General features: G+C 37.3%; 5 protein-coding genes across 7 annotated transcripts; 1 reads left to right on the forward strand and 4 right to left on the reverse strand.

The window, feature by feature from the left end:
• Window positions 1-6,353: 6,353 nt before the first annotated feature.
• On the reverse strand, window positions 6,354-14,238 carry MCIDAS (multiciliate differentiation and DNA synthesis associated cell cycle protein). Its single transcript, XM_019742916.3, has 7 exons — window positions 13,957-14,238; window positions 13,776-13,866; window positions 13,509-13,597; window positions 10,269-10,341; window positions 9,486-9,709; window positions 8,783-8,893; window positions 6,354-8,525 (listed from the first exon to the last, which is right to left on the reverse strand). The coding sequence occupies exons 1-7, from the start codon at window positions 14,071-14,073 to the stop codon at window positions 8,085-8,087; spliced, it is 1,146 nt and encodes a 381-aa protein (XP_019598475.1). The 5' UTR covers window positions 14,074-14,238; the 3' UTR covers window positions 6,354-8,084.
• A 2,088-nt stretch (window positions 14,239-16,326) lies between these two features.
• On the reverse strand, window positions 16,327-20,168 carry CCNO (cyclin O). Its single transcript, XM_019742923.3, has 3 exons — window positions 19,594-20,168; window positions 18,795-18,980; window positions 16,327-18,339 (listed from the first exon to the last, which is right to left on the reverse strand). The coding sequence occupies exons 1-3, from the start codon at window positions 19,978-19,980 to the stop codon at window positions 17,854-17,856; spliced, it is 1,059 nt and encodes a 352-aa protein (XP_019598482.3). The 5' UTR covers window positions 19,981-20,168; the 3' UTR covers window positions 16,327-17,853.
• Window positions 20,169-33,754: 13,586 nt separating this feature from the next.
• DHX29 (DExH-box helicase 29) lies at window positions 33,755-75,844 on the reverse strand. The gene is made up of 27 exons (XM_019743126.3): window positions 75,527-75,844; window positions 69,056-69,129; window positions 67,733-67,846; window positions 66,698-66,827; window positions 65,757-65,902; window positions 63,892-64,020; window positions 60,833-60,959; window positions 59,745-59,903; window positions 58,074-58,239; window positions 57,686-57,809; window positions 55,810-56,418; window positions 54,778-54,921; window positions 50,767-50,943; window positions 50,005-50,145; window positions 48,740-48,884; window positions 48,498-48,615; window positions 47,788-47,872; window positions 46,696-46,784; window positions 45,842-45,970; window positions 45,674-45,749; window positions 44,677-44,901; window positions 42,353-42,489; window positions 41,824-41,917; window positions 38,586-38,888; window positions 37,509-37,640; window positions 36,389-36,485; window positions 33,755-34,038 (listed from the first exon to the last, which is right to left on the reverse strand). Exons 1-27 carry the CDS (start codon window positions 75,708-75,710, stop codon window positions 33,992-33,994), a joined length of 4,101 nt encoding a protein of 1,366 aa, XP_019598685.3. The 5' UTR covers window positions 75,711-75,844; the 3' UTR covers window positions 33,755-33,991.
• Window positions 75,845-75,907: 63 nt separating this feature from the next.
• MTREX (Mtr4 exosome RNA helicase) lies at window positions 75,908-153,104 on the forward strand. The gene is made up of 27 exons (XM_019743136.3): window positions 75,908-76,298; window positions 80,556-80,693; window positions 82,096-82,162; window positions 85,874-85,936; window positions 86,837-86,949; window positions 94,317-94,491; window positions 95,582-95,672; window positions 96,901-97,025; window positions 98,067-98,165; window positions 98,651-98,753; window positions 100,138-100,269; window positions 101,735-101,814; window positions 103,095-103,205; window positions 105,332-105,433; window positions 107,711-107,836; window positions 112,024-112,174; window positions 116,849-117,021; window positions 117,631-117,699; window positions 121,236-121,364; window positions 129,443-129,553; window positions 130,803-130,991; window positions 135,043-135,206; window positions 138,732-138,837; window positions 142,030-142,086; window positions 144,935-145,097; window positions 151,407-151,511; window positions 152,832-153,104. The coding sequence occupies exons 1-27, from the start codon at window positions 76,165-76,167 to the stop codon at window positions 152,882-152,884; spliced, it is 3,129 nt and encodes a 1,042-aa protein (XP_019598695.1). The 5' UTR covers window positions 75,908-76,164; the 3' UTR covers window positions 152,885-153,104.
• PLPP1 (phospholipid phosphatase 1) lies at window positions 153,056-229,774 on the reverse strand. Of its 3 annotated transcripts, XM_019743162.3 has the most exons (7): window positions 229,288-229,657; window positions 204,707-204,882; window positions 198,333-198,487; window positions 174,962-175,242; window positions 163,522-163,579; window positions 153,981-154,157; window positions 153,056-153,479 (listed from the first exon to the last, which is right to left on the reverse strand). In XM_019743162.3, exons 2-7 carry the CDS (start codon window positions 204,759-204,761, stop codon window positions 153,330-153,332), a joined length of 876 nt encoding a protein of 291 aa, XP_019598721.1. In that variant the 5' UTR covers window positions 204,762-204,882; window positions 229,288-229,657; the 3' UTR covers window positions 153,056-153,329. The 3 variants fall into 3 exon arrangements, with proteins under 3 accessions (XP_019598721.1, XP_019598714.1, XP_019598704.1); XM_019743155.3 differs by lacking the exons at window positions 198,333-198,487; window positions 204,707-204,882 and adding an exon at window positions 179,730-179,881 and having other exon boundaries at window positions 229,288-229,774; XM_019743145.3 differs by lacking the exon at window positions 204,707-204,882 and having other exon boundaries at window positions 229,288-229,656.
• Window positions 229,775-275,122: the final 45,348 nt, after the last annotated feature.

Here is a 275,122-nt window from a genome sequence, read left to right on the forward strand (position 1 = left end):
CCTAGTACTTCAGTCATCCACGTCTTCATGAAAACACTGTATCTCGCCCTCAAAAGCTCCCTGCCTCATCTAAGCCACTGCTGCTGGCTTATCCATCTAGAAAATTCTCAGATTTAATATGGACCTACATATTGATTTGGCTTTACTATGTCATTTCAATGCTGTGCATATTATCAGAATTATCAGAATAAACAGGTAGAAATCTAAATCCTCATCTCCACTCCGAATGACTCAATGGGACGACATGCTACCAGAAATATTTCTCAATATTATAAACCTGGCCAAGGAGACATGAGATTTGTCAGCCGAACTGCAGCTATGACTCTATCAATATAATCTGGCACTTCTGTATTCCCCACCTGAGGCTATTATACAGCGCTGAATGACAGCCCACTTCAACGTCATCACGAGATCCACTGGGACAGAAACTCATAACTGGCTCTCAACACAGAACCTTCGTACAAAAGGTAATAAACACAGCCAGTCAGTACAGGGGGATTATAAGTGCGGCACAGAAAGTTTGGAGGAAAGCAGTTCCACATAAACCGACAAAAACAAGCCCAGAAGGACAATTTCTTAAACGTTAAAGGCAAGAAAGAAATGGATATCTTTGAAAGGCATGCTTTGGATAACTTGAAAACTGTCATCTTTTAGGAGCCGTGGCTGTTTGTTTTAAACTGCTCTATACAATTTCCACAAACCTCTCCCCACACATCTGCAATCACCAGGGATGAGGTACAAACTCCTCGCAATATGCCTCCCATCTGGTCAGTGGGCCTATTCGTGATAAACACTTTAGTAAAGTTAGCTTTCCTAATTATACCTCATTGTTTTCAAGATCTCTCAAGAACAGTTCCATGGGGCAGTTAAGATGCTGGATAGCGTATACCAGTGTGGTATAAGCTGATTGTTAAAATGTTGGGAATTTGTGTGCCACTTATTAAACACAAATGTTACTAAAAATTAGGTAAATTTACAATTAAATTATACTAAAACAAAGGCAGTGTGCAAAAAATCATCACTTTTTAATATTTGTTATCACATTTTACTAGTAACTATACTCACATCTATTATCTGGAAGTTAGAAATACTGAATAACGGTGTGCTACCATACATCTTTGCACAACTCTGCCCAGTGAATGCTCACTGGCATGTTGGTATCTTCAACTCAGCCATCGCATAGTCAACCACGGAAATCAGCAAACACTACCAACCAGGGCTCCATTTCCCTTCCAAGACTGGTGTCCAATGCTGACCAGCACGTCACTGCATTAAGATGTTTCATGTTGCCAATACCAGGCTTCACATTTGCAAAGAGAAACACTTGTTCCTGCCACTATAAACCTTGAATGAAATACAAGCTAATAATTTAACCACTTTTTTTAGATGCCACTAGAGATGAGAAATGGTTTCCATAGGACTCTCAAGATGTTCATTAGACTTAGCATCAACTTGCCCAGTTCATCACAGGAACTCAAAACTCCTTTAACTCGCATGTCATTCCTTTTAAATTTTTACAGCAATTTCAAGGTAAAAATATCTAGTGAACAGTTGAAAACATTGTCCTCTTATGTTTGAAATAGTAGGCATATACCCACTTCCATTCATAGTCACTCACAGGTGATGAGACTAGCGCATGGCTGAGTCACCTCTAGTGATAGCGGACGAAGTCACAGGGATTCCATCTGAAACAGAAACAGAGGCCGACTTCAATATCAAGTAGACATTCAAGTTTTAAACTTGCAGAATTTAATAAACTGGCTTTAAAGCTAAAGGGCACCTTTCGCAAGTTAAAAAATAATTTTAACTAGTATTAACAGATTGATAAAAATGGCTGTAAGAAATTTCCTGGTCCAACGTCAGTTTCTTAGAAAGATAAATGTATATCCATCCAAGTACTGTAGCATCTATTCTATTTTGAAATATCACGAGGAAAATGTCCGTTAGTCACTCACTTGTTGCTAATCTAGTCCATGATTTAATAATTATAGTAAACTAATTTCTTATTTTAATAACTTATCCTTCACTACAATTATGTCCGCATGTTATGTGACGTCATTCTTAAAATATGTATTAGCTTTTCACCATTTATGTGTACATAAATCAAATTACCATCAGTCATCATTGAAGAATTATAAAGTAGAACCCAAACTATTATACTTAGATTTGTAATATTTTTTGCAGAATTAAAGAAATCACAATTTTTTACTTGATTAGAGTACAAAAATAAGATGATACTAGGATTAGAAACATTTTTTTCTGTTTATATTATTCATATACTGGTTATATTTTAAATGTACATACTATAGATATATTCGTATGACAGTTAAATAAAGCATTGCATCTAAAAAAAAAAAGAAAAGAAAATACACCAAATGTTCATAGTAGTATATTAAATAGTAGGATTACCACTATTGTTACTTTGTAGTGCTTTTCTGTTAGTCTGAATTATTTTACAACTAGCATGTATTACTCCATAACTTTTATTTCCTTTTTTTTTTTTTCAGTTAAAAGATGAAGATGAAAACTTATTAAGGAGACTCTAGGATACCAACCTTATTCCCAGAGGCTCCCACACTCAAAGACTCATCGCACACCCAGGCTTCTGGCTCCAACTGCAACACTGTGATGAGTACTTCCTTCTCTGTCAGTCTCCCAGGTCCCCAGGGGAGGCCCAGAACTCCGGACCCACTCACTCCCTGCTGGGGAGGCCAAGCTTTGATGCTGGGTCTGAGGTACACATTGCCTTGTTTTTTCCTTTCAGGTTTCTCTACTTTACTGAGGCCAACTAAACCTCTGTAATAGACACTGCTAACTGAAGAGTACAAGAGCTTTTCCCAGCTTCCTTCTCTCTTTCCCACCTCCCACTATAATGGCTAGAAGAGTGAGAAGCTGGATTCCCAGACTACCTTGCAAGTAGGGGAAACTATGTGACTCAGGTCTGGCTATGAGACTTGAGTGGAAGCCCAGCTGGGGGCTTCTGGAAGAGCTTTTCTGCTTCCCTAATCAAAGCAATAGAAGTAGTCTGTGAAGCCCCATCCCCTTCTTTCTTCCTATTTTGAATGCAGACATGATGTTTGGAACTACAGCAGCAATCTTGTGATCATGAAACACTGAGCATGAGGACAAAGGGCTGACAAGTTGGGGAAGGGGGGATAAAGCAGAGAGATCAAGTCTGGTTCATTGATGACATCATTAGCAGCTGAAGCAAATATTAGCAACTCCTATCTCAACTTACTATTAGGTGTTGAAAATGAAACCTTATTTTAAAACTCAAAGTGAACTAAGGCAGTATAATGATATTTAAAGAATTAAAAATTATTTGGAGCAAGATGTAGTAAGAATCATCGGCTGCATGATCCTGTAGATCACATGATTGAACCCAACCAGTTAATCTTACTGTGTCCGCCTTGAACAAGATGCTATGGGCTGAAATCTGTGTCACAAGTAATAAGCATGATGTCTCAGCTTCAACATAGGGCTTTATGCAACATGCCAAATTAGGGATGTGAAGGCACCTATACGTAGAAAACACCCACAAACAGGTTTCCCCAAATTAGTCCCTGCTCTGACTATCCTCCCATCCCTGTCCCAAGGTAGGATCCTTTCATATTCTAGGTATTGGCCCTCAGGATACATGTGATGGAAGATGGATATTACATTAGTGTCTCCTCTTGAACCAGGCTCAACTGCTGAGCCTCCACTACAGATGCTCGTTCGATGGGGGAAGTCAAGGGCTTCCATCAGCATGGCTCCATACTTGGGTATCCTGCTCTGTTCTACCAAAGCCAGACCTGCCCACTACTCCGCTTTCCCTATACATCACAAGCTGGGGCTGTATGTCATTGGCATATGTTCTCCTGAGACTCTTAGAAAATCAGGGGTCTAATTATTATATTAGGTCTTGCTTACTTCTAGTTTATTTACTCAAAACAGCATAAGAAAAAGCAAAACATATTCAGTATGACTGTCACATTCCCTTTTCCCAGATGAGATCATCACAACAATTTGGGGAAATTGCCCAAATGCACACTGTCATCAACTCTCCATTCTTCATCTCCCTAAAAGCGATAACAAACAAAATAAATATCCTGTAAAATTATCATTAATTATAGTAGTTATTATACTTTTGATATGTTATCTTTATTATGCGTAATAATTATTTCTCAATTTGTTTCCTTTACATTAATTGTGTTCTCACAGAGAAATCTACATTTATGTACTTGGATTTTCTAGGGTTAGCCTATATGCTATCTTCATTTATGAAGTTGTTTTGAAACTGATTTCCAAGACTCATTTTTGAAAGTTTTTCCTTGACTTTTTTATTTTTGTCCTAGATCCCATAAAATGATCCAAAGAGTCTAAAAATAGAAAGAATACCTATATAAAAGGCCACCAATTGAATCCAGTAAATTCTTAGACATCTTAAGAGTAGAAAGCATCTCATTTTTATTTTTTAACAAGAGGACTGCAAGCAAAACCCAAAACCCCACTTGTGTAGGGTTCTTTAGCTTTCATATTAAATGGTTGAACTAAATGATCTGTAATGTTTCTGTCACTTTTCAAATTCCATTCCATGCCTCCCTTCACATAGCAATTATTTATTTTATCGGATTAATTTGACTTGAAGGACCATTTCTATAGCCTGTACCTGCTTTAGATGAAGATGATACTTGCTAATCAGCATTTCGTATATCCAATTTTTTGAACAGAAAGTTCTTCATCACCACTGGCGTGCCCAGAGCTCATCCCCAGACTTCTCCATCTACAATCACTCCCTAGGTGATCTTATTCTCTTGGGTAGCCTTACATGCCATACATGATATCTCCCATCCCAACTTCCCCCTCAACTCTAGACTCAAATATCCAGGAATTAGAACATGGACATCCTTGGGGGCCATTATTCTGCCTACCACAGCCACCTGGGAACAAATTATAATTATCCCTTGCCTAGTTTATTCCAATAGTCTTCAAATGGGTTTCTCTGCTTGCACCCTCACTTCTTTATGCCTACCTCATTACGATGCTCCCAAAGAAACCGTAATATTCCACTTCAAATTTAAGTATAATCATGTGAACTCCCCACCCCACCTGAAAACCTCTAATGGCTTCCCATTTCACTCAGAATAAAGCCAAAGTCCGCAGTAAGGCCTAGAGGGGCTATCTCTTCTATTCAATGTTCTCATTTTCCCCCTCATTCACTCAACTCTAGCCACCTTAGCCTCCTTGCTCTTCTTAAACAGTTGGGTACACCCTACATACACACACACACACACACACACACACACACACACACACACACAGAAACTGCATTTCTTATTCCCTCTGCCTGGAATGTTCTTCCCTCAGACATCCATAAGGCTTATTCCCTCACTTACTCAGGTCACTTCTCAAATGTCACTTTATCAGAGGTGGCTTCCCTGACCAGACCACCCTATCTAAATATATGACATGCTCCTAATATTTTCTATCTGCTAAGGATTGAACGTTTGTGTCCCCCCCCCCCCAATTCATATGTGTAAGCCCTAGACCCCAGTGTGATGGCATTTGGAGGTGGAGCCTTTGAGAGGTTTAGATGAAGTAATGAGAGTGGAGCCTTCATGATGGGATTAGTGCCCTTATAAGAAGAGGACCAGATCCCACTCTCTCCCTGCCAGGTGTGGATACAGCAAGAAGGGTCTATCTGCAAATCAGGAGGAGGGCCCTCATCACAACCCAACCATGGTGGCACTCTGAACTTGGACTTCCCAGCAGCCAGAACTGTGAGAAATAAGTGTCTTTTGTTTAAACCACCAGTCTATGGTATTTTGTTATAGCAGCCCAAGCTGACACTATCCTTACTGTTCTTCATAGCACTTATATACTTGTTTAGTGTTTATCTCTTCCCAGGAGAAAGACCCACAAGGCCAGGATCTTTGTGATTTGTTTTTTCACTGTTTTTCGAATCTGCATTACTTAGATTCTCAGTAACATCCAATAAATATCTGTTGAATGGATGAATCTAATTTTTTAACTCAACTACTGCTAAGTAATACAAAGTTGGTAATTTGTGCAATTAGTTTACAGGAGAGCTTCTCCTCACAACACTCCTTGCTCCCCAGAAATGGAAAATACTTAAGCAGTTAGAGTTGCCAATGGCTGACATAACAATTATAGGTCTATAATCTGAATGGCAGTAAGAATTGTGATTTTTTTAAAATCCAGGCATAAGACAAATAGAAAAAAATACATATAAAATTTTTTTTTAACTTTGGTCATGGAAGCTGATGCATATGAAAATACTAATTCAGGAGTGGAGAGGAAAATAACTTTTATTTTTTTAACAGGACTTTATTGGGGAACAGTGTGTACTTCCAGGACTTTTTTTTTTTTTCCAAGTCAAGTTGTTGCCCTTTCAGTCTTAGTTGTGGAGGGCGCAGCTCAGCTCCAGGTCCAGTTGCCATTGCTAGTTGCAGGGGGCACAGCCCACCATCCCTTGGAGGACTTGAGGAGTTGAACTGGCAACCTTGTTGTTGAGAGCCCACTGGCCCATGTGGGAATCAAACCGGCAGCCTTCGAAGTTAGGAACACCGGGCTCCAACCGCCTGAGCCACCAGGCCGGCCCGGAAAAGAACTTTTGACAGGCTGATCATTTCTTGGACCAAGTTAAGGATTTTCTTTTTGTTTTGTTTTTTCCAGTCCTGAATGTGTTAACTTTATATTTGAGCTGATAAGAAGAATTCTGAGCTGTCCAGTGTATTTTTAAAGTTCATTTGTTAGACAAAATATGAGGAAATGTGGTCTATTTTATCACTTTTTTTTTCTTGCTTTATAATTGGCTATTTAAATACAGATAACAGTACACAGGACAAACTGGTAAAGCTGGTTCTGCCACCCTGTCCAGCTCACCTGTTACCTGATATCTCCACTCAGATGGCAGCACCAGCAATGTGGTGTAACAGGGTTGGAAACTTGCCCACACTGAGCCCCCAAATGCAAGAAGTAGCCCTCAAGTTAAGAACTGTGGAGGCTGAAATAAATCACTACTTGACATATGCTACTCACAGAGTCAAAAAAGGAACCCCACATAAAAGGGTATAGAAGAAAAGTCAAAGTGAAGGCATTATATAACATACAAGTTTTCCTTAGATTAAGACAAAAAAATATATAACATGAATGTGCACCCCAATTTTAACCATGAAATTCAAATAGATACTTTTACTTTTACCAAGACTTCCACATCTGGTTTCTGTCCAAAAATACAAACACTTTTTTTTATGTGGGATATGCCATTTTCTTGAAACAAATTATGTTTCTCATTAACAGAGTTTGTTTTTGTGTGGTTATTCTGTCTAGACAAAACTGTACGTATAATTAATATAAACATTTACCATAAATCTTATAAAATTATATGAATGTTCATTACAGACAATCGTGTTCAGCACCTATTTTGTTGATAGCCCACTGCCTCTGAGAAGCCACATTTTTCTCTACCTTACTGCCCTAAGGCAAGTATTTAAGCTACCTCTCCTAATTTTTTATTCTGGTAACTAGAATAAAAGTTTTCAATAGTAACAAAATTAAGTGTCCTTCCATTCCGGGGGGAATGTGTGGCGGGGTTACCCAGGGACCTGACTGCTGGACCTACACTCCCTAAATGATTAGTGAGAGGGATTAGTGGTTCCCAATAGTACTTCTTATTGTAGAAAATGACAACTTCTTAAATCCTCCTTTTCATTCTTATAGAGCTAGGGCATTGTGCAATTATAAAATAGCTAAGTGATTTCTAAGTCCCTTCCAGCTTTAAAGCTGCTAAAAATACTTTTTAAATTGACTGAAATATGTATGTCACACACACACACACACACACACACACACACACACACACACTTCCGCTGTGAAAAGGGGAGGGGTTATTTTGTACCAGAACTTCACAGTGCTTCAGTACCGAGATTTGTTACTGAAAAAAATAAGTTTCAAGGTGGCATTCGCTCTGCAGGGGAGTGCTGAGAAGCCATGTTCAGGAAGCCGTTCAGCTACTCCCGCTTAGTCTCCAGGCGCTTCAGTCGGGATACAGAGCAATGTTTTGGGGGACCACAACCCAATCAACTGGGGACCCAGCGGAATTTGTAACCCCCGTTGGCTGTCCGAATGGTGAAGGCATTGCCCTGAGGGAAAGCAAGGGTGCGGATGGTGCTGTGGCTGCGGATGGGGGTGCTGAAGGAGCCGCCCTCCTCCAGGTCACTGTGGCTCAGGTTCACCGCGCTCCCGCTGCAGTCTGTGCGCAGTCCCCGGAAGGCGCCGTGCAGGTTCCCAGGCCTGCGGTCCAGGCTCGCGGACTCCGGCTGTAGCCGGAGCCGCTTGGGATCGCGGCTCTGCAGCGCTTCATCACAGCGCTCGGAAATCTCCGTCAGGATGGCGTCCACTTCCGCGCAATCCTGCCCCGCAACGCTGAACAACTCCTCCAGGCTCCTTTTGGCAGTCGCCTTGAGCAGGAAGGGTTCGGCTGCTGTCCCGCAATCCCGAGACTGCGTGATCATCAGCTTCTACAAAAGATGGGGATGGAGCGCCGCCCTAGGGCCTGCAGGACTCGCCACGTGCGGGGCGCGCAAAGGAGACCTGGGTGCACCTTAAACAGCGCGACTCCGCGGACTTAGGCGCTCCCAGCTAGTGACTTAGCGAGCTCCCAACGGTCCTCTCCTTTCCCCACCCCAGCCAGGTCCCAACACTACGAGCAGGGTCGGGGATGCACAGGAACATTTCCGACTTCCCGCAGTGTCCCATCCTCCCGCGCCCAACCTACATCCAGCACCGAGGCCAGGTGCCGGGTCCGACTGGCCAGTTCCTTCAGTTGCACGTTCCGCTCCTTAAGCGAGGCTATCTCCTCTTGTTTCTGTGTCAGTGTCACCTGTAGCTGCAGGAGATCCAAACGTTCAGAGGTAGGCCATCGGTCTCCTCAGTATACTCTGCATGAATTAAACCTAACATCTATTCAGGAACTGAGGATCCAAGGGCACTTACACTTGTAAGTAAAATAAGCAATGTTCTGTATTTGACCTTTTTTTCACAAAGCACTTAGACAAAACGTATATCAATTAATCCTCAGACTAGCCTGGCGGTGAAGAGTACTAACTTTGGCTACAGACAGATCTAGGTTCTGCCTCTGAAGTTCAACCTTCCTATACTTCAGTTTCCTTATCTGTAAAATGGGGCTAGTAAGTATCTACTAGCTCAGTGGTTGTGAGTAAGCAAATTACCAGGCATATGGAAAGCCTTCAATAAACATTGGTGGCCCTATTAAAAATCGAGTGGGGTAGAATTATTCCCCACTTAGTGAAGTTGGAAACTGAAGTAGAGCCACTGGAGCACTATGTAAACTACTCTGGAGTCCACTGGTTCTGGCGTCTACACGGGCACATTCCTGCTCATGCACCCCCCACTTCCGCCAGGAGCTCCATACCCTGTCCTCGCCCCCGGACCCCTGGCGTCCGGCCCAGTGTCCCTACTTGGTTATTCTCAACGAGAGCGTCCCCTAACGCCCTTTGGTTCTGGTCAGCCACTTCCTTCCAGTACTGCTCCAACGGAGGTACGTCCGGAGGGCGCAGCTGCGGTGACTGCAGGGCCCGTGGATCCAGCGGCGGGGAGAGACAGGGCTCGAAGGGCAATACGTCGCCAGGAGAGAAAGGGAGGTCTCTGCCGGCCAGGGGAGGCGACATCAAAGAGGATGAGTCTGGGGAAGAGCGGGAGCTGGGTTTGCAACCTCAAACTCATGCCCAGCTAGCTACAGGGACAAAATGCCACGCCGGATGTAGGGTTTACACGGAGATTTTTCTTTATTAAGTGAAACACCCTCACTCTGCAATCCCTATGATCCCAGGTCCTTCCTGATATACTCTACATAAACAGCAGGTGCTCAATATAGGCCTCTTGAATTGATCTGTACTGAATTTCCACCGTGGCCAGGCAAACCTGCCTGAACTCACACAAGTCCGCTGCTCTGCGTACACCTATCTCTCAACATCACAGAGTAGGGCTCCCTCTCCCAGAACTCACATAGGCAAACTGAGAAAGGGCTAAAATAGATCCAGAGATTCATCTTCTCTGTTAGGACTGCTGGGGGGAGGGGGGCATCCCCTAAATATCGAAGATCCTGACCCTTTGATGAATTGCTAGCGAGCCGTTGACAGGTGCTGAGTTTACCACCTTCACAACCACGAAATCTGAACTAGTCTGATGGGGGGGGGGGGTCGCACCCCGCCGTTATTTAACTGCAAGGATGCTGCACTTGCCTGCAATGAGATCATCTACCGTGTCTCTGAAATCCTGCAAATCGAAGTCCGCTGCCGTTTGCAGGGAATGGTTCTGAAATAAACCAGAGGTGTAAACTAGTTAATGTCGAGTCTGGCAGGTCTGGAACACTTCCTAGACCTACAGTTGTCCTCCCGGGCTCGGCCTTGGATCTGTACTCTCTTGCGTTCGAAGCCGAGCCTCATACCTGAAAATCAAAGCCCCATCCGAGACACGAAACCCAGCAGGCTTGCACCGCCATGGTGGGGAGCAGGACGCACGAAGAGGGGACACGGTCTGCGAGGGTCCTGCAGGACGCTGAAACTGTGCGTGGCTGTGTGTCGGGTGTCTGTCCTTCAGCGCTCAGCGCCCTGGCACGGAGCCCATCCTCTGGCAGCCGGCACAGGCCCCGCGCCTCCTCACTGGCCGGCTACCAGCCAACCAGCAGCCTCCAGCACGTTCCTTGCGCGCCCGCTGAACCTCAGCTGGGGCTTACCTCCGACCAGCCAAGGAGCCACCGCTCTAAGATCTGGGAGCGTGGTGTAAGAACACTCGGGTCTTTCCCCCAAGACTCGACAGCGTGCAGGGTCATCCAAAGCAGTAACTTGAGGCCATATATCCTGCCAAGGCTCAGTCACAGCTAAACCATCCCATCCCCATAAAGGAAGGGGAAGGGTAGGCTATGAGAAGGGGCCAGAAATGCTATGGAAAGTGTTTCTGTTCAGCACGCAGCAGCTGTGGTGTCTATTGCTCTTCTGTTTCTCAAAAAGTTGGTGTCCAACATCTTGAACTGGACACTCTCCTCGATTCCTACAATGTGCCTGGGTGTGTAGGCAGGAGACTGTAAAATGCTGGTGCAAGAACCTTCTTTTTCCCTAATTGTGGACATTTAGAGTTGACAAAACTCTTTCACATTAGAGTCTCTGTTAATTCTCATACGATGTGGGAAGCAGGCGGGGCCCAGGAAGTGACTCCTCCTCTGATAGAGAATCTGATGCTCAGAGAAATTGAATTGCCCAAAGTGACCTCTGAAATAGTGAAATTGGGGCTCCTTCCCCAGAATGCTGGTGCCTATTTCAATCCACTTTCCTCTCTACATTGTCTCTAGTTTAATCTCTCTTTTAGGAAAGCCTGGCTTCTAACGAAGACAGACTGAGAAGGGGAAAGAAGTCTCTCAAGGGGCATAATATGAGGGATGCTCCAATATGCCCACCAGAAATATCTATTCTACTGATTTGACTATTATTGATTGCTTGATTCCTTCGTGTAATCATATTCATTCCCAAAAGCCCCTTTTACTATTCAAATATTTCTGAGAAGAGGAACTTATTCTGACCCTAACATCAAGGAATGTACAAGCATCAGTTTTCCTCAGAAGGGACAGTTTCAATCTGGGAGGCCTCTAGCACCAGTTGGGAACTGAGGCTACAAGGGAAAAGTTGCTGAGATACAAAGTCTGAGGGCCCCAGACAAATCCTGAAGCACAGGTCTGCTCTGGTAGAAGGAATCAGAAATGAGATTCATTTCCAAGGGCTGAAAGGTCGCCCTCTCAACAGAGACTGTAGAAAAGTCCTTACCATGAGGAGCCTGGAGGCTAACTCAGGAACTGGGTGGGACCCAGGAAATGCTTTCTTCTGTGCTCTCCAGGTCTTGGCCCATTCTGGACCTCCAACACTTCTAGAGCACTTCCTCTCTCTGTCCACCTTCCCCAGCAGGAGAAAAGCTGGGACATATGACCAGAGGGTGGACTGGCCAGGTGTCTCCCCAGGGAATCTTCCCCTAGGGGTCTCTCTCCCTCTGCACCAACTCTGTTTTCCCTAGGGAAAGTCCTAGACCTCTAGGGCCATCTGGCTTGAGCTCTGTCCTTGAAACTTTGAATCCTACCTTCCCAATTAGATTAAGATCTGGCATTTTTTCAACTACAACAGCAGCCCCCCCACCACACACACACACACACACACACACACACACACACACACACAAATACTAGCAGAACATGATGTCAAGTTTAAGCTAGATTTTTGTTACTTGCAAAATAAACATGTTAAAGTAAGGGAGTAATGTAGGCCTCTGCGTCGGCTGAAAGGTGCTCAGGCATTGTCTTTTCCTTATTTAGGCATCCAGATCTAAAAAGAACAATAGAATGGCCTCTGTAGAGCAATGCCCATTCTCACCTCTTGCCTTAACAATCTCTGCTATTAGTGGCCTGACTTGCCTGGGCTCTATCCCAATTCTAAGAGGCACTTAAAGGAGGTGGGAAGCTTTGCCCCACCGCCAACCCCAGTTGTGGGAGGTGGTCATATCTTCTAGAGAGTTCTGTGCTGGGCCTTCCCCATGGACCGCATGTCCCCAGCACCTGATGCCTGGAAGCAGGAACAGACTGGTACTCTTCCTGTAAGTTGTGTCTAGCTAAGACCTCCTGTCCTGGCCACTTCACATGGCATCGATGAGCCAGGCTTCTGACCAGTGCTAGGAGGTTCCATCATCTGCCTGGCTGGAATGTCAGTCCTGACAAGTGGTAGAAATGGGAAGAAATATAGGGGTTTTTTTTTGGGGGGGGGAGTCAAATGCCTCTTTGCCCCATGAGGGTATGTAACGGGAGTCATTGGAAGGGGAGAAAAAACTTTTTAAAAATGTCCAACTGCTGAAGGGCCATCTCTGCAGAGAGGAACGTTTTCTATTAGATTTTTTCCAGAGTCCTTTGTCCCTCTTCCCCGTTTCCTCCAAATGTGAACTCTGTCTTTTCCGGTCTTGATCCAGAAGTTATCTTCAGATCTCCACACTCCTTAGATACCCAGGGAGTGAAAATGGTTAATGAATGAACGGCCGGGAAGGAGACGTTAGGGGAACAGACAGGACGTATCAGATGTCCAGCGCGCAACTCTGCTCCCACCTACCCGCCTAATCCCTCAGTGAGCACTCTCCACATTGCTTTGTCGCAGCTCCAGGGAATAGATGGGGAGAAGAACGGAAGACCGGCCTGGCCCGGGAGCCCTCCGGAGGAGTGCCCCTGTCCGGAGTCGGTCAGAACAGCTCTGAGAATGCGGCCGCCGTAACATACTAGGAGGGAGGAGGAAGTTCTGATCCTCTAGGCTCAGATTCCGCAGGACGTGTCCCCTCACTAGCCAGATGTGTGTGCGCTCCTCGCCGGAGACGAGCCCTTGAAGAAACGAACCCAAGACTCCGGAATGTCGAGTTTGAGCTACCAGAGCCAGAGAGGCTCCAAGAGGAAGGGGAGGTACCTGCGAGGCTTCTGAGTCACCACTAGGCGGCGCGTCGGACCCGAGTAACGAGCAGTCCGCGAGGTCCTGCAGGTCTATGGTGGTGAGGGCTGTGCGGGTAGAACCGGAGATACGAGCGGGACGGACCCTGAGCTTCTCAGCAAGGGCTCGCCGCTGGCATCACCGCCAGGACTTAGGAACCCGGGGGAGAGCAGCTCTTCCGAGCCGCGCGTGCTCCACCCACCCGGCGCGCGGAACCCGGGGAGTCGTGCGGGGCCACCGGCTCACCAGGCAGCACAGCGCGCTCCGGGTCCTGGGGATCCTCGTACACCGACACCGGGCTGCCGCAACCGGAAAAGAACTTCCGCGGAGGCGTGAACTAGCCGAGCACAGAAACCGTGAGTGCGGATCAGCCCTCGGGGCGCAGAGCGTGAGGAACCCGCCCGGCCCCCGCCCGCCGCGGTCCCACCTTCCTGTCCAGTTTCCTGGGCTTGCCGAAGCGCCGGCCCTGCAGCTCCAGCATCCTGTTGGGGCAGATGCTGTCGAAGGCTCGGCGTCCTGCTGCGGCGTCCCCGCACGCCTGCATTCTGCCTCCCCGCAGGCTTTAGCTGGGGAGCCCCGCACCGACTGCTCGGAGGCAGTGGCCGGGGCTAGGGTGGCGACCACACCCTGCGCTCCGCCGGGTGCCTGTAGGCTCAGAAGCGGTCGGGAGGTACGGGAAGGCGCGTGGCCTGGGTGGAGCCAAGGGGCGATTGTGGAGGTGCAGAGGGAGGGCGGAGTGGAGAGGGAGGACGGCCGTGCGGGAGGGGCGGCTCGCGCCGGAGCGCCAGAGGTGGCGCCTTCAGCCCGGGACAATCTGCGCTCAGGCGGAGGCGTTAAACCCAACCTGGCAACCAGCTTCCCCCGGGAGCCGCGAGCGCGGTGCCGGGGCCCGCGAGCGCCCTTTTGGCGAGCGTTGGCGCCGCAGCCTCCCCGCCGCGCCAAAGCAGGGAGGGAAAGGAGGGGTGGACGAGCCCTACCGGTCCCTAACACTAGGTACCGCCTTCCCGCTTATGGACAACGGGGAAGGAAAAGTTAAGGAATCTTGTTTCATTTTCTTCCCACACCAGCCACAAAACACGAAGAAAATATGGAGTGACACTCGCCAAAGCCAGACTCCAGCATTTATCCCGCCGTCTAGGATTTGGTGGAAATGTAGAATTCCAGCAGGTATTCGCCAGAACAGCCCCCCATCACAGAAGCCCCTTTCGCCAAGGCTCCATGGGGAGCATTCCTGGTTTTGACTCACCTACTTCCACTTGGTCTCTCTTGGTCTGATGCTTAGAGCCCGGCCGGATACCCCTAGCCCCGCACTCTCCCAGGCAACACCACCAGAGCACAGCTTTAAGAAGAGGATCAATTAAGCAAACGTGACATCTACACTGTCCTCCAGTTTCTGTAAACGCCACAGTAGACAGTCCCAAATCCTCTATAGCCCCTGTCTCTGTCCCCCTTCCCGCTCCCCAGCCTTTAGCTGCCTGCCTTGCTTTCTCAGAAAATCTTGGCTACTCTCCCCAAGCCCAAAGCCTCTCCCAGGAAGAGGCGTCTCCAGATCCTTGGGTGAGGGGGCCTATCTCAGTATCACTCATGTCCATCCAATTTGAACAATCATCTGAAATTGGAATCTTTGTGACCTCCTACTGGGCTCCTTGTTTGTGCCTTATCCCCAACGGTAGTAATAGTAGTGAAAGATCCTCTTTTAAAGTGTCACGATCCTCTTTTATTTGCACCTGTTGTCTAGATTAAAAAACAAGATACCCCTAAGAGTGATGGAGAGTAACCCAGTGGCAGAGCTAGAGTAGACTTAGAGACTCTGATCTGCCTGTGGATGCCGGAACCCAGAGGAGGTGAAGCTGGCCAGCTAGAGTTGGTGTAATATGCTGACGGTGAGGAGCTCTGGCTTTCTGGGCAGGAGTGCTGAGTATCAGAACCAGGCTCCACCAGATCCGTGAACCCCAGTTCTTTAGGAAAAACAATGCTCACTCCAATCCCTTTGCTGTGAAGATGAGATTATTGATGTAACGTGACTGGTGCTTGGTGTGGATGAATTAGTGTTGTCTTAAGGAGCCTTTTCAGCTGCACCTCCTATAGCCTGTTCCTGGCTCTGTTTTTTGCTTCTTCTGGTTCCTGAGTAGCCTAGCCACTAGCCAGTCCATCTTCCGCCCCGGTCCTTACTGATTTCCCAGTCTGTAAAAGGAGTAGGAGCGCTCTTACCTAAGTTTTGGGGAGATCTCTACACATGGAGACCATCACCGATTTTCCAGAACAGGCCTATTTTTCATCAATAAGTTCCAAATTCTGGTACAAAAGTATAGGTATTGTACATAAAAATGTATAAGAGATTATCTGTGGCAAGAGGAGCTGGAATAGCATGATTATATGACTCCTAATCTGAATGATGCTGGAACCAAATCACCCATATCAATCTTGGCTGAGTGATAAAGTAAATGCTGGTGAGGAGAACTCCTTCCACTCTTTTGCAGAAGGATCTGCACCCCACCTACCCACCCCCCATCACAAACACACACCACATCGCACAACCAGGCTGAGGGCTCCAGATATTTTGGAATTTGGGACAGATAATATTTTTCCTCCCCTTCCTTTTCATCATCGCATACCTGCGATGGGACCACCACTTACCCCTCCCTGAGCCAAGGAGGAGGAAAGTTCCTGGAGATTTTGGCACATCAACAAATCAGGAGAGAAGGGGCCTGAGGGGCTCAGAGTAAGGTGTTCCTGGCTTTGGAGGATGTATATGGAGAGAAGTGCAAGGAAGAGTCTCTAAATTTGCTTTCAGTTTGCTTTTTATTTGTGCATATTTGTCACAAATTTAGATTTATTCTAAATGCAATCATACATGACTTTTCCCCAAAACTTTTTGTTTTCAACCATACAGAAAATTTGAAAAACCAGTATAATGAACAGCATGTTCACCGCCAATTGTTAACATTTCCCTATATTTGCTTTATCTCTATTTCTTTCTCCAAGTTTTTTTCTGTGCAGGCTGCCACCAGCCTTCTTGAAGACTTGCTATGTGCCAGCGCCTTTACTGGGGGGGGGGGTATATGGAGTATCTTATTAAATCCATACTTCAACCCTACCAGATAAGTGCTATTATTCCTATTTTTAGAGAAGAGACTTAGACATAAAGATGAGACTTGCTTAAGGTCACCCAGCAAATTGACTCCAAACCCACTCGTTTAATCACAACCTTATACTACCTCACAACAATCTCACTTAGGCTTCACAACAGCCCCGTGCTAGGGACTGGTACAGCCACATCTATCTCAGAAACAGGGTTTTTGGAGCATTTCTAGACACCTATAAATTAGGGAAGTTGAGCAGTGTGGCTAAGGGAGGGACTGAACTTAGGTCACCTGCCTTCAAACCCTGGATGCTGCACTGTTGTTTAATCTCTCTGAGGCCCAGTGTTCATCTCTGAAAAATGGGATAGACACTGCCTCATAAAATTGTTGGATTGAAATGAGGAATTCTGAGCACAATGCCTGGTACATTAAGCAGTCAATGATAGCCATGATTACCGGTATGCCATTGTTACCCTGGGCTCAGGTGTAACAGGTGCTGAGAAGCATGAACCATTGAACGACGTGATTGCAGGGTAAATGGGCTCGATTCGTAATGGCCACAACTGCCTGCAAAGCCTTGATTTCCAACACCTGTTAGTTGTTGGAGTAGCTATTGCTTCACCCTCTGCTAGTGGAGCTGCAGTGTCCAAAGCTTCCAGGCCAGGCATCTTTGGCACCAGCGTGTGCACCCTCGCTTCTCTAGACAGCATAGATTGCTGTGGCTTCTATTCAACTTCACACCCCACCATATCTTTTGGACCTCTGGGGGTGTGCAGTCCTCAGCCTTCTGACAGGAGGGTCATGGGATACAGGTCTACAAGTTGACCCTGAGTTGCCTTGTAACTGGATCCGCAGTCACCTGGACATTGCCTGACCTGGCTTTATTATATAACGATGCCAACTACAGAGTGGATCCAGAGGGAGGGAGGACCCCTCAACTGTTGCTGACCACCTCTATTCTGGGGCTGCCTTCACTATAGCTCCCTGCAGACAAAGGCAATAGAAGCATTCAGACAAACCACGACAGCCTGTTTAATGGGGAAAGACTCTTCTCATGTGCTCTCAGAAAAATAAATAAACGACTAGACGCTGCAATGTACGTGATTTACAATGCACAGGATGACCTGGTGACCAAGCTGGAGCCCTGAACCCCTCTTTGTGGCTCAATACTACATTCTCTCAAAGCAATGGGAAAGGTCCAGCTCCTTGGCCAAGGGATAAAAGGAGACCAAGGGGCTATTTTATTTCAAGCTCCGAGGCAGGCTGCACTTCTCGTAAATCTGGTGGGGCAGCATGTGAGTCAGGGAGGTTCCATTTATGGCTACCAGTAGCTGCAGCTTGCCCAGGCAGTCCTGCAGCGCTGCCTCGGGGTGCTCGCCCAGGCGCAAGTCCACGGGGCGCGGGAGCTGAAGCATACGGTCAGCCAGGGCCAGGCAACAGACGGCCAGCAGGGAGGGGGTGTAACTGGTGAAGGCGTAGTCTGCCAGGCTCAGCTCTGCCACCCCTCTAGCCAGCGCTTGCGCCTCCAGGGCTTGGGAGACTTCGGCCTGCCGGACCTCCACGCGCGCGTGCGTGAAATGCTCCAAGAAGAAGCTGATGGTTGGCGCGCCCAGGCTGAAGTGCAGTTTGTGTAGCACGATGCACTCGAGGTTGCAGAGCTGCTGCCGGGAGAAGGCGCCGCAGCACAGGGCCAGGAGCTGCTTCACGCGCGGTGGATGCACCTCCACCTGTAACACAGGTGCATCCAGGGCCCAAGGCCCACCCCAGTCTCAAACCTGGGAGAAAACCAGAACTCCCCCCCCCATCCCTTCCAGCAATATAGCTGGGGCTTCACCGCTCCAATACTTTCACTTAAGTCACCTGGGGTGTACTTCTAACGCAGCTTCTCTAACTACTGTCCGACTAAAAAAATGTTTCAGAAATTTTGAAGGTCTCTCCTAGCCCTTCCCCCATCCCTACCCCGCTACCAGACTAGAATAGGGGCTCTACGAAGAGCTGTTGGGACTAACTTCAACCTGTTTCTTTGAGCACTGGGTGAAAGTTGGGGGTGGGGGATGTATAAGCTTGCAAACGTCTACCAAAATGAGTTTAGGGAACTCAGCAGGAAATCGTGTGCTCTGGAGAGCCAGGAGGGCAGAGTGGCCGGGCGTTTGGCTGCCCCCCGGGCCCCGCGGGGAGGTACCTGTTTGCAAGCGATGAGCAGGGACGTGACCCCGAGCAGCTGGAAACAGTCTGCAGCCACAGGCGTGGTGGTAAGAAAGCGGTCCAGAATGTTCACCGTCAGGCACAGAGACTCGAAGGAGAGGCCGAACTGGCGGTGCACCGGTATCAACCAGCTGAGCAGCTTACAGCGGGATTCCGCCGTCACCTGCCAGGACGGAGGAAAGAGGCGATCGGCTGAGCCTAGGGAGAAAAGAGGCTCCGGAAGGGACGGACCAAGAAATCGCAGGGAGCTTCCCTGGAGGGAGACAGGAAGAAGAGGAAAAAAGCTAAATGCTCTCTAAGCTGGGAAACAGGCGGGCAGCGTTGCTGTGGAAAGAGCGCTGGTCCAGCTAAGCGCCGAACACCTGGATTCGTGCCTGGCTCTGTGCAGAGCGCGTACACAAATTACCTCGTGTAATCCTCTCAGCAATTCAATGGGGGCGGCGGGGGAGGGGGTGTCCGGACTTTGCAGATGAAGAAACAAGCCCAGGATTGTTAAATACCGTGGCCGGGGTCGACAGGAGTCCGACTCGAACCAGAAACTGTCTTAACTCCTCTGCAGTCTACCATATCCCCCATTAACCAGTTTGGAGACTTTGGGTAGGTCGTTTAAGCGGTCTAGGCCCCACTTTCCTCCATCTGTAAAATGAAGCTGATAGCCCGGGCCTCCAAACCCCTACCCACTTGGACCCGGGGCCGGAACTAGGCAGAGCAGAAAAGGAGAGAGCCCGGGACAGGCAGGAGAGCGGCGCTAGGAGCTGGCTCTACCAGCGCCTCACTTGTGGCTGCCGCGCCAGCGACTCCCGCGGGTGGAAGTGGTTCTCCCGCGCCTTGAGGAAGGCGTAGCAGCTCTGACCGTAATCGCGGAAGGTCTGTAGATCTAGCTGTACCAACTGCTGGGCAGGGCCAGGTAAGGGGCGGCAGCCTCGTGCCGCGGACGCTGCGGGGCTGTCTGCGCCATCCGAGCCGGAGCTGGGGGTCTCGAACAGGTCGCAAACTCCAGAATCTCCCGGGAGCGGACTCGGGTCCAGAAGCTGCAGTGGCTGCTTCCTCCGGAGGCGTGGACGCCTGCTCTTCTTTACCGGGGCACGGAGGTTCTGGTCATTGTCCCGCCTCCGAGCCCGGGCGGCAGGGCTCACAGGGCTGGTCGGGCAGGGGGTCACCATGATGCGGCCCAGTGGCCGGACTGAACATCCAGCGCGTGCGAGAGGGCAAAGAAGGCCGGGCCAGCGGGCGGCGAGGCCCTAAGTACTGGCCTGCGACTTCCCTCTACCACACCCCCAGCCTCTCACTGGCTGAGTCCCGAGCCGCACGAGAGCCGCGTTTTCCCGGCTAAACAACCGCTCCGGAGCGAGGGGCTGGCAGCCTCCGCTGTCTGCAAGCGGGAGGAGGGGGAGGAGCTGCCGCCCGCGCCGCTCACCCGCCTGGCGCCGCCCGCCACGCGCGCGTCCCGCGTTACCGAGACAACCGAGCCCCGGTCGCCGCCGGAGCTGAGTTCCTAGTGGGGTGGAGTGGGGCGATGGCGACGAGGTCAGGTGAGCCCAGGATCTAGCTGAGGGGCTCCCGAGAAAAAGATTCTCCCGGGGCGACGGGACGGGGCGGGCGGGGGGGGGGGAGAGGGCGGGGCACGGACCAGATGGTCTCCACTCGTGCGAGCACCTTCCATGCCGGCCTTCATCCAGGTCGGTAATTTTGTAAAGGTCCGCTTCCGAGTTCCAAAAGGACACTCCAGGAACTAGAATTCTGACAGAACAGTTTTCTTCATTGACTCATACAAGCAGTAATCCTAATTCAATCGAGTTTGTGATTTTTTTTTTTTAGGCAGGACCCCAGTAGCCAGTGTCCCTCCTTCCGCGGGTCTCGGGGAGAAGAGCCCCCGCATGTTCATCTGCGTTGCTGTGTACCTAGAAGCCAGTCCAGCCAGCATAGAGCAGGCATTCCTGCTCCAAACATCAAAACAAAACAGAAGGCTGCCCAAGGAGCCGCAAACAGCGGACCTACAGTCCTGTAAAACTAACTCCGCACTTTCCTCCCCAAACCGAGTGAGCCGGAGCGGTTTAAGAACATAACATTGTTGGAGCGTTGCATTTCTCCCTCTGTGAAATTGCTCACAGCCTGTTCTGTTTTAAGTCATTAGCTTCTGACCCTTTGTCCCCGGCCCAACATTTGTTGGTTATTCCCTGTTTCCAGTTTCCGCTCCTCAGAGTGGAAGTTTCCTCAGAGGAAGTTTAGCTTCCTGCAGAAGCTCACTGAAGTAGAGCTGCAGGGGTGGGAGGTGTGTGTGTGGGGAGGGCGAGTGGGGGTCCAGACAGGGGAGACGGTACTGAACATGGCAGTTTCCTCAGGGCACTACTGGTTAGTCCATAGACTCCTGTTCTGGTAGAAGCTGGAGTCCTTCTCCTGAGTAAATCTGTCTGAGTCTCAGAAAGAGACTCTCTTCAGGAGAAGGGGCGGGGATGAGGGCACAAGTAGCATCTAGTGAGTCTTACATGCATTAACCAGTGGCAGAAAGCCCACATACCCTCGAGTTGAGGAACATTCCAGAGGCATTCCAAGAGTTGAGATTACTAGGTGCTATACTGTGGGGACAGAGCCCCAGAAAGTAGTTTCCAGGCTCTCGGCCTCACATAGAAAGGTGTTGGCTCAGGTAGTAAATGGCCATCAACTGTGATTGGATGGCCATCAGCTGTGGCTACTTGGCCGTCAGCTGTAACCAGTGAACCATTGGCCACTAATATGACTGCTGTGGCTACGCTAGCAGGAAAATGGGGGGCTAGCAAGAAGATGGTGGCTGAGCTAACAAGAGCAGATTGCAGAGAGGTGGATGCCGCCAGAGAGAATATAGTGGTATGACTCCCCTACCTATGGCTCTGTGGGTGTTCCTTTTTGGCCTCACCATATCCTGCGTTCTCTTATATGGGGAGCCAGAGCAGAGACCCCGCCGGACGCCCTGCACGACATATACCAAGAGTAGTTTCAGCCATTCTCACCTCATTCCAGACGATGCCAAATGTATGTAATCAACGTGTAAATCTTTGTTCCCCAGAAATGTAGTGTAGTGGGATTTAGGGTGGTGTGTTCTCTAGATGCGAATAAAAGAAAAAGGATCACTATCCGGTTCTGGTCAGTGTTACCCCTATTTCCCTGTAACTCTGAGCAAAGTCTTTAGTCTCCAAGCCTAAATAGTGTCATTTGTAACATGAGAGATTAGCTAAGAATCACCTATATTTCAAAATACAGAAACCAAGCCTCTGTGTCTCCTCCCAGGCTCTTGTTGGGGAACCATTATGGGAGGAGCAATTAAATTTATGCAGAGGGGTCAGATATCAGACTTCTTCCTTGAGAAGCTGTCTAGGTGAGGAGAAGAACCCAGGAATCCTGAGTTTCAAATTGGCCCAGATGGCCCCATAGTACAGTGGAAAGAGCACAAATTCAACTCCTAGGGTAAAAATTGTTGCTCCCATTTATTGGTCATCTTCGGTAAGCTGCTAACCTTCTCTGGGCCTCTGTTTCCTCCTCTGTTAAATATAGATATTAATACTTGCCCGAAGAGTCAAGTGAAATAGGTGTGAAAACTCAAACTTTTTTTTAAATATAAATAGTGGAGTCACCTTAAAACAATCAGGAAGTCAACAGTATTATCCCACAGAGCTATCCAGAAAAGCAGTACCATCATTTTATCCACCTGTGAACGTGAAGCTAGTGTGCTGTGTTGAAAATATTTTGCTTTCTCAGAGCGTGTGGCTGTAGTTACACTCCCAACGGGGGTGCCTGCACTTTGGCCTGATGGATCCATTCCTCAGCACAGGCATATCTAGTTTTATTGCACTTCGCTTTATTGTGCTTCACAGATGTTTCATTTTCACAAATTGAAGGCAAGACCTTTCACCAGCAAAAAGATTTTAACTGGCTTTATTGCAATACTGGCTTTATTGCAGTGGTCTGGAATGAACCTGCAGTATCTCTGAGGTGTGCCTGCTGTGCCAGGTCTACAACAGTGAGCAAGGCTGCATGAGCGCTGTGGAGATGACACTGTCGAAGGGGAAACAGAACCACTCGTCATATTTTTAAGATTATTAAAGTGTGGTAAGAATTATGATAGAGGATCTCCTGGGTGTAGGGTTGATAGATAAAATACAGGACACCCAGTTAAGTTCATATGTCAGATCGACAACAAATAAATTTTTACTATAAGTATGTCTCAGGTATTGCACGGGACATCTTTATACTAAAAATTATTTATTGTTTATCTGAAATCCAAGTATTACTTGGGGCATACTTATACTAAAACATTATTTGTTTATCTGACATTCAGATTGAACTGGGCCTCCTAACAACTGGCAGCCCTACTTGGGTGCCATAGGAGCCCACAGTAGGAGTAACTGGCCTGGACTGGAAAGGCTTCCCAGAGCAAGTGGTGGTTAAGCTAAGACAGAAGGATGGGGGTGGAAAGAAAATAAGAGACGGATTTGGGCAAGAGTGTTCCAAGTAGAGGAATAAGATGTGGGAGGGTCTGGAAGCATGATTCCTGGGATAGTCTAGGGCCTACATGATACAGAATGTCTGGAACACAGAATTGAGGGGAAGGGAAGGGCGGTAGGGGAGACAATAGCTAATACTGATATAAAACTTATTATGTGCCAGGTAGTGCTTTACGCTCTTTATGGATAGTATACTCATTTAATCTTCAACTCTATGGGATAGGTTCTTTTATTGTCTCCATTTACAGGTAAGAAAACTGAGGTACAGAGAGGAAAAGTAGTTTGCCCAAGGTCACGCAGATAGTAAGTGGCAGAACTAGGATTCAAAATTAGCGTAGTGCCTTGTTCCATAATTACCGGCTCTATTCCTTCCACAGCAAGGTCACCCATTGTGCTGTAGGCTACATCAAATGTTTAGCTTTCCTTGAAGCCACTGACCCAGGGGGAGAGGAGATCTGTCTTTTGTTTCAAAGATTACTATGGCTGATATGTGGGAAATGAACTGGAGGGGGCAAGACTGGAGGCCATTTAGGTGCTGTATTTGTGATGTGGACAATATGGTCAAAGTTAAAGGCTTTTCATTTTCCCTATGAAAGGTCTTGAAAATTAATTTCTGTGATTTGAGTCTGGATAGGCATCCCTATTGTGTTCTGCATTTATTAAATACTAAGGGAGAACTAAGGGAAGGCTTTCAGTCCACCCTCAGGCTGCTGTTTTGAAAGGAGAGCAAAGCTGAGGGGATAGAGCTCCCAGAAGAAGAAGGGGCCCATAGGGTCAGAGCTGGTTGCACTTCCTTGTGGTAAACCTTGGAGGCTCACTCTGCGCTCTGCTGCGGTGTGGTTTCGCAAGGCAGGCAGAGTTGCCTTGCCCCTGTATGTGCCAGGAGGTACAAGTTGAACTACAATTGGGAGTGGGGAAAAGGAAGCAAGACCTCAAGCCCAAAATTAGTATGAAGCCACTTGGAGTGTGATGAGCACAGATGGTGTCTAATTTGTAGGAATCAAACACCTCTTAGGTGATTATATTAAGTAAATGTTGGTTTACTTAGCTTCTCAGAGAGAGCGCTGTTGCTGAATAGGCAAGTTTAAAATGTCTGGTGAATGCAAGTTCTGGTGTCTAGCAACCTTGCTGGGAGTAAGAGGTCTCAGAAAGCAGGCCAGCCTGAGGACAGAGAGAAACTGGTGCCGTTGTTTTGGAGCAATGATTAATAGCCTGTTAAAAAGTGTAGCTTTCTGTCCACCATCCATTGCTGATGCAAACGTATATTTCACATGTCGTAGCAGATCAAAGACAAACTACTAAAGGAAGATTTTATGGAGTTCTGTTACTAGACTATCACTATGTCTGAATACTGTAGTTGTCTGTCTCTGCTCTTCTGCAACCATTATTTAACAAGCACCTACTAAGTGCTGGACATTGCTTTAGATTTGCAGCAGTGGATAGGATGCTCAAGGTCCCTGCTCACATAGTGCAGGGAGCAGGGAGGCTGAAAGCAAAGCAATAAATGATGTCAGACAATAGTAAGGTTTATGCAGAGATTGAAGTGTGCTGGCTTAGAGTGAATCCATGGCTACTGTAAATTGTATGGTCAGGAATGCCTCTTTGAAGAGAATTCTCTCATGTGTTGCTAGTGTTCACAAGTCAAAATATCAGTCTTTTTCTTTAAATGTTGTCAAATCCATTCCCTAAGTGAGATTTTTTCATAACGTTGCTTAAACTGATATGTCATTGGTTGGGGAGCAGTGTTTTCTGGGGGGGAGGGGGGGTCTTACAAATGTTTAGTTAAATTCCCCTAAAATTGTTTTCTGGAGTTGATCTGCAAAGGAGTGAGTGTGAAGTAGGCTCACTGTGTACAAAGGATTTTCCCCAACCAAATGCAAGAGAAAGCTAATACGTCTCTGTGTTTATTATTGTTGTTATTTTAAATGATGAAGTTTCAGCTTGCAGAAAGTTCTTCTTATGCCCATTGGGGCGTCCTGTTAATATAACCTCACGCTTCTCTGTTAGAAGGGGCAGATCTATCATGTCTTTTCTTTCTCTACCACACAGAAAACAAAGAGGGCAGCAATTAGTATCTTCAGACCATGACAAAATAACCCCCTGTCCCAAATGTAAAGCAAAGCTGGTCCTATTGAAAAGCAACAAAGGGAAAGGCTGAAGGGTACAATATGTAAGGCGCCTACTTGGATGTCAAATCACAGGGTGCAGATCAAAACAGAGCAGCTGTTGAGGGCCGCCTCGTCATATGTTTCTTAGAATTTATGAGAAAAGGCACCGAGGGCCTGCAGTTAACAAAAGCACTCAGCATGTAGCAGGGTAGGCTGCCCTGTTGAGAGGCAGGATCCAGTTTCTAAGTGTGTTCAACTATGCGAATTTGAAATGAATGGATGAAGTGGCTGGATTTTCTCCCCAAGTGGCAAGTTGGATGTTAAAGTTGTATTCTTCAGGAACAATGTTTCCTAGTACCTTTGGAGAGAATGACCAATTTTCAGTTTCCCTCAGCATTATAACCAGCATTCCTGTATTTTTATTATGTCTGCTGTTCTGTATGGGCTCAGAGGAATACATGTGTCAACCATTTAGGGAGCATCTGTTTTGTTCCAGACGCTGTGCTCGGCTGTATTCTATATTGTAACATCAATTTCCAACTCAAAGACCAATTATAGATTGTCTTTTTGTTGATGTGCGCAATACGAGTTTAACATAGTACCTTGAAAATTATATTCACCGAAGTAACATATTTTGAGAATGTGCCTGACTTATTTTGGGGATGTACAATCACCCTAAAATATCTAGGCATTCCAGGATGGCCAGTGACAGTAGCATGTACCCCTTGCTCCATTTCAGTTCATCCATCAGTTTTGATTCAGTGTCCACTCTGCACTTTTTCATTAATAACATTTACTGCCTATTCCTGATTAGAAAAGTAATGCCTGTTTATTGTAAGAAAATCAGAAAAAATTCATAACAAATACAGAATTTTAATATTATAGTTTTATAATGGAAAACACTGACATGTTGGTATGTATTCTATCAGTTACCTGTGTGTATATCTAAACACATAAATACAGTGCATACATACGAGGTTGGACAATTAAGTTCGCGAACTCATCCTAGAAAAAGTGCTACATACCTCATTGCTGAATATCACTGAAGTCACCTTCGAAGTACTCCCCTTGGGAAGCTATGCACTGATGCCAGCGCCTAGTCCACCCTTCAAAGCAATTTTGGAACTCTTTTTCTGGAATGGCCATCAGAGCTGTCATTGTATTACCCTTGATGTCCTGAATGTCATCAATATGTCTTCCTTTAGTATTTCCTTTATCTTCAGGTAAAGAAAGAAGTAATTGGGGGCCAGATCAGGTGAGTAGGAAGGGTGTTCCAATACAGTTATTTGTTTACTGGCTAAAAACTCCCTCACAGACAGTGTCGTGTCAGCTGGTGCATTGTGATGCGAGAGCCATGAATTGCTGGTGAAAAACTCAGGTCGTCTAACTTTTTCATGCAGCTTTTACAGCACTTCCAAATAGTAAACTCGGTTAATTGTCCAGTTGGTACAAATTCATAATGAATAATCCTTCTGATAAATGTTTGTCCAATTGGTACAAATTCATAATGAATAAACCCTCTGATATCAAAAAAGTTTAGTGACATTGTTGTAACAAGTTCGTGAACTTAATTGTCAGACCACTATATATGTTTTTACGTATATTTAGATTCTTCATATATGTAGTTTGGTATCCTAGTGTATTCATTGTCCTAACAACTAAATCTAATCTTAATAGCTTAACACAACAAAGGTTAGTTCTTGCTTTTAGCAAAGTTCTTGCAGATCAGGTAGTTAGCTCTCTTGGTCAGCTTTCCTCCAACAGAGTTAGAGATCAGAGCTGCTTCTAGTTTGCAAATCACCTCGGTTCAAGTTCTTTGCTTCCAGCCATGTGTTTAGGAGAGTCAGCTTGGCAAACTCACAATAGTTCTTTACTGCCTAACACTAGAATGTGACACATCAGTTTTGCTCACATTCCCATTGATGAGAAATCCAATCACATGATGCTAACCTATCCTAGGGAATATGGTCTCGTTTGCCCTGAAAAAGGAAAGAGGGGGGCCAGTGCATCACATAGCCTCTGTTCCATCTGCCTTATCTCACTTAACATTGTATTACGGCATTTTCCCCAAATCATTAAATATCCTTCAAAATTATGATTTTTAATAGCTACAGTGCCCCATCAAATCTATATACCATTCTTTACTTACTTAAGCATTCCAGGAAGTTTTGTGTACAATGACATACATTGTCCCAAAGTGATTTCCTGAAACCAACTAATCTTAGGTATTGGACATTTACTTTGGTGGCATTTATTTAAAAATGTTAGGATGCTAATGTTAAAGATGCAAAGGAAAAATTTCTCTCTACCTTAAACTTTTATAGTCCCAAACCACAAACGGGGCAAAGCTACTATCCATGTCCCCAGACGCCCATATTTTTCATAAATAGTGTTTCCCTGAATCCTATTTGTGCCTACTATTTTTTCTTTTCATTCACACCTTGTATTTCATTCTTTCCTGGGCTGATTTCCCTCCCCCAACCCCCTTGAGATCAACTTATCTTAGGGGTGCACTGCTGTTTCTCCCCTTTTGCTCTACATTTCAGCCCACACCTTGGCCCTTCCTCAACCCTTTCCCCTCCAGAGGTGCTGAGTTTGCCTGCCGGTGTTACCACTCCCCTTAGTTCTTTGCCCATAGGGACTGTGGGTGATGAGTAAAATAAAGGGCATGTACAACCAAGCTGAACAGGACTTGTTTATTAATAATATCTTTCAGTGGACTATGATTTGAGGCAAATAAATAAATTTTACAATTAAATGTAAGTGTGTGTGTGTATCTCCATCAGTCTCCTGTCTTCTATATAGAGATTATGTAGGTAACACAAATAGCTCCCCTGTGGCCCTTTGGAAGGCTCTAGGTAATTTATCTTAGAATACTTTATCTCAAAATGATTGGTTTTAAGCCAAAATCACACCTTTTGGATTTATCAAAATGGGTCGGTAAAGGGAAAACCTGTGCAGCGACGTGCACAGCCAACCCTGATTCAGTTTGGCCGTCATGAAAAGTCCAGCTGTTCCCACTGAGGCCACAGCTGCCTCACTCACCTGACCTTTTTTTTTCCCTTCTTTCTTTTACTAGATGGTAAGGTGGAATCTTTTACAAGCACCTTGACTAGGAAACTTAGGGAAAAGCATATCCAAAGAATTGATATTTGAAACCTGGGAACAGATGCATTTAGAGAGCACTGGTTCCTTATTCTACAAATTCTAGTCTAAAGCTCTGGTACTACCTAGTTATGTGACTTTGTCCTGATCTACTTGTTGGGACTCCTGGCTTTAGAGAATTTTAGTTTGGTTGTTCAGTGGAATTCCTAATTGCTCCCAGATCATACATCCTAGTCAGTGTTTTCAAAGTATGTGAGGTCTCTATGTTTGAATTTTACTTGTTAGCTGCCTATGACCACAATTCTATAGCAATTCACTTTCTATATGGCCTCAGAGATTCTTACTCTGAGCTTCAGCCTACCCAAACCTAACTTTAAAATCTCTTTGTTTATCCCTTTCAGAAGTTCTTTAAGGCTGTCCTTCCACAAGCCCTGCCCTTATCCTTGACCTATTTTTCTTGGTTGTTTGGTTTGTCTAAACTAAAACATACTTACCAGCTAGATCTTCAGGCTGGTACTTTGGTGAAGTCTTCTTTACCTATGACTGTAACCTGACACTTAGAATGGCCATCCTAGTGGACAAGTGGCATGTTTGGCAGGGCTCTCTTCACTGGAATCTGCCTCTCATGTGAGTCAACAGAAAATATTTCCTCTGTTTATTTTTCAAATTATATCCTCCCTAGTGGGCCTTTCATCAGGGTCTGGTTTCTTGTTCAAGGAACACCCCCCGGAGAGGCTGGATGGCTCAGTTGGTTAGAGCGTGAGCTCTCAACGAGTTTGCCAGTTCAATTCCTGCATGGGATGGTGGGCTGTGCCCCCTGCAACTAAAGATTGAAAACAGCGACTGGACTTGGAGCTGAACTGTACAACTAGATTGAAGGACAACGACTTGGAGCTGATGGGCCCTGGAGAAACACACTGTTACCCAATTAAAAAAAAAAAAAAACCCTCCAATTTTCTTGCCCCAGAGCCCAGTGAATAATCACCTTTCCTGGCATATTTATCATCTTTTTCGTTTGGGTAATTCATTCTGATTCTCCCAGAGAAGTGACCCCTTTCCAATATGTCATCATATAGTTTTACTAAAAAAACTCTTCAGACAGTAAGGAGCAGATTCATCCACAGATGAGTCAGTTATTGGAGTTAGTAGACAAGGACTTTAAAGAAACACGGCAAGATGGATAAAATGGACAAAAAGAGATGAATTTCACAGAGAATAGATACCTGTCAAAAATGATTAAATGAGCATATTATAATTGAAAAATGTATCTGAAATTGGCAATCATTAGATGGCTTTAACAGCATCTGCATATAGCAGAAGACAGGATTAATGAACCCTGACAGATCAGTAGAAACTAAACTGAATCACAGAGAAAGAATAGTGATGGGACGGGGGAAGCAAAGGACATAAAACAAAACGTAGGGTACAAACAGTCTAACATACATGAATTTGGGATTAGATTCTGACCTCTAATTCCTGAGCCTCTCCCAGTTTTCCTCTGTTCTGGCTCCATTTGCCTCGATGTAATCATTTTTGGTCAACCATTTCAATAAGACAATCTCTTTCATTCTCAGAGCCCATGGTCATTTGAATGCAAAAAAAACACCCACTATCAACTTTATCTGCTCACCTTCCCAAGCCACTAAGCATTGTTGGGGAAACCAAAAAGCCTTTCCAAACTGTTCCTTATATTCTTTAGTCTTGTTGGGTTTCCTCTGATTAATACCCTCTCTGCTGGTTTCTGTGGTATTGTCTACAAATCAATGAGGGTTTTCCCATCCTAGAATATCTCATTCTTCCTCATTTTGTTTCTTCATCACACCTGTAAATAGTACTCTTTACTTGGTGCCCCACCCTTTAGTTTTTATTCCCTAAAAATTACGCTTTGTGACTGCACAGGAAAGCGTTAACATAGGTCTCAAGTTGCCATCTTTAGAAGGGCCTGATTGCAGGGCTGGCTCTTGGCTGGAGCCTGGGAACTTGGCTTTTGAAAAGTTCCTTACTTTTCAATAACATTTTTGCCTGCTTGGGGCACTGAATGCCTGCTTTCCTTCTGGGAGTCTAGAATTTTGATAGTTAAGGTTTTGGTCTTTGTGCCTACATGATGAACCACCAAGAAAATTCTTCAACTCTGAGTTTCAAGTGGGTTTCCCTACGCAGAAACACTGCACATGTAGGAAGTCTCTGCGTAGATTCCACGTGACGCATCTTTTCCCTTGCTGATCCTGGTGTATATCTTTTATAATGAACTATGGCCTGAGTCCTGTAAGTTCTTCTAGCAAATCACCGACTGTGTGGGTGGTTGTGGTCTGACAGTGTCCTTCATTGCCACCCTTCATTCAAACTGCTCTCGCAAGGTTGATCTGTTTATTAAATCTAGTAGTCTTTTCTCAGTTGACAACACTCTTGCTTTCAGAACCTTTCCTCCTTGCTTGTCTAAGAATACCCTACCTTGTTCCTCCTCACACCTTGCTTATTCATTCAGCAGACCTCTATTGGATGCCTGTACATGCCAGACATTGTGCTCAGTATACATTAGTGCGTCACAGTGCAGCATATGGTCTAGTGAAAGAAGACAAAAAGCAGATGGCACATGTTGAGAAAAAGTACTGTGTTGAGTGATGAAAAGGGGAGCTGCACTTCAGAACGGTGGTCAGTGAGCAGGTCAGTAGGGTGGTCCGTGGAGATAGCATCAAAGTGGCATAAAGTCTGTTTGCTAAAGAACCAGACGCAGTGCACTACAGCAGAGAACAGCATGTGCAAATGTTTTAAAAGCCACTTGGCATCTTCTAGGTTTCAAAAGGAGCCTGATGTGGCTGGAGCACTGTGAGAAGCGGCAGACAAAGTTGGAGGGTAGCAAGCAAGGTCTAGGTCACTTAGAGCTTTGTAGGTCATGTTTAGAACTTTAGATTTTAAGGGCATTGGGAAGCCAGTAAAGGGTTTAATCAGCCAGGCAACACATATCTTTGAAAAAGATCATTCTTAGAGTTACAGAAAGAATGGACTAGAGAGACGTAAGAAGGGGAGAGCCTACTTTGGAGAGTACTACAGTGATGTAAGTGAGAGATGATGGTGACCTTGGTCCGAGTGATGGCTGAGGAGATGGAAAGAAGTGAATGGACTTTGAAATATGTTCTGCAAGATTTTAACCACACTTGTGTTCTGTCTTCTCTCTCCTTTGGTGATCTCCACTTCCTTATCTTTAACTATCCCTTCTAGGGTAACCATCACCTATCACTTCATAGGGTTAGAGTGTGAAAGACGCTAACCTAGGACCCTAATCCTGATGAGAGCCACTGTTTCACATTTTCAAAGGAATAATGGTTAAATTTTAAATGGTTCTGAAGCCATAATGCTTCTGCCACTAACAGTGTGATCTTGGACATACTGTTTTACTTCTCCGTGCCTCAGTTTCCTCATCTGAAAAACAGGAATAATGTACTACCTACCTCATAGGGTTATTGTGAAGATTAAATAAGGTAACACACAAAGAACATCTGGCACTAGCTTGCACACACACAGTCATCGATCAACAGTTCTACCTTCAGGCCTCTACAACTTCTCTGTCTCTGCATGGCACAAATTGAACTGCCTCCAGTACCCAGTCTATCTCTTCCATATGACATCTCCATTTTTAATGGCACTAGCTAGAGATTCCAAACCATAGTCACATTTGACTCCTTGTTCTTCATTCCCTTATCACACTGCAAGTAGAAACCTAAAATTAGATTGCTGTAGGTAATATTTTTACTTCTATCTTCACATAAAGTGGAAGTTACAGCTTCTTTTATTCATTCAACAATCAATATTGAATACCTAGTATGAGAGTGAAGCAATTGGAGTAGGTTCCTAATTCTAATAATTTGCCTTTCATATATAATTTCTGCCATTTGGTCTTCACAGGATTATATTTGAAGTTCCTCAACAGTGTTGGTAGGAAATGAAAGGAAATCAACATAGAGGAGCTGGCCTCGTGGCTCAGGCGGTTGGAGCTCCGTGCTCCTAACGCTGAAGGCTGCTGGTTCGATTCCCACATGGGCCAGTGGGCTTTCAACCACAAGGTTGCTGGTTCGACTCCTCGACTCCTGCAAGGGACGGTGGGCTGTGCCCCCTATAACTAACAACGGCATCTGGACCTAGAGCTGAACGCCCTCCACAACTAAGATTGAAAGGACAACAACTTAACTTGGAAAAAGTACTGGAAGTACACATGGTTACCCAATAAAGTCCTTTTCCCCTTCCTCCATAAAAATCTTAAAAAAAAAAAAAAAAAAAAAAAATCAACATAGAGTTTCGAAAGATCCTCAGTAACCGAAACAAATGAAACCACTGAAAAATATCTAAGCATCCTTTACTATTTCAAGGTTACCGACCGTAACAATTCAATTATGGGTACAAAAAGGGTTCAAGGGGAGTCATATCAAAACTTAGGAATAGGGAAAATGGTGGAAGCTCTCCATCCCACAGTAGCATTAGCCATTCCTGCCGGTCCCCTGGCACTACATCTTTATGCTTAGTGAATATTACTGAAATAGGTGGCATCTATTAATAGTGTGTACTTATTTAGGTTTTGATTTTGAGTATCAAATATTAAATAACTGACTTCTGAAGTTGTTCCTTTCCATGGAAAGTTAATTACAACTGGTTTTGGAACTCATTTTCTCTTCTAGGTCAAGAAGGTCTAAACGACTAATAGAAAATGAGATGGGTATACAGGGAATCACAACACTAAGTCACAGATACTACAGACACAGGCCTTGCCCATAAGGCACATAATGATGTATAAAACATGGATGAGGGGGCCGGCCCGGTGGCTCAGGCAGTTAGAGCTCCATGCTCCTAACTCCGAAGGCTGCCGGTTCGATTCCCACATGGGTCAGTGGGCTCTCAACCACAAGGTTGCCAGTTCAATTTCTCGAGTCCTGCAAGGGATGGGGGGCAGCGCCCCCTGCAACTAAGACTGAACACAGCACCTCGAGCTGAGCTGCCGCTGAGCTCCCGGATGGCTCAGTTGGTTGGAGCGTGTCCTCTCAACCACAAGGTTGCTGGTTTGACTCCCGCAAGGGATGGTGGGCTGCTGCAGCTAGAAAACGGCAACTGGACCTGGAGCTGAGCTGCGCCCTCCACAACTAAGATTGAAAGGACAACAACTTGACTTGGAAAAAAGGGCCTGGAAGTACACACTGTTCCCCAATAAAGTCTTGTTGCCCTTCCCCAATAAAAAAAATCTTTAGAAAAAAAAAACATGGGATGATACCAAAGAATTTATTGTAAACGTAGTGGCAAATACATTGAATCATCATTAGAAAGGAACTAGAAAATTACACATGTTTAAAGTATGTGCTTTTTTCTGCCACCTTTAAGTTAGTACAAACATTTTAAGTACTGAAATACTTAACGGGATGGTCTATTTTCACATAATTCATGACTGTATTTTCATCTTAATTTTTAAAGCAGCTGACCATGAATTTCAGTTTCAATTATCACTCTGTTTTTATCAGTTCCGTAATGATCTGTAGAATCTTGTCATCTGAGTGGGAAAAAACAAAACCATGAACAAATTTATCACTAGTTAATTTTCTAATGTATACACATATAAACAACAGGTATACTTTATTAAAAGATTCTTTAAAATATAAAACAGTAGCAATATTCACTATAAAACTATAGATGCCTACATAATTTATTGCCCTACAAATATTATTTTAATTATTGCTATAGTTATACACCTACTTTGCCAAAAAGTAGGCTAAGGCCTGAAGAAATATGATGTAAATGTTAGTCCTTTATAAAGAATTATTTCTTCAGTGTGTCAGGATTTCCACAATATGGACAAGGAAGAACTAGTATCAGTTTCTCCATGTTTGGTCCAAAGGAAACAAACATTTTAACAGGAAAGTGCTCTTGGAGAGGTGTCAATAGGGAAGTGACAGACCTCTCTACACAACAAAGTAGTCAAATACCAATTAATTAGACAAATAGATAACAGAGGCAACACTATTTGCTAAGGAGGTTTTGTTAACACCTGCTGCTACTTCTAAACAGTTGCTCTGATATTGTGACTTCCACTCTTCAGATAGTTATAATTATGAGGGCTGCAAGACTGAAATTCTATATTTATATTAGACACACCAGTAAGAGAATGTTCTGGGTTTCAATGGTTGCAATGGGAAACTCTGATAATAGGGCCCATCGCCTGACAGGTTCCTGGGGGCTACAGTGGCATTAAAAAAAAGAAAAAAAAGGAAAACAAAGGTCACTTGCTACAAGGGGAATATATTGCAGGTCTAAAAAGAATCATGATTTTTATCTGAGGAAGAGTAGAGTAACAGAAAACACAAAAGCAACTTGAGTTACTTCTTTTTCAAAAGCTTGGCATTACAGCCCAACTTTTCTTATTATGAAGTCCAGGAAGACAGGATACAAATGTACTTCATCCTTCCTCCCAAGTCAAGAATATATGCTTCATCTGAGGGTAAGTTCTGCTTTCTCTTTTACGGGAAAGAGAAACACTGAAATCGTTTTAAAATTCATTTTTCTTGAGTTCAGCCTGTCCTTTATATAATGTATATCTAAGGCTGAGTTGTCATGCACAGAACTCCCGAAGAGCCCACATCTCTTACTATTTCAAGACCCGATCTAAGTTTCCATCAGTATAGGAAGATTAATACAGCTTAATGCTTATGCATTCACATTAAGTTGTATGAATAAACAATGAGCGCGAGGCTTCAGGGTAGTAGCACTAACCAGTAGCCCTCCAACTTGTCTGACAATGAGAATTAACTGGGATACTTTGTGAAATACAATCACACTGAACCAACTAATCAATTCTTAACATCATTAAAAGCAGAAAAACAACATTTAAATGCTTCCTGATATAATGCAAGGGGAAGAATACAGCAACAACTAGAAAATATTTTTTTCTAAAAACCTTATTCAAATCAAGCTTTTAGATATAACTATCAGTTTGCAGGAAATATAGGAAATGGAGAAACATGTTAAATCAAAGCACGATTATGCAACCAACCACATCCTGAATGTGGGAAATTCTACCAGAAAAATAACCCAGTTTTTAAAAAATAATTGCATTTAAAAAGGACGGTTGTAGAGGGAAGTGTTCTAGATTAAAAGTGATTAAAAAATAACAGCCACAGGCCTCTTCCATAGAGATTCAATATGTCTGGGGTAGGTCTCTGGACTTTGTATTTTCAACAACTGTTGAGATGACTCTAATGATTTGGCAAGTTTGGGAAACACTGCATCAGACTAACTGGAAACTCAGATGTCCATTGCAGATTTCTGTTGAAGGATAATGTAGTTTTTATACAGACTAATAGCTCTACATTTGTGACAATGGTAAAGATGCTGGGAACTTCACAGAAAGTCCCTCACTCTTATTTTTTACTATAATTGTATTATCAGTTTACTAGTATGCTAAGAAGTAGCATCCTTTTTTTTTCCTGTGAAATGGCCAGAAGTTTAGAAGTGAAGATTAGAAATGGAAGAAGTAAACTAAAAGAATCCTAAGACAATAATTAGGTTGTGAATAATGAAAATAATTAGGTCTATGAGTCTGATGGAATTCAGCATTAAATACATTTTATTAGAACATTTTTAATCACTTGAAATTTAAGACTTCAGTATAGTGTGCTCCAATGTTTAAAGGTATACTGTTTTTTTTTTTCCTTTTATTTTTTTTTAATTAAAGTTTATTGGGGTGACAACTGTTAGTAAAGTTACATAGATTTCAGGTGTACAATTCTGTAATAGATCATCTATATCTCACATTATGTGTTAACCATCCAGAGTCAGTTCGCCTTCCATCACCATATATTTGAAAAGTATACTGTTTTCTATCTATGTTATAATCAAACACTTACCTTCAAGGGACATCTTAGGATTTTCAAGCTTTTTTCTTAAAACACAATCAATGAGAACTCTTAGCTGCTTGAAAATGACAGCGATCTTGACAGGGGCCTGTTGAGAAGGACAAAATTGGACAAAGTTAATCCCCGGGAGTGTGAATGTGTTTAAATAAATCAAGGTAAGCATGTATACCTTGTGATCTGCCTTAGCACATCTTGACCTTAATATAAAACATGATGGGAAAAATATAGGCAAATTACTTCCTGTGGCTAAGCTCAATAAAGAAACTTCAATTTTTAATTATCCAGAAATTTGATGAAATTTTACTGAACTGTAACTTACAAACCATAAAAAATTCACTCATTAAGTGTACAATTCAATGATTTTTAGTAAATTTATAGAGTTACGCAACCATCACCGCAATCCAGTTATAGAACATTTCTACCACCTCAGCCTCTTTGTGAAAACTGCATATATTTTTTTAAGTTGCATTTAAAATTTAGCTCTCCAGTTTTAGACAGTGATCATGGTATACCATAGGAGAATGTATTAGGTTTGCTTAATTTAAATTGGTGAATGTTGAAGGGGTTATAGAGAAATAATCTTACTGATGGTAGCATTGGTTAGTCTAATTTTTCTGAAGAAGAATTCGACAATATGCATTAAAGCTATGAATCTATGCTTTTTTTATAGGTGGCACAATGTAGTGGAAGGAGCATGGGTTTGAGGATCAAATAGTTCTAGGTTTAAATCTTGCTCTACCAATAACAATCCATATAATCTAGGAAAGTTATTTAACTTCTCACTGAGCTTAAGTGCCTTATCTACAGAAAGGAAATTAAAAAAGATTTGTTAGGGTATTATATTTGGGATAATCCATGTAAAGTTAACTATTAAAGTACACAACACATGGCAAGCTATAATTGTTACTGATGATAAATGCTGTAATAGCAATATAATTTGATTTTGAATTTAACAGATTTAAAACCATATAGGCAAGATAAAATAGTCTTCTACTTTAAGTCAAATTACAGGAAAAAATTATGCAAACTCCAATAAAATCGAAACAAATCCACCTCAATGGTACTAGAAGTAGAAATCAATGTAATCAACAAGATCAGTTATAGTATGTACCTGAAAATAGATCCAGCCATCAACAGAAAGAAGACGTTCCCGGTGTTGAACTTCTATATCACCACCAAAAAGTAAAACCGGAAAAGGAGTAATTAGGGTAGTTTCCCTCAAATATACTCGGGCATACCTTATCTGCATAGGAATAAAGAGAAAAAAATAATTTGAGAGCCTTAAAATATAAGAAATTCATTTATTTGTTTCATGTGGACATTCTCCTGTAATTTGCTCCATGTATTTTAAGTCATAAGCTTTGTAAAGCTACATGTTCACATTCTCTTATGTGCATAATTTGTCAATTATACAGTAATCACAATCACCACCTGTGCATTTCATTTATACTATTAAAAGGCATTTTTAACATTAATTATAAGGCTGAATTATATACTTTGAACATAAAAGAAATGATCTACAAGCAATTTTATAATGCTAATGCTGTTAAATAATTAACGCAAAAATAAAATTATGCTTAAGTTTTAAAGTGTCTGGTTTCTAGACCAATGTTCAGCTATGGCCAGTCAGTAATTTCTCATGTTTTACATTTAAGTTTGATGACATGCTGGGAGTTATTCATGCCAGTGCTTGAAATTACGGATCCTTGTTGCTTTAACAAGCTATGACTCAAAATGTTGACTTTTTTTGTAATTTATAAATATTTGCTATTAAATTATCTTAGGTCACATTGTGATTCAAATCATTGTCAAATCATATCTAGTACTCCCATACCCCCTCCCCCCCATTCTTTGGAACTGCAGATGTGTTTTTTCCCTTTTGAGACAGTACCTATTAGTGAAATCTCAGAGAATTGATACATTATTAAACACCATCTCTGCTATAATTTCCTTTATTACAAGTAGAAAAGGTGATGGTCACTGTAGAACTCTTAATATATTTTTTTCATTAAATGAAAGAAATGAGGGTTTATTTTTTTTCTCATTGAGAAGCTATGTACATCTTGATTTCAAATATGAACAGCTCAATTTGAGAACCAAATATAGTACTTGTTGGGGCATCCTAACTTGTTATGACTGACTTCTAGAATAATGCCCTTAATACTGGAATTCAGAATGAACACTTTACCTTCTCTTGGTATAAGAGCCATCCATAAGTTTGCAAATCTCGATTTACTGAGGATGGATGTACTTGTGCTTTGCCTTGGGCTGTCTCTACAATGCAAGCCAATTTTTCCGTAACATCAACTGATTTTGTACAGATTATCTTCCCCACGTTGTCATACAGTCCAGCAGCCAGTACAGCTTTAAGAAGGGCAATTTCTTGGAAGGAAAGAGTCTGTGAAGCTTTGTTTCCTTCCCAGCCATTAGAAGTTGTGGATGATGAAAATCCTGCTGCCTTAACCAACTTTATTAACTCTTGCTTTACATCCTAGATTGGTTTATGTTAAAAAGAGATAAGATCGTAATTGATTAAAATAGAGAAATTACCAAATAACACTGTTTCCAATCAAAATTAGAAATATGCCAATTGTTATTTAGTTAACTACAGCCTAAATTAGGGAGAGAAAAAAGACACTGGGAAGTCAAAGATTAAATACAGTCATCTGTTTCTACCACCCCAAGACTTTAGATGTCATTAAAAAAAGGAATGTTTAAAATGTGAAAGCACTAAAAATGTGCCCGAATACATTTTCATTTAGTGTATTTGCTTCAATATTAGCTTTCCTTTTGCCATTTTTATCAATAGGACAGTCACGTAGAGAACAATACTGAGGAAGAATTATAGAGGAATTCTGATCCTAGACTGCAAATACCTTCTTCATTTGTCTCTGGGAATCTCACCTTAATTTCCTACAGAACTCTGACAAAGTTTATTAATGGCAACTTCATTTAATCTAAAGTCGTTGCCTAAAATCTTTTTCTACCCTTCGTAGTGCCAATCAGCTAAAACACTACAGGAAGGATGAGCATTTTTCAAAGCAAACAGGATGCAAGTGATGAAAAGGTGACGTTTACATTTAGGATTTCCTTTAGTTTTCAGGCTTAAGGGACTTGATTCCAGGGAAAGAAGACCAAACAAACACAGACAGCTGCTGTAACATCACAAGGTTGGTGTAGAGATGGAAAACCTTGCAGCCCAGGAGAGGTAAAGAAAATGCTCATAGAAGGAAGGGGGTGAGAGGCAACTTGGCGGTTGGGAGGAAGTGGAATGGAGACAAAGGAGTGTTGATTAGCTCTCTACATCTTGAATCCCAGTCAGTTGGCCCACAGGTGGCTATTTCTTCAATTTATTCCTTTATTTGTTTTGAGAAGGACAAAGTTCATTCCACTTAGAGAAGTCCCTGCTGTCATCCCAGCAGTTATTTAAAATCACAGAAAGTAATGGGTCAAATTATATGGGAATAAAATAGTTTTTAACCTTTTAAAATATGAGCTTAGAATAGGGGAATTATGTGAGACATGCACAAAGTTTTCTGAATGATTTTATAGCATGCCTGTACTAAACACCATTTCTCAAACACCAACAACAAAAAGGTAAATGTTCATGAAGGAGCCCTGCATTTTAGGACCACTTGTCTTTTTATTTTAACTATGCTTCTACTCTCTCTCCGCACACAAATAATTCTTGTCCTGAACAGCAGTCAAAACCTGCGTGACAGACAAAGACATCAGGTTTCCCTTTCGAGGAGCAGATTTATAAAGCTGGTCAGTCAGCCCTAAAGTACAATGTCTTGCATACAGCAGGCTAGTATTTAGGAAAATCTAAAAGAATTTCACTAAAAGGAATCAGGGCTCTTAGGAAAAATGACTGATTCCAAGCCTGGAGCATAAAATGCACAAGATAAGTCTGAACATACTGTCATACCGCAAACAAAGAAGCCATCCAAGATTACTTAGGTTATACGAAAAGGACTCAGGAAAAACCTGAAGGGGTTCTCACTCCAAAGGGGACAATTGGAGTGTCAAAAAATTAGTATTTACAGAGGACTGAAACACATCAAATACACTGAACTCACTAAGTTCGTAAAAATTTTTTATAAAAAAACAATATTCATTGAATACCTGTGGAAATGCTTGGGAATCAAGTCATGAAAACTGCTAGGTGAAAGGAAAGACTCAAGCATTTATCCTAATTTCTTTGTACAAACTGTAACTCAGGGTATCCAAATACTGAAGAGGGAGAAGTTCTTCTTTATGAAACAATTCTAGCTAACAAATAGAATTAGAATATCACTATTTTGCAACTTTAATGAAACAATGGGTCTGAGTGTTATTAACGGCTGCTAAAATCATTACATGAAAAACAAACAGGGAATTTTACAATGGATGAATGAATCTGGCTGACACCACTGATAAATCTTAACATTACAAAAAGGGAGACAACTCCAAAAAAGAAAGAAGAAAAAAATGAATACCTGCGTTGGATTAAACCTCCCTGGGAAATACAGGGCACAGAAGAACATGCTAAACATTACCACAGGGATATGATCAGACAGATCTAGAATGCAGGAAACTCTACAGGACATGTTACCTGGTTTCTTCAAAAAATAAAGGGCGAATAGGAAAAAAGTAAAAGAAGCGTAACTCTAGATTAAGAGACTTAAGAGACATATCAAGCAAATTCAATGTGTGGATCTTGTTTGGATCATGATTTGACCAAGCTATAAAAAACCTTCACGAGAAAATTGGTGAAATTTAAACACTGACTATACTTGATGGCATTAGGGAATTATTTTTTAAGGTGTGATAATATTTAAGAAAAAAAGAGTCCTATCCTTCAAATACATGTAACAATTCTGATGCCTGGGATTTGCTTCAAAATAACCTAAAAGGCAGATCGTGGAATAACAGGAGTGAAAGTAAAACAAGATTGACCAGTTACGAAAGTAAAAAATGGGTACATGGAAGTTCATTATACTATTCTGCCTACTTTTATATATGTTTGATATTTTCCATAATAATGGAAAAAAACCTGATTTTCAGAGTTGAGAAGAACTGTAAATTATCCCCATTCGATTCCTTTTTTGAAATAAAGAACTCAGACTTAAGCTTCCTAAGACGAGCAACTGATTAGATAACTATCCTCATTCCCAAGCTAGTGTTATTTCCATGAAATCATATTGCCTCTTTAAAAAAAAATATCATTTCCCAAATAAATTACGATTATTCAATACTATTTTAAATCACTGTGTAATACATATAGGTTACCTGTTGGGAGAAACAACAAAACAAAAAATTATAAATATTCAACAAATGTTTATCAAACACTTACCATGTGTCAAGCACTATCCCAGGCATTTCTTTTTCCAAAATAAACCTATTACTGAACCATGTGGCCCTGAATTAGTTGTAGTAAGACTTACCTCTAGGGTTAACAGTGATGTTCTATTAAGAAAGTTCCTCCGGCAATATGCTATTTCAGAGCGATAGCCTCCCTCTTGCCGTGCTTTCTTCCATCTACATAAATAAAATGACAAAAGTTCAACATGTTTTCTTTTCAAACTCTCTTTTTCAGAGGTACTAACCAAAGTTAGCTTTAAAATATAATCACTTAAAAACAGGGGGCTCTTGCCTGTTATAAGAGCTATCAATTGTATATAAAATTTCAACCACAGTACAGATATTTTTTTCTGTTACAGGTATAACAGTAAATTATTAACTTCAAATATGAGGTAATATACATATAATAATACAAAGTACATTGTTCTTAAAATTTTAGAAAGGATTATAAAAAACTATGAATCTCTAAAATAATTAATTATACGTTGACAGATGAAGTAACTAAAAATAAATTTAAACCTTAGATGTATCTTTTAAATGAAAGTCAAAAATAAATCTTTTAAAAAGAAAATAACCTCAGGTTTATTAACCACACCCAGATCATTTCTTTACCCTAGGTATGCATTGTAGATCGTCAGGTGGTCTGAATCTGCCATAGCCAAAGCTGATTTTGCAAGATCTGCTTCATCTTTTCGACCAATTGGTGTGGTAAAAGGAGACTTCTCTGTCATAACTGCAGCCAGTGTTGCCTAGCCATAAAAATCCAAACAATTTATCATTAAAGAGGAACACATTAACAACTCATTTGTAAAAGCAAATCATAAAACAATCACACTTTTAAGTTGCATGTTTCTTTTCAATACATTTATTATGTTCCACAATAGCTAACATACTTTCATTTTAGCTACTTTTAGTTTCATTTTATGGAATTTTTAAATATGTAACTTGACTTTTATGCCATGTTTGTGAGATAGGAGGTAGTATCACTAGAATCAGAGAGAAAAATACCTACATGTTTTGTGTATTTGTAGTCTGTCACACAGTTAGAAGCAATCCCAGAATCATAGTTCTAATACCTTTACTCCTAGCCTGCTGAATTTCCATTGCCTGCAGTGCTCTTTAAATCTTTTAAAGTAATTTGGATAACATAATGACCCATTTGTTCTTGTTGCAGCTTTTCTGATAAACTAGCATGGCAGAGGTTATTTTTTTGAACTCAACACAATTCTGGTGAGTATCTCTAATACTAGAGAAAAAGAGACTAGAGTAAGTCATGCTTGCTCTGTTCTGTTTTTAAACACCCTTGATTTGTAGTTCCAGAAAAGGCTACAGCTTGATAAAGTTAGAATGGAATAGCAGATAGATGAGCCCAGAGATTCAGACAGAGGCATAAAATGTTCATTCTGAGATCATCTGAGAAAATAGAACTGCTGGTAGTGGCTGGCTCAGAGAAATAACCCAGAAAAAAGGAAGTCTTTCATTCTACTTATTAAAGTCTGTGGGGTTCAAAGCCTCCTAAGAATTATCTATTATGTATTCAATTAAATAAATATTCCAAGTGGGATATTTGATTGTAAAAGTCTAGATGAACCAAACTCACTTACAAAACAGTAACTATAGTATACTTAAGTTAAATATTCAAAAAGTCTCATCAAGCATTCAAACCTCCTACATTTTAATGTTAGTACATTCTATTTAGGTAAAAATTAAATTACGTTATTGTTCTTGACTTTTCCTGACTTATTTTGCTTAGCATGATAATCTCAAGATCCATCCATGTTGCTCAAATGGCAGTATTCCACCTTTTCTTATGGCCAAGTAATATTCCTTTGCATATATGTACCGCATCTTTATCTATTTATTTATCGAAGCACACTTTGGTTGTTTCCATGTCTTGGCCACCATGAATAATGCTGCAATGAACATAAGGGTACATATATCTTTACGGATAAATGTTTTCGGGTTTTTTGGGTAGACACCCAGAAGAGGGACTGCTAGGTCGTACGGTAATTCTACTCTTAATTTTTTGAGGAACCTCCATACTGTCTTCCAGAGTAGCTGTACCAATTTACTATCCCACCAGCAGTGTATGAGTGTTCCTTTTTCCCCACAACCTCTCCAACACTTGTTATTATGTACTTGTCTTGTTGATAATAGACATTCTAACAGGTGTGAGGTGGTATCTCACAGGGGTTTTGATTTACATTTCCCTAATAGCTAGTTGTGCATCTTTTCAGATTATCTGTTGGTTGTTTGTATGTCTTCTTGGGAGAGTGTCTCTTCAGATCCTCTGTCCATTTTTTAATTGGATTTTTGTTTTTTTGTTGTTGAGCTGTATGAGTTCCTTATATATTTTGGATATTAGCCCCTTATCGGAAGGGGTGTTTCCAAATATCTTCTCCCATTTGGTTGGTTGCCTCTTTGTTTTGTTGGTTTCTGTTGCTGTGCAGAAGCTTTTTAGTTTGACATAGTCCCTTCATTTACTTTTGCTTTTACTTCCCTTGCCTTTGAGGTCAAATTCATAAAATCCTCTCTGAACCTAAGGTCCATATGTAGCAACATACAAATAAGACAAACAATCAAAAAATTATAGACACAGACAACAGTTTGGTGGTTACCAGAGCCTTAGGAGGGGAAAAGGTGGTAAAAGAGGATAAAGGGGATCAAATATATGGTGATGGAAGAACTCACTGGGTGGTGAACACACAATACGATATATAGATGATGTACTATAGAAATGTACACTTGAAACCAATATAATTTTACTAACCAATGTCACCCCAATAAATTTAATAAAAATTAAAAATAAAATAAAAAACATTAGTACACACAGCATGGTTAGATAATAAAAATTTTGTACGTTAAAAATTATTTCCAAACTTAATAATGTCTCAGCCAAAATAATATTTAAAGTGAAGCAGCGTCGTTTATCTTACCACTGGGTCAAGGCAGCCAAATATGGCACCAAAAATAAGCATCTTGCCAATCTTGACATTCACAGGCAGAGCTGCAAGGTGTTGGCCCAATGGAGTCAGTTTAGGTTCATTTAGTTCACAAGCTCCAATTTTTCGGAGTAAATTCATTGCATTGCTGATTACTTGAAGCTGAGGAGGATCTAAGGCTTTGGAGAGGAAATCTTCAGGAGAACCAAGATTGCATTTCTGCAGATTGAAAAAAGTGATAAATTTGTATCAGGTTGGTGCAAAAGTAATTGCCGATTAAAAGGTTAAAAAGAATTGCAAAAACCACAATTACTTTTGCACCAACCTAATGTGATAAAAAATATTTAACACTACCCAAAGAGATAGTCAAATTGGAACTAAATTTGAGTTAAATAAAATTTTGGACAAAGCGGATAAATGTCTGAATAAGGCTATCTTATTCATTTTTTACAACCGGGAATGTGTATGTGTTAAGGGGGTGGGCATGAGGATGAGACCTGCCTGTCCTTATTTTCAGTTTCTATATTCTTGATTTTTACAGTAAAAAAACTAAGAACGAAAGGATATAGATCTTTTAGACCAGGAAGCCCTTGGTTTAGGTCAGAGTTTCTCAATTTCAGCACTATTGCAATTTGGGGCCAGAAATTTGTTTGTTTTAAGGTACTGGGCTGTGCACTGTAGTATGTTTAGCAGCATCCCTGACCTCTACCACTAGATGCCTCCCTTCTTCTTCTCCAGTTTTGAAAACTAAAAATGTCTCTAGACATTGCCACTTGTCTCTGTTAAGTAATAATGCTCCCAACTGACAACTATTGGTTTAGGTTATGAGACTGCAGCACAGTGGGTTTACTTAAAAAAAGATGGAGGAGGGCTGTTGTTTTAAGAAAATACTTCAACATCTAGAGCAACATAAGGTAAGTTTAGGTCTTCTTTTTTTTTTTTTCTAGAAAGGGGTAGAATAAAAAATTCTTCTGAGTTCCTTAGGGATTACCATAATATGAAGACATAATTCCTCCAAAGGCACACGCAAGATTTCAGGGACAGAATAGTCCATAAAGCCTTCAAATCTGAAAAATAAAATAACACTAAATACTGTACATTTTATCAGAATGCCACACTACTGATTCACGTGTTTTTAATTTCCAGCACCATGCCATACCTTTCTCTTGTGTACATTCGGAAGCAGAAGCCATCTCTGACCCGCCCAGCTCGCCCCTGGCGCTGCAGAGCACTCGCTTTACTGACAAACATCTCAACCAAAGAACTCATTTGACTGCTTTCATGGTACCTAAAGAAATGTTTGAGGAAAGTATACGTAGGTAAGTGACTTCAATCAAAATGTGAAAAAGCTCAAAATATCTGACTCCTAAAATTAAGTTGCAGCTAGGCAATTGTCACTGTGGACCAATATTTTCCAAATCATGTTTCATATTTAAATAATTTATCAAACACTGCATATTAAATCTCATACTACCAAATTAAAGGTTCTGGCACAAGAAAAAAACCTGTTTAACTTACCCTTTCCCAAATTAATCTTACCATGGAAACTTTTTGATTTTAGTGGAATGCCTATTAATTATGCAAAAATAATTCTTTCAAAGAGTTTGTGAAATGCCACTGTGAACACTGTAATTCAACATATTTTTCACAAGATACAGTAAAAACCCTGAAAATGTTTCCTCTAAAGGGTTTACTTTGTACTGGATAGTCATACTCATTTCCAAAAATTACTAAAGTTTCCTAATACTAGGGATAGTGTAAATAGATTATACCAGACTACTAAGGTGGTCTAGTACACTGGCACTGCTTATGGGAAAGCCTGTGACATGAAATTTGACATTTACTCTCAGATATTTTAAAGTTTCCTATAGTTTCTCTGAGATTTTTTGCTTTGGGCAGAATTAGGACATTTGGAATTTTTCTCTATACGATTCTGTGATTTCTCCAAAGAATTCGAGAGTACCCAACTCTTTTCAGGTTAAAAATGTTTTGATTTGGGAAACTGAAACTTACTTATTTTCTTTTGTTCTTCCACTATCAATTACAAATACAACATCTGGAATAGTGATACCAGTCTCTGCAATATTTGTTGCTAAAACAATCTGAAAATAAAAAATCAAAACATTTAGATAACAACTTTCAGCAATGTGCTATCATTTAAACTAGTTTGAGCCAATGAATTTAAAAAGTAAATTTCAATTTTATTTACAAAAATTCACATCTATTTGTTATTACTGTGTAATTTTAATTTGCTCTAATTAGTTTCACCACCTCAGCTTGCTAATTCAAGTTACAAATTTTTATTCCAACAAAAAGACCATTCCCCTAATTCCAGTCAGTCATCTTTGAAAAAAGGACATAAGGAGAATGGGAAATTGGGTCAAAGAAGTTGGATTAAACTGATGGTTTTCTAACTGTGCTCTGAGAACTCCAGGGCTTCTAAGGCTGGAGTTGAGAAAGTGAGGGTGAGTTCTTGCCAAGGGCACAAACATGGTAGCAGTCTAGGGATGAGAACCCACGCCCCCTGAATTATAGTCCAAGCTTCTGGCAGCTCTGGGTTCCCCACAGTCCCCATATTGTGCTTTCCCCGCCCCTTCTGAGAGACGGTTCAAAATCTGAGAAACTCTCTTGCCAAATATTTCTTCATTCAGAATCCTGAATACAGAACACAATGAAAATACTGAGATTTTTTTCCCCAACCTAATTGTCTATGTATTATAAAAATAATCAGGGATGAAGACCCTAGAAAACAACAAAGAATCCTCCTCCCTGGATTCAAATAGCTCCTGACATCTAACATCCTTCATAATGCCTTCTTCGAGTTAAAAGTAGTGATTTTCTTTTTATAAACAACATTCATGCCGCATTTTTCAACTACCACTCTAAAAAGTCTTTCCCCGTTAGTAAAACAATATAAATATTCATATACTTTAATTTTAAATTGGGTTCACTTTTGAGTCTGTTAAGCTGCAGAGTACCTGAAGTCTGTCATAAACTATAAGGTACTTAATATTAGTTTAACTGTCTTTGATGATAAGAAGTCATAACACTTTCATGAAATCTTCTCATATGAATCATGTATAAATTTATTGAACTAAATTTTACCTTTCTGACTCCTGGAGGAGGAAGTGTGAATGCTGCAGCTTGATCTTGAGTTGAAAGAATAGAATGCAGAGCTATCACTTTATATCTGAAAGTTAAAATCATAGTTCTTAGCAAGAGTTTCTCTTTAGAAGGCACTGCAAAGAATAACAAAATTTATTTGCAAATAGGAAGCAACTTAAAAATTGTTTATTATGAAAAATATTAAACACATGAAAGTTTTAATAATGGTACAGTAAAACCCCATATATACTTATAAAGAGAAAAAATTTAATATGAATGCATTATATGGAATATTGGGTTTTAAAGAATTTTAAAAATGTTCTGATGAAAGAAAAACCATGACAGCAATAATAAACTATAACAAAACAGGTAAACAGCTGATTCAATATGTATGGATGATAAACTACAACCTTGTTGGGGTTTTGAACAATCCAGTGGGTTGGGGAAGGGAATCACCATCTTATTCTTAACCACAGGATTCCCTCTGCTTAAACATCTTAAGAAAATAGAACAAATACAGAAATCGTACCTAATATTTTTAGTAGATAAAATGCTATAAAGAAATGTTAAAACAAAAACAAGCTTGTTTGACCATGGACAATTTTAACTGAGGGTAAAAAGACTTTGAAAGCTTGGATCAAGAACTTTAATGAATGAAACAATTTTTCTATTTTAAAGCTAGCAGGAATATAATAAAGATTAGTAGTTACCGTTCAGAAAAAAATCTTCTGTCAGTTGATAGGAGATCATACAACTGTTGAATATGAGCAAGGCCTGGTAAGAAGATCAATACTGCTCCTTCAGTATTTCTGAATTGGGGACTTCTATCTGAAATTTTTAAAAAGATCCAATATTCAAAATAAGAAGATAAGGAACAACCTATATTAATAAACACCTCTAGTTAATAGAAAAGTTTTATCAAAACAAATGGAGACACATTAGAAATATATACCTAAATATGTAAGAAGTTCCAAAATGAGATCCAGGTTGATTTTGTGATGATTCATATAGAGAATAGCATGCTGAGTGCGGTTGCTGTACTTTTGGTAAAATGGATTTAAATCAGCACCTGCTCCAGTCTGAACTGGGATGTATTCCTAAAAGAAACACAATCAGAAAAAGATGAACAAAAAAGTTAAGTATTTTTATAAGACAAAGAAGGAAAAAGGAGGTATCTCATTCATTCAAATCTATATTTTTTCTCATTGTCACCATTATTATTTTGTTAAAATATAGCAAGAGTACAATTTTTGATAGCAAGATTTCATCTCTCCTTTAATTTAATTTCATCCAGTCCCCTTAACTATAACAAAACTTTTTATCTTGGCATGTACATACTAAATTAAAGAACTAAAGAAAAACAGAATACTGTATGCATTGTTTGGTGGCAACTGAAAAGCAACTAGGCCGAGAGGTCATAATCACTTTAATAAGTAGTTTATACCTACCTCATTCATTCTAGATTTTACTTTGGTTGCTGAGTTCCAGTAATCTCTTTTGAAATACCTTTAGTTTTCTGAAGTCTTTCTTTAGTTTCTAATTTCTATCTCTGGAGTTTTATGGAAAGATATTTATTTTTTGTTTTCTTGGTTTATCTGATTAATTAGTATCTGCTGAATGTACCAGTCTGTCTTTCAACTTTGTGCTTACATCAGATTGGATACATGCATGATATATCGTGAATATAATGAAAATACTGAGTATAGTACCACTGTCTAAAATGCAGGATAACATAGCTTCTGTGATATTTTTAAAAACATATCACTGAAACTAACTCTCTAGAAGAACTGTACTTGCCCTGGACAGATTCACACAGAGCTAAGCATGGCTCACACCAGGACAGGCTGCTAAGAAAACCGCTGGCAAGAATGTAGATTTGGGGCCTGCCCAACCTGATAACCTAGGATGTTCCAATAAAGTAGAGAAAATCATTACAGATTTATTCCTCAGTAATTGATCATTGCTATGAAACAATAAAAGTTATCTCTTATATGGTCTTTGATTTGTTATGTGCCCCTATATGGCCCAGAAGACAAACTATCATAAACCAAAGACTGGACTCTATGAAACAAAGATTGAAGAAATGGCCTTTAAAATTTGCTCTTAATCATATTTTCTCCTACCAAATTATACTAGAATTCACTGTGCCAGCACTCTCACGGCAGGTTACACCCTGCATATCATTATCAGATGTCTTTTAAAATGTTTTCTTTTTACCTGATACTTTTTTATTCCCCCTGCTTTGCTTGTAACATTAATGGTTATTTCTTCTTCCTCCTCCAGAAATTTCTGACAATATTCTGAGTCTTTCTCCAGTACAAAGCCTGTTTCTTCTATTATATCTTCAAGATGAAAAACCTGCATAGATTAAGGGATATAAATGGTGAACTCAAATTCATTTCAGAAAACATCATTTTAGAGAGAACAAGGGGATTGCTACCTTTTGAATGCCATCAAATGCTAATTTAGAATATTATGAAAAAAGGTTTTTTTCTCCATTATTTGGGAGTAAAGAACTTCATTCATATAAATGAGGTTGTCCTTAGACGTCTCAGGACAAATTACATTATGGTGTACATTTTTTATATGTGAAAATCAGTTAAAAGAGCAATCTTTATCAGCTGAACCAAAAGGGCAAACATTAAGAAAAGAAGCTTCAAAGCCAACCCTAAATCTGAGAGGTGGGTATAAAAGGAGTTGCTTATTGCCAAGCAGCAGCCTCCCTCTGGATAGAATGGTTTTGATGTGGAAATGTGTTTTATGTTTTGTTCGCAGGTATGCCTCTCAGCAGAATCCTCCCTTCCAGCCCAACTACCTTCAGTCCAGGCAGCACCAGCCACTTGATTCCCAAGGCCACCACCAGGTCCTCTCTTGACTTACAACGCCCTAGGAATAGTTCTGGGCTCAGACCATCTTCTGGGAATACTCCCTGGTGGGAATGTAGTTTTTGTTCATATATGTATTATAGAGAAAACTTACCTCAACAGGGTAACTTCGTCCTGAAATTCTGAGAATAGGGCAGTGTGTGAAATATGTGGAAAACTTTTCACTGTCTACAGTGGCACTCATTAGAATCAAGTATAGGTCAGAGCGTTTCTGTAAAATTTCCTTCAAGATGATTAGTAAGAAGTCTGACTGGACGCTTCTTTCATGAACCTAGTATAAAGGGAATAAAAAAATTAATCATATATAAGGTCCAGTAAGAGGCTAAAATAATCAGCCACTCAAATTTACTAAAAGTTAATCAATATTTAAATATTGTCAGTACATGTGGAGAGAGAGAGAAACTGTATGTTTCAAGTAAGGCAGATCTTCACAATTGAAAATAAAGTCACCCTCTAAAAATGAAACCAGTAAAAATTACACATAATCAACAAAATTAGCTATGATAGCAGATGGCTTGCAAGTGTCTGACTGATAAGATCAAAGTATCTCCCAAATTTCACTTAGAAGCCAGGATAGGATGATTCCTAAAGTTCTGCCACTAATATAAAACTGTACTGTTGCCATCACCACAAGACAGATGGTTTATCTACTATGTAGGAAAAGGGGAGTTGATTAGTAGGAATCTGACAGCGTCTCTATCAACTCTCCAAGAAAAAGTGTTTGTTTTATGCCCTACCAACACATGCATTTTAGTGAAGAGCGCTGTAAACCTGGAATAGAACATAACAGCCATGGTACACTGTCAGAACTTAATATCTACTGAATGTACCAATCTGTCCTCCAACTTTCTGTAATCTGACTTACTTCTACCCCATTGTATTATATAAAGATAGAGTACATCAAGATAATGTACGTTAAAACAGGTTTGATTATTCATTTGTCTGGAAGGAAGGCAACAGTGGTTAAGTGTTTAGGCTTTGGAATCGATTGCTTGGGTTTAATTCTTAGTTTGGCCACTTACAGTATGACTTTAAGAAACTTATTTAAATATCCCTGTATCTATTTCTGCTTTTATAAAATGAGAATACAAATAATACAGACTTTATAGAGTGGTTGTGTCAATCACATGAGATTATGCAAAGCCTTTAAAACAGAGCTCAACAAATTTTAAGTATTCAGCTTTATGCTAGATGGTGGGGATTAAAAACTGACCAAGAAAGTTCTCCCCATTTTCAGAGTTCACAGTCTAGTAAGAGGACACTGTACAGAATGATTTGAAATTACATATGAAAGGTAGCTAATTCAGGGTGTCAGGAAAGGTACATTAATGCTGAGAACTGAAGGATGATTTTGATAAAAAGGGGGAAGGAACAGGATGAGAAAGGAACACAAATTGTGCAAAATCTTGGTGGAGGAGGGACCATAATACATTTCAGGAACTGGATAAACAAAAATGATGCCTTGAGCATGAGGTAGGGAATGGGCAGGAGATAAAGCTGGAGAGGTACTCAGTTGTCCGCTGTAAGGCCTTATAAACTACGTTAAGGAGTTGACACTATTCTAATGAGTCAGGGCAGTGGTTAAAACATTTTAAAGCAGGGGAATCATGTGGTCTGAGTTTGTGTTTTTAAAAGAGATAACTCTGGCTACAATGTGGAGAATGTAGTGGAGGAAAGCAAAACAGAAAGCAGGATGTTTAATTAGAGGCTTTTGTAGTAATTAAAGAGAATGGTGGCCTATATTAGGGCAATACCGATGAATATGGAGAAAAGTGAATGAGTTTGAGAAAAGTAGAAATCAACAGGTCTAGGTGATTGGATTTAGGGGATGTGGAAGTAAAGGAAATATCTTGGATGTTTTTACTTTGGTGGTTAAACCAGGATATTTATTTCCAAAGATAAAGAGATTTCCTGATGGATGAAACAAGTCTGGGGAACTTCAACAAACAGATGGTAATTTATACAGATACTGATTTTAAGAGAAAAGGATAGAACATAAAACAGAGCTAATAAAAGTATATGTTTTATTAAGTACACTTGGGAGAGATGGGCAAAATATTTGGCTGTAAATGTATGAGCAGCCAGCAGGAAAAGTTACTTAACTCACACACTGACCATAAACTAAAACAAATCCCACAACTATTACTATAAGGCCGAAAGTATTATCCTGAGCATTTTCATAAAGAAGTCTCCAAATAATATAATGAACTCTGTCACAACATCTCCTACATCCTTATAGTTAACATAATGATGAATTTCAGCAGGCTTTTTTCTTTCTCTTACTGTATTGTTTAATGGATTGGCAATATCACACTGAAGCACAATTCAGTAAATCATATCTACAGACTGCTAATATTGCACCATCAAAGAACAGCTTCCTGAAGTTGGTCTGGCTTGTAAATTAGGGTTTACCCTGATATATACCGGGGGTACCAGAAAAATGTATACAAGCGGGCACTTTGGTCAATGTTGCTCAAGCAGTTGTTCGCTGTAATCAGAAGTTTCTGGACGCTGATGGCAACCACTATGAGCACCTCTTGTAATTGCAGAAGTCAAACGCGACTTGTATTCATCTTTTGTTATCGGTATATATTATTACAATTTTAATACAGTTTTCCTTTCTTAAAATGTGTATACATTTTTTTGGCACCCTCTGCATATTTACTAAGCAATTTTCTGATAAATTGGGGTTCCAAGAAAACTTACTGACTAGCTAATACAAATATTTCAACTTAACTAGCAGTAAAAATTTCTCATTACAAATAAATTAGCATTTTGACTTATGTTGATTCTTGAGGATACTGATAAAATCTAGGTCTTGACCACACAAAAGTACGATTGTGACACACCAACCCACCCCTTGTCCACCAGTACCAAGAGCAGTTATCTACGGGCCTGCTCAAACAGCCATTAAGTCTTCTTTCTTTTTGATATCTTAATGATATCACAATTTCTTCCTCCATTAAAGAATAAAGACTCTTTAAATAAAAATGAATTGCTATCACTTATTTATTACTAAAATATTAGATTTAAAAACATCTTAACCTAAAATTGTCCAACAACAGGAAACGGTTAAATACATTATGGGACATCAAATTATATACTATAAAGCTACTAAAAAAATCTTTTTGTAGACCATCTAATAATGTGAAAATTGTATAATACACATATATAAATATACAAATGAAATGTCAACATTGATTTTTTTCTGGGTCGTGATATAATTTCTATTTTTATTTTTGTACTCTTCTACACTTATAATATTTTCTAACCCAAAGGAGGAAAATAACCCAATAGTCTATATGTAGTCTATTAAAAATCAATGAATGACCAAACTTTTGACTACTGCCTTCTGAACTTAGTGAATTAACAGATATTCATAAAAATTTTATATCAGGGAAAACTTTACATTTTTGAATAATAGAAATGTTATGTATCTATTTCTTCTTGGGAAAAAAAGACATACAAAGCAAATCAATTTACATATACCAGGCTAATATGCCATTTAAAATAACTCTAATGTGAAACTTTTGGCATAATTTAAGTGTACATTCAAATTTGATTCAAGTAGGGGGATAGCAATAGAGAAAATGACATATTGATGAAGATTCCTTGTTTTCTGTTAAGCATCAGGGAAAACCCTTTAGCAACTAAATACAGGTGAGAGGCAAGAACACAGACTGGCAGCCAGATTGCCTGAATTTGAACCCCCAGTGGCTGTGTGACAAGCCATTTAAACTCTCAGAGCCTCAATTTCTTCAATGGTAAAACAGAGATAATAATATAATAATATCTACTTCACTGGATTGCTGGAGGATTAAATGAATTTATATATATAAATTACACACACACACACACACACACACACACACACACACACACGTAAAGTCCCTAGAACAGCATCTAGCATATAGCAAATGTTATATAGTATTTACTAAATAAATCAATTGATACAAGACATTTGTTACAAAGAATTAAATAATTATATATAAAGTGTATGGCATTTAGTAAGCACAAAGAAAATGTTGGTTAGTATTAGAAGTACCATCTTTTTAGTACAAAAATGTTTAGAATTTATCTGAACATGAGTATAGAATCTACTCACCTCATCTACAATAACATGAGACACATTAGTTAGGAGACCATCTTCTTGAAGTTTCCTTAGCAAAACCCCTGTTGTACAATAGAGTAACCTGGTAGATTCACTAGCTCGAGATTCCATTCGGATCTGATATCCACACAAAGAATTCTGACGGGAGAACAGAGGCCGAGATTAGGTTCTCACAAGTGATCTGGGAAATAAGCTTTAAAAAGTGAAGCACAGGTGCTGATCCTGCTGTTAGGTGGAGCAGTCTAAGTAAATCTAGTTAGTGCGACTTATTATCAAAATTATTTCCCTATGGTCTTCAATCATATAAAACTATATAAAATTTGTTTTGGTAATTTCAAACAAGAAAAACCTCTGTTCTTTTCAAAGCATGGAGACAGAAAGTTGTTCACCTGCTTAGAGTAGCATTAATATGACTATGAAACATTAATAGATGTTTAATATAATTAAGCTGAGTTATATGAACATGGAATTCATCATATTTGATTCACCAATTTTATTTATTTCTATACTTAGCAGTCATTCTAGTTCAGGTTTGTATATACTGGCATGGAAAATGCATGACAATAGATGTTTAAGTACTTTCTGTATTTTTTTTTTAAATACAGGGTTTGAAAATAGTCTAGAATTCTCTTCTACATTGTTTTTCCTTTCTGCTCATTGAAAACTAATGAAAACCATTAAGGAATATATTCCACAGAAAAAATTTGCAAAAACTTGAGATACATGACATTAGAGTCAAATTTGTATCTATCTATAATCTTTGAATGTTTAATTTAGTATGTAACATATTTGAATATTCAATTTTAAACTGAATATATTTTTCCTTTTATATGAGAATTTAAATCACTTTCATATGAAGGAGAATGGCATAATATCACATCTATCAAAGAAAACATGAAAAGTGCCTGAGATGTGCTACTAAACAACCAGTAATAGTTAACTCATAGTTGGTACAGGTTCCACTTGGATCCCAGGAACAAAGGTGAGTAACGTCACCACTCACTGAGGTGGAGTTGAACATCTTACCCTTCCTCCAGGTCCATTTTCACAGCCTAATTCGTCACACACTCTTGTGGCTAAACTCACTGCTGAGATTCTTCGGGGCTGGGTACAGACAATGTTACATTTACTTGTCCCCTTCTCATTTAGAAGCAAATCTTCCAATAGAAAATGTGGTACTTGAGTACTTTTACCGCTCCCTGTTTCACCTGCCACAACCACTACCCGGTGCCTCTTAAGAGTTTCGACAATTGAATTCCTGTGTTTGAATACAGGTAACTGCTGTCTTTCCTTTAGAAGTCTCTGGTACTTAGGTGTGCTTTGCAACTTTCTAAAGAGGCTTCTAACAGGTTCCAAATCTTCTGCCTTTTCTGATTGCAAGGACAGTGCAGAAAAATCCTCATCAGAAACTAAATTCTCCCAAGATTCCTCAGGATCTTCAGAGTTTCCTCTCTTATTTTCAGAAAGCTGTTGTTGCTGTTGCTGCTGCTGTTTCAATTTATTCAGAAGTTTGGCAATAAAAAGGTCACGTGGTTTATTGGTTTCCATTTTATTTAATTCTTCCTTTTTTTTATCTGCATCACTCCACTCCAGCCAAACATTCCGGTAAGTTGGAGGAAGTAACTGATGAACTGACTATGAAGGCAAAAACAGCAGTATGTTATTTTCACTAACTGCAGATATCAAAATTCAATAGGTTAGAACGCGTAAGGACAGTTATCTTCTTCTTAAAATGTAATTTCTCTCATTATTTAATATAAGATACACGTGCATATGATGAAAATTATTATAAACAGCGTATCATATTCAGGCTTCTAAACTTACAAGTTGTGTGCCATTGGGCAAATAACCTCCTTGTGTCTCAGTTTCTACATTTGTAAAATGGGGCTAATAACTACCTCCCTTATTGGCATACTGTGAGGTAAAAACTAAGTTAATACATGTATAGTACTTATTCGTGGAACATAATAAACTACTGAATGAAATGTTTGTTTATTTATTCCTGCAGTGGTGCTATATATAAATATGTGGATGATCCACAAAGCATTTCTAAAACAAAGCTGCCTCTGAGATTATGGTAGTTATATAATATTACGGGTCAAAGTATTTTAAATGAACTACAATGGATGGAATCTAACTTATCCTAATTCTGCGCTATAAGAGAGCCCACGATATCTATACAACACTGATAGTCACTTCTATCAACTAAGCTTATGAGATCTTATTTTGCAAAATAAGGAAGATAAAGACATTAAGAACTTTTACCGACAGACACTGGAAAAGAACTATTGTTTGGAGTTCCACTTAATCAGTGTCTGAAATTTTCAGTGGTTCTAATTTCCCATGAAAAAAGATACACATACACATTTATTGTAAAAATGAAATGTTGACACCTCCCCACCAAAAAACATTGTGTTTTCTTAAAACTGCTTCCTTCAGTAGTACTTTATTTTAATCTTTCCTTAAATTGGAAGCTTATAGTTAATATAACTTAACTATAAATTGAAAACTGGAACCAATGTCTGTAACTTTTTAAAGTTGAGAGAAAATACAACATTGAAGGAAAACAAACTATTGAAAAATTCTCCCTAATTCAACCACCCTAGCACAATTATTTTTATTCTGTAAATTAGTATGGCTTGAAAATTTGAACCAATCAAATATCACAGAGTCTCTGGTCTAAGGAGAGCTATGTTTAGGGGTGAGAGAAAGTCAAAATTATAAGTAAGCAAAAGTAAGGATTACTCAGAAAAAGCATTCAATAAAGAGAAAATTGGTACAGGATGCCATAATTAAATATGTACTACCTTCCACATGTATAGTTTTATGTATACAAAATACAGTATAAACATTACTACACAAATGATTTTTGAAACATACTCATAGATCTAAAAAGTCTCACCTGCCCTTTCACTAAACGATAAAGAGCCAACGTAGCTCCCAGGTGTTGAGCTTGCATGCCATCCTCTGTTAAGATTGTAGGGCATACTACCAATACGTCATCTTCAGACTTTATTACCCGTACCCTACAAAGAAGCCAAAAGAAATTTTAAATAAAATTGATGAAGTAAAAAGTCAGAATTCCATTAACATTGAACTTAAGTTTACATTAATTAGTTAAAATAAATATTTCCATGGAAGACAATGTACTTGATAGTGATTTATAAGCACTATCAACCTGAGATGTGGAATAAGAGAGCTTCCCAAATGTCTATTTAACTCATAAGAAACAAAAAGATTTTCATCTTAGATTTTTCTAAAAGGTCATTCAGTTAACCAGAAAAACATACCTACATTTCCAGTATCTACCTACTGGAACTTTTTCGAAGGAAGGATTTGGACTCTTGGGAAGATTCTTTCTGACCCAATCAATCAGAAATTGTTTGGGAGATTTTCCAGTCCAGCTTCGAGCAGTATAGTCAAAATTTCTTACATCATGAGGTTCTTTCTTTTTCTCTAAAATGACAAAGATTGGTTTTTTAAAGAAAGGTCATGTACTAATATACAATTTTTTGAGTGATCAAAGTTGTCTCACTTTTGCGAACAGACTTTTAGAAGAAAATAGATGGAGAAAGGCTTGCACTTCTATAAGTGATGTAAGGAAATCTTCTTGATGGATAGAACCATTGAAAATCTGAATCTTTAAAGAAACTATCTTGAGTTAGCTTTAACTTATGTATTCTTGTAAAGTATTAGTGATACTATCTATCAGTGATGAATTATTTAGGTTACTCTGAATTACAATGTTTGGCATGCTTACCACACATGAAAGGCAATCTTTTGAAAAAATATAAATCAGATGAGATTTCTTTGTTTAACAGCTGCCACCACCACCACCACCACCACCTTAAATGGCTTCATGTTATGTATAAAATAAAGTCCAAATTCTTCACTACGTCCCCAAAGCCCTCCCTGGTCTGCCTATTTGTTGTCACTCTTCCATCATTTCACTATGCTGTAGCCACAATGGCTGTCAGCCAATTCCTCAAATGCTCTAAGCCTGCCTGGCCCAAAATAGCCACTAGCCACATGTGGCTAAATTTAAATTGATTAAATTAAAATTTCAGTTTCTCAGTTGTATTAGTCACAACTCAAGTGCTCAATCTCATAGTATGTGGCTAGTAGCTACCAGACTGGATAGAGCAGATAGAGAGCGTTCCTATCATAGAGCGTTCTGTTGAATAGTGCTGCTCTAAGTTCTTTTCCGCACCTTAGACTTCCAACACATTGTCTGCCTCCTTAGAAGGTGCTTTCACCAACTCATCATCAGACTAACACCTAATCATCTATCAGATCTCAGAGCAAGTCATCAGCAAGGTTTCCTAAATCCAAATTAGGCCCCCTTGTTATTTCTTATTAGAAGCCAGTTTCCTTTCTTTGATAGTACACATCACTATTTATAATTATATATTTGTGTATATTTAATGCTTACCGTCCCTATTAGACTGTATAGTTGAAGAGGGCAGAAACTAGGTTATTTTGTCAACAACTGTACAGATAGCACCTGATGTTATGAGCAACAAAGATTGAATAAATATTTGTGGAAAGAATATATAATTAAAAGAAGTGAGAATTTAGTATGGGACTTGACTGAGTGGAAATGTAGATTGTGGCAGAATGCAAAGGATCTTCAATGCCATGCTAACGGGTTTGGACTTGTTACTTATTAAAAGGTTTTTAACAGGAAACTCACATTTAGATCCGTATTATAGAAAGATAATTCTGGCAGAAATTTGGAAGATGGACTGAAAAGGGATGAGGCTGAAGCAAGATATTTGTAATTACAAAATGCTATAAAAGTAAGTTATCATAATTATTACTTTTCCTAGACAGTTTGTGGAAGTAAACTTTACTGCCATGCAGTTTTCTAGAATGCAAAGTAACATAATTTCTCAATCATGTATTTCTTGACATTTTACTATTTACAAATTATACCCTGGAATACCTTCCCTTCATTTTACCTTTCTCTTCTTCAGTAGCAGCTGTAGATTTTTCAAATAAATTAAAGTTCAAAGTACTTTCCGCTTCTGTGGCTTTAGGAGGCTTTTTCTTTTCATTTTGTTGATGTGAAATCTTTACGGCTGGATTGAATACTGGATGGTCTTCTAAAGTTTCCATTTCTAAAAAGAAAAAACATGATGCTTAGTTTTATGCATTTGTTTTTTATGCCTTTCTACTTTGCAAAGATCGTTTAAAATAACCAGCATTACTTCTGCTTCCTTGTAGACAATTGTTCAACACCTCCTACTAAGAATTTGTGCTACCATAGAAGTCAGAGGCAATTTATTTTCACATCATATACCGTGTTTCCCCGAAAATAAGACCTAGCCGGACCATCAGCTCTAATGTGTCTTTTGGAGCAAAAATTAATATAAGACCCGTGTCTTATAATACAATGTAATGTAATACCCGGTCTTATATTAATTTTTGCTCCAAAAAATACATTAGAGTTGATTGTTTGGCTAGGTCTTATTTTCGGGGAAACATGGTACTATAATACAATTTTAAAAATAAATTGTTTAACAAATGCAGAAGGCCTGGAAAAAATTTTTCATGAGAAATACTCATGGAATTGTATTCACCTTTCCTTGAATGGAGGTGATATTTTTTGGTATATATCAGAGGTTGACAAACTGTGTCCTTCAGGGCAAATCAAGCCCTGCTGCCTATTTCTGTATGGCCTCTAAGCTAAGAATACTTTTAAAATTTTTAACTGGTTGAAAAGATAAAAAAATATTTAGTGACATATGAAAATTATATTAAATTCATGTTTTGTCTATATATAAAATTTTATGAAAACACAGCCATTTGCTTATGTATTGTCTATGTCTGTTTTTATGCTGTGACAGCGGAGTTGAGTAGTTGTGACAGAGTCTGTATGGCCTGCAAAACTTAAAATATTTACTATCTGGCTTGTTACAGAAAACATTTACCAATCTCAAGTAGAAACTGTTAGGAAACAGCAGACATATTAAAAAGAGGCAACCTCCATCATAGGAAGCCCAATAAAGAACAGACATTATTCATCCAAGAATTTAAAAATGTTTACCTCTTTGAAATTTCTTTATTTTTTCTTGAGCCTCTTTTTGCCCTTGCTTGTTTTTTTCTAGTTTAAAGGTAGCTGCTTGCTCCTTTGCATCCAGAAGTTTTGCTGCAAGGTGCAAGTACCTTTCATTCTGTTCCAAATAAGATAATGATAAGAAAGTAAAAAGAAAAGCAAGATTAATTTATCTACCATCAATGTATTATATCAAAATCTGTGATCTTTTGATCTTGTTCTTTGATCCAGCAAATCTACTTTTAGGAATTTTTCATAGAGAAATAATACAAATGTGCAAATTTGCAGGTACATAGACTTTTACTGTGGTACTGACTAAAAAGGAAAAATTGGAAATCAAGTGTGGTACATCTACAGAGAAAGCTAGCCAGCCATTAGAAAAAAAAATGAGGTAGTAAAAGAATGAGAGTGATCTGCATAGAGACACTTCCTTTACATGTTGAATAAAGCAAACTACAGAATAAAAAGTATCTATGAGCTCATTTCTGTATAAAAAATAAATATTTATGTATTTTTAAATATACATATTTAGAGAATATATACAATAATATAATAATACTCATCTGAAAGTTACCTTCCCATAATCCCTTATATAAGATAGGAACATTAAAAAAAAAAAGGCCTCTGGGGAAAATAGGTGTTATAAAATTTAAGGACTTAACTCTGCTGAGCAAAAACTAGATAGAGTTTAAATTTAAACTCAAATCACTGGCACTTTTCCTTAGGTTAGGTTAATAACACACAGCAGGTGAGAAACATCAAAGCATGGGGTGGAGAAAATGAGGGCATGTGTAGTGTTGCTATGAAACATACTGCTAAGATGCATGGGAGAGATAACTATGGAAACACACCCAGCTGAATTCTGGGACAATTTTGTGCAGAAGCAAACATCGGCACAGTAACAGATAGGAGGGTTAGCTAGCTCCACAAATTCACACAAATCACTCATGCTTTCCATCTTTCCTAACTATGGCACTGTTAACACCCATCCCTCCTCCACCTACGAATTTCTTGCTGTCTTTTGTCTCCTTAACCTTTATATTCAGTAAATCACCAATTTCTATTGAGTCTTGCTTTAAATGTTTCTATTTCTTTCCAATTTCCAATTTGGGACATTATTATTTCACACCTGAGCAAGTGTACTAGCTACCAAAATGGCCTCCCTACCTTTTCCAAATCACCTTGAACGCTAACAAATTTGACTTAAAAATGTCAAATTCTTCCTGTCACCTGCCCCCAAACCTCTAGTGGCTCTTCACAATCAATGGGAAGAGTTGTCAAATCCATTTTCTGGGCATCAAAATCTTAGTCTCAGATGAACTCATCTGTTTAATATCTGCCAGTATGCAACTACACATTTTATACTCTATTTTTCAAATACCCAAAGGCCCCTTGCACAATTCTACTTCTGTACCCTGTTCACACTATTTCAACAATCTCTTCCAATCCTTTATTGCCTATGCACCCTTCAAGTCCCGCCTCACTTCTGTGCAGTGACCCTAATGCTCCAAACAGGAGACCTTTCTCTGAATCTCAAAGTAGACTTGTACTAAATTATTTTTGTTTAGTTTAATACAGGCATATGGTTAAAAAACAGAAGAGTATAAAAAAGAAGTCTCTGTCTACCCTACCACCGAAGTCCTAATCACTAGTAATAGCCTCTTGTATCAAAATGTTTTATTTGCATACATAAGAATGCAAATATATGTATATGGGTGTGCCAAAAACTGTATACATATGACTTGTATTCGTTTTTGTTATTGGTATATATTGAGTATTACAATTTTAATAGTTTTTTCCTTTCTTAAAGTGTGTATACATTTTTTTTGGCACCCTCTGTATATTTTTTGTTTCACATATGTGGGTTCATCATAACGTGCTATTCTGCAACTTCTTTTTCTTTCTAAACCAATTTTATTAAGGTATGATTTACTTACAATAAAATGCACCCATCTTAAAGTATACAGATGACAGTTTGATAAATGTGCACAGCCGTGTAACTACCACCACAATCAAGCTGTACAATATTTCCATTATCCTCAAAAGTTTCCTCATGATGCTTTAGTCATCCTTACCCCACCTCCAGATTCAGGCAACCACTGATCTGCTTTCTGTACTATAGATTTTGCATAGATTACTTTTCTGGAATTTAATAATGAAATTATGTAGCATGTACTATTTCTGCCTGGCTTCTCTCATTCTTGTATGTTTGAGTTGTTTGCAGTGTTTGGGAATAAAGTTGCTATAAACATTTATTTGTGTACAAGTCTTTACTCGTGGATGTGTTTTAATTTTTCTTGAGTAAATAAATATCTATGAATGAAACTGTTGTGTCATATGGTAAGTGTACGTTTAACTTCATAAGAAAGTGCCAGTTTTCCAAAGTGGTTGTACCATTTTATACCCCCAATCAATGTATGAGTGTTCCAGTTGCTCCCCATCCTCTCAACACGTAGTATTACTTTTTAATTTTAGCCATTTTGATAGATATATAAGTATCTCACTGCAGTTTTCATTTTCATTTCTCTGATGACTAGCGATGACGGACATATTTTTACATGTTTATTGGCCATCTATATAACTACTTTTGTAGCATGTCTGTTGTCTCGTTAAAACTTCTTTATAAATTCTAGATATGTCTTGTCAAATATATATTACAATGTTTTCTTCCTATAAATTGCTTTTTTCACTTAACCTTATATTTAGTTTAATCTTGTATCTAGGTTTTCTCTCTCCAGACTATAGGTTTTCTCTGTAAAAGAATGTGCCCTTCTTTTTTTATTACCCAAAGAATTTAGCATACTCCTTACACATAACAATCATCTAAAAATATTTGATTATCCCTTTAAACATAGGAAAATATAATTAACAACCAATGAGCAGTTATTTTGTGTCATGTTTTTTCCTAAGTGTTATTTTGTGTAATCTTTATATCAATCCCTAAAGGTAGGTATTTGTCAGATTTACAAATGAGGATATTGAGGCTCAGAAAAATTAAATATTTTGCCAAGGAATGTTCAGCTAGAAGCTTAATACAAATTTCAACTCACAGGGTCAAATTTTTCCTCCTCTTCTAAACTTTTAGAATTCTCACTCTTTTCTTCTTCATTTTGTTGATCAGCATACCGCAAAATCCATTCTTTCATATTTACTTCCATATTTTTTTCTTCCTTTTTTGGCTAGAAAGAAAAAACAAATATCTGAAAAACCAAAATTAGAAAAAGGTGTCAAAACTATCACTAAGTGTCACTGTTTTTACAATTTCTTTAAACTCAAAAACAGTAGACACATAGCCTCAAAAACCATATACTTTAATGTTCAGTGAAGGACAAATGAATTGAACTCAATACTACTTTAAGAAAAGTCTAAACTTGCATAATCCAAAGAATATGTTTACATAATGGGCAAAGAAAATGGAAGGAGAACTGTAAAAACTAAAAAACTACTCTTATTCCTTAAAAACGGCTTTAATATAAGGATGATGCTTCCATAGATTTTTGTTTGTTTGTTTTCAAGCTTTATTGAGGTATAACTGATATATAAAAAACTGTACATGGGGCAGCTAGTTAGCTCAGTTGGTTAGAGCTAAGTGCTCTTAACAACAAGGTTGCCGGTTCGATCCCCATATGGGCCACTGTGAGCTGCATCCTCCACAACTACATTGAAACAACTACTTGACTTAGAGCTGATGGGTCCTGGAAAAACACTTAAAAAAACAACAACAACAAAAAACTTTACATATTTCCTGTATATTAACGTAATACATACATTACATACTAATTATTTATTATAATGTATACATAATATGCATATAAATTCATCATTTTGATGAGTTTGGACATACGCACACACCCACGATACCACCACTACAATCAAGGTACTAAACATATCCTTCACCTCCAAAAATTTCCTCCTGTTTACATGTGTGTGTGGTGGGGGCAGGGGCGGTGGTGATGTGTGGTGAAAACACTTAACGTGAGCTCTATCATATTTTAACATATTTTAAAGTGCACAACACTGACTGTCATTATAGGTAGTGTTGCACAGCAGATCTCTAGCACTTCTTCATCTTGCATAACTGAAACTTTATAACCATGAAATAACAACTCCCTATTCCCTCTCCTCCCATCCCCTGGAAACCACCATTCTATTCTCTGCTTCTATGAGTTTGACTATTATAGATACCTCATGTAAGTGAAATCATGCAGTATTTGTCTTTCTGTGACTGGCTTATCTCACTTAGCATTATGTTCTCTAGGTTCATCCATGTTCACGGACATTTTATAATATGCAGAGTATTTCAGTTTAGTGCCCTAATGAACTACACCTTCCAGTATTCATGCTTCCTGTAATCCTCTTCCACATGATTTTGGAATTAGCCACGTTACTTGCTTTAATGAATGGGATGTTAGTAAGAGTGATACAAGCAGGGACTTGATAAAATTTCTACATTAGGGCTTATTATCTTGCAATACTTGCTCTTAGAAGCCAAATGTCATATAAGAACCACCACATATGGGGAAACCCAATCTAATCATATGGAGAGAGGGATGCCTGGATAGCCCCCAGCTGAAGCACTAGTCATCTGAATAAGAAACAATTTTGTTGTTCCAGCCTCAGGAGGTACCCCGTGGAACAGAAGAATTGCCCAACTGGGCCTAGCCCAGACTGCAAAATCTTAAGAATAAATTGTTGGTTTAAGCCACTTGAGATTAGTGCCCTAAACTACTTTGAGGTGGTTTGTTATGTAGGAATAGATAACTGAAACAGACAATGATAGAAAAGTTTGGAAAACAAGTAGGTTATGTTCAATAAGCAGAAATGTTATAACAATCTAATATTTATACTCTTATGAACTGGTATATATGCTTCATTTCAATTTTATACAACTTTTAATGTTTAATTCTTAAATTACCTTAATCTTAGGGTCTGCTTCCTGTTTTGGGGTTTTAGGCTGCAATGGAGGTAAAACAGTGGCTTGTATTTGAGTAGACTGGAATTTTGGCCTACTTTTAGGTTGTTGCTCTTCAAATTCCTGACTGAATCCTTCAGGAAGTGCATCTTAAAAGAAATTGGGATGGAAATAAACATGCATATGATAGTAAAATACACAAATATTGATTAAACACACACACAAACCCTGCCTAGACAAAGAGCACCTAGTTTTCTTGCACCCCTCATCTCCTAAGAATAGAAATCCTATAATAAACCAGGTTTTATTTTCAAATCAGAAGTGGGAACACTCATCAGATGATGATACCTAGCCTATTTCTATTTGGCCATTCATTTCACCCTCGATGTGGTATACTCCTAAATTTTCACAAAAAGATCTTAATCATTTCCACTCCTTAGTTGCTTGTTATAGCATATGGTAGTATTCTTAATCATCATACAAGCAATTTGCACTCCAGGTTCTTGCCAAAGAGTAAAATCTTGGCTCTCTGCTTAATCAAATATTATTTATCCAAGGCCAAATGGCCCTAATTTCTAAACCAAAACAAGGAGACGTAGCCTAATAAGTTATAGATACGCAAACTGAAAATTTGCTGTAGTAAGAGCATTGTAAAATGACTATTAACACGCTGCGTACGGCGGGGTTTAAATCCCTTGTGATCCGTACGCAACGTGTTAACAACTGAAAGCAACACAGACAAATAATTTCTTCTTACATGGACTACAACTTATTGTAGGAGAATACACTAAAAAGAACAAAAAAGGGTAAGACCTTTCTAAAAATAAATAATTATAACTGAAAAAACTGTAAGTACAAGTCCAAAAATCGATACAAATATCAATATACTGAAACTATTTCAGAAGGTTTTACAAACTGAAAGAATTTTATTACAATCTGCTTACCATCTGAAAGGTTTAAACAGAGCCAGTCCAAGGCAGAATGAAGATCACCTCCATGTAAGAGTGTGTTAGTCATGGCATCTTCAATGTCCTTAGTCTTAAATGAAAATGCTTGTAAAGCCATGTATAAATCCTATGAAAGGGAAATGTAAAATAGTCATTTTGTCAATTTTCTTGTTTTCATTATTAATTTTATTCTCCCATTCATTTTAAACCAAAATCTGACACAAATTAAAATTTCAAAAGTATATTTTTCTTATTTTTTTTTCAGTTAGAAGAGTTAAATGTGCTCACCGTATTGAGAATTTGAGAACTACAGATAAATTTTTAAAAAGGCCAGGAGAAACTGCTCATATTCTCACTATCCAAAGATACTTTTTGCATTATAGTATGTTTCCATGATTTTGTAAAAGTAAATTTCACTTAACACTGTAACATGAGCATCTTTCCAATTTATCAGAAATTTTTCACCACTTTTAATAGAATAACATTCCACTGGGTAGACATATTATAATCTAATTATTCATGTTCCTATTGGTGACCACTTAGGATGTTTTTGTTTTTTATTATAAGCAGTGCTTCAGTGAATGTGTTAATACATAAAAGAAAGTATTTTAACATATTTTCTAAAGTATTATCTTTAGAATTGGGCAGAACTGGATTCAAATCCAGACTCTGCTTACTCTGCTACTTACTAATCGATAACCTCAGAGTATAACTTGCATAATCTTTCCAAGCCTCAATTCCTTCACTTGCAAAATGGGGCAAAATATCTTTTGGGATTGTTGTGTCAGAGAAAATGTAAGCAAAGTGCCCACAGAGTATAATAACATCATTTGGGGGATGTAATTTAGTTTTCATGTTACCATTTTAATGTGTGCATTTGTATCTAGCACAATTCCTTCCTTACTCTTGTAGATGGAAATGAACTATATAAAATCTCAATGGAAGTTCAAAAAGTCATTTCGTCTCATATGTGATAGTGTCTTAAAAATGCTCCACTAAATATAAGGAATTTTTTAAAAGTTTGCAAAATACCTGTAATTTTTTGGCAGTAAGTCTTCCAGAAATCACACCCTTGTCATTATTTTGCTTTTTATGCTCATTGATCACTCCAATAATTCTTTGCTCTAGTTTGTTATTAATTACCACCTGTTGAGGCCAAAAGGATATTAGAAGCTAAATTATTAAATCATATTTAGTAATAATTAGAAGCAAATCAGTTTTCTATGTCACTGAAAACCAAGCCCAGAATTTCAGCTAAAATCAAATACAACAATTATCATATTTTGGACTATCACTCATTAGATCACATTCCTATTACATATTTAAGAAAAAATGGGATATGGAAAAAGCAACAACATACGGCAAGGAAAAAAAAAAAGCTCTTATAAAGCCTCTTAAAGCCATGTTTCCAGATATTGTCCTTGGACCTCCCTTGGATTGCTATCCCAAAGACAGATTCCTACCGTAAGCCCTATCTTAAGCGTACTGAATCAGAGTCCTTGGGCATGGAGCCCAGAAATCTTCCTTAATGTAAACCAGCCCAAGCACACAGCCTGAAAGAATGAAAGCTACACTAAAAAGGGGGCATATCAAGTAAAAGTAAAATCTGTATAAATAGTAATTAGGTTACATAAACTCTTTTGGCTTCTGGAGTTTGATTCCTACTTTTCCCTAGTAGCCATTTAATCTTTTGTTGTTTCCGTATTTATAACCTAAGAGTACACAAGCATTTACCTACAAAAATACCTTCCCTTTATTACCTCTTTACTGAACGTCTACTATGAACTAATAAGCACAAAAACATTACTTCAAAAATTCAGTCTAGTATAGTAAACATACATAAAAAGATAAACTATAACCCAGCATGGCAATTATTTAAAAAGATATATGAAGTGCTGGTGAAACCACCAAGAAAATCAACCTGGTGAGTTATAAAGGACTTCATTAAGGTCCCAGAGGTGACAAATGGAGAAAGGGAAGTAGGGCATTCTAGGCAGAGAGCCCATGGACAAAAATTTGGAGTCATAAAATCATGTGGGATTTGGGGGAATAATGAGATACAAACTAAAATTTTAAGTGGAAAGGAGGCTGAAAAGGTGTATTAAATCAGATCTGAAAGAATCTTCCTTAATTTCTTATTGGCTCTCAACATATGTGTATGATTTACTTTGTTTAGTATAGATTAGCAATTACTGCACTATTTATAAACATTTTAAATACCCCATCATTTTCTCATGTTTAAGAATATATATATATGTATATATGTATACACACACACACACACACACACACACACACACACATTTTTTTAAAAAGGGAACATTTCTTAAACTGACTCAAAATCTTGGTACTTACTTTCAAAATAGATTTATCCAGATTTGCAGAACCACCAGAATCATTTGCAGAATTAAAACTATAAATTTTTGGACCTGTATATAACAGAGAATAAATAGTCAAGTCAATTAAATGATTGATATCCATTACACTACTTTAATTTTCCTTTAAAGGTTGCCAAATATCAAATATTTGATTTAAGCATTTCCCCCATTTCACCAAATAACACAACCTAAAAGTCAACAACCTCCCTCTAAGTTTTCACAATCTTTTTACCAATGAGCATTGTCTAGGTTATCCAGTATCCCATAAAGTACAAATGCCTGTATAGCTTTGATTAACTCTTATCTTCATTTTCTTATTTTTAAAATTAGATGCTTTTCTGCCTGGTACTTATCTGAAGTAAAACCTCTTGAGAATATTAAATTCTTGGCAAAGAAGATTGGTGATTTTAAAGACAAAGCACCTCTCTTAAGGTGAAGAGGAAATGAGAGGTTCTATTATCTTCTATTACGTCCAAGCTTGTTGTACTAGTTTCCTAGAGCTGCTATAACAACCACGAACTTGGTGGTTGATATAACAGATATACTTTCTCACAATTCCGGAGACTAAAAGTCCAAAATCAAGGTATCAGTAGGCCCCTGCTCCCTCTGAAGCCTTGAGACAAGAATCCTTCCTTGCCTCATTTGGCTTTACGGTGACTGCAGATGTTACTTGGCTTGCCTGACTCTTTCTTCACATGGGTCTTCACATGGCATTTCCTTGTGTCTCTCTGTGTCCAAATCTCTCTCTCCTTTCTCTGGACACTAATCATTAGATTTAGGGCCCACCCTAAATTCAGGATGATTTCATCTCAAGATCCTTAACCAAATACCTGCAAAGACTTTATTTCCAACTAAGGGCACATTGTGAGGTCCAGGTGGACATGAAGTTTTGGGGGTACACTACTCAACTCACTATGGTTGCCAATTCAACAGAAATACTATATATTATTAATCTTCTAACAATGAGTAACTTGGAAGAAATAAATATTATTTTGATCTCCTTACTCTCTTAAAAATTACTGAAGATCTCAGATAGTTTTTGTTTATATGGGCTATATTAATATTCACTATAATAAAGTAAAAGGGAAAAATTTTAATATTCATTAATTCATTAAAAATAATAAATTCACTCATGTTAATATAAATAATACCTTTATGAAAAATAACATTTTCCAAAACAAAAAAAAAATTTGTTTTCCATTTTTGCACATCATTTAATATCTGGCTACTGCATTCAATCTGCTATAATATTATACATCATATAGCCACTGAAAATTGCCACTATACACTCTTGAGAAAATAAGCATGAAAACGGCAAATAACATTTTATAATTATTATGAAAATAGTTTTGATCTCATGGAGAGCCTGCCAAAAAGGTCTCAATCAAGAATTCCTCTTGAGCACACTTTGAGAACCAGTCCTGTATAAAAATAATCCTAGAATCTTACAAAACCTAGCTACTCTGCTTTTATAAACCTAAAAATAGGGACTTTTTTTCAGTTTGAGAAAACAAAACATTAAATTTAAGTGTTGCTTATATGATTTTAAAAGTCAAGGATTTTAGTCTGTTGGCTTACATTAGGTTCTTCATTTTAGGATACTAGTTAATATAACTACGTATTTTAAAAGAAAAACCAAAGTTTTTGAAGATAACTATTGACACTTGGGCAATCTGAACTGGTGACATTACTTGTGTGCTGTAGTTATCTCGGAGGTACCCAAAGCTACCTGAGTATGTTAAAAGGTAATAACAATTATTGTATATAGTACGGTTAGTTTTCTTATCTTCTAGTCAAAGACTCTACCTTAATGCTAGTAACCTTGCTTATAAACTCATGTTACTGGCCATAAAGGAGTGTATAAGTAGTCCTGAACCATTTCTGGGGTCTTATCAGTTGCAGTAAACTCATTCATAAACTTAGCATACTAATGAGAGTCAGGGGTCCCTACACTCATCATATTTAGGAGTCCTCTTTTAAAAAAGGTACAGATGGATGAGCGGTTCATTAGCAAGACTACACATCAAGGATGATGTGTTACTGATAGAGGTGAGATTATAAAATTTTTTAATAACATGTTTTTGTCTTTTAAATTAGTGAATTGAGGATAACCCCATTGCCTGAAATCTTGCCTGGCACACAGCAAACCAGCTCTTCAAAAATTATTTGATGAACAAATGAAATGAGAAAACAAGAGTGACGGAATATCCAGAATTGTGCCAAGAGACATTTTATGGCACAGTGATTTTCTACCTTTAGATGACAGTACAATTTTGAGTATGCTACATACAATCCTTCCAACTGTTTGAAGACAGAGATGGAAGTGGAGTAGAACACTTATATTTATATTAGGAACTACAAAGATTTCAGAGATAATGGCTTTTTGGTGTACTTTTCCACTTTTTTCTGAAAAGTAGTTCTATTATATATTACAAAACAAATACCCAAACAGGGGCGGTCGGATGGCCCAGTTAGTAAGAGCGTGAGCTCTGAGCAATAGAGTTGCTGGTTCGATTCCCACATGGGCCAGTGAGCTGAGCCCTCCACAACTAGACTGAAGACAACGAGCTGCCACTGAGCTTCCAGAGGGGCAGCCAGTGGCTCAGTCGGTTAGAGCACGAGCTCTCAACAAGAAGGTTGCCGGTTCAATTCCCTCCATGGGATGATGGGCTGTGCCCCCTGCAACTAAAGATTAAGAACAGAGACTGGACTTGGAGCTGAGCTGCGCCCTCCACGACTAGATTGAAAGACAACGACTTGGAGCTGATGGGCCCTGGAGAAACACACTGTTCCCCAATATTCCCCAATAAAAATGAAAAAAAAAAAGATCACATGGCAATCTGTGTAGCAACATTTTATTTATACTATATATATATATATATATATATATATATATATATATATATATATATTTATTTTTTAAAAAATTCCTACAAATTTAGTAGATAACCTCTCCTTTTCTCTCGATTTCTTGGCCTGTTAATAATTCCTCTGAATCTTTCCTTGTCACTTATCCAAAAAATTTTTTTGAATGACTATATGCACAGCATTGGAGTAGACACGGAGGGATATTAATGTATATCCATGAAACAGTTCCTACCTCCTAAAATTTTGTAAGACAGATAAAAGTGTGTAATTCCTCACGTACCATGGGCAAGATCTAAATATAAAAAAAAAAAAGATTCAAACAATACATGAGCTGTGAATGCTGGCAGAACAAAAAAAAGAATTGACATATGGGGTGGTATTATAGGATTTTGGTTGACAGTGTGAGGGATAGATGGCATTCCATTAAGAGAAAATGGCAAGAATAAACACGAGGAGGCAGAAAGCCAACAGCTTCATTTAGAGCAGTGAAAAAACTCCTGATTTGCTATAGCTGAATATAGGAATTAGTAAAAACGCTATAAAGGGGGGCTCAGAAGCTACATGAATGGTTTCGACTTTATCACCAAGTCAGTGAGAATGCGGTGAAAGAAACTGGGAAGTGCTATGTTCAAGGTGGTGCTTTCCAAAGATCAAGCTGATGCTTGTATGCAGGGCAGAACTGGAGGAGGAAAAAAATGCCAGAGTTAGAAAGACCCACTGGAAGGCTTTGCTGATACTCCAGGAATTCATGGGTACCTAACCTGAGGTGTGAACATTACAAATGAAAAGTAAAAGGGTATATACATGGAAGATAATAGGTGTAGACTGCACAGAGCTTGGCAAAAGATTGCATGAGAAGGAGAAAGGAAGGCATCAAAAATAACTACTGACCACATCTTCTTTATCTAATCGTCTACTGGTGGGCACTTCGGTGCTTCCATAGTTTGGCCACTGTAATTAAATGCTGCAATGAACATAGGGTGCATGTAGCTTTTTGAATTAGTGTTTTGGCTTTCTTCACATAAATACCCAGAAGGAGAATTGCTGGGTCATAAGGTAGTCCTATTTTTAATGTTTTGATGAACCTCCACACTGTTTTCCATAGTGGCTGCACCACTTTTCAATCCCACCAACAGTGCACGAGAATTCCCTTTTCTCCAGATCCTTGCCAACACTTGTTTGATTTATTGATGGCCATTTTGACAGGTGTGAGGTGATACAATGGAATATTTACTCAGCTATATAAAAGAATAAAATCTCACCATTTGCGACAATCTGGATGGATGGACCTGGAAAGTATTATGCTGAGTGAAATAAGTCAGACAGAGAGACAAATACCATATGATCTCATTTATATGTGGAATCTAAAGAACAAAATAAATGAACAAACAAAACAGAAAAACTGATAGATGCAGGGAACAAGCTGATGGTTGCATATGAGAGGAGGATTGGGAGGAGCAGGGTGAAAAAGGTGAAGGGATTAAGAAGTACAAATTGGTAGTTAAAAAATAGTCACAGGAATGTAAAGTAAAGCATAGGGAATATAGTCAATAATATGGTAATAACTAAATATAGTGCTAGGTGGGTACTAGGCCAGTCAGGGGGATCACTTCGTAAATTATATAAATGTCTAACTACTGTGCAGTACACCTGAACATACTATAAAGTAATATTGAATGTCAACTGTAATTGAAAAATTAAAAAAAAAGGGGGGGTGAAGGGGAGTAAGAGGTTCAAATATCCAGGTATAAAACAAATAAGTCACGGGGATGTAATGTACAGGGAATATAGTCAATAATATTGTGATAGTGTTGTACGGTGTCAGATGGTTGCTGGACTTATGATGATCACTTTTTTAGGTATATAAATGTTGAATAACTGTGGTGTACTCCTGAAACTAACATAATATTGTATGTTAGCTACATTTTAATAAAAGTCTTTTAAAAATAACTATTGACATTGATAAAGAAGAATATGGAAGAACAGAAACACGGAAGTCAGAGTTGAGAAGCTAGTTTGGGGGAGAGAAATGTAGCTTAGCATTAGCCAGGTTAAATTTGAAATACTTGGGAAATAGGGTTGTAAAGGCACAAGTAACATAGAAATGGCTGACTTGAGTTTGGAATAGTGACCAGAATTGGACATGTTGATTGAGGAGTCATCCACAGAGGAAAAGACAGAAATAACGAAAGTAGATGAGCTCTCCTAGAAGGGCTGTAGAGAGGGAACTATACTATCATAGACTGACACTTTCAGTAAGGGTCACATTTTGGGGCTGGGGGAATGGGGACCCAAAGAATACAACAAATGACTATTAGGGTTCAAAGCATTCAGTAGTATCAGCAAAAGACAGAGCCACAGAAAAAAAAATCACGGGAAAGAGGTTGATTTACAGACTAAAAGTGCCACAGAATAGTCAAGGAGAAATCCTATGTATCTGTAATTAGAGGCATAACAGTTTTGTAGTTAAAATGTTAAAATAAACTGCAAAGCCAAGAATTATTATCCACTTTCTGGGTGAAGATTTGGTACCTGCCTACTTCTTCAGTCTTCTTAGGCAATGCTTACATGCTATGAGTACCTCAAAGGCCTAAGCACTTTCTTGGACACATGGTGATCCTTACCTCTGCCAGGAGTATTATTTCTGCCATTCTCTGCAGAATTAACACTTATCCATCCTCCTGATCTCGGCTTAACTGTCACTTTCAACAAGATTATCCATGACCCATGCCTTTCCCCAGTAAAAATTAGATTACCATGTTAAATTCTTTTCCTTTGCCTTTTATGGCACTGATCAATTATAAAGCAGTGTCTGTATGATAATTTAATGCCTGTCTCCTCCCTTAGACTGGCAAACTCCGGGAAAGGTGATATATCTATTTTGCGCATCCCATTCCTAACATCACGTCAGACACACAGGTGTTTAACGAATGTCTGTTGTATGAATATATCACAAAGTACTACAAGCAAACCAACTAAGCAGGGCAAAACTGCGCATAACTGTTCATCGTTTAAAACCAGCTATAATAGTCACCTGATCTCGGGAATCGGTAATCTCCAAGTTTTAATCAAACCAAATCGCAAAGCAAGCAAAAATGAATGGCTGCAGTAAAGATCGCAGGTAACTTTACAGTATGTTATATCCATATTCGGTGTGTAAGTACTGAAATTCTTATTGATTTTTCCATTAACACATGGAAACACTACATCGTAGCTGAAAATGATACAAAGACCAGGTAGAAAATGGTCTGGCTCCAAGAGGTTAGGAACTGCACACTGCTCTCCGCATTACTCTAGTTTGGATAATCGTGGCTCAGGACTGATCCCTGCTGAAACGTGAGCCAACGCAATTTTTATTTTGTTCTCAGAATAAAAAGTGGGGGTTATGTAGGAGACGCCAGGCTACAACAGGGCTACCGTCTGAACTTTGGAGGCTCTAATAGCTTAGACTGATCTAAAACAAGGCTATCCGACAGGGAGACAGCAGCTTCGGTTGTGGAAGATACTGAGGGTCCGCCCAAGTGCGAAGGCTTCTCCATCCGGACAAGCAGCAGAAAGCCCGGGGCTAGACGATACGTACCTTGCTTGACTCGGGATTCCCTGGTACTGGCGACTGCTGCAGCGGGGGGCGGCCTAGCCACGGGATTCTTGTTTTGGGCCTCGCCCGCAGCTCCGGCCTCGGCAGATTTAGTTCTAGAAACAGACACGGCGGCCCGGAACGCCGCGGCTCCCGGCGCCTTGTGTTTCTTGTTCTTGCCGCCCATGGTTGCAATTTTAGTCGAAGATTCCTCTCAGTCCGGGCCCGGGAACCACCTCAGCACAGCCTCCAAAAGCTCTTTACATTCCCCGGGTCCCGCGACTCCACCTGGCGTCCTCCATCCGGGTTTCTCGGGCCTGGGAGATCGTTGCCTCGCAATTGGCCCGATTCATTAAGGTCCAGCCTCCTCGCCGCCCCCCAGGTGCCTACTGGGTGCCGCACTCCCTCGTGGAACTTCCTGTTTAGCCACCGAGCTGCCCACCCATTTAGCCGTCGGAAAGGAAGGAAAGATCTCAGAAAGGAAAAAGGTCGTAAGAGAAAAGAAGGTCGGGGAAGAATCGTCGGTAGCTGTGTGACTCGACTACTTTTTGTCTCCCATGGGCCTCCGTTGAAGCTTCACTATCGGTGCAGGCGCGGAGCATTGTGGGTAGGAGGGAGATTCGGTCTCCTAGCTCTGAAAGATGGCGGACGCTTTCGGGGATGAGCTCTTCAGCGTGTTCGAGGACGACTCGTCCACTGCGCCCGGAGCCAAAAAAGACAAGGAAAAGGAGAAGGGGAAGTGGAAGGGGCCGCCAGGGTCTGCGGAAAAGGCTGGGTAAGGAAGATATGCAACGTGTATGTTTTTTGTTTTTTTTTTGCTTAGTGCTGAGGGAAGAAAATACGACTCTTGAAAGGCCCGAGAAAGTGGGGTGTACATTGAGTGGCGTCCGGAAGTGAAAGGGTTTGAGAAAAATGTTGAAGAGGGAGGAATAATGCTGTTTTGGGGAAGCAGGGTCTTGGCGTTCCCCGGTGTTCGCAGGCAGCGTGGACTCGGCCGTTGCACTTCCCTTAGGCCTTCCCTGACTCTACCTCAGTCTGCGCCGTGGGGTCGTGAGCGCTTATGAGGTCTCTGTCAGGTTGTGCAGCACCAGAACGGCATCTGGTAGGTGGTCTTTAACAAACGAAACAAACGGTCAGTTGAGTAAAGGGTTAACAAGCTTAGAAACAGTGATTTGGGTTGACTTGGAGAACAACAGAAGAGAGACATTTCATCTCCAAGCTGTAGTTTTCTTGCCTATAAAAAGGAGATGATAGTGCCTACACTAGGGTTATTGTGAGGATTAAATGAGATAATGCGTGTAAAGCGCCTAACAGCGCTTACCGTAGTACGTAATAAGTTTTCAAAAGCTAGCTAACATTGACAATTCTAATAATCAAGTTTTTTAAAAAGCACCCACTTTGTTAGAGTATATTAAGTAACGTTGAGTTTATTAAGAAAAAAATTTTAAATTACTGGCCCGTAAACATATATATAGACCGATGCTTATAACTACTGGAAAGTGTACAGAATTGTTTATAGTAGAACAGTGAAAAGCTAATGCATTTATTAGATAAAAGTAAGATGGTCCGAGGGCAATTTTAATCAGGGCTTGGAGAAACACCAGAACTGGAGGAAGCTGTTTTGAGGTTATTTGAATTGGTCCTGCTTGAGGTGGAGAGCTCTGTGGAAAAGGATAGTAACGCAGAGATTAGAGGACTAGCAGAACAATCAGGAGGGTGAAGTGTCACATAAGTAAGAGTGACACAAAGTAGAAAAATAGTTTTCCTCTCTCATTGAGTTGAAGGGAGTGAGAAAGTCTTGGGGAACTTTTCAGGGAAAATGAAAAAGGTTCTTTTTTCATTTTTTTTTCCAAACAAGAATAATTAATAATTGCTGTAGTTTGAATGGGCAACTATGATGTTATTAAGACAATACATATATAATTTTCCACTTTAGTAAAAACTTTGCTTCAAAATTACTACGGTAGAATTAATTCAGTTTGCAGCTGTTTCTGCAACCTTCCAAAGCGAAAACTTGTAGGATATAAAAATAACCTAATTTACATTTTAATTTTATTAGAATATATGTGAACATTAGAGAAGGGAAATACATAAGAAAATATAGAACATTAGTAACTTGTGGAGCTTTGTTTAGGTGTTTTAGGAAAAAAAATTTGTCAGATTCCAACTATCATCCTATCATAATTTACTCATAATCAATGTGTATAGCATGATTTCCAATTGATTTGCGTAACACATGGCAGATCATGGAACTTTAAAGGAACTTACGTATTTAATACTCTAACAAAGTGGGTGCTTTTAAAAAAACTTGATTATTAGAATTGTCTTTACGTATATATAGAGACACAGAGAGAAACAATAGTATGAAAAACTCCATTACTCATAAATCAGCTTCAGCAATATCAAGTCATTGGCAATCTGTTTCCACCGCCCCCCCACCTTTTTTGTTTTGGTAAATCAAAAGCTACTCATGTTATTTCTCCCAAAATATTTCAGTATGCGTCTTATTGATAATGGACTTTCTTTTCCATCACAACCCAACAAATTTTACAGTAATTCCTTAATATCATTGAATCCAGAGTGAAATTTCCCCAGTTGTCTCAAAGGTGTATTTTTTGTAGTTGGTTTCTTTGAATTAGGATCCAAACAAAGTCCATGTGCTGTTTTGGTTGTTATATACCTTAAGTCTTTTATTCTATAACAGTCTCCCTCTTTTTTCCTTATGCCATTAATATCCTTTGGAGGGGTGGTTGAGAGGAGTAACCAGGTCATTTGTCTTGTATAGTTTCCCAAATCCTGAATTTTCTTTCTTATACTGTCATTTAACTAGCTACTATATCCAGTATTTACTGTAAATTTTCCCTATATCTAGAGGTGCATTATCTGATATAATAGTTACTACCCACCTGTAGTAATTGAGCACTTAAAATGTAGGTAATCATAGTTGAGCTGTGCTGTGAGTATAAAATACACACTGAATTTTGAAGACTTAAAAAAAATGTATCAACTCAACTCCAAAAAAACAAACAACCCAATTGAAAAATGGGCAGAGGACTTGAAGAGACATTTTTCTAAAAAGGACATACAGATGGCAAACAGACATATGAAGAAATGCTCAACCTCACTAACCATCAGAGAAATGCAAATAAAAACCACAGTGAGATACCACCTCACCCCAGTCAAGATGGCTATCATCAATAAATCAACAAACAACAAGTGCTGGCGCAGATGTGGAGAAAAGGGAACGCTCGTGCACTGTTGGTGGGAATGCAGATTGGTGCAGCCACTATGGAAAACAGTATGGAGGTATCTCAAAAATCTGAAAATGGAACTACCTTATGATCCAGCAATCCCACTCCTAGGTATCTATCCGGAGAAATCCAAAACTCCAATTCAGAAATCTTTATGCACTCCTATGTTTATTGAAGCACTATACACAATAGCCAAGACATGGAAACAACCGAAATGCCCATCGGTAGATGACTGGATTAAGAAACTGTAGTACATTTATACAATGGAGTGTTACGCAGCCACAAAGAAGAAAGAAATCTTACCATTTGCAACAACATGGATGGACCCAGAGAACATTATGTTAAGTGAAATAAGTCAGACAGAGAAAGACAAATACCATATGATCTCACTTATATGCGGAATCTAAAGAAAAGAATAAGTGAATGAACTAACCAGAAACAGCTTTGAAGACATAGAGGAAAAACTGAGGGTTGCTAGAGGGGCCGGGGGGTGGGGATAAGGGGGAAGGTGAGAGGTTTAGAAAATAGTCGGTAACCACAAGATGGCCATGGGGTTTTGAAAATTAATTTGGGGAACGTAATCAATAATGTAAAGATTTTGTAGGGTATCCGATGGACATGTGTCCCATTTGGGAGACCACCTCAGGGATGATGTAGATGCCTGATCTCTGCACGGTACACCTGAAGCTGAACAATAATGAATGCCAACTATAATTTTATATAAATATATATATGTATGTATATGTATATATTTGTATGTATATGGTTACAGGAAGCGGAGTACAGCATTAGGAATAGAGACAGTGGAAATGTAATGTCTCTGCGATGTCAGAGGGATAGTGGATGGGGGGAAGGGGGTTCACACAGTGTGATGGATATAAATGATAAACGTCTAAGTTTTGCTTTGTCTTGTGCACCTGAAACTAATAAAATTATATTTAAAAAGATGTAAAATATGTCATTAATTTTTATCTTAATTATATACTGAAATAATATTTTGTATATATTGGGTTAAATGAAATGTATTAAAATTGGTTTCTTTTTAACTCTTTTAATATAGTTACTAGAAATTTAAAATTACGTGGGTAGCTTGCATTATGTAGATATATATATGTTAGACAGCATTGATATAAACTTAGTTATAATCAGGTTCAATTGTTTTAGATAAGAATGCTTCAGGGTGGTGCTTTGTACTTCCTATAGCATTACATCATAAAATACACCTGATGCTGTTCCATTTTTCTAAGATTGATAAGAGTTAAGAGTGTCAGCCTAATCCATCATCAACCTTTCACACAATGGCTTTAGCACCTGTGATAATTGTCTAACTACATTATTTCAGTAGTAGATTCAAAATGGTGACTTTCTATTTTTATCATTTTTTCCTGCATTTATTACCTGGAATCCATCTATAAAAAAAGAACATTTCCTCATCAGCTGTTTGCCTTGAAATACAGTTCATAGAGGAAAGACAGGATATATGCTTAATTCTTTCTCTGTATCAGTTTTAAGAGAAATGAGTTGTATTCTAAGGAACTTCCAATGTTGACCAACATGGGTGTCTGATTATGTGTTTAGTTTCTTGATGAATTGATCGATTTTTATATATTTGATGTGTTTTACTCCTTTGCACTCATTTTTAAGAAATTTGGTTTGTAACATCTATTTACATGAGTTTTTCTGTTAATGGTGTTAATTGTATATGGAATAATATTTTATGGAGTCACTCTTAAAGTAAGAACTGATACTGCAGAATTCATTTTAAACTATTTACTTCTCAGGAAACGTTTTGATGGTAAATTACAATCAGAGTCAACTAATACTGGGAAAACCAAGAGAGATGCAGATTTCGAGGGTACAGATGAACCCATTTTTGGAAAGAAGCCCAAGGTAGAAGAGTCAGTAACTGAAGACTTAAGGTACGATTTTCATTGTCATAAATTTCAGTAACTCTTAAGTACATAGTTTTATGAAGTTTTGAAAATTGCTTATGTGTGGTTACTTTATGAAAGTACCTCCTGAGTTAGAGCAATGGAGATATTCTTTATATAGTCATATAAGCATATAAATATAGGACATTTATCTAAGTTTGGAGAAATGGAAGACAATATAGAAAAGATATTTTAGTACTTTAGAATCTAACTTTGAGAGTGTTGAAGCGTGTGTTGTTTTTTTTTTTTTTTAAAGAAATGACATATTTCCTTTATTCATTAATGTTCCAAGAAGAGGATCCCTGGAAGAGTGGACTAAAAAGAAAGAATAAAACTGACCCAATGGAAGGAATAAATGAGAAGGAAGATTAGCAGGAATTAGATTTTCACTGTTGCATGTAGCCGGAGAGTGGCTATGAATCTCAAGAATACTATCAATGAGGGATACCCATGGATATTTGTGGCTAAAATAGTTGGTATTTCTGTGATTTTTGAAAGCTGGAACTTTCTAGAAGTTGATGCCAGTTTCTTAAGTAGCACTTTTACTTGTTTTCTTGTGATCATGATCTTCACGGCTTTGCTTCTTGTATTCCATATTCTAGCTTGGCAATGCCATGAGGAATTCACTCTTTTTTATGTGTTGTTTTTTTTTTTTTTTAAAAACCAATTGGCTGTTATTGTAGTTAGCAAAAGTAGCTACTGTATGTGGTGGTAGATGTGTCACTGAAATATTTAAGATACACCATTTGCTTGAGCTAATAGAATAGATTACAATTTAAAATCATTGTTTCTTGTTGTAGTAACTATCCCTTGGGTTTTATCCAAAGCATGATTATCGGTTTAAAGTAAAATAGAAAAATCAATAAGCAAATAATGAATCTAGCCAGAAACGCATTTATTTGATATATTTTTAATTTATCCACACCATGTCCTTTCAGAGTCTAAATAGAACCTAGATTAGTATAATTTAGGATTTTGATGAGAATAGGGAAGACTTCTATAAATTATGGCAACGTCTGTATTAGACTAGTTTATTTTGTACTTTGTATCATGTTTTTATAACCAGCTTCCTGTTTTGAAGTAGGACCATGTTTTGGAGAGGTACTTTTTATTCAAAATAGTTACTGGAACTAAGACATAATTCTTTGAATAATTCATTTAGCGTCTGTTCTGTATTTGTAATAAAAAATGTTAACTGATTATGTTAAATTCTAAGCATATATTTGAGCAATGTGAAACTTTTTGAATATTCTTAATAGTCAAACTTTTTCCAATTTGGAATACTGATAATTGGGCAGTGTCATTTTTCTTAACATTACAGATTAGAGGTTTATTATCTAGTTATAGAAAAATAATTTATTTAAATGTAACTTTAACAATTTTTTTCAAGTTTGGCAGACTTGATGCCCAGAGTCAAGGTACAATCGGTTGAAACTGTTGAAGGCTGTACACATGAGGTAAGTACAAACAGTATACAGTAGGTTGGTTTTATAAATGGAATTTTGCTTTGGACTATCTGGTATGATGATCAGCAAGCAGTTTGGTCTTAAGGGCTTTGGAAACAAGACTGCGTGGTGTACATAGTCTAATGGAAGGAGCTGGGGCTTTGTATCCAAACCTGAGCTCAGATCCTGGCAGAGCACTTCTAACTAGTCTTAGATAAATTTCTTAACCTCTTTGACATTGGTTTTTTAATTTATAAATTTGGAATAATGGAATTTATCTCGTGGGGTGGTTGTGAAGATTATATAAGAAAATTAGGTGAGGTACACGGCACAGAGTAGGTGTTCAGTACATGATCATTCCCATACTCGCAAAGTCAAATAACTGTGCCACTTGGCAGGTCACATGCTTTTTCAATGTCTTGCTGTGATGACTGCAGTTTCATTGTTGGGCCACAAGATGGTGGTCACTGATAATTTATAGTAACCCTTTAGAAGTGAGAGTTTATAAACATGGGATATAAGGGAACTGTAACACTTTTTATTAAGCCCCCTGTACAGTATAACCACACACGTCGTTATTATAGATGTTACATAAAATTTTGCGGGACTGAGAGAACAAAAAAGGGGCTGACAATTCCAGGATTACTTGATGAGTTTATTAAGGGAACTTAAATATGAGGTGCATTTTGGGAGCAATGAGAGGACATGGATATCCTCCATGTGGCAGGTACTAAGGAGTTGTATAAGATAGGACGGGATGGGTGGGGGTACTGGGGCATGAACCGCCCCAGATAAGGGGAGAAACACCTCACATGCCTGCTCCGGGGGCAGGCAATGTCCTCTTCTGGGCACCAGCACAAACCAGCATGCTGTGGGGTTGATCAGACCGTCTCTGAAGGAATTTTGGAGAATCAGTCTGTTTTGGCCAGGATTTAGCTAGCAAGTCCAGCAGCAGTTAGGCGGTGGTCACTTCATTGGAATAGTCTCTCCTCCACAACAGGTAGTTTGGAAATCTTATTAAAAGTCTTTATTGAATAAACAGTAATTCCAAATTAACAAAAATGATGTAATGATAGATTTAGAACCTTATTTAAAATACTTGTTTTTCTATTGAAAGTTCCTTATGTTCTTTTAGAATAGCACTTAGTTTGGCAGGAATTACACCCATTTGATCATTCAGTCAATACTAATGTTAGACCCTTCTATGGTCTTAAAAAGATGGGAAAAAACATACAACTTTTGCTTTTAAGAGGTCAAAGTTCTAGCTGTCCTCCTCCACAAGATTATCCTCAAGCCTTCTATTCTGCCCCCTCTTCTCACTTTTTTAGCAGGTAACTTCACCTGTTACTTCATCTAGAGGCTTGAGGATCTCAAGTTGGAGGGTCCTCTGATTACAGTCTCCTTCACCAAGCATATCTGCACCTGTCACGTCCACTCATAGGAAAAGAACACTGCCTCTTTTAGGCTAAGGAGGCTTGCTCTCTCTCAGTGTGCTTGGTTGTATCTTACCCTTTCTTCACAAAGACTTAGATCATTTCATTTTCCCTTGACTTATTTGCCCTTTTTTATCTATAAATATTGTAAAGCTTCTTTTGTTCTAGGTTGCTTTTTAGCCACTATGTTGTTTTTTCTTTTTTAATATTTTTATTGGGGAATATTGGGGAACACTGTGTTTTTCTAGGACCCATCAGCTCCAAGTCAAGTCGTTGTCCTTCAGTCTAGTTGTGGAGGGCACAGCTCAGCTCCATGTCCAGTTTTCAATCTAGTTGCGGGGAGCACAGCCCACCATTCCATGTGGGAATTGAACTGGCAACCTTGTTATTAAGAGCTAGCACACTCTAACCAACTGAGCCATCTGGCTGCCCCTATGTTGTTTCTCTTTTCCCCCATTATGGTTATTCATTTAGTACATATCTTTTGAGTGTCAGGTACATTTATTCACTGAGTATAAAGAGATAAACAAAAGAAATATGGTCCCTTCCTTTCCATAGTTGCTATCAAGTGCTCTGCTTGGAAAATCCCTGCTAGACTTCCTGACTTTCCATTCATCTTTTAAGTCATTTTGATCATTCTGCTGGTTTTCTATCTTTATTTATTTTTTACTCTAGTCAGTACAGGCTTCTTCTGTCTGTTATGTGTTAGTGTTACCCAGGCTATTCTCAGAGAATAAAAACAAAAATCTTTGATTCTCATACATATCAAAACACAGTTTGTTGTTGTTGCTTCTGTTAAATCTCGGAGATGCTAAAATCTGAATTGCTTCATGCTGATGTTCTTTGTTCACATCATAGAAAGTATCAGGAGAAATGCAAGGGCGGTCAACCAACTAAGTAGTATGGCCCCACAAGTGGATCATACCCTGATGGGGATCACACCTATTTTAGGGTCCAGTCTTTAGATTTTCTGATCCAGAAATTTGGTTTTTTCAGAGCTCCAAGGGTTGTGTTCTCTAGGCTAGACTCGCTTTTATCATATTCATAAGAGATGGAGGTATACAAAAGAATGTCATTTGCTTAATTAAATGAATAAGTAGTCCTCTCACTATCAAACTATCTGAAAATCAGAAACTACCTAGAAGTTTCTTGAAATCATAAATGGGGAATATATAGTCTTAAGGGAAAGACTGATGAATGTCCCCTAGAAGTGTTCATTCTCTAAGAAAAACAACTCATAACTATAAACCCTTTCCTAATTTGCTGAATAAACTACCAAATTCTAACTGTTGTCTCCCCATTATAGATTCCATTTAGAAAATCATATTTCTTTTAATACATACATTCAGTATTAGTTTTTATAATTTATTTTCACTTTTCTTAATTTTAGTCAAGACCTAGTTATTTCTTTCTGAAATGCTACCCACCTTACCTTAATTGTAATTGAGTTGTAAATTTACAGACAATCTCTCAATATTTCTAAGACACTCTTATCTACCATGTTGCCCCGAAAATGAGACGTAGCCACACAGTTAGCTCTAATGCATCTTTTGCAGCAAAAATTAATATAAGACCTGGTCTTATTTTACTATAATAAAAGACCGGGTATAATATAAGACCGGGTCTTAATTTTTGCTCCAAAAGACGTATTAGAGCTTATTGTCTGGCTGGGTCTTATTTTCGGGGAAACACGGTAATACTTGTTTAGTTTTAAGTTTTGCTCTCAGAAATTACTGGTAATTTCTGTGTGTACCTTACTTTGTCCCCCCCACCACCCATAGATTATATATACACTAAAAGGTTTAAGTCTTGGGAATTTAGCTATATTATGAATTGCTCTCCAAGATCTTAATCTTTATTGGAGGAAAATTACTTTCCTGTTTCAGGAAATAGGGAGTATTATTTTATTTTGCATAGTTTTCTTTCATATAGTGACATCCCATTTTATGTCCATTAAGCTTTTTTTGAGCACTCATAAATGTCAGGTAATACATTAGATGTGGAAAATAGGAAGTTAAGAAAGACCCTAGACCTGAGTAAACACAATTTCTTCTGGGAGATAGTCTTACAAGCTTTTAATTATATTATGATTAGATTAAACACTAGAAGAGGTTTTTTTTCGAGCTTTAGTGTTTTGACTTGTTCTTAAGGCCAGTTTTAGTTTTACAGTGTGTAGGACTATCAAACACTTATTTTTCAAACCATCATTGATTGTGGAGTGCTGAATATATAAATTCTTGAATCGTAAGTTAGTTGGTGGTTTTTTTTAATTTTTTTTTTTTTACATCAGGTTGCACTTCCTGCAGATGAAGATTATTTACCACTTAAACCTCGAGTTGGAAAAGCTGCAAAGGTCTGTATTTTGGACAATACCGTTTTTATAGTTTTGTGAGTTTCTCTTTTTCCTAAAAATCTTGATAAGTTCTTATAAATGAGATTTTTATACTTCCCAGTGTATATAAACTAAGAAAAAGCTACCTGAAATCAAATATAATGAGAACCGAATAAGTAAACAACTATGCTGAAAACCAAGCATTATGTGTTGAGATTTTTAAAAATTAATGATTCTCAACCTTTTTATAGAATCTAAGGAAAATTATCACCCTTTCTCTAGAAAAATGCATGTGTACAATAAGTTTTGCATATAGTTTTAGGTGTTTAATAAGCTTCCAATGAAACCTAAACTATAATGCTTATATTGGATGGATTTTGAAGTCCTGATAGACCTTAAATGATGGATAAAAATTTTCCAAGTCATTTTCTCTCCGTAACAAAGGCAGTGTGGTAGAGAGTAAGCATGAACTCTTAAAATATCATACAGTAGATATATTCTTCTGCCTCTGCTGAATGAACTTAAGTGAAGGACTTCACATTTCAGAGCCTCAAAGTTCCCATCTGTGAAAGAAAATAACACCTATTTTAGGGGTTGTGAAGATGAATATATAGAAACCGTGTTGCAAAGTACCTACCACAAAGAATGTTTTTGACAAATAGTAATGATTATTGTGTTATAATTGATATATGTATAAGCATAATATAATAATGGAAAGATTAGACAACAGAATTCTATACTGTCTAGTTAAAGATTTTTTTTACTTTTTCTAATTTTTCTCTAGTGGGTAGCATATTTCCTAACTAGAATTATAAAGAAATACTCCCAGAATGCCCCTGGGGTTAGCATCTCTTGGTTTTAAGTGTGCTCTGATGTGGCTAGAATTTTCCAGTGGATATTAATACTTTTTTATTTTTATAGGAGTACCCATTTATTCTTGATGCTTTTCAAAGAGAAGCCATTCAATGTGTTGATAATAATCAGTCTGTGTTAGTATCTGCACATACATCAGCGGGAAAAACTGTATGTGCTGAGTAAGTAACTTTCTTTTTAAATGAAATTTTAGGTCTGTTAATATTTGCTTTATATAATTAGGTGTTCCTATGTTTTTACAAATCTTTTATAAATATTTTATAAATGTATCCTCTTGTTGGAGTGACCCCTTTATCATTTTGTAATCCCTTTTCAGCTTTGTTTAAAGTCTATTCAGTCTGACGTAAGAATCAGTTTTTGTTTGTTTCCATTTGCATGGAATATCTTTTCCATCTCTTCACTTTCAGTCTGTGTGTGTCCCTGTATGTGAAGTGAGTCTATATTTATATTTCCTTCTAAGAGTCTTACAGTTTAAATTTTATATGAGGTTTTTGATCCATTTTGAGTTAATTTTTCTGTAATTTGTAAGGTGAAAACTTCATTCTTTTGCATGTGGATATCCAGTTGTCTCAGCATCGTTCGTTGAAAGACTGTTTTTTCCCCATAGTCTTGGCATGTTTTTCAAAAATCGATTTGGGTTTGTGGGACTTTTAATGATTTATAATGTTATTTCTCCATTATGGAGAAATTACAGCTTCCCTATTGGGCAGCTGAATTAAGTACTCTGTTTAACAGTGAAACAGTGAGTCCCTAAAGAGTAAAGAAGATCGTAGAGAAAGAAACTGGTAAAAATCGCATCAATCACCCTGTCTGTTATTCCCTATAACCTTGGTATGATGGTGGAAATATTTCATGAGTTCTGGAATATTTTTTCCTTTGTGAAAGTCTCGGCTTATGTGGTGACTGTTTATTAGTTCCTTCCATGCTGTGACTTAGGTATAATTCACACTTTTTCTCTTTGCAGAGAGTTAGAGGAGTGAAGCTTGGATCTTAGCGTGTCATCCTAATGGTATCAGCCAATTGCAGAATAGTCTTAATCTATTTTCCAGTCTCAAATACATTATGGTCTCTTACTACCCCAGTTCTGTCCAGTGGAGTAGGGCTTTTTTCTTTCTGGTCCACCCTTTTTTGGAAGATGTGGAAGTCAAGCTAGTTTCCTTCTAAGGGACAGATATAAAAGAAGAGGTTTGACTATCAGTTTAATTATTTTAGCTCACTTAGAGAAGCATACAGTATGTTTGGTGCATTACCCATTTAAAGCCAACATACATAATCATTAGAATTTTAAGCATTAGTGTAACCTTGCTTTCATTTTTCCTACAAGAGGGGAGAAATTTTAGGTGGAGGAACTTGTCACATACATGCTAAAACCTCCTGTCAAATTCTGGAATAGGAAACCATAAAGAGAAATTTAAGAAATTTACTAGAGTTATAGATACTTTTGAAAATCTGATGAAGGCTGCTGTGTAAAACAGTCTTGTAGTTATTAAAAAAGTTAGAATTACCATAGGACTCAACAATTCTGCTTCTATGTACATACCCCAAAGAATTGAAAACAATACTCAAATACTTGTACATGAATGTTCGTAGCAGCTATGAACATTTCACAAGAGTGAAAAGGTAGAAACAATCCAAAGTCTTTCAGTGAATGAATGGATAAATAAAATGTGGCATAGCCATACAACGAAATATTACTTAGCCATAAAAGCAGTGAAGTTCTGATACATACTACAATGTGGATGAACCTCAAAAACATTATGCTGAGTAAAAGAAGCCAGATTCAATAGGTCACATACTGTATGATTATATTTATGTGTAATATCCCAAATAGGTAAATCCAGAGAGACAGAAAGCAGGATGGTGGATTCCAGGGGGTATTGAGAGAAGAGGAACAGCAGTAACTGCTTAATGGATACAGGTTTTTTGGGAGGTGATAAAAATTTTCAGAATCAGGTAGAGGTGGTGATTGCACAACATAGTGAATGTACTAAATGTCACTGAATTGTACACTTTAAAATGGCTAATTTTATGTTATATAAATTTACCTCAATAAAAAAAATCTAATGAGGTGCATATTTGTATATACATACCAGATTTTATAATTTCAAGGAGTAGTTCATGGATCTCAGATAAAAGTTTCCCATAGGAATTCAAGGACTTCAGATAAAACTCCGTGTTTAGCTGATAACTCTATCAAGTATAACGTTTTATTTATAAATCTGGTACTAGAATTAACATGTTGGTACCAGATTATCTATGTAACTGAGTAGTTTTCCTGGCACTGCTGTTTTTTATTCCATGTAAAGCTTTTTTTTTTCCTTAAATTTTATTGGGGAATGTTGGGGAACAGTGTGTTTCTCCAGGGCCCATCAGCTCCAAGTCGTTGTCCTTCAATCTAGTTGCACAGTTCAGCTCCAAGTCCAGTCACAGTTTTCAATCTTGAGTTGCAGGGGGCACAGCCCACCATCCCAAGCGGGAATTGAACTGGCAACCTTGTTGTTGAGAGCTTGGGCTCTAACCAACTGAGCCATCCGGCTGCCCCTCTGGAAGCTCAGCGGCAGCTCGTTGTCTTCAATCTAGTTGTTGGGGGGCGGGGTGCAGCTCACTGGCCCATGTGGGAATCGAACCAGCAACCCTGTCATTCAGAGCTCACGCTCTAGCCAACTGAACCACCCGGCCATCCCCCATGTAAAGCTTTTTTAAACAGCTTTGTTATTGTACCAGTAAATTCACCCATTGTAAGTGTATATATAGTTTAGTGAGTTTTAATAAATTTGTACAGTTGTGCAACTCTCATCAGTTTTAGACTTCCATCCATCCAGTTCTTGTGTGTGCTGCTAGATTTGTTTTTGGACTTAATGTTCTGTTGATCTCTATGTCTATCTGTTCTTACACCAGTACTGTACTATCTTGATTGCTGTAGCGTAAAATAAATATTGAAATTTAGGTAATAAGAGTCTTCTAACTTCATTCTTTCTTAAAATTGGGATTTTCTAGGTCCTTTGTGTTTCCCAATAAAGTTTTAAGATTAACTTGTTAATTTCTACCAAAGAAGACTAGTTGAATTTTTAAAGGGATTGCGTTAAATTTGTAGATTAATTTGGGGGAATTGTCATCTTAACAATATTGATTTTTCCAATCCATGAGCATTAATATAGTTCTCCATTATTTAGATCTTCTTCAATTTAGATCTTCTTCTCCCAGCAATATTTTGTAGTTTTCATTGTACAGATCTTAATACATTTTCTTTAATCTGTTTCTAAGTATTTTATTGTTTCATGCCATTGTAAATAGTATTCTTTCCTAAATTCACATTTACATAGCTAATAGTTTGTATATTAAAGTACGGTTGAATTTTTTTTTTTTATGTACACTGATATTTTATCCTGTGACTTTAATAAATTTGCTTATTAATAAATTTTAGTAACAGTTGTACAGCCCATAAGATTTTCAGCGTAGATGATCATATTGTTTTTGAATAAATGCAATTTTACTTCTTTCTGATATATATGTCTCCAGTTTCTTTTTATTGTATTTGGCAGTACCTAGTAGAGTGTCAAAAGTAGTAATGAGAGAGTACATTCTTGCCTATTTCCAATCTCAGAGGAAAAGCATTCTGTGTTTCACCATTCAGGATGGTATTAGCTGTTGTTTTTTCCTAGGTGCCCTTTATCAGTTTGTGGAAGTTCCCTTCTGTTCTTAGTTGGGAATAAGTAAAGTAAAAAACAAACAAACAAAACACCTGTTTGAATGGCTATTAAAAAGATGAGACAGCAAGGATGTGGAGAAAAGGGAACCTTTGTTCAGTGTTAGTGGGAATGTAAGTTGGTGCAGCCACTATGGAAAAGAGTGTGGAGATTCCTAAAAAAATGAAAAATAGAGAACTACTCTATAATCCAGCAATCCCATTTCTGGGTATATATCCAAAGGAAATGAAATTATTATCTTGAGGAGATATCTGCATTTCCTTTATTCACAATACTCAAGACATGGAAACAACCTAAATGTCTATCGGCAAATGAATGGATAAAGAAAATGTGTGTGTGCGCGCGCGCGCACGCGCACACACACACACACACACACACACACACACACACAGTGGAATATTATTCAGCCAAAAAAAGGAAATCCTGCCATTTGTGAGCATTATGTTAAGTGAAATAAGTCAGAGAAAGACAAATACTGTATCATCTTTCTTACACGTGGAACCTAAAAAAGCAGAATTCATTGAAACAGACTTGAATGGTGGTTGCCAGGACCTGCGGGTTGGAGGAAATAGGGAGATGTGCAGAAGTTACAAACTTCCAGTTATAAAATGAGTAAGTTCTGGGGAATCTAATGTATAGCATGGTGACTATAGTTAACAATCATATACTTGAAAGTTGCTTACGAGAGTAGATCTTAAATGTTCTTACCACAAAAAAATAAAATGGTGATTATGTGAGGTGATGGAGGTGTTGATGATTATTGGTAATCATTTTGCAATATATACCTGTATCAAATCATCACATTGTAACTTTTAAACTTACACAATGTTATATCAATAAATCTGGAAAGAAATATATTGAGGATAAAAAAGAAGCATTATATTTTAAGAAGCATTGTATTTTGTCAAATGCTTTTTCCATCTATTGAGACGATGGGGTATTTGCATTTTATCCTGTTAATGAGGTATATTATTATTATATATTAATTTTCTGATATTAAACCAACCTTATATTTTTGGAATATAAACAACCTGGTTTATAAACAACATGGTAGATGGTCGTTTGTATATGTTGCAGGTTTACTCATAGTTTATTCTGGATCCTTTTTGGATCTTCATAAGGGATATTAGTACGTAGTTTTCTTGCAAGGTCTTTGTCTGGCTTTGGTATCAAGTTAATATTGACCTCAATAAGTTTGCGAAGTGTTCCCTCCTGGTCTATTTTTTGAAAGAGTTTGTGTTGGTTTGGTATTATTTCCTCTTCAAACGTTTGAGAGAATTCACTAATGAAGCCATCTGAACCATCTAGGCTTTTCTTTATGGGAAAAATTTTCATTCCTAATTCAGTTTCCGTTCTTAAATTTTGGTAATTTGTGTCTGTCTTGAAATTCTTGAGATGGAATTAGATTATTGGTGTTAAGTCATTCTTTCTAATGTGTTCAAAAGTATAAATTTTCCTCTTAGTACAGCTTTATATGCATTCCATAAATTTTGATAGTTATGTTTCATTTTCAGTTCACTCTTTTAGTTTCTCTATTGGTTTTCTCTTGTGTTGTTTACTTTTCAAGCATTTGGTGATTTTCCATGTGTTTTCTGTTTTTGATCTCTAATGTAATTTCTTTGTGGTTGGAGGATGTACTTTGTGATTTTAATAATTTAATTTAGTGATTGATACGGTTGGGTTTGCATTTGCCTTTTGTTTTTTAGCATATGTCTCATCTTTACAGCCTTCTGTTATGTTTAACCAATATTTTTTAGTGTACCATTTTAATTCTTCTGTTGATTACTTTTGCTTTGAGTTATATTTTTAGTGGTTACTCCAGGGCTTATAGAATGCACTTTTAACTATATCACAGCTACAGTTTCTGTTAAATACTGACACCTTGGTCTAATATTTTTTTGGTGCTGTTTTTGTCATACATATTTCAACGATGCTATAAATCTAGTGTATTATATAGAGTTAAAATTTTTGTCTTATAAACAGTCTTATGGTTTTAAAAATATTGATTGAATGAAAGAAATAAAAACACACATATAGTCTTACATTTACCCACATTTTTATGATTTCTGAAACTCTATTTTGTCCTCTGAATTTGAATTAAAGGATTTTAAAATATTTTTTGCAGGGTAGAGGTGTTAGCAATGAATTCCCTCTTTTTATTTACAAATTTCTTTATTTTGCTTTTTTTTATATAAGGATAGTGTCACTGAATATAAAATTCTTGGTTGACATTTTTGTTGTTTCAGCGTTGGATAGTCATGCTACTGATTGTTTCATTCTACTCCGTTGTTTCAATCAGAAGTCAGCCTTTATTACGTTATTCTCTTGTGTGTGTTTTTTTCTCTTGCTGCTTTGAAGACTTTGTCATTCAGCAGTTAGACTGTTTCTAGGTGATTCTTTTTCAGTTTTTCCTACTTGGGTTCATTGTATTGTTGGAGTTGTGCATTAATGTTCTTTTAAACAAATTTAGGAAGTTTTTCATTGTTATTTTTTCAAATATTTTTTCTGCCTCATTCTCATTTTGGACCTTCCATTGGGACACTGGAGGTTGTCCCATAGATCTCTGAGTGTCTTTATTTTTTTCTGTTTCTTTCTCTCTTGGGAGTTGATCATTTCTGTTGTTCTGTGTTCGTATTTACTGATACTTTCTTCTGCAATCTCCAATATGCTCTTGAGCCCATCTAGTGATTTTTCATTTCAATTATTGTACTTTCATCTGTAGCGTTTTCATTTGGTTATGTTGTTACAGCTTCATTTTCTCTGACAGGATTTCTCTATTTGTTGAATCATTGTCATATTTCCTTTAATTCTTAGACTATGGTTTCATTACATTTTTGGGGCACGTTTTAGTTACTTTGAGATGTTTGCTAAGTCCAACATCTGGGCCCACTCAGAATCAGTTTCTCATGACTGCTTTTTTGCCTAAGTATGGATCACACTTTCCTGTTTCTTTTTGTATCTTTTTTGCTGAACAGTGGACATTTTAGATAGTATATTGTAGCATCTCTGTTTTCTTTTTTTTTTACAAATCATATTTGATTGGACAATTTTTTAATATTTTAATTGTTTATTTCACTATTGTGGGGGATAGTTAAGATTAAATGAATATTATTTTTATTTCTCCAAATAGGTCATAAGTCTGTTATGAGCAGGAACTTTAACAAGGAGGATCTAGCACAGTGCTAAGCTTAGTTCTGATTTCATGGTCTATATTTAAATACTTAAATTCAATTGAATTTTCCTTAAAACAAAACAAAACTATGTTGCATTCTATAAATAGCTATGGGAATAGCTTTTCCATAATTAGAATCCACCATAATCTCCAATCAAGGGTTGATATGGTAACTGTTACATGTGAGGAAAAAAATACATATGGATTAATTTATTTGTGAACCTCAAAAGAGAAAACTTAATTTTCCAGTGTTATCTTAATTTTTTATACTCTGTATATGTATAAACTGACAGGCAGTGGCTCTGAAGTTTTGGAGGCTCCTTTATAGGAGTGAAGGTATTTTGCTTACAAGAAATAGGGTAGCCATTAGTAATCCATTGGTATTAGTAATTAGTTACATTAACTCCAAGACACCAGAGTTAAAATTAAAGTTTTCTCGTTCATTTAGACCACTGTACTTCAGATTTATCATAATTATTACCATAATGATTTACTGATAGTAAATAGAATAAGACATTAAAGTTCTGCAGGGTCCATTTTACATAAGTAATTAGGGAAAATTCAGACATAATTCATATATTAATAGAATTTTTTGAGTCATATACTTAAAAGGTTTTGTAAATATTTTTGTTTGTTTTCACATTTTTAGGTATGCCATTGCATTGGCCTTAAGGGAAAAACAACGTGTAATATTTACCAGCCCAATTAAGGCTCTGAGTAACCAGAAATACCGTGAAATGTATGAAGAATTTCAAGATGTTGGTCTGATGACGGGAGATGTTACTATTAATCCTACAGCATCTTGTCTTGTTATGACCACAGAGGTAATTTATATGGTGCCATCCAATTTTCCCTTTTTAATTTAATTGAAGTATCCAATTAGAACATCTGTTGTTTTATCACTTGCTCTATATAGATAAAATATGTACTTTCTGAGTAGATTTACATGAAAAGGACAAAGTTCATCTCAAAAGGTTCTAATAATTACATAAATTTAGTTGTAAATTACCAATATTTCTGTTATTTGTCACATAACATAGATACAATTTTTTTCTTGACCAAGTAGTATTTTTAAAGGCTTCTTGTCAGTGACAGGAAAGACTTTGATGGTTTTGTATACATAGTTTCAAGGACTTGGATACATAGTTTCATACAAATAGTGCCTCTTGCTTCCTTGTGATTTTGTTTCTTCCGAGTCTGAGTGTTGATACAAATAGAAAAATAATTGACTTTTAAAAAGATGCCCAATTATGTTTAGCTTCTCCCATAATCGCAGTTAAGCTTTGCATATACTTGTTAACATCTTACAATACTTTATACATAAATTATATCCTTGCATTTTGTAAGGACACAGTGCAATAGAAAGCATAAATTAGCTTCTGGTATGCAGAGTCAGCCAGAAGCATTGCTCACTTTTCATTTTGGTGCCCAAAGTAAATATTTTCTATTCTCAAAACTTTCTGCCATCTATAGAAGTTTTTTTTTTTTTTTAACTCAAAAAACAGGATAATAGTTGCCAAAAAGTACCCATATTGTGATAGGAGGCAGAAAAAAAGTGGGTAAACAGTATGAGAGCTAGCATGTTGGGTAGAAGATAAATTTAAGTTGCTCTTACATCTTAGGAAGTGTAGAACTTGGGATAAATGCTGTACATATAAGAAAGTGGCTTCCTATTTGAGACATATGGAAATAGAAATGATAATTCTCCATGGATTGTATCTGATTACTAACTGTTGAGAAGTCATTTTGGTTTTAAGAGAAAAGGAATATTACACAATTTGTGAAATTTAGTTAAAATATGTGTAACCCCCATAAATTATTTTTCCATTAAAAAATAATTTCCAGAATTTCTTGTTAGAAAGAACAGCTTTTGTTATGTCAAAATTGTGCTTAATCTTCTATTTTTTTCTTTAGATTTTGAGAAGTATGCTGTACAGAGGTTCTGAAGTTATGCGAGAAGTTGCTTGGGTTGTATTTGATGAAATTCATTACATGAGAGATTCAGGTATATTCTGCTGTGTTGAGATGTGTGTGCCATGTAGTTTCCTTAAGGATGGCATTGGGAATTTTGAACAACATTTGTTAAAATTTGCTTTGATATTTAATGTGGCTAGAGTTCTAGTAAGCTAAATTGTGGACAACATAATGTAATATTTCCAGTAGGATCTCATTCAAGTACAGCTTCTTAAATACTATTTCTAGGTGAGAAGACGCAAATTCAGATAAAACAAATGGAATTAAAACTAGTTTGCTTTCAATAGAGAGCTCTGTAATATACCATGTTAAAGAATTTCCAAAACTTCTGGCCTACAAAATTAACTTCCTTGATTTTTATTATCTTAATCTTTAAGAAACCTAAGAAATGCATGTTTATGGTAAGAAAAATGAGGATTATGAAATAAAAATGATCAAAAAGAAAAATTATAAATATCCCTTTACTTGAACTGTTACACTACTATAATGGAAAAGTAAATATACTTGGAATTTTGGGTGAAAGTGGGAGGGTTGATTTTAACAAACATACTTAAATGTTTAATATGTACACACCTAAAATAAAACTTAGTTGTTATGTAAACTAAAGCACTGAGTTAACTTATATTTATAGTGAAAGTAATATAATTTAAGAAATCATGTACGCTTTAAACATTTCACCCTTTGCAAATTCATAAAATTAAGTTCTGATGAATTCTGTGTTGATTGATTTATTTTAGGGGGAAATTCTCAAACTGATTTTTTTGTGTTTTTTTCTGTTTATATAAAAACTGACTTAGGATTTTGTTGTTCATCACATCTTTCTTTCATCTCTAGAGTTTATGAGGGTAATTTGGGTGAAAGATGCCATATAGTATTGTAATGGTGTTTCTTTGAAATTTGTTGCTGTAATTTTCTACAAGCCCGTTAACTTATGTTTTTTAAAGATGGAGATACTATTTCCATTGCCATGGGACTCTTGTTCGGCTGTTTGAAAAGGATTCAGTCTGAAGCTGCTCTTTGCAGCTCATTATTGAGGCTATTATTTCAGAATACATTGTGTTTATAGTGGTTTAGTCTACTGACTTTCTACTGCATAAATTCATGCTACAAACTACAGTAGTTTTCAGTAAGGGTCTGTGGCTAAAATATCCTTATGTTAAGTGGTCTGCTTTTCTCATTAGTGAGCTTGAGAAAGGGTAATTTTAGACTACTTGTCAATAAAGTAACACTGAATTCCATGGTATATTTGTGTTTTTCAGAGCGTGGTGTGGTATGGGAAGAAACTATTATTTTGCTTCCTGATAATGTTCATTATGTCTTTCTTTCGGCTACTATTCCAAATGCCCGACAGTTTGCTGAATGGATTTGCCATTTACATAAACAGGTATTTTGTTTCTCTTTTTTGATATTTGAAATGTTATACGCTGGCTTTAGTACGTCCAATGCTTTATTCGTAATGCTGCCTAGAATGAAGAAGACATTTTTATGTGAAACTACTCAAATTAAGTAAGCTTATCAAAATGAACTGACTTAGCTTTTTACAAAGTGTGAATTTCTGAGTCCCATCTTAAATCCAGTATATCAAAATCTCTGGGAGTAAGGTCTTGGAAGCCCCAACTTTTAAAAGCTCACAAGTTGACCCTGATGATCTGCCAGGTTTGGGAATTACTGCATTTAGTCATATGAACATGAATACAGAGAATTGCCTCTAAGACCTCAGTACCACGATAAAGCTGGGTGTCTCCTGAGCATGTGATGGATTTTTCTCGTGTGAACACCAATGTTTTAGTATTCCCCTTTTGCTTTTATAGTCCAACTTTAACTGCAGTATAGGACGTTATAATAAGCATTCATTCATGTGTATTCAGTTTATTCTTGGTTTTTCCTGCCCTTAGTTTTCTTCTGTAGCCGTATCCTCACAAACTTATTTTCATAAGCTCACTAATGGTGTTTTTGTGACACCCATGTTATTTCTGTAGAATAGAAACAGTGGATCTTCTGGAGGAGCTAGATCAGGCTGCTGCTTTATTAAGGTTTTGAAACGCCTCTGTGTGGCAGAAAAGTCCCATTTTACTTCAGGGAGCATTGTGTGTCACCATACTACTGCTCTGTATAAACAAGCATCTTCTTTAATTATGGCATCACAGGTCTAGGATATGGATCTAAGATCATTATTGAAGCTTAAACCATGTATTTGGCCCTGATTAGGAAATTGGTAAAACTGAACAGATAGTATAATTTGATAGACCTAGTATTTCAGCATTTTTCTCTTGCCTGGTTTTAAAGTGGTTTTTGTGAAAAAATTTTTTTTTGAAATGCCAAATTCAAAAGTTTATTTCCCCAAGGTCTTTAGGTAGGTTAAATGCACAGTATTATTGAAGAAATAAAATATTACATGTTTAATTATATTTCTTTCTTTTTACAGCCTTGTCATGTAATTTACACAGATTATCGGCCTACTCCATTGCAACACTACATTTTTCCAGCTGGGGGAGATGGTCTGCACCTTGTAGTTGATGAAAATGTAAGGGAGTAAATGTCATTTTTATATCTATAATGCCATACTTTTTTTGTTTATACCAGTTGTTTCTTAAACTAGAAAAGAATAGTACAGATCCACTTTTTTTCTTACATAGTTTATGGTCCAAAGTTGTTGATTTTGTGTGTTGTGTGTGTGTGTACGTTTTTATTTCAAAATTTTTTTTTAAGGCTTGCGTGTCTCTTGTGCCTGAATTAGATTTCTCTCCTTTCCTAATATTTTTAAATGCTTGGAGAATAGGGACTCTGGACATGTTTCAGATATCTTATGTTTTGCTTTTCCCAGTTTTAATACCTCTTTATCACCTTTTATTACCTGCTACCACACATCATTTTTGAACTACTTTAGTGACTTTTGTTATAATTATTAAATTACTTTTATTTGAGGAAGTTATGTTTTGAGGTATGAAACAATTTTGGATTATGATTAAATATTAGTGAAGTTACATAGCAAAATACCTGTGATTCCAGGGTGACTTCAGAGAAGATAATTTTAATACAGCAATGCAAGTTCTTCGAGATGCTGGTGATTTGGCAAAAGGAGATCAGAAAGGGCGGAAAGGAGGAACAAAAGGTAATTTGGAATTTCTTTTGAGAGAATTTCACATGTAAATTGTATTTTCAAATTATATTTTTTGTTTCTTTTTGTTTAACTTTTTCCCTCAGGAAGCCATATAAAGATCTAGATAATAATATGATAAAATTTAATGAATAAAGGCCGATTTTTTTTCCTATATGACATTTATTGAGATATAATTCACATACTATGCAATTCACCCATTAAAGTGTACAACTCAGTGGTTATTAGTATATTCACATAATTATGCAACCGTCATTCAGCCACAATCATTCACAATTCAGTGGGTTTCAATATATTCACAAAGTTATGCAACTACTGTCTAATTCTGGAACACTTTCATCAAATCAAAAAGAAACCCCGTACCCGTTAGCAGTCATTTGTCATTTTTCCCCAAATTCTTTTCCCTACCCCTCAGCTTTTTCTGGACATTCCATGTAAATGGAATCGTAATATGTGTGGTCTTTCGTAACTGGCTTCTTTCACATAGCATGTTTTCAAGGTTCATCCATGTTATAGCATGTGTCAATACTTCATTCCTTTTCATGTTCAAATAACATTTCATTGTATGCATATGCCATATTTTATTTATCCATTCATCAGTTGACAGGTATTTTAATTGTTTCTACTTTTTGATTGTTGTGATTAATGCTGCTATAAACATTTGTGTTTGTCACGTTTTTGTGTTTTCTTTTCTCATGATTATATACTTAGGAGTGGAATTGCTGAGTCATGGTAATTTTATGTTTAACCTTTTGATTAACAGCCAGATCATTTTTCAAAATGGCTGCATCATTTACATTCCCATCAGAAGGGTATGAGGTTTCTATTTTCTCTACGTCCTTGCCAATACTCTAGTCTATTTGATTATAGTCATCTTAGTGGTATGAAGTGATATCTCAACGTGTTTTTGATTCATATTTCTAATGTAGTTAATAATGTCGAGTATGTTTTCATGTGCTTATTGGCCATTTGTGTATCTTCTCTGGAGAAATATCTATTCAAATTCTTTACCCATTTAAAAATTACATTGTCTTTTTGTCGTTGAGTTGTAAGAATTCTTTATATATTTTGGATACTAGACCCTTACCAGATATGTGATTTGCAAATATTTTCTCCCATCCTGTGGATAAGGATTGTCTTTTCACGTTATTGTTGGTGTCTATTGAAGTACAAAAGTTTTTAATTTTGGTGAAATCTCATCTGTTGGTTTGTTGCTTGTGCTTTTGGTATTATATCCATGAATGATTTGCATAACCCAAAATCATGAAGATTTACTCCTATATGTTTTTAAATATTTTATAGTTTTAGAGTTTATGTTTATATCTGTGGTCCATCTTGAGTTAATTTTGGGATATGGTTTTATATACTCTTTTTGCAGGACCATCAAATGTGTTCAAAATTGTGAAGATGATTATGGAAAGAAATTTTCAACCTGTAATTATTTTCAGTTTTAGTAAAAAAGACTGTGAAGCCTATGCACTTCAAATGACCAAATTGGATTTCAACACAGGTACTATAAAATTTTGTATAGTTTTAATGTTATGGGAAAATGAATGTAAATGTATATCTGGTATGACATTATGTGTTATATATTGCTAGGATATGCAGTTCACCTTACAGTTGCAGTAGTAGGTACTCATTACATTTGTAAAAGCTTTAAGAGATCCTTGATTTATATTTCCTTTCTTCTGTCTTCTTTTACTGGAACGTATAAGTACATTGCTCTGTGTAAAATCCAAAGAACCCTACTGAGAAACATTAAGTCATACCTTTTTATACTTCATTGCCATAAGCTCCTTAGTTATTGGGGTTCTCTATCAGACTGCTTAAGGGTAGTTCTCTTTGTTAGACTTCCTCCTGTATAGAAAGTACTGTGCTTCATTCTTCTAGAAATCCAAACCAAGAAGATCTGCCCTTTACCTAACCTAAATTTTAAATAAAGTAAAAACTTTTAGCAAATTAATAAATTACTCTCATATATTAACTATAAATGGAAGTCACACAGCTAAATAGTAGCACAGTCTAGACAAGAATTGTGGCATGCTGAATACCAACGCAACTGTTATTTAGTTTAGCCTTTTATATATATATAATCCTGTACAGTGAGAAGTAAATATCTTCAGCTATCCAAAATCAAATTTCAGTGGCATTGTTTTCTTTATCAAGATACAGAACTAAACCCATCTATTTTAAAGCTAATTTTTACTAATCCATGAGTAGAAGTAACCAATGACAGATAACCTTTTAAAGCCAATAATGAAGCAGATCCTCAAATAACATTTTGTTCAACTTCATTTTGTTATAACATGGATAAAATGCCATAGGGACTTAACTCTTGTTTGCATCATAGCCTGTGGTAATATTGGTTTCATTATATATTGTTTCAGTTAAAGTTGCAGAACCTATCGACTGTCTTAAGTGAGAACTTACTGTATTTTGTGTTTTGATTGAGTGACTTGCTCTGCTTAGACTTGTTTTCTTATAGCTACCAGAGTTGTATCTTAATGTTGCAGGGTTATGTATTGATTACTTCAACAAATATTTATTGACTACCTATTATTTAATAGACACTGTACAAGAAGGCAGTGTAATGGGTAAAGCATAGGCTTTGGAATTGGTTGCTCTGACAGTAGCAGTGCCCATTATTTGCTCTAAGCCTTACTTTCCTTAATAGTAGATAGTAATAATCTCTCTGGCCTGTAATTGTTGGACTTAAATATTGCGTATAGAGCCCTTAGTGTATTGTCAATATTTTTATAAGATAGTACTTTTCATGGAATAAGTCTACTAGGTAAATTTTGAGAGGTAATGAGTTTTATTAAATAATTACAGTCATTTTAATCTACTTTCCCTTCTGACTATTGTAAATACTCTTTTACTCTTTATATTATAGGCTCTTATTTTTTGCAGTGTTTGTAGTTTGGTATCATTGACTCATTTAGGTATTTATGTACCTTTTGGATTTTCTCTTTTAGATGAAGAAAAGAAGATGGTTGAAGAAGTATTCAGTAATGCAATCGACTGCTTGTCGGATGAAGATAAAAAGCTCCCTCAGGTTTGTGTTTATTGTCACTGAGTAAGGTATTGATATTAATAGATAGCATTTATTCACTTTATATTTCTTGGTTTTGTTACTATATTGCATTGTTTGCACACTGCTATAAATATATTGCTTTGGGCACTGAAATGATATCTTGATTTATATTTTAAACTTCTGAAAAGGTCACAAGAGGAAAGATTTGCTACCTGAGGGAACTCTTCTCTGAAAGTTATCATGGTCTGGAAATTACTGCTTCTGTTCCTAATATTATAAATCATTAATGCTAGTTATAAGTCATTAAATCCTTAAGGTTTCCAAACAAAACAGTAGCACACACCTAATAAAAGTCATGTGTTTAGTGAGGAATTTAATGTCAACTTTGCTTTAAGCTAGTGGTCTTTTCCTTTGTGTATTAGATTGCCTGTGGAGTTCTGAGGTATGTTGATGCCTGGGTCACTCCCAGAGATTTCTGACTTATTTGGTCTGGTGTTGTGTCCTGGTGGTTAGAGTCCTTCAGAAGCTCCACAGGGAATTCTAATGTGCGTCCAAATCTGAGAACTGTTGCTTTAGTCTAACCTAATATATGAAAGTTTTGTTTTGTGAAAAGTTCGGAGGTCATAGTCTGCTTACAGATGATTGATTTATAAGGAGTTTGTGCTAAGACTGCAATAATATGTTTCTTGGTATTTAAAATAGTATTTAATTCACAAAATTTTTTTGTGATTTTTCTTCCCAGCTGAATTGTTAGTATCTAAGGGGTGAGCCATGTCTTTATATGTCTTTGTTATCCTGGCACACTCCTAATAGTAGATATTTAATGGCATTTGTTATAGTGTTAATGAGAATGAACTCTTCAGCAATTCATTGTTTTTTAGATGAAGTACATATTTATGTTAAATATGCTTTATAGTTATTTCTTTCTTTTTGGTTTGAGTTGGCCAATGTAAGTTTATTTTCTGCAGATACAAACTTTGCCCTCATAACTTGTCATTTTTTGGAGGAGATGAAATGATACTGGAAAATTTGAATGAGGCAGTAAAACATTTATAAAGCTTATTTAAAACAAACCTTTCGTACTTTTTCATAAAAGAAGCTAGGACAGAAATACATTGTGTTTTGAGTTTAATCTGTGGGAACATGGGTTTGGTTTTTGCTTTTATGCTGAAAAGATTATATAACATTTCTTTAAACAGCTTTCTTTCTTGATTACCCATTTTTCTTAATTTGGTTAGTTTAACATTTTTCATTTCCCTTTTCCACACATCATTGTAAAATAAACGGTATTCCAATGGCAGGTTGAACATGTACTTCCTCTTTTGAAGCGGGGGATTGGTATTCACCATGGTGGTTTACTTCCTATTTTGAAAGAAACTATAGAAATTCTCTTTTCTGAAGGATTGATAAAGGTATGATTTTCTTTTATTTATTATGCCCTAGCATTGCGTTGTGTGAGCAGTTTGAAAATTATTGATAAAACTATTTATTATCAGCTTTATATTGTTTTTGTTTTATTTTTTTAAAACTAGGTAGTATGGAATAGCTGAGGTAATGAACTTGATTTTTATATGTAGTGTTACACAGGTTTCCCCCATCATCCGAAAGTAGAGGGTTCCTATGAAGCCACTCGTAAGTGAAATGGCATAAATCAAAGAAACAATTACCATTAATCTGTATGGAAAAAATTTTGAGTGTTCCCAAGCCCAATATTCAACACACGCACAATGTCTTCATTTTGTTCACTGCCATCAAAACACTTAACTACATCTAATTTTATGCTAAGCATGACACCCTTAATGACTCTCAGGCTTTTCTGATTCATTAGGATATATCTTGCTAACGGATGCATGAAATGCACCAAGATAAAACACAGGTGCTCACAGACATAGTTCAAAGCTCTGGTGCTTGATGCTGAGTATAGTTCCTAAGGATGGAGCTTGGCTGCCACAATATCTGCACAGGGTGCATGCAGCCTTGAAAATGGCTTGCTGCAAAACAAACGCTGAGTGCTCTATTTGCTTTCGCTTTTTTTCATGAAAGCCCAAATCCTCTTTGGATTTCTTTCATTTAGCGAAAACAGGTGCTAGTGTGGGTCTTTTGTAAAAGCAAGTGGTGTAATACAAACTTTTGAAAACTGGGGTGGGAGGGTAGTAGAAGTGGGGGGGTGATGGGAGGAGGAACGTGTACTTCTTAAATTTTGGGCTACAGGTAAAAAAAATTGTTTCCTTTATTATCCTTAAAGTAAAGAATGGTAACAATGTTGGATATAGTGTGGAATTTTGTAAAAGGTGCTATTTTTTAATGAGACCTGGAGTTGATTCTGTAAGTGGACTCATTTCTATGTACAAATTAAAGGGATTAGTTTAGTGAGCCAAGGAGAATTGCTGGTAGACTTACAAGAGAGCTTCTGAGGATGTTCTAATTTAAAGCAGAGACAGTCTAATTTGAAAAATTATGTTGATGTCTGTACCCAGAAATGGGATATTGAAAATGGGTTTTAGTTTTAAAACGTCATAAGCCTATATATGACTCATAAGTTGTTTTATGCTTAAAAATTAGTTTAGCGTGTTAAAAAACAGATTAGAGATTTTTCATGAGAAGCTCAGTACTAAGTAGAATATTTAAAATAAATTCATTCGCTCTAAAGCATATAAGTAACGTATTTTAGATAAAGAATTGGTCACTATTTATACTTGGGTCCTGGTAAGGCCCTGTTGATGTTCTCTTCTGGATTGTGTATTTTCTTAAAGCCCATTTCAAAGAATCTTTTCTTAAAAATATAAGTGATACTCGTTGGTTGTAAAATCAAATAGACCAATTCTACATAAAGTAAAAAAAAGAAAGGCCATCATTCCCCTCATGTCCCAGAAATTTCCATTAGCATACATACAAATAATACATGCTTTATTTTTTTTAAATGTGATTATACTACCTATTACCCATTTTTATCACATGCATAGCTCTTCATTCTTTCTAGCAGATGAATAGCATTCTGTTGAGTTGACGATATATTTTTACCTTTCCTCCTGATGAAAATTTAGATTATTTAATAGAACGTCAGTGACTTTGCTTGTACAAGAGCTTTGTGTGCTTAAACCACACATAGTTTTTGGGGGATGGTGAAGTTTTTGTTGGTGAAGTCTTAGAAGTGAATTTAAAGAGCCCCTCAGAGATCTTAAAGGTGTTTCCAGTGCTGCGTCATAAGTGAAGAAGCCAGGAAATGTGACTGTTTAGAAAAATATCCTAGAGCCTAATGATTTATCCATTAGACAGTAGTATTCTCTCCAAATTACCACCACTGGAATTTAAGAAAGACTATTTTACCTGAACTAAAGTTTTCCGGCATGCAAGGGACATTAAGTATTATTTAATAACTTTATATATAAAATACTGAAACATATTGGGGAATAGCATATTGTCTTATTTTTGTACAGTCTTGTTAACTAATTTTGCAAATTAATGATTTGTTTGTTTATACAAAACTAGTTTTTAGCTTAGAATACATGTTTAATTGTATAATTATTTATTTATTTAGGCCTTATTTGCCACAGAGACTTTTGCTATGGGAATTAACATGCCAGCTAGAACAGTGTTATTTACAAATGCCCGAAAATTTGATGGGAAAGATTTCCGATGGGTAAGTAAAATAATTCAGATATTGAAATAACTTTTATCTTTAATTGTTTTTCCTAAGGTGATTTTCGCTCATGTAATTGAGATTTTCAATTCTAAATACTCAAGAACTTGTGCCTGACCTAATAATACAAGTTCATCAAGGTTAAAATTTCAGATCCTTTAAAAAACAAAACAAAAAAGAAACTTCCTTTAGGTGAAGAGTTTGGTGATAAGGGAAGGATAAGTGTGCAAATGATTCATGAATGCTTTAAAGCATTTTAAATATCTATAGAAGTTTCATTTCTTAAAGTTGACGGCATTTAAAGCATCTCTACAAGTATACTGGCTACAGTTGCAGCTCACTGTTTTACCCTTCAGGTTTAAAATAGAGGTTTTAACGGGTTTGCACATACGTCTTTTGTAAGGCAGAAGGAAAGAGAGAAAGTTGGGATTATGGGTGAAACAGTGAATTGAGGTAAAAAGTAAATTCTTAATTCAGAGGCAAGTAGCCCATTACCAAATTTAAACTATGGACATAGAACTACTGTAGGTACTGATAATGCTAAAGTTAAAATAAAACCAATTCCCACTCTAAAGAAACTTAGCAGATGAAAGTTGATAGACATACAGTAAAAGGTTATATTACGGATTTTAAGAAGGATAAAGTACAGGAAGGTTAAGCATAAGAAGTTCCTTATATAGGCGTATAAAGGGCTAGGAAAGGCTTCTTAGAGAAGGCAATCCTTAAACTGAGCAATAGTAGCAGATTTACTAGGCAGGCATTGGAGCATCACAGGAGTGAAAAGCAGGTGGAGGAAAAGAGATTACTAGGTTGAGTATCCAGTGCAAGCCAAAGACACATCATCTGGCATTTGAAAAAAATTCTAAATAGCCAACTATTCTTCTACTTAACTTTTTATCCTTGAAAATGGTGATTCTTTTCTGCTTAAAGAAGTTTCTGGCAGTAGTTATCAATCATCAAAAGACTGAAAAGTGCTTGTGGTAGAATTGTAAAGGCAAAGGTTTTTTTTTTATTTTAAAATGTGTTGGATGTTACACAAAAGAGAAATGGAAGTATAGTGAGGTCATACCATTTCTCTAAAAATTTTTACATAGCCTTCAAAATTTTTCTATAACGTATAACTTTTAAATTGAACTTTTAAACATTTAATTCACGTAGAAAACGATTTTTAATTGTGAAGCAGATAAAAGTCTTTCATGTTTTTTAAATCAGTATAAATTTTTAAATTCTTCATTATCAGTTTAAAATTATTTAATTCTCTGAATAAAATTGATATCATAAGTAAATAAGTTTTTCATGATTTTACACACTCTTGGCATCCCATGGGCCCTAAGGTAAGGATAGAGTATAGTGGATAATTGAATTTAAGAAAGCAACCTGTTTCTTGATGATTTAAGATCATAATTATGAAATCTAAAAATTGTAATGTTTCATAATGACATTGAGCCCTGTTGAGAGTTTATCAGATTGCCTTTTTGAAGTTTTCTGATTTTTTTTTTAGGTTTTTCTCTGTGTGTGTGTGTGTGTGTGTGTGTGTGTGTGTGTGTGTGTGCGCGCGCGCGCATGCCTTCCATGCTCCCAGGATGTTGGATCTGTTTTTGGTACTATTAGTAATAATACCTTTTTGTAGCATACTGGTTCCTAATGCTTCTTGAGTCAAATATTTTTTGAGAATCTGGAAACAGAATCCTTTCCACAGGAGAACAATATACATGCACTTACAAATAAAACTTTGCCCAGTGTTCAGGTGGTTTATTTGTCACCTTGAAAACCTATATATGGGAGTCTTACCAACCTTTCTTCACTAGGTTGTTCTTAGTGATGAATGGAGTCTACCAAACTCCAAGGAAATAGGAGAGAATTGCACTTAAAAAGAAAAAAATGTTCATTTTATATAAATTTCATTTTGTAAAATAAGAAAATTTATTATGATCAGATCAGAATTAGGATATACTAGATTTCAGTCTTTGTTCTCTTAGACTTTGCCATTTTCCAGAATATCTAGCTTAAAGATATTTTGTATGCTAGCGAATTAGCTAATATTTCCCTGGAGCTATGATGCATTTGATTATTTTGGAGCTAAAATTTAAACATTACTCTTAAGTGTTTAGCATTTTTGTGTTTTTGCTTACACTCCCTAAAAGTATTTTTAATCATGTTTCCTTTTTTTGGAATATGTAACTGCTGCTTGTGTATTTTATGATAAGAAAATTTTTAAGAATATGTTTTTTACCAAGTTTTCTCCTAAATGCTGTATTTTTAATTATGTTCATTCAGATTTCTTCTGGTGAATATATTCAGATGTCTGGTCGTGCTGGAAGGAGGGGAATGGATGATAGAGGAATTGTAATTCTTATGGTAGATGAGAAAATGAGCCCAACAATTGGAAAACAACTACTTAAGGTAATCAAGTTAAGATTCTGTGCCTTCACCAGGAAGTATTTCAGGAGCCACTTTCAAATTACTTGTGTCAGTGCAGATGCCTTTCTTGGTAAATTAGTTAATTTACTAAACTATCTGGGCTTGTGAAGCAGTAGAAGAGGGTAACTGCTCAAAGTACAGATATTTTTGTACTTTACTTTCTATTCTGATAGGTGAAGAGCATCATGTAATGGAGGGGATGTGAAAATCCCCTGAGGGGGTGGAAATATTTACTTTGCCCTTCAAATTTTAGATAACCTTTGTATCTACTCCTTCCACTGCAGGAATTACTGTTCACCTATCGGAACAGCAAGTAAGGCACATGATATCAGTGTTCTGGACAGTTAGCTTCCTCCACCTTTGCAAGCCCCAGGTAGCTTAATAAGTTAATTTGACAGTCTGTCATTCTGTTTCAGCTTATTGATGGATTATAAATATCCCAATATTAAATTCATATTTTTAAGCTTTATTTCAAATTAGCCTGTTCATTTTGCTTGCTTAGTATTTGTATTTTGGGTTGTCTTAAGATTTTTATTTGGATTAACTGGATTTTGTTTCCCTATAAATGTAAAGGTCTATCGTCTTCTATTTTATTAAAAAAACATTTTTAAAAAATTTTGTGGAACGAACACAACATGAGATTTATCCTCTTAACAAAGTTTTTTACGTTGTAAAATATGTCATTGTTGATGATAGATACAATGTGCAGCGGCTCTTTAGAGCTTATTTATCTTGCTTGACTGAAACTATGCCTTTTGATTAATAATTCCCTGTTTACCTTTCCCTCAGTCTCTGGCAGCCACCATTCCATTCTTTGCTTTCATGACTTTGACTATTTTAGATGCCTCACAGAAGTGGAATCACTCAGTATTTGTCTCTGTGGCTGGCTTATTTCATGTAGCATAATATCCTCAGAGTTCATCCATGTTGCATATTGCAATTTCTTTGTTTTTAAAGATCAGTAGTACTCCATTGTGGGTATGTACCACGTTTCTTTCTTCATCTATCCATGGACATTTAGGTTGTTTCCACATCTTGGATATTGTGAATAGTACTACACTGAACACAGGACTGCTAATATGTGTTCAATATCTTGATTTCATTTATTTCAGGTAAATACCTAGAAGAGGGATAACTGGATCAAATGGTAGTTCTTTTTTAAATATTTTGAGAACCTCCATACTGTTTTCCATAGGGGCTGTGCCATTTTGCATTCCCATAAACACTGTACAAGGATTCTAATTTCTCATTTTAAAAATTAACTTTTAAAGACAGATTTATTGACATATAACTCACATGTTATACAGTTTATCCATTTTCATGGTTTTTAATATATTCACAGTTTTGCCACCATTACCCTAGTTTTAGAACGTTTTCATCAACTCAAAAAGAATACTTGTATCCATTAACAATCACGCCCCATTTTCTTCAGGCTCTTCTCTACTTCAGGTTTGCCAGGCTCTTCTCCCTTCCCCCAGACACTAATCTACTTTCTGTCTGTAGATTTGCCTATTCTGGACAATTCATGTAAATAGAATCATACAATATGGGACCTTTTATATCTGGCTTCTTTCATTTAGCTCAGTGTTTTCAAGGTTCACCTGTATTGTAACATGTATCAATACTTCATTCCTTTTTATTGATGAATAAAAATCCATTGTGTGAATATATTACATTTTACTTATCCATTCATGAGTGGATGGACATTTGAGTTGTTTTCACTCTTTGGGTATTGTGAACAATGCTGCTGTGCACATTTGTTTATGAGTTTTTGTGTATATTTTTATTTATTTTGGGTATATACCGATGAGTGAAACGGCTGGGTCAATTCCATACTTAACCTTTTGAGGACCTGCCAAACTGTTTTTCCTTAGCAGTTGTACCATTTTGCATTCCCACCAGCAGTACATGAGGTTTCCAGTTTCTCTACATTCTAATCGCACTTGTTATTGTTTTTTTAATTTATAACCATTCTAGTGAGTGTGAAGTGGTACCTTCCATTACCACTACCATCACCCCACATATTTACCTTTTTTTTGTGTGTGAAAACTAATTATATTATTTTCCATTCTATTCTGTTTCATGGGAAGAAAATAAGATTTGGTACGACCTACTAAATTTCCGTACCTAAGTAGTTATTTATTATTGCTGAATAGGGTGGTATATCACAGTGAAATTGTATTTTGGTATGTCTGGCAGCAGCATTCCAAATAAATCAGAAAGGAAATTGAATCTAGAATATTAATAGTTAGGGTGATAGTTATAGTAATCTAAGTAAGATTTGATGAAACTGAAATGATGACAGTTTCAAAGAAAGAGGCAAAAGAAATAATCTAAGATATATTGAGGAAATAATCTCCAACAGATGATTGATTAAAATAAAAGAGGGATAAAGCAGAAGAAACATAACTCCTAAATTGGAACTTAAATGAGTAATCTCATTAACTGGTAATCAAATAAGTAATCTCACTAACCATTTATCTGTGCAGGAGGGAAACTCAAGTCAGAAATGGGAAAGAGCAAGAGAGATAAATTTCATTTTAGATAGATAACCATATTGTTTAGCACCCTATTAGGACACTGTTGAAAGAATGAAAGAAGGTGCTTTTAATAATCACACCAATACCACAGATGTATATTGGGACTATCTTGGGCTCACTTGGGTACAATGTCAAAATGCCATGTTGAGTTTCAGGTGACTAAGAAGTCAAACAGGTATATTCTGTAGAAGTTAGTTGAGAATATAGAAGTGGCTTGAGGTTGGAAATTAACGTTTGCAATGTTGAAGCCCCAAATTTCTTACAGGAGGTAATGATAGAAATGAAAAATAACAGAAAAGTTGGGGCTGGGTCTGTTTGCAGAGTTATGAAGTGGCTGAAGTTGTCTTTAATTCCTCTCTTCCCCAAGAATGTGTTTTTCATACTAATGCCACATCTCTCTTTCACCCTATTTTCAAGGAGAGTAGATAAAAGTCAAGGTTTTAAGGACTTAACTAGTTATTTCCTTAGACTGGTGAGTGCCACGTGATTTTTCCAGAGTTAAGGAAAACCATCATTTGAAACTCGGGCAAAAGCTCTGCTCCTTCTCCTCTTAAAATCCTGTATGCATGCGTTTAAAATTTCTGAATGCAGTAAGGTTGGCCTGTGGACCTCAATTTAAGAGCCCCTTACTACCCTAAGAGAATTTGTGTATTTTGCTATGCCATTTAGGGATACTTAGCATACTTCATGACACTGCACTTCTAAATACTTTGGCATGCATCTCAAGAATTTGGTCGTTCTATATAACTGCATAATCAATTCATTCTTAGGAAGTATTTGCATTAAAAAGTATTTCGGAAGAAACATTGCTGAAAGAAAATTTTAGATCTCAAGAAAGTATTTTGGCTAGAAACCTTGTTGCAAGTTAAGGTCACACTATGGTAGATAAATGTTTTATTCTGCCTAGTCATAACCTCACCCTTCTTTGGTAACATAGGAGGACAACAAGGAATTATCAAAATGTAGATAAAGAATGGTCTATAAATTGGGGAAACATATTAGTAGTTTTATGTCACTCTAGGAAGCTGAGAGTTTCAAGATACTAATTTTTGTCTGAGTATCCATGCTGAATAAATTTAGTGTACTCAGCACAGGGTACGTTATGCTGCAGCAGCAAACCTAAATCTCAGTAACTTAAAGGTTTATTTTTCTTACCTATTCATTGTTTGTTTATGGAGGAGGTTCTGCTTATCATTATTGTTTCAGCTCACGCTGAAAACCACCATCTTAAACATTACCAGTCACTGTGCCAGAAAGGAAAAGACAGCTTTTCATGGCAGCAATTAAATTTTTGGCCAGGTGGTAGTGTATCTTATTTGCACCATCCACTGTGGTGTGGAAAATGTAATCCTGTCAAATGCATAGAAGGCAGAGCTCACACATACTGACAACCAGTATTTTAACTACTACTGTCCTATTTAGTGATTTCCTTTTTTTCTCTTCATTTTCCCAAAGATGAACTAATTTGTCACTTCATATTGGTCATTTTAAAGGAAAGAACTCAATACAGTTGTATACTATTCCTTACCTTGGAGTTAAATTATTGAACAATTTAACAGGTTAAAAACATTTGTGTAAATTTATTTGAATAATCTAAAACATTGACATGCTTTTTTTTCCCTCTGTTAGGGCTCAGCTGATCCTTTAAATAGTGCTTTCCATTTGACCTACAACATGGTTTTGAACTTACTACGTGTAGAAGAAATCAATCCTGAGTACATGTTGGAAAAATCCTTCTACCAGTTTCAGCATTATAGAGCAATTCCAGCAGTAGTAGAGAGTAAGTATAAAATTACCTTAACAGAGCCTTATTTAGCTAAGAGACTAAAAAGCAAAATTACTGCATTATTGGCTGCTTTGGCTGTTTTTGTTTTTTTTCTGGTAAGCCATAAAGGTCCTTACATAAAGTAAAGTGACAACTGGGGCCCGGTCATTGTAACCAATTAGAACATTTTAAAGTTAAAGTAAGAAAACCCTGTCAGAACACCTTTCTGTAGTTGATTCAAATTTAGTATAATTTATTGTTGTAGACATAACATGGTAAGTTACATTCATGAATAATGATACAATAAAAAGACTGGTGTATTAAAATTTGACCTGTAAGAAGCATGTATATATTAGTCTTGCCCTTTTACTCTTTCTCATTATAAAAGAGTGCCATAGCATAAATTTATGAATGATTAAGGAAATATAATACTTTAACTTGGATTTGAGGTCTTTTAGAATTTCTCACTCCTAATATTAAGATAATGCTTCCTAAAGTCCAGAAAGCAGGTGTTCTGTGGTAACTACATTCAAGTAGACTTGATTCTTAATCATTTTAGAGGATATTTTGGCTCATCATCATAGAGAGCTGATTAAAATCTAAAATAGAGGCAGAGATTGAAGATACTTGGGTACATCTTATAAAAATAATGTTTAGTCATTGTAAAAGAAAAAATACACCAAAAAATTCAGCAAAAAATATAGAAGAAAGTTAAAATTATTTGTACTCTCACATAGAGACAGCCACACAACCACTGTTAACATTTTGTAGTACCTCCATCATTTTTTTCTTTTTTGTCTGCCTAATTTTAAAGGCAAAATCAAATATGCAGATTCTGTAATAGTATAATGATGGTACTTATAATTGGTGTTATTTGTTAACTATTTCCCCTATGCCTAGCCTTGTGTTAGATACATTCACTAGGCCACTGATTCTGACTTTTTAAAATTTCAGTGTCCTTCAAAAGTATGACTTTTAATGACTGTAATGTTTTCATTTTAGAAATGTTCTATGATTTATTTAACAGTAAATGCAATTTGAGATATCTATCATGAGAGGATGGGGCACTTTCACTCATTTTTATGTAGCCAAAAGTATATGAAATATAACAATACATCTTTAAAAAAGGGAAAAAGGCTTAACGTCCTGGTGAGTTAATTTTTTTTTAACACGGATGATAGATCATAATTACTTCCTCTTTCCTTAATTTCTCAGGTCTTAATTAAGGGAGGCTTCTTCATTACAAGCTATAGAGGTGGAAGGAGCTTTGGCATCATTTTACCGATTTTTTTAAAAAGGCCTAGAGAAGTCAGTATCTAAGGTTATACGTTGGATTAATGGCAGAATTGCGATTGGAATCTTGTCTACGGCTCCTATGCTAGTAGACAAAGTTTATGGGCATATCTTGCATGGTGTTTCCTGAGGTAACTGAGGCTTTTCTGTGGTGCTACACTACAGTGAAACCAGCTTATATTGAGGTTTCTCTACTCTTTGATTGGGGAACAATACATACTACCCTTAATTTGGAGAAAAGCAGGCAGCACCTAAACTTGCTGCACCTAAACATCTGGAGTGCTATATAGCTGTAGTTAGAGTCCTGGATACAAAACACATGTGACTTCTTAGAAAATGGCTCTTAGACTTTTGGTTTATTAGGTAAGTGGTCCTGGCACAGAAGTGATTGGAGTGGAGGATCGGGGCAATATTTAAGCATCCAAGCAGGTGTCTGTATCATTTCTCCATAAACTCCTGACAGTGCTTAGTGTTCCACTGATTCCTGCAAACAGAGTTCCTTTGTAACTTTAGGTGGGGCAGCAGGATTTGCATTTCTGTGTATCGTTGTCCTTCTCATACAACTTAATGGGCTTTATCAAATATTTTATTCTTTTTAATTGTTTCTTTCTCTGATAATGTTTATTGGCATAATATATGCTATTAAGAATAGGCTTCTGGTGTTTAATGAATGGAATACAGTTCCTGTAAGAAGTCATGCAGTTCATTTAAAAATAACCAGGACAATGCAGTACACCTAACACAGGGCGAAAGACCAGAAGTTTGAGGGAGCAGTCTGTGAAAAGGTTAAAGATGATAATAAAAATAATAATAATGCTGGGGTGGCTGGATGGCTCAGTTGGTTAGAGCGCGAGCTCTTAACAACAGGGTTGCCGGTTTGGTTACCACATGGGCCAGTGAGCTGCGCCCTCCACATCTAGATTGAAGACAACGAGCTGCTGCTGAGCTGCTGGAGGAGCAACCAGATGGCTCAGTTGGTTAGGGAGCGAGCTCTCAACAACAAGGTTGCTGATTCAATTCCTGCATGGGATGGTGGGCTGCGCCCCCTGCAACTAAAGATTGAAAACGGCAACTGGACTTGGAGCTGAGCTGTGCCCTCCACAACTAGATTGAAGGACAGCGACTTGACTTAGAGCTGATGGGTCCTGGAGAAACAGTTCCCCAATTAAAAAATAATAATAATAATGCAGTAGTAATATCCTTGTTGAGTGCTTATTATGTACTGTGGTGTTAACTCTGTACTTTCCATAGCTTTATCAATTAATCTCTATAGCCTTGTGGGATATGGGTACTATTGTTATTCTTATTTTGTGGGTAAAGAAACTGAAGCACACTGGTTAAATAGAGCAGTTTGATGAGTAGAATAGAATTGGTCCAGAAATAAACCCATGGATCTGTGGTCAGTTGATTTTCAACAAATGCTGCTGGGACAACAGGATATCCAATTGCAAAAGAATTAAGTTGGACCCTTATATTACACTATATACAATAGGTGAAATTGGATGAAAGTCCTAAATGTAAGAGTTGAAACCACAAGACTCTTAGAAGAAAACATAGGTGTAAATGTTCATAACCTTGGATTTAGCAGTTGTTTCCTAGATTAGACACCAAAAGCACAAGCAGCAAAAGAAAATTAATAAGTTGGATTTCATCAAAATTAAAAACTTTTGTACTTCAGTAGACACCAACAAAGTGGAAAGAAAACTCATAGAAGCGAAGAAAGTATAAATCACATTTGATGAGGATCTAGTATCCAGAATATAACTCACCAACAAAAAGATAATCTAATTTTAAATGGGCAAATGATTTGAATAGCCATTTCCCCAAAGAAGATAAGCAGCTTGCCAATAAGCACATGAGAACATGATCATCATCATTAGTTATTAGGGAAATGCAAATCATAACCACACTGAGATACTACTTCATACTTACTAGGATGGGTATTTTTTGAAAAGATAATTAACAAAATGGTGTGGTCATGTGGAAAATAGTTTAGCACTTCCTCAGCAAATGAAATAGAATTACCATAAGACCCAACAATTTTACTTCAGTATATATAATCAAAAGAATTGGGAATATGTTCAAACATAATTTGTGTATGAATGTTCACAGCAGCACTATTTACAGTAGCCAAAAGGTAGAAATAATCTAAATGTGCATCAACTGGTAAACGGATAAACAAAATGGTATATACCCGATGGTGGAATATTATTCAGCCATAGAAAGGAATGAAGTAGTAGTACATGCCACAACATGGATGAACCTGGAAAACATGCTAAACAAAATAAACCAAGCACAAGTCTACATATTATATGATTTCATACATATGAAATATCTAGAATTGGTAAATCCATGCAGACAGAAAGGTTGCCAGGGGCTGGGGGAAGAAGGGAATGAGAAGTGTTTGCTTAATGGGTATGGAGTTTCCTTTTGGAGTAGTGAAAGTAGTAGATGGTGGTAATGGTTGCATACATTGTGAATGTTACTAAATGTCATTATTGGTGAATTTTATGTGCATTTTACCCAGTAAAAATAGTGTTTGTTTACAATGGGATGGATGCATAATGGAATGAGTGAGGAGGGGAGGTCAGCACTGGATTCAAGAATTTGAGCAGGGAATGGCATCGTAGATGGTTAGATTAACTAATAGAATAATTGCTAAAAGAGGCTACTAGTTTGGCCACTGAGGAGAGAGAGGAATGTGATTGACTTGCCACTCCTCAGTTTTAGAGAGCTAGCCTCGGTGCTGGTTGAAGCCTGATGACATTAGCGAACTGAATTTTTTGTTGAGTTGGTGGCACTTAGGTCAAAAATAGTGCTGACTAGTAGAAGTTTCTGCAATAGTAGAAATGTCCTGTGTGCTACTCAAGTACAGAAGTCAGTAGCCATATGTGGCTATTGAACACTTGAAATGGTGCTAGTGCAATTGAGGAACTAAATGTTAATTAAATTTATCCACACATGGCTAGAGTCTACTGACTATAATACTAGAAAGAGCTGACATAGGACACTTCTCACATCACAAAGTTTTATAGGACAGTGCTGTGTTGAATGGTGTAAGCTTAGAATTCCCAGAGATAACCCCATCCCCCTATCCATAGGGGAGAATTCATTTACTGGGTATAATCACTGCCAATTAAGACTCACTTTGAGGATTCACAGTCATGTACTGAGTAGGGGAACTGTAGGAAGAAATAGAGAAGGTGAACTTAATGGAGAAAGGAAAAACTAAACATGCTTTATGGTCATTTCTGAAGCTTTTCCTCAAAACTTCTACTAATCAATGCAAACTGTCTTTGCTCCCTACAATTATAATTGGGGAAAATATGTATTTTCAGTATTATTTGCATGAAGTGAATAATTTTTTTGATATTGTACATGTGTTTTTTTTAACAGAGGTAAAGAACTCAGAACAACAGTATAATAAGATAGTAATACCAAATGAAGAAAGTGTAGTCATCTATTATAAGATTAGACAGCAGCTTGCCAAACTGGGTAAAGAAATTGAAGAATATATTCACAAACCAAAATATTGCTTACCATTTCTACAACCAGGTCGTTTGGTAAAGGTATGTTATTTTTTTATAAAGTATTTTGATATTTTCATATTTAATATTTTTTAGATAAAGATTCTGCTTTTTGCCTTATCTTGGTAAAATGCTTCCTGCTATTGTAGTTGATCTATATTAATTGTTTTACTGGTTTCACGTGGCACTGATTAAGTGGGGATCATGTGACGTCGTTTTAATCTCTGATTTTCATTTGGGGGGATATAAATTGAAGTAGAACGTTTTGGAATTAACATATAAAATATTTCCAGTTATAAAATTAAAAAATGAAGGCAGTTTTATTTTAAAATAAGGCAGTTTTAAGTCTAGGATGAATTCATTAGCTGTAATACATGAAAGACTTCAGCTAGTCTCAGAACAAATAACACCATAACATTTTTAACATTTGTTTGCCAGTTGAGAGACTCCTGTTATTGCTGTTCTAGATATCCATGAAATTTGGCAGTGATTTTTTTTCTGTAGGGTTAATATCTTTTTCTTTAAGTTTAACAGTGATCTTTCAAAAAAATGCTTTACCAGGAAAACTCAGTTTTATTAGCCTATAAAATGGGAATGAAAGTCTAAAATTGCAACAAATGTTCTCATTTACATACTTTACTTTCTTTTCAGGTAAAGAATGAAGGAGATGATTTTGGCTGGGGAGTAGTGGTGAATTTCTCAAAAAAGTCAAATGTTAAGGTAAACCATTGTCCTTAAAGTAGAATTTTATTTAAATTGATAGTGAAATGTTTTTTCATACTCATGAAATTGATCAAAGTAGAAATAGTATTACCTTAAGAAAAGATGTAATAAATTCTGCCATAAGGAATTAATTTTTTAAATATTCTTAAATTTTATTCTTAAAGTGCTATGGTTATTTTCCTAACAACAACACCAGATTTTAATTTCATGACAGTTAACATTTCTTCTCTGAGTTCATCAGTGTTTTATATAACTTTACTCCTTAAATTGAATATTAGAACAAATCAACTTCTGACACTGAAAATTAGAATTTTGATTTAGATATAAGAAACTTGAAGAAAAGAAATTAGGAGAACTGGTCAATTTTACTTATTTTCTCTAAATGAAGGCAATAATGAAGTTGCTTTTGGTCATTATATAAATATTTTGAAAAGATTACTTACGTGTAAAATTAAGGATGATTTTGTTAATTTGTTAGGAGAGTGATTATCTTGAAACAATCACCCATCCTGTCTTATATTTTCTTTAGCTTCAATAGGCACCAGCCTGTTATCTGCAAATATTTTGTATTTCCATGCATATTTTTTCTTATGTTTAAAATGAAAGGTTTGCACAAGGTGATATCTGTGCTCTTTTAAGGTTGACCATTTTATGATTAACTTCTTTGAAGTCCCATTTATGTATAGAAGCAATTAAGAATTAAGCTTTGGGATTGAAAGTTGGTCTTGAAATTTGTAAATGAACTTTGAGATACCAAAGCCATTTGTTGTGGAGAAACAATTAAATTCATAGGTTAGTGATAAGTATTTTGATTAACGATCAATGATTAATCCCACTAAAGAGCTTCTTAAGAATATTCAGTTTATTATTACCATTTTGCTAAATTATATTGATTAATAATTATTAATTTGGAGGATTTTTTTTTTTTTGAAGTATTGTCACAACTTTAATAAACATTCATTGACCACAGATACAAAATCCCTGTGGTCACATATTTGGTGATTAGTATCAAGCAAAATGCATTTGGAGCACAGAGGAGAGAGAAATTATAAATTATGTCTGAGCTATTAGAAATGACATCTGAGGGGGATCAAATACATGGTGATGGAAGGAGAACTGACTCTGGGTGATGAACACACAATGGGATTTATAGATGATGTAATACAGAATTGTACACCTGAAATCTATGTACTTTTACTAACAATGGTTACCCCAATAAATTTAAAAAAAAAAAAAGAAATGACATCTGAGAAAGAAAATTTTAAATTTTAAACGTAACCTTGAAGAATGAGCAGAATTTCATTTGATGGATATTCACTGATAGTGGAGCAGTGGCATGCATCAGGCTCAGAACATTTCAAGTGATAGGAAGGAGTAGAATTAAAATAAAAAGATTGAAGTTAATCATGGAAAGTGGTTCAAGTACAGATTTGAGTATATTGGTCTAGATCTAAACATCTGAAAGCAGTAGCAGCCCATTAAAGGTTAGTTGGTTGGGTGGTTTGCTTGGGTTTTTGTTTGGATAGGTTTTTTTAATCTGTTCATATTTTTGAGTGAGAGATTGATACGATCAGAAGTTACCTTATTGGCAGTGTTTGAAGAATATTGGAAGAAATAGCATAGTAGAGGGAATTTGGTCAGTTAAGGAGACATTTCTTTTGGGGTGACAATCACAAGGAGGAGGATGATGTAAGAGGAAGAGTTCAGATGGAGGCGACTGAGAAACTAGAATGGATAGCACTTAAGTGGGAAGTTGAAGGGAGTATTAGTGATGATGAGGCTTCAAACTTGGGTATATGTTAAAGGATGGCTGTGTTGAGTCTAACAATACAAGATTAAGTTTCCCATTCCATCCCCTCTTCTTCATCTTTTTAAAAAAATATACAGTGAAATGAAGCTTGAAATATTTAACCTTGACAAAGAGTGCATGTGTATATAATAATTCATTTGAGCCATGACTAGAACTATTCAGATCTGACTCACAGCCTTTTGTATTTTCTGTTGTGCCACCTTCAACCATGAGAAAACTATCAAATGCTTACCTGCGTCCTCCCAGCCCACCCCCACGTATGCATTATTTTCTTTAGGAGGAATTATTACCATGTTTCCCAGAAAATAAGACCTAGCCAGACAATCATCTCTAATGCATCTTTTGGAACAAAAATTAATATAAGACCCTGTCTTATTACTTCTGTGATTGTTGTCTCTTACTGAAGAAGAATATTAAATTTACAAGTAAAATCTACAAAATTTAAACTAAACCCAGCAACAGTCGCATATTATCTAAAGACATCAAAGGTCATTTTTGCCCAAATACTCACTTGTTCCCTAACACTTTGGAGTTAATTCAGTCGACAAATTATGGAATGCGTCTTACTCAAAAGGATTTTTCCTCTGGAAAGCTAAATATGGTGATCACTGATTCTCCTTACAGTCATTGGCCCCTTGGAAGAGTCGACAACTGGTAGTAACTATTTACTTTGCGTGTGGTTTATAAAATTCATTTTATTTAACTGAGCTTTACATATATATAGTCTTCACTACAGACCTAATTGAAAATGCTATCCAGCTTTGCTTTGTGTCTATACTAAGCATAGGAATGTTTTGAAACGTCTTTCAAACTATCCATATTTTGAAAAAAAAAAGTATGCTGAGAAACAACTAGTTTTCCTTCTGAATTGAAAAATGGAGGTCAATGCTTTTTTTAAGGAAATTATGATAGTATTTTGGTTGTATTTGGAAATACATTTTACTGTTAAGCAATTGGTAGTTTATTGCAGAAATAAATTTTAGATAAGGATGTGTTGTCATTTCTTTGACAGTTTTTCATTTTTGAATAGAAACTGCGAAGGGTGGGGACCAGTCACTTCTTTACCATGTGTCCCCCTCAATCAAAATAACTTATCTATTTTATGCAAAAGAGATAATTCAAATACTGAATTAAAAAGTAAACAGGAAATCTTTACTAAAGAAAAAATGTGTTTTATTACTGTTTGAAAGACACCATTCTCAAGTAAATTATATTGTAGATATGGTTAGTCAGACCTTGAGAATCGTGTTTTTATTAGAGAATATTTAATAAAATGATATGAACCACATTATAAAGGTGTCTGTATTAAGCAGTAATATACTTTCAATATTTTCTTATGTTGTTTAGTTAGGGTGATTTGGAGATACAGATTTAATTTTGATACTGATTATTTAGTTTCTTTTTCTAATTCTGGTATAATATCAAGTAAAATTATAAACTAATCATTAGAAATTTAAAGTGGCATTTTATGTCACAGTTGACAGTGATCATACTATTTGAATTCATAAGTACCAAGTGATTGCTCTCTTTTCTCATCCAGTGGAGCATTTTGAAGGATGAAGAGGGAGAGCCTTCATTTCATGAAATGAACATTTACTGTATATATGTGCTAGTCATAATGCTAAATGCTGAGGGCATCATCGCTTTACACATGGAACTTAAAATTTGAGGGCCTGTTTTTAAGAATTAATAAACTTCTTTTATCTTTCCTTTTTTTTCCTAGCCTAATTCTGGTGAACTGGATCCGTTATATGTAGTAGAAGTACTTCTGCGTTGTAGCAAAGAAAGCTTAAAAAATTCAGCTACTGAGGCTGCAAAGCCAGCCAAACCTGATGAGAAAGGAGAGATGCAGGTTTGCACTTTATTTTTCATATTTATATTTCAGATATTTTGTGAGTTACTTATAATCACTAAATTTCCTGAATGTGATTATAATGAACATATTGTCTTAATTTCTAAATTGAGAGTTTTCAAGGTATTTTAAGGTATGTTAAAGCTAATAAAATATCAGTAGGATGGTTAGTGAGATTTAAGCTCTTTTTCTTTTATCAAATTGTGGTTAATAATGACAAAGTGAAAGATAAAAGAAATTTAATAACTTAAATTTTAACATGTAGCTGGATTTTACCTGTATTATAAAGATGTTTTGTTTTTTTATGATCAAATAATTTTACAGTTGTATTCCATCCATGCTGTTTATTGCATTCCTATGAAAATTTCCATGTCCTTTTACTTAAATGAAAAATAATTCAGTTTGCCACATGAGATCCCATATTTCTCTGGTATAAAAAGTCTCTTATTTTAAAATAATTAAAGTAATTATAGGTAAAACTTTATTGTAGAGATTCCAAGTATCTATTTGAAAGTTATTATCACTGGAATTTTGTTGTTTTAAACATTGCTTGAAATATGTGGAGTATTGGTTTGGTCTTTTAGGAGATATTGTAACGATATTTGTTACAATAAGCTTTGGTTTATAGAAAGTAAAATCTGGCATTGCAGCATCATAGGCTGCTCCTTTGAATCAGTGAAATGACTATGAGATTTAGAGTGGGCAGTATTTAAGAAGACTGTTCATTATTAAACATTTTAAAATAATGATTTAGAATTATTATTGTTTTGAAGACCAGCCTCTGTTCCTCAGTCTTCTAATTTTCTCTCCTCCAGATTCCACCATCGATGAAACTTATATGATTTTTTTCCCCTAATATTTATTTTACCAATTGACTGCTTAACTATAAATGAGGCTAAAACTCCCGCAATTTGTCATATATATATTGTACCCAAAGGGACCTTTGAAGTTATTGCAACTTGGGATGGCAAATATTTGGTACACATCCCAACATTCTCCTTGCATGTTAGACGTTGATGATAAGTCATGGTGATAAATCTTTCACACTCAGAGCTTTAACTCTTTTTCCAAGAAAATGATCTGACTAATTCATTGGAGTTACCACTTTAGGTGAAACCTGTGTGTGGTCTGTGTTTGAGGCCCAAATTTTCATAAGTCTAGCAGGTATGTCTGTTTAATTTAAAGATACTGAGAAGCTTTGCAGTATATATAGTAAGTCCTCACTTAATGTTGTTGATAGGTTCTGTGACTTTAAGTGAAATGAAGTATAACAAAACCAATTTTACCATAGGCTAATTGATGTAAATAAGAGTTAAATTCCCACAGCACCTAATCAATGTTATAATGAAACGATGTTGAATGAAACGACATTTTTGAGGACCTGCTGTACTTAATAATCATGACTTGGTCCAGTTTAATAGATGGCCACTATAAGGAAGCTTTTACTGGACTGTGCGAAAACTGTCCTTTTTCCTGTTCCTATGATGTGTTTTTCTTAAGTATAATTGACATATAGCAGTTCTGTAACACTTTTTTTATTGAGTTTAGTGTACGCTGCTAAGGAAATTAAGGGGGAAATGTGTTAGCGTGAATTTTATGTATAGACTCTGACTTCAAAAGGGGCTTACAGCTTATGGGGGTAGCATTTTGTGCTCAAGGAGCTAGGTGAACATCAAAGATGAATCCTCTAACTGAGGGTAGAGTGTGTGGGGAGGGAGGGAATTAGTAAAGAAGGCTTTATAAAAGAAATTGTGAGAAATTTGACAAACTTACAGGAATATTAGAAGTTTTTTCAGACAAGAATTGCATTCCCAGCTGTGGAAGCAACGTGTAGAACATGAAACATCCCTCTTTAAAAAGAACTCTTAAGTTGTTTTGTTCTGTATGGTTGAGTGACAAAGGCATAAAAAAGAAAACCAGAGGACTATACCTTAAGAAATGGAATATGTATATAATATTATTTACTTTTGTAAATTACTGTCTTCTGTGGACTCCTGGACATAGGGAAATAGTTTCGTGGGTAGTTTATAAGGAAATTTCATCTCTCAACTTCAGTGATTGTGTAGCACTCTTAAGGGTAGGTTTCAAACAGACTTTCTTTGCATGAGATATCAGGAGAAAGTGGGATTTCCATAGTCATCTTTCCTTTCTCTAACTTTGTGTATGTGTGAGACACCAAATTTAGCTTTTTGTCAGCTTTTGTACAAGACTACTTTCTAAAGTGACTTTACCTTTTACCTATGAGATGAATACTCTTAAACTTAATTTTCCAGAAAAATAAAATGGCTTAGAATATAGCTGGTTTGGGATTACAGATGGTTAGTAGAGGTTAACATTTTTCTACTATGTTCTAAAGATTGCTTGCAGTTTTGTCACTGTTGCATTGCCAGCCTCAAGTGTGTCTGACCCCTTCCCCCCTTTTTTTTTAAGTGTGTTTTTCCAGGACCCATCAGCTCCAAGTCAAGTAGCTGTTTTCAATCTCTTTGTGGAGGGCGCAACTCACAGTGCCCCATGTGGGGATCAAACTAGCAACCTTGGTATTACGAGCACTGTGCTCTAACCAGCTGAGCTAACCAGCAGGCCTGATCCCTGCCCTTTATCACAGCCACTTCTTAACAGTTAAATGAGACTCAGTGTCAGGAAGTGAAGACCATAATTTCAGGGTCTAGATAAGTGATTTATGTTTTGTTTTTATAGGCAAAAAACTCACTAGAATCAATCTGTATTAGATAAAAATATCCATAAAGGGACATGGAATAGAAGACTACAGATCACAATTACACATTTATGATATATAACTACTTGAGAATCAAGATAAACCCTTTAATAATAGTTGTGATGGAATGAAACTTAACAGTTTTGTCACTTTTGAAGTTTGTGTCATAAGTGTACTATTATAAATTGAAATCAGATGCTTTTTGGATAAGCTTTGAACCAATTGCTGATTTAAACTCTATTAAGTCTCACCTTCCTCAGAGACAGTTTCTGTTAACTGCTATTTTTCCCTGTGTATGGACCATGCTTTGTTTTATTATGTGTCCTGTAATTTTTTTTTGAAACTGCACATTTTAAATAATACAATGGGCAGCTCTGGAGATCAAATTTCCCTCTTTTCCCCCAGAGTTTATTATAGTAGGTATTTGTTACAATTGTTTGTTTGGTTGTCTGTTTAGTAGACTTTTCTCAATTATTAAGTCTGTATGTTTTGTTTTGCATGGCCACTGAAGTCTGCTTGGTTAGCTTAGTGGTCATAATAATTAGACTTCCTTAAATGCCTAGAACCCATTAAGTCTACCAGTCTCTTCATGCATATTGCAACATACCTTTAACATTGAGCCAGACAGTTGACAACACTGCCTTAGCCTTCATTTCCTGTGTGCACAGTTTCAAGGTCAGCCAGAGGTAAGAGCTTAGAGCCTTCTCAGTTCTTTCTTGAGGATGAACACATGCATGTAGGTTCCTAGGAATGTGTCTGAATCTTTCAAATCTCCCTCTGGACATTTTACTCCCCATCTTTTCCTTGTAAGCTTTTTGTTTAACCTGTTGTTTGACCTCACTGTTATTCATTGTCTTGGGAAGCCATGATGTTTAAATAGTTGCCTCTTATTTTTAACAAAGGGAAAAGGTCATTTGCCCTGGCAAGCACTGAGCTAGGGCAAATAAAGACAGCCATGTTGATGGAATCTTCTAGGGAACCACCAGACAGGTGAAATAATGACAGTTCTCTGGGAATGGGGCTTTGAAGTAGTTCCAACTCTGTTTTGTCCTTTCCAGTGAGTGCCAATCAGATTTTCACTGTGATTTCAGGCTGTAGGTTTTCAAGGCTACTAGGGAAGAGGGGAGTGAAGCAGGGAGTAGGGTAAATTAAAATACCACAAAACTTTCTATTCTTACTGAAAGTCAGCCCTTTTTTCTTGGTTAAATCCTCCTTGGATTGCTGTAAACCTTTGGTTGATTTCCAGTTTTGGAGAGAAAATTAGATCAAGGTGCTAATCAATTTTTAAAAATCTGAAATTTAATTAAAAAACACATTGGTTTAAATAACTTTCCTTGACTTGGTTAAAATTCAGTAGGTTCAGAAACATCTTTTGTTTGGATAAAAAATTTAAAAATCATTCTGTTTTAGCTAATAGTGTTGTGAAATTGCATGTATTGACTTAAAACTTACTGACTTCTCATATTATCTACCTTATTTGCTTACTTAAAAGGGGAAATTGATTTATGGCAAACTTGCAAAGATTCAAAAGGTCTAAGAGTAAAAATACTTCCTAGTATTGCTATTCTAACAAGTTTCCAAAAACTAATCACATGATTATTTGGCTTTATATAGACCAATGTTGCATCATGATAAACCTGCATTCTAAATTACTTTATAAATGTTATTAGGTTTAAAAAGTTGAATAAACTGTGCTATGCAAATATCACATGTTTTCAAATCCCTTGGAATGTAGAGATTTATAATTTCATAGCACCTATTCAGTTGATTTTTAAGCATTGAGCTTATTTACAAAACTTAAGTCTTAGGATCTCTGTTCTATACTTAAGGAGACATTTGTAGAAGGGTCTGTGTAATCTCTTTCCTGTCATAATTTCTTGGGTGGAGTTTATGGGAAGCAGCATTAGAAATTGGGCAGTTTCTGTCTTCCTTCTGATTCGAGTCTTCACAGAATAGTCTTTATTTCAAGGAAATTATCAAATACTTGTGCATAATGAATTCAACTGTAATTACACAAAGCATATACTTGCTCTCTAAAGCCAATTTTTTTTTTTTTTGGCCATTTTTGATTATGTACATGTACCTCAGTGCAGAAAAATTGTGCGTCTCTCCCTCTGGGTGTTAGTTACCTAGTACATTAGTGATTATTTTTTTTTTTTTTTTTTTTTTTTTTTTTAAAGATTTTATTGGGGAAGGGGAACAGGACTTTATTGGGGAACAATGGTCAAATTGTTGTCCTTTCAATCTTAGTTGTGGGGGGTTCTGTTCAGCTTCAAGTTGTTGTTCTTTCAGTCTTAGTTGTGGAGGGTGCAGCTCAGCTCCAGGTCCAGTTGCCGTTGCTAGTTGCAGGGGGCACAGCCCACCATCCCTTGCGGGAGTCAAGGAATTGAACTGGCAACCTTGTGGTTGAGAGCCCGCGCTCCAACCAACAACTGAGCCATCCGGGAGGCAGCTCAGCTCAAGGTGCCGTGTTCAATCTTAGTTGCAGGGGGCAGAGCCCACCATCCCTTGCGGGACTCGAGGAATTGAACTGGCAACCTTGTGTTTGAGAGCCCACTGGCCCATGTGGGAATCGAACCGGCAGCCTTCGGAGTTAGGAGCACGGAGCTCTAACCGCCTGAGCCACCGGGCCGGCCCCTAGTGATTATTTTTTATGTCCTCTTTTAGTCTTCTCTCTCCAGCCAGACAGTGCGTCTAGGATTTGTATAGGTCACAAACTGGTGGTTCAAAAGCAAATTCAGCCACATAATGTCTTCTTTAAAAATGAATTTTACAGTTTGAGAATAAAAATAGTAACAGTAAAGGATTATAACCAAATAAAAACAAAATAAGAATCCACAAGTCCAAACTGAGAGAGAGAGAGAGAGAGAGAGAGAGAGAGAGAGAGAGAGAGAGAGAGATGATGTTTACTTCTCTCTGATGTTTAAAAAGTCACCATTGGGCAACTACCATAAATAATTCACTCAGGCAAGAATAATTCGTGGATGCTAAAAATAAAATAAGTGAGTTGAAAGTTTAACAAGGAATGGGAAATTTACGAAGTAAATAATGTACCCCACAAATTTCTTACTAATTGTAAAGGGCAAAATAATAACTTTACTATCGAGAATGCTAACAGGTACCATTTTGATCAAGGGATCAAAGTTACTGTCACCAGTAATGCTGTTCAATGGATGAAGACGACTAAAATAAAATCACTTCTGCCAAAAATGCATAACCTGAAGCTGATGATTCCTCACCATTAGACAAACCAAAATTGTGGGTCATTCTACAAAATAACTAGCCTATAGTATTAAAAACTGCCACTGTCTTGAGAGTCACAGAAAAACTGAGGAACATTAAAGGAGAATAAAGAAATACTACAACTACAATCATTGTGTGATCCTAGTTTGGATCCTTGGAGTGGTGGGGGGAAAAGAGGATGGTATAAAAGACATTGGGAAAATAGATGAAATTTTAATATGGACTGTAAAATAGAGAATATCATTGTATCAACATTAAATGTCCCTCTTAATACGTTGTGTGTGTGTGTGTGTGTGTGTGTGTGTGTGTGTTTAGAGAGAATGATAAAAGCAAATGGGTCAAAATGTAAATAATTGGTGAATCTGAATAAAGGTATATGGGAGCTTGTTATCAAATTCTTGCAACTTTTCTGTAAATTTGAATTACATGAAAATGTCAGTACCATAAAAGAACAAAAATGGTGGGGTATATTCTAGATTAAAGAACAGTAAAGAAACCTGACAACTAAATGCAATAAATGATCATTGGCTGGATCCTGGATCTAAAAGATGACGAAGAAGAAGAGAAAAAGAAGAAGATGAAGAAGACAAGGGGGTTGGTTGGAGGAAGTAGTAGTAGTAGTAGCAGTAGCAGTAGTAGTCGTCGTCGTCTATAAAGGGTATTGTTGGGTCAGTTGGGGAAATTTGACTGTGGACTCTATTAGATATTGTATTTAAATTTTTATGCTCATAATGTGGCTATGCATGAGAATGTGCTTATACTTAAAATATACGTGCAGAAGTATTTGCTGGTGAGGTGAAGTGGCATGTCTGCAAATTAATTTCAAATGCTTAAAAAAGGAGGAGGAAAAAGGAAAGCAAGAAGAAAGAAAAAAAACCCTAAATTCTTATTTAGAGAGAAAAAAGGTACATATTGCAAACTGTTAACAGTTGGAAAAATCTAGTTGAGAAAATAACAATGGACAGTTTATTGTATTGTTTTTATTCAGTTGTTTTCCAATGGAAGGTTGTAGTTGTCCCCTTTAAACACTGCCAAAGCCAGTTTTGCAGTCTCCATCTATCTCACTTATTAACACTCAAAACAAATATACCTTTCACATTTGAATATCATCCCTGCTGTTTTATCATTGGTATATGCAGATTTGTTGACACTTACATTTATTACATTAAATTACATTTTTAAAGGTGTTTAGAGACTGTTTGAAAATATTTTGTACATGCATTGTTTCATTGAATTCTCACAGTCGTTTAATGAAATAGATCTAATTTTATCCCCATTTCTAAAATGGGGAAACTAAAGCTTAAAAAGGTTAGGTGACTTGCTGAAGTTCACACAGCTAACTGAAAACTGAATTCAAACCCAGTCACTCTTGACTGTAAAACCCACACTCAGTAATTCTACGATTTTCTTCACTAAAAAACTATGAATATATTTGTTACCAGCAAGCCAATGACAATTGCTTTTTCAGTGGAGATCAGTCCAAAGGTAGCTGTAGAAGACCAATATACTGACGAGCTTTGACCTGTGAAAATGTTAACCTATCCTCAGTTTATAGAGGCCTTCTGAATTTAAAGGAAGTATATTTAAAGGAAGCAAAATGGCATATTTGATGGTGAGGGAAGGGTATTGTCAGGAGAAAGTTTGAAGATAGGTGATCCTGAAGACCATGTCTAGTGGAATAGACTGTTTTCTCAACTTGAAACACTTTTTTCCCATCTCCCTTCCAGCCCATCCAGAGTTTACATGAACCTTGGTTGGTTGTTTGAACCTAAGGAGGAGTCTTTCCTTCCTCTGTAGTGCTAGTAGTACTTTCAGGTATTCAAAAAGTGGCAACTACTGAGGAAGCAAAAATGAATAAAGTATGGATTCTGTATTGAGATAAGTGTATTTTTATGTACCATTGATTTGCCTATTATTTAGAGGTTTGGATTAGTTTTTATTTTTAAGGTATAGTCTCTACTAAGATAAAAATTTCCGCAATGATTATTTTCTACTTATTATACCTGTCACATATTGTAAATGCAGCTTCCTTCTAAGTATTCAAGCTAAACTTAGGAAATGGTAGAATTTGAAAACGTGCAATTTTAATTGTAATGTTGTTATAACTTTTTGTTGGTAGGTTGTTCCAGTTTTGGTGCATCTCCTGTCTGCCATCAGCAGTGTTAGGCTTTATATTCCAAAAGACCTTCGACCAGTGGACAATAGACAGAGTGTTTTAAAATCAATACAGGTATATGTGCTAATTTTATCAAATATGAATTTTATGTACATATAAATAGGGTTTCTAATGAGACAACTGAAATGCTTTTAAATATATTACTTTCTTTCAGAAAATCTATAAACACAACCAATAGTGGCAATTTTTTAAAATAAAAATAGTGGCAGCAGATCTTCGTATAGATTGTTCTCTCTTTGAATCTACTAACAAAGTGAGTTGCTAAAAGAGGGGTCCCAAAGCTGTCCACTATTAAATGCTAAATATGTTTTGCTTTATTTGTTATGAGTGAAAACAACTACAGACTGTATTAAAGGTTTTATGTATAAAATCATGTGCCAGGACTTTTAACCATTTTTAGTATAGTTAATAAATGGATGAAATAGTTCTATATTCGATTTAAAAAAATTACTTTCTAGAAAATTTTATTTTCAAGTAGGAAAACAAAAAGGAACTTTAGTCAGTAAACATTTGAATTAGCATTTACTCTGCATTGGAAGCTCTATACTAGAATCTGAGAAAACAAAGATAAATGAACAGGATGTTTTCAGTGTAAAGTAGGAATTTTTAAGCTGTGGTCTATAGGTAACAGTTTTACAAAATTTTTATGTGGATAACCTTTTTAAAAAAATTACATTTATCTATCTGTCATCAGCTATCTATTTTAGTTATGAACTGGCCAAATCCTATGTTTAAAGCCTATCCAAAACCCTGGAAGTCTTCCAGGGGGATGCCAGTCTAATGTGAACTATCGCTTCTCTGAACGCATGTGCTCATTGTATTTAACAGTTAAATCATGTTTTTTTAAAAATTAGCAATAGGGATCTGGACGCTTTAAAAAATTTTCATCTTTCAACTCAGTTGTGCCCTCCTTAGGAATCAGCTCCAAGGAAATAATCAGAAGGTTGATGTTTACTACAGAATGATGTATAGTGACAAGTTTTAACAACCCAAATATATGATAATGGATTTATCAATGAGCTGTTGCACATCCAGAACTATTAAACTCTAAATACTAGAATTTTTAGTAAATTATAATCCATCCATACATCAGTAAATCGTAATACAATGATTTAAAAGTTTTCAAAAACATGCAATGGGAAAAAAGCACTCAAATTTAAGTGGAAAGACAAAAACATATACATGTAGCAGTCTTTTTATTTTTGTCTGCATAGAAAAAACACAAGAAAATACTGATTTAGTTTATAGTTTTAACTAATTTTGTCTATAAGATGAAAAATTAATTTTAAATATTTTGTTTCAGGAAGTTCAGAAACGTTTTCCTGATGGTGTTCCCTTATTAGATCCTATTGATGATATGGGTATTCAAGATCAGGGGCTGAAAAAAGTCATCCAGAAAGTAGAGGCCTTTGAGCATCGAATGTATTCTCATCCACTTCACAATGATCCAAATTTGGAAACTGTGTATACGCTTTGTGAAAAAAAAGCACAGGTATGACAAACTTACTTCTATTGTAGAATTCTATGTATTTCACTAAAGAAATGAATGTACTTTTCATTTTCTTTTCCTATTGGTTTCATCAGCTAAAAAAGGAAACTAGCTATCTTTCAAGTAAACTATCGATTCTTAGCAAGACAAGATGACAGTCATTTTACTGTAGTTTGGCATTTGATGAGGTTTTTTTTAACAGTATTTTTTTATGAGATATAATTCACATATCATAATATTCACCCTTTTAAAGCATACAATTCAGTGGTTTTTTTGTATATTCACAGCTACCTGCAACCATAACCATGACCTAATAACTCCAGAACATTTTCACCACCCCCCTGAAAAACTCATACCAATTAGCAGTCACGTCCCATTTCCCTACCCTGGCAATTACAAATCTACTTTCTGCCTGTATGGATTTGCCTGTTCTGGGGATTTCATAGAAAGTCATACAATACGTGGCCTTTTGTGTCAGCCTTCTTCCACTTAGCATAATGTCTTCAAGGTTCACTCATGCTGTATTATGAATTAGTACTTTACTCCTTTTTATGGCTGAAAAATACTCCATTGTATGCTGTACCACATTTTAACTATTCATCTGTTGATGGACATTTGGGGTTTTTCCACTTTTTGGCTATTATGAATGATGCTGCTATGAACAGTTGTGTCTAAGTTTTTGTGTGGATATATGTTTTCATTTCTCTTAGGTGGAATTGGGTAGAATTTCTGGGTTATGTAGTAACTCTGTTTAACTTTTTGAGAAACTGCCAAACTGTTTTCCAAAGTGGGTGAACCACTTTACAACTTTACATTCTCACCCGCAATTTATGACAGTTCTAATTTCTCCATGTTCTCACCAGTACTTGTTATTGTCTGTGTTTTTTGTTGTAGTAGTTCAGCTCTTTAGGGTAGTTAGCTGTAATCTCTAACCAGAAAAAGCATTCTTACAGCCATTCTGAATAATGAATTTAGAAAAAGCTTTTTGAAGTGAACACATTCCTTTCCACTATCTGTTTCAACTAGGATGTCTTGTACTATACAGTGTCACTTGTTCCTTGAAGTTTATAACTCCTTGCTATTATGCTTTTTCAACTTTTATTACATGTCACTTTTATCTCATTTGTCTTCCTTTCTCACAAACTAGATTTTAAGCTCCTTAGGGTCAAGTGTTTCATTTTAGCTTATTTGTACTCTCCTGTATCTCCCATAATGATCTGTCTTTATAAAGTAGATGCCTAGTATTTATTGAATAAATATATGAGTAGAAACTTCTTGACGTTATAGAGTAATGTGTTTAGTTCTAGTTTTACTCTCCCTTTCTAGATTTTTGTGAACTAACATAATGTGGCCCTGTGCCACGTGGGACACAGCAGCTGTGTTCCTGGTGAACACATTCACCGTGCTCTGGCCCACCATGAAGGTACTTCTCAAGATGAGGAAACCGGGACACAAAAAGCGTTAGTAACTTCCATAGGTATACTCAGTTATGACCGTGGACCATTGCAGCATCTCCCTCCTTGCTTCTTGTTGTTACTTCCTACATTATATAGCCACCAGAGAATCACCATGAACCATCCCACAACATGAGAACAGAGAGACTTGAGCTTGGTTCAGTGGTGATTGGAAAGCTTTCATGGCTGAGGTAGTTGGAAGCTACACAGGGGCATTATCTGAGCTACTCAAATATAACTGAAGAAGGCCCTAATGTCTGGCTGAGGGACTGGCTAAATAAACTTGTTATGCAGACTCTGCAGTACTTGGAAAAATGTTTATGCAGGTGCATTAAATGAAAAAAAGTGGAGTCTAAAATTGATGTGGACTATGATTACAATTTAGCAAAAATAAAAACATGCACCAAAAAGACTAAGGAAACCCTTAAGTGGTTGTTTCTGGGCAGTGGAAGGGTAGGGCCCCTTCTCCCCAATTGTCTATAAGGTCCTTATATTGAATTTTTAATGAAAGAAACCTATGAAGAGTTAACAATTTAGGGGAAAAAAAACACAAGTCTCTTGATTGCCTAGTGAGTGCAGGATAAATTTCACATCCCTTAGCCCTGCCTAAGAAGCCTTCAAAATCTGACCACTCAACTGTCAACATTTTAAGTGCTCACACCCTCTGACCCAGCTTTCCCACCTCTAGAAATTGAGACTGTAAAGTGAGGCAGTACAAACATGTTCTTGTAACATTGTTTGAAAAAACAATCTTAGTGTTTCATCAGTAGAGAATTAGATGTATGAATGGTGCATATCACACAATGGAAATCAACATGGCCATTAAAAAGAATGAGGTAGACTTATACGTAGTCTTTAGAAAAGAAGTCCTAATATATTCAGTGGAAAAGGAAGCTGGTCTCAGTTTTGTGGGGGGAAGCCCCGATGCCTGTGTATCCATGCATTTACAGACGTGGATGTCTGTGTACTTTTAAAATGTGTAGAAAAACATCTAGAACAGCATCCAGTAGAAATACAATGTAAGCCACATATGTAATTTAAAATTCTTTAGTAGCTACATTAACACGTTGCGTACGGATCACGAGAATCTTCACGAGGGATTTAAACCCCGCCGTACGCAACGTGTTGAAAAGTGGAAAGAAACAGGTGAAATTAATTTTAATAATAGTTTGGTTTAACTCAGTAGACCCAAAATATATTTCGATAAAAATTATTGAGGAAAAAAATCTTAGTGAACTCTCTTCTCCTAACTAGCAAGCTTTATATGCCTCCATAATTAATACGGTCTTCTGCTGTCTTCATCTGAGCATTCTTAAAGAAACTTTAGAAAAACAGTTTTTTTTGGATAGGCCTGATAAATCATGCTAGGTAGCATAGGTTTGTTTAGCATAGAAAACATTGCTTCTTATCCTGAGAGCATTATGACAGCACACCTGTTCATAGAACTATAAATAATTGCTACGTGCTTGGATTCTAAAGTCTGATAGCCTGGATTTGAAACCAATCTTCATCACTCACTAACTCCGTGATCTTGACCAGTTTACTTAGCAGTCTCTCTCTGCTTCCGTTTTCTCATCTTTGTAAAATCCAGATTTAATATTAGTTACCTACCATATATGATTGCTATAAGAATTAAATGAAATAATGTAACACTGTAAATAGGGTACACAGTTGGCTATCAATGAATATGTTTCTGACTACCATAATTGGCTTTCTAATTTTTACGCCTCAACTGAAGCTTAGCATATTGTCTGCAAAATTCCAGAGTCTTTGAATTTCAATTTCTCAATCCCTAAATTTTACTTCCTGTCAGTGTTTTTCTGAACTTCAGGTCTCCACTTCAGGATCCCAGTGTTTTCTTGCTATTGTGCTATCCTATTCTCATCACAGTTGAACAAATGTAATATTTACTTGATTAACTGAATTTTAAAACTCATTTATTCTAAAGGATGGCCTCAATATATATTTTTCTTTTCAGCTTTTATCTCTGTCTATAGAATAAATACCTATTCCTTCGCTAAAACCATTTCCAGCTTAAGTAGATTTGTGATGCCATTTGAGGACAGAGAAGGAACACTTCAGGGCATCATAGGTAGTCAAGAGATAAGATTCATATACCCTCATCTTTCTTTCCCTGTTCCCTAAGCTACCCCTCATGATTGTCAAATGAATCCTGTATTGGAAGAGCCTATCTTAATTTACCACTGACTTTTTCTACCTCCTGATGGTTACCTCATCTAGTTGATGGCTATCCAACTCATTCCCCTCCTTGTTTTAAGCAAGAGCCATGCTCTATTGCCCAACTTCTTTAGCTTTTCACAACTCCTAAACCTTACTCTGCCTCAAATTTTTCAGATGGACATTTTATATTTTCCATATATTTAACACTTTCGCTAGTATTTAATAACCAGATACATGTTCTTCTTGTGTAATATCCTGGGAAAGTATGAAATTCCTATATTCTGCCTCACACCATTAAAGCTTTGACAGAGAAGTATGTTGTAAAGTGTCATAAAATATTTTTTCAGGTCATAAGTAAATCCCATTTTACTTTCTTCACTTTATTATTGAACTTCCCTTTATACTTTTATCTGCCTTAGATTGCAATAGATATTAAATCTGCAAAGCGAGAACTAAAGAAAGCAAGAACAGTCCTACAAATGGACGAGCTCAGATGTCGCAAACGTGTTTTAAGGAGATTGGGATTTGCTACCTCTTCTGATGTCATAGAGATGAAAGGACGAGTGGCTTGTGAGATAAGCAGGTAAAACCTGGTTGTTCCAGTAAACTGATTATAAAATGGGATACTGTTTTTTAAATGAAGGCTATTAATCTTTTAGAAAAAAATAGCTGTCTTAAAAATTACAAAGTTTGTATAATACCTTCTATATTAAAGGCAGGTTTCGACCATGAAATTGAGAAATTAGAAAAGGAAAATTAAAAAAAAAAAAAATCTCTTGGATCCCATTAATTAACATAACATTAGCTTTTTATGTATGTGCTTTTTCTATATTTTAATGCATGTGAGATTTTTGCATAATGGTAATCTCAGTCTATACACAGTTTTGTATCTTTTTTAAAATATGAACATTTTTCCACATTGAAACTTACTCTAATAACCATTATTATCCTGTTATATGTATAGGAGATTTTATTAAAGTCTTGGGCTGCAATAGGGTATTACAGCATAGCGTCCGATAGGCCATAGCTTTAGATTGGATATAAGCTACTGTCTGTTTCAGTAATCTTTTGCCATATCAAAAATGATCTTAAAATTGAATGACATGAAACAACAACGTTCTCCCTGGTGATTTATGTGGGTCAGAAACTCAGGAAGGGCCCACTGGATGGTTCTGGCTTGTGGTCCCACATGACTGCCATCAGCCTGAAGGTATATCTTGTTTTGTCCGTAGTCATGACCATTATGTTCAGTGAGTCCATAAAAGACATTGAAAGTTTTTTTATGTACATATCGTGGCCCTAATGGACGAGGTCAGAGAAGTACAGACCTTGTATATGGTTCCAGACATTGCTGATAAAGACTTTTTCATATTCTTATTAATCATCTAGTTCAGATGTTATGAACTCAAGTGTCTGCAGGGGCCCGGCAGAGACTGGCGAACAGGACAGTTCTTGGCCACCAAAAGGGGGCAGTGAATACCCACCTCCAGTTAGTTGTTACAAAATAATGTGATAACAGAGTTTCCAATTTAGAAAAGCCAACAATCCAGAATTTTAGGTAAAATCTCTTGATTTTTAAATGTTCACAGACTAATTCAGAATCATTTTTTTAGTCACTGTGTGAGCCAAATATTTCTTCAAATTAGATTTGCCCCACAGTCTTCTAGTTTGCCTTTAGCCTCTGATAAAGTTCAGCTTTCCTACTCTATAATTAAGAAACGTAAGCACCATAAGGTTAATAATTTACCTCGTATTAAATCTAGACCACAACACTGGTTTACTGATTCATCGGCCAAAATTAATGTTATTGAAACTATTTCTTTGTGCTATTACATAGTATTTAATAATTAATATAGAAATTAATTTCTCTTAGGTATCTGCAGCTAGATTTAATCTTAGAAAAATGGTATTGATTTTATTCTAAAAAGAGAATATTTAGAGAGGTGGAGATAACATATGTCAAAGCATGTTACCTTTCCCGCAGATTTGCTTCTCACTCTTCTCTTATTTTGCTGAATAAAATCCAGATACTAAAGGCAAAAACTTGGGAGTCATCCTAGACTCCTTCTCTTTTCTCTCTCTTTTCATATTTTCCTGAGTAGTTTCCTCTACCTCCATGCACTTTTGACTACTCCCAGAGTATTCTTTCCAAAGCACAAATCCTTTCATGTCATTCTTTTGGTAAAAGTTTCTTGATGATTCTGTGTTGCTTTTAGAATAAATTCCATAATTTAATGTGTTCTTGCCCTTCCCTCTTTAGCCAGTCTGTTGCCACATCCCACACATTGATATTTTTCGCTTAGCATGACCTTTCTCTCACTCCCACCCCACATCCTGCTAATTCCTGCATATTTTTTCCCAAGATCTTCTGAAACTTGGTCTGAATTTCTATAATCCGATTTTAGATTCTCAACATTTTTAATATAATTGCCTGTATCAACCTCTGTTAGATCACTATCATGTGATTATTATCTTTGTTGTCTGCCTGACACATTAGACTGTAGTTCCTTGAAATAATCTTGCCTTATTTGTATTGTCTTCTTTGCTTGACTCAACTCGCAGTTTACCATCAGGAACCCAAATTTAGTTTTTAACTTTGTTTTTGAATAAACTATTTGTAAAGATTACTAGTTCATGACTTTTTTTTTTTTTAAGTCTTCCAGAAAACAAAATTTTGCTGTTTTAAAAATTTTAAAAAGAGTAACATTGTTATAATTACTGAATGGATCACTAAACCCTTTAATAAATGTAAGATACCTTATGCATCCTTGATTATGGAATTGTAGAAACACCATCTCTGTGTAGACTGTTTTAGCTTTTGTTGACACAGCTGAGAATTCAGAATTTTTCATTTTCCACCAATGATGACGAGGAGAAAAATAACCAAGAAAGATATTTTGCAATTACTGTATTACATAAATCAGAAGATAAACACAGAGACAAAAAACACCCTAGACAAAGTGATAATGGTGAACTTAATCATACAAGCAAAATCTCAGACCCTCAAACTCAAGAATCAGTGAGTTAATAAGTATATTTCTAAGGACAAAAAACAATTCTAAGATTCTTATATAACTTACTCTCTTCTGTTGAACAGTAAGGACTTATGTAATGTTTTGTTATAAGTTGGACCATCCCATTTTGTTACAAGGATTTGTAATAAGAATATTTCATATTTTATGATTTGTGCACTAAATTTTTCTTGGTAGGGTTTTTAAGTGGTCAAATACTGAAGATGGTTGTAAATATCAGGAAGGTCATAAGAAACATGAAAAAATTTGTTAGACTGATTATTTTAATCTTTATAATTAGAATCTGAATGTGAAAATGTATAATTATGGAGCAAAAAAGACTTTCCTCTTCAATGAAATTATAACCTCAAAGTTTTTAAAAATATATTTTAACAATAAAGAGGAAACAAAACTAACGATTAGCTCGAAACTAAAAGAGATGTATTTAACATTTGGAGTCAGTATGTTTTGATGATGCATGTGCAAAAAGGAACAAAAGTAATGATGTTGTGCCTATTAGACATGTATTTGAAATCGGGAATCATATTCACTGCATGGATGTTGTCCAGATTCGTGGATTGATGAACAGCACTTGTTGCATTCAAAGGCCATTGCACACCTCGGTTATATACATTCTCAGCAGTACGAAACTGTGCAGTAAAATTTGTGTCTGCTATGGGTACATTCTAATTAAGATTTCTAATAAAGTTGTTTTTTTATTATCCTTTTATTTTATAAATTATTTGTAAAATAAAGTTAAAAACAAAATGGTCCTTGGATCCAGATAATAAATGGATAGTGATGACTTTTTTCTGGTATAATAATGGTTGTTTATTTCAATAAATATGTGCATTTTGGTACTTACTAGAATGGGAAATACCCATTTTAAATTTATTATTTGTATAGTACTGGTAAATATAAAGATCTGCCATTTCCTTAGTTAAATAAATCTTTTTCGCTCCTCATTGATTACTCCTTATGGTCAAATGATGCATTTTGTTAAAAACTACATCTTAAGGATGTGTGTGTACATATGTATGTTTTTATATTCTGACATTTGAAATTTATTCTCTTTGTGTTTGTGTGTGGTGGTGTAGCGCTGATGAGCTTCTTCTAACTGAGATGATGTTCAATGGCCTTTTCAATGATCTGTCTGCAGAACAGGCAACGGCACTACTGAGCTGCTTTGTGTTTCAAGAGAATGTGAGTTAATATATTTAGCACATCTTATTTATTAATTCACATATACTATAATTTTAATATGGATATTTTTAATTATAAAATATTACTTCATAGTTACATAATATGGGTAATGTTAATTAGAAATCAGTATAACTTTAACACAAATATAGTAAGATAAATACATATACGTAATTAAATGCATATTATCAGAAAGAAGAGTGAAATCAGATTTTATTTTTGAACGATCACCATTAATCAAAGTCCAGGTTTTAAATTTGTTCTGTAACTCAATGCATTGTTTGAAAGTCTGGTCTAGTAAGACAGTCCTAAAAGAAAAAGGTAAGTGAATGTGAAATTAGGCAAAATTAGTGAAAATAAAAGGGGATGGTGAGGTTGAACCTTCTTCCCAATACTGGAGAATAACTAGGAAGCCACTGATCCTACTAGAGGACATAGTCTAAATTTTCATAGGCAGGTTTTATGGTAGTGGCCAGAGATTTTCATTGCTAGTGTAGCAATATTTTTTCCATGTGAGTAATTACTTCACTTTCTCCATCTCTTGAGAAAAACAAAAAAGTGCTAGATGGAATACCACAAGAACATTAATCACCTTTCTACTTTATTCCAAAACCTCATATGATTTATTTTAAAAATGTAACGTGCATGTTTAACATTTTAAATCTTACAATTTGTCCATTGTGGATGAACTGGACAGAATAAGACAGATATTTGCCTTCTAAAAATAATTTCAATATTGCTGTCTAAATTTTTAGAGGATTTTTTTGTACCATGTGCTTTTTTTTTTTTTTTTAATTGGGAGTACCATATACTCTTAACTTTTAAGTAAATTGTGTAAAACAAATTGCTTTTTTTAGTTCTGCCATTGATCTGTTTAACTTTTAACTATACCTCTATTCATTAATCAGATAAAATACATAACTACTTTTTTAAGTAGACAGGTGCTTTTCTCTCAGCTCCCTGATTACCAATTAGAATTACAGCTATAGGGGCAATGAAAACAAATAGGACAGTAATCCAAAAACAATTTATGTTCCCCTGAGAACGCCTGCTATGCATCTATGAAGTAATTTGCACGTGAAGAATGCATTACTTTGCAAAATCTAGTCTGGTTGTTATGTAACTTAGGTTCAAAATTTTATTTCATTAATTTCCAAGGTAATTGTTAAGAATGTCAAATTTTCTTTGACCAGATCTAAGGTTTAGAGGGTGTCTGAGGATTGGTGGTCTTCTACCTGCTATGTCAAACTTTGTCTTGTGGCTAATTTCAAGCATTGTGCTTTTTTTTAAATTAATGTGGCACTGCAAAAATCCTGTCCTCCAAGAGACCAAGTTTGTTACCTCTTCAAAGGAGTTGGACTTAGCCAAAACACGACTCTTAATTAAATATTGGGGCAAGACATTACTATATGTGTTTAAGATTTGTTCAGTGAAATCACACTGTGTTATTTGTAGTGTCATCAATTCTTATGGTGGTGCCTTTCAACATCAAGGTGAAAAATTACATTAAAAGTGACATGGAATTTTTTTTGATACTTTTAAAAGAATGTTTTCTAGCCAGAAAGAAAGATAAATATAGTAAGATACTTGTTATAAATACATCGTATAGTCTGCTTGATATTCTAACTTCTATTAGAAAATGTGTTCTTTCTAAAACTATGCCCCCACTTTTTTATATCATTGAAACTAAAGACAGCATACAGTCTTTATAGGTATCAAGTAACTACACATTTATTGAGCGCCCACTGTATGCAATGCACAGATCTAGGCTCTAGAGCTAGAGCAGAAATTTTTCCCTTCATGATACTTATATGCTAGTGGATGAAGATAACAATAAAGAAATAAAATGCACACAAATTATGTCAAATCGTGGTAAGGATTGTGGAGAAAAGTGAAGCAGAGAAGGCAGATGGAAATTTCTGAGGGGATGGTGGTGTTATTTTAAATAAGGTGATTAGAAGAGGCCTCACTGATAATTTGAATTGAGGCTTTAAAGGAGAGATGAAGAAACAAACTGCACATACCTAGTGGGAGAGCATTGGCAAAAATCATACTTAGTTTACTTATATCAGGACCAGTACCTTCTACTTACAGTGACCAGGAGAGAGGAAGCGATCAGTAACTGCTGACCATAAATAGACACTGTGTCAAAGACATTTAGCACTTTTGCATTCTTTTCACTATTAACCTGAGAGGTTGAGTTCATTCTGGCATTTTGCTTTTCATCATGATTTTAACAGGAATAATATGGAACCTGGGTCATGATTTATTACATAATATATATACATGATACAAATCAAAACCAAGTCCTATGTAAATACTGATGCATAAAATAAAGGCATATCTATTGCAACTAACCAGTAATTGCTTTTTTAAAAAATTTATAATGATTTTAAATCCTGTCCCACACATGCATGCATACAATTCTAGTAATATTTTTTGTATAGTAAGACTACTTTTGTCAAAATTTGTACAAAAATAATTTCTTTTTTCTAATCACAAGCCTGTAGATTTTTAGGATCTGACTTTATTTCTTTTTGACAGGGTAAGAAACCAACACAGAATTCAAGCAGTTTGTCTAAGTTCATTTGGCTAGTTAGTAATAGACTTGAACTCCTATTGTTCTAGTTGAGAAATTGACAAACTTTTCACTAGTGGGAAAGCAATATTAAGAATACAAACTCAGATTAAAATTTTAACTGTCTTATACATTGTTAGAGAGCTAGAAATACCTGGGTAAAAAAATTGAGGACATGTTTTTAATGTTCTTTATCACAAATTTTCAGTTTCCACAGATTGAGAGTTACCTAGAAGCCAAAACTGTTTGATAGTCAAACTATGATAAAAGAGTTTATAATAATTTTGATGTAACTAAACTACTATGCATGTTCACAGTATTTGCTCTCCCTCAGTTCCATTTATGGTTACAGAAAATAGCTAGTTGAGCACACTTTGCCAATTTAGCAGAGAACTATTTTCCTCTGAAATATAATAGAATATTATAATTTAGGTTGAGAGGAGTGGTATTTTTATGTACGTAAACTGAGAGTTGATTAGAAACTAAATACTTATGTCTAAAGTTTTATAATTTGATATTAATGGATATCATAAAAACTTTGTTTTGTTAAAGCAGGTAGTATGTATGTATGGCATTTTAATTTAGGTTTTTTACATCTAATCTTCATTTTCTTTTAGTCTAGTGAGATGCCCAAATTAACAGAGCAATTAGCAGGACCGCTTCGTCAAATGCAGGTAATATTTTTTCTGAACTACATATTTGATGAATAGTATATTGTAAGATAAACATTTTTAAGTCTAATCATAGTATTTATCAACAGAGACAGCTTCTTTCAGGATTAAAGATGTCATTTGATGTTAGTCATGTCATTTAATGCTATTTATAGCATATACATTTGTGATTTTATGTTAATAATTAAACATTCTCCCCCACCAATGTAATAAATTGTATACAGTTGCTTTGAGTGCACATAATGTGGATAGGCGATACTAACAAGTCAATGCCTGCATTGTTTTCCTTGGGATTAAGAATGGCATCTTGATGGACTAGGATTTTATTCATTTTTCCATTCTAGTTTAGAACAAAGTTTTAAAATATTCTTTATTCTAAGAACATATTTATCACTGGGTCCTCAAAGCCATAGACGCTATAGTAATTAATTTGTCTTACTATTTTCTTAGGATGAACTCATTTTGTCTGCCTTTTCAACATTATGCAGAAAGATAGGGGAAGATGAACTTTTAAGACATTGAAAGAGGAATGAAAATGAATCATAACATAAGTCCCCTTGAATGGAACATTTAGCGTCCCTTAGTATTACTAAGAAATTTAAAATTCCAGAACCACAGAAATCCTTATAGGCAAAGGTGCTTTTTTGTTTTTTGGTTTTTTTGTTTTTTGTTTTTTTTTAATTAAAATTTATTGCAGTTACAATTGTTAGTAAAGTTACATAGGTTTCAGGTGTACAGTTCTGTACGACATCATCTATATATCACATTGTGTGTTCACCACCCAGAGTCAGTTCTCCTTCCATCACCATCTATTTGATCTCTTACCCTCATCTACCACCCCCCTACCCCCCTTACCTCTGGTAACCACTAAACTATTGTCTGTGTCTGAGTTTTTGTTTCTTCATTAGTTTGTCTTGTTCCTTGGTTGTTTTCAGTTTTATATCCCACATATCAGTGAAATCATATGGTTCTCAACTTTTTCTGTCTGACTTATTTCGCTTAGCATAATAATCTCAGGATCCATCCATGTAGTCGCAAATGGCACTATTTCATCTTTTCTTCTGGCAGAATAATATTCCATTGTGTATATATACCACATCTTCTTTATCCAATCTATCGAAGGACACTTCAGTTGTTTCCACATCTTGGCCATCATAAATAAAGCTGCAATGAACATCGGAGCACATATATCTTTACAGATAAATGTTTTCAGATTTTTTCGGTAGATTTTTTGCTGGGTCATATGGTCATGCTATTTTTAATTTTTTGAGGAATCTCCACACTGCCTTCCATAGCGGTTGCACCAATCTGCATTCCCACCAACAGTGTATGAGGGTTCCTTTTTCTCCAACACTTGTTACTATTTGTCTTGACGATAGCCATTCTAGCTGGTGTGAGGTCATATCTCATTGTGGTTTTTATTTGCATTTCTCTAATAATTAGTGATGTTGAGCATTTTTTTGTATGTCTATTGGCCATTTGTATGTCCTCTTTGGAGAAATGTCTATTCAGGTCCTCTGCCCATTTTTTAATTTTGGATTGTTTTTTTGTTGTTGAGTTGTATGAGTTCCTTATATTATTTTGGATATTAACCCCTTATTTGAGACATTGTTTGCAAACATCTTCTCCCATTCGGTTAGTTGCCTCTTTGTTTTGTTGATGGTTTATTTTGCTGTGCAGACGCTTTTTAGTTCGATGCAGTCCCATTCGTTTATTTTAGCTTTTACTTCCCTTGCCTTTGAGGTCAAATTCATAAAATCCTCTTTGAACCCAAGGTCCATAAGTTTAGTACCTATGTTTTCTTTTATGCAGTTTATTGTTTCAGGTCTTCTGTTTAGGTCTTTAATCCATTTTGAGTTAATTTTGGTACATGCTGACAGCAGTCTTGTTTCATTCTTTTGCACGTGGCTTTCCAATTCTCCCAGTTCCAGCACCATTTATTAAAGAGGCTGTCTTTTCTCCATTGTATGTTTTTGGCTTCTTTGTCAAAAATTATCTGTCCATATTTATGTGGATTTATTTCTGGGTTTTCAGTTCTATTCCATTGGTCTGTGTGTGTGTTTTTCTGCCAATACAATACTGTTTTGATTGTTGTTGCCCTGTAGTATACACTGAAGTCAGGGAGTGTGATATTTCCAGCATTGTACTTTTTTCTTAGGATTTCTTTGGCTATTTGGGGTCTTTTGTGGTTCCATACAAAAAAGTCTGATGATGTTTTTGTTTCATTTATCTAAAAAATGCCATTAGGATTTTGATGGGGATTGCATTAAATCTGTATATTGCTTTGGGTAATATGGCCATTTTAACTGTGTTGATTCTTTCAGCCCATGAACAAACGGAATGTCTTTCCATTTTTTTATGTCTTCTGGTGAAGCTGTTTTTGATCGTTTAGATTACCAAGGAGAAAAGAAAGGATCTGATTTCTCATTGTGGGAAAAGAAAATACTCAGATTTACATTTTTTAAGCATTGGTGGGGGGAAAGCATCATTTTGCCATAATATTTGTGTTTCTCTAAATCTGTTTTGTTACTGTTTTTATTAATGAAACAATTAGAGATTAGTTAAATGCTACTCTTGGATAATTTTAATGAAGAGTTTCTGTTTTTTGAAGTAAAGGTATAACTGGGTGAAAATCATGATCCTGACATATTTTTCTTAATTACTTCAACATAAGGGGGGAACTTTGCTGTTCACTTACAATGGAAAAGGCATTGTGACTCCTTAGAAGCAGAATATCCAAATTGTACGAGTATTAATAGGAAAGAAAAAGGGACCTTGTGGAATACTAAAGAAAAAAGTGATATGGGAGATCATAAGTAAGAAATTTTAAGTATATCTTTTATCTTCAAAGGAATGTGCTAAACGAATTGCAAAAGTTTCAGCAGAAGCCAAATTGGAAATTGATGAGGAATCTTACCTAAGCTCATTCAAACCTCACTTAATGGATGTGGTATATACCTGGGCAACTGGAGCTACCTTTGCCCATATCTGCAAAATGACAGATGTCTTTGAAGGTATGGTTACATTTTGTATACATGCATTTCCTTTTGATATTTCCTAGGTACATACATATACGTACTTAAGATGACATTGTTTTAACTAAAAATGAATAATATATTATTTTTAATTTTGGTAACAAAATGGAATCTTCTGCCTATGTAGATCAAAAATATTCTCCACAAATCCTTTGTGTTATTTATTTAATAAGCATAGTCTGCTTGTTAGAAATTCCTTAGGAAACTATTTTAACAGTTTGTAATTCTATGCCAGGTAAACAGATGATGTTGGTAAGTCATATTTGGGTATTTTTACTTTTTGGTTTTGTTCTCTTGGTAATAGCTTAATGGCTTCCTATATAATTCCACTGAAAAATAACAGAGTTGAAAATGTTGTTCATCATTGCATTTCAAATAACAAATGTTGCTTCAGTCAAACTTTTACTGACTGACATGAAACAGATTAGTGAGTAGAATTTTAAAAGACTGGAAAATAACTAAAGAGAAATTTTAAATGAAAAAATAAAGTCAAAGGGAATCTATAAGGAGTAATTATAAGTGAATTGTAGGAAGCAAAAAATAAGCATAGTAAAGAAAACCATATTTAGAAATTGTATTCATTCCAAAAAGGTTGGCTTAAGTACATATTTATAGTGCTGAGTTATATTTATAAAATAAGATATTTACATTGAACTTTCTTAGAAATGAAAATAAATGAACTTGGACTTCATAGAGATTATTATAAGAATATTTTTTAAATTACTATTGTTTATAGATCTATTTTGAGAAAAATTGTATTTTTAACACACCCAATATTATATGCTTTTTAATTGGTATTAAAGACTGACAGATTACTGAGTTTATTAATCATTGATTTTTATGATGCATAGGTTAAACATCTCTGCAACAGAGTACTAAAATGTTCAACTATTGGCCTTTACTCCATTATATTAACGTTGAAATTAACACACGCAAGATTTTAAGTGTTATAGTTTATTGCATGTTATTTTTTTTATTATGGTATGCTGTTTTAGTCCTTTCCCTAAAGTTTATTTCTAAGCTGCCGTTAAATGATCTTTTAGCAATATGGTCCCAAAATCTGCATCTGAACATTGTATTCTGTTACTGGTAAGATCATAAGTAGCTACTTTGTACCAGGCATTATGCTAATAATAAGCACTTTATTTAATTTAGATCTAATCACCAACATAGAAACTCAGGGTAGATATTTCCACTTTGCGCAAGGAGATAGTTTTTAAAAAGTAAATTATTTGGCCAAGGTCATGGAAGTATAGTACGTGATAGCACTGTGATTTGATCCCTGGCCTCTGTGACTACAAGTCACATGGTAGTTGATAACTTCATCTAAGCACCATAGTACCTTATTCTTGAATTTTGGATAACCTAGAGACTTCTTAAATCCCAACCTAGATTATACCATCTCCATCCACTGGAAATTCATGCCTGTAGGAATGGTACGGTCTGTAATATAGTTCATGGTAGGTAGTAACATTTGAGGATATGAGAAGAGGGAAGCATGACATACTCAACTCACATGAGAGCATTGCATAACACCGGAATCCAGGTAAATTTGTGACAGCTTGTGTGTTTCAGAGGCGCATAGGCAATCAAATACAGCGCCACCACTCTTCAGTTCAACATCTTTTTGAAACATAAGGGAAACTTATGACTGTTTTATGCCTAAATAATTCCAAAACTTGTTAATACATAATAGCTCATGTTTATATAATATCTACTTCTCTGAAAAGTCAAACACAATGACATAAAACAATGGTGGTTCATAGGGGAGAACAGTTTTTGTTTTGTTTTTAAGAAAAAATCAAGGGCAAACAGACCTGGAAATCTAGGGAACCCCATAAAATTGTTTTTGTGTATTATTTTCCTGTTTTTTGCACTTAAGTGGAAAATTTATCACAGTATGGAAGATCAATCTTAAACTGCTAAAACTGAAGACAGTTTGTAGTTCCACCCTTAGGAGTTGACCTTTTCCATAGCATATTAGCATTCCTGAAATCTATTTTGCTCTCTTTCAATTCCTTGGGACCATTTTTACATCACAGTTTGCTTGAGAAATCTAAGTTTGAAAATTTGAGGAATTCACTTTATAACTATAACTTGAAATTTGGTCTAACATCAGTTTTCATGTATTTGGGTTCTGGGTGCCATTATATCAATCAAACTTTTCCTAAAATTGGGATAGACCTGTATATTAACTCTTAAAAATGAAACATGTAATTAAACAGGAAAAAAACAAACAACTGAGAACCTTGCTTTACTAGGATAGTATTTCCTTTTTCCAATGTACTGTGTCTCCCCCACCCATCCCACCCCCCTTTTTTTTTTTACCATGTTATTATTTAGTTCTTCCATTTCAGAATATCCATTCTCTCCTCATCTTGTAATTGTACATTCTTTATATAATTGGAAAAATACTGTAATCAAAGCACGAGCCCACAGTAGTGTATTTTTACAGGCAGAAAATGACTACATTGCAACTTTTTAATGTGCTGTGCTCAAACCGTATTTGTTTCTAATTAGATTCTTAATTTTCTTTTGTGTGAAAATAAAAAGGTCTGATCATATCATCATGTGATGAGCCTCAGAAATAGTTTTAAGTATTTTTCAGACATTAACTGGGGTTACTTAACATAATGACGAACACCATGTGTCTGGGGGATGTCTGATGCAAGAGAAGAGTTTATACTGGGATTCAGTTGAGGAATTCTGAAGATTTCATATAAATATTTCCTCTGTTATCACCCTGGGGAAAAAAAATGATAGCATGTAGTTGTTTATTTCCATCAAACTAAATTTGAATAACAATTTAAAAAGTATTTGTAGGGGTTAATGCCTGTGGTTTCAGTCTACTCATCCATGTAGTAGATGCATTGTAACCCAGACAGTGACCATTACTATTTATAAGTCTATATAAAAACAACACTGTACTCTTCACAACACATAAAGAACTTGCTTTCCACTTAGCACATATCATCAGGAAAGCTCCTGTGGCAAATTATTACTTGAAACTGTTTACTGCACTTCAGCCTGCCATAGATTTTTTGAGCAGTTCTGTGTAGTGCATTCCCACACTCTGCGTGTACTACATACTCTTCTTAAATGCCTTTCATCCGACATACAAGTAGTTTTACCCTTCCTTAGGACAGGGTACACCAATGTCATTAGGGATTTTCCAGTGGATTTGTTTTTCAGAAATACTTTGGCTAAAAATGATGGGTAATATTTTATTAATATGTATCATTTCTGTGTTTAAATTTTACTACTAAATGACCTTGGAATAAGTACCTAACACTTAGTCATTTGATGAGTAATGACTGAGACCCTAGTGGGGTCGGACACTGTGCTGGGTGCAGTGGGAGCAGAGAGCCGCTGCCCTCCAGAAAGGGTTCAGCCTAAGCTGGGATTTAGTGGTGAATAGTTGCAGGAAAATGTATTTGTGATCCTAACAACCTCAGGCCAAAACCATTTAAATCACCTAGATAAGAGTATTAAATCAGATTTGGGACATGAACTATGGTGAACCACTTTGGGGGACGCTGGAAAGCTGGAGGTGGAAATACTGTTCGGAGAAATGTGTTGCTTTCTATCCTCAATGAGAACGATGCTGTTTTGTTCAATAACCAGATGAGCCTAATGTTTACAAAATTGCCCTTAAAGCATGTGTGCCCAAATGTCCATCAGTGGGTGAATAAATTGTGTCATATCCATTCAAAGGAACAGCATTCAGCTAGAAAAAGGAATGAAGTGCTGATAGTGCTAAAACATGGATATGAACTTGAGAACATATTAAGGTTCTAAGGGAAAGAAGGCAGACACAAAGGCCACCTATTGTACAGTGATTATGGTCGTATAACTCCGAATATAGTAAAAACCACTGAATTGTACACTTAATTAAAAGGGTGAATTTTGTTATGTGAATTATATCTCACTGTGGGTTCTTCAGAATGATAATGTAATCCTGAGTATAAAAAAAGGTCTGTGACACTGAATTGTACACTTTAAAGTGGTGAGTTTCATGTGTATTTTACCACATTTTTTTTTAAAGGCAGTGATTAGTAAGAATTCAAGTTTATTTTCTAAAACTCTGGCAAGCCCAGAAAAAAATATTGGTAACAAATTATTACCTTAGTGTGTTTGTTTCTTGTGAGGGTGATACCCTGGGGTCATGGCTTTGTAGCTTTTGTGTGGCACTTCATCTAGCTGGTCCTGATGGATGTGGCAGAATGATTTCCAAAGCTGGGAATAAGGAGAACCCTTGGACTAGAGAGAACTGTAGTAGGTAGGAAATATGCTGGATAATTCACTCGTTCGCAGCTGTTTTCATTCATCCTTGTGGGGAGTAGCCTTGATGCTGAGGCTCCTGGGGCGGTGTGCACACGAGGACACACACGGTGATTTGATGAGACACTGTAGCCAGTAGCCACAGCCATTGTATGTGCAACCCTGTACCTCCTGGCCTCATTTTATTAATTGTTCTCATGTCATCTGAAAGTGGAACTAAATTTTCCAGAACTTGGCGTGTTAACATAGTGTGACATGGCAGTGCTCCCTGGCTCAGATGTGCATTTACTTGCTTTCGTTTATAGCTTATCGTAGCAGTTTATTTCATACGGTTTGGCCTCTGATAACTTTTGCAGACTCTGATTATTAACAGGAGTTACTCAGTTTGTAAAAATACCAAAACAGTATCACGTTATCTATAGTATTTCCTGGTAGACATTTGAAGTCAGCAAAACTGTGAGAGGGGGCACCTCAGTCTTCGATGCCTTATATAGCAGAAGACATTGGGTAGAATTTCATTTCAATTTTGAATGACCTGTGAGAATCTACTATGTTCCTTGTTTACAGTGCTATATACAGAGGGTGCCAAAAAAATATACACATTTTAAGAAATGAAAAAAACTATTAAAATTATAATATATACCAATAACAAAAGGTGACTACAAGTCATGTATATATGTATTTTTGGCACTCACGGTATTTACATTTTTAGCTACTACCTAATTTGTCTTTGAACAGAAGTATTTGGAAAATAAATATTTAATATCTGGTTGCATAGGTAATATATATAATTAACTCCTCCATTCCTAACTCCCACCCTCTCTCTTCTATCTCAAAAGTTACTGTAACTGGATTTCCTCTTTCAGTGCAAAGCAGTATTGGAGCCCAGCATTCCTAACAGCTAAGAACAGAAGTAACATATACAGCCAACATTTATTGAGCTTCTATTGAGTTGTTGACACTTGTTAAGCATTTTTTACATATATTCATTTATTTCTCACAATAATCCATGAAGTGCTGATTCCCCTTGAGCACATGGGAACATAATGTGGAGGGCATTAAAAGGTGAAAAGGAACCCTTGACACTGTGTAATGTGTGTTAGAAGAACTTGGTAAATGTTAATGAATTATTCCAGTGTTGCAGGGACTTAATGAGGACCTGAAGTGTGAGTTCACAGCTCGCCTTATCAGAGAGACTGACACTCCTAATGTATGTCACATATTCAAGTCCTGAGAGTTTTCAGCTTGGGCAGGTAGCACCTAAGAGAAAGGATCCCAGGCCCCTCCTTGCTCAAGTCTGATAGAAGAGAAACTGTTTACAGCTTCACATTTGATACAAACATTTGTCTCAGAAGGCGTCAAGTCCAATGGGAAGAGGCTTATCTCTTTTTCGCTTCCTTGAGGACACACTGTGTGAAGAAAGCGCTGATGAAAGAGTCTATTTAAAGTCAAGAAGAATGAATAATTGCACCTTTCAAATGACAAATCTGATCCTGTTACTCCCCTGCTTAAAAATCTCCTGTTGCATTTTCTTCACAGGGTGGTATCCAAGTGCCTCAGTAGGCCAGGCTCCTCGGGGTCCTGGGATAAGTGCAGTTTGCAGGCTTTTCTGCACTGCCTCAGTGATCTTCCCTTGTCCGCCTGACAGACGCCTCTTCGTCCTTACAGATGGGTTATATTGCTGGCCTTTACCCAAAGTTGCTCTCCTCTGCTCCCAGGGCATTTTGTTTACTTAACCTCTATAAGAGCAAGTGTGAACACATTATAATAAAGCCATGACTCTTTCTACCATTAGTCCTGTCAAGGATGGGAATTAAATTTTTCATCTTTGTGCCCTTCCTAGTGCCTAGGAGGCAGCCAGTCAAGTTTGCTAGCAGATTTGCTCCATGGGAAGTCCCTGAAAGTACTATCAGTTAATTCGTGTTTTCCTGCCTTGCCTCTTAACAGAAGTTCTGCTATTCCTGATTATTTCCATTTTACAAGTGATTTGTTTCCTTTTCTGTCCAGGCAGCATAATACGTTGTATGAGGCGCCTGGAAGAACTGCTTAGACAAATGTGTCAAGCAGCAAAAGCCATTGGAAACACTGAGCTGGAAAATAAATTTGCAGAAGGTCAGTATCCATTCCATAAGTGTTTCTCTAATAACTGGCGAATCTTGTGAGACCGGAGCTCTTGACCACAATGTCGGAGGACATTTTCAATTGTTTGGATTGCAATGGAGGGCCATCTAGTAGTGTTTAAATAACATTTTAGAGTGTCTGGGGAGAAGTTTTGAGATTTTATATATATGTATTTACAAATATTTATTGGGCACTATATGCCAGGCATTGTTCTAAGCACTAGGGGATACAGCAGTGAACAAAAAGACACAAATCCCTGCCTTCATGGAACTTACATTCTAGCACAGGAGATAGATAATAAGTCAACAATTAAAATATATCAGATAGTGATAAATCTACAGAAAAAAACAGATAATAGGGAACTGGGGGGCTAGATGAGATGGTCTAAGAGCCCCCTCGGCGAGTGGATTTGGGCCCTTCATTCAGGCTTGATAGACTTGAATAACGAGGCCAGTGAGCAAGGAGGCAGAGGAAGCAAGGAGCATAGTAGTAGGGGTTGGAGAACCATGAAATAATTGCGTAGCCCCCAACCCTCTGCTTTTTCCTTTGAAATGACTGGAGGTTTAGATCACAAGAGTGGTGTGCTCTGACTGGGTTTTACAAGGCAGTTCTTGCTGTTGCATTATAGGCAAGTCTATAGAGTAGCAAGGTGGAAGCAGGGAAGACCAGATCAAGAAAGGAGAGCTGGACCAAGGTGGTAGTCGTGGGAGGCGGTGTTAAAACATGTTTGGGAATAGTTTCACGCCATCTGAATACTGGCCAGGTGAAGGACTGAGTTAGAGCATCAGACATTAGCAGCAGCCATAGTGTTGCTCCCAGACAGCCCTAGTGATTTCTGCTGACAACTTAGTGTCCTTAGAAATTTGCAAAATCTCGCTTATGTTTCCATTGATAGAGGCAGGCTGATTTAATCATTGACTTAATCATTTAGTCTAGTTATGTAAAAACTCTTTAAATAAAAATTTATGGTTGTCCTTACTCCAGAAAAAATTTCACATGGGAACTGAAAATGTGTCTTCAGGTTGAAAGTTCTTTTTTTTTTTTTTTTTTAAATAGTTTTACCAACACACACATACGTATGTATGTACTTTATAGTCGACGTCCCTAAACGGGTCTGGTTTCTAAGTTTCCTGCCTCTCAGAGATGGCTATGAACTCTTCTAGGTATCTTTCAGAGCAACAAGATGTTGTATTTTCCAGGTTGATCTCACCAATTTAATCGGGACTGTTGTACTGTCTTGACAACCCCAGTAGAGGGGAATTATGTTCTTTGTAGTCTTGAAAGTCTAAATCATATTTTCTCCTCTCTTAGGAATCACCAAAATCAAGAGAGATATTGTGTTTGCTGCCAGCCTTTACTTGTAGTCATCTAAAGGAATGTAGGATTTTAAATTGTTCACCACCTGTCTGCAGTTGACTACAAATGCTTCCAAGTATTGACTTGGTTCTCCCATCTTACAACAGTTGTCCTCCTAAATATCATTCGTATTAAAATGTTTATGAAGCATCATTCTAAGAAAGCATATTACATACACATTTGTATATAAGCATTACATTTTTTTAATAAAAATGTACAGGTGGGGTATTGTTTTAGTGAAAGGCTTGAATTTTTTTCATGAACTTAGAGCTATTAGATAACTGTTGTGTTAAATGTATCTATATACACACAGGTAAAGTGGGCATCCAAGGTTTAGCAGCAGCAGTCCTTAAAGGCTTGTACACCAGCAAGAAAGACACATCTTCTTGCCTTCAGGTTGCAATCATTTTCCTTTAGAAAGCAGGCCAGGTTCATCTGGGTATTCTGTCACCTTCATGGTTGGTGATTGTTCCGATAGTGATTCCCCGTTGTCGTTGTCGTCGTCGTCGTCGGTGTTTCGTGCAGAGTTGTATGAGAATCCTCCTCTTTTCTTTCTTTAAAAGGAGAGTTTCTCTCCTTGAAGAAATCTGATACATACACAGCCTGTATAGAACAGATTATAGTTAGAATGGGACAAGGTATTTAACAATATAATATAAAGTTGCAATAAGCAGTTTGCAAAAATAAACAAAAGGATATATATTATCTGGTACGGGGTACAGTTAAGGATACAAAAAATTAGTGGCTAACAGGAATTTTTGTTAAAAGGGATTCTTCCAAATTGAGAGCTGCTTTGTTATGTCTTGGGCAAGTAGCTTCACCCTGCCAGCACTTAAGAGTTCTCCTTCATGTCAATTAATTTTTTTGTTTCATTACCAAAAAAGAAAACTGTTTATAGTCAGAGCCTTTGTAACTTTTGTGAAGGGTAATCTAGTTTTTATCTGCTGTCTATCCTAAGATGACTTAACAACATTTGAGTTCTTATCTAGTACCAATTATAGGGCCACATGCTTTGCTTTTGCAGTTTTCTAACTGGGACATTTTTTTCTACTTATCCAAGTGTTTATCAGTATCAAGATGTAGGCTGCTGCCTTGTATACTTACAACTAATATTGCAACCAGAGCTCCTTGAATGAGTCCAGTCAACACATCACTCCAGTGGTGTTTGTAATCAGACACTCGAGAAAGGCCCACGTAAATGGATACAGCAACAAGACCAAATTGCAGGGTGGGGCGTAAGAGTCTTGCCCAGTCTGCCTTCATTCTGGCTTGAAGATAAAGCTAATAGTAAAGATAAGAAATAATCAGAGTATTATTTATTATATATGGAATAGAGCTTTAGGCAAGCATTTCTTGTACTCAAGCACCTGAAAAGTTAATTCTTTTAAGCAAAATAAAACAAAAAAACTATTGCCTCAGTAACTTCTGTTTAGGAGAATTTACCTATCCAACTAGACCACGTTTCAAATTTTAAACAAGGGAAGGGTTTCCTTGTTTGTGACATTTTAGGATTTCAGGGACAGTTCCTCCCCTTCTAACCTGTGTTATAATTCTCATTCAAAGTCATTAGTCTTGGGACAAGACTAGCATTCTCAGCACAGGCTGCCCTCACCCTGGCCCAGGCTGTGTGTTTTCTGCCCAGCCTATCTAGTGACTTAAGTTTGCTTAATGCGCTCAGTTTACACACGCGCCCCAGCCTATCTAGTGACTTAAGTTTGCTTAATGCGCTCAGTTTACACACGCGCGCTCCGCTAGCCTCAAATTACTTAACAGGGCAACTGAGACCAAATAATCTGTATTTATAAGTAAATACAATAATCTGCCTGAAAAATATAGGTTGTAGGTTAGTCCTTGCCCTGCAAAGCAGTCTCTTCTTTCAGTAGCACTTGTACCTTTCTAAATTCTGTGACTTTTATTTACACTAATAAGACCTGAGAATTTCCCGTTTTTTCCATGTCAGCCTGCCTTTGACTTTGGGTGCATCCTTAAAGACTGATGTAGAAGGAATTTGGATAGTTTTCCTGTGAATTCCTTTTAGCAAATCTAGTGTCATTTAAAAAAAAAATTTTTTTTAACCTAATAATTTCCAGCCAGTAAGAATGTAGTTTTTAACATTCGTTTTTAAAATTCTGTTCAATAATTTACGACTTATACTTAATGCATTCCTCACAAAACAATTTATGTGGCTGTGCCCATTGGCACTGCCTTTTTAAAATAGATACACAAGTCCATTCCCAGTTCTTTGGGCACTGCTATGGGTGTACAGTTCTCAGCAGCTGGCAGAAATTCAGGGTGTCTAATTTTATCAGGAACTTTATAGTATAAACATCTAGTTCTGAAGGAGCACACCATTTCAACGGAGTTGGACTCATTAGCTGGTTTAAGTCCTTTCTCACTTTTTTGTTTGTTGAAGCTATGAAAAAGTAAATACTAAAGGGCTTGTCCCAAGATTCTGGATTTAGGAAAATAAGTTGATTCTTTGAAGCAAAGTTGGCATCTGGCAACTGAAGTGAATTAGGTAACGTAACCATGCCAGTAAGATTCACCTCATTAGATCTACCTCAGTTGGAAACAATTTTAAGAACAGTTCCTTGACTGGAGCTAAAGCCAAGTTTTGAATATTACTGTCAAAAAGTTCAGCTGTCCTTATTGGTTATTTAGCTTCCTTTTCATACAACAAAGGCATGGGTTTTCCAAGCTATAAAAATATGTATCTAGTAATTACAAATACTTACATAAATGCAGACATCTTAGGGAGAACTGCATCTATCTCTGCTAGAGATACAGTAACTCTAAAATGGACTTAAGCTAGTCAGTCCTATTTTGTACTTCCAACCCAAAGGAAACACAGATAGGACTTGAAAGATTCCCTCCTCACAGGATTCTAAGATCCCTCTGACCATATTTCCCTTGCAAAGACTCTGACTTTGACTCTTGGTAGCCTCGAGGTGCATGTTGCGTACCGTGTTTTGCTGTGTGTAATGCGCGTATTTTTGGTCCAAATTTGTGAGGGAAAAATAAGGATGTGTACTATACATGGGTAGGTAGTACTAATTCCGTATCTATATAAATATTTTTAATTTATTTATGCTTTTATGAGTTAAAAGTGTAATTATAGAAATCAATAATGATTTCTGTATGCAAAATAATACCCTGGGATATAATAATTGGTTTTGTTGAATTTATGACGGACTTGCAACTACGAGTTCTTGGCTTTCTACGATGCATAAATATCGTAAATTTGATACCAGTACATAAAATTTCTTGTACCTTGTATCTCTTCTTGTGTTTTGTAATTATTTGTTAAACATAAAATTTCTTGTACCATAATATGTTAGAAAGTAAATGCTAAAATTCCTTTACAATCCAAAAAACACCTAAATGTAAACAAATAAAAATTGTAATTAAAAAATTAAAAATTAAAAAACGAAAGATGTTTTTCCCTGAAAGTTTGGGCCAAAAACATGGATGCATGATACACGGCAAAATACGATATTATTTTGCCCAAATTTCTTCACCATCCCTGTGAAAAGCATTAGTATTCACTTACGGAACAGTAATCAAATGAGCTGCAGTATACTTTAGGTGAAACCTGTACCCCTCAAAGTAGCTAGTTTCTCCTTACATATCTACCCAAGTATAGATGTTGCCCCCATCTGTGTGGACCCAGAGATTATTGCATCCTGAGAGGGTTCTGGGTTTCCCCGATTGTGGTTATGCACCTGACCTTACCCTCTGCTCCGGGCTCTGGCTCCCCTGGTGACTAATGGTCATGGCTTGTGTGCCGGCTATCGTCACAGAACAATTCTCAGCTCTGGGTGAGGTTGGCTAATTGAGGGTGCTTCCTATTTGCTCTGTGGTTCCGGGGTACTCACCTATAGCCCTGCTCTTTGCTGTGAACAATCTCCAGTAGCACCCAAGAAGGTAAACACTGAGTTTCCTGGAGCTTGGTCACCTGAGTTCCACAGTGGACATGCCCAAAACTCTAGACTTGGACAACTCCCTTCCATGTTGCCAGCCAGAAGTCTCATACATAAGCAGCTTCAGCGAAGCACCCACACTGTTTCTGGTGGCTCCACTTCCTAAGCCCTTCGCAGGTTCTGCAGTGCAAATCTGTCTCTCAAGCTCCCGCACTCTGGAGACTAGAGATTTGGCTTCCTCTACCACCCATTTAACTGCTTTCCAGAATCGCCACCTCTCACCTATTGTCTGCTTTTCCATTTTTTGACTTTGTCTTATTCTATTCCTTGTCCTTTGAGAGGACTTTTCTTAGAGAGGGGAGAGGAAAGTGTATTTCCTAACTGCCTCAAAAGTGTCTAAAGCTTCTCAGCACTGTTCTGTTAGAACTAGATACAGGGACAGAGCTCATACTTTAATGCCAGAGCTGATAATAAAAAGGCTTTATAGGTCCCTGCCTTTGCAAATGCCACTCTGCCCTCCTCTCCACACATGCAAGTGCTAATCATACGTGCACTAACCCATTCGAAGGCAGGCATATGGCTGCTTATGTCTTACGAGTTAGATGAACTTGACTCCACATCCAGTATTGTGTACAGTGCCAGAAAGGCCCAGTGGCAGTGCCAGTGACTTTCAAAGTCCCCTTTTGGAGGAAACGCCCACCCACAGACACAATTGAAGGCACAGCCCTATCTGGCCCACATAACCCTGTCTCCTCTTCTGGGAGGGCACTGACTAGGTGACTTAAGACAGGCCTGACCCAGAGATTTGCTGGGCTGAATTCTAGAATTTATGCAGGAAGTATGAAGGAGTTCTCTATTTTCAGAAGTTGTAGAAAGGGCACCTAATGGATTCATGATAGGCTACTTGCAAACTAATATTATGAGGAAGCAAAAACTATGGCTAGGCAAGGAGAGCAAGCCATTTAGTAGAGAAAGAATGGAGCAGAGTGGCAGCCACACCAAAGACCAGGTGGCCGATGAAACACCTGGAGAAAGTTCAGTTCAGCTCCTGGTGTGTGCTGGTTCTAATCCATGTGGATCTTCACTATAAACCTTCTCTAAGTGAGTCAGCTGCTTACAACCAAAAGATTAAAAAGCCAATTAATAGCCTCCTCTCTGGGTTTAACCAAAATCCCATTTTGTTTTGTTTGAATTTGGATTTCTGTGACTCAAATGGTGCAGACTTTTAAAAATGCTGTTTTGACTGAGAAGGAAAACAGTCTGTTATACTTGTATACCTGGGTTCAAATTGAGAAAAATAGAAAAATAAAGTCCCATCACAGTAAACATACTGAACTTCCACTGAGGCCACACTGAGAGCGGTGGCATGGGGCACGGGATTGACTCTATGACGTTTTCCTACACGTTAGGACAACGGTGTGAGCCCCTGAGCCCAGACCTCGTCCCTCCAGCTCTCAAGCTCCTGCTGATGCCTCTGAGCTTACGCACTGGCTTGTCCAGTGGGTATTCGGTCACCTTGGGGGAGACGCTGTCCTGCGTGAGGAGAGGCTAGCTTCTGGGTCTCGCCCAGTCCTAACGTCCAACTTTCTGGTGAAGGAAGCTCCAAAGTAGGAAGTTCACAACTAGAAAGAAGAGAAAGGATAAAAAAGGGAGAACAAAAGCAATGACGTGCAGCTCTCCACTGAGGTGACCCCAGCGGCAGAGGCTTCACACTGGTGCTACAGTCTTCCAGGGCAGCAGAGGGGATGAGGGTGAAGACACATGCAGCTGCCAGGACTCCCACCACGGCAAAGGGGGTGTGTAACTAGGGCAGTCCACATAACTCCCATCGGCCACGGAAGACGACTGAAGAGGCAGGCAGAGAAAAGCGCTAATTCAGGGGCTTAGGCTGAGGGGGTTTGCAGTGGTAAATACGGTTTTCAGAGGGGAAGCAAAGGGAATTAACACGAGGGTTAGCCCAGCATAGAGAGAACGAGTGGGCAAAAATCCCGGTAGCTGCCCAGACCAGAAGGGCTTTGCTTGCTTAGAAAGGACCAGCCCCTCTGCCCTCACATCTGAATGCTGTCCTGAAATATTTAAGAGAAAAATCATGTTTATAAAAGGAACACCTGAGCATGCTACTAGTGTGATCCCTGCTGAAACAGGAAAAGGCAAGAGGCGTGTGGGTTTCCAGGAGAAACAAATGGAGGTTGGAGAGCTAACAGGAACAACAAAGATGCATCATACACTTCACTAACCTTCACACAACTCCCTCACCCATTTTCATCTATTAAAAGGCGCAGGACAGACAAACCCCACAGGAAGGCATGATAAGGAAAGGGAGTCAACCTCAAAGCCTCAATGAAAACCACAGTGACCTATCTCTTTCCTCTCTACCTCTCTGGTAGGAGACACTTATCTTTGAACCTGAGCAGATAGTTTGTCAAAGCAAGAACTCAGAACAAATCAAATATAACCACTGATTGGGCACAGCCCAGTTTTAGAAAGCAGAAATTAGTTTGAGACGAATTAGCCTTAGGAATCCACCAATATCCTCCAGGAATGCCCCCACTGAAAACCTGGCATCACTACTGGCCCTTAGGAAAAGAAAGATTCCAGGTGCAGTTTTTGCTCCAAGAAGAGCAAAGTGAGCAAGGGTGAGCCCACTGAGCTCCTCTCCCAGGCAGGACGTCTGGTCAGGAAAGTCTTACTGCTCGGTGCAGGAGTAAGTGCCTAGTCTCTCTCAGCAAAGTAAAACCTACTGAAAAGGGGATGAAAATAAGCTAGTATGTCCGATATTTTTCAAGAAATAAGAGCTTCTCAACTGGATTATTACCAGAGATTCATAAAGGCAATTTCTTATTCCTTACGGACAGAAGGTGTCAGTTTTCTCAAACAGATACCAAAGGCTGTAGGAAGAGCTCCTTGCAGGCCGCAAATGCTCCTTTGACAAGTGCAGAGAGGCCTTTCTCCTGAGCCAAAGAGAATCCGACACTAGGGGGTCTCTTTATGAAGAGCCCCACGATTGTTTTATGGGGTGCACAAAGAACACCCGGATAAAATAAACAGTGAGGACTTTTCATTGCACAGGGGCCACAGTAGAAAAAAATTAGAAGGTGTACACATTTTTCCTTTTGTGTAAAAAATAATTATATATACATTTTTTAAAAATAAGGAAATTCAATGTCTATGACACTAAGCATTCTTTCTTTATTTTACTGTCACCAAAGGGAGGATATAGCTTTTTTGCCTAATGTTTGTGAAAAAACATTTAGCTTCCATTAAAGGATCTAATTGTACTGTCTCAACCTTAAAATCTGATTGTTGAACAAGGTATTTTTTGAAGCTGGTTTATTTTGCCATTCTTTGACTAACCTTGTAACACAACTGCAAAATGCTATCGTCTCAGTCTCTTAATACTCTATTAAAAAATAATAAGTTGTGTTTTTTTCCCCCATTTAAACTAGAGTCATGGAGTCAGCTTGCAAGCTAAGAATGGTTTTCACATTTTTAAGGGTTATTTTTTTAAAGACCAGAATAATGCAACCAAGACTGCATGTGGCCTAACACAGCCTAAATATTATCTGACTTTTTACTGAAAAAATTTGCCAACCCCTGAACTAGATTAACAGCAGAATGCTCAACACAGAGAAATACACCTTGGTCTATTTATTTTGAAGCACTGCTTCTAAGACCAAGCCAGGGAAACCGGTGTACTGTTCACCCTGCATTTAATCACAGATCTGGCCGGGAGAATACTTCTTGGCTGGTCTCAGCTTAGTCTTTTCTAGGCTTGTCCATCTTTAGGATTCACAGTTCCTAAATTTAGATCTCGAAGACCACCCCAAAATTAGGCCAGATTCATGTAGTTTATGGGCCATACGTAGTTCATTTGCCCAATGCTCAGCATTAATCCACTTAGAGAAACATCTTCGTGAAATAATCGACAATGCTAGGTAGTATATGGCCAATTCCAGCTGAGGGATTGCTTGAGGGACCCAAGTGGTGTCCAAGAGCCCACGAGTGAGACAGATGGCAGTACAGTCCCAGCACAGGAAGGCGTGAGGCATTTTGTGGCAGGGAAGGGAGTCCAGCTGAAGCAGAGACACCGAGAGGTACTTGGGCCCCCACTCTGGTCATGCACATAGGAATTCCATAACGGGCAGTGACACGAGCAATCAGGTTTCAGTCTCAATAGGACGGTGCTGGGAAAAGTATCTGAGTATATTCCTCACTGTGTTGGAAAAAAGGACAGTCTCGTACCATGGCTTTTTTCCTAAACAATCAAGTAAATCTGGCATCTTTGGCATTTAACCAAGTTCAAGGAGAGTCACTAAGCAATGAGTTGGCTCTGTGCAAAGAAGTCCTGCCCTGCGCTGCCACCAGCCCAGGTGGTTTTCCCGGTGCTGCGTCTCCTGGCTGCCAGCGTGCGGGCCAGGCTGCCTGCCAGGGGAGAGCAGTGATCAGGGCATCTCTTTTAAGAGATGTTTTGAACTAGAAATTAATTTCTGGATGTCAGGAATTCTTGACAGGGAAGTTTTGGCTATCAAACACTGTCCTCAAAATTCAAATGACTTTACGTCTCCACCCGAATCTGGGACTGACCCATGATGCCAAGATGCTGAGGGAAACAAGATGAGTCATGGCCTAAGGAATTTTGGCGGTGGTGGTGGTGAAGTGCTGTACAGAAATGTGAAAGCTGGAAAGCAAGGAGACGTGTATGTTCAAGGGCTGAAATAAAAGCCGGGGCCGACATCCACATCCAGTAAATATTTCCACTGCTTAAAAGTCAGTGAAATGCAGTGCAGTTGCTCTGACCTGCTTTCTCCACAAAGGCGTTGGTCTATGACAAACCTGTTTATCTGAACTTTTATTTTCATTATAACTTTAAGTCTAAATGGCTCATACTGACCCAATTTCCAAACTACAGTTGAGGTCATTTCCCCGCTCACCTCCCTAACTCACCTCCTGTGCCCCTTGGTGCCCACAGAGCAGGCCTGGGCTGAGGCCCTCTCAACATTAATTTTGTCCCTAGACATTAATTTCGTATTTCACAAAACAGCCCCCAGTAAAAGCTTCTATTTGACCAAACATACACAGCTGTTTGGAGAAGGGTCAGGGAGCAAAGAAGAAGAGCAAACATTATATGGACTATGACACCGCTGAAAATACTCTTTAAAATTAAAACCAGTGGGTCACAGTTACATGTCAGCCACCACCTTCCTTCCAGAGAGGTGCATCTCCTGACCTTCAAATAACTGTTCCGACCAAGTGATCAAACCAGCGGCCTGATTAACATGCGGCTACGAGCGAGTTTACAGACCTTGGCAGCTCCTCCCAAGGCTGTTTCCCCATCGGTAAGAGGGTGGCAACGGTCCTCCTCTCCTTCACCGGGGTTATTAGCGTCCACACTGCAAGCCCTGCACGAGGAAACCATCAGCACCACCCTCGTGCTGAGGTCTCATAAGGGAGGACGTACGGGCAGGGACACTCAGGTGAGTGAGGAACAACCCATGTGAGGTCTGGCTCGGTGGCACACAAAACATGTCCAAACATTCAGAAGCACGGTTGTCACAACTCGAGCCTTGGGACAAGTTCTCAGGATATGAATGGCCCTAGCCATTGCCGGCCTTCTCCTTTCTTCCCCAGTCCCCAGGCCCAATTTAGAAAGAAAAGTGTATGGTGGCTCGCTTTAGAAAGAATGCTAACTTTTCCTAGCAAGATAAATGAACAGAGAATGTTAGAATATTCTTACTTCAAATAAGTCACATTTCCCATGACACATCTGCAGTTTTAATATTTGGGTGTGTGTTTTACAAAGGAAGCCTCAAATTCTGCTCAATTGGTACCCTGTTGCTTCCTCACAAAATTTAGGTAACATAAGATGAAAACCTTGCAATTTCCAGAAATGCTGAAGAAGCCAAGAATTAGCTCTATTGTAATAGTTCTGAAGTTGTGGGTTTGGATTTTATATAACACATCTGCAATGTTCATGCTCTTTTAACTTCTGGAATTTGGGTTTCAAATAAAAGCAAGATTCTGGTAAAACTGATTTTAAATTCTTTCTGAATGAGACCAAACTAACTACTAGCAGTCTACTCTTAATATTACATATCACGGATTTTTTATCTAAGCATTAAACACTCATATAGAAGTTAATGTAATCGGGGGGGGCAGGAAGCAGCAAATTTAGAGCAAAGCTATATAAAAATCCACTTAGGAAAAAATTAAGACAAAAATTACAGCTGCTCTGTATAGACATCTCTCCCCTTTTTTCCCACCAAATTTTGATAATTTTATACAGAGAGGGAGACACACACAGAGAAAGGAGATTATAATATGTTCCAAAGTAAAGGGCACACATGAACTCATTCTTAGCACTAGGCATGCAGACTTGCTGATTATCTCTTTAGGTTTCTACCACTGTTACAAAAAGAAACCTACTTCAAAAGTAGAGACTCCCTGTTATCCTGAAGGTCCCCAATTTGCAGCTTGCTATAAAATGTGCCTGTCTGCTACCTCTAAATGATGGACAAAAATACCTTCAAACAATTATAACTGGCTTTGGCAGAAGCATAGGCGTCCGTTCTCTTCTGAACTTAACTGTAGCCAGCAATGGAGTCCAGCTGAGTGAGAACATAAGCTGACGAGAATGTCAGAGGCAACCACACAGGAGAGGCCACGGAGGCTGAACACATGAACGCACGTGGCACATAACCCACCACGAACAGACACACAGTACTTACTGCTACGAACAGCATGCAGTACATGGAGAATGAAGAGTGGCCCGAGTAAAAGGACAATCTGAAAGAGAAAGAAGAGAAACATTAATTTTCTCTCCTAGAGGCCGAGACTTCTTGATTTCATAACTGTCCTTACCTACACAGTGCATACAGCTCCCTCCCCTCACTTAACGATCAGAAGCGTGGGATGGGGGACAGTGAGGACAAGGCTGGCGGGGTCTGAGGTCCAATTTCTATAGTGTCATTTTGTTGAAATTTTCAGGATGGATAATGAGTCATTGAGAACAAACTTGCCAAGCATTTCCAAAGTAATACTTGACAAGCCCTAACTGACATACATGGCCTGACTTTATTACATATAAACTTTGTGACCATGATTTAAGGTTTATTTTCCACTTGCACAGTTTGCCCCTTAGTAATAGTAACACCTCTTTTGGAACACTCAGAAGCTGACTACTTTTTTAAAAAAAACCAATAAATTTAAAAAATTTAACAGAGCAAAATTTTTGCATTTTAAATCGACACACATCTTGCCTTAGATTTCCCACCAGATTAAATGCTTTCATTTAACATTTATTTTTAAATTGTGCATTGACATTCCTGTACCAAATGAATCATCTCAAATATTATAGTCTATAAACATCTGAGTATCATCTTCCCACCTAAAAATGACGGAATGCTTGCAAAACTTAATTTTATGGCACTTTGGATGGAAAAAGAAAAAGAAAGCTCACTAACATTCACGATCTAAGTTCTGCTTACATGGTATCAGCCGCTGATGCAGAAAAGGCAAGCACATTTGATACAGAGGTTACTCTATGCAAAAGATTCATCATGCAAATAATTAGAATGCTGCTGACTGCTTTCCCTACATACAAATAAGAACAAAACCAAGAGGGACAGGCTCTTATTTTACCTATTACGCCCTGCTTGCTTCAAAAGGAATTTGGTCCCCTGGATTCAGAGAGGAGAAAAGACTCCTAGAACACACATATAAAAAGTTATGTGTGGGGCCGGCTGGTGGCTCAGGCGGTTAGAGCTCCGTGCTCCTAACTCCGAAGGCTGCCGGTTCGATTCCCACATGGGCCAGTGGGCTCTCAACCACAAGGTTGCCAGTTCAATTCCTCAAGTCCCACAAGGGATGGTGGGCTCCGCCCCCTGCAACTAAGATTGAACACGGCACCTTGAGCTGAGCTGCCTCCCGGATGGCTCAGTTGGTTGGAGCGTGTCCTCTCAACCACAAGGTTTCCGGTTCCACTCCCGCAAGGGATGGTGGGCTGCACCCCCTGCAACTAGCAATGGCAACTGGACCTGGAGCTGAGTTGTGCCCTCCATAACTAAGATTGAAAGGACAACAACTTGACTTGGAAAAAAAGGCCTGGAAGTACACACTGTTCCCCAATAAAGTCCTGTTCCCCTTCCCCAATAAAAAAAAAATCTTTAAAAAAAAAAAAAAAAAAAAGTTATGTGTGTAAATTTGGCAAGTGAGAGTAGGTGGGAGATTTCCTAAGCATATAGGGATGATGATTCTACCAAGAATTATGATAGTCTATTTGTATCTAACAGATACATTCCTAAGAAAGAGAATACTCTAACTTCTGTGCCAACTAGGAATTAGGTAATTAAACCAGATAATTATACTGGGTTTAATCTATGTAAAACAAGAAAAATAAATCACTTTTACCCTTGCCAACTATTTGGCCATAGAGAATAGATCAATACAAATCCTTATTTTAAATCAGACAATTAGAGTTCCCTACTTTTTATGGTTAGTTTCAGTGAGTTATATTGAAGAGCTGACAAGTTAAATAAACACCAATTTCAAGGACTGTCAAATCCCATTAAGCCAACATGACCATGATCACAGAAATGTTCTCAAAGCCAAGCAAGCTGAAAGTTTCCCTCCGACTTCATGTTCAGAGTATTCACTGTACGCTGTGCCACAAAATCATGAATTCCAAACTTATGATATTTTGAACAGCTCTGATTCAGTCACAGGGTGATTTCATTAGTTAAAAACACAATGGTTTCAGTTTTTTATTCTGAATACATAAGCATATTTTATTCAGTACAGAATCAGCCAAAGAAGTCTGGCTCTGACTTTGACAAGAATATGAAACAGAAAGGGAGAGCTCCACCCAACCCCAGTCTCTAAGCCTTCCCCCACAGTACGTTATTAAGCCAACCAGGGTAATATGGACTTTTATTTCTATTAAAAAGAAAATAAGCAGAATAAGACGCCAAAATATAAATTCAAATTCTTTTCATATTTCCTACAAATCTCTTTACTGGCATCTCTAGGAGATAGAGCTCGTAGGAGCATCTTATTGTGTCCATAATTCACAAAGGAACATATAATTGTATATGGTTAGTTTAATAAAAACCCGAAGAGCAGTCGAAATGCAGATTGTTTTCATCACAGTGACCGCAACTGAAATGTTTAAGATTTTGGCCCTGGCCTAAGCACACTGCCGTTATTAGATTTTTAACCAATCCTAGACTACCATCTCATTTCATTATAGCCCCTCTAGTGAAGGCAGATAGATACAGTAACAATTTAAGCCAGCTTTCTATCAAAGCTTAGAAAAGTCTTTTCAGAAAGAAAATTTACAGAGATAAAAATATATTCTGAAATACAGCTGTTTTCACTAACTCTGGAGTATGGTGTATTACACAGTGAACAGGCAGACTGGTCATGACTATGTAACTTGCTGTGACTGGAACTCTATTCTAAATGGCAAATTGAAGGTTTTTTCCCTTACATTTGTCAGCCAGGGCAGCCCTTCTCCTGGGAGAGCTCATTCACCTTGGCCTGAACTCGGATACCGTAGCCTGAAGCCTGTTCACAGCCCTCCACCCCCTGCCGCAATGTCTGTTCCCACTTCTGTTTCAACACCCACATCAATGTTCAGCCTTATAAAGTTTGAAAATGCCATTATTTTGCATCCATTCTTGAATGATGGTTTTCCTGAGTATGGAATTCTAGATTGATGGATTTTTTTCTCATGACTTGGAAGATATCATTATACTATTTTCTGGCTTCTTTTTTTGTAATTAAAATATAAGCCTTCTGTTTCCCATTCCTTTCTGCGTTACCTGTCTTTTCTCTACAATTTCTCCCCTTCTCCACCAAAGTTTTCCATATTCTGCAGTTTCACTATCATGGATCTAGTAGGAATTTCTTTTTATTTATTTGGTTTAGTACTCATGGTTTCCTATGTCTGAGGATTTGCATACTTCACAAATTCTGGAGCGGTATCTCAGCCATGATAGCTTTGATTTTGTATCCTCCACATTCTTTTTTTCTGAGATTCTGATTCAGCATGTTAGACATCTTCATTGTATCCCTCCATGTCGCTTAATCTCTCTTTTGTATTTTTAATCTTTTCTCTTCAGGTCTATCTTCCATTTCAGTCCTCCCTTTCACTGTGTCTAACGTGCTTAATTTATCTGTTAATTTTTTTAAAATTTAAATTACTATATATGTATCATTTATAGAAGATCTCCTTTGATTCTTTTTCAAATCTGTCCGTTCAACTTTGATGCTCTTCATACTACATCCTATTCTCAATCTCTTGTCCTACACAGTAGACATTAATTTTATAGTCTATATGGTAATTCTAATATCTGCAATCTTTGATAGTTTATGTAGTTTGTTGTATCTGCTGACTTTCATTTAGGATAGCTTGTTTCTATGTATGTTCATTCATATTAGAATATGAGCCCATGTCCTTGGGACTGTATCTGTGTTGAATCTTAGAGGCCTTCATTTAGAAAGAGTTCATTCAGAGAAGATAGGTTCTCTCTTGATGGGTTCACTACCAATCCACTTTAAACTTCTAGCTCTTTTTTTAAAGCTATACAGATAGTATGAATTCTGTCCCCAGAACGGTGTGAGTATGGTCTTGTGGTTAAGAAATCTTTTTGATAGTTGTCCTGGGAGGATGTGGCCCTTTGGGAGTCCTTGATTTATTCATGGGCATCTATCTGTCTGCCTACTCTGCTCTGGCCTCAGCCTTTATCTCCTGTGCCTCCTGCTAAGAGCCTATCAAAATTCAAGCTCTAGGCTACAAAGAATTGGCACATACTTTTAGGACACGCATCATATCTATAGCATTAACTGACCCCAGCCACAGAGAAATGCAATTTCTTAGTCCCCAGCCCCGACCCATTGAATCAGAAGCTCTGAGAGTGAGGCCCAGCAATCTGTATTTTAACAACCCCTCCACATGATTGCAATGAAGCTAAAATGTGAGAAACACTGGGGCAAAGAGAGTCAGGGTAATGGAGGGCTGAGGAAGCAGTCACAGCTTCAATGGAAAGTGTCAGGTACTGACATTCAACATAGAGGGGGTGGAAAGGTACTGGCCTTGGAAGTCACATTCCTTTTAAATACACTAATAACTAATGTCCTTTCATAGAGTGAAAGAGCTTTTAAAATCATTGCATCTTTCATTCTATACATTATAAGACTAAAAAGAAGGTTGTCTGGTTTGCTGATATACACATGTATGAGAAATACAGATAAGCCTGAACAAATAAATCTTTTCAGAGGCATAAAGGTTTCTCCAGTAATGTCTACTATCAGACCATAGAGAAGAAGCCATTCTCTCAAAGTATAAAGCAGGTTTTACCGGGAATTTAGTACCACAGCCAGTCGCTCCAGTTATAATGGGTTTTCACTGTTATAGAGGCATTCCCTTAAACTTCAGGTTTAGTTACCCACATGTGGGTTGCATTAAAAAAGAAAAGGACAACTACACTTTAATTAAAATTTAAAAAAAAAAAATCCACTGAAAGAACACACCAGAAATTAATTTTAAAAAAGGAAAATTATTTCTTACATTCAAGCAAACATATTGCAATTAAACATCTAAACAATACGAAGCTGCCATAATCTAAACAGAAATAACTTTGTATTGACTATCAGACTCATATAGTCAGAGATGAGCCACTCATAGTTGATCAGGAACACAGAGTTTATGCTTAAACAAATGTAATTTAAAGTAAAAGCCAGGAAAAAGGAAAAACGTGAATCTCTTAAAGGCACCAAAGTTTCTGTACTGTATGATCACAAACAGACCAGCTTGCTGTGCCCAATCTTATTAATAAATGCACCCTACCTAACAGGGTAAATATCACTCCCACGTCCCGAGACAGCAGATGTCATGCAAGGTCATGTTCCCATAATCAAGGTGATATAAAGCAGTGGTTCTCAAAATGCAGTACCAAGATCAATAGCAACAGCAGCATCTGGAAACTTGTTAGAAACATCCATTGTCGGGCCCCACCCCAAATCTTCTGAATCAAGCACTTTGGGGATGAAGCCCAGCCCAGATATTTGTGTTTTAACAAGCCCTCCAGGTAACTCTAGTGAATCACTGACGTTTGACAGCCACTGGTCTATAGATTCTCTAAAGAGAAATTTGACCTAGGAAGGGAGCTAAAGGTCTGAACGACCTGGACTCATTAGTAATATTTTTGAAAAACTGAATGTAATGCTATTCTTACTGGCATAAGAAATGGCAGTTGGATGTCTTACTATTGAAAGCACAGCCCCTTTTAATTTATAGTAAACTCCCAAGTATTGATTTTAAACAATGAATAGGAGCTCTCTGGAACTACAAATAGTAAGTATTTCCTTATAGTCCATTATGTTCTTACTTCTATGTTTAGGACTCAATGGCTACCACAAATGAAGCCCAGTAAAAGTCCTGTGAAAACAGTGATATTAGACAGAGCACAAGAGCACGCACAGGGAGGGAAGAGGAGAAAAAGGAAGTAAGAGAATAAGTGGGAAAAAAGTCAAGACCAAAAACCAAAATTGTAGGAGGGTACTCTCACCCTAAGATGTAACTCTGACTCATAGTGAACAAAAATGACTCATTTTGAGTGTTTATGTTCCCTTCTCTCCAATGTCAAGCATTCTGATAATTAAAAACGTACAGAGGCAGGCTGTGGAGACAAATTTTAAAAGCTGGTTACACTATAATCCTAATAAACTATAGACAATGTCTAGACTGAAATGTTTCTGCATTTTTGGCATCCTGACTTTTAAAATTCAAGAGAAAAGGAAAAGTCTGTATCCAACCAAACTATGCTCCACAATAGAATAGCAATGCAAAGTTATGTACCAATGTTATACAGCTCTGAAACTGGCAACTAACTCATTCTGGAAACACTGATGGAAATCACATTTTTTTCTTGGAAGATACAAAGTCTTAAAATTTCATTTCTATGTTTGACTTTCTCTTTGCTTCAGAACCCCAAACCTTATTAACAGATCTTCTTATTGAAAACCATAATTATTTTTAATGTATATAGCTCTGCAATTTTAGTTATCCAGACAGTCATACTGCTTTTGAAGTGGTTGTTTTCCTGACTCTTACATAGGACTTTAAGTGGACAATTGCATGGGGGTTGGTGTAGAAACTTTAAAGGATGATGGGTAAAAAAACCTAGGCATACTTAAGTCAAGAGTGCAATCAGAGTAATACTATATGTTGATTAAGTTAGATATACTAGAAAGAGATAGAGTATGACACATATGGACGGAGAATGGTAATTCCTTTTATACCATTTTAAATAAATTACATTATTTCATATTTTACCTAAATGTTTTGTTTGTAAGAAATAAAAATCTCTAAAAAGATACACTGTCAAAAGAAAATTTTGAGCTAAGATTTATGTAACGGAACCTTAAGTAAACCTTTATCACCATAGTAACTTTCTTAAATTCCTTGGTTGAGAGAAAACATTAGAGTTTGCCTGTTATTTTCTGTTGGGTAATGGAAGAGAGATATTATTAGAGATATAAGCACGGTACTTGGTAGAAAAGTACTAAACTAAGACTCGAATTGTGAAAAACATTAAGAAGCTCAACAAACTCCACGTAGTACAAATGTAAATACAGAACCATACCTAGACATATCACGGTAAAATTGATGAAAGCAGTATAAGAAAAAATTATACATCCCACAAAGGGGAACAAGAATATAATTAAGAGATGATCTCTCATCAGATTTCTCAGCCATCTCTTTAGCAGAAACCAGAAGACTGTGCAATGACATAGTCAACATGTGGAATCACAAAAATACTAAAGAAATTTCTTCAGGGTGAAAGAAATAACACCAGATGTTAAGTTGAATCCCAACTTACCCCTCCACTGTGTACTCTGGAACTCCAGTTCTATAAAGAAACCTGCATTTCCCATGTCCTTAAACTAACTCTTCACTGAAGATTCAATATGTCTTTTAATCATTAAAGAAATCTTCACTTAATTTCTATAAAAATGATTCTTTAAAGCAAAAACTACAACACTATTTTGCTGGGTTCCTAATGTATATGGATGTAAATACATGACAATAATAACCCCAAGTGTGTGGAGGTGGGGGGCACAGAGCTACACTGCGTATAAAGGGCTAATTTTGCCATAAGAAAATCAGCATTAACTTGATATAAATTACGATTAAAAGATGTATACTTTACTCCCTAAATACCAAAAATTAACCAAACAATTTAGGAAAAATTTCAGTACAATACTTAATATGATACACTAAAAAAGATTTGTGTAGTAAGAAAAAGTATAGGAGTAAGAGAAATTAAAAGGAAAAAGAAATTATACCTAAAACTAATGAAATGTTATATGCCAATTACACCTCAATTAAAAAGAGATGAGACAAAGAGAAAACATGCAGCAAAATGGCAGACCTAAATCCATATGGATAGTTACATTAAGTGTGAATTAATTAAGCACTCTAATCAAACAGCAGGGATTTTTCAGACTGGATTAAAAAGAGTAAACAAGATCCAACTATATACTTTAAATATCCAACAAACACATTTGAAATGCAAAGCTCATATAAACTAAAGCTTTACTTATGGAAAGTATATACCATCCAAACAATAAACATAAGAGAACTAGAATGGCTATATATTAACATCAGACAAAATAAACTTAAGGCAAAGAATATTTCTAGAAGCAAAGACATTTCATACAGAAAAGGGCACATACAGCAGGGAAAAAAATACTTGTAAATGTTATATATTAAAGAGCAGAATCACAAAATAAATGAAACAAAAGATGGCAGAAATGAGAAAACAAAGATAATTCAACAATTATAGAGATTTCAAACTCCTAAAGAATTAACAAAACATCTTTATATTATAGAAAATTCATAAAGATATAGAAGATTTGAATAACACTATCAATACACTATCCATGTTGACTGAATTGACATCTACAAAAACACTCGACCTCAAAAACAGCAGAATACACAATCTCTTCAAATGCATGGTACATTATTGAGGACAGACCATATGCTGGGCAATGAAACAAACCACGATAAATTTAAAAGAATTCTAATCACATAAAGTATGTTCTCTGACCATAATGCAATTAAACTAGAAATGAATGAGAGAAAGATAACCCATAAATCAAAGAGGAAAACACAAAAGAAATTATAAGATATTTTCGGTTAAATGAAAATGAGGATGCAACATATCAAAATGTGCAACACAGCTAAAGATCTCAGTTTCATCTTATGAAACCACAAAAAAGAACAAATAAAACTGAAAGCAGAAGAAAGTAAATAAAAATAAGAGCAGAAACAAATGAAATTGAATACAGAAAACAACAGAAGAAATCAATGAACCTGAAGAAATTAATAAATAGATTAGTAAAATCGATAAAGTTCTAGCCAGACCACTCAAGAAAAAGAGAGAAGGCACAGATTACCAATGGCAGAAATGTAAGAGGGGAGAACTCTACAGTTCCTACAGACAATGAAAGAATGATGAGACACCATGAACAACTTGATGCCAATAAATCTGATAACTTAGATGAAATGGGCAAATCCCTTGAAAGACAAATGACCAAATCTTATACAAGAAATAGATAACCTGAATAGTCCTACATCTATTTTAAAAAATAAAATAATAGTTTAAAATATTCCCACTAAGAAAACTACAAGTCTAAATGGATTCACTGGTGAATTCTACCAAACACTTGATACTAAAGCTAGACCAAAAAAACACGGAAGAAAACTGTAGACAAATAACACTCATGAACATAAAAGTAAAAATCCTTAACAAAATATTAGCAAATCAAATCCAGTTAAAATAAAAAGTATAATACAGCATGACCACATGTTTATCCCAGGAATGAAAAGATGCTTTAATATTCCAAAATTAATGGGATACACTGTATTAAAATAAAAAAACACACAATATGACTATCTCAATAGCACAGAAAAAGCAACTGACAAAATCCAACACACATTCATGATAAGAATGTAACAAAAGGCATCTACAAAAAGCACACAGGTAACATACTTAGTGGTGAATGACTGAGTGCTTCCTAATTCAGGAAGAACACGAGCATGTCTGCTCTCACCACTTAGCCAGTATAACAAGACAAGGAAAAGAATTAAAAGGCCAAAGAGAAGGGAATATAAGAAATATAACCCTCTTCATTCACAGACAGTATGAATGGGAACAGAGAAAATCTTGAGGAATCTATAAAAGAAGTTACTCCAACTAATAAATTAGCAAGACTGCAGTATACCAGGCCGATATAAAAACCAATTGTGAAAAAAAATGTATTTCTAAGCACAATAGAAAATTGATTTAAATTTTTTAGAAAACCTTTTCACAACAGCATCAAGAAACACTAAAAACGTAAAATGTGTGCAAGATGTGGATACTGAAAACTAAAAATATAACTACGAGAAACTAAAGAAAACTTAAATTAATGGAGAGAGACCTCATATTCATGGATTGAAGGACTCAGTATCAAGAGAATAATTCTTCACAAATTGACACATAGATTAGAAGTAATCTCTATCAAATAAGCTTCCTCTTCTCCAACCAAGCCATGTGCTCATCCCCTCCATCCCAACGCTACTGTGAACTCTGGAACTCCAGCTCTGTTGTTCAAGGCCTCTGTATTTCCGTGTGTCTTCAAACTCTTCACTGAAGGTTAACTACATCTCCTAGTCATTAAGTTAAAAAGCCTTTCCCTCGTACACTGCTTGGCTCTGTAGTGCTATCGAAGTGGAGAATGAGGTCTCCACATCCCATGCCTTGTTGGTGTTGGTATCTTATCCCTCCTCAAAGCCATTTCTGAACCATTCTTCCCCTACCTCTCACAAAAATGCTTGCTCACCCAAGCTCAAATCAACACCACCACCTTCTACTATCTACTTCTCAGCCACCTACGTTTCAGTCACTTTTCCCTCCTTCATTCTTTAAGACATGATACCCATACCAGTCCTCACATCACCACCTCAGAGCTCACCATTCAACAACCTCTCTAATCTTTGGCTTCATTACAATGGGGAGCTTCTCTTCCATTGTCATCATTTGTTTAACGTAAGTCTTCCCTGCTAGACTAAGCTCCATGAAGACGGGAACTGCTGAATCCTAAGCACACAGCATAGTGTATACTCTTAGTTACACAAGGGGTTTTTTCATCCCCACTAAATGCAAAAATTAGGGGCTACTAGCAGGCCTGTGTAGCTTACAACAGAACAAACAAGGACAATAACGTATCTGGGAATCACATACAAAAAACAATCAAAGGCTGTTGTACCCAGGGAAAGTATTTATTAGATGATGAATAAGGGAAATGGATAGCTATCATAAAATACAAGGTCAATCATATAAAAAAGGTACTGGCTGACAATTCTGAAACCTGAGATGAGGAACTGGCTCTTCTACTAATTAGTGGCTTTATTTAATGTTATCGGGCTTGTTTGCTCATCTGTAAATTAAAGAAGTTGGACCCTTTGTATTCCAAACATTCTATTTCATTCATGCCTAATGGTGCTCCAGATGCAGAATGCAGCCCAACAAGGGTGTTATAAGAAGGCAACCTGAAGACCTAACGCTGTCAAGATATGAAGTTACCTTATAAAAAATATATACTCTAAGGATACTAAGAAATCTAGCAGAGCTTCACACATGGTTGGACTAGGTCATAAGTCAGCAAACTATAACCCCTGGAGTAGCCACTGTTTATGTAAATAAAGTTTCACTGAAACACAGCCACACCCATTCATTCAGAGATTGTCTATGGCTGCTTTTTCCTGCTACAACAGTAGAGTTGGATAGTTGTCAAATGGATCATATAGCCCACAAAGCCTAAAATATTTACTCTCTGGCACCTAAGAAAAAGTTTACTGACCCTGGACTGTTATGATCTATGAGGTTCATTTTATATCATTATACACTGGAGATGAAAGAGTTGCATTAAAATACTCTTAAATAGAGGACAGGGATAAAAGAATGAGTAGAGAGAATAGATTGAACATATGAACTCAATTCATCTCCCTGTGATTACATCAGCTTTTCTAAGCTAGTGAATGGCTCATCTTCCAGTCACTGAAAACTTCTATTCTAAGAATACACAAGATAAAACAAACATCAAAGATTTAACACGCACCTGCCCTCCTTCACTTTTTGTGCATTCCCTCGACATATGTAGTTTTCAATGTAACCATCACTGCAGTTGATTTTTGACCAATCTGGGTCACAAACATCCAAGAAGTGAGGCCGCAATCTGCCTATTGAATACTTGGCAATGTCAGTCAGGGACTGGCTAGCAGCTGCACCAAATAAAAATGTTCCAATGGCTTTGTAAATAGTGGCTATGTAGTTATTCCTGATAAAGGAATTAGAGTGCAAGACGTTACAGTAAACAGACAGGGTTTCTCCAATAATCATCTGAAAAAGAAACAGAAATAAAACATGTTAAAGCAGCAACCAGGCACTTTCAACAAAATTAAAAATAGAAAAGAAAATGGTAAATCACAATAAAATCTTTATTGTAAAAAGACCCTTCCTGTTTTTTCCTTTACAAATGGAATCAACTTAGGATATCTAATTCTAAACCATAAAAAAAAGGTGTCAGATCAATTGTGGATGCTGCTTACAAAGCAATGGCTAAGCTAAAATAATTTCAAAGTCTACTTAAAACAATACAACCTTATTTCTTTTCTTGTATTCTAATAAACTGAGTTTTAATAAGTAGACAGTGATGTATTGTGGACAAAAACCATGGTGTTTGTTCAAAGAACACAAATTTTCCCAATTAAAATATCCTTTATATAAGTACTTTTAACAGTCTTCATTTTTATCAAAAATTCCTCTGAATTAAAAACATCTATCATATTGAAAAGCGGAAGACCATTTCAAGGAGTAAACAATCTAATATAAAAGCAGGGATCTAACCCTGAGGCCAGTGGGTGCAGAGGGCGGGGAGGGTAGCTGACAGGGCCTCCTCTTCCTGCCTCTCCCCAGACCTTTCTGCCCAGCTTCCTCAACAAGTCTCATTAAAGAGCAAACACACACTCATGCTCTCCTTCTCCAAGAAAACATTTCAAGCGACTCTTTCCTCTTTATTTTTCCCTGACTTTTGTAAAATTGGAGTTAAAGCCTTCCCAGATTCTAGAACAGCGTGTGCATGAATATGCAACAGTGTAACGAGTTTAAAGGCATAAAAGGCTTTCCAAATACTTTACAAGTTCACAGACCAATATCCTGAGAAGTTAAAACAATACTGAGTGGCAACATTATAAAAAATTACATTTGCTGATTAAAAAATAAGCCACACTGTAGCTACCTGAGACCAAAATAAACATTTAAATAACAGTCTGCTATTATTTATGTTGGAGGGGAGTATAAGTCACAAAGTTTTGCTTAGGATGCGTGCTAGTTTTGCTGCTTCATTTTACACAACAAATGTTCAATTTATATAAACAATTATATAATGCATTCAAAGATTTCCATTTATAGAGGACTAATTGTCTTCAGGGTGAGCCTTACCATAGGTGAAATAAATGGCTGCCTCCTGAAAAGAATTTCAAGAACTTGATACCAAGAATTCTTTCATCTGGTTCAATGGCTCCTAAAATTCCATAATTAGAGTCTTATAACTTTGTCAACTAGACTACGAATTCTACAAAAGCAGAGTGAATTTTTAGTTGTTGATTAGAAAGCTAATACTACCACAGTGACCTAAAACAGAGTAGGTGATCAATAAATTTTAATTGAAGATACTGCCTCTTGAGTAAAAAGGTAACTTAATATGTTTAAACATATTAAGCCCCAGATAAATTTATTCATTATGGTCCTTAATGTGAATAACTTAACCAGATCCTTTCCTGAGAACAGGTCTCACAGGAGAGGAAAACCATATGCACTTCTAGGGTTATGGTACCTCCGCAATTTTGCTTAGGGTTCTCCCAGACTGCCTCCAGCCAGTGGCCTTGCATTAAAGCATATACTATTCTCCTCAGGCTGCTAGGTTTTTCCAGCAACTGCCTTGATAGATTCACAGCAAGAAGTAATTTTTCTAATGTTTTATTATGGAGTAGATCTTTGATCATTTAAAATATATACCAAGCACACTAATTAACCGCAATTCGAGGAGTTGAAACTTCCACATCTCAGCTGTCAGTTGTTCTTGCAAAAGCAATCAACTGTTTTCCATAAATAGGTATTGATCTTTTTGAGTCTTCCTAGGCATAATGATTATGTAGGACAAGCCAAACCGTAGTTCTTGCCACTGGTGACAGAAAATCAGCTCACTAGGAGCATTCAGAGCACTGGGCACAGATTAAAAGCTGATGTGCAGAATCAGTGTAAGCTATCGTGCTCCATCTTTACTGAGAGAAATAAATATGAGAAGTTCTAAATCAATTCTTCTAAATTAAATGTACAGATGTGTCTGTGCATTTCACCTACATAGAGTAGCCATATTTTTGTTTAATTTAAATATCTTATCCTGCTCTTTGAGCCATTTATGCCAATTCTCTGCCTTTGGTGAAGTCCAGACTTAAGCTAACTAACGATGGCAGAATCTTAGAGCTGGGATGACTCAGCAGGTGTTATGTACTCAGATTCTAAAGGTCAGATAAATTACTAAGAACTGAAGATAAGGTTTGGGGGAGTAAAACAGGATACTTTTGAAGATCAAAGCTAATAATTATCTAAATCAGTATGATTCCAGCATGTAAAACCTATGCACTACAGTATTTTCTCGCCATCTCCTTTATATCTCCACCAATCGAGATGATTTTATCCATCTCTACACTGTCCCTATAGTTACGTGTCTTCCATTCAGAGCCCACCTTCCCAAAAGAATAATCTAAAATCACGGACATACTTCCTCTTCTTCCTAAATATCTCTAATTACCTCCATTCCTTTTATTCTACTGAATCTCTCTCAAAAGTCAAAACAGTCTCATCAGATCAAACGGATTTTTATCAACCCTCATTTACCTTAACTTTGGTAGTATGTGACACTGTTGACCATTTCCTCCTTACTGAAATTCTCTCTGGGCTTCCGAGAAACTACCCCAATTCTGGTTCTCTACAAGGCTCCCTCAATCACTCATGTATTTGTGGATCATTTGCAACTCATGTCAAAGACGTGGTATGAAGTCTGAATCATAGTCCTAAACGACTTTTTAAAGAAATCCTTTACCTTCTAGTAAATAAAATTAAACACATATAAGTCTAACCAAGTGCTGCCTGTAAGAAGCTGAGTTAATGAATAAACTAAAATTATTTTAAATTAGTACATAAAACCACTGTCCTACACAGTGTTTGTCTTTGTTGATACAATTAATATGAAAATAGCACTTGATAGCACCTTTAAACAGTCTGTTCTGTTTTAAGAAACCTACACTCAATTTACTTGCTGTTTTATTAAATATAAAGATGACTTTCGCACAGGTGATGCTGAAATAGTCAAAAGCTCCAAGTTAACGAAATAACAATAACGCATTTTTGTTAACTGAGCGCTGCCAGACACCCACAGGCGCCCGGAAGTCGGCGCCTGGTCCTGAGGCCTCTGGTCTGCAGCGGATTTCGGACTTTTGCTTGTACAGCATCCTTTTCACTGAGACACATAAAAATTAGAATTGAAAGACAAGTACACTTGTAGTAGTGTCTGAGTAGTTGACTCTTGTCTGAAATCAGGTACTGTTTGCAAATAAGAGTCCTACTAAAATTTTTATATTTAAATAGTAAGCTCTCAGGAACACATATATTCAAAAAAAAGACAAAGACCCTACTCTTACTCCAGAAGCATAGGCTTGGCTTTCTTTCTTTCAATAATCAAAACTCAGTGTAAAGATTTGTCGAGATTGAAGGGATCCACCGATTTCTTAAAACTTGACCATATTGCAGGTGAGTCGCCCACACTGTTGCTGCGTCACGACTCCCGTTTTTTCCCAGCACCTAGGACAGGCCGGCTCCACGGAAGGCAGCATGGCTACCAAGACGAACAAGGCTCCGTCTCTGCCTTCAAGGAGCTCACAACCTCAGGAAACAAACAGCTGTACAGCAGAGGTTTTCTTTTATTAATTGTGTACCACAAATTATGAGTTGATCAACTTTAGTGCTAATAAGGAAAACTGACGACATATATGACATTATTTTGTTGGCCTATCTCCTGGGTGGGACCACATTTTCTGCTTTTAACTAATAAGAAGAAAAACCTTGTTTCTAAAGTTACAAGTTATGGAGCATAAAACTAATCTAAATCATAGACTCTCTGGGTCAAGACATAAAAATCATCTAGTCTGATCACTTGACGTCTTCTCCCTAGAACACATTCTCGAAGCATTCCCACCTGAAATCCTAGAAAATAAGTTATTATTGTGTTTCAATACCAGTAAAAATTCTTTCATGTTCACTGCTAATTATCTATAGAACTTTGGCTGTTCTCTCCTATTTCTAGCATTATCTAAACATTCTTTAAAGTAAATATGGGTTAAATGAAGCCTTTGTTAGCAATTTTTCTTTTCCAGAATTCAGTAACTAGAAAGTAGACACATATACACAGATTCAATAAATTATAAAATAATATCCTAGGTATAAGGTATACTAGAAACATACTGATATTCATCTATTACATGATTACTGAAACAATAACCAATTACAGTTCTAAAAAACACAGTGACTTGAAAAAGATTAGCATAAAACCAACACATATTCAGCAAGGTTCTTCTAATTATACATTGTTATTCTTTTGTCCCCACCTAAAATAGCTGAAATTATCTTGATCAAATATACTTTCAATTAAAAGTTAAAAAAAAATACATTGTTTTACAGGGTTATGCATTCAATCATTAACAGATTAACACAAAAATTAAGCCAACTGCCCAAAAGTGATAAATTTGGAAAAAGCGGATTTAACTTACAACGATAATACTGAATGGAATGATTATTCCACCTAATAACGCATAAGGGATGGTGTCTTCTTTGTAAGGGTACTTGATGGACTCATCATTACAGAATAATCCTCGTTGGAAGGGGGTATGCCTTGAAGAAAGAATTGCAAAAGGCAATCCAGCTAGCAAAAGGAATAAATGAAAATATCATTAAAAAGGAAATATCAAAACTAATTAATGGCAACAATTATTCCAGAGGCTGTTTAAAAATACATTTGCCATGAAAATAAATAAGAGCACATGTAAAAAGGAAATGCAGCAATGCATGCAACAGAAGCTAGAAAGGTTACGGTTTAGGGTAAAGATCTTTTTTCTGCAGGAAACAATGCTCCAAGTCCTCTACTAATCAATTTAACCAAGAGTATCATCTTCCTTTTGTTTCTGCCCAAATACACTGAATGGATTTTAGGGAAGAAAAAAAAAAAAAAAAAAATACCCTCATGCTCGTTTGTCGTTTCATCACAGGGTTTTCAACACTATTTCTAAACCAATTTGTCACAGACTTTGCTTCCAAAAAGAAAAGAGCATTTTGTCATCCCCCATTTTGTCTCTATATTACTAGCCACTTTAGAGAGGTCATGGTCGTTGGCTAAGCTATCAGAGTATCAAATTAAGCTTTATCCATTCATTTCTGTACTGTCACAGCCAGTTTAGAGGTGCTGTGAAAAGGAGTCTGAACTTAAATCAAGTGTCTAAAGATGGACAATGGAATCAAGCACAAAAGCACCTGAAAAACAGCTCTCTCCGTTTCCATCAGCAATGATTTCCCTAAAGATCATGTCTCACACTCACCTCCTAAAATGTCCTACTTTTGCCTAAGTGTGAACTTGAAGAATTCAGTTCTCCTTTACGTCACTGAATTTGGCATACTTAATACTGCAGCATACTGACGAGCACTGCTTTGTAAGAGATATGGTTTAGCAGAAACCCTCCACGTGAGGTCTGCTTCAAGACTTATCAAGTACCGAAGGCTGTCTCCCTAAACGACCCATTCTCTCAGCAGTGATACCACAACCACTAAGCTAACATATTCTATGTTCAAGTATTCTTTCCGTGAAGCACCAAGTCTTGATGGCCACGTACAGGTCTCATGAACTCCATAAAGCCCTAAAGGCTGAATGACAACCAAGCCTCTGACACTCTGCCTGATTGTCCTTCACTACAAATATCAAGTCTGTTCAATCTACAAGGGCCAACAGAAAAGGAGAAGCACATTCCTAGTTCTTTCATTTATATTCCTGGTTTTCATGGAGAACCTGAATATACAAAGAAAAGTTTATTTCTTTGTGTGAGCCAATTTGCCAACAATGGTAAACTCATTAGGCCTTTAAGATGCTCACAAAGTTTCCAAAGCCATACTTCCAGTAAATTCGTCATTAAAAAAACAAAAACAATGAACTAGAACTGACTTTGCTGATGGACCCTTACATTCCACTACCTGTCAGACTATCCTCCAATCCACTACGTGGTCTGCATTCAGAGGAATGAGGTGACATACCCCAGCCTCCAGCACCAACACTACGGTTGCAGCACAAACCTTTGCACTTCGCACACACTGTGGGGTGAATCCTCAAAGCTGAAGTTTGAGCTGTTGCCCGATACAGTCACTGAACACTTAGCCTTCAACCAATAAACTATACTCTAACCCAATGGGCACATTTATTTTGTATTACAAAGAGCTAGAACTTCTATAATTCATTTTACTTGCAAGAACTCTACGCACAATATTGGAAACTTTCAGTGTCTACACTGCATATTTCTGAATTGCTTTAATTTTTCAAAGAGCATTTCTTTCTTTCGGAGTAGTACAGAACTTAAGTCCACATATGATTAGTATCTAAAACTCGGTAGGTTTTATGTCCTTATTCTCAGGAAAAAATTCTTACTTAATAGGCCCAAATATATTGGAAATGTTTTTAACTGGCATATTAATTAAGTTGATTTTTTTCCTTTGACCACAAAAACTATGTTAGAAATTATTCTTAGATTTAGAAAAAATGCTTGTGGGTATTTTTTAGGCTAGGAGGGAAACAAAATAAAATCACATACAAATATAATCAGTCTATTTTTTTTAATAGAAATATTCAAGTGGGCAAATATTGAGTGAATCCATTGTGCAAGGAATTCTGCTAGGTACTACTAGGAATACAAAATAGAATAACGTACATAATTATAGCAGAGAATAAGCAGAGGGACAAAGAGCTATGAGGGTTCAAAACAGGAGAGCTGGTGAGGCTCTCAGCTGGTGGTTATCAGTCAGAATCTCAGCAGCAGGGGTCTGGTACACAGATAGAGATTTGAGGATATAAAAAATGTCTGAAGCCACAGAGGTAAAAGAAATTGTGCAGGATGGCTCTGAAGTAAAAGAAGTGGAGGGTGTAGGGCAGGGCAACAGCAACACTAACGGGACGAGCAGAAAAAGAAGATCCACTGAGGCAGACATGGTGGGCTAAAGGAAGGTCAAGAGAAAGTAATGACCCTGAGGCCAAGTCCAGAGAGAGAATTTCAGGAAGTGGCGATTGGTCCACAATGGCCAATGGGTTTTCAATTGCCAGACTTAATAAAAGTGGTTTTATTAAGAAGGGATGGACTCCTAGGTATCTATCCAGAGAAATCCAAAACTCCAATTCAAAAATCTTTATGCACTCCTATGTTTACTGCAGCACTATACACAATAGCCAAGACATGGAAACAACCGAAATGTCCATCGGTAGATGACTGGATTAAGAAACTGTGGTACATTTATACAATGGAGTATTACGCAGCCATAAAGAAGAAAGAAATCTTACCATTTGCAACAACATGGATAGACCTAGAGAACATTACGTTAAGTGAAATAAGTCAGACAGAGAAAGACAAATACCATATGATCTCACTTATATGCAGAATCTAAAGAAAAGAATAAGTGAATGAACTAATCAGAAACAGTTTTGGAGACATAGAGGAAAAACTGAGGGTTGCTAGAGGGGCAGGGGGGTAGGGATAAGGGGGAAGTTGAGGGGATTAGAAAACAGTCGGTAACCACAAGATGGCCACGGGGTTTTCAAAACTAATTTGGGGAACATAATCAATAATGTTGCAAAGATTTTGTAGGGTATCTGATGGACACTTGTCCCATTTGGGAGACAGTGGAAATGTAATGGCTCTGTGCGATGTCAGAGGGATAGTGGATGGGGGGAGGGGAGTTCACACAGTGTGAGGGATATAAATGATAAACGTCTAAGTATTACTTTGTCTTGTGCACCTGAAACTAAAATAAATAAATAAATAAATAAATAAATAAATAAATAAATAAATAAATAAAATAAAAAATAAGAAGGGGTGGAAACCAGACCATAGAGGTATCAGTAAGAAATGATTTGAAAAAAAAGAAAAAGAAGAAGAATGAATGAATCTACCACAAATGCACACTATTCTTTTGAGAGTTTGAGTGAAGAGATCGTATCACAGAAGGCCTTAGAAATATTTTTAAGTTAATAACTAATATTTGTAATCTCTCATATAAGCCCACGAGATGTATTACATCAAAGTCATTACCCAATGCCATTTCATTTTCAGGAATTAATTAAACCTGAACGTAGATCCGTTATTCATGGACACACATAAGGCTCAAAAAGATGAACTAGTGGTACAGATTCCTGCTCTGGAAATTTTGGAATTGGAACAAAGACTGACTCAGAGCTGGCCAACAGCATGGGCCATTCATAAGAAACACTGGTTAAAGACTGGCTGAGGATAACGCAGGTCTGCAGAGAAAACAGCAGGGACACCTGAGACGGAGACACGGAGACAGCAGCTCTGGGTCTCACTGCCAAAGGGCCTCTCTGATCTTGTTGTTTGGAGTTGTCTGAGTGCCCTGCAACCTTTCAACAAAACCCATTTTTACTTAAGCTAGTTAAGGATTCTACTGCGTGCAACCAAGAGAGCATACCTTAAACAATTATAACCATTCCCCTTAACATGTAGGTTATTATTGTTTTATTACCCTACTACAGTGAACATTTCCAAATATCAATCATTATTTGCATATCTAATTATTTCCTTAGAATATATTTTTATGTGGAATTATATAGGCCAAAGGATATAAACGTTAAGGTCTTTGACAAACCGCCCCAGAAAGGTTACTTTATACCACCAATTTTCTCCACTAGCCACAGTATACAACAGCACGGAGAAATGCAAAAATTTAAGTAAAGATATCTGATGGTACCTTAAACATTTACTTAAACATAGATTTACTTAAACATTGCCTTAAACATAGATTTCAAGGCAAAGTGAAGGGTTCCATTTGCTCTTTTATAAATTCAAGTCAAACCCCCTTTTCCGTTTCCCTGGAGTACATCTCTAAAACAATCCCTTTTCATCATTTGTCAAATGACTACATTTGTCAAACAATGTTTCTCTTAATACTTCAGTTGACAAAATTCATTTTCAGTCCCTTTATTGAGGTGATTTATAGAACATAAAATTCATCCACTTTAAGTATATAATTCAATTATTTTGGTAAATGTATAGAGTTGTGCAACCATCACCACAATCCAGTTTCAGAATATTTTCAAACCCCCCGAATTCTCATGAGCCCATCTGCATTCGATCATTTCTTCCACCACTAACCCCAGGCAACCACTCATCTGTTTTGTCTCTACATAGATTTGCCTTTTGTGAACATTTCATATAAATGAAATCATACAACATGTGGTATTCTGTAAGTGGCTTTTATCACTTAACATAATGTTTCTGACGTTCATCCATGTTGTAGCATGCATTTTATTCCTTTTTATTGCTGAATAGTACCCTATTGTACGCATATACGTACTACATTTGGTTTGTCCATTCACTAGTTAATGGACATTTGGGTTGTTTCCAGTTTTTGTCTATTATGACTAATGTCACTACAAACATTCACATACAAGTCTTTGTGTGAATATGTTTTCATTTCTATTAAGTAGATATATAGGGGTAGAATAGCTGGGTCATATGTTTACCTTTTTAAGAAACTGACAAACTGTTTTCCAAATGCCTACACCCCTTTACATTCCCACACCCTGTTTTTTAATATGCCCAGGTGGCTTGTCATATTAGCCCATTTAAGAATCAGATTCTCTGCATAGTTAACTCATACTCACCCACAAATAAATACAGCCTTTCTACCTCCTACCAGTGAATATTAATAACAAAAGAGTATATGTGATATGGTAACTCATCACTTCCACGAACTAAAAACCACAAGAATACTTCTCCAGAGATAGGAAAAGATAACGTAAGAGCATGGTCACACATCTTTTTAACTTCCTCTTGCACAAATACTCAGCATCTCGATACCATAATCTAAATACTAATAAATATCTTAGTTAGAAAGATTGGTGGTGGAGTGTCCAGCAAAACTGAGAAATTGTGGTTAAATACCTTTTACATGTGAAGGAAACTCTTCTAATAGTGAAAACTACATAAATGCCTCCACAAAAACAATGTTACAAGGCTCATACATGGTGTAGCACAGATTGATATTTTGCTCCTTTTTATTGCAGAATAGTATTCTATTATATAAATATAAAACCCACTAGATAGATGCCCAGGAGAGAGTCAGCACGCAACTCCAGAGTCTACCAATCATTAAGAGACACACTAATTCAGGGATAACAGCAGGAGCAAGACTGAGAAATTCCGACACAAAGCTGTCAGGCGCCTTGAGACTTGTTGAGAGGTCAGCAATGGCCTGGGAGACAAAAAGACCCCACTGGCAGACCAAAGGACCCCAATGAACAGAGAGAATGATGCCCATTTGTGAAGTATCCATCTCAGGGATCGCATTCCTCTAATGCCTGAACAAGAAAGGGAGGGCGGAGAGGGAGACTAGAAACCTAAAGAGTCAAAAGGTACAGGATAACCTGTAGAATAATGGGTCTATTATTATTTTTGCCACCTGACTGTATCCCTAGGCTAAATAGTAAGTGAGGTGTGTGTGTATTTAATCTACCTTCTCTATCAGGTCATTTGAAAAATCTTCCTTTGTTTATTTACCAATGGGGAAAATTCCAAGTAGGAAAAGAGTCAATTTAAAAAATACAAGTTGTCAAAAGATGCCAGTGATACAGTACCTAAAATATAATCATACTTAATACTACAGTAAAAAGACTGTGCCAACACCTCATTGCTTTTCCCTCTGCTTATATTTAAAAGAATGAAATTCTGGTGACTATTCAAGAGAATGTGTGAAATCACTCTGCCCTGTTCATGCATGAAGTGCACATGGGGATACAAGATAAAATGTAGTTCAGGAAACAGAAGGAATGAAGCAGAAAAAAACAAAAAATTACTGAACTCCTCCCAAAAACAAAAGCCAACAAGAGAACTGACAACCAGGGGTATTGTATAACTGAACGAATACCTGGACGACTGCACTCCTTTATTACTTAAAGCATGAATCTACCTCTTTTGCTGTAAACAAGTAAGAGTACACAATGTACTCTTGTGTTACATGGAATACTTATCTGAGCCTATTTCTTTAACATTAATCTTTCCTAGAGACAGAATTTTTAAAAACTGAACAATAATCATTTCAATCTACACAACAAAGTATAACTAAAATAAACTGAAGCTAGGACATTCTCCTATTTATAAACTCTATCACTGTATCTTAAAGGAAAACTTAGAAAAAAGTTTAATATTATCTGCATTTGAACTTGCACAAATATATAAACCAAAAGGTTAAGGAACTCCATCTATAATAGATGTCTTAAGAATTCTGGAATGTTAAGATATAAAAATGTTATTTTTGTCAACATTAAGGGACATTGTAATTTGACGAACTGAGATCTCAAAGTCCTGAGTACCATTTCTTTAATAAAGAAGCAATCATTCAATTCAGTTCAACAGTTAATGCCTTCTTACTGCTCTAAGGCACTAGTTTGAAGTGGGGAGGGCCGTAGGCACAGCACAGGCCTTCCGGTCGGCATATTCTGAATTTATTTTGCAAGTAAAGGCAATAGTATTTGCTGATGGATGTACTGGATATGAGTGTGAGAAAGGAGTCAACAATGACCCTAAGGTTTTCCATTTGAGAGTCCAGAAGTTTAAAAGTGCATTAACTGAGATGGAGAAAACTGGAAACTGAAGAGGGCAAAAGACAGACCCAAGAGTTCATACTTGGATAATTCAAGTTTGAGACGGGTATTAGTAGAGATGTCAGGTAGGCAGTCAAGTCCGTTGGGAAAGAGGGCCAGGCGGAAGATATAAATGTGGCATCGAGGTGGTATTAGAGCCATGCAACTGGACTGTGATCACCACGGAGTGAGTATACATAGAGGAGAAAAGAGGCCCCACAGACGCATCCCTGGAGCACTCCAAAATTAAAAGATCATGAAGAAGAGAAGGAACTTCAAAGAAGGAGAAAAGCAGCCAGTAAGGTAAAATTAAAATCAGCAGAGTATAGAAAATCCCCAGGAATCTATCTCAAAACTCTTAGAACAAGTAAGTGTGTGTAGCAAGGTCACAGGATATAAGGTCAACATGCAAATTTCAATATAGCAGCAACGAACAATTGGAAACCAAACTTAAAAGCACAATACCATTTGCAATAGTTCAAGACATTGAAGTATTTAGGTATAATCCTAACAAAATGTGTACAGGATCTAGATGCTGAAAACTACAAAACACTGATGAAAGAAATCAAATACCTAAATAAAAACATGGATTGGAAAATTAAGATGTGAATTCTCTCCAAACTAATCTACAACTTCACTGCAATTCTTATCAAAATTCCAGCCAGATTGTTTGTAGACACACTGATTCTAAAATTCATGTGGAAAAGCAAGAGAATGAGACAGCTAAAATAATTCTGAAAAAAGAATAATAAAGTTGGAGGAGTCTTGCTCCCTGAATTTTTTGAGAAAAATGTACCTATACTTTATTCCCCCCCACCACTTGATTTTAATATGTTTTTATATATTTTTACCACCCAACATACAGCTACAATAATCAGGACAGTGTGGTATACAAGTAAGAATGCAGCAAGGACAGAGTACAGAAAAAGACAGACAATGAGAAGATCAGGGAAAGAAATACAGACAAAGCATTTCACTCTTACTGAGGTGAATAATTGGCAGTAGCTTTCTCCAAAGTATAATACCAAAGTGGTTTGCTGTACTTGGAGTTAAATCAGTGAACTCTGCTCTTAAGAACAAAGGACAGACTTTGAGATAGGTGCCTGCATCGATGAAACAAACCCTCTTTTCATGGCTTTCTGATAAACCGAAAAGCATCTTTTATATAGAGAAATATATTAGAACAAATTAAGTGACGCACACAAGGTCACGCTGAATTTCAGCAGTGGAGCTAAACAACAGATTCACATTCAAATTTTCAATCGTAAATTGTCTATATCAGTACTCAAAAATACTTCCGGCAGATGAAGTCAACCTGGACAAACCCCACTGTATGCTTTGGTGGCTGCTATCACACTAACCTGTTTCCAACCACTCCCTCCTAATCTAATCTTCACCACCTAGACTCATATTCACAGCTTCCATCTGATAAAAGAAAACCAAAACAAAAGAGCTTACAGACCTACCCACTTCCATCAAATGAGACCCAGTCCACCCTGAAGACAATGACTGTCAAAGAGAGCGTAAACCACAGAGTAAGGCTGACTTGATGGGGTTAAAATCCCAACTTGGCCTCCTGATAGCTATAAAAGAGAAATACCTACCAACCTCAGATAGTTGTCTTGAGAGAAAGAATCTATAATACAGTCATACTTCACATAAAACAGACAATAAATGACAGAACAAACACAGCCTTCCATTTACCACATATGCAAAAATTCTAAACCAATGAACACTCAATTTATAACATTTTCAAAGAGAATAAGCAAAATTCTATAGTAAACAAAATAAGTGTCTTTCCCAGTTGCTCTTTCCATCTCGTTGCCCAGTGATTTTACTACTGGGTGCCACAGAACAGTGACTCTTCACACTGGAAACAGGTAATTCTGCTGCTAAAAGTAAAGAAGGGCATATTCCCCCAAGCTACAGAGAAATTAATTTGACAGAAATCTTATTTTCCCTCAAATTTTGGTATCTTCTAAAATAATGCTTTTAGGTATATCAGAAGATTAACACCGAAGTAGAAATCTAACACATATGCACATTTAACTAAACACATAATTGGTGCACTGTGCTTCAAAACTCCCAAATATTCTACTGGAAAAAATCAGTGAATCCCTAGACCATTCTCCCCACCCACTCTTACTGCCCTGTCAGTAACCTCTGCTTATACATATACTCCCTAGATTATAACAAGATCCCAAACTGGATTCTCCCAACCCCCTCCCAGCCCTCTAGGCCAAGATAGCCAGTAGAAAGTCACCTTAGATTAAAAAGACTCCTCACCACCTACCCTGGTGTCAGAGAGGAAGCAACTGGGAACAGCCTTCTGAAAGTAGGTTGTTCTACTACCATGCTCTGAACCGGTGTTGGCTATTCATAATTCAAAAATGGGTGTGAAAACACAGAAAGTTTTCTTTCTATAAGTAATACAGAATTCCATTTCTTGTCATGCAGGAAACACAAGTTCATGATCAAGCAGTAAACTGCCATTTTTAAGATCCTATCTCATTCTGTTTGAAGATAATTGACAGAAATGGTAGAGAACTTTTAAAAATTCTTATTTAAAGATGGAGTTCACAGAAATCTGGCTACAATAGAGTATTAAGTGATTTTCCAGAAAGCCATGTAGGCAACATAAGCTACTTGTAGCTACAAGGAATCACTCAAGTGTTTCATGAGTGGCTTCTTTCCAGGACACTAGTTTTGCTCACACTTCACAATTACTGAATAAGGTAGTATTCAAAATCACTGTACTGCAATGGACATGTTTATTTTTTTATAGCTTACATCACCAATCCTGTACTCCACTCACAAATGGATGTTTCACATAAACAGTTCTAAGCTTACAACAAAAACTAAATTTGAGATTTTCAATTATTTGTCTGAAGTAACCACGTAACTTGACTAAGAAATTAGATAATTTTAAATCAGTTTTCTTTCACTCAAAGGCCTATAATCGCTTATTCTAAGACCCAAAGACCTCAAATTCCTATTTCTTTCTTAACATTGGATGCCGATATCCAACCTGAACTTATCTAAATGGCAAAACTTAACCTGAAAAAATGAACAACCCTAGCCTTTATTCACCCCACTTACTTTGACTAGTCATATTTCGCTATGTAAATATTAATGTCTTGATCATGAGATACTATTCTAGACTCTGCCGAGGGCATTACCTAAGGTATTAACCATATAACCTTTCAGAAATTCAAAAATTTCTGGCTCCAAGGGTTTTGGTAACGGACTATGAAACTGTATTTAGATAAAATCCTCATTATTAAAAGATGCTTCTAAGTTCAATGTATTATTTTTCAGAGAGCCAAAAAATTTTCAATGTATTAAGGTCTACTGCATAATAAAACTTTAAACAGTAATGGTCCCTTACATAAAATGCACTAAATATATTCCACTCATACGAGCATATTTTCTAAGAGGACTGTAAGTGCCACAAGATTTCAGTTCCTTATTTGTTGTTTTTCACTATAAAAAACTGAAAACTGGCACTGATTTGTATTATTTTTTTCCCCAAATTTAAGTCTTCGCTAGATTAAGTCTTATAAATCAAAAGTTTATTCTATTTATTAAACTGTCAATCAATTTTGCACTTCTTTCCTTTGGTAAGAATAATCTCAAGTGAAAACAAATACTCATAAAATATGAGTTCACAAATAGATAAATTATATGAATCATAGCCCAGAAACTTTACTTTCTATGCCTTATCAGGTAATCCAATTCATAGCAATGAATATATAAATACTCACTATGAGGATAATCATTTGTAGCAATCTTAACTAATGTTATTTAACCAAAGAGCATTGACATTTCACCAAACTTTGAGCAAATTTTAATTTTTAAAAATTAATACACTTTACTTTTTTAGAGTGGTTTTAGGTTTATAAAAAAAACAAACTGAGAAGGTAAAAGATATACTCCCTCGCTTACAACCACCACTTTGAAGTTCCCGTGTTTTAAACATCTTTCATTAGTGTGGTACATTTGATATAACTGATGAACCAACAATGAGATGTTAACTAAACTCCATAGTTCACATTAGTGTTCATTCTTTGCATTGCCTTTACGTTGCACAGTTCTATGAGTTTTGTTTTTTTTAAGTTTGTCTGCCTTTGTCTTTTATGATATTTATTTATTTATTTAAATTTTTATTGGGGAACAGTATGTTTCTCCAGGGCCCATCAGCTCCAAGTCGTTGTCCTTCAATCTAGTTGTGGAGGGCGCAGCTCAGCTCCTAGTCCAGTCGCCGTTTTCAATCTTTAGTTGCAGGGGGCACAGCCCACCATCCTTTGCGGGAATTGAACCAGCAATCTTGTTGTTGAGAGCTTGCACTCTAACCAACTGAGCCATCCGGCCGCAAGCTCAGCGGCAGCTCGTTGTCTTCAACCTAGTTGTGGAGGGCGCAGCTCACTGGCCCATGTGGGAATTGAACCGGCAACCCCGTGTTCATTGTTCAGAGCTCGCACTCTAACCAACTGAGCAATCCAGCCGCCCCAGTCCTATGAGTTTTGACAAATACATAACATCATGCATCCACCATTACATTATCATACAGAATAGTTTTACTATCTTTAAAATCATCTGTAATCAAACTTCTCATCCCTCTTCTCTCCTCCTCCCAACTCCTGGCAAACACTGATGTTTTTATTCTTTCCATTGTTTTCCCTTTTCCAGAATGTATATGGTTGGAATTACAGTATGAATCCTTTTCAGATTGGCTTCTTTCATTTAAGGATATGCATTTAAAGTTCTTTCATGTCTTTTTGTGGCTGGATAGCGCAACTGTTTTTAGCGCTGACTAGTCCATTGTATGAATGTACCACAGTTTATCCATTCACCTACTGAAAGACATCTCAGTTGCTTCCAAGTTTGGGCAATTATGAATAAAGCTGTCAGAAACGTCCATGTGCTGGTTTTTGTGTGGATATAAATTTTCAAATCATTTGGATAAATACCTAGGAGCATGATTGTTAGATCCTATGGTAAGACTGTTTAGTTTTGAAAGAAACTGCCAGACTGTCTTCTAAAATGGCTGTACCATTTTACATTCCCAGCAGCAATAAATGAGAACTTCTGTTGGTCTACATCTGTACTAGCATTTGGTGTTGTGTTTTGGATTTCAGCCATTCTAACAGCTATGTAGTAATATCTCATCATTGTTTTAATTTACAATTCCTTAATGAAATATGATACTGGGCATCTTTTCATATGCTTATTTGCCATCTATGTATCTTCTTTGGTGAGGTGTCTGCTCAGATCTTTTCCTCAATTTTTGATTGAGTTGTTTGTTTCCTTACTGTTGAGTTTCAAGAGTTCTTGGTATATTTTGGATAAAAATCCTTTAACAGGTATGTTTTATAAATATTTTCCCCCAGTCTGTGGCTTTACACAGAGCAGAAGTTTTTAATTTTAATGAAGTCCAACTTATCAATTATTTCTTTCATTGACCATGGTTTTGGTGTTATTATCTAAAAACTCATTGCCAAATCCAAGGTGGATATTTAATTTTAATTACAAAAAAATTTTTCAAAAGAAACAATGTCATGAATTCAACCAAGTTCGTAGGACCTAAAAGGTAAAGTATAAAAAATCCGCAGCTAGAGTTTTTTTAAAATAGTATTTATGAAAGAGGAAAATAAAGTCATGAAATGTTAACACAAATGCCTTCACTTCACTTTTACCTAGTATGACAAAATAAGTCATACTAAGATACTCTGCCTTCAAACTCTTTTGTCTATAACAGAAAAACACAGACATCATCATGCTAATATTTTCATATATTCAGAGATGAAAGGTTTGTAAACAGAAAAAAAGATTTGTTCTGTTCTATAAAAAGGTTAAGAATTAATGGAAAGAAGATAAATTTGACATTTTTTATACATTTTAAAATAACTGCATATTAATCTCATATCTACCACAAATATATTTATGTTTGGCCATATTACCAATTCAATGTTTAACAAATGAAAAATTGTGTCACTTCTGTTTTAAAAAGTGAAAGTAGAAAGTTGAGGGAGGGGTATATAACTCCGATTGCAAGTTTAAATGGTAATAAGACTTAATTCCTGGTAGTAGACAAAATGAGTATTTTAATTTTAATTGTCTTCTTATCACATATAATTCATTGATAAAGCTCATTTAGTAGAAAGAGCTTTTAGGGCTTTTCGAAAATCAGAGTTCTCATCTAGGAATAAAATTTAACCCATTCAAACCCTGCTGATTTGTCAAGATACATGCAGCAGAAAAGTTAGATGTCTACTCATTTTGTATAGCTGTACTCAGTATGTGAAGCAATAGCTCTTTACCACTTAACCTTAGCAAAGGCATTCCATAATATGTCCTAAAACTCAAGAATATTTTATGAGCAGATATTTTTCCCAATGAATCCCTTAAAAACCTATAGCAATTAGGAAAACAACAGTGGAATTCACTAAGCTTGGCTAATGTGCAACTAACAGAACTTCAGTTTTCATTATTGGCAGTAAATACTCAATATTTATATAACTTTTCTTTAAGTTCACCCAATATAAAACAAAATTTATCAAGATATTTTCAAGTGTTCTATAAAATGAATACATAAAAAATACTTAATGTATCAAATCTATACATTACCTCTTCCAATGGTAACATGAAAAGACATTTTAAACAAAGAAAACATCTGTTGTTACAGCAAATTACTTTGGAATGCATCTGGTATTACTTCATTTTGTGACAATTATATAAAGAAAGGGTGCTGGAACAACTGCTCATAAGAACTGATTGAATCAGTACTTTCCATAATGATGGAGACAAGAAATGCAGTTCCACATGGGAATAAGTAAATAAGAAAATAATTTTTTTTTCCAACCTAAGAAACCAAGCTCCATAATACTAAATTTCATTAATTCCAATGTCCCCCATATTTTGAGATATCTATAATCAGGATATATATTCAATATACTAGTGTTCCATTATTTTCCTGAAAATCTGTTTTAATGAGGTATTTTATCCTAAGAGATGACTTGGAAAAATGGTACTGCCAGAAAGTTAAGCTGAATTTTCATGGTAGAATTATGATTAAACATAAGCGACAGTCTTATTCCATTTTCACATTTAGTTTTTCATTAAAATTTCTACCTGCTTTTGTTAAACACCAATTACACACTAAGCACTGTGGTTTGCATTAAGGATACAATGTTGAACAAAACAGGCTGTCTGTCCCTAGCCTAGTAAAGCTTATTACCTTGTGCCTACTGGGGTGAAACTCTGAAAAGGTAGCACAGCAACCCTGTCAACATGGAAACAAAAACTGGAACAATACACATTCTAGAGTAAGGAATTTTTAATAGACAAACACTTCAAACAATGGAGACACAATAGGATTTCAAATAATGCATATTTTTTAATGAACTTAGGGTAAGGGTATTTTGCACATTAAGGTATGTTTACACAGATGTTCCTCTATCATGAGCTAATAACTTAATCTACAATATACACTAAGGATGAAGCTCACCATTAATGATAACAAATAGTGACAAAGACTCTCTTTGACCAAACTTTAGTTAAGCTCCTCTGAGCCCTCTTCTCAACCAGGCTTCTACCTTGACCTTCTGTGTCCATCCTGCCTGTCCTCGCTGGGCCTGCATAGCCCAGTCTCAGGAAGAATCCCCCAAACTTGTGGCTGGCATCTGAAGTGAGGGCAGCTTTATGGCGGAAGTGGGTCATGGGAATCCCTTGGATTTGTAACCAGAGGGTCAGAAGTATGGATGGCCTGGGGACCCTCACTTGCAGCTGACAACTAAAGTGAGGGCAGTCTTGTTGCAGACTGTGACCTTAAACCTGTGGAGTCTGACCCAACTCCAGGGGTTAGCATCAGAACTGGATTATACTATATAGAAACACTAAGAAGTTCTGTATTTGTAAGTCCACTCAAGGCCACAGATGGCCCATTACTCCTAAAAGAGCCTAGTCAGCCACATAGGTTGCTGAGCCCCAGAGAAAGGAGTGAAGTTTTTATTTTAATTTATTGTGCATTTTAAAAATATCACTAGTTCAATCTTTTATTTTCCCACATTCTTGGCGATAGACAAAACTAAACTCACACATAGAACAGTTAAGCTTCTGGAACAACTATATGAAATGGGTATGTAGTTAAGACAGTTAAACTTCACATTTGTCAAAATGAAAAGGGGATATTTTTCTAATGGGTTTTTAAAATGTAAAACATTTCCTTATTTGAAAAATAGTATGTGTACAAGGGAGGGAAAAAAAAGAAAATGCAAGAGATAAAATGAAAATAATCTCGTATACTAATAATCCCACCATTCAGAGAGAACCATCACTATCCTTCTCCCACCCCCACTTAATGCTGTAATGAACAATCTTGTAACTAATTCTCTGCATGAAACTATTATTATTTCTATAGTATAAATTGTTAAAGTATAATATCTATGTCCAACGATATATTCTTTTTAATATCAATTTATACCCCTGCCAGCTTTGTATATGAGAGATAACTTGTTTTTTTTTTACACTTGACAAGCTGGGAAAGCTCTTTCTTTTGCCAATGTAACAGGCCAAACCATGTTCTCAGTGCTGTTTTAAAATAAACTTTGATTTCTTAGGAAAGTTAATTTTTATTTTTTTTTTTACATTTTTTTGGCAATTTTTTTATTCCACTGACACCTTTCTCTTCATGCCTTTTGCCCATTTTGCTTTGGGGCATTCATCTGTTTCTCACTTATTTACAAGAATATTTATATATAAAAGAATTAATAAGCCTTTTTCACATACATCCACATGCATTCCTATTTTGTCATGGTGCAGTTTAAGTTACTGTAAATAATACAATGTCTCTTTAGGAGTTTTATTAGTTGGTCACACACAAAAAATTGGCTATACTACATTGTTTTAGGCTAAACATTTTTACTAAAATGTTAAACTATAGCATAATCAAGACCTAAGAAAAGTTAACTACTCACAGTCAGTACTCAAGCCAATGTAAAATAACCTATTATTAAACACAGAAAGAAAGTTTTCTATTCCCAACCTATATATATACATGTTAAAGCTAGAAGAAGTATACTTATTCACAACATAAGGATCTGGGATTTAACTTTATTGTTGCTATCATTACTCTGAAAGTCTGCATATAAATTCAAGCTTTTATCTTTTTCTATAAATGTAAAAATTTATAAAAGTAAATGTACAAGGAATTGAGAAGGGAGACAATAAACCTACATAAAGCAAAAAGGAGAGAAGGAAAACAGTGTTAAATAAAAAGTGGATCCTTAAAACCCAAAAAGAAACTTTAAGTCAAAACATATAAAGATCTATAGTTTTCTGAATGTTGCATCTTTTTTGATTAGCTGATGAGGAAACAGTACAGAATGAATTTTAAAAAAAAAAAGGTTATGGACCTCAGATTGTGAAAATTAAGTCACTGCTTTAAAATGTTCTATCATCCAAAATCTTTTTATTCATCATCAAATTATAAAGTAGGTGTGTATGCAGTTACATCAAACATAAATCACTTTACAGAAAACAGTCTCCTACATCTGATATTATACATAAACTTATTAAAACAAGCAAATAAATCTACCCCAGGAATTTCCTAGAATCCCTTCACATTAATCCACAAGCCATCAGCATATTTAAGGTCCAGAAACTGTCCAAATACTACTACTTTTAATATAAATACATTTGCATTAAAATATCTTTCCAGATCACATCTCTCCAATAGCAATCTCATGGGAATTTATAGCCAAGAATTCAAGGATGCATATACCAAGTCTTTTTCTACTACTTTTTAAACATTTAAGCTGTTTGATATTTATAATAACTCAAAAATATGTTATAAAAAAAGTAAAAAACAGGCACAAGACTGAATTTGCACTGTTCATAATGATCTAAAAAATTGTCCAACTAAAGGAAATAATAGCAAAACGTTAACAGTAGTTGTCTTAGGTAGTAAAACTAAGGGTGATTTCTTTTTTTTATAACAGATTTTCTTAAATTCATTAACGAATGTGTATTATCTTTATCATTAAAATTTCTTTAGAAAAAGATGAAAAGTATCAAGTCAAATATAAAAGTAACTTTCTGATCTTCAAGCGATTATCTCCTGAAATACAGGGACAGTTTTTTAAAAATTTTATCTGGCAATAGCTGCTCAAAATACCTTGAGCAGCTTGGCTACAACAAATACCTTGTACTTTATACAAGTACAGTAACACTGTCTATTATCATTTAAGTGTGGCAGTATTATATGCTTTCCTGCACATTGTTTCATAAGCCCGAAGGCTAAAATGGAAGTTACGGTGGAATTTACTTCTTAGGAAAAAAGTAAATATCTCCTTAAACTAAGTCCCAGATTTTTCTCCCCTTTATTCCTATATAAAAGTGGTTTTAATCAAATTAGAGTGTGTATACTAAATATGAAAATATTTAATATATCTTGGAACATAAAATCCAAGTTCCCTTCACCTTCTAGAATACTGTGCTGAAGACCATCGAAAAAATAAAATAAAACTTCTAGACAAAATGAACTCAGATATGAACTAGAAAAACCAAAGAACTAGGTTATTATTCTCAGCCAATTTGGGGCAAAATAGGGAAAGAAAAGCCAGGCTGTCCTATTGTGAAAATAAGGTTGCTAAGTTTGTTAAGACAAAAATTTGTAAGTCAACTATCTGAGGAAGACAATTGATAAGAGATAGGTGGTCAAAGAAGAAACATGGTATGACCTGATATACTCCCAAAACTCTCAGCTCCTTCTATTCTATTTCCAAATCACATAAAAAAGAGACATGGGCAAGGCTCAGGAGTCAGTGTTAAGGAACATGGAAGTAAGCACATCTTAAGTGCCAATCTTAACCTATTATTGCCAAACTTAACCTAGAAGGAAACTTCCTAGTTATCTAAAATAATAAAACCCAGTATCTTACAAACTGATGAACTATCTAAAACACAGTAAAACTTAAAAAAGACTGATATAGTTCTGATGTATTCTGAGGATTTTATTTTGTGCATGTATTTACAGCCTTTCTGAGTTGTTGTCTCAAATTTATTAAATAGATCTATTTCCTTTATATGGCCTTAATTTCCATTTAATAACATGATAAAACAAGCATAATCTTAATTTCAGCTCTGTCATAAAATAACTTTCTGGGCGTGAGCAAGTGTCTTCACTTGTATACTAAAAGGAGTTGGTCCAAATGACTTAAATGAACCCTTCCATTCTAAAATAATCATTCTATAATTCTTCATGATCACATCAAGTTGTTTTGGTTAACATCCCACTTTTAACTGGAGAAACTGACCCTGATTAAAACAGTGGGTATGTTCCTCAAGCAATCACTCACCACGTCAACACTAGTGAAGACAGTGCTGTGGATTCACTCCCACCCCAACTCCATCACTTCATCCAACCTCAGGCACAACAAACCCATCGCTACCTACTTATTCATTTACTTACAGAGGAAATGGGTAAACCAAGCCCCACTATGGTGAGAACAGTGGATGTGACGGTACTGTCATGGTACGGATACTGGATGCTGTTGTCTTTACAGAAAAAGCCTCTCTGATATGGATATATTTGGCCCAAATTTAGAACAGCCAAAGGCATGGAAGCTGTTGGGGAAGGGAAAAAGATACACATGGTTAAATTCAATTCACTTCGTTAGGAAGTAAAGTCTACTGAATGGGATGCAAATCTTAAACATATTTTGCCATTTCTAATAAAGAATCAATATTCTACAATATCCAAGAGTGAAGACTGAGGAAACCATGCAGCATTAGCTTGTCCATATCAGCCCCTCTTTTATCAAGTATAAATTCTCTTACTTCCGTTGACCTCTGATTTTAGAGACAATAAAAGAAACCCCCAAGAAAAAGAACAAAATTGGCCCATAGAAAAATAAAGTGGAGAAAACAGCACGATTTTACACTTTACATTTTGTAACTAATTCAATTTTAATTGAATTGCTTTATATATTAACTATGTTTAAGAAAAAAAGGAAAAACTCAGTAAATACATTTAATAATCATAATATCATAACAGCCAAATGTAGTTAAGGAGGGGGTAAGATATAAAATTTTGTTTCACATTAAAATTTACATTAATAGCGTTAGAATACAATAGAAACCATAAGCATATTTGATAATAAAAGCAGAACGAAACAAAGACAAATTGAAAATGGTTTTTATTAGCCCTGGCAAGGCTCTAAAATCACTTTAAGAAGTTATAAAGAAATAATTTTCATGTGAAATCTTTCACCCAAATAAAATGAAAGACCAAAAAATAAATAGTAGCTTCTTAACATGTTCAAATTTACCATGCTTTTAGGCTTTGCTTTATACAATTTAAACGTTCAAGCATCTACTTACTATATGCTCAATACTAAACTAGGCCATTCATAAGTGAAACAACTCAGTGTAAAAGAGATATTAAGTTTAAGAGCCTAAACTGTATATGTAGAAATAGAATGTATACTCATAAATTGTTTAAAAAGTAATACAAAGATAGGTTTTTAAAGGGGGGGTGATGAAATTGTTCTGTATCTTGAGTATGATAGTAATTCCACAACTCTATGCATCTGTCAAAACTCACAGAACTGTACAACAAATAAGTGAATTTCATTGTATGTAAATTTAAAAAGAAATACCATAAAAGACAGAAAAGGTCCTATAGGAATTCAGAGGTCAACTTGAACTAGAGTAGTTAGAAAAGACAAAGAAAAGGCAGCTGAGTTGAACTTGAAACAGCAGGTAAATCAAGGAGACTATTTAGTGGTCGAGGGATGCAAGGTCAGCAAGAGCACATCAAGAGCACAGAGGGAATGAGCAAGGAGTGTTTAAGGTACGTAACATTTTATAGCCAACATGCTCACACATGCCAGGCATAGGCTACAAAGATAACTCAATTCTTACTGCAACCCTGTGAAGTACGTACTATCACTTCCCCTATTTTTCACATAAAGTTGTTATGAGGCTTTAAGAATTCCAGAACTTTGCTGAAACTAGTAAGTGGAACCAGGATTCTAAGACAGACTACCGTGTTTCCCCGAAAATAAGAGCTAGCCGGACAATCAGCTCTAATATGTCTTTTAGAACAAAAATTAATATAAGACCCGGTTTTATTTTACTGTAATGTACGACCGGGTCTTTAATATAAAATAAAATATAAAATATAATATAATATAATACTGGGTCTTATATTAATTTTTGCTTCAAAAGACGCATTAGAGCTGACTGTCTGGTAAGTCTTATTTTCGGGGAAACACGGTATCTGTTTCTAGAGTCAGTATATACAGGGCCTCCCATGAAGGCAAGTGATCTGGCTAAATTAACAGGTTAGAATTGTGACAAGGAACATATGGCTGTGGGGGAAGGGGACATGTCTTTTTGAAAACTTGTTCAGTATAAACTATATGTTATGTTCATAATGAAAACTCAAAGTTAATGGAACAAAATCTTTGGTCAAGATTACTCTTAAGTCTGCAATTTTGTGTTTTTTAATGGGAGGAAGTGGGCTGGAGATTTTTGTGTTTACTAAAAAGAATTATGTATTTAAAATCCAGGCCTAAGAAAGAACTTATCCTGTAGGAAATAAAATATCACTGTCTTCTTTGGTTAGGGTCAGCAACAAGGTAAAATAAGGGGTTGTAGAAATTAATTTTGAAAAAAGCATAGAAAGGGGAACATTTAATACAGCTTTGAAATAATCCAGTAATTAAGTGATAAGTAGTGTGTTGATAGTGGAAATAGAAAAGGATGCATAAGAGTATTCTGAATATAGAAAATACCCAACCTGATGACTGCTCACAACTGCTGAGGCACACCTGGAGAGTCTGACACTTCAGGGCTGGAAGCAGGGAGACGGATGGTCCCATTGACAGATATGTGAGGTTGGGAGGGGGTTTATAGTGGAAGAAAATGCTTCACTATTGAGAATATTGCCTTTGGGGTGATCTAGCACCTTCTTAATTGCTCAGCTTCATCTTTCACACTTCCCCATGCAGCCCTTAAGGCTCCAATCACACTGAACCATTTGCTGTTGCCTGAACATTCCCATTCGTATGTTTTCAAAACCCTAGGTACTTTCATACACAGTCAGCCTTCTCCTGGGGCTACTTGCCCTCTTACTTCCCCATCAAGTCCCAGCCAGGCACTCCCTGCTTATCTGTCCCATGGTATCTATCACAATGTATTTTAAATTGCCTGTTGCATTCTGTCAGCAACTTGAGAGCAAAGACTATATCATTCTGTATCCTTTGCACCAGGCATACAATTGACTCTGAATAAAAATTTACTGAAAGGGTAAACGAATAAAATTCAGGATAAAAATCAAGTAGAGAGAGATATGCAAATTATTGGCAATAGAATTGGTAAGTTAAGCCAGGAGAATGAAACAGTTCTCAGAGAAAGCCTAAGTCAAGACTAAGAAAGATAAAACAATCAGCTAAGAACTAATCTCCATAGTGAAATCAAGAAAAGAGACTGTAGGAGAGAGAGGAAGAAAGGATGATTACATGCTCCAGAGGAGGGGCTAACTGCATCTCACTCGGCAGCACATATTGGCCATTCTTTGAACAAAAGAATGAACAACAGGGAAGTAGGACAATGTGATACAAAAGCCAGCGGAAGTAGCTGAGTATCGAGTCTGTATCAGGTAAATGTAGAGTATCAAATGCTAAGACAAGAAGGAGAGTGAAAACTGAGAACAGACTATGAGGTCTGAGGAAAAAGGGTGCAGCTGGAGAGAGGATATTACACCACCTCTACTAACACCACAGTATCTTTACGAAGAAATTTCACTATTGGGTTATTATAGTCTAAGCATACATCTCTTTCTTCAAGTTAAATATATTATGAAGTCCTCTACTGCTCATATGTTTTATATATACACACATGCACACCCCTATGGGCTGAACTGTTTTCCCCCCAAGTTCTTATGTTGGGAGTTCTAACACCCAATTTTACTATATTTGAAGATAAGGTTTTTAGGAGGTAATTAAGGCTAAATACGGTCATAAACGTAGGTTCCTAACCCAATCGGACTGGTAGCCTTATAAGAAGAGGAAGAGACAGACATCTCTCTCTCCACACGCATGCACCCAGTTAAGGCAATGTGAGGACAGAGTAAGGTGGCGTCTGCAAGCCAGGAAGAGAGCCCTCACCACAACCCACCATGCTGACACTTTGATCTCGGGATTCCAGCCTCTACAACTGTGAGAAAATAAATGTGTTATTTAAGCCACCCAGTCTTGGTATTTTGTTATGGCAGCCTGAGCAGACTGAGACACATATACACAGGCATATCCATCCTCCTAGAGAAAACAGACACCTCTACTCAAAAAAGCAATGGAATATTCTCTGCTATAGAGATTATTTTCAACGGTATTTTTTAGGGTAGCAATGGAGAGTTCTATGTCAAAGTTACTGTTATAGGAAATTCTTCTTTCACAGGACAGGTATATTCTTGCCTTATATACAGGGCATAGAAACTTTTTTACCTTAATAATAATTCTAAAATATTTTTCTCTTAATTAAAATTATTTAAGAGAAGTCACTTAAAAAGTTGAATCTTGCTTAAATACACTTCAATCATGCTAAACACATTTGCTACCTACTATATATCTGCTCTTAGTGCATCCCTCCTAATTGAGGAATACAGCTAATGTCTGTCTGTCTGTCTGTCTATCTATCTATCTATCTCCAGATATTTATCTAGCTATATTCACATACACACACACACCAGGGGCGCCAAAAAAATGTACACAAATGGACACTTTGGTCAATGTTGCTCAAGCAGTAGTTCACCATAATCAGAAGTGTCTGGACGCTGATGGTAACCACTTTGAACACCTCTTGTAACTGCAGAAGCCAAATGAGACTTGTATTCATCTTTTGTTATCAGTATATATTAATACAGCTTTTTCCTTTCTTCAAATGTGTACACATTTTTTGGCACCCCCCCGGTATATCATTTCCTATATTCTCCTCCAATTAAGTGATAACTGAAATCCCTCCCATTTTATATATAATACATACTTTACTAAAGACATGCTGTTACAAAATATCCCAATGGAATAAATCTAAAATGCATTTTAAAGAGACAGAAAAAGACTGAAGTAAACCAATGTTAACTTCTAATATGTAGAAGCAAAGCTAAAGAAAAACATGAGCTAAGTTTACTTCTTGAAAAGAATGAAATAAAAATCTAGATACTACTAAAGTGACTATACTGACTTCAGGACTCACTACCTTCCCCGATTTTCTCAAAAGCTCTCATCTCAGACATCTCAATAAGTATTACGCTATACCACAGAGAAATTCAAATGTGCATCCTCTCGAAAATCTCCTCTCCTTATTCATTCAGACATTTCAATTCATATTACATGGCAGCCACAGTGCCAGGTAAGGAAAAAGTTAAAAAGACTACAAGAGGGAAGAAATGAAAAAGACCTCACCAAAAAAAAAATATATATATTGAAAGGACGATGAGTGCTACAGGAAAATAACACAGCTGTAACTGCAAGTAGGGCTGAAACTTAAAAGGATTTGGACAATAGAGCAGTCAAGGTCCTAGCAGAAAACAGCACCCTCAAACTGTGTAGTTTAAGAACTTAATAAAGGACTATTACAAGGTATGGAAGGTGTGGGCAGTCAAGAGACGATGCCGCCTGAAGGTGCGACCACCCCTAAAAGAGAGCCCCTGACAGGATTAGACCTCTGAGAGAGCCAACAAGACCTGACTTGGCAGGAGGAAGCTGCGAGAATAAACACAGGAATCCCGCTCTCTTTCTGCCAGTGCTTCCCATTGTCCAAACTGATCTAGAAGCTAAAGGGCAAGGTCTGCCTCCTGACACGAAGGCAGATGGCTAATGATGACAGCAGGTCTGTATAGGGAAACAGGACATGTACAGAACCTGGAGGCAGAAGGTAAGACCAATCAGGGTCTCAGCATGGAACAGATAGTAACCAAACAGCCAGTAGTAACTCAGGAGAGTATAATAAAGGGACAATTTGCAGAATCTATATTAAGACTACCTACAAGTACTAAGAAGTTTGGACATTATTCTGTGGGTAATAGGAGACACATAATCTAATCTGTGCTTTAGTGAGGGAAAAATTCTAAGAAGAGCTGTATAAAAGAAAACACAGTGTGAAGTTAGAATAGAGGGCAAGTCCAGACAAGAAATACTAGTGTATATAAGAGATGTTGAAAGCCTGAAATAAAGAAATAACAGCAGGAATAGGAAGAAGAGGCAGATTCTAAAAATATTTAGAAGATTGTTCCTATATAACTATGGCCCATGTTTGTGTATGTGCATAGATAGATGTGTGTGTATATCTCTCTCTTAAAGATACATATACACCCCTCAGCCTTTGCTATCTCTGCAAAATACATTTTCCACTTTTCCTTCATCCTGAGTACATTACTATCTGATAGCATCCCCTCCACAATCCTGCTTACAATAAATACTTTAAAGAATATTTGTTGAATAAGTAAATGAAGAAATGAATAAACAAGTGAGCAAAAGTCTCTGAGGCACACAAACAATAATTTTGTATAACCATAAACTTAGGTCGTGAAAAGTTTTAAATGATATTTTCTCTCCAAAAGACTCAAAACAAATAAACCAAAAAAAAGACCAAAAAAAACAAAAGCTGCTTAACAATCAAAAGTCCAAGAACATGCCAGGGAAGCACTTCTAATTCTATAGTCTAACGATTATTTCTCAAGCTTGTTTTCCACTAGGAACACAAAACGCTAACAAGTAAAGATAAACTGATATACCCATGTTAATTGCTAAAACAAATTTATGATTCATAAACTTCTATTACCTTGAAGGCAATCTTTGTATAGTCCAGCATTACCTCCAAGCAAAGATTCAGACATGGCTATGGTGGAAGCACTTCTCTCAGCAGCACCCCTTACTCTTTTCCCAATGACAAAAGAAGTTGGGGCCCCAATTCAATCCTCTTTACTGATCCACCCACAACACTGGTCCACATCTTCCCTGCAGGAAAGCAGATTTCCAAATGAGATGATGAAGAGTATAAAGCAATAATACTTCAAAATAGGACTTTATAAATAACTGTCAGCTCCAGATCCATCTTTTCCTAGTCTCTTCTCTAGAACCACTAGAAACAATCAGATCTGAAATTGTATCGCAAAGCACACATTTACATACCCTACTTCAGACAGAAGTGTAGGATTTCCAATCTCAGCATCCATTCTACACACTGGAAAGTTAACAAAGGACCATATTCCAAGACTGCCATGTATCTCACATACTGTACAATTTTATAGTACGTATTATACTGTGCACTCTCAGTAAAAAGCATAAATCATAATGTGGTCTCTCATTCGCCAGTAAAATATATTTGCTCTTACCGGAAGCACCTAAAATAATCGGGGCGGCCTAGCTTGCAAGACTCTTAAATAGCAATCCTGCTAGACTTGTAGCAATTTATAAACCTGAATCACAAAACATAAACATGCTAAGAGAAAGGTCTGCTTCATAGTGAAAAGATTAATACCATGGTTGTTTGTGGATATTTACTGTGAGTCTCCAGAGTTTCACTATTCAAAAGAAACAATTAATCATCTTTCATGGCCCTTCTCAAATATGTCCAAGGATGGAAACTGACATGTATTGACCACCTAATATGGGTCACCATCATGCTAAGGCGGTTGCATTACAATTGTATATCATCATCTGCATATAAAAACATATTTATACTTTCAAATAAAAACATACTTACTTCAGATTTCCTACCATAAAATCTGGAAAAGGTTTTTTAAATCTAATCAATAGTATTAGAATGAGAACCAACACATACAAAGAAATATGTTCAATGTGTTAAGTAGGCAAAATAATCTGTAAAAACATTATATTTAGTATAATTTCACTTATATAAAACACATTATTTGTGTCTATGTCTAAATATACATTGGGAAGCCTAGAAAAATATATAACCAACTTTTAAGTAGTCATCTCCAGAGATGGTAGAAAACTCATTTCCTATTGTATATATTTCCATGTTTGAATATTTTATAAAACAAATGAGCAAGATCATTAATTTTGAATTTTAAAAAATGCTTTATCACAATGAAAAAGTTTTTTGTTGTGTTTCCTGAAATTATGCTATACACGCGACTTACCTGAAAAAAATCCTACCTATGTTAAAGAGATTGTTTGAAACCAGGGCAAAGGAAAAAAAACTATTTTGTTTAAAACAAAAAACAAAACAACAGTTTTTATACCTGATTGATAGGATCTCAAAGTAGGCGTACAGTAATATAACTACTCCTTGGGATTGTCCTCTCTTGTAACTTTTGAGAGCTTTGATGATCTACCACATATGAAATAGATAAATCATAACTGTGTCTAGTATCTCCAAAAGTATATGAAAAAAACAGTGTTTAACCTTAGAAATGTTGTTATAACATTTTAGGCCCTTCCAAAACACGCTTATTACATAGAGAGTAGAAATAATCTTGAGGGTCACCAGTTTAGCAGAGTCAGTCAAATACAAACTATAACGAATACATTTATTTTAGTCACCACTTCTTGAAAAACCTTATAAAATCATGGCACTCAGGCAGATCATTCTAAAAGGGTAGCACTGTCTTTTTAATTATGTAATAAGCAAAGGAACATTATTCCAGCGAGCCTTTTAAGTTTATTTTTTAAAAACCTCAAAAACTGATGATACATTAATATAAATCAGCATTAGTCTGATGGGGGAGGGAGGAAAGCAAATAATTTCATTTAGGGCTGTGTTGTCCAATAAAATTTTCTGTGAGACAAGAATGGCAAACATACCGTGCTGCCCAACACAGTAGCCACTGGCCACACGTGCTAATCAGCACTTGATACGTGGGTAGTGAGAAGGAAGGACTGATTTTTAAATTTTATTTAATTTTAATTAATCTCATCTTAAATAGCTACATATAGCTAGAGGCTCGCATACTTGATCGTGCAGATTTGGGTGGTTAAAAATAAACTAACAAGTTGAGAGCCATCAAATTTCTAAACTGTATTAATACTTAATAAACAGCAAAACTAATTTTGATTCTAGAAACTTGAGGAAATAATTATGAAATACTTGAGTAAACATAGGTTTTATTGTGAGCCAGTGCTTACGATGAAAATACAAATCAAAACATAAAGTATATAGGGTCTCAATTTCATCATCTACAAATGAGAAAGAAGAATGACATTATCTCTTAGGTCCCTTCCGGTCCATGATTCCATGAGCCTAAGCTGGTCTGTATATAGAAAACAACTGACTTCCTTCTTTTGGTGAAGGTGGAGTTGCTCTGTGTGACCTAGGATACATCATACCTACCGCAATGGGGCTGACTGAGCCAGCCTAATGTCTAACTGTACTTTGCTGCAAACTAGGGCAGAGAAATGTGAAACCTCAGCAAACTTACAAGAAAAATACACAGTGAGGGAACTGCTTCTAGCAGCTGATGTCTTACAAAAAGGTAATGGGCAAAACCCATATGTAAGAAATATTCTCCCTTAAAAATAAAAAAATCTAGCATATGTAAATTTAACCATGTTTGTGCATTTTTCTACATGTATATTTGGGTCTACCAAGTAAGTCTATAGTTACTTTTGTGAAATTTGCTTCTATAAACCCTTTCATTTTCCCCTTTTAGCAGTCTAAAGTTAAAAGTAAATAAAATTTTTTTGGCTCTTTACTACTTTGTGTTACCTGAGCAGTTTTTAGAAAGTTCTATTCATTCCAAATTTAAGGAATGGTCTTTATTTGGTGTCGAATTCAGTTTGAACAAAATACATTTTTGGAGAAAAAAATGTAATATTTTTCGTGCTTTCTTTGGAAACAGGTGTTGCAAATTCTTTCCAGAATCATATGAAAAATCCTCCTGCTAAGTGACAGGAGTTATGTGTTATTTCTGAACAGAAAGGGTTTTCTTTCTCCTCCTTTACAAAGGATCATTAGATGTCCAAAAGTTATTCAAATTTTATCAACTTAAGTGAAACTAATAAATTTGGCAAGTAAGATATAATAGTTTCCTTACAGATCAAAGGCAAATACTACTTCCTGTTTATGATTCCTGATCATTTGACAAATGTTTCATGTCTAAGCCAACTAATAAGGAATGCACTATCAGGAAAGTCGGATAGAGAACATGAAAGAATAGTGTCAGGGAAAATGAAGGTCCACTTTTTTAAAATGTCAGTAACAGGAGGTACTTTTTATTTAACTCCCACAATATGTCCTGACAGCGTGTTAGGTGTTGGCAGCTTTCTAATCCTTCAACAACTTTAAATGGTAACTATTATTTCATCATTTTGAAGATGAAGATGAAGAAACCTGCCCCAAACCACTTAGGTTGCAGAATTAGGATTTGAACCCATGTCAACGAGGCTATGAGCCCACTGACTTCGTATGGTCTTAACAATAACAGATGCCTCTTACAGAGAAAGATGCCCTTCCAAAACACTCTTATAAAGAAGCTGAGTAGAAAAAGAACAGAAAAGAGGCCACTAATGAACCCTGATAACACTGTAGCACTTGGAGTGAGAAGAAAGAGACTGAAAAGAATTAAGGAGTGAATGAGTGAGTGGGGAGAGACAAGTTTAAAATATCTTCTGGTAAAAAGGAAGGAAGGGGAGAACTTCGTGCATACCTTGAAGGACAAACAGAGCAAAAGAAGGGTAACAATTTTTGTCTTTTTGTCTATAGTGCAAACAATATGATAGGAAGCTGAGGTGACAGAATGGGGGTGTGGAGGAGGACTTGAGAATAAGGACAAATGACAGAGCTAGATCCAAGGGAGATGAACGGAAACGTAGGCATTGGTAGATAAGCAATATCATCAAGAGAAGGGTCAGCTAGTGTTTCTTACAAACAAATAAAAGAAAAAAAGCTTCCTATTTCATTTGATTGCTATGCAATATAGTCAGGCCCTGGGCCCTATAGGGAGGTCAAGTCCAGTTGTTAATATTGGCTCTGTGCTTTCCTTTGGCCCTGATGGGAACAGGATGGCAAAGGGGAAGAAAAAGCCAAAACACTGGGAGCACCTGTGTATGTCTGGCACCACACTGAACACGGAGCAATAATTTTCATTTAGTCTTCACAATACTAGAACACAAGCTTCACGGAGGCACAGATACTTTGGTTTTGTTCACTGATATGTCCCAAGCACCTAAATCAGTGCTTAGAAAAAGACAGGTCATCAACAAATATGTGATGGAAGAACAAAGAGTCACCTTGTAAAACAGGTATTATTATCCTCACTCTAGAGATGAGAGGATGACTCAGAGGGGACAAGTAACTTAATTGAAGCCATACATACAATAAGGGTGAAATGAAAAATAGTTAACAACTAGTGCTGCACCAGCACTGCCACTCAGAACCAACGCCAGCTGGTCTCCTTCAGCCGTTGTGAGATCTTGGGGAGATCCACAGACGGTTGTGGGTGGGGGAAGGGAAGATTCAGCTGTATACTGGCTACCAGCCTGCATAGGCAGTGGGGCATCCAGGATTCAAACACAGTTACCTGACTCTAAATCCTTCTAAATGAAGTTGGAAACAGTACCATTTGCTAAATAAAAAAAGAGAGCAGGGGATAATTGGAGTTTCAATAGAGTAGGAAAAAATATTCAAAACAACTGCAGTGGCAAATGAAATTAGAAATGAATTAAAGAATGATAACTGAGATCAATCTGTTACCAGACAATTAAATTGAAAACAGCAACAGAAAAAAAAACCCCAGGATGATCCAAGTACAGTAGGGTAGAAGGAAATGAGGAATAAGAGAAATATGAATGGACAGCAAAACTAGAGTATGAGAATTTTTGATTCCCGGTAAGTAATCTGGATATGTTTCAATAAGAAATGAAAAACCCAACACTGTCTCTTGAGCAAGGACGGACTTGGTGAGTCTGTGCAAGGCAGAGGTGGAGATGGGGAAGAGCCTAGCCCGGAGCCTGGAGAAGGTCAGTGGTGGGCGGAGAGCAAAGTATACAGTAGTCCCTCCCCACACATGAGGTCTCAATGCCTAAGGGTTCAGTTACCCATGCTCAACCTTGGTCCAAAAATATTAAATGGAAAACTCCACCTCACTTCATTTCATCACACAGGCATTGTATCATCTCACACCATCACACGAAGAAGAAGGGTGAGTACATTATGATATTTTGAGAGACACAGAGAGAGACCACATTCACATAACATTTATTTCAGTATACTGTTATAATTACTCTGTTTATTATTGTTGTTAATCTCTTACTGTGCCTAATTTATAAATTAAGTGAAAGGTACATATGTGTAGGAAACAATACAGTATACGTAGGGTTCAGTCTTGGAATGTCTGCCCCGTGAATAAGGGGGGGCTATTGTATTTGAGTGTGATTCACAGCAATGGTACGCCAAGTATCCGGGGGCAGGAATTCAAACAACAGTGCCCCCTCTGCTCCTAGAGACACCTACATTCTGGTCACCGGCTTGTAGTCACCACCTCTCTGTGGCTGACATGGTTTTACTATAAAAAGTACTTAGTTATCTTGTTGGTTTTTGTTTTGTGTTTAAGTTGGGATAAAAGGGGGAAAAAGGCAGTTTGAATATAAAAAAGTGACATTTTCCAAAGACGGTTTTTACTTCGTGTGGTTTTCTGTCAATAATTACCTATAATATCCTCAACCTTGGAGTCTCTTAGTTCATTAAGAAACTTAAAATAAATGTGTATATATTTAAAGAGCTTTAAAAAAAATCCAGAATGACTATAAGGGCAGATTCTTTTACTATGGACTCTTGAGATTTCTGCACACAAAACAAGTTAGCCTATTTATATACTAACAAAAATAAAAAGCAAGAAGTTGGTCACCTGTTGTTTCCGCCCCAGAAAGGCACACACTGCCAACTGGCCAGGAACAACATTAATTCCTTCCACTCCCTCAGGGTAACAGCTGTTCCCTTTCTTTTTCAAGCTAGCAAAGGTCACAATCAGTAGCAAACTTTCCATGCAGATGGATTTCTATAAGCAAAAGGCAAGGCAATGGCTGACCGAATAGGGTGTGGGTAGAGAGAGCTGATTTGTTTTTTCTATTTTACTTTCTCCTGGGCATTTACTAGGAATCTGTTTTGCTCTTCTTTGGTATTTGAAGCTATAACTATAATCATTTCTTAGCCAAAAAACATTCTGTGTATCTGAAACTAGAGTTGGGGATGATATAAGTACATTTTGAAAGAGGCAAAAAAACTAGAGCAAAATTGTACAGTAACATTTCGTACATCATTAATGACTGCTTAATTAGAAATGCATTATGCTAAGTGAAGAGGCCCGACTCACAAGGCTACATACTGTATAATTCCATTCATATTACATTCTATGACATTCCATTTATATGACATCATAGGATGAAGAGTAGACCAGTGGTTGTCACAGGTGGAGGACGGTGGGAGGAGTTGACTACAAGAGAGCAGAATGAGGGACTTTTGGGGGGTAACAGACCAGTTCTGTGTCTTGGCTGTGTGGTAGTTACATGTCTAAATTCATAGAATTGCATCCCAAAAGAGTGAACTTTACCATAGTAAAAAAAGAACTAAATGTTGGCTTGAGCCTCATACCGCCTCTCTACTCCCCTCAATTGTTTCGAACTTCTTGCCACACTCTACACAATGGCCCTACCGCCCCACCCCACCCCCACCTAGCTAATGCCTACTTGCCATGCTAGACTACTCAGCTACTCCTGGAATCTTTCCTCTGGTGTGGCAGGGTGGGGTCCTGGATAGAGGTGGGGCTTTAGAGTCAGATACACCTAACTGGCTTTACTTCTGGCATTCTCCCAGTTACTACTTGAGTGTAAATGGGCAAATTACTTACCTATCTGAGCTCAGTTTCCTCTTATGGTGAATGCAAATAAATACTATGTAGGCAGCTCCGAGAACTGCTGTTAGTAATGTGCCTAACACAGCACCTGGCACATGGAAAGAGCTTAATAAATGCTTGTTCCCTGATCTTTCTCCTGTCTACTGCCTTCACAACCACTGCCCTCTGAGTCCCCATGGACCTGATATATACATAAATCTGGCACAACATTTAATTCATATATTATAATACTTTATCTCCAGTACATAAAATATGTTTGTGTCTCTTTGTTCCCTGAATTCACAGAGACAAGTATGTTCATTGCCTAATAGTCAATAAATTGTTTGAAGAACAGTTTGTCCACCTGATCTGGTGTTATTGTTAAAGAAGGACGTATTGAGAGAGAGACCGAAGAAAGCAGAAAAGGCCAGAACACATTGAGATAGTCTGAAATGGATGACCCAAGAAGGTTTTTCCAAAGTTTCTACAAGGATGTTGTGTACAGAATAACAGCACAAAAAACTGGAAATAACCTAAATATTAAAAAATGAAAGTAAAGTGGATTATGCCAAATACAAATATTGATAGAATACCACATAACCATTAAAATTAACTTTGTAGAAGTCTATGTTAAAAATTAAAGAGCATATGCAGCAATATTCCAATTTGTTTTTTCTAAAAGCATGATTTGCTTGTTGTTTTAAGTATTAGTTCATAGACATTAAAAAAAGATATATAACCAAAATGTTAAAAGGGGACATCTCTGGGTGATGGTGAGATTTTTATTTTCTTTTCTGGGCTTTTTAGATTTTACCAATTTATTACATGTTAGTTTTAGAAAATTTAGAAATCACAAAATAATTATTTTTAAAGAGAAAAGCTAATATAGATCTTACTAATAATAGTATTCCATATCCAAGACTCAAATGTCTTAAGTGGGGATTAAGTATATTATGCTAAATTCATACTATGAAATACCATGTATTTCCAAAGTCAAAATAGTAAAATATATTATAAACCATATTATGAAACAAAAAATGAGAAGCTCCTCTAATGAAAAAAAGTAACTTTTAACTTGGAAAATCCATAAACAAATGCAGAGGAACATTTCATCAAATATTAACTACATTTTAGTTATCTTTCTTTAAAGGCTTGTCAATAGCCAATAAACTTCAGAAGATGATATAGGATGGTCAATTAAGGTGAAGGTTCCTCTTTGAAGTATAGTTTCTACAGAGTTTATTTAGTCTTTAGTTTGAAGAAATTATGACCTGTAGGGTTTTATCTCAGTATTACTTAAGCTTATAAAACAAAGCATCCTGTATTCAGGGGAGAACACCTGGTTAAGTTACTTTTCTCAATGAGACTTCCCACAATGAGACTTCCAGTCTCAGCAATCCCATCCACAAAGCTCCCTTAACCAACAAAGTCTCCCTATTAGTAGCTGGGCAAGAGATAGCTTCTCCCACTCAGCAGTGAGGCCTATATTCCAAAGAGTAACAAGTGTGTGTTTACCATTATATCAATTCTTGAATAAAACTGGCAAACTTTAATGCCCTTATAAAATTTCTAGGGCAGTCACCTTCTAGAAAAGTAAATACATAAATGCCTCTTAAGAAGTTGTGTATGGTGGTTGGGGGCAGATTTTAAAACCTTTAAGGAGACTGCTTTAGCAACTGAACTTGTAAAAAGGAAATCACACTGCCTTGATTTTACCATTCTGGTATAAAATTAGTTATCTCAGTGCTCAAAATATACATAGAAAATAATTCAAGAATCAAAACTACAAATAAAAATTTTTAAATAAACAACTAAATAAAATCCAGACCTGACCTCAACTGCTTTTAACAGTTTACATTCCCCCCAATAAAAAATGTATTGTGTATTTTAAATCTTAACAGTTCTTATGTAAATCCATCATGTCAGTCTGAAATTATGCCAAATGGCAAGGGTCCAGAAACTAAAATAAAGTTATACTAAGGTGTGTCTCAGAAGAAAAACATAAAAACTCTTACTCTGGCAGGAAGTCACCAAAGTGGCATATCTAAATTAGTAAGCTTTGTTTAAAATACATACACACTTTTTTTTGAAGGCACACAAGCCAAAGAAGTTTGGTAAATTTCTTTTTTTAATGGCTATGATTATTGCAGTAGCAAATCATATATCTATTTTCCCAAAAATGTATGTTTGTATCACTCAAGTTATTTTATACAGAAGATAAGTTGAAGAAGGAAGGACTCCCACAAATTATTCCTTTAAGGCTAAGGGCAAACATACGATGAATGCTAAAACTACACAATAAACAGCAGCCACCATGGAAAAACAAGAAAAAAGGCAGACGTTATGTCCGCTGAGTGCCTACCAAGTGCTTTATTTACATAGATTCTCATTTATTCCTAACAAATCCATGAAGTAGGCAGTATTCTCTCCATTACACAGTGAAGAAACTGAAGTTTAGCATGTGTGACTTGAAGCAAGAACATGGAGAAAAGGAGGATTTTGAAACCAAGTCTACAGCTTCAAATCCTAGACTACATCACACTTGGAACAGTTACTTGGGAAAACACCAGAATCAAGTAATCCATTGTTCTCAGCAAAGAGGGCTCTTTCTGTAACGGAGTTCAACTATTCTTATACCACTGATCTAAAAATGGTATTCTACTTATCTGGCTAGATCATTCTTCCCCATCCGGCACACCACAGGAAACCATGACAGCCTATTATCCCAGCCCATCAGAGGTTCAGTTGATACCCCTAACAGATCTTCCTCCCATTCCCAGAAATGATCCAACTGGCCTGTGCTTGGAATCTTCTCAAGAAATTCCATCAGGCCCCCTTAAGCTACTACTCTCCCTCCCAGTTCAACTTTTTAAAGTAATTACCAATACCCATACTTTCCATTTTTGCCCCAAATACCCACTTCTCAGCCCATTCCAATTTGGAAATGGCTTTACATAAGGTTATCATGAATGACTTTTGTGTAATTAAATTCAATGAACACTTTCCAGACATTATCTTTACCTGACTTTTCAGGAGAATGTAGACATTGCTACCATTCTCTCTTTGAGTCACCGTTTCCACTTGGCTTTCCAGAAATATTCTCCTGGGTTTTAAAATGTTCCCTCCTAGCCTCGGTGTTCTTCATCTCCTCCAACCAATCTGAGATGTTGGTGTTTTTCAAAGCTCAGTCCTAAACCTTTTTTCCTTCTCACTTTATAACTTCTTCCTGAGATTTTATCAATTCTCACGACTTCAATTACCATGAATACGCCAATGACTCCCAAAAGTCAGACCACTCCTCTGAGATCTAGACCCATTTATCCAAATGAAAATGGATACTTCCATTTTCTTGATACTTCCTCTTGGAAAATTCAAAGGTGCCTTAAATACAACATGTTCGAAACCAAACTCACTATCTCTTCTCTATCCCCCTTTCTATTTCAAATTGGGTTCTCTCCTAGTGCTCCCCAGCTCAGTAACTGACAGTAACCAACATCTATCCAAATTATACAAGACAGAACTTTCAGAACTATCCTTAACATTCTCTCTCTTTGACTCCCCACATTCAATATGTCACCAAAACCTGACCATTTCACCTCCGAGATACCTCTCAAATCCATCCACTCTTCTCCATCTCTACCACCTCTTTGGTCTCACTACCATTCATTGTCTCATTTGGATCATTTCAACAGCCTTCTAACTGATCTCCCTAAATTCATTCTTTTCCAGCTCCAATGTATTACTCTACCCTGATGCCAAAGTTGTCACTTCAAAAAGCTACCCATTCTCCTTATTCAGAACCCTTTTTATATTATAAAATCTCATAATACCCATATGTCTCTTTCATAGCACTTGTTGTTCCATTTTTGTATTTATTTGCATCTTCACTAACTAAACAAAGCCTGGCACACAATATGTAAGGAACTAGTATTTGTGGAATAAACAAATGCCTATTATATAGTGGACACTGGGCCATATGCTAAAGAGAATATATAGATGGAGACCGAGCCCTTTTCAGATTAAAAAAACTGAAGTTGTAAACTTAGCTGATCTACCCTAATGGTAGGTTAAAGAACTAGAATTCAAATTCAAACCTGTACGAGTATGTTTCCAGTGTCCATACTCTTAACTTAATGCATCTCATGAATACGACAGAATTCTGTAAAACTTTTATACATTAGTAAAAATAAATTTATTTCATATCTTGAGAAAATACAAAATATTTTAATAAAGTTCTGTTGACATTGCAAAGTAAGACTCACCCGCCATTCTGTTTCCCTCTTACTTGGGTAATTATGATTTGCATAGATATGATGTTAACCCACTCAAAAAGTACTCATTCACACCCTTTTAATAGAAAATATTAAGGTCTTTATCTCCTATTACATAAACACCTTCTCCTGAATATATTCAGACAACTCACTAAAATATGTCTAACGGCTAGCCCCTATAAACTATATTTGTGCCACATTCTATTTGATATATCTGACAGTTCAAATTTTCAAACACCTCTGCTTTTACAATTGTAACTTACAAAATATTCGACTAAGTCAAGCTGTCTCCCAATCTCAACATTTCATTCTTATTCATGAAGAGTCTGAGGACGTGAAATAAGGATAAGTATCACAAAGTTTTTCCAGCGATCTGCCCTTTTTCCCTAGTAAATCGTAAATAGAGGAGGTTGAATTCATTAATTGTCCAACCTGAAGGACAAATGCCTTACTTCAGGAAACGTAAGTCATTAGAAGTGTGCCCTGTAGATGTGGCCCACTGGAAATCAGAATCTCCACCACAATCTGTTTACGGGGCAGCGACCTCAGGCCTCGTGAAGCACATCCTCATGACTAATCCTGCCATCCTTCTTCCTCTCAAAGGAACGTCCTCCTCTCCTGAGCTCCTCTTGGAAGGCAAAACCAGACCAAAAACAGACGCAATATTTACTTCTTTCTGTTTTGTAGCTTCCTTTTCCTCACTCTCCTCTTCGCCTCCCTTTTTTATCAGAAGAAATTCATCAGGGTCTTTGGGTATAGAGGCTCACCTGAGTTAACATTTCAGTCTACTGAATAGCTCAATGCTTTTAAACGTAAGTTTCAAATTATTAGCAAACAAAAAATATGGCTCTTAAATAAGACCCAATTTTGTCAAGACTTTTCCACAACTTTGCCCATGGTATTTTAATTCTGGTACATATACTTCTAATTGTGTTTCCATGGCGATAGGGTAGATAAAATTCCTTAACTGTTCAATGATACCTATATTCCAATGCCCTACATAGTAATAAATCATTCTGCCAGCTACAGCTACACAGTAAGATGAAGTCTCACCATTCCAATCATTACTTGGCTAATGAACTGCAAGACTAGTACTGAAGTAGATAATGTAATTACTCTACTTCAAACAACATCTCTCTCCTATGTATTATTCTGCAGGTCACTGGAACAGAATATACCACAAGCAGACTGCAATCTTAGAAGAGATTCCCCTGGTGTGTCAGATACTTGCCAAAAGAATCTGACAGACTTTGACAGTCTCCTGATATTCAACATACAAAGTTAGAATTGTGGTTTCTTTCTTTATTTTTTACTTTTCTTTCTTTTTTTCTTTACTTTTTTTTTTTTTTAGTTAAATGATAGATGAACATCAACCTTTGTTTTTTTTAAAAAATGAAAATCTCCCTTTGCTGGAATTTCACTGAGTTTGACCAAATTATATTTTGCTTTGGAACTAGTTGCAAGATTTCATGAGCCACTCGGTCACTGATAAAGCTGTGTACCGATATATGGCAAAAAAAAAGAAACTCAAGCAGGGGCCTACATTACTTTGTATCAGGGCCCATTTTTCCTGTATCATTACTTCCTAAATACTTCAATTAGTCTTCAGCTTTTTCCTATTTTCTACTGACAACACTCACCCCATTCTCAGCCAGGATAGATTTACAATTAAGGTCCTGTAAGTCTCCTGCAGTTCCTCAAAATACCCCTTGCATAACACGTGCGCTTTGTCTTCCTACCCTGAGTCCACTGATGTCAACTGCTGCAATACATTCTGCAGCCACTGACTCTCCTTAACAAGCGAGGTTTGCTCAACACTACGATCCTAAGAGATATGCAAGGCGGATGCCATTCTCATTATAATTTCCATGTGACTAAATGAAGCACCCAATGTGATCTTGCCCATGTGATTAGAGAGAGTAGAAGCAAGACCAGAATTTGCCTTCCAAGCCAACTGCTTTCACTACTTGACCACATTTTGAACCCTTTAAATAAAGTTACACAAGCACATTGACGTTCACCGAAAAATCATTCACAGCATCAAATCCTAAGCAAGGGGGAAGGTCTATGCAAAAACTTATCTTCATAAAAGATAACTTACTTGTTATTATATTTGGTTAGTAATTAGACTACAATTGATGGCAGCACTCGGATTCTCACTCATATTGTGGAAGTCAGTATTAATGTAGACATCCAGCACTGGCTATAAAGCTGAGTATTACCCATAACCTGCCTAACAAGTTTTGATAACATCACAATTTAAGAAACTTTTTCTCTAATTGAGCCATTGGGTTACACAGAGACAATATTTAGAAAGGAGCACATTTAAAATTCCTTTCTTTCACCCATGCTGTTTGAAAAAAAGTAAAAGACAACAAACGTCACTTGTTTCTGCTACACTGCATAACTTGATTTTCCAAATCAAATGGGATGTCATTTGAAAAAGTGTTTTTCAAAAATAGTTTTAAAAATATACATGTTTCTTATGATTCTGCCTTCCACGGCAAGCAAGAAGCTATTTGATATGCATGAGTTTTATTTTTCCACCAATTTTTGCATACCCAGTGCTAGAGCATAAAACGAGGCTACTACCTCACAGAGTTTTGTGATGATTGCATGAGTTTATGGAAGACATTTACCAAACGCTCATTTAGGCATTCAATAAATAATGGTTTTCTTCTCTTCTCATTTACCTCTCAAACACCTCTCAAGACACTGTCTCATACATTAGCTCATCCAATTTCACGTTACTATGAGGAAGACACTATTAGCATGATATATATATATATTATAAAAGTATACACTTTAATTAAATTTAGTCATATATTTAACAAACTGTCTCTATGAAGCAGACGGTTACCATGTTTCCCCGAAAATAAGACCTAACCTGAAAATGAGCCCTAGGCATGATTTTTCAGGATGACATCCCCTGAACATAAGCCCTAATGCGTCTTTTGGAGCAAACATTCATATAAGACTGGGTCTTATTTTCGGGGAAACAGTACCTAAAATAGAACTATCACAAAACGTTGCGGATAGGAGTAATCCCTCTATACATCTATTTCTTAAATTCTATGGAAAGAAGAAATGACAAACTCTTATTGATCAAAAGAAGTTATGATGAGAACTGGTTAGGTTTAGCTCCTTCAACCTGTGCTGCAAGTTAGCTCTTGACCAGTTTATTATATTTAAGAAATAAAATCATCATGTTTTAAGAGCTGAGTTCTAAGAGAAGTTATGACTATGCAAACCATGCCAACCCCACCCCACACCTCTTTGTCTATTCCTATTTTTAGTTTGTTGTTCTCGCTCTAATCATGAATGTTCATTTGGGCACCCTGCCTGAGAGTTGTGGGAATATTGCTCACCTACAAGTCAAATCAGAAGATCTGACAATTGTACCTGATTCCAGAAAGAAATAGGTTAGAAGTAATCAAAACATTTCTTACAGTGATCTGGGCACTAAAAACTGAAATACGAACCAGGTTCCAATTTCAATGCTGTTTAAATGGAAGACAGAATTGCATAAAATAATGTTCCAAAAGCAAAGCAACCAGCATATGATATCAAATTTAAATAACAGACTGGGTGAGTGGTGCCAAATTGGTTTATTAGCTTAATAATGATAATAACAGCACCAGCTAGGACTATGCTAGTAGGACACTTCACATACACTGTCTCATACATTAGCTCATCTAATTTCACGTTACTATGAGGAAGACACTATTAGCATGATCTTTTTCCTCATTAGATGAGGAAACTCAGACAGCGTTAAAGCAACCTACCCCATCAATGTCATACAGTGAGAAGCAATAGATGGAGCTAGAACTCAAACCCCAGAAGAGTGGCTCACTCAAGTATACTGCCTAATCATTCATTTATGTGACAAAAATACGAATGCCCACAGTTCGCTACCCACTTTCTAAGCACCCTCATTACAGTGTTTCAACCCAGTAATACAAATGTATTCTGAACTAGCTAAGGATTTATTTCCAGAATTTCACACTAGACAAAAGTAATGTTCCCAAATGTTTACATTATCTCTGCTGGAAAGTAAAAGCAATGGTCTCAGGAGAAATTCTTTTGAAATATATATAGATTTCATTAAAATACCTGCCTATCTCCCCTTGCAAGACTGTATACCTCTTGAGGATGGAGACCCTATCTCACCCACTCTTAGCAAGCTCAGTGCTACAACGTATCAGGCACTCAAGTTGCCATACAGTGTTCTCATTGTTTCTTATGATTCTGTCTTGCACGGCAAGCAAGAAGCTATTTGATATGCATGGGTTTTATTTTTCCACCAATTTTTGCATACCCAATGCTACAGCATAAAATGAGGCTACTACCTCACAGAGTTTTGTGATGATTGCATGAGTTAATGGAAGACATTTACCAAACGCTCATTTAGGCATTCAATAAATAATGGTTTTCTTCTCTTCTCCTTTACCTCTCAAACACCTAGGAAGCCAATCCACCTCTCTTACTGCTGACGTAAATGAACCAAAAGGCAAGGCAGAACCTGGCTCAACAAGCTGCCAATTAACTCAAGAGCTCATCCGCTACACATTTCCTATATGTCATTTCCCTGGGAACCCCACCCTGAAAAAGACTCAGGAAACATTTCCAAACAGTGACAACCGAGAACTAAACCACGAGGTTTAGTTAACTATATCTGCTGGAATAAGTTACTAAAGATGACTCTGAACTCTATATACATGATTCACGTGAAATACAGTGAAGAACAAAGGTCTTCCTTTCCAGTGTAGGAATGCCTACAACAATGCTATTTGAAGAAAAAGTCTGAAAAGAACAAATTAGTTACATCTTCCAGTATGGTATACCCTTCTGGCCAACTCTGAGCAGTTATTAGGAGTTTGAATTTTAAGAAATTAAAGTGTCTCCTTTAGAGAGCAGACACATGCTCACAATACAGCAAGCAGAAACTGACTCTGAAGCCACATCACGTAGAACAAAAGTCATAAAACATTTAGAACACCTAAAGTAATCATTGCTTTTATAGCCAATTAATTCCCCCAACCCCTCCTTCCTCACCCTCTCCATTTACTACCATCTTTCCCAAATCTAGACCAATCTGCATTCAGAAGTTATAATCCTCAAAAATGCATTTCCCACTTCCTGACCATACCACGCTTACCTGGGTTCCATTGGGAGAGCTTCCCAACTATCCTAGACTTCAGTTCCATCATCTACAGAATGGGTATGACCAAGCTACTACCCCCCTGAGCAAGCTGATTAGAGACCTCACAGTCTGCACAGGGCGTAGTGAGCACTAAATCAATGTCAGTTACTATTATTACCGACATTTAGAAATGAGTTACAAAATTCATTGTTAAGAACAGCACTGATGCACACCAGATTCCAGCAACAAAATGCCCTTTGCCCCGTGGGCCCTCAACACCTGCTCTTCCCTGTACCTTGAATCATCTTCTTTCAGCTCCTTCTGGCCAACTTGTTTTCATCCTCAAATCTCAATTCAATATCCCCTCCTCAGAGAAGCCTTTCATGAGGTTTCTGCCCGATAAGGTCTCACTCTCTTCTAACTTCGCTTTCATTCTTTCATGACATTTACAAACATCTGTAATTGTCTTATATATTAGTATAGAGACCTTATCTTTTTCACAGTGGTATCTATAGCTCCAAGCATTGTACTAAGGACATAATAGGTACTCAATAAATAAACGAATGAAAGATGAAGCAGAGTCAAATATTTTAAAAACTTAACATTGTGCTCACACAACATTAAAAAACAACAACACAATTTTAGGTAAGCATACATCAAAATAAATACCTGACTGAAAAAAATAAGGGTAAGAGGGAGAGGGTTTGGAGAAGTCTTACACAATAGTTTTTTCCTTTGCTGCTTGCTTAATTGCAGAGAGGAATTAAAATAACAGAATTTGTACAAATGAGGGTGTACGATTAAGGTAATTTAAAATTTTTAGGAATGCTAAGCCTACTTTTTACATGGCAATGACAATTTCCAAGGCCTGGGCAATAAAAATAGTGACAGTGACTAGAGTGCAGTTAACTCCATTTTCTTGAGTAAGTTGAAATTCAGGAATTACCACTCTCTCAACAGCTCTTCCATTTGTTTAATTACGCTCTACCACAGGTCAATTTACACCATAACTGGGATTACCACTACTAGGTATCATATATGTGGTCTTTATACATGATAAAACATTACTATTTCAAGAGCCTCTGTAAACTTCAAAGACAGTCCATGAGTATTCATGGATACTGTTTTAAAGATTGTGTTTTTGTCCTCTAGTACAACAATAGTTGATGTTATTTTGACTAAAATAATTCTTGTTATAGTTGGTAGGATTATAGAGGATTAATTTTGACAAACATGTATCATGAATATTAAGTGCAAGGCACTGCTCTAAGCCCTTCACATATTGATTCATTTATGCCTCACAGCAACTCTATGAGGTAGGTACTTACGTCATTATACCGTTGAGGAAACTGAAGTACAAAGAAGAAACTTGCCCAAGGTCATACAAGGGGTTGGAATGTGATCTAGGCAGTTTAGATCCAGGGTCCATCACTAAACTACACTGTCTCTCTAATGTTTTAAAGAAAAATTTATAGTTTACAAACAATAAGTCATCCCTAATGTTAGACTAGTTTCAGTTAAATTAAAAAACAATTCTGAGCCATCTGAGCTAAAAAAAAAACCTAGATAGCAAGAAGGTTGAAGGGAAGAAGGAAAGCAGGAGGAAGACAGGAGGTGGGGGAGGAGGGGGAGGAGTGAAAATGAAAAATAAGATAACTAGAGAAGAGAGAAGAAATAACTACTGTTCATAATATCTGAATGATGAATGCTTTTCTGAAAGTAAAATAAGAGAGACAAGACAACGTCTATATAATCCCTAACTAGCTTATTATCAGGACTGTATATTTCTAACCCAAATGCTGATTAAATCATCTAAATTTGGAAAAAGGAGACAATTAACATTCCAAATTCCTTTCCATAAACCTGAAACTACATGCTAACCGGTTCAGTTAAAATCTTGGAGTTTAGTGATTTTCTACAGCTCTGTCTTTTCCAGTATGATAAACAGTAATGATTTTTTTAAAAATAAATTTTATTGGGGAATATTGGGGAACAGTGTGTTTTTCCAGAGCCCATCAGCTCCAAGTCGTTGTCCTTCAATCTAGTTGTGGAGGGCACAGCTCAGCTCCCAGTCAGTCACCATTTTTCAATCTTTAGTTGCAGGGGGCGCAGCCCACCATCCCATGCGGGAATTGAACCAGCAAACTTGTTATTGGGAGCTCACACTCTAATCAACTGAGCCATCCGGCCGCCCTTCCTAAGCTCAGCGGCAGTTCATTGTCTTCAATCTAGTTGTGGAGGGCGTGGCTCACTGGCCCATGTGGGAATTGAACCGGTAACACCACTGTTCAGAGCTCGCGCTCTAACCAACTGAGCCATCCAGCCACCCCAACAGTTACAATTTAAACTTGAATTTTTTATCCAAAAGACTCAGAATAATTCCCTAGGCTGAGTAACACATAGGAAATTTTGGTAGAGCTCAGCCAAAAATGACTAAATAAAGAAGTTAATTAAGATTCATACCACATCCATGAGTTTCCAAAAGGATGTAATTCAAAGAGAACATATAGGAAGAATTTACATTTCATAAAATCTATAGAGGGGAATGTTCTCTGAACATTTCCATCTCTATTACAAGCAAAGTAAATTTAAGTTAAAACTCAACTGTATAAAATCAACTACAGACAGCAAAACAGTACCAATTTCCTCCACGTCTCTGTTTTTGTTCCAAATTGACCATTTAAAGGTAGAAAAAAAGCCCTGCCATAGGACTCCAGTCTGACCCAACAATATGCCACATGGACAAATTTTTGTTCATTTTTTAAGACTCCTTCCCTTTTTCTGTGGCTAGAAGGAAAGAGAAAAGTTATATAAAACAGAGAAACAAACCCAGTCAACCTTCATCAGAAGCAAAAGAAGTTTGCTTATTAGAATTTAATAGCAGTTGAAACGGCAAGTCATCAGGATGAGCATTATGTGCTGTTTGTTTATCTAGTTACAGATACTCCTCCGCTTACGATGGGGGTTAAGTCCCCAAAAACCCATCGCAAGTTGAAAATGTCTTAAGTCAAAAATGTTTTTAATACACATAACTTACCGAAAATCATAGCTTCGCCTAGCCTACCTTCAATGTGCCCAGAACACTTAGATTAGCCTAGAGCTGACCAATTATCTTGAATTTTGCCTTCTTCTCCTTCTTCTCACCAGAGCAGGAGACACAGACGGGTGTTTTGTAGATGTGATGGGACGCAAAAACATGAAACACAACATCCAAACACTGCTGGCAACACAGCACACTGTGGAGTAGCCATTGTTTACCCTCATGACCACTAGGCTGCCACTGTCCAGCATCATGAGAGAGTATCATGCCACACATCACTAGCCTGATAAAGGATCAAAATTCAAAATTCAAAGTATGGTTTCTACTGAAATTGTATAGCTTTCACACCAGTGAAAAGACAAAAAAAAATCATTAAGTTGAACCATCCTTCTAAGTAGGAGACCATCTGTACTTATTTGCTGATTTTTATCTTCAGTACTTAACACAATGCCCAGCACTTACCAGATATTAAACAAATATGTACTCAATAATAAGTGAATGAACAAATAAATGTTAGGAGAAAAGGGAAGGTACAAAATGTTGGAGACTATTTAGCAAGCGAGAATACCTGGGGTTTTTTTCACTAAATACTTGGGTTTTTTTCCCAGGAGAAAGGATCGCGGATTGAGGGTTAGGAAAGGGACCACTCCTTAGGGACAATACTTATGGGCAGAATGATGTCAGCATTATGGTGATAATCACTGCGGAAGAATAAGTAACAGATAGTCCACAACCACCTCGTATTGGCTGTCCAAGCTTTTGCTGTCCGATTTTACTCTAAATCTATTGTCTTTGATTTAGCATAATGGTGATACCACATTTGGAGCATGCTGAGGAAACCATGACCCCTTTCATTCCAAGAAAGCCAATGTTGGGGCCATGAGCTCCTGTTTGCACCTGCTATTATGGGCAGTTGTAATTACCGTCAGGTGCAGAAACAGAAGCTACCTCAGATCAGATATTATCAGGCCAGACAAAAAAACAGGACACTCAAATAAGGTATTCAAGAAAATTTAGTGAAGGCACCATCTTCAAAAGTATAGGCAGAGTTTACGGAAAGCAGCAAGGGAGGTAAAACACTCCCAGGCTAGTAATATCAGGGAGCCATTAGCACCTCTATGCCTAAAGGGGACAAGTAAAGAGTTACCAAGAACCCAGAAAGATCTGTAACTGTAGCTGGCTGGCAGAGAGGGCCACTGAATAGAAGCTGTGACCTACTCACAAAACACAGAACAGCTCTAGCAACACAAATTCTACAGGAGGGATCTGGCTCTTCCAGGCCTCCTGCTGATGTCCCACTGGCCAAAGCCAACCAGAAACGAAGAAAGCAAGAGCTCAGTTGATACAGTCCCAGAGCACAGAGGAGGGTGGAGAAAAGACCTGGTGGGCAAAAGAGGAACACGAAACACAGAAAGGTATTCTTAATGCCACCCAGCAAAACACAGACACATAAAAAGGTTTGCCAGTTCCATCTCAATCTTCTGGATGTCGTGGGACTGCCTGCAGAAGTCATAAACATAGGGCTTACTGGAATTTCTAGTACCCCGTATCAATTTGGGAAAGGGGAAAAAGAGATTCTAAAAGTAATTCAGGTAACTTTTGTCATTTCCGCATCTCTAAGAGTGAACAGACAACCCATTTATCTATAATGATTCATATCTAAGACAACTCCCTTCTCTATACTCAAAGGGCACCTATTCCAAACCTCCATTATTATACTTATCATGATGCACTGGAACCTCTTGTTTATTGGTTTCTCCCTCATTAGACCCTGAACTCCCTTAGGGCAGGCACTGTCTTATTCATCTTGGTATCCCTAGCACCTAACATGGTCCTGGCACAGAGTTAGCCTTCACTCAATGTGCACTGAATCAATCAGTGGACTCAGTGTCTATTAACTGGCAGCCTAAAGCCATGGGGGAAACAATCCGGAATGACCCTCAACCATTAAACCCTAATTAAGTTTTAAGTTTTATTGAGGACATGGTTTCACACATTGGACAAAACACACAGTTCCTTTCATACCAGCCCACTATCATTCTCTGTAGAGCAGCTTTTCTTGTGTGCTCAGATGATGTTTATGGCCTTTCCTACAATCATAGAGCTCATCATCAAAACAGTCAGAGAAAAATAGCAAAACTATGCTCCATTTCAGAAAGGAATCAAATACACATCATCTCTCAAAATTCTCACTCTTTTTCCAAGAATTTCCCAAATCTACTGGAAGAACTAATATTTTGGGTATATCAGATAGAGGAATTCATGTTTCACAATAAGATAATGTTGACTTAGGGATAGAAGTGCTTGCATGGGCGCACGTACGTGTACATGCACGCACACACACACACACACACACACACACAGAGGGCATGTTTAATGATCACTTCAACAGGCATCACCCTTTGTAAAATTATAAAGTAGCCACGTAACACAATCACATAACATTGTCCTATTAAAATGGATACACTGTATGATGTGGGGTGGTCATTACCAGAACCTGGAACACATTCACATTATAATTATGAATCATTTTCACATAACCCTGTACTTATGAAGTGCTTAGTCATCGTTGTGTTGGTACAATCAACTGTTACCTGTAGGTTCTCCATAGAAAAAGAAAAAAGTTAATGCCAAGTTCATAACTCTCTTCAAGTTACATGACTTTAGGCTGCCAATCTCCTGCTGCCAGTAAGGTGAATAAAACACAAACTTAAAATGAACTTTAGGCTCCACTAGAAAGGTGACTTTGCTATAAAACTATATTGTCTTTCCAAAACTCAGCAAGAAAGTGTTTTATCTCTTGCACCACTGTTCTCCTTCATTGTTGCTTGTAATAAAGAGTTGATATTGTTAAAATTAGTGTCATCTTATATACCAAATTAAAATAAGTCAGTACTTCATTTTCTATTTAGGAAAAGGGAATTCTGGGCTTATCTTGACAATACACTGAATTACTTTAAAAGTAACTCTAGTAATACAAAAACAGATAAAATGTGTTTCAAATAGATTAGGAATCTTTTCCTAAAACATACCTAATGCATAAATCCCCAAAACAAGCTTTTTCCAAAACCATCAAAGACATTTAAAATCGTAAGCACAATTTTATCTTTTTGAGAGCCATCCTGCAACTGTCAGGTCAATGCAGCAATAGATTACTGTTACTTCTATAGGTCAATCACGTATGTGATGTTTGCATCATGTTGAAAATATAGACTACAAGAACCTATAATTTCTAATACTACTGCATATAGTGTTCCTCCATTTTACATAAATTTAAAAAAGAAACAAAATGTAGAGCTACCATATGTCCCTGTGTTTAATAACATTAGCTTTAGCTACCTCAGAGCATTATTTTCATTCATCAAGCAGTACAGTGCTTGGCTCAAAGAGAAAAACATGATGTTTGGTTTATAAATTAGTAACTCCCATAAGGTAGGAAAGAAGGAAATTGATACATAATTTTGACAGTGTACATTATATGGCAATTACAGGATAATATTCGATATATCAGAATTATCCAAATTACTTCTGATTGACCATTTTCCTCTCCCTTCATGAAAATATAAATGAAGTTTAACAAAGTTCCACCAACACTGAGTACAAGTTAAAATATATTTTAAAACACAACATGTTTACCAATGGCAAACTTTTTGCTGCAAATAAATACATCTGAATATATTTTAATGTAATTAACATGTCCTGAAATGTGAAACGATTGTGTTTCTATAAAAATAGTGTTCTAAAATTGCTTTTCCTTTTCTTAAATTTAATTCCTAAAATTCACTGTGGAGCAATACAGGAAGTGTCTTGGTAAACATAAAAATGTTTCATAAATAACAAAAAGGGATTTATCCTCAAAAATAACAGGTAACAGAATGTATAAGTATTCAGCAAGACTACAAGCACCTAAGTAGTCAGGTGTGAGGCGTAAGAGTGGAATACTGGATTAAAACCAGGGGAATTTCCTATCACTGAAAAGCCATTATGCAGACCTGCATCTAGGAGGCTGTGCAAGTCACAGATCTCCAACGCTGAGAACTTGCTAGTACCATTACTTCGATACTTAAACATGAGTAGGACTAACCAAACTTCGAGCAGGCCTTCGTGTGTGTGTGTGTGTGTGTGTGTGTGTGTTTTTCCATAACGTATAAATAGTTCACAACATACTGCCTTACACAATACACATTTAAAAAGGTGAACGCTACTCCTTCCAACGCCTATCCCTTATCCAGATGACTTCAATTCTTTCCCGTGAAAAGAAAAGGAGTAACTGGCAACGAGAAGCCCCAGAACTGAACTCTTCAATCAGGAAGACGACAACGCCAAATTTGCTGCAGCCAAAGAATGTCTAGTGCTCCTGGTGCGTTGTCACAGGAGATGGAAAGCTACACCAGGGCAAGGTCTATGCAGAGAAGATAACAGCAGGTCTGGAGCAGGCACACACATACACATACACATACATACACACACACACACACACACACACACACACACACACACAGAGCAAGCTTCTTCAGACCTATAGACAGAAACTTGGCATCCTCACACCCACTTGCAACCTGACAATTTACAACCTGGTAACACCTTCTAATTAGGAACGTTCTAGCCTTTTATAGACGAAAAATTAAACTGCTTCCCACAAGTAAGATAAACCAGGCACTGGCGCCTGTTACTGAGAACCCCCGCGTGAATCAAACCTCCGGTTTCGCTACTGAACCTGATGAGCCAGCGACCAGGCTTCCCTACAGAGAGGGGAGGAGCCCACCCCGCTTTGCTGGGAGTGGAACGGGAAACAGAGAGGACAGGAGCAAGGGACTGAGCGCAGAGGCGTGAACAGCGTCCAAGCAGAATGGGTTCAGCGCACCGGTGGGCAACGGACAGACAGCAGCAGCCGCGCGGGAGCCAGGGTGCAGGCTGCAAAGCGGGGTCCCCGGGCTGCCAAAGCCGCCCCCCGCGTCTCGCCCGGCAAAGGCGCGCGCGACAGGCATACACACCCCCCACGCCAGTCCGCGGCCGGGCGTGAGTACCCTCCCAGAGGACACACGCCCGCACCCACGGGTGCAGACCACCCCGGGCTCGCGCGCGCACGCCCCTCGGGCCGGCGACACAACGTACCCAGTAACAGGCAGAGCACATCGAGGGCCACGTACGGCAGCCGCGTCTTGTCAAACATGGTCTCGGCACGGCGGCCCTGCGCGGGCGGCAGACCAGGCACCAGATTCACGGGTCCCGGCCAGGGGCTGGCTATGGCCCCGAGCTATTGCTCCTCCCAGCCAGGGGAGCACAGACGAGGGTGAACAGGGACCCGGCGGCGCCCTGACGGTCAGCAATGGCGCCCGGGACCCCTCCCCTCGCAGGTCCCGCAACCTCTCGGTCGAGGCCAAGACTGGCGTATCAGCCGCGGCTGCTCCGTGGCCTCAGGCCCTCCTCGGTCAGGCCTGGCCCGCCCTGGCTGTTCGCTGGCCGTATCCCGGCCCCCGCTCCAACAGGCGGGGCGTCCGGACTCGTGCTTTAAGGATGCGGACCGGTGAGGAGGAGGGACGCGGGCTCCGCCCCTCCCGCCGGGCAGCGCGGGACCCGCCAGCGCGCGGCCTCACAAGCTGAGGGAGAACGGCAGGGGCGGGGCGACCAGTCCTTGGCGACAGGGCGGCACCAGGGCCGGGGAATCCCACGCCGGGGCGTTCCAGCCAATCAGCGCGGCAGGCTCCTCCCCAACCGACCTGCGGAGCCTACCCCCTGAAGTAGGACGCCTAGCGGCCGGGTGGGACGTAGGGGTTGCGTGCGGTTCCGGGAGCGATGCTTGGACCCGCGTTCCTCTGATGGTAGCAGAATGCGGCCTGGTTAGCACCCGCCGCCGGTGTTTGCTACCTCGGAGGGAGAGCTAGGCCCCCGACCCAAGATCCCAGAGCTGCAGCTGCCTGCCAGCCTTTCTTATCCATAGGGATTGGGTAATAAAGAGTTGTGGGGTAGGCAGTGACAAAGACCCTCTCCTTATCCAAACTTTAGTAGGGCTCCTCTGAGCCCTCCACTTACCTGGGCCTTCAAGTTTAGCGTGGCTGAACCCAGTAATCGCGTGAAGTCTGCTAAATTATCCCCCATCCTTGGTGTCTGATTACCTTTGATATATGATCAGATTTCTAATCCCCCACCTTTAATATATAAGTCCATGGCCTGCCTTTAGCAAGAAGCCCTCTACCCTTAATGTTTCCTCTTAGTAAGTTTCTATCCACTGACCCCATCATTTTGCTTGTTTGATTGTATTTGCTGTCTTCAGAGTTAAGCAGTTTCTCCTATTGCACTAGTCTTGAATAAAGTCTTCACCATTTTAACAAGTGTCAATAATTTTTATTTAAGAGCGGTTGAGCAATCCTCTCACCCGATTCCAGGAGGACCCTAGCGAAGATTTAAGAATCTCACTTTCCTAATCTAAAATTGGTATGTTGATAATCCCTGCTCTATGTTATAGTCAGGAAGTGGTAAAGCCTGGAAAAAATAATATGAGTGTTTTACAAAAGGTTAAACCCGCCACAGATGTCAACAATTAGTATCTTTCCTCCTTATATCTTATGCAAATATGTAAGATGCAAATCGAAAACTACCATTTCTAAGACTTTTCTTGTGAAATATCCCTAAAACCAATAGATAACATTACCCTTAGGAAGTCTGAAGATACAGGACCAAGAGATCCCACACACAAGCGGGAAAAAAAAAGTATTTAAAAAAGCATGTTTTTCTTTGAAAGAAACATGAATTTTGAATTTTACCTTTTGCTTAATTATCTTTTAAAAGCTTTAAATAATTTATACTGAGAGATATGTGCCATGGTTTATTCTATGGCTTCATTTATTTCCAGAGTTAAAAGGGCCCCAGATTGCAGGCCACAAGAAATTGAAATTACTTGTGATATCTAAATATTAGGCATTCATTCAAAAAAACTGTTATTGGGTCTGTGTACCAGGCATAGTCTAGGGACAGTGTTTTATTTAAACAGCTTTTGAAATAAACATGTGCTTTTAAAATGCTTTTTCAAAAGTAAGTCTTCAAAAAATCTTAGGTTAATGCTTTTGCTCGTTGTGTATTCACTCATTCATTCATTCAACATTTACTAAGCCCCTGAAATATATGAGATCCAGTGCACAGCTATGGAGAAACTAAGATGAGTGAGAGAAGATCCCTGCTCTCCAGGAGTCTGCTGCCAAGTCAGGAAGACTGGCATGTAATTAAATGAATATTGTGATAAAAGTGTGTTGGTATACAGCAGGTACACAAAGGAGGAGTGGGGGTTTTACCTGGGAGCTCTGGAAACACTCCATAGGGAGGTGATACTTTGTTTTTTCCTGTCCCTCTCCCATATCATCAGACATTTTCTTAGGTGAGACGGAAGTAAAGAAAACAGTTGATATATTAACAGATGTGTTTTGCCCTTTGGAGGAGTTACAGATAATAGCTTTAAAAATAGATCAGCAAAGCAAAGTCCATTAAAATGTATTAAGACATTTTCTGTAGTTTCAAATGGGCTCTTTAATTTGTGCAGATTATAAACTAAGTCCTCAGTTGAGAGAATGACTAAGAAATGTCATTTTGTTTGGGCGTGGAAGTTTTTGTTTGTTTTTTGGAGGAGGTGTTGTTTGTGTTGGTCTATTGTCATGATTGGATTCTGGTATGATCAGTGCGATAGAGAATGAGTTAAATAACCCTGAAATCATGGTGAAAATAATCAAAAGGAAATATTGAATAGCAACACCATTAACACCCCTGAAGGGGTAGGTACTAGTGTATTCTTAGACTGGATGTGAAACCTCAGCAGCTTTCTTAAATGCTTAACAAAGTTTGTCCTTGGGCCTATATTTTAGTCTCTAATACAGGCAGCAAACAAAAGCAGAGTAGATTTGGGAAGAATAGTCATGAAGTCTCCCTGTAGAAGAGAGAAACGAACTTTTTTTAGTTATTAAGCAGTTTGAAAAGGAGACATCCTCCATTTTCACTTTCTCTTCAAATACTTCTGTATCCTCATTTCTGTTCCCACTCCTCTACTTGCACTGTTCTTTAACATAATATTATTGGTAAGTCTCCCTCTCCTTGTTCTAACAGTGCTTGTTTCAACTAATTTCAGAAAATGTCTGCAAAGTAATAAGAATAAATTCCCTTAGAATATTTGTATTTGTATGTGCTTATGTCCTTTCTCCCCACCTGGACTGAAGCAAACATAGTTTTCATTATACTCGAATAGCACTGTAAAACTAAAACAATAAAAAAATGTAAATATCTCGTCCCCCAGTATATTTGCCTCCTCCCTCAAAAAAATTTCACAATATGGTATATTGTAATCCTTTTAACACTCATTGCCAAAGCTATTTGTTTCTTATCTTATTAAAGTTTTAATGTAATATTTGATACATAAATGCAAAGGGTGCCAAAAAAATGTATACACATTTTAAGAAAGGAAAAAAACTGTATTAAAATTGTAATACTCAATATACTGTGTTTCCCCAAAAATAAGACCTAGACGGACCATCAGCTCTAATGCGTCTTTTGGAGCAAAAGTTAATATAAGACCTGGTCTTATTTTAATATAATATAATATAATGTAATATAATGTAATGTAATGTAATATAATATAATACTGGGTATAATATAATATAATACAATACCATATAATATAATACCAAGTGTTGTATTAATTTTTGCTCCAAAAGACACATTAGAACTGATGGTCCAGCTAGGTCTTATTTTCAGGGAAACGCGGTATACCAACAACAAAAGATGAATGCAAGTCACATGTATATATTTTTTTGGCACCCCCGGTATATATAGTACATAACATATAAGTAAGTTATGAAGCATAATAATAAAATTGGCAACAATTTTGAAATGAATCCACTACTCAATTTAATACATAAAGCATTTCAGTATTATTGAACCACCTCTGTGTTCTAGCCCTTTCTTGTTCCCTGCTTCAGGAGAGGTGACCACTATCCTGAATTTTGTGTTTATCTTTTCCTTCTTTTATTATTTCTTTTTGGAAAAGCACATAACCACATGTGTATGTATCTCTAAAAATATATATTGTCTAGCCTTCTTGTTTTTTAGCTTTTAAAACATTATGCCCAAATAGTCATAGGGATGTAAAGTAAACCTGACTATATAGGGAATATAGTCAATAACATAGTAATAACTATGTATAGAGCCAGGTAGGTACTAGGTGAGTTAGGGGGATCACCTCTTAAATTATATGAATGTCTAACCACTATACAGTACACCTGAAAGTAATGTAAAATAATATTGAATGTCAACTCTAATTGAAAACTTTTAAAAAGAAGGGGAAAAAGTATAGGGGAATAAAAGGTTCAAATTTCCAGGTATAAAACAAGTAAGTCATAGGGATGTAATGTACAGCATAGGGAATATAGTCAATAATAGCCATGTTTCCCCCAAAATAAGACCTAGCCAGACAATCAGCTCTAATGTGTCTTTTGGAACAAAAATTAATATAAGACCTGGTCTTATTTTACTATGGTATAAGACCGGGTCTTATATAATATATTATAATATAATATAATATAACATAATATAATATAATACTAGGCCTTATATTAATTTTTGCTCCAAAAGACACATTAGAGCTGATTGCCTGGCTGGGTCTTACTTTCAGGGAAACAGGGTATTGTGATAGCATAGTATGGAGTGAGATGGTTGCTGGACTTATCATGGTGATCACTTCTTTAGATATAGAAATGTTGAATAACTATGGTGTACACACAAAACTAATATAATATTGTATGTTAGCTGTATTTTTTAATAAAAATCTTTTAAAAAATAAATTTCACACACACACACACATACACACATGCCATATATGTAGTCATCTGCCCTTGATTTTTTTTTCACTCAAAATTATATTTCTTACTCTAATGTTGCTGCAATAGTTATAGGTCTATCATATGAACATATCATTTTATTCATTCTTCTGACAATGCGTATCTGGGTTATTTCCATTTTTGCTGTTACAAAAAATGCTGCTGTGAATACTGGGAATTGCTCCTGTGGAATTGCTAGCTGTGGAACTGCTGCCTTGTGCAGTATGCCCACATCCAACTTCACTAGATAATCCCAGACTGTATTCCCAAGGGGATATACTATTTTACCGCAGCCACACCAGTGGTGATAAGGCTCCACATTTTCATCAACACTTCATATTTTTCTAATTTAGTGGGTATAATGTATATCTCAATATAGTCTTAATTTGCATTTCCCTGATCACTAATGTGGCTGGGCTTCTTTTCCTGAATTATTCACCAAAAATGTTTCTTCTTCTGTCATTTGCCTATTCACATCTTTTGCCTATTTTTCCATTGGGTTGTTTATCTTATTTTTATCAACATATAGAAGTTCTTTACATATTCTCATTAGTAATTCTTTGTGTTATATATATTTTCTCCCAATATGTGGCTTGTGATTACACTTCCTTTATGAGCAACTATGGGACAGAATTCTTTTAAATGTAATGTAAGCAGAAGTCTACTAACAAGTTTCTGTGAAAGTTTTTGCTTTCCTGACCAAAGGGAAAAGACTCGCTTCTTTTCCTGTCTACCTTCCTTGAAAATGGACATGATATTACATTTACACCTACAACAGCCATCTTGTGATCATGAGGGAAAGGACAAGAAGTCACTGGTCTTTATAATGTTGAGCTACTAAAACAACCAGCAACTGGCTACCTCCAGATTTCTTCATATGTGAGGGGAAAAAAAATTGGTTAAGCCTCAAATATTCACGGCTGATACAAGGCTCAAGAGTATTTTGATTCCTATTACTGAGAAATTGCAAGTCATGTTATTCTAAGAAAATCTTTTACTTGAGCTAACTTAATTGAATTTCTTGGTCCTGGAAACCACAAAGCCCTAAATTAAGCAATTTGGGTAGATAAAAAATGGTTGTGAGGGAGAATAGACTTTGAAGATTAGAGAATGGTTTGAGCACAGAAGCAAAACAAATGACATATTCTGAAGTTCTTGAGCAGGAAAAGCTGTGAAACAAGGAACTCACGTTGAGGATTAGTGGAAGATAAGGTTCTAGGAGGTAGGTTTGTAGCTATAAAGTGTGTCTGGAGGCAAAGGAAAATGGCTGAAAATACATAGTGACTTGCTGAGGACAGCCATTTTAAAACAAGTGAGAAGAAGTCATAATCTCTGCAGTGGGCTGTAAACTGAAGATGAGTAAACCTTGTTTTGTAAACCAGATTATTTAGTTTCAAGTCCTTTTCTATGTGTATTTCCATTTTGTTATCTTTTATCATCCTAAAATCTTGTTTATGGCTTCTAGCCCTTTTTCACCTTTGGTGCAGGGTGTTAAGGAAAAAGTATTCCATTAACACTTGATCCAGTCTATAAATGTGACCACCTTGGAAGAGTTAGTGAAAAACATAAAAAGGAAGTAAGTCTCTGTGATCAGAGTTGGCGTCCTCATGTGTGGGCACCTCAGCTCCACCAAGATATTCTCCTCCTTCCACCAAGACTTTCCTTCAGTGGTTTGGATGATGGTTTGGGTTTTGTGCTGTTGTTTTTTAGGAAGACATTTTCTTAATAGGATTATTGTGATGATTAAATACAAACTGTAAGTGCAATTGCCTAGCAAATGTCTGATCTAACTACATATATATACATATATAATTTTTTTTTTAAGATTTCTGTGAATCCACATCTACTTCCCTACCACCCACTCAACCCAATATCTACCATGGTTCCCTAATCTACCAAAGCAATAGGGCTGGTCTGATGTTGACTTGTTCTTAGTAAATCCACACCTGACCCTGGTGATCACCACTTCCTTTCTCTAGGATGCTCACAAATTATTTCTTTAACAATCTGTTAAAAATATATATCACAAAAGATACAGAAATTAATTACCTACAAAATGTCTATAGTCTTAAAGACATCACATATATTTTTATATAACAAATATTGGATAAATTGCTATTCAGTTACAGGTCTTTAATTAGAATCAACCTTCTTCACCTGTTTTAGAAATCATAATAAAATCTGCCCTTTTCTCATCTTCAGATTCCTTTTTTGTTCACATTCCCAGTTTGTACTTTTCTCACATTGTACTTGTCCCTCTCCCAAAACTCATCCCTGTATTGATATGAGTAGTTAACTGATCTTAAGCGAAAGGAGTAGGCCTTCTTCAGCATTGTGTATTCCCTGATCCTAGAGTTGTACTCAGCACAATGAAGTCACATGCAGTTAAAAAAAAAAAATTGCAAAAAAAATAAAATAATTTGCCTGAATAAACGAATGAGAAAAAGGAAAGTAAACAAGATTCAGGAGAGTGTCAAGCTGTGTCCCCACCCTTTTTTGTTATTCTAGCCCCCTCACCCCTCCCCCACAAATTTAGGCTTGTCCTGGGTGGAGGTGGAAAGCAGGGTTAATTTTCCTGCCACTATTCTTATAGTTTCATGACACTACTTTATAAGTACTTTTTTGTGTCCTCAATAACGTGAACTCCTTTAAAAAGTGAATCTACACCCTTCTATGTGACTATATTATGGAATACTCCTGATTGGACTGCAAAGGTTGCAAATTTACAGGTCCTCTCTGCTTTTCTTCCTCATTAAGATCAAAGCCACCTTCTCATTCAGATTCTCACATCACAAATTTCATTTAACTTTCCTTTGCACTTTTAAAACGCTGCCTTTGTAAACTCTATGGCAATGATATTCAAACTTGCACATTAGAATCATCTAGAACGTTGGTTGAACATACAAGTGCCAGGCTTCATCCCCATAGATTTTAATTTTATGATGAAGGTCCAGGATGGAACCCAAGCAACCCAAGCATTGCTTTTTTTTTTTTTATCATGTTCAACAAATGGCCCCAGGAAATTTGATACCAATCAAAATGTGAAAACCTCAAGTCTAGTCAGCCCCCATTTTCACTCTCCAGACAAAATTTAATAAAATGTAATCATTTCCTTCAAAGTGATGGCTATACATTAGGACTGCAGTACAACATAGTAATTAAACACCTGGACTCAAGAATCAGGCTCACTGAGTACTCTTGAGCAAATTACTTAAAACTTTCTGTGCACCAGTTTCCTTATTTGTAAGATGAGAATGATAATAGTATCTACCTCACAGGTTTGTATAGTAGCTGCCTCATCATAAATTAAGTGATATGTCTAGAATACTTAGCACAGTGCCAAGGCACATAGTAGGTGCTCAATAAATGTTGGACATTATTATTTGAAGATTCCTGTCACTTCCTCATCAGAACCAGTTTGATGGGTTGTCCTCTTAACCTTGGCCTAAGGATAGTGTTCAGGGGCCTTCCAAACCCTTTGCAATTGTATGTTAAATTCTACGTTTATGCATTTTGCTATGAAATGAATCTTTAGATAGGTCTTCCCAGATTCTCAAAGGGGGTCTGTGACGCTATTGAACTCTAGAAACCCGCTGCTCAAATAGTGCCGTCCACTGGCAATGTGTTCATCACCTGAGGCTTCTCAGAAAGGCTGATTCAGACTCCACCTCAGATTGAATCAAAATTTGCTTTTCAACAAGATCCCAAGTGTACCTATGCACATTAACATTTGAGAAGCACTGCTCCAGAAATTTCCCAAGTTTCCCTGTTAATGACAATCACCCTGGTATGCTTATCAAATATGCAGGTTTTCTGGTGCCTATCTTGGAAATTCTGACTCATTAAATCTGATCATTTAAAAAATTCCTCTAGGTTATTCTTATTTAGGGAGGAAACACTGCTCTCAGAGATGAAGCTATCAGCCAGTCAAGTGAAGAATTTGTCAGTTAATCTGTTTATAGCTGAATGAGCCTTTCTGCAGCAGCCTCTTCCTCCTTTGCTTACAGGAGGGAGGAGAGAGCAGTTGGTATTTAGGTTGCTTCAAATCCCAGATGCTTTCCAGTTACTATTCATCTGGATCCTTGTGATAAATCACTTTGTCTTTTCTAGCAAGCTTGAGTTTGTACACCTAACCGTGAAAAATGGCTAACACAATGCCAATGATTACCTTGTTATTTTTAAAAGTGCAATATTTGATACATATAAACAAATGTTTGTAACGTGTAAATTGTAGAGCATAACAAAATAAACACCTGAGGACTCACTACCCAACATAAGAGCTAAAACATCTCTGATACTTTTGAAGTTACTTGGGTGTTCCTTCCCAAGCCTGCTCTATTTTTTACCCCCACTAACCCAGAATTAACTACATTCTAAATTTTGTCTTTATTGTTTGTTGCCTTTGTTTAAAATAAAATTGTGGCTTTACCCACCACATATTTGTCCCTAGTCAATATTTTACGTGTTTTGAGCTTTATCAGAACAATATCAAACCATGCATACTAGTAAGTGAGGATTTGCTCTTTCGCTCACCATTGTTTCTAATGCTTATTTATGTTGTTTCCTGTTGCTACAGATCAGTCATTTTTAGTGACAGATACATTTCTGTCGCTTTGAATATACCACTCTTTATTTATTCATTCACCTATCAATAGACATGTGAGGTTTCCTCTGGACTTTTAAAATGCATACAAAAACTGCACCTATGAAGAGTCTTATATTAGGTGGGTGCCAAATTAATTGCCGTTTAAAAGGTTAAAAATAATTGCAAAAACCGCAATTACTTTTGCACCAACCTAATATGTGTTTTCTGGTGCACTTAGGCAGGCTTATCTAGGAGCAGAATTGCTAGGGTATTGTGGTAGGCTGACAATGGCCCCCAAAGATATGTCCACATGGAAATCCCCAACCTGCAACTGTTACCTTATATGGAAAAAGTGTTTGCATATGCAATTGCATTAAGGATCTTCAGATGGGAAGATTATCCTAGGTTACCCAAGTGAGTCCTAAATGCAATCATAAGCGTCCTTATAAGAAGGAGGCAGAAGGAATTTGACTGCAGACAGAAGAGAAGAAGGCATGGTGCCCTGCCAACCCCTTAATTTCAGTCCAGTGAAATTGATTTAGGAATTCTGTTAGTGAATAAATCTCTGTTGTTTTAAGCCATCGAGTTTGTGGTGATTTGCTGCAGCAGTCATAGGAAACTAACACAGGTATGTATATGCTCAACTTTAAACTTAGGGTCAAACTATTTTCAACCAAAATTGCCAAGAATCCAGAAATGATGACATGTCAAATATTAGCTCTAGTGATGGTTCTAGAATTCCTTTCTGGGAGGAGTTAAGAAGCTTGTTTTGAAGCTGTATTTACATAACACTTTAAAAACAATTGTGTGTGGGGGGGTGGGGAACAAAAACATCAAAGGACCCTATCAGAGATTGTGGGTGGAGAGAATGGGTCACCACTGATTGGCACACACTCATTTTATTACTTTGCACATTTGCTAATAACAACTAAGTTCTCTACTTGGTTATATTATTCTCTTGCTGTTGGAAACCTTGGAGAGTTCTTTTTGGGAGTTATACCTTCAGGTAGGGAAGTATAACCAGTTCTCAGATGCATGAGTGGGGCTTTAGGATTATTGGTATGCCATGTGTTTACTTGAATGACTTCCTTATTTATGAACCAATTTTATTGGTATACTAAGAGCAGCAGGTTTATGTACGAGCATTGTCCTGGGCTTTGCACCTTGCGGAAACAGCACTTCTCTTTATGACAGAGCCTCCAAGGGCAGTAAACAGGTCAACTGTGCCCTTTACTCCTTGCCTATCTGTTTTGATTCAGTACAGTTTATAACTCTCAGTCTTGCCAAACTTCTAACATTCTAGCACCGTTGTTGCTGCTCCTGACTGTGGCAGCCCTTAATGAATGATCGCATGCAATTACAAAAAGATTTGCTTTTCCAACAATTAGGAGAAGGAAGGTATATTAGGTTTTTCTTGCTGCTGTAACAAAATACTACAAACTTAGTGGCTTAAAACAACACAACTTTATTATCTTACAATTATGTAGGTCAGAAGTCCAACCTTTATCTCACTGGGCTAAAATCAAGGTGTTGCTAAGGTTGTGCTCCTTTCTGGAGAATCTAGGGGAGAATCCATTTCTCTGCCTTCTTCAGCTTCTAAAGGCTACGCATACCCCTTGGCTCACGATCTCCGTCTTCCATTTTCAAAGCCAGCCATTTTGCATCTCTGACCATTCTTCCATAACAATATCTACCTCTACACATACCTGAAAGAAGTTCTCCAATCTTAAGGACAGATGTGATTTTAGATTGGGCTTACCCATATCCCAAGACAATCTTCCCTCCTTAATTTAATCACATGTGTAAAGTCCTTTTTGCCATATAAAGTAACATATCTACATGTGTAATTAGGATGTGAATATCTTTGGCGGGGTGGGGGGGTGGATTATTCTGCCTATCACAGAAGATTTGTTTAAAGAGGGAAATACAGTACAAATGCTATGCTTATTTAGCTGCATGTGCTTGAGACATATAAGCCATTATAAGCAAACTGTTGTTCAGAGGGCCCACTGGAGCACTTCATTCCATTTAAAACATTTTATTGAAATATAATCTATATACGTAAAAATGCACATATCATCAAAGTACGGATGGATTAAATTTTAAATTTTATAAATTAACACATCATTGTAACCTGTACCCAAATGAAAATAGAGAATATTGACAGCACCACAGAAATCCCCCCTATATCCTCTTCTTGTGATCACCCACAGCAAAAGTAATTGCTGTTGTAGCTTTCGGTGCCATAAATTAATTTTATATGTATACCAACAGAATTTTATACTATGTACTCTCAATATCAATGGACTATCTTAATATCAATGGGATAATATGTAGTTCTTTCATGCAACATTTTTGTGAGATCCATCCATTTGTTGCATTTAGTTGTAAATCATTTCTTTTCATTGCTGTAGATTTTTTCATTTTGTGAATATACCATAATTTATTTAGCCTTTCTGTTGTTGTAGGCACTTGGGTAGTTTCCAAGTTTGAGGCTATTATGACTTGTATGGCTATAAACATGTTGTCCATGTCTTTTGGTGAACATATGAGCACATTTCTATTGGGTTACACTGGAAAGTAGGGTTATGGATATTGCATTCAGCTTTAGTAAATACTGCCAAACAATTTCCCAAAATGTTTTACCATTCCTACCAGCAATGTCTGAGAATTCCAGTTATTCCACATCCTCACCAATACGTTTTCTTTATAGACATTCTGGTGGATATGTAGAGGTATTTCATTATGGTTCTAATTTGCATTTCCCTAATGACTAAAGAAGTTGAAAACCTTTTTATCTACTTACTAGACACTTTTATATCCTCTTTTTTTGCAGTGTCTATTCAACTCTTGTGCATTTTTCTATTTGGTTGTTTGTCTTTTTCTTATAGTTTTTTTTATGAGGTCTTAGTATAGTCTGGAAACAATCTTTTTGTTGGTTATATCAGTTGATTGTCTTTTGATGAGCAGATCTAGAAACCGATTTGTCAATTTTCACCTTTGTGGTTAACATTTCTCTTGTCTTTTCTAAAAAACCCTTGTCTTATATTTTAATATAAACTTTGCTTTCTTTTTCAATTAAAAAAGATGAATGCTCATTTTAAAATTAAATATATGGGTAATTAAATAGGAAAAATAGGAAAAGGATCAACTATAATTCAGCACCAAACACAAAGATGGTGTTTTGTAAACTTTCTAATTTTGACTTAAAAAAATTAAAAGTCCTAGTTATTGAGTGAGACTAATTCCACAGAAATTTTGACTTTGTGTAACTTTAATAAACAAAAATGTTAGATGTACCAACCTACATTGAAAAATTAACCCATTGATCTCAATGCATTTTACTTTCTCCTGAGTCTTAATTGTTCTCCCTATAATACTAGACTTTCACTTTCCTAGGAAAGTGAACACCTTACTACAAAACTGTGGTGGAAATTTAACGTACCAAGCATCTCATATTGCTTATGTCATTAATATGTATTTTTTGTAAAAGTAGGATACTGACTAATGTTCATTGCCAGGCAGATAAAAATAAATTCTTAGTTTATGGGCCTGGTTTTGTTTTAAAAACAACAAAACAAAACAAAAACCCTGACTTAATCCATAGAATATTATTAAGTTCAAAAAAGAATTCTGGATGTTTAAAAATAAATTGCTTTAGAAAAATAACATTTCGTCTCTTTTTCATGCTGGAAATATTCTTTGGATGAGGTGAAAAGAATCTTTTTCAAATTCTTCTTCCTAAATCTGATCAAATATTGTCCCTTGCAAATTATTCACATCCAATCAATAAAATTCATTCAGCAGCTACTATGTGCTAGACACTCCAGTGGTACGGCTTCCAGATGTTGTCCTCTTGTGACCTTTTTTGAAGGCTGTAACCTATAGCAAGGTACCCAGCTTTGTCACACTTCTGGAGAATCCTGAAACACTTACTCCAGGGCCTACCCCATGACTCGATCCTCTCTGCCTTATTCTTGCCCACCTGCCCCAGGCCTTATTCAGTTCCACCTGGCTCCAGAGTAACTGGAGGCCTGGTTCTAAACTCTAGCTACTCCTGTGGTTGGGGCCCTGTATCAGCCAGGATCCAACAAGGAGAACAGACACTGTTGTGGTTGTGAGTATTTAAAATAGAGAGAATTTAATGAAGGGACTTGGTTATATGGGCGATGGAGCAGCTGAGAAGACAATAGGGGATTTGAAGCATCCCAAATATTAGCATTAGCAGGAAGGCACTTCCACTTCTAGGCTGGAGGGACAGAGTGAGATGATATGATTAGAGCCCAAGGGCTGGAGTCAGCTAGTGGAAGCAACAACAACAATGGGCCTGCCTGATAGAAGCCAAAACTATGAAGAAGACACAAATGCAGCCAGAAAAGGAGGCTAAGACTAAGAAGAAGGAAAAATGTCCTGGCTTCTCACTTCTGCCCTCCAAACTTAGGCCAGTACCTCTCATCGGCAGATCCCAGCTGGGAGTCAGTTTATAGAAGCATAGGAAACAGCCTGTAGGAATCAGGTACCTGCTATATTGAGCAGAGTAGAGAAAGAGTTGAAGAACAGATGTGAGCATGAGTAGCCCCAGACTGGCACTCGACTGATATGGAGCTTCTTGGATGCCAGATGCTTACTTGTTTTATAGTTTACCTGCAGGTGAGCTCTGCGCACCAGCCTACCGGGACTCCCTATTCCCTCTTCCTAAAACTCTCTATCGCCAACTCCTTGCCTGAGTGCACGTTGGAATTACCTGAAGACCATTTGAAAAAGTACAGATTTCTGGGCTTCTCCCTAGATGCTGAATAAGGATTTTTGGAGTGAGGTAGAAATACCTATATTTTTAATATCTCAAGATGATTCTAATGTAGTTTGTCTTCAGACTTATTTTTTTAAAGCAATGTTTAAAGATGAGGCTACTCTAGTTTCAATTTTCTGGACCCTCCAAGCTTTCATCCATTCTGCTAGACTGAAACCAACCATGCTGAACCAGAATGTAGAATGAGGGTAGTCTCCAAACAAACACACAATATTTGATACAAATAAATAGATTGAACTTTATATTTACATTATTGGTAAAATCCAAATGATGGATTACTGTCCATATAATTTTATTAACTGGATAATGTCTGATAATATTTGTGAATATACTATTTTTCTGGTTTACATTGAATTAAGTATAGCATTAAAACAGAAAACTTCCTCTGTGATCTGATTTTGGTTAATTTTGAGATTAACTATTTTTTGTTTTAGCCATACCTGTGCATATTCCACATAGTTTAAAAGGCACTAAATATAAATAGAAGATAGAATTCATTTTCTGCAGATTTGGTTCCTCTCCTTATCAACATCTCATCTATTATTTTGTTTCATTTCTTACTTATTGTAGACCCAACTACAGTCTGAGAGGTATCTCAGTACCAGAGAAAACAGAGGGCTGAAGAAGTGGGTGGGGCTCTGAGCCAAGATCTAGCTTGGACCTGAGCAGATTTTTCTTTTACATATTAGGTTTCTATATAAAATTGTATTCGGAAAAAAGGGTTCCACTCATTTATTTTTTTCATTGCAATGTTTTACCATAATTTACTTAGAACTCCTATTGTTGGATACATAGATGGTTTTCAATCTTTTGTCATTATATAAACACTGCTAAAGTGAATAGCCATTACATTTTTTTTCAATTTTCCAATTGCTGTTGAGATTCATTATTTTATTAGTTTCAGGTGTACAGCATAGTGGTTAGACATTTAGATAGTTTTTAAAGTGGATTCTGGACATTGCATTACATAGGGAAAATTAATAAAAATTTCCAGAATTGATGATGGTATGAAAGTATCTGACAGCTGTCAGCCAGAACAATGTATGTATGTATAAACCAGGCGATGAGAAACCAAGTAAGCGAATATTGTGATCAGGAAATATTGTGGTTTCCTAGATTAATTGCTAATGTACTATTTTAGCAAAAACCTCTTCTTGCTCTGACATGACTATTTTTAAAAGATTTTTCACTGAAATCTTAGGTGGCTTGAATTTGCTATCAAGAAATAATTTTTCGTCTTTGAAATATTGGCTTATTCCCTTAGTAAAATTATGGAATGTGACTCTTTTGTATCTTTTTCCTACCTTTACAGAGAAAACGCAATTTTAAAAAATCACTTATGTATTTTTTGCCTTCAGCAAGATACATTTTATGGCTACGTTGACTCTCACTCAGGATGTGGTTAAAGTCAGCCTCTAATGCTAGCAGTCAAAAACAGTGAGAGTTAAGTGTCTCATGTATACAATATTCATATGGCTCAGAAGTATGAATTCACTTGGTGAGACGTTATATAGCCATTAAAATAATACTTAGAAACTTAATGTGATATCATAAAATTATATAATCTTTAGTGGAAATGGAAGACATAATTCTATATGATGTAATTATAATCATATTTTAAAATATATGCACAATATCCTTTGATCCAACAATTCCATTTCCCAAACAGGTGTGCAAAGATAAATACCCAAGTATGTCTATAATAGCAAAAAATTAGAGACAACAAATCTTCATCAGTAGGGATTAGATAAATAAAATATGGTACATCCATGCAATGGAATACTATATAGCCATTTTAAAAATCAAGTAGATATACATATCTGGATTTTGAAAGACATCTGGATATATTGTTATTTGAGAAAAAGCAAATTACAGAACTGAATGTATAGTATAAGCCATTTGGTAAAAATATCAAGTCAGAATATATAACAAATAATATGTACTAGGTATAGGTACATTAGATGTTATATATATATATATATATATATATATATATATATATATACATTTTATGTTATTATGTAAGAGGTAATGTTACTATCAAATTTTTCATAATAGTTATCTCTATAACTATTCTGGAATGGGATTATAGGAAATAATTTATCCTTTATTTGTTTCTGTATTGCTTATAGAAAACATGCCAATTTATAATACATTATAATACAATACATATGATTTATAATACAAAATTAACAAAGTTTCAGCATAGAAAAAGGACTGGAAGAAAATACACTAACATGATTACAATCGTTTTTTCCAGTTGATGGAAGCACGAAAGATTTTTAAAATTATTTGTGCTCGAATAAATTTTATTCCATGTGTATATGCTACACTTTTGTAATTGAAAAGAGAAGAAGAAGAAGAAGAAGAAGAAGAAGAAGAAGAAGAAGAAGAAGAAGAAGAAGAAGAAGAAGAAGAAGAAGAAGGGGAAGAAGGGGAAGAAGGGGAAGAAGGGGAAGAAGAAGAAGAAGAAGGTAGAAGTTAGGTAAGGAGTTGTTAGGGATTGGATTAGGTCATTGAAAACACTGAAACATCTAGCTTCAATTTCCTCTCCTTAGTCACAGATAGTGTTGCATTTTCAGAATGCCAAAAGTGCAATTAGGTGGATCAAATTTTTTAAGAAGGCCAAATTATGGGGGACGGGCATCAGGGACAGATACATAATTAGCATTTGCTGGGGGGTTCCAACTACTGTGTTCTTACTACTGTATTAATCATACACACTGCTGATTCTGGAGTCCCTCACGGCCGAGGACCCTGCTCCTGGGGCACAACTTCTCCTTTTGTTTGTGAAGAGGCCTCAATACATGTGACTCCAAGCTAGTCAATTTTAAACAAATAGTGGCTTTGGCAAGTTTCTAGAGCATTTGAGTCTTGAGGTAATAAGTCCTTTACCCCAGTGATGTCAGCTTATTTCTGAGAAGAGTTCCCAGCTGAGTTTTTCTCAGAAATGTTGATCGTCTGAGGCAAAGATGCAGACACCAGCTCCTTACCTCAGGGGTTCCTTTTCTGGTAAATTCTTTCTTGGGCAGATCTTAATATGCCAAGAAAACTTCTGCAGCAGACTTCAGATGTCCTACAATTTGAATTCCATAGATCACAGTCCATAAATGGAGACTCTCAGCAGGGCCCCTGTTCTCTCTCCCAGGACCGACAGCCCTTGTTGATTCTCCACGTTTGAGGACAGGGATCAATAAATGGCAGCCAAGTCAAAATTTGAAAGTCACCAAGATTATATCAGGTGGGATTTACCACAAAAACAAAGACAACCAGATTTATGGCATTTGAGTCACCAAATAGCAGTATCCTTTTACTAATGGAAACCATTTATCATCAAATTGCTTCACTTCTTTGCTGTTGTGTTTTTAATTGGCACCTCCTAAGGCTTTGTGGCGTGAGTTGCAGAATAGTACATTAATAAAGTTATTTCATGACATAAAACTTTTTCAAACACAAAAGTTAGGAAAGGAGAGAGGAGTTGATTCAAATGCCACAGAGACAAAAATGTGTTTTCCTGGGACAAAGGGAAATGAATGATTTAAATTTGTGGCAAATTTTAGTCTCATTTGCACACACACAAATAATCTTTTTTAAAAATTCTATTCAGCACTTAGGTACAAGCACATAATGTACCCAGGAAGCTCAAATGCCGATTATCATTATTAATACCCTTGTTTTTCTTGCCTACTCTTTGCCAAATAAAACAGGGAATTAAATACAAGCTGCTGCAGGAAAACAGCCAGAAGCATGAGTATCCTAGATAGAAAATGCCCGGTCAGCTTTTCCGTTTCCTATAGGGAGGGTTTCTTCACTTGCAAGTATGGCCCCTTGGAAGTTACTGAAATGTGTCATACTGACTACTGTCTTACCGTGTTTCCCCCAAAATAAGACCGGGTTTTATATTAATTTTTGCCCCAAAAGATGCATTAAGGTTTATGTTCAGGGGATGTCATCCTGAAAAATCATGCTAGGGCTTATTTTCCAGTTAGGTCTTATTTTCAGGGAAACACGGTATTTCACGGGGTAAAAGATTTCCTGCATTTTCAAGGATATGATGGAAACAGAGACAAGCACTCCTAAGAAAGTGGTTACCTGCTCAGCAGTCAAAATAAAAGATCTTGAGGGATGCTACTATCTCAGTGACTATGTTTTCTCTCTGGCAATGCAGTCTCCATCTGGGGTCAGGTGTGGTTTTGTGTTGTTTTCTCTGGCGGGTCTTGCACAGAGCTCTCCTATCTTTGTAGACAGTTCTCAGTCAGTTCTGAGACAGGAGACTAGAGCAAGGATGCTTTAGTCCCAGAGGTATGCAGTTTTCAGCTAAAGTGGCCAAAGGAATGTCCCAACCAGGCATTTCTACCAATGAGGCAAGCTAAGGGATTCTTTCTACTTTTTGGAACTTCACTGAGCTGTGGAAGGAAGAAATGAGTATGGTTTCCTTTTTTCTTCTTTTTTTTTTTTTTAAAGCTGAAACAGGAGCAGGATTGTAGCTGTCACAAGCTGACTAAATATTTTTTTACAGCACCAAAGCCTTTAAAATCCTTGGAACATTGGTGAGAACTAATGTTTATGTTGGGACCTTTACATTAGTTGAAGGGTGTATGTGTGTGTGCAAGTTACATGTGCACAGTGCCAGCCACTGCCCGGGGGCTCCACATCTGAGGAGGGTGGGGAGAGTGAACCATTTCATCCATGGTCTGGAATAACTTATGACTGAAGAGAAATAGACTTCAGCGCAAGTCTGAAAATGAACAAATCAGAATGAGGTTTGCAGCAAGCCCAAGAATGCCCTTGACATTCAAACCATGCACCCTAGCCTCCCTGACTACCAGACATGTAATTCTAGTCTCTACCCCGCCTGGGGAAGTTCTGTGCAGTGTCAGAATTCAGCCTGTAGTCCTCAAAACCCTGTGAGGATTCTAGTTCTTGGAGATAAGCCTAAGACCCAGTTGCAGAGGGTCGATTTCCATCCTCTCCCTTAACAGAGGCCACCAAATTTAAAATATGTAGAAAAAAGAAGACAGCGTGGCTTTAAAAATTCACTTTAGTCAGATTTATAGCAGGGTGACTTAGTATTTACCTAGGAATTGGTTCCCAGATCAGAATATGTGTATTTTTAAATGAATCTATGAATCAGCTCACTGGAACGTTCACCGAATGCTCTTTTGCACTCGTAAAATATTAGCTCTTATTAGAGTTCTTTTGACCAGTTTACATATGTGTTGACCCTTAGGAAATCTGAGTGTGACTGTAAAGGTCATTACTAAGTCAAACTTCCAAATGACTTAGACAAATGACAAAAGGGTTTTCTTCCTATGTTGGATCAGTAGGATATGGGAAATATGGTTAACTATTGTTGTCAAAGTATAATTTTTAGAAAGTGAAAACGATGGTTCTTAATATGAATATTTAAGTGAGCATATGTCAAATGGTGAATGGATAAACTGTGACATAGCCATACGATAGAAATTATTTATTTAGCAACAAAAAGAAATGACACAAAAAAGACGCAGAGGAACCTTACGCTTATTACTAAGTGAAAGAAGCCAGACTGAAAAGGCATTTCCCTAGAGAATGATATAATATGTGGGTAGACCTATTAGACAGTGCCAGTATGACACTGAAAGGACAGACATACAGTCATTCTTTTGCCTTATTTTTAAGTTTTGAATGTTTTTTTCCCTAACCTTATAACAGGTCCTATTTGCTACAGTAAACAATTTTGCCACACTTTTGGTCAATCTTGCAAATAAATTTCCAAATTATGAGCCAACTACTTGTATTAGTTGAGGCCCAATGAGAAGTCAGAAACCATACCAAGTATTTTAACATAAGGAATTGTTTACCAAGTGCAGGAGAACTGAAAAGACAAAAAGAGAACATTAAAGTATCATAGAAGTAGTAAGTCAGGAAGTGATTATCACCCTTAAAACTGAAGGAACAAAAGGTAGAGTCTGGATTATTAAAATTTAGAACCTCAGGGGTGGTGCCTAAAGCTGTCTAAGATGCAGTTTGCCTAATGTCTCAGGAACTCAGAGGAGAGACCCTGAGGAGCTGGGAGCTACATGGGGGGGCGGGGGTCTGGGGGGGCTGTGATTGGAGAGTATGGTATCACTGGGGTGGGGGTGGGGGGTGCAATGAGGCTGGTTCTGGGAATGTGGACAACTTGCAACCTGAAATCAACTGCTGTTACTAGAAGGAACTGTCAGTGCTAGGGTCAAGAGCTGTTTTCAGGGTGACACTGATAGGAGCAGGAAACTAATGGAAAGAAGCAAGTAACTTGTTCTCCTAGCACCTCTTATTGACAGAACTTATTGTGGAGCAAGTTGGCAAAGGAGAATTGTGGTTTTTATCACAAAACAGTGAATAGAAGGGCTAGTTTGAGGCTGAGACAATAGCTTAACAACCGCACACTGCTCTAACTGGAACACTTGTAATTAATATGTTTGCTGTTGTGGAAAAGCATGGGTTTTGGGGTCAGACAGACCTAGTTTTGAATCTTAGTTCAAAATGTTTACTAGTGAGTTACTCTAGGCAAGTACTGTATTATATTCAATTTTGCTAAGGCTCAGCATCCTCATATTAAAACAGGAAGAAGAATACCTATCTCACAGGGCTTTTGTGAGCATTAAATAAGATCATGTATATAAATTACCCAGAGTGGTAGCAGAGCCAGGATTCAACCCCAGGCAGTGGGACTTCAGAGCCACTCTCCATCACTAGATATACTGGCTTTTCAATGCACATGGAGAACTAACTGATAAGTCAAAAAATAATACTTTTCGGGGGTGAGGAAGGAAGTGTGGGGGTTATGAAAAGGCAATGTAAGGAATTTTTGTGGTGATGGCACTGTCTGTATCTTGACGCTGTGGTGGGTACACAAAACTCCATAGATGATAACATCGTATAAATAAACACAGGCGTGCCCACAAGTATAAGTAAAACTGGGGAAACATGAATAAGATCACTGGCTTGTATCAACGTCAGTATACCGGTTGTGACACTGTGCTGTACTTTGAGAATATGTTATCATTAGGGGAAACTGGGCAAAGCTTACAAGGGCTCTCACTGTATTATTTCTTACAATTGCATGTGGATCTACCACTATCTCAATTAAAATTTCAATTAAAAAATAATAATACAATTTGTCATTGATGCTGAGACTACCTTATATGATGCCTTTGCATTAACTGCAAGATGTTATGCTGGGGATATAACAACTGGGGGTATATTCATGTCATACTGAATATTTTAAACCATGTTTGTAGGGACATAAAAATGTATGAGGTTTTGATGTCAATGGACTTAATTTTTACGGATATAAGTAAAAACTATATTACCTTCAAATAATATTTGGACTCTACAGAACTTAATAAATTGGACACTTTGGAAGATTTAGGATAATATCCCAAAACATAAATGCAAAGCTTGAAGCACCACTGATTGTTTAGTTTGGGTCCGTGTTACCCTATTACTGATAGTGAAACATAACTGACATGGACTCCAGGTTAGCAAATCATCCAGAGATTTTACCCAAATGATTTCCTTCAGCTTGTGTTTGGACATAGTCATAAACTAACCTCTAATCATCATTTTGAATGTCAAAGTAACATTTCAAAGAACTCAGCTGGTTCCATAGGTAAGAAAAATTTAAAAAGTATGTCAAACAAAAGATCTTGCCAAACAGCTGAAGTAACAGATGAAAACTAGCTTGTTTCCTGCCCAACTTTATCTTTCTCTTTCTGTGCGTTTGTTCTTATGCAAGTTGCAGGGCATTTACTTGGTTTTGGGTATCTTCCTGCTGTGTGACTGTGGCTGTAATAACCAATTGTTCTGAATCAGTTGCCTATTCTCTAAGGCTTTCCTGTGATTGAAAACATATCTGAACTAACTTTGGCTGTATCAGGCTTACTGGCTCAAGAAGTGATTGAGAAGAGTAATAAAAACACAGGGCAGGATTTTTACAGCCAAACAAAAACAGAATTATCCTGCGAACTCATTCCTCATCTCTATTGTGTCGGAGATGCTGCTGCTACACCTGCCTTTTCTTCAGTCTGCGAACACCTCTCCCACCACTAAAACTGTCAGAGTCCAGAAAAGGGGAGGGAATGGAGATAAACGCTTTTCTTGGTGGCTTTATAACAGTTGTGATGTAGGTGATGTTGGATCTGCTAGCAGTTTCTGAGTGTGGGCCAGGATCGTGTCTCGTGAAGCTGAAGAATGGAAACACAGGCCAGGGAGAGGCAAAAAGTTTTAAAAAGAGGATAGTTTATTAGAGGCAGGAGAAGAGGTTGCAGCTCCCGAGCCGGAGGGGGTCCCGAATGGGGGGTACCCCATGACTGAAGCAAAAGCTCTTACTGTTATACCTTCCCTTGCCTGCTTGGGAAGGGGAGCTGTTTGGAGAAGGGGACTTGTTTGAAGAAGGGACCTGGCGCCTTCTAATGAAATTCGTCTACCAGATTTGTTCTGCTTGCCCATCCTAAACGAATTACCAAAGTAACCCATTCTTTATCTATCAGATCGGCTTCATTTGTCAGGCCAAAATGAATTTTATAATTAACCTCAAGGCCTTGTTACATTATGTTCTGGAGCGAAGGAGTGATTCAAAACCTGAAGTTTTAGGATATGACTGTCTTTGTTTATTCCACCAGGGACCTCCCTGTCTAGCTAGGGACATGCTAACTCTCCTGTTTCAGTTCCATCTCATTTCATAGTAAACTATAAATTTTGTGATAAATCATGCTATATGATGCCACATCATTCTACTATTGAAATATTGTCAATTGCTCAGATAAAAGTGGCTGTTACCAAAGGGGAAAAACAAACTCATTTATTGGGTTTATTGAATTAGCAACTTGGTTTGAACTCTAAGCAATGACATACTATTATTGTGCTCGGAACAGAATGGGTGTTCCATAAATTCTTAATTGTCTGTGATAAGAAGTGAGAAGAAAAATATCCACATGTGGAATGATCCCGGTTGGAATTTGATGAAGACATGTGGCTTAAACAAAACCCAACCGTCTTCTTTGAAAATATGTTTCTATTACTGCTTCCATTTAAATTAAAAATCTTCTGTCTGTACAGCAAGAGCTAGGAATTATATCTCACAATTTTCCCCAGATACCTTACAATTGTGGCATAAAGTCAAGCCACCAAAAAAGACAATGGAGTGAATTGATGAACAGAGGAGGAAATTGCATGCGTGTCTGGGCTTCTTCCTCTCCGGCTCCCACAAGCTCCATTGAGAACAGGCTGCCAATGGAGTACAAAGGTCTGCCCTTTGCTGCAAATAACTGTGCTATTCTGAGGGCATCGAGGCCTCTGTAAGGCAATGAAGCCAGTGCATTTATGAGCTGAACTCAGTTGTAAAAAATTTCAGATTCCAGCAAGAAAGTTTCTAGTGGATCATGCTAACTCAGGATGAAATCAGAATTAGGTTAATGCCTTTATAAAGCTGTACGTGCTGAGAGGGGACAGAAAGGGGGAATTCATGATGCCAGTCTTTCCGAGACCAGTTAGTTTGGGCCTAATCCAATCACGAACATTTCTCTCTAGTAAACTGTTACCAATGACAGAATGGGTAGAAAGCAGGCAGAAATTTGTACATACCCACTACTCCTGGAAAACCAAGTATAAGCCCGATAGCTGTCTTTATAGTCAAAAGACAAAATGTTAACTAATAATCAGAAAATTAAGGCAAAATTATCTCAAATTAATCTTTCCTCTGCCTGTGATCATAGTATTCTGGGCACAGCCAGGATATCAAGTGAGTGGGGGCAATTGTAGTTTATCTTGTCAGCACATTTCCTCCGGGCGCTATTTTTGCGAACGATGTCATCATTTACCAATCACCAAGACTTGAAACCTCAGAATCTCACTTGAAACTCTTCCACTGCTTGCCACATGTCATTAAACCAACACAGTCAAACTATTACTTTTTTCTCACTGCTCCTCTCGTATTTGTATCTACTCATGTTCATTCCCACTACCATTCTCGTTAACGTAAATATGGACTTAGCTTTTTAACATTCTGGACACTCCCCTCTGAAAATTCATCTTCCTAATATCATTTCATGTTACTCCTTTGCTCAAAAGCTTTCAATGGCAAATACCTCTGGACTATTAAATAAAGGCCTAAGTTCAACTAAGCCAACAGGCTATAAAAATCTGGCCTGGAGTTGCACTTCCAATCTTATCTCCTTGCATGAGTTGTACATTCCTCCCAAGTGAGTCCCTAAAACCTTGGACTCATTGCAATTTCCTTTGCCTTCCAAGGCTGTGGCCCCTGCCTTCAATGCACCCTCGAGCTCTCAACTAATGACATGGGTATAACTCTTATCTTCCCAGATAAATGTCATAGTCAGTTCTGGGCTGGTCCTGTAATCTGTGTTCTTGATTTTGAAGAGCTTTTCTATTAGATTTACATTCTTTTTTACACTTCATTACTTGACTGTGGCAGAAAATTGTGGAATCCAGGCTGTCGTCAATTACTGACCCTCATCCACCGATCTCTACATTCTGCCACCTGGTGGGTTCTATATGATAAATGGCATCTATCATATATCATATATATGAGTATATATTTGATACAATTTGATTTTAGATGAAAAATACTGAAATATGGAATATTATTGCCAAAAAGAGTTTAAGAGGCTGTCTTGTACTTTGCTGTTCAAAGTGAGGTCCGTAGACCAGCAGCATTGTTTCACTTGGGAGCTTGTTAGAAATGTAAAATCTTGAGCCTATTGATTAGAATCTGCATTGTATAAGTGTCTATAGGGCATCTGTGTGCACAGTGAAGTCAGAGCAGCTTGAGGGCGGTCCTTATCTTAAGATCCAGAATGATTGCTGAGAAGGTGAAAAGAAAGACAAGAGATTATTATTCAGAAATTATTTTGACATAGGAACCAGAATCATGTCATTTATCAGTTGTGACCCTGGAAAAATCACTTAACCATTCTGGGTCTCACTTACTGATCTTTCAAATGGGAATAATAGCTCCCTGTTGTTTCCTGGAGTGGTTGTGCGGTTTGGGGAAAAGATGTGAAAGTGATTTAAAATTCATGTAAGTTTTAGACATATTTTAGAATCTTGTTTTAAAAATTGCTTTTCTCAGGATTATACAACTGCCTTGTGGCAGAGCAGGGACCACAACCCAGCTCTCCTGACTTCTAGGCCCTTCCACAATGGGTGAGACTTCCATCATTACAGGTCCTAAAAGGCCCTTGGCACTGAAAAAATCAGCTGAAACAATCTTTGCAGAAAGGAATTTAAGTGTGTTAATAACATATGAGGAATCTAGCTTAAGGAAACAACTGAAATGCAGATTAAGAATTTGAAGTAATTATGTCTATTGTAGATTTATTTATAATAAAATAAAACTGCAAACAACTTGAATGTCCAACAACAGGGATGGGTTAAATAGATTGTAAGTACATTATGCGGCTATTAAAATTTTTGTCTAAAAAGAGTTTTTAAGGATATGAGATGTTTGACATAATAGTAAGCCAAAAAAAAGAGGTAGACCATAAATTATATAAGTATGATCTCAACTATGCTTTAAAAAATGTGGGGAAAAGGTTACAAGGAAACAGGAAAATATTAACTGCTTGTCTCTGGGCAGCAGGATTTTTTGTCCTGCCCTTCATTTTTTTAGCATGATACTGACTGATTTCGATCAGTGTACATGGGAAGCCTAAAATGGATTAAGAAAAGTGATAGTTTCTCTAACCATTGGACAACAGATGTGAAGTTGCATTTGTTGGTTAGTAGCTGAGCTACTTTTTTTTTTTTTAAGTTTTATTTATTTATTTATTTAAGCTTTTAAATTTATTTTAAGTGTGTTTTTCCAGGACCCATCAGTTCCAAGTCAAATAGTTTTTTCAATCTAGTTGTGGAGGCTGCAGCTCACAATGGCCCATGTAAGGATCGAACTGGCAACTTTGTTGTAAAGAGCTCCCCGGGTGCTCTGACCAACTGAGCCCTCCCAGTACCTGCGCTACTTTTAAAATAACTTTCTCTCTCTCTCTCTCTCTCTCTCTCTCTCTCTCTCTCTCTCTCTCTCTCTCTCTTTCTCTCCCCCCCCTTCTTTCTCCCTCTCTCATGTTGAATAAAGGATATGTGCACAAGGTAAAAAAAAAATTATTATTATTATTTTTTAGTTCCAACAGTACAGTATTGTTAGGTGCACAATATAGTAAATCTCCTTCCTACCCTATCCCTCAGGGCAATTCCTCTTTTTGGAAGCAACCACTGGTATCAGTTTCTTTTGTTTCCTTCCAGCAGTAGTGCATGCATTTCTCCCTAAAGGGAGTATGCTATAGACTACTCTGCACCTCTATTTCTTTCATTGTAAACTTTTTTGGTTTAAAAAAAATTCAAGCCTTCAGAAAAGTTACAAGAATAGTAAAATGATGTGTTTTACACCTTTCACCTACATTCATCAATGAACATTTTGCCACAATTGCATTCTGTCACTTTATGAATATAATTTTATTAGTGTTGTTAATGTTACTACTATTATTTCTGAACCGTTTCGGAGTGAGCGGTGGACGTCTTCATCCCTACATCCTTGCTTGTGTATCTCCTAAGAACAAGGACATCGTCTCACCTAACCATGACACAATGATCAAATGCAGGAAATTTAACATTGGTACAATACTACTACATAATATATGAGTATAGTCCAAATGCAAATTTTTCCAATTGTCCCTATACTATCCTGTGTGGCAATGTTTTTTCTACATACCTTGAAGCATATTCTAAGCATTTTGTAAAGTGGCCTATTTCTTTTTTAATGGTAATATAGCATTCCACTAAATGGATGAGGCATAATGTACTTAACCAGTGTCCTATTAATGGATTTTCAAGTTATTTCCAATCTTCCATTAATACACAAAATATGGAATGTGCAAATTTCTTTGTATACAAAAAGGTGTATACATCTATCTGATACCTTTTTGAAGTGAAATATGTGTCAAAGATTATGTACATTTTGTTTTTTTGATGGATGTTGCCAAAACATAACTTCAAAGAGGATGTACTATTTTATACTTGCACCAAAAAGGCATGAGACTGACAATTGTCTTACATTTAACCTAATGTTGCATATTGTCAAATCATTTGATCTTTGATAATGCACATCCGAAAAGTATACTTTAAGTTTAGTTTTTTTCTTATTGTGAGGTTGAAAATATTTCATATGTTTAAAATGTAATTGCATTTCCTTTTCTATGAATTGTCCTTTGTTTTTATTTTTGACTCTGTCTCGAACTCAAGCATAGTCCCAAGCCAGGGCTGCCAGGAAGCAGTGCTTTTCTAGTAAGTTATGTGGGAAGCCAGTTTTCCTTTTCCAAATAAGTCCCGGGTGTATCCACAGCTTGAGGCCCTGAGTTCTTGGGAATCCTATTGTCCATTCTTAGCAAATGCTTGGCTTATCTGCTGTTATCTTTAATAAGCATTGCTTCCAAGTATATTCTACACCTTTTGTCATTGGTTTGCTGCTTTATATATTCACGAGTCCAAGTGGTTGGTACCAGGGGACCTCCTGGGAAGCCATAGATGTCATCCAAGACAGAATCTAGGTCTATGTTATTCACGAGGTTAGAGAGTACCAGCTATGCTCCCTTGTAGACACACTCCGATGACATTCGGTGTTCCTCAGATGACAAACTGGTTTACTTGATTTTATTTTCTGCCTCCTAGGCCTGTCCCTAATATTTGTGGAACCCAGGGCAAGAATACAAATGAAACCCCACATATCATGTGTCTAAATATTCAAAGTTATAAATCAAGCCAACATACCATAAATAGCATATTTCATCCTCCTACCTTTGCACATATATGTTCATAATGACCTGGAAGGTCAGCTTCAAATTCAGCATTGTCAGAGTCATCAGAGCTCCACGCTGGAATGTGATGATATGGGGACACCAGCCTCTGGTCTAGCCTCGTTCCCATCTTATGCCTTGAACAACCCAGGCCCCACTCCTGGGATTCTTGTACACATACATCCCCAGTCACCCACATTCCCACAGATAAGTGCCCCTTGGCCACCTCTTGGTTTTGACCCTCTGGAAGTCACACTTGGGGAAGAGGACCTTGTAGGATGCAAGCACAGGGAACTGCCTTAGTTCCCATAAACTTGGAGCATGATCTAGACGTCGCTGAATTTGGCTCCTTGGATGCCTGTCCCTATGGGGATGATGGAGGCCAGAGGAGGACCACAGCTGGGCCGTCTATAGCACGTGGCCCAGGAAAGGTCCCTCTTGACCAGGCCTAAGGCTGTTCAGTCTGCCTTCTTGGCCACCTAGTACATCATCACACAGAGAGTTGCTGAAGAACTCTCTGTAACTTTTCTTTGAAAAATTTTCGACAATTTGTTGAGTTTTCCTGGTGGCAAGCTTCTACAAGGACTTTGTCACATTTTTAGGTTATCCCAGAAAAATATGTCAAATTGCAAAGCAGTTTATGCCTACTTTCATGTACATGTGTTTCAATAGCACATGTATTCATAGAGAGCAATATTTGTTGTTGTTCTAAATAAATATATTTATTTTCTTTTTCTGATATAAAGGTAATATGTGCTCATTGTAAAAAACCCAGACATTTCTTAAAGGTATAAATAAGAATGCAAAAAACAAACAAACAAACAAACAAACAAACCACTCATATCTCACCATGTAGAAAGAACCACACTTTTATTTTGGTATATATCCTTCTACAATTTTTTTTGTGGATTCACACACACATGCTTTTTATACAATAATGAGTTTATTCTTTTCATACAGTATCAGAATATGCTTTTCCTTTTAACAGTAGATGACAGATAGCTTTCCAATTCAACAAATATAAGTATGCATCATCATTTTTAATAGCTATAGAATTTCTACTATATTTATTTGTTCATTTATTCAATGAATGTTCATATATGGACAAGTCACTGAGCTAGATTCTGGAGATACAATCATAGGTAATCAAGTCTTTGCAAACACCAATTTTCCATAATTCATTTAATTAATCCCCTATAGCTGGACAGTAAAGTTGTTCAATTTTGTTATTATAAAAAGAGTTATGATAAATACCCCATAAATACATTTTTGTGCCCTTGCATGAATAGTTGCTTAGAATAAATTTCTAGAAGTGTTAATTACTTGATCAAAAGTACATGCATTTTAAATATTGGTACAAATGCAGAATAACTTTCAGAAAAATGGTTCCAATTGACATTTCCATCAATAGCACTTAGTGCTCCATATTCCTGCAGCAGAGTATTAGTAATTTTTTTAATCTTTGCCAATCTCATTGGCAAAAATTAAATTAAAATAAATGTTATCCCTCTCTCTCATAAACTGACAGCTCATATCTTTCACTTTGGGATGTTCATCTTTTTCTTAGTGATTTGTAAAAGTAATTGTGTACATTAAGGGAATTGTTATGTAGTCTACAAGTTTTTCCCAAGGTTTTGTTTGTCTTTGGTATTTTTAAACCATATTAAAGTTATCTTTTTTCCCACTGAGGAATAGATGAAGAACTAAAATGGAGTCACTGTGGTCAAGCTGCTAAATTAACTTCGAGTGGGTCAAGGCATAAGGAAAGGATTATTCTTGTGTTAACTCTCCTAGGAATTTAAACTTTTGAACTTTCCAGTCCTATGTCAATGCCTGGGTGCATACCAGTGTGTTGTGCATTAATAGCTGGACATGCATCAAAGCTTCAGTTAACCATCTGAATGACCACCGAACATCTGATGATCACCATCCTGGACAGATCCAGGGGCTAAGAATACAGAACTGATTCTTCTCAAGAATGTACTTTTTGTTTTTTTTAAATTAATTTCAGGTGCACAAAACAATGTAATAATTAGACATTTATATCCCACACAAAGTGACAACCCTCTCTCCCAATCTACTACCCCTTTGACATCAGATATAGCTGTTACAGTTCCACTGACTCTAAGAATGTACTTTTTTACCGTGAAATTCTCAGACTTTTCTTTCTCCTTTAGAACACTCTGGGTATTGCCTAGTAGAGTTTCTGGTTTGCAAGCCCTAAGATCTTTGGATAAATTTTAGTCATTTTTATTTTTTAGCCAAGGTCGCCTGGCTCTTTTCGAGTTCATTCAGCACCACACAACAATTTCTGTGAGAGTAGCTGTAATTTTTAATAATGATGAATAAGCCTACCGAGTAGATAGAGTTTGGAATGATCAGCATCCAGGTTTTTGTGTGTAGAGATGCATGATTATGAGCCTGCAGATCTCCTGTGGAAGTCTTGGCAGGGTGAGTAGATGCCTCAGGAGCATGCAGGAAGAAGAGTGGGTGACCTGAACTTCTCTTCCTTGGGGTGGGGGAAGGGTGGTTTCTGCTGTGTTGAAAATTCAAGCTGAGGGATTTAAAGAAAAGGATTGGAAAAAGTGGTAACAACCAGTGTGACTGTAAGAGGTCTGAGGAGGAAGATGGGGTAGAGAGAGAGACAGAGATGTGGTGACTGTGGTAAGGAGTGGAAATTTGAGGAAAGAAAGAGAGGTTTAAAGATAATTTTTAGGAAGTTTGTCAGTATGATAGCCAGCCAGTTCTCACAAAACCTGTGTCAATAAAAACCACATTACTTGTCATACATTGAAGTTGAATTTGAATATATTTTTGCATATGAAAGTGGGGGATGGATCCTAAGGCAGGCGCTGCTGAATGCAATGCCAGCCCAAGGCACCTCACTGTGTTTAGGGTCCCCAGTGTAGTCTCACTGAGGTTGACTCCCCAACACTCAAAATCCATTGCTAGAAATGTAATCCAAGCCACTCGTGGTAATTTTCTCCTTGCCAGGGATCTATTCAGGAATTTGTGCCAGTGGGATGCCACAGAAAGCTTGCCGGGGCTTTTAGAAAAGAGAAGTAAGTGTCTTCCTGCTCAAAGAGGACAGAGTAGCAGGTCCCAGGTCTTGTGGCCTTGCAGGGAACTTACCTTTGGAAGAAGCTAAATAGCAGACAGAGAGACACACAGAGAAAGAAGCTGGGTCCCTAAGGACATTGTTAAGCCACTGAATCCACCAACCCTAAAGTCTACCCTACTTCTAGTCTTCCTGTTGTATGAAACAGTAAATGTCCTTAATCTGTAAGCCTGTGGGAATCAGAATCTCCGTTACTTGCAGCTGAAAACATTCTGATGCACAGAGTAAAGTTTGAACAAGTTGGAACCCTGGCAAAAGTACTAAATTCCTCAACATAATAGTCTGGACTCAGCTCAGACCAAATGTTTAGATTGGGCATTTTTTTGCAAGCTGTTCTAAACTGTTTTCAGTTCCCAGAATATGCTGTGTTCTCCCCAACTCAGAGTCTTTGCAAATGCTGTTCCTGCTTTCTGGAACCCTCCCTCTGCTCTTTGTGCTCTGACTCTCGCTGAAACTCAGGTCTCCAGTAGGAATCAAGGGCCTCAGAAAGATATCTCTGGCCCCTCAAGTCTGAGTGGATGTCCCTCCCATGTGTTCCCACAGACCTGTGTGTTTTGTTGGGCAGAGCCCTTTTCAAGCTGTATTGAATTGCCTGTATCTCCCTCTGAAGGCAGGGATATGTCTGCGTTTGTCACCATTATCTCTGCAGTGCTTGGCATATTGCCGTACCACACACTCAGCATTTGCTGAATGAATGAAGAAAAGAAGGATTTATTCTTTCTACTTGAGCTTTACAAAGATTTTGCCTTTTATAAGAAATCTGCAATTTGTTATAAACATAGATCGTAAGTAGAGCAACTATTTAATTTTTTTCTTTAAAAAGCAGGCTTTTGGAACAAAAAAAGAATGTTAGGTAAAAACTAAGGAAATCTGAATAAAGACGACTTTATTAATAAGAAAAAAGAAGGCTTTTTTGTGTTGAACATTTATACGTGGTAAAGACCCCTGTTTAAAAATTGAGATATAATTCACATATCATAAAATTCACCCTTTGAAAGAGTACAAATTCAGTGGTTTTTAGTATATTCACAAGGTTGTGCAACCATTGCCATTATCTAACACCAGAAGATTTTCATCACCCCAAAAAGAAACCCCACATCCATTAGCAGTCACTCCCCATTCCCTTCTCCCGGTCCCTGGCAATCACTAATCTGCTTTTCATCTCTATGAATTTGCCCATTCTGAACATTTTTTATATATGAAATCATACAGTACATGATCTTTTTTGTCTGGTTTCTTTTACTTAGCATAATGTTTTCAAGATTCATTCAAATTGTAGCATGTGTCAGCACTTCTTTCCTTTATGTGGCTGAATAATATTCCATTACATGCATATATCACCTTTTGTTTATCCATTTATCAGTTGATGGACATTTGGGTTGTTTCCACTTTGGGGCTATGATCAATAATGCTGCTATGAACACTAGTGTACAAGTCTCATAGGTATATACCTAAGAGTGGAATTCCTTGGTCATATGATAATTCTATATTTAAGTTTTCTTAGGAACTGCCAAACGAATTTCCACAGTGGCTGCACCATTTTACATTCCCATCAGCAATGTATGAGGGTTCTAGTTTCTCCATATCCAAGTAAAGATCCATTTGAGTAAATGTATTTTAGGCAAACAGAATGCTGACATGGGGAAATAGGAATGATACACTTCATACTCACGTGGTTAATGCACATGAATCAAACAATCAGTAATAACCTCACCAATCTGCCATTTGACATCTAAGAGCTCATAAGGACAAGACAAAAGAAAATGACTAAGTTAGGAGTGAATGATTGATGTGACCAAAGTTATCTATTAACATAAATGCATGCATATTGGGTAAAGAGCCTGCAGTAAATTTAAACTTGAAAGTTATGCAGCAGTGGCCTTAGCTTAAGACTAAGCCATCTCTGGCTGGAGTTCAGATGTGTCTGGGCCTGTTTGATGGGCTGGGCTGCCAGAAACTGATTTTTAAGAGAGAGAATGCACTTGGGAGAAAAAACTCATTTAAGGGAAGACAGACCGAAACAGAAAAGCTTATTAAGGCTTCTGGTGGGAGGCATAATTCTGAATGCACAGGACTCCCCAAACCCTCGTCTTCTTGCCTCCATGTACGCAGGCCTGAGTCCCAGAAGAGAAAGCCCTGTGCATAAAATATTAAAGCATTATTTCTATGGTTTGAATGTCGGTGTGCTCCTAAAATTCATAAGTTAAAATCCTAATGCCCAATGTGATGGTGTTAAGAGATAGAGCTTTTGGGAGGGGATTAGGTATTAAGGGTCAGCCCTCATGAATGGGATTAGTGTGATTATAAAAGAGACCCCAAAGAGTTCCCTAGCCCCTTCTGCCCTGTGAGGACACAGTGAGAAGTCAGAAGTCTGCAATCCAGAAGAAAACCTTCCCCAGAAACTGACCATGCTGGCACCCTGATCTTGGACTTAGCCTCCAGAACTGTGAAACATAAATTTCTGTTGTTTATAAGCCACCCAGTCTGTGGAATTTCAGTTATAGCAGCCCAAATGGACTAAAACAATGATTCTCATTAAAAATTCTAAGATACTAGATAAAAGGTAGTTCTGCTTCAGTAATCCGTTCATACAGATATATGACACAAAAAGGAGAGTCTTTCTCTTATTTTGTGACCAAACTTCCAGAATATTCATAACCTCCAGAATATTCGTGTCCGCATTGGTACAGTAAAGGCCCCTGTGTATCAGGGATGCTGACAGTGGCAATGGGCCTATAGGGGGTGGTTGACTGGGGACATTGGAGGCAGCCTTGAGACATCGTCACACAGCTGCACGGGTAGTGAAGGCCTGGGCAGTTGACATCACTGAAGAGGGACAGGGCAGAAGAAGACAGTGGTGGCAGCCTGTGATGGGCCTGAACTTTTTGGTGAACACAGGTGAGATGCTCTCTGAGGACTCTCAGAGGGACACTGATGGGGACTCGAGATGAGGATAAGAGCGGAGACACAGGGATAATCACGATGTATTTATTAAGAGTGTACAGCATTTTCGCTAGTGTGGGCCAGGGAAATACAGTCTAACTTCTAATGAAACAAAATGAAAAATAACGACGTAGCTGAGGAATGAGCCAAACAAATTTGAAATGAATGACTAAAAACACATTGTTCTTTTGAATGATTGGTAGTCCTATAAAATAAAAAATTTTCCACCCCAAGAGTGTTTGCTATTGTGATAGCTGATGGAATAAAGTTCTTTAGTGGCCTTTCCCACCATCGGTTGGCGTGTTGTTCTCACATTTGGAACTTTCCATGGCTTCAGAGATGAACTTTCCCACAGTTTTCTATCCCCTATGACGTTTGAGGTTCCAGATGAAAATGTAACTAGCGGTCAACAGCAGGAAAAGTAAGTGGCTGATGCAGTGTGTAATAATAAAAAAAATGAAGCAAGTTCAGTTGGATCCAAGAGGTTGAGTTAACAAAAAGCCAGTGCAATAGAACCTGGGAGACTAGTCATGCCCTGGGGTTCTCCCATGTCATGAGGGAAGTGAAGGAAAAATCTGCAGTGCTGCCTTTTTAAACTTGTGGAAATGAAACCATGTGATCACACCTATACTTTTTCTGGTAGGATAAAATACATTAAGTTGAGGCCAATGCTCTATTTTGAACGTAGCAGTAGTTACCGTTAGACTCATTTTCCATCAAAAGACATTTTCCAGACTTTTAAGAAAGAAACAACAGATAAAGTTCTTGGTATGTGTTGAAACATAAAAACAGCTTAGGGAGCAGTGGGGAGGTCTTGTCTGAGAAGCACCTGGGAAGGCATGACCAGAGAAGACCTCATATTTCCTCTGTGTGTGGGAAAGACAAAACAAAGCATGATTTTCCAACACTGTATTTGGTGGGACACTGACAATATCCTGAGAGTATCCCGGGGTAACTGGGAAGGGGCTTGTGGGGACAGAGTCCCAGAGAAGCAGTTTCTAGGCTCTCGGCCTCATGTGGAAAGGTGCTGGCTCGGGTAGTAGATGGTCATCAGCTATAACCAGTTAGCCATTAGCCACTAATATAACTGTCGAGGCTCTGCTAGAGAGTTGGTTGGTTGGCAGCGAAGCGGACGGTAGGTTGCAGATCGTGTGGATCCTGTTTCCTGTGTCTCCAACCCAGTTGCCAGTGGTATGACTCCCCTATCTATGGCTCCATGGGTGTTCCTTTTTGGCCTCACCATATCCTGCATTCTTCATGCATGACAGGGCCAGATAGGTCCACAGGCCCCACAAAACAATCAGATAAGCTGAGTTTTAATCTCTTTCGTATATTGGTTCTTATCTAAAATTTATATACGAACATAGGGATTTGTTGCTCAAAGAGAGAGAGCATGGGAGAGGAGAGAGAGCGAGAAAAGAAGAGATTGAGATTGAAAACCACTGGGGTTTGCTTGAATCCCCTTCTGCAAATGTTATGGTTTCTCAGGAGGAGACTTCTCCTGGATGAATCCTGCATGTTAATCACAGTTACAGCAAACCCAGTTGCTGTTTTTCAAACTCACACCGGGAATTCATCTACTCCTGGCTCTCAACACATGGTCCTGGCACTGCTTTTCATGGCTGCTTTGTTACTGAGGTGCGTGGTGGAAACTGAGCAGAGCCCTTGGCTGGATCACCCCCTGGCTGACCTCCCACGCTGCACATCTCCACGTACAGGGAAGAAAACTGAGGACTCCGGAGGGGAAAGGGCTGAACTGCTGGTCCTGTCCAGAATTTGGGAAGCCCTGCTCAGGACAGCTGAGATTAAAAGAGATCAGGAAGGAGAGAAATCAGCAGTTCTTTTAAGGGCCAGAAAAGTTATAGAAGTGCCAAAAGATGACAAAGCCACAGGGCGTGGGGGTTTGGTCACTTAGCACTCAGCTCCCTGACCTTTGGAAACAAAATGTCACACTATTGAGTCCCAAACCAGCTTTGATAGTTGTTGTTTTGGGGTTTGTTTGTTTTTCATCTTTGTACTCAGGCTTTTTAATACACTGTAGAGAGGGCTTCTAATATTTTCCACACATCATACTAGCATAAAAGCAGGAAAGGAACAGGGACAGCCAGAAACAATTACAAATAGAGAACAGAAGACAGAATAGGTGGAAAAAAGGAAGTTAAGGTGATATCTGTGGGCTTAATCAGTAACTTAATCAGGCAATTTAAAATTTAACCAGTTAAGAGCAAATAGAACCCAGTTAGGTCACTCCTAATGAGCCCCATCCCCACCTCAGACTTTGGACTCCTTGGGCATCAGTCAGCCAGCTGGCTTCTGATGGCTTTACTCTGTCTGGTCTCTAGAACAACGGCCAAGCACTTGATCATTCAGCATTTCCCAGTCCTGAGCCTCTGAAGGCCACACGTGGCAATATTGGGAGTTCTTGGCTTATTAGTGGATCTGCAATTTGCCTGCTTCCCCCACATCTGGTCTCCAGATGGTGGAACTGACCTGTGGCTGCCAGGTGTGCGCTGAGCTGCAGGTCTCCTGTGTTTGTGGCCAGTTTGGCTGCCTAGTACTTTGCCTGGTTCCTGCTTTTTCACTGGAATTAGAACCTGGGCCAGAAGTTATCGGGGGCTACCATGCCTCCCCTGGCTCCTGTCCATTTGCTCATGCCATCTCTCTCTTACTTAATCCACCACTGGACTACATTAGGTTTCTAAATCTGATATTTTGAAAAATTTCAACCCTACAACAAAGTTGAGAAAACAGTAAAATGAATAGCCATATAACCTTCAATAAGATTCATGACTTGTTAGCATTTTGCCACATTTGTTTTTCTTTCTTTCTCTTCCTACACACACACACACACACACACACACACACACGGAGCCATAATTGTCCCACTAATGTTCTTTATGGCTATGTTTTTTTCATTTCAGGACCCAAACAAGGATCATACATTGCATTTAACTGTCATGTCTCTTTAGTTTTCTTTAATCTAGAACAGCTCCCTTGCTTTTTTTTTTTTTTTTTACTCTTTCTTTTTTTTTAACTTCTATTTATTTAAGTGTGTTTTTCCAGGACCCATCAGCTCCAAGTCAAGTAGTTGTTTCAATCTAGTTGTGGAGGGCGCAGCTCACAGTGGCCCATGCCGGGATCGAACCAGAAACCTTGTTGTTAAGAGCACCGTGTTCTAACCAATTGAGCTAACTGGCTGCCCCTCCCTTGCTTTTTAAACAATCTTTCTTGACATCAATATTTTTGAAGAGTCCAGGACAATTGTTTTGTAGAATGTCCACAATTTGGACATGTGATTTTCTCCTCATGATTAGATTTAGGGTAAGCATTTTTGGCAGCAATATTCTCCAGGCATAGGCTGTGAGCAGCCACTTGCCGTCCTCTGTATATCACTACACAGTAACCACCTCCCCCCATCTCTGCCAAAAGACAAAGCAGAATGGGTGGCCAAGGAGCTTGGGCTGAGCAGACAAGGAGTCCCAGGGGCCTGGCAGAGTTGCTGCCACCAGACACCTCTCTGACAACTCAGTCAGACTGGATTGGTCCAGAAGGGAAATCGCTGAATGTTCCCTCTTTGACTTCACTTTCTTTTGTTGCGGATGAGCTCTCAGATACCCTCGGCTCTTAGAATTCTCTCATAGTCCCGTGGTGGTCAGGCTGAGGGTGGACCTAAGAGGAGACAAATGGGGCAGAGATTCCACAGAAGCAACATCTTAGAGGCTCCATAAGCCCAAAGGCTCTGGTATATAACCTTCAGTATATGGACAGAATTTCTGAACTCGAGTGGAAACTCCAGGCAAAATGACTGTTATGCTGGGCATCAGATAGAAACAGGAAGGACCAGGAGAAGTTGGGACTGGACATCTGGTTGAGTACAAGAATTTGGCAAATATCGATGCTCAGCATTAGCAAGAATGTCAAGTTCCTCTTTGGAAAGGAAGCATGAGTACTACAAGTTCAAAGAGTCAAAGTCAAAACCCAAATCCAGAGCCCTCATGGTTTGGAGACCTTTGACTAGGAGTTCCTCCAGGGCAGGAAGCCTTTCCTATTGTTCTGTGCACCCCCAAGCACTACTCGTGGTGGGTAGGAGACACCCAATCCTTGCTGTTGATTAAATGAATGGATGAATAAATAAATGGATATGATTTCCAAAGATGCAGGACCAAGGTTAGTATTCAAGAGCCCAATTTAATTTGGAGGCCCTAAGTCAGTATCTGAGGGTCTAGGAGGGGAAAGATGGCAAAATGTAGCATTTCGAGATACATTAAGTCAAAGATAACTCAGTTGGGAAACGGAGTTGAAACACAGTACATTGTTGAATGTATTATAATTCATCCTCGATCCACAGAACTCCAGACTTTTCTTTTGTGGTGAGCTCATGGTGTCCTGGTTTTCTGCATGCAGAGACTCTTTGTTCAGCCACTATGTAGCCAGAAACGTGCCCTCCCCATCAGCTGGGAGTGGGGCTGCAAGGATGATTTTTTCCGCTCCCCTGCCCTGCTGCATGTGGTAGAAACGGAAGGTTAAATGTGGACACACTCATATAATACCCAGGCTTTTCAAAAGCCATAAAGTGGCATCCAAAGCTCTCCCTAATATTGTAAAAAGCTGGGGGAAAGTCCAGAAGTAGGAATGGAGAAATGCCATGGAAAAAAGCCCAGAGAGCTATAAATAAAACATACTTAAATGTAAAGGTTTGGCACTTTATTAAGACAAGGAAGAGAGTGAGGGGTCAGTGACTGTGTGCGGCATGTGGAGTGCTAGAAGCTTCCAGCAAGACCTGCCAGACTGATAAACTAGCTCTGGAAGATCTCTTAATGGATAGAAGGGCTGTGCAGGGGAAAAAAAGACTTGTCAGGTGATTCAGAAGAAAAGTATTTTTAAGTTGAGAAGAGTGCAATTGTATTACCATCCCCTCATTTAGAAATGAATATAAAAGGCACAAAGAAAGGAAGTGGGCTGTTCCATAACTACAGTCCAGCTCGGCTTCCTTATATAGGTTTCGTTTTGCACACATGCTCTTGGCTTAGGTTTCTAAAGCCAATGGTTTTTATTTATAGGTTAAGCAAACCCCAATTTTTCTAAATACTCACTGAAGGATATGCTGGCCAGACCCTAATTTGTGTTATCACCATGCCTACCGCCCTCTCCTTCCTCCTTGCTATCTGAGTCTCTTGAAGAAGCAGGGTGACCTCTTTATTTCTATAAACTTTCCCAATTTTCTTCCCTTTTCTCTCTTTTTTCCTTTGTTTTCCTTTTCTTCCTCTCTCATTCATTCTCTCTCTCTCTCTCTCTCTCTCTCTCTCTCTCTCTCTCTCTCTCTCTCTCTCTTCTTTCTTTGCCAATGTGTCAGTACAGCTGAGCCTTCTTGATCCCCATTGGCTGCAGAGACCCAGCTTCGGTTCTGTCCCTTTACTGGAGAACTGATGTCAGCCCCGCTGGAGTATAGCCCGGCAACCGTTCTGTTGCTAATGACTTGGCAGGGAGAACAAAACGCTGCAACTCTCCTGGAATTATTTTGTCATCTATCGTTGGAACACATAAAACCTCAGGATTTGGAAAAGAACAAATGCCATCAAGCTTGCTTATTTGCCTTAGGATGTCAGGACCCCCAGCTCACCACACCCTGAATGTTTGTCTGATTACAGAAGTCATGCAAATGACCAAAGGTTAAAGGAAAACTCCACCCTTGCAGCATTTCTGTACTCATTTCCCACTCTCCCCCCCCCCCCCCCAGGACTGGCTGGCAAGCCTGGGTCAGGAAAATTCTTATATTTATAGTCCTGTGAATAGGGGAGCCAGGCTTGGCAGCTTCCAATGGGCTGAGCGAATCTTGGAGAACTGGGATTAAAATAGCCCTTAAGGAGCATTAAGGCCAACATTCTCCTCTAAAGAAGAGAAACTGAAGCGAGAGAGGTTGCCTAGTGCTATGGGTTGAATTGTGTCTCCCCAAAATTCACTTATTGGAGTCCTAACATCCAGGACCTCACAATGTAGCCTTCTTTGGAGCTAAGGTCTTTATAGAAGTATAAATCACAGTGAGGTCATTGGGGTGAGTGCTAATCCAATATGGCTGATGTCCTTGTCAGAAGGAGAAATTTGAACACAGAGACATGTATACAGGGAGAATGCTGTGTGTGCAGGAGGACGGCCATTGATAAGCCAAGGAGAGAGGCCAGGAGTAGGTCCTTCCTCATAGCCCGCAGCATGAAACAGCCCTGCCAACCCTTTGATTTCAGACTGCTGGCCTCCAGTACTGTGAGACAATACATTTTTGTTGTTTAAGCTCAGTGTGTGCTCCTTGGTTATAGCAGTTCTAGCAAACTATTACACCTGGAATATCAGTTCTAGAATGGCCAAGCCAGTTGGCTCTTCTGACTCCTCTGCCCAATACTCCCCTGGTCACATTGCCCCCTAGACTAGTGATAGACCATGAAATTATTTAGGAAAAATGAGTACTTTCAAGAGGGACAAAATTTGTCTAAATTTGAAGAGCAATGTGTCCGATCTTCCCTGCTGAAATCTGTGTGTGTAAATAAGGGCAGGAAGATGCTCCCCACCGACCCCCATATTATTCAGTTTTAAAAGCTTCCCCCCTTTAATTTGTTTCCTTGGAGCCTAGGAAATAAGCATTCTCTTTTTGTATGATTGACCTCATTAGCTCATCTCGATCTGTTTAAAAAATTACCTGACCTTTCTTTTCCTGTGAGAACATTCTCAGCTTAATCACTATCATCATCTATAATATTATATCAAAAGTTATGTTTCTTATTTGTTGTTAACGCGACTTAAAATTATGAATGGGCTTGAATTTTATTTTTATGCAGATAAACCATGGCACTTTATTATTATTGGAGGAACCTATTTCAGGGATGGAATGATATGAATAATTTGCAATAACTTTTCACCATAGAGTGAAATTCTGATCTCAAAGGAGTTAAATCAACAACAAAAACAGCCTTTGCTATTAAGGTAGCACAGTGAGGCCCCTAGAGGGGCATTAGGAGATCGGGGACAGACTGAGGACACGAGAAGGCTGTACTCTCCCTCATGTCAAGGTGCTGAGGAAGGGGCAGGGAAAGTAAAGCATTGGGACTAACTCGGGGAAGCTTAGGAACACCCCAAAGAAATCCTGATGGAGAGGTGACGAGCCTGAGGACAAGCAGTGGGCACGAGGGGACAGGGCTTAGCCAGCTAGTCCCAGAATAACATTCTGTGAGAAATCTGTGCCTCTGCTACCACCCCAAAATTTCAGTCAGGCTGGCCTATGCTGCCAAGGTCCGGCCACTACATCAGCTTTACAACGTAGCTAGTTTGTACAAACCCCTGAATCTGAAAGTGTGTATCCATGTGGGTTTGTGATCAGTGGCTCCCAGAGTTTAGGATTTCATGATGTCTCCCCCCCGCATAAAAGAGAGGCACTGGCAAATGGTTGGCAGTTTTTAATTCTGCCACTAAGAATACTATTTAAAAAACAGTATCTTCTATCAACACAATTTCATAAAAATATGAATATTTAAACAACTTATTAAATTAAAAAGACAAAACCTAAAAGCAATGACAGTCTTTCCATCAAATGACATTTGGCAATCCTGAAGTGACTTTTTTTGTTTGTTTGAAAAAAGCATATATTTATAATTTTTTCAAATTAAAAACTTCACAACATAATATTTTATTTATCATTCCTGCCTTTGGTACAGTTCCTGGTGCTTGAGCCTAGACCCTGTCCCTGGGGTCCTTAGTTCTTTTAGCATCCCCAGTTCCCTCACTGCTTCAGCTGGATGGTGTCAGGTATGACAGGGATTCCTTGCCCTGAGAGTCACCCCCTTTTGTAGTTCCCTTGTTTCTACAAAAACAGATGCCTCTCCCAGAGAGTCTTTGCATCTTACATTGTAAAGAATAAAATTTGGTATTATTTACAGGTAACTCCTTAAAATGCTTTGTTAGTCAGTATCAGTTCTCAAAAGGATATGTCACCCTCCCACTACAAAGGCAATGTATCCTACTGTCTTAGGTTGGGTTTTCCCAGAAGCAGATTCTGAGACAAGGATAGAAGTGCAAGTAGGTTATTTGCAAGGAGATCTTGGTAGGGGCATGGGGACATGAGACAGGGAAGAAAAGCCAGCCCATAGACAGGAAGCATTACTGAGCCTGTTACACTGGGGAGACTCCGGGGACACTGCAGAGTACCCCTTGAAGTGTTGTACCATAATTCCTATCTGTTGTAGTGGTTGAGTTCTGCTCTTGACAGCATGGATTGTCCAATACTTACCACCTACCCAGTGCACAAGCCACATGAGCTCCTGTATCCGGAGCAAGTCTTCAGGCAGAGTCACAGAAGCCACTTGCGTTTATAACAGGGAGTGCTAGCGGATGTTTGTAGGGTATCAGAGGCATTGGCTATACCCTCTTCTGCAACCTCTGAACTCTTGATATGAAATCATATCACAGACTTTGCCCTTTGATAAAGAAAGGACGAGGACCAATGACTCATCTTTACCCTTAAAGGAAAAAGGAAGGGCTTTCTTCCCCCAAAAAGCCACATCCTACTTTTCCATGGGTGGCCAGACCACCTCCCATGATCCTTGTCTCACATCCATGGGCGAGACCACTGATACACATCATGGTAATAACGTGCAGATAGTCAAGACAAACACCTCCCACCACCACACAGAACACTTACTAATGATGACCTTGACCAGAGATGGCAAACTGATTCTGCAATACACCAACTCAGATCAATTGGTAGTGGCCGCACAGGAAGCACTGTGTGGAGAAAAATTCTGAAGCTCGAGGAGAAAGAGTGGGTTAATTATGGATTAGGGCAACGTGGTGCCATTCCATTAGAGGTGAAAAAAACAAAAAAATCACTGGAAAACTTCAAAGCTCCAAACATAATAAGGCAGAGAAAACTATATTTTCAAGAGCCTTTCAGAAACATACTCTGTATATATCTGATTGGAAGGAATATTTTTATCAGATTCTTGGAAGTTGTGGGTGAAGGACAAAATGAAACCTTCAAAGGGCAGCATGTTCTATCACATCTTAGGTTGTGGGTGGTTAGGGTGGGAGAATAGTCTAGGCTCTATTGTCAACATGGATGGTAAAAACCACTGTAGGCAAATTTTAAAAGTCTCTTAAAATGTCCCAAAGTCACTTGTTTCTGGCTGCTCAGAAGCTTAAAAGCCTGTGTAGTTAAATCTCCAAATGTATACATGATGCAATTCTACTGTAACAATACGTAGTTCCTACCAGCCTTCTAAGGATGGCCATGCGGATTGGGTCTGGGGGTGCTGTAGAGCTTTTATTTTGCCCAGTGGATTGCGTAACCTGGTGTTTGCCTTTAGCTGCATTCCCATGCCTAGTGTTCTGCTCCTCCTTTCCTGAACAGTGACAAAATATAATGTTAGGCCCCTACCTTATGTAATATATAAAAGCAAATTTCAGATAGGTTAATGAGATAAATATAAAAGACCAAGATTATTTTAAAAACTTTAATCAAACTAAAAGTTTGATAATCCCCAGTGTTGGCAAGAGTGTGCTGTCATGGGTACAATACGATAAGAGGACTATTGCTACTAAAATTTTGGCTTCAGTTCTGGTTATCTCTCCTATAAAAATACACACTGAACTAAAATACCTGTACAAGATTATTCATTGCAGCATTGTTTGTAATAGTGAAAAATTAGAAATAACCAAAATATTCCTCAAAGAAAAATGACTAAACAAATTAAGGTTCACCCTTATAGAACGTTATATAGCTTTCAAAAAGCATAAGGTAAATTTATACATACTGACATGAAAATAGCTCTAAGACATTCCACAATTTATTTGAATTAAATTTATTCATCTGTAAGATGGGGCGGTTGGACTAAAAAAATCTCTAAGATTCCTTTTAACTTCATTCTGTGAAAAGGGAAGTATGTCATATAACTCAAGCATTTTGTGCTGTTAAAAACAGAATTATCTCTTTTTCATCTTTTTTCCTTGGGAAAATCTAAAATTCACAAAACCAATTAACTCCCTCTCCACTTTTTCTCCTTTCTCAAGGTTAAGTCTACTTTCTTTCTCAATTCAGATGACCAACATATCTTGGAACCTAAAAGTAAATAAGGAAACTCTGAAGTTAAATATGTTCAAACAGCTTTTCTAAGGAAAAAATATAACCCGAATGCGTGGGTTTCGAAGACAATATACTCCCGATTCAGCAATTGAATGAATACTCTAAGTTCTCTTTAAATATTTATTGGTGAACTCTATCGATAATGATCTGTTCAGCCAGAAGGGGGCTGTGTTTGTATCGTTAGGAGAGGCCTATGCAGAGGCTCCTCATAATCTATGACTGGGGTGTCTTGGAGAAAATCGGTTCTGATTAGAGGGGATTCCAAATTTATATGTGTCAAAAAACAATCTCCTAGGACCTGACGAAATGGAAAGTATTTTATTTTAAACAAACAGGAAAGATCACCTGAGAAAGCAGAAGTTTCATTTCCATGTTGACTGGATTTTCATAACCACTTGAGAACCATAGTTTCTTTGTTGCACGAGTAGGAAATTTGCTTAACCTTTTTGGGCCCCCAGTTTCCCCATATGGAAAGCAGGTGGAACTTTTGACTCATTTTTCAAGGTCACTTTTGAAAACTAGGTGAATATTAGACAAGTCTTCTGAAAACAGAAGGGAACACATCAATCACTGAGGAAAAACCAGGACATAGAGCATAATGAAAGTTATCCACTGCCTAAGGAAGTCCTGGATCCAATATAGACAATCATTTTGGTTCTTATTTACAGCCAGAGAAGCCTCTGAAACTCTTTAGAATCTGGAATTACTTCAGACACTGGGCTGGAAATTTCAAAGGAAAATTTCAAGAAATTTTAAGGAAATTTTCAAATCCACTAGCTGGTTTGTTCTTCACTGGATGTTAACTGGATCATTTACATTTTAAAATCAGGCTGGATTCTGCACTGGCTGAGCCAAATTTTGCCTTTATCTCTGAGCAACTCTTGCTGTTGTCAATGTAGCTCTGTGTGGGGACAAGAGAAGAGAATATGGCCCATTGTCTTACTAGATGCAAATTATGGTCCCGATTCAACAAAAAAACATCTGTCCTCCATACAGGGAAAATAAGAAGACTCTAAAGCCAGAATGGTCTGATGTAACTTGGCATTCTGCTCTTGCAGAAATTCATGTTGTGGTTTGTGATTAGCAAGCAAAACACAAAACAAAACAAAACAAAGATCCTGAAACTGATATGATTTGTCCTTTTTATTAGTTTTCAGGCCTGTGCTAATGATAAAATCTTTATTAAAATTTACTGAGACAGAATAAACTGATAGTTTTTTTAAAGAGACAAAAGATTCTGTAAGAAAAAATTTTTATTCATGTTACATAATTGTACGTGACAAAGTTGATGCTTTTTCACTCCATCATTCTCTCTGGACCTTTGGGAAAACAATACCCACTAAAAAGCAGTATCAATAATACTAATTGACTAATTTCATAATAATCTTTAGTCACTGATGATTCTTTCATTGAGGGTATGGACGACTGAGTTAAAGTGTTGGTGGACTGCATATAGATTGCATGCCTCAATTTTATAAAATACATTTGATTTCTACCTACTTATGATAGAATAATAGTTTAATATTAATCTACTATAGTTTTCAATTCTTTGTACTCCTACCGCTCTCCCATAATTTTAGTGGCAGTGAGGACTTTTGTTAAACACTCTTCCTAAGGTAGGGTCTCAACAGCTAAAATGCAGAAAAAGAAACTGATTTAATGACTAACTTTGAGTTTTAAAAACC

The sequence above is a fragment of the Rhinolophus sinicus genome, chromosome 3 (genome assembly GCF_057876585.1).
Source record: "Rhinolophus sinicus isolate RSI-liver-muscle chromosome 3, RSI-T2T, whole genome shotgun sequence".
NCBI classification, from domain to species: Eukaryota; Metazoa; Chordata; class Mammalia; order Chiroptera; family Rhinolophidae; genus Rhinolophus; species Rhinolophus sinicus.

Bases quoted from the DNA above. Each gene is read 5' to 3' on its own strand.
- MCIDAS (XM_019742916.3), bottom strand. From the start codon at position 14,073: ATGCAGGCGTGCGGGGACGCCGCAGCAGGACGCCGAGCCTTCGACAGC. The intron at 13,598-13,775 runs GTGAGCCGGTGG...CTACCCGCACAG, and splicing joins GGAGCGCGCTGTGCTGCCTG to CCCTCACCACCATAGACCTG. The intron at 8,894-9,485 runs GTAGGGACACTG...GATCTCCTGCAG, and splicing joins CTCTCGTTGAGAATAACCAA to CTACAGGTGACACTGACACA.
- CCNO (XM_019742923.3), bottom strand. From the start codon at position 19,980: ATGGTGACCCCCTGCCCGACCAGCCCTGTGAGCCCTGCCGCCCGGGCT. The intron at 18,981-19,593 runs GTGAGGCGCTGG...CCGTCCTGGCAG, and splicing joins CGCTGGCGCGGCAGCCACAA to GTGACGGCGGAATCCCGCTG. The intron at 18,340-18,794 runs GTACCTCCCCGC...CCTGTGTTACAG, and splicing joins TGCTCATCGCTTGCAAACAG to GTGGAGGTGCATCCACCGCG.
- DHX29 (XM_019743126.3), bottom strand. From the start codon at position 75,710: ATGGGCGGCAAGAACAAGAAACACAAGGCGCCGGGAGCCGCGGCGTTC. The intron at 64,021-65,756 runs GTAATTTAAGAA...TTTTCTTTCTAG, and splicing joins AAGCAGACCCTAAGATTAAG to CCAAAAAAGGAAGAAAAAAA. The intron at 59,904-60,832 runs GTAAACATTTTT...TTTTCTTTTTAG, and splicing joins AATAAAGAAATTTCAAAGAG to AAATGGAAACTTTAGAAGAC.
- MTREX (XM_019743136.3), top strand. From the start codon at position 76,165: ATGGCGGACGCTTTCGGGGATGAGCTCTTCAGCGTGTTCGAGGACGAC. The intron at 85,937-86,836 runs GTCTGTATTTTG...TTATTTTTATAG, and splicing joins GAGTTGGAAAAGCTGCAAAG to GAGTACCCATTTATTCTTGA. The intron at 121,365-129,442 runs GTTTGCACTTTA...TTTTGTTGGTAG, and splicing joins ATGAGAAAGGAGAGATGCAG to GTTGTTCCAGTTTTGGTGCA.
- PLPP1 (XM_019743145.3), bottom strand. From the start codon at position 229,345: ATGTTTGACAAGACGCGGCTGCCGTACGTGGCCCTCGATGTGCTCTGC. The intron at 198,488-229,287 runs GTACGTTGTGTC...CTTCCCCAACAG, and splicing joins TGTGCTCTGCCTGTTACTGG to CTTCCATGCCTTTGGCTGTT. The intron at 163,580-174,961 runs GTGCGTGTTAAA...TTTCTCTTTCAG, and splicing joins CAAAAAGTGAAGGAGGGCAG to ATTGTCCTTTTACTCGGGCC.